Source organism: Pristis pectinata, chromosome 10 (genome assembly GCF_009764475.1).
Source record: "Pristis pectinata isolate sPriPec2 chromosome 10, sPriPec2.1.pri, whole genome shotgun sequence".
Lineage (NCBI taxonomy): Eukaryota > Metazoa > Chordata > Chondrichthyes > Rhinopristiformes > Pristidae > Pristis > Pristis pectinata.
The window spans coordinates 54834186-55053137 of record NC_067414.1 but is presented as its reverse complement, the minus strand read 5'-3'; the positions used below and the strand labels follow the sequence as shown (position 1 = coordinate 55053137).

At 39.6% G+C, this 218952-nt stretch overlaps 4 protein-coding genes across 6 annotated transcripts; 3 read left to right on the top strand and 1 right to left on the bottom strand.

The window, feature by feature from the left end:
- Positions 1–58753: 58753 nt before the first annotated feature.
- On the top strand, positions 58754–85010 carry rhag (Rh associated glycoprotein). Its single transcript, XM_052024454.1, has 10 exons — positions 58754–58986; positions 62679–62865; positions 66455–66605; positions 67579–67726; positions 69138–69304; positions 70535–70672; positions 76639–76772; positions 78137–78252; positions 79929–80002; positions 82550–85010. The coding sequence occupies exons 1-10, from the start codon at positions 58815–58817 to the stop codon at positions 82625–82627; spliced, it is 1365 nt and encodes a 454-aa protein (XP_051880414.1). The 5' UTR covers positions 58754–58814; the 3' UTR covers positions 82628–85010.
- A 10170-nt stretch (positions 85011–95180) lies between these two features.
- mmut (methylmalonyl CoA mutase) lies at positions 95181–120715 on the top strand. Of its 2 annotated transcripts, XM_052025102.1 has the most exons (13): positions 95181–95677; positions 99762–100129; positions 101845–102002; positions 103090–103261; positions 104253–104501; positions 105624–105735; positions 109509–109624; positions 111040–111155; positions 112501–112632; positions 113147–113294; positions 114123–114290; positions 116141–116284; positions 120270–120715. In XM_052025102.1, exons 1-12 carry the CDS (start codon positions 95308–95310, stop codon positions 116267–116269), a joined length of 2238 nt encoding a protein of 745 aa, XP_051881062.1. In that variant the 5' UTR covers positions 95181–95307; the 3' UTR covers positions 116270–116284; positions 120270–120715. The 2 variants fall into 2 exon arrangements, with proteins under 2 accessions (XP_051881062.1, XP_051881061.1); XM_052025101.1 differs by lacking the exon at positions 120270–120715 and having other exon boundaries at positions 116141–117038.
- Positions 117474–148141, bottom strand: LOC127575314 (protein downstream neighbor of Son-like). 2 transcript variants are annotated; one of them, XM_052025103.1, is made up of 9 exons: positions 147735–148141; positions 134174–134646; positions 130581–130772; positions 125562–125740; positions 124606–124784; positions 124091–124196; positions 121138–121257; positions 119152–119338; positions 117474–118767 (listed from the first exon to the last, which is right to left on the bottom strand). In XM_052025103.1, exons 1-9 carry the CDS (start codon positions 148027–148029, stop codon positions 118570–118572), a joined length of 1929 nt encoding a protein of 642 aa, XP_051881063.1. In that variant the 5' UTR covers positions 148030–148141; the 3' UTR covers positions 117474–118569. The 2 variants fall into 2 exon arrangements, with proteins under 2 accessions (XP_051881063.1, XP_051881064.1); XM_052025104.1 differs by lacking the exons at positions 117474–118767; positions 119152–119338 and adding an exon at positions 120239–120308 and having other exon boundaries at positions 147735–148065.
- Positions 148142–153267: 5126 nt separating this feature from the next.
- On the top strand, positions 153268–199726 carry cdc5l (CDC5 cell division cycle 5-like (S. pombe)). The gene is made up of 16 exons (XM_052024570.1): positions 153268–153518; positions 160114–160217; positions 161028–161189; positions 163256–163383; positions 165900–165999; positions 168283–168501; positions 172719–172863; positions 173115–173303; positions 178257–178405; positions 179018–179180; positions 181270–181434; positions 181693–181773; positions 183702–183944; positions 188288–188485; positions 197854–198066; positions 199245–199726. Exons 1-16 carry the CDS (start codon positions 153474–153476, stop codon positions 199350–199352), a joined length of 2412 nt encoding a protein of 803 aa, XP_051880530.1. The 5' UTR covers positions 153268–153473; the 3' UTR covers positions 199353–199726.
- The last annotated feature ends 19226 nt before the right edge of the window (positions 199727–218952 follow it).

Genomic DNA, 218952 nt, shown 5'->3' with positions numbered 1-218952 from the left:
CAGAGACACAAGAGCCTATACAACTGAGGAAAAAGAGTAGTGATGTCATGGACTGTATCCAGATTGCGGAAGAGGAGGTGCTTGCTGTCTTGAGGCGAATTAGGGTGGATAAATCCGCAGGCCCTGACGAGGTGTCCCCTCGGACTTTGTGGGAGGCTAGTTCAGAAATTGTAGGAGCCCTGGCAGAGATACTTAAAACGTCCTTAGCCATGGGTGAGGTGCCAGAGGACTGGAGGATAGCTAATGTTGTTTCATTGTTTAAGAAAGGCTCTAAGAATAAACTGGGAAGTTATAGGCTGGTGAGCTGGATATGGTCCATGGGAAGTTATAGGCCAATAATATGGATACGGTCCATGGGAAATTATAGGCCTGACGTCAGTCGTGGATAAATTATTGGAAGGTATTCTGAGGGACAGGATATATAAGTATTTGGATAGACAAGGCCTGATTAGGGATAGTCAACATGGCTTTGTGCGTGGCAAGTCATGTCTAATTACTCTAATAGAGTTTTTCAAGAAGGTTACCAGGAAGGTTGGAAAGGACGGCGATGGACGTTGTCTACATGGACTTTAGCAAGGTCTTTGACAAACTCCTGCATGGGAGGCTGCTCCAGAAGGTTATGTCGCTTGACATTCAGGATGAAGTACTCAATTGGATTCAACGTTAGCTTAGTGAGAAAAGCCAGAGAGTGGTAGTAGATGGTTGCCTTTCTGATTGGAGGCCTGTGACTTGTGGTGTACCGCAGGAATCGGTGTTGGGTCCGTTGTTGTTTATCATCTCTATTAATGATTTAGATGACAATGTGGTAAACTGGATCAGCAAATTTGCGGATGACACCAAGATTGGGGGGGTAGTGGACAGCGAGGAAGGCTGTCAAAGCTTGCAAAGTGATTTTGACCAGCTAGGAAAATGGGCTGAAAAGTGGCAGATGGAATTTAATACAGACAAGTGTGAGATGTTGAACGTTGGGAGAACAAACCAGGGTAAGACTTACACAGTGAATGGTAGGGCACTGAGGTGTGCAGTAGAACAAAGGGACCTGGGAATACACATCCATAATTCCTTGAAAGTGGCATCGCAGGTAGATAGGGTTGTAAATAGGGTAGATAAGAGAGCTTTTGGCACATTGGCCTTCATAAACCAGGGCATTGAGTACAGGAGTTGTGATGTTATGCTGACGTTGCATAAGACGTTGGTGAGGCCAAATTTAGAGTATTGTGTGCAGTTCTGGTCACCTACCTACAGGAAAGATATCAATAAGCTTGAAAGAGTGCAGAGAAAATTTACACGGATGTTGCTGGGATTTGAGGACCTGAGTTACAGGGATAGGTTGAATAGGTTAGGACTTTATTCCCTGGAGTGCAGGAGAATGAGGGGAGATCTTACAGAGGTATACAAAATTATGTGGGGTATAGATAGGGTGAATTCATATAGGCTTTTTCCCTCAAGTTGGGTGAGACTAGAACTAGAAGTCAAAAGTTTAGGGTGAAAGGTGAAATATTTAAGGGGAACCTGAGGGGGAACTTCTTCACTCAGAGGGTGGTGCAAGTGTGGAACGAGCTGCCAGTGGAAGTGGTGGATGCAGGTTCAATTGTAACATTTAAGAGAAGTTTGGATAGGTACATGAATGATAGAGGTATGGAGGGCTATGGTCCGGGTGCAGGTAGATGGGACTAGGCAGAAAACCAGGCCGGCATTGACTAGATGGGCCAAAGGGCCTGTTTCTGTGCTGTAGTACTCTGTTACTCTATGACATCCAGCATGACCTGCTAATTTGCACCACTGCTTCACATTTCACAACTCCCACATTCTTTGGTCTATGCTCTCACTCTCTAACTGCTCCCATTCACTCATTGACCTTGTTTACAGCTTATCCCTATGGTCACTGCAGTTTTACCCTATCAGAGACATCTCCCTCCCACACCCTCCCTTCAGCTTAATGAGCGTCTTCCGTCTCCTTCCCAGTTCTGACAAAGGCTCTTCGATCTGAAAGGTTAAATCTGTTGCTCTTCTCTCAGTTACAGCCTGATCTGCTACATATTTTCAGCATTTTCTGGTTTTATATTAAGCAACTTACTTGCCTCATTATGGAATATTTAGTGATGCAAATCATTAAGAGATATGTTATCAGGAGAAGGTATTGGCAAATAGCTCTCACTTAACATTACTATCAACTGATGTTCCATTGTTTCCGTGCGCTCCAGCCCATATGTTAAAATTGTTAGCACGTTATGGCAGACTGGGGTAATGGGGCTGCGGGTGGAGTTTCGGATTTGGCAGTGAAATCCTCATTAATGTGAATGTAGGCCTCCATTAAAAAGGACCCTGGGTCCTAAAGATGGGCTCCATAAGAATTTAAAAAGCTGTATTCTTTATGCATTACTGTAAAGAAACCAATCTTTTCGGAAAAGGAGAACACCTATGTTCTATGTATGTTCACTTTAAGTTGGCATCATGGTTGGCACAGACATTGTGAGCCAAAGGGCCTGTTCCTGTGCTGTACTTTTCTATGTTCTTTGTTGATCATTCAAAGTAATCTCACCTAACATTCTAACAATGGTACAATAAATGGCACAGCTATCCAACCAAATTATACAAATGTTCCTGTTTCTAGGTAAGTGTGTGGAGACAAGGGTATGATTTCCCTGAGGAAAGAACACTTGCTTCACCATTGTTAGAGGATCCCAGGGGACAAGCTATGCCAGAACAAATTACATTTTCATCTGTCACACCCTTTCAAAGTGAAGAGTGCACGTTGGAAATTAAGGCCTATGCATATCCATATATCTATAATTTCTCTGTCACTCATTTCAATGAAAGGAAAATCAGGGATCTGCTAAAGACAAAAGAAATTATCACAAAATAGACCTAACTCATTAGATACAACAGGACTAAAAATTATGAATTAGAACAGTTGGATCCCAGAAGTATCTAAACTTTTGATTCTATTCTGCATCTGCATGGGCCTTGCAAATGAATTAAAACATTAGTCTCTGTTCCATCCAAGGTACCCTAGCAGTAGATGAGTGTCACCAGCAGGTGGTATTACAGTGTTACATTTATACACCTCAATAGAACGTTCACTGAAATATTGGGACCTGGCTACTGCTTTCAAGAAAAAAAGGATATGTAGCTGTATGGATAAGTTTGCCCAACTTCTATATTTTAAATATATTAATAACCACTGCCACAGGGCTGGCAGTCTGGCAGACACCTTTACGAATGCAAGAAAGGATTGGAAAGTCCATAAGCAGAGTGAGGGTGTTAATTGAAATGAAAGGTTGAGTTCCTCCCTAAAGGGTCTGACTTCTCATCATTTCCATAATTTGAACATCAACATGTTCAGCAAAATCCAACCATTTTCATGTAGCAATTTGAATCACAGTGAAATCCAAAAGACTGTCAGATAGCAAGTATGGAAAATTGGAGATTTGGATGACAGCGTAGTGCCTACCAGGGTCAGGGATGGTAGGAAAGGGGAAAAAAAGTTTTTTGCTATCCTCTTTTAATTTCTTGCAATGTTTCAACATGTTGTACTGCAACAATACATATGAACACACACGTGAGTCTCTAAGCTTTCAATATGATAAATATCTGTCATGGTTCCGAGTGCTGGCCCTCGATTCGGCCCCATTGATGGTGCCTTGTTGTGCAACACATGGATTCCATGCACCACCAATCGCATAATGACACACACCTGAGTCCCATCAGGAGACTAGCATAAGAACCCTGGTTTCACCAGCACTAGTTGCCAGAGTATTGGTCCACTTTGGTATCCTTTGTCTCCTGGCTGCTTGGAGCTGGCAACTCTAGAGCAGTCCCAGTTTTGCTGCATCTCCTTGAAAATCCTGTTTCCATGTCAGGATTCTGTCTCAGAGCTCCGAGGCAAGATTCCTTCTGGTTGCTGCCTGCATTCAGTTCTGAGGAAGCATCCTGACTCCAGTCTTGTACCAGGGTTCTGCATTTAGGTTCTCTGTGATCTCGTGTGACAATATCTCAGTCATGTGAAAGAAAAATAAGGTAATCGTGTTTGTTTCTGAGTATCCCATTTGACTCCTACTGAAGTGTGTACTTTACTTACTTTACATACTTTACTTCTTTAAACTTCATTTGCCAAGTTTGCACCACTCACTCAACCTACCCATGTCCTGTTGGGGTGTTCAAATGTCCTCTGCAGCATGCCCTCCCACTTATTTTTCTGTCATCAACAAACTGATTCCTAACCCTTGCCTTTTCACCTGTTCCTTTTCCATTATTTAGTGACCCAAACACTCCTTTAATGTGAAGCAATAATTCACATCTATTTCTTCCAAATAATGTTTCAACATTGTGTCCACAATGTGGACTTCTTTACTTTGGAGAACCAAATGAAGGTTGGGTGACCACTTCGCAGAATACCTCTGTTCAGTCCACCTAACTTTCCAGTTGCCTGTCATTTAGATTGTCCATCCCATCCCACAATGATTTCTCAGACTTTGGCCTCTTTACATTGTTCCAACAAACACCAACATAAGTTCAAGGCATAGTACCTCATCTTCTGACTGTCCAGTTCTGATGGAAGGTCAGTAACCTGTAATAATTTTTTATCTCTTCACAGAATGTAGCCTAAACAGCTGTGTATTTTTGAGCATTTCCTTTATTTAAAGTTTCCATATTTTCTATCTCATAATTCCAACATTGTTTTTTCCTCTTCGCTGCCCTATTTGCAACCCCTTCACTACGCACTCTCAGCTGTGTTACTCAATTCCTCTTGGTCTGCACCCCATCACCAAAATTCCCTTTGTTCTCTCCTTTTTCCCCCCCCCCCACCCCCTTCCTCAACTCTACAATGTAATATTGTTGATATCTAACTTTCCTCACTAGTGAAAGCCTATCAACCTGAAAAGGTTTATCTCTGCACAGATGCTGCTGGAGCTACTGAGTATTTCTAGCATCTCACACTCGTATATATAAAAATTAATCTTTTATTAAATCTGCATAGATATCATTGAAGGAAGAAAGCTTGGAAATGAAGAATATAACTAGTAAAATAAATCTATATTTAATTGTGGGAAGAAGTTAATTGCAAAAACAATTTAGAATTAAGGGAAAAGATGGGCAATAGCAAAATGAAGCACATGTCATAAACAACTTGCAGTGGCTTTGCTGCTTGTCCACCCGAGATGTGACTTGCAGTTTCTGAAATTCCGGCTACAGTCTTGAGTTAATGTTGCACCTTAGTGTTTGGACTCAGGAAATACAAACACTTATTTATTCAAACCACAACTCTTACCCCACCCTTCCAATCTCTCTCCCTTTGGTAGAAGGCAAGGCACTTAAAATGGAGTGGGCACCTCTTGCTAACCCATTCTTCAGTTTTATTTCTTGCTTTATGAAATTGCAGATGGTGATATCCCTATGTGGTATTTTAACTCAAATACAACTTGACTAACCTAAAAATATGTAATATGTAGTGACTCACCGTCCAAGCAAGCGAACCGGCTCGGCGGTCAGGTCGCACGTCGTCGGAGCGGCGAGGCCCAAGATGGTGGTGGGCCTTCATCTTCCCCGAGCAACAGGGAGAACCCGTGCGTGGGAAAAGTTTGATGACGTAGCGTATACGTAATTGCCGTTTTGAGTGGGCGGGAACAGTCTCTCTTAAAAGGCCTGCACAAGGCGGGAAAATAAACCAGTTCTTGTTCTGAAACACTTCAACTAGTGTCTTGTTTTCACATTGCGGTAGCAGCCGCTACATTGGTGATCCCGATGGTCCAAACAGATTTTGGACTCACACAATGGACGACAACGCAGTGGCACTCAAGCTGCCCACCTTTTGGACTCTTTGTCCCAGCGTCTGGTTCGACCAGGCTGAAGCACAATTCCACCTTTGGCAGATCACCTCCGACTCCACAAAGTACTACCACATGACCAGGACCTCTCTGGACCTGGAGACTTCATCCAATCTCCTCCGGAGGAGGATAAGTACCCAGCTTTCAAAGACCTTCTGATTCGGACCTTCGGCCTCTCCCGTCGTGAGCGCGCCGCCCGCCTGCTTCATCTTGACGGCCTAGGGGACAGATCCCCATCCGCCCTAATGAATGAGATGCTGGCATTGGCCAAGGGACTCAAGTCCTGCCTATTGTTTGAACAGGCCTTCCTCAAACAACTACCCGATGACATTCACCTGCTGTTGGCTAACGCCGATTTCAGCAACCCACATGAGGTAGCTGCCTGGGCAGATGTCCTGTGGAAGGCCAAACGTGAGAGTGGTTCATCCGTCAGCCAAATTGCCAGGCCGCGAGCCCAACGCCTGCCTAAACCAGTCCCAGCAACCGAGCGACCACACCGCAGAAACACAGATGACGACACTGGCAACCAGCTGTGTTTCTACCATCAGAGGTGGGGCGCAGAGGCCCATTGATGCTGCCCACCCTGCAAGTTTCAGGGAAACGCCAGGGTCAGCCACCGCTGTCTGGCAACGAGTTCACCAAGTTCCTAGCCGAATTCCCATCAGTTTTGGCACCTCAGTTTACAAATTCTAGGCCCAAACATGGGGTGCGACACCACATCATTACCACAGGGCCACCCCTTCATGCCCGAGCATGCTGACTACCTCCAGACAAGCTCCGCCTGGCAAAGGAAGAGTTCTGTCGCATGGAGGAGCTGGGGATTGCTCGCAGGTCAGACAGCCCCTGGGCCTCCCCCTGCACATGGTCCCCAAAGCCACCGGCGGGTGGAGGCCCTGCGGCGACTACCGCAGGCTGAATGACGCCAACACCCCGGACCGCTACCCCATCCCTCACATCCAGGACTTCGCAGCAAACCTACATGGGGGCCCGCATCTTCTCCAAAGTTGACCTCGTTCAGGGATACCACCAAATCCTGGTCCATCCGGATGACGTCCCCAAAACTGCAATTATCACCCCATTCGGCCTCTTCGAATGCCGTTCGGCCTTAAGAACACCGTGCAGACGTTCCAGCGGCTGATGGACGTGGTAGGCCGAGACCTGGACTTCGTGTTCATTTACTTAGATGACATACCTAATCTCCAGCCGTGACTGCCAAGAACACCTTTCCCACCTCTGCCAACTGTATTCCCTCTCCGTAATTTTGGCCTCATGATCAACCCGGCCAAGTGCCAATTCGGACTTGACTCTATCGATTTCCTTGGCCACAAAATCACCAGTGATGGGGCAACACCCCTACCCGTCAAGGTAGATGCTATCCGCCATTTTGCCCGCCCCAACACGGTCAAAGGCCTACAGGAATTCCTGGGGATAGTCAACTTTTACCATCGGTTCATCCCTGCAGCAGCCTGTATCATGCTCCCTTTGTTCTCGCTGATGGCTGGTAAGGGCAAGGACATCACCTGGAACAACAAGGCTACGGCTGCCTTCATTAAGGCTAAGGACGCCCTGGCAGATGCCACGATGCTTGTACACCCTAGGACAGACGTCCCAACCGCCCTCACGGTGGGGTACTGGAACAACTAATCAAAGGCCGTTGGCAACCTTTGGCATTTTTCAGCAAGCACCTTAGACCACCCGAACTGAAATACAGCACTTTTGATCGGGAATTTCTAGCGCTGTACCTGGCAGTCTGGCATTTCCGGTACTTTCTAGAAGGCAGGCCTTTCACTGACCATAAGCCTTTGTCCTTCACCTTCTCCCAAGTCTCCGATCCCTGGTCAGCTCGTCAACAGAGACATTTGTCCTACATTTCCAAATTCACAACAGATATCCAACATGTCTCCAGAAAGGAATGTCATTGCTGACGCACTTTCCAGACTGACCATCCACAACCTGCCCCTGGGTGTCGACTACACAGCCCTGGCTGACGCACAGCAAGCCGACGACGAGCTGCCCAGCTTCAGAACCGCAGTCTCGGGCCTGCAGCTCCAAGATATCTTGGTCGGTCCAGGTCAGCAGACCCTCCTTTGCGACATCACAACAGGTCAACCCCGCCCTATAGTTCCTGCAGCCTAGCGGAAACGCATTTTTGACTCTACATGGGTTGGTGCACCCGTCCATCAGATCAACTGTCCGACTGGTCGCCAGCAAGTTCGTCTGGCATGGCCTGCGCAAACAGGTCAGTGAGTGGGCCAGGACTTGTCCACACTGCCAGACATCGAAAATCCAATGACACACCAAGGTCCCGCCACAGCAGTTCAAGCCTACCCGTAGAAGGTTTGACAACATCCACGTCGACCTCGTTGGTCCTCTGCCAGTTTCAAGAGGAGCCCAGTACCTCCTTACCATCATGGACCGGTTCACGAGGTGGTCAGAGGCAACCCCTCTATCTAACATCACGACTGATTCCTGTGCCCGGGCGCTGCTCGCAACTTGGATCTCGCGTTTTGGTGTTCCGGCCCACATTACTTCAGACAGGGGCACCCAATTTACCTCCAGCCTCTGGTCTGCATTAGCAAACATGCTGGGGACGCCGCTGCACACCTCCACGGCCTACCACCCTCAATCAAACGGGTTAGTGGAATGTTTCCACTGCCATCTAAAATCAGCCTTGATGGCCCTCCTGAAGGGTCCTAACTGGGTTGACAGACTGCCTTGGGTCCTGCTTGGCATACACACTGCCCCCAAGGAAGACCTCCACACTTCGTCAGCTGAATTTGTGTACAGGGCGCCCCTGGTTGTCCCAGGAGATTTCATAGCCGCCCTTCGGGACCAAGGGGAACAACCCACGGCAGTCCTGCAAAGACTGCACGAGAGGCTCGGCAACTTGGCACCGATTTCCACTTCGCGGCATGGTCAAGCCCCATCCTGTGAGCCCAAAGAACTACAGAACTGTAAGTTTGTTTTCGTTCGCAGGGGCACACCTCGGGCACCGTTGCAACGACCATACGAGAGGCCGTTTGGAGTCATCAGGAATAATGGGTCCACCTTTATTTTGGACATTGGGGGCAAGGAGCAGGTCTTCATGACGGACCGTCTCAAACAGGCCCATGTAGATCTACAACAACCAGTCGAGGTTCCAGCACCGTGATGCAGAGGCCGACCTCCTAAGCAACGGCTAACAGCCCGCGGACCTTGGGGACCGTATCGCTGGTTCTGGGGGCAGGGTTGTGTAGCGACTAACCGTTCTAGCAATCGAACTGGCTCGGTGGTCGGGTCACGCATTGTCGGAGCGGCGAGGCCCAAGATGGCGGTGGGCCTTCGTCTTCCCCGAGCGACAGGGAGAACCCGCGCGCGGGAAAGGTTTGACGTAGCGTATACGTCATTGCCGTTTTGAGTGGGTGGGAACAGTCTCTCTTAAAAGGCCCGCGCAAGGCGGGAAAATAAACCAGTTATTGTTCTGAAACCCTTTGACTAGTGTCTTGTTTTCACATCGCGGTAGCAGCCACCAATTATTAATAACTAGTGCCCTTATCAACATCATTTTACATATATAGAAGAGAATTCTCCCTGGCCTCCACTGCATAATAGTTATATCAGTACCTACAGGATCACAGTTGCATCAGTTTATAGCACATGAAGTACAACTTTGTCTCTGCACTCATCGAATGTGTATGTTTTTCATTTTCACTGAAGCTGTCTACATGATGATGAAAAGCAAAATACATTATACAAGCTTCTCAGCATTAAGTGAAGCTTTGTCACAGTCAAGCTTCCTAACCAGTCAGAATTTTAAAGAATTCTGTTGAAACTACCCTTGATGCTTTGTTTCCACTGATGGTGGAATTTTGAACAGGGACATAATTACTATGATAAGGGGGTGATCATTTAAAACTGAAGTGGATAGGAACTTCTTGCAGAGGCTGGTGAACCTCTGCAATTCTCTGTCCTGGTTAGGTCATTGGGGGGTATTTATAGAGGAGGTAGATACATTTTTTGAAAGATCAGGGAATTGAGGACTATGGGGAAACCAGCACTGAAAAGGAGACTAGGTCTGAGACAGTTGGTTTATTGTGGTCACATGTACTGAGATAGAGTGAAAAGCTATTGTTGTGTGCCATCCAGACAGATTGTGCCATACATAATTACATCAAGGTCTTAAAAAGAAGATAGAATGTAGAATATAGTGCTGCAGTTACAGAGATTGCAGTGTAAGTAGACAAATTGCAAGGGCTACAACAAGGTAAATTGGGAGATCAAAAGTTCATGCTTTAGCACATGAGAGGTCTGGTCAAGAGTCTGACAACAGTGGGATGGAAGCTGTCCTTGAGTCTGATTGTTTGGGCTCTCAGGCTTTTGTATCTTCTGCTCAACAGGAGAGGAGAGAAGGGAGAATGTCTGGAGTGGGAAGGGGTCCTTTATTATGTTAGCTGCTTTCCTGAGGCAGTGGGAAGTGCAGACAGAGTCAATGGAGAGAAGAGAAGGGATGGACTGGGCTGTAACTCTGTAGTGTGTTTATAACTCTGTGTACAAAGTTCCTAACTCTAATTTCTTGTGATCTTGGGCAGAGTAGTTGCCATACCAAGCTGTGTGCATGTGGATAGGATGCTTTCTATGGTGCATCTATAAAAGTTGGTAAGAGTCATTGGGAACATGCTAAATTTCCTTAGCCTTCTGAGGAAGTAGAGGTATCGGTGTGCTTTTTTTTGGCCATAGCTTGAGGGACCGAGTAACCTACTCTTATTTTCTTAAATTGAGGTTTTCCACTTGCTTGCATAAATACATAACTGTTGGCAGAAAGAAAGAAATTGAAATCTGTTTAGCTATATACTGAAAATATAATTTGACTGTTTACTTTCTTCTTGTTAGACTCGATTATGTAATAAAACTGATCTGAAAACGTAATGAGTGAAAAATTAAATGTTATGAATAATAAGCAAAGCTTTCATTTGGATTTTTTTAATGCTTTTAAAAAGCATGAACATTGCAACTAGTTATTATTTTGGTATTATCAAAAGATATGCTGAACCACAGAGGTCAGTGTCACACAGGGGTTACATAATTTATGTTAACATACAAACAGTTCTTTCTTTATTCACTCTAGAGTCTGAAAAACACTCACTCATGTCATTTTAACCTTCAAATAGAAGGGTGTGACTTAACTTCCTAATTTGCAATGGAAAACAGATCCCTGTTTTATGTGATAAAGATTTCCAGTCTCAGCCCACTCGTATCTTGTACAACATCTGCATTTCTCCCATGTTGAATAACAGATCAAAGTTAGGCAAGTGAAAGGAACAGCAACAGAAGGAGCTCTTGAACTTTCCACCTCTAGGTACATATGAGGAGGTGGATTTTAACCTCTGAGAATGGGTGGTTTTGTAGTCTTAAAGTGATGTCTTAAACCTGCCAAAGCAGTTGGCGGGTAGTCACCAAGAAGCAGACTGGCTGACTCCCAGATTTAACCCAAACACAGTTAAGTCAGGAAAACAGGAAAGCTCCATGGGAGAGGTGGGTTGATAAGTTAAAAATGCAGCCACTCATTAGACATCTGTAATTGTGGGAGTCAACCCAGGGTACATGGTTTTCTCAAGTACTCATCAGAGAGAAGATGAACAGGAACCAAGGAGTTTACAATGTAATCTCACAGCATAAACTGTAACTTCACAGCACCTCTCCTGAACCACTCTGTGAAAGATTTTCCTCACAGGAGTTCTGTTAGTTTTCTCTGCAAAATTTGAAGGTAGATTCAGGAGGATTAGTGCTAATGTTGCTGTTCAATGCCTCCAAATTTAAAGCTGCATGCTTGCTTATTGCAGTTGGCAGGTTTCCAGCAAGACTTGAAAATGGGTGCTGAATGTGCAGCAGCAATGTGGGATCCAGACGAGGAGGAAGCCAGGAGTGATAGGAGCCTCCAGATCAGTACCAAGCTGCTGCACATCCGACATGTAGTGGTACAAGAGAGGACTCCTGTTGGAGGAGCAGCTTGTCGGAGGCAGTGTCCTGCACACTGGCTTTAGTACCAGGGATCAGAATCCTTGATGTGCAGCAATAACAATGTCGCAGGAGCTTGTGATAGCTCTCTCAGCAATGGCAGATCCCTGCAGGTAGACTTAAAAAACACGATCTAATGGTGATTGAACCTGGGGACATGTACTGCTTATGACCATTGCCCTTATTGTCTACACTTCGGTATCATTCCAGCAACCTACCAGAGACCTCCGCAGGGATTTTGCAGATGGCTGTGCAGAAATGTATCAGGCAGCTAACTGATGCCTTGATTTCATGGCTGTTACATAAGTCAACAATGCTGTGGATGACTCTGGCCAGAATGAGAGGGCACTTGGATTGGCACTCAGACTGGATTCAGGCATGAGACACTACTAGGCAGTCAAGGCACTTCCAGACAGCCTGTGGATTTTAGCAGGAGGAAAGGTATCCACTCCGTTAATGTTCAACTCCAGTTCAAACTCAGGAAGGTGTTTTGCCAACTCAGGAAGGTGTTTTGCCAGCTCAGTGCAAGATTCTCAGGCAGTTGTCACTACTCTCTAAGTCAACAGAACTCCTCTCTTGCAAGTGGTCTTAGGGTTGGCTACCAGGGAACAAAGCCTCCCAGCCAAAAACTTGACTTCTGGCCTCAGTAAGAAGCCAACCAATGAAGCCAGGAGAACCGCACACACGATATCTTTATTAGTCACATGTACATCGAAACACACAGTGAAATGTATCTTTTGCATGGAGTGTTCTGGGGGCAGCCCGCAAGTGTCGCCACGCTTCCGACGCCGACATAGCATGCCCACAGCTCCTAACCTGTATGTCTTTGGAATATGGGAGGAAACTGGAGCACCCAGAGGAAACCCACACAGACACGGGGAGAACGTACAAACTCCTTGCAGTGCCCCACTGAAAGTCTCATAATAAAAGGCACCAGGATGCTGAAGATGCAGTTTGTGCATTGGTTGCTTCAGAGGATGCCTCAAAAATGCCAGAGTACCAATAAGAGGCTGTTTGCACTCTATCATATGGCACAGCATCAAGATATAGGCACAGATGTGGAGAAATACAGAGGCTTGCTTATGTAAAAAGGCACAACCCTCCCACTGGAAGGGTACACATGACTTATGAGTAATTTTTAGACTCTAGATTGGAGGAGGAGAAGGTCATGGAAGAGGAGGTTGCCAAAGATGTTGGAAGGGCAGCACCAATCTGTTGCATAAGATGCACTGATAGTTCTGTTGCAGTGTTATTGTTTTAGAAGGATGGATGGATAGGTGAAATTTGATGCTGAGAAATGTGAAGTGTTATAGTTTGGTAGAAAGAGTGAGAAAAGATGATATAAACTAAAGGACACAATTCTAAGAGGGGTATGTGAACAGAGAGATTTGTGGGCATATTTGCACTGCTCATTGAAAGTGGTAGGGCAGGTTGAGAAAGTTGTTTAAAACATATTTGGAATCTTAGGTTTATTAATTGAAGCACAGAATACAAGAGCAAGGAAGTAATAATGATGAAGCTTTATCAAATACTTACTTGGCCACAGCTGGAATAATTTGTCCTGTTCTGGATGAGTGCAGAAGAGATGTATTAAAATAATTCCAGGGAAGTGGATAGAGAGAAGCTCTTCCCGTTGGTAGGAGGAGTGAAGACTTGGGGATATGGAATGAAGGTGTTCAGCGAAAACAAACATAAGTGACATGAGGAAAAATATTTTACACAATGAGTGTTTAGAATCTGGAGTCACTGGAGGGGGCAGTAATGGAGGCAGGTTCAATTGTAGCCTTCAAGGGGAACTGGATAAATATCTGAAAGGATAGAATTTACAGAGTTATGGGGATGGGGATGAGACCAGTTGCATACCTGTTCCATAGAGTCAATATGGACTCAACAATATGAACTGACGCTTCCTATGCTGTAATCATTCTACAGTTCTGTTAGCACATTTCCTTTTTAAGAATCCTTTCTGCATTTCCTTTTTAAGATGTGAGCATGCCCAGTACCTCAAGCATGGTAATAAAGAAAGCAATCATTATTTACATTGTGCTTAGCAGTGAGTGTGTATAATTAATCACAGATCCCTGTGTAAATTGCACTTTACACTGGCGATGAGGATGAAGGACCTGGCAATGCAGTTGTTGTCAATTAGAATACTTGTTTTGTGTACAAGTACACACAAAACCAATTACTGCCGCCACTGTTTGATCTTATATGTAGAATTTCTTGCAGTTGTATCTGCTACTAAGTCAGTCTTTGTTTCATCCTGCAGCTACTGAAGAAACAATAAATTTTCACACCTGATTAACCCAAGTCTGTGCCAGCCAATCAGTGTCTAAATAAATAGTAAATGAATGGAGTATTCAGTGCACCTGTGGTTCATTCACACTCTGTTGAGGTAGAGATATCTTATGCCATTTGATATACATTCATGGCCATCCTTGGTCCTATCCCATTGAAGAAGTGGCTTTGCAGGTTTCAAGGGGCAATGGCAGAATTTCAAATCGACATGACATAAGGCAAAAAACATTCATATTATTCTATGATGCTAAAGAATTACAAGATACTTACAAAACATTATCACCTACCAGGAACAAAAGCTGCACTGAACTATGTATTTTACTCCACAGAATGTGGAAAATGAGATAATTGTGTTTTTTTACACAAGGCAATAAGCAAAATAAACAAATTATCTGTATTTCACATCAGTGACAATGAAGCTAAATGTGAATTTTCTGATCTTAGGAAATCAAAAAATAGATTGAAGAAAGCACAGCAAAGCAATTTCAAAGGTAAATTTTGGAAAGGATATCAAACTGTGTGAGCTGTCTGAGTCAGCAAGATCATTGTCACTTTCAGAGAATAGAGCAGTAGGCAGCAGAAGATACTGCTGTGCGTAGAAACAGAGGAGAACATAAACACTAGAAAGTATCTCCACTTTAAATCATCACAGGAGATCAATCACCAGCATCAATGAAGATAGACAGAACTTAATACAATGCCATTATTGTGGTGGCAACAATCTCCACAGAGCTTCCTTCTAAATGGAAAAATAGTGTGAGATGTGTGAAAAACAACCATTTTGTGAAAATGTTATCATTGAGTGTTGAAGCCAATGCAGAGATCAACAACAATTATGATGATCCAAAGCACATATGTGTTCTTCATCACATTTATCAGAGCACTCACTTATGGGTAAATGTGAACATTTGCAACTCATGTATTAATTTACTGGTCAATAGAGGTGCAACTTTCATTATGATGTATGAACAAAGTTGCAACAATTTTCACTGTCATCTAGCTGTAGCTTGACAAGGAAACCCCAATGCATTTCCTTACAATAATACTATACCTTTGACAGTTCTGGAACTTATTCATTATAAATAATGTTTTAAAGCCATGTTGATACATGACATTTTATGTAAATGTGAACATTTGCAACTCACATATTAATTTATTATGTGATATTATGTGAAAAGTGAGTTTAGGGAGCTAGGCAGAAGGCTGAAGAACAGGACCTCAAGGGTAGCAATCTCGGGATTGTTGCCAGTGCCACGCGATAGTGAAGGTAGGAAGAGGAGGAGGTGGCAAATAAATGCGTGGCTGAGAAGTTGGTGCAAGAGGGAAGGTTTTAGATTTTTGGATCATTGGGATCTCTTCTGGGGAAGGTGGGACCTGTACAGAGAGGACGGGTTACACCCGAACCTGAGGGGGGCCAATATCCTTGCAGCCAGGTTTTCTAGGGTGGTTCAGGAGGGTTTAAGCTAGTTTGCGAGGGGGATGGGAACCAGAGGGATAGGTCAGAGGAAGAAGGGGATGGGGAAAAGTCAGATCTAACAGGTAGAGAGGCTTTGAGGAAGGAGAAGCAGAGTACAGGCTATAAAAATAGAAAGGTGGATGGGCTAAAGTGCATTTACTTAAATGCAAGAAGCATCAGGAATAAGGGTGATGAACTGAGAGCTTGGATAAGTACATGGGACTATGATATTGTGGCTATTGCAGAGACATGGCTGACACCAGGGCAGGAATGGATATTGAATGTTCCTGGTTTTCAGTGTTTTAAAAGGGATGGGGGGGAGGAGAAGTTGGGGGGAGGGGTGGAGATACTGGTCAGGGACAATATTACAGCTGCAGAAAGGGTGGATAATGTAGAGGGATCCTCTCTAGAGCCAATATGGGTGGAAGTTAGGAACAAGAAAGGAGCAGTTACTCTACTGGGAGTATTCTATAGGCCCCCCGGTAGCAGCAGGGATACCGAGGAGCAGATTGGGAGGCAGATTTTGGAAAGATGCAAAAATAACAGGGTTATTATTGTGGGAGACTTCAACTTCCCAAATATTGATTGGCACCTGCTTAGTGCCAAAGATTTAGACGGGGCGGAGTTGTTAAGTGTGTCCAGGACAGATTCCTGTCACAGTATGTCGACAGGCCGACTAGAGGGAATGCCATATTAGATCTAGTTTTAGGTAATGAACCGGGTCAGGTGACAGATCTCTCGGTGGGTGAGCATTTGGGGGACAGTGACCACTGCTCCATAACCTTTGGCATTGTCATGGACAGGGATAGGAGCAAAGAGGATGGGAAGATATTTAATTGGGGAAAGGTGAATTATGAGGCTATAAGGCAAGAACTTGAGAGTGTAAATTGGGATGACATCTTTGAAGGGAAATGTACTATGGAGATGTGGTCAATGTTCAGGGATCTCTTGCAGGATGTTAGGGATAAATTTGTCCCAGTGAGGAAGAGAAGGAATGGCAGGGTGAAGGAACCATGGGTGACAAGGGAGGTGGAACAACTAGTTAGGAAGAAGGCGGCAGCATACATAAAGTGTAAGCAGCAAGGATCAGATAGGTCTCTTGAGGAATATAGGGTAGCAAGGAAGAAACTTAAGAAGGGGCTGAGGAGAGCAAGAAGGGGACATGAAAAGGCTTTAGCAAGTAGGGTTAAGGAGAATCCCAAGGCTTTTTTCTCGTACGTGAAGAGCAGAAGGATGGCTAGAGTAAAGGTAGGACCTATTAAAGACAAAGGTGGGAAGATGTGCCTGGAAGCTGTGGAAGTGGGTGAGGTTCTCAATGAATACTTCTCTTCAGTATTCACCAAGGAGAGGGGTCTTGATGACACTGAGGACAGTGTTGGTAAGGGTAATGTTCTAGAGTATGTAGATATCAAGAGAGAGAATGTGTTGGGAGCTGTTAGAAAATATTAGAACAGATAAGTCCCCGGGGCCTGACAGAATATTCCCCAGGCTGTTTCATGAGGCAAGGGAGGTGAGGTGAGGCTGAACCGTTGGCTAGGATTGAGTCCTCATTGGCCACAGGAATGGTACCAGAGGATTGGAGGGTGGCGAATGTTGTCCCCTTATTCAAAAAAGGTAGTAGGGATAGTCCAGCGAATTACAGACGAGTGAGCCTTACGTCTGTGGTGGGTAAGCTGTTAGAAAGGATTCTAAGAGATAGGAGCTATGAGCATTTAGAGAATCATGGACTGATTAGGGACAGCCAGCATGGCTTTGTGAATGGAAGATCTTGCCTCACAAGCCTGATAGGGTTCTTTGAGGAGGTGACGAGGAAGATTGATGAGGGTAGTGCAGTAGATGTGGTCTACATGGATTTTAGTAAGGCGTTTGACAAGGTTCCACATGGTAGGCTTCTTCAGAAGGTCAGAGGCCAAGGGATCCAGGGAGGCTTGGCCATGTGGATTCAGAATTGGCTTGCCTGTAGAAAGCAGAGGGTTGTGGTGGATGGAGTGCATTTGGATTGGAGGGTGTCCCACAGGGATCGGTTCTGGGACCTCTACTTTTTGTGATATTTATTAATGACTTAGATGAGGGGGTGGACGGGTGGGTTAGCAAGTTTGCAGATGACTCAAAGGTCAGTGGTGCAGTGGATAGTGTGGAGGGCTGTTGAAGCTTACAGAGGGATATTGTTAGGATGCGGAACTGGGCTGAGAAGTGGCAGATGGAGTTCAATCCGGAGAAGTGTGAAATGGTACACTTTGGAAGGACAAACTCCAAGGCGGAGTACAAGGTTAATGGCAAGATTCTGGGCAGTGTGGAGGAGCAGAGGGATCTGGGGGTTCATATCCACAGATCACTGTAAGTTGCCTCACAGGTGGTTAGGGTAGTTAAGAAAGTTTATGGGATGTTAGCTTTCATAAGTCGTGGGATCGAGTTTAAGAGCCGCGAAGTAATGTTGCAGCTTTACAAAACTCTGGTTAGACCACACTTAGAGTACTGTGTCCAGTTCTGGTCACCTCATTATAGGAAGGATGTGGAGGTATTGGAGAGGGTGCAGAGGAGATTTACCAGGATGCTGCCTGGATTGGAGAGTATGGATTATGAGGAGAGACTGAAGGAGCTAGGGCTTTACTCGTTGGAGATAAGGAGGATGAGGGGAAACATGACAGAGGTATACAAAATATTAAGAGGAATAGATAGAGTGGACAGCCAGTGCCTCTTCTCCAGGGCACCAATGCTCAATTCAAGAGGGTATGGCTTTAAAGTAATGGGTGGGAAGTTCAAGGGAGATGTCAGAGGGAGGTTTATCACCCAGAGAGTGGTTGGTGCATGGAATGCGCTGCCTGGGGTGGTGGTGGAGGCTGATACGTTGGGCAAGTTCAAGAGATTGTTAGATAAGCATATGGAGGAATTTAAGATAGAGGGATATGTGGGAGGAAGGGGTTAGATAGTCTTAGGTGTGGTTTGAAGGTCGGCACAACATGCTGGGCCGAAGGGCCTGTATTGTGCTGTATTGTTCTATGGTTCTATGGTAACGACAATACTTTTCCAACTTCCAACAGAGTGTTAACTCCTCATCTTATAGAGATCACTTGTCCCGTGCCTCCAGCTAATCCCACTGTTAACAAGAAGTAAGTCACAGAGCATGTTGTGTGAAATCGTTCTTTTTTCGTCTTAAGGATCAAGGACTTTGGACACAAGCTTTGTAGACCAAAATTAGTTTAATCACAAAGGCAAACGCGGCACAGAATGGATGGGAACAGACACACACTCACACGCAGGATACCGTGAACACAAGAGAGAGTAGCAACTAGTTTAGGATACACTCACACACACACACACACACACACACACACACACACACACACACACTAATACACACAAGCACACAGTAACAATATACAACTTCAGGATATAACCCTTTAATGCCTGCACTCTTACCAGTGATCTCTGCAGCGTTGTCTCACTACTCCTGGGGTCGTCAAAAGAGGGAGAGCTAGGGGATTGCAGCCCTTTTTATGGTCCTAGAAGGTTGGGTGGAGCCTCACTGTTGTGATTTAAACGAGCCAATGGTGTGGGAGGGGGGTCAAAGACAAAGTTTCCTGCCACAGCCAATGGTCAGGCAGGTTCAGAGACAAAGGGTACTGGTCAGGCAAGTTCAGAGTGGTCAAGCAAGTTCAGAGGCAAAAGGTACTCTCACACCTGAGGTGTGGGTGGAGCCGCACCTTGATTGACAGTAGTATCACTTCCGATCAGAGGCGCAATGCTGTTCTCCGGTCAGTGGGGATCAGTGTCGTTACTGTCACGTGACAGCCATTTGGATTTCTCACAACAGAGCAGCATGTCAGTTATAAGGTTGTGAATGCATTGCCCAATACAATGACACTGCATGAAATCAAAGCTGCCCAAATCAAGATGCTTTTCTGTTAATGACTGTGACAACCATTCCAGCACAGAAGTGCATTTTAAAGTTTGCACAAACTCCACAACGAACCTACAGTTGCACGTCCCACAAACCTCATGCTGTCAGGTAATCACATTTCCAGAATCACTAATGGAATGCATTACAGACATTGTTCTGAAGGCCATCAACAACTATGAGAACTGAACAATTGTTAAGGAAGAAGTTATGGTTCCAAAGAATAGATTGTTCAAATGAACACAAAATCAACCAATGTCTAACAAATGGAGCAACCGTTGTGTCAAATTTGCAAATCTCATGGACGTTTATATTGATTTTACAAATCTACACTCTGGTATCTTTTCCTTCCGAATGTCACTGATTATAGTAGATGCCCTGTCATGGAAATTGTCAGGTCTACACCTGCAAAAGCCATCAATTCCATAGCTTGATGTCGTTGTGCTGTTTAGTATTCCATAAACAACAAGGATGGAAAATAAACTTCCGTTCAACAGCAATGAATTCAGGAAGTTCATTTGTTTATAACAGCCAAAATTCTCACATCCGGAAATCACTGTTATTGATCACACAAGTTGAAGTTTCTATTATATTGGAAAGACTTTGTAACAATAATATACAGACTAAAGGAAAGAATGTTTCTATAAATTAATTGGGGAAGGACGTTATGTCACACTCATGCCATATTAATTTATTCCTTTTTAATAACACTTTGTGTGTGTGTGTAGTATCTCAGGTGCAGCAATAAAGAAAGCAGCCATTATTTGCATTGTTCTTAGACCAGAGCCTGTGTAATTAATCACAGATAAAATGACTAAACCTCACAAATTTAAGATGTGATTGTTTAGTCAGGCTGCAGCAGATACATCTAAAATTAATCACTTCCCTACATTTCCCCTCCCAGCAACAAGTAATCTCTCCAGCATCCATAAGTACCTGGTCTAAACTCCCGTTCAGTCCCTTGCTCCCAATTCCACACATGTTAAAAGACCACATCATTCAAAATGCCTTGGACCAGATCATGCTTAATCTGCCGGCACTTTTCATCCCCTTGTTCAAGCCCCACAGTTACAGTAACATTTTGCAGCTCTGCAGGTCCATTGAACCTCGAAGCCTTGCTGCCACAGCCATCCCACTGAGTGGAAGCCCCATCCCCAGGCTGCCCTGGTAACCTAAAGACATTTTCAATTATTACTAAATAGAGACGTTAAAACAGTTGAAATACATTTAAATAATTAAACGATTTAATTTTTTAAATTAAAAACACATTTCACATGTAAATTAGTTTAAAGCATTAATGATAATTTTAAAAAATTTACATGCCATTACACATATGCCATTTTAAATCATGGGTCCTTCATGGTTCAACCCTTGTGGTTCAGCAGTGGTAGAGCCAGGATTCTCAACTTCCCAATCTGATGACTGTCCACTTCTAAGTGGCTGAATGTGCTCTCTGCCAATGAAGTATTTTTTTACATGAAGTCATTGTTGTACTATAGGAAAGGTCTTACACATTTTCAGATACAGAAACCATCACATGAACAAATGAGAGGTTGTAATTTTTCTGATTTCAGCAGCTGCAGCAATTTGTTTATTTGTTCTGATATATTTAGTAGCTGAATAGCTCTCAAATGGAGTCCATATCTCTTTAAGTCAATAAAGTAGGTCAGTTATTTGTTTGAATTGGATGAGTTAGCTGGAAAAAAACAATACGTCCGTCCATATCTTTACTGCAAATGCACATTGGGCCAAGTTAGAATCAAATCAAATAATAGAACAGCAGATTATTTGCTTACAAAGGTTCATTCTGTGGTAATTATAGCTACTGGAGCTACTTCCAGAGAACTTCATTGGCAATTCTATTGTCCACTCCAAAACAGGACAAACGAATTACGAGATTAAAATGGTTAAATAACCTTATTGTTTATTTGAAGAGTATTAAAAGCGATTAATGTAAAGTCTCAGGAATTTGTATTTCTTGCTGGTTCACTAATTTTAACAAAAAAATTGTCCAAGGAAATACTAACATCAGCTTATCTATTCAAAGTTTAATAGTTAAAATAACAAATCTATATAATATTTTTAGCTCTTCACCTCGCTGAAAATGGGGGACAATTGGGGAAAAAGTAGTTATTTTTATTTTCTTGAAATTACATTCAGTTTTTGAGCTCATCTAATAATGCACAATTGAAAATAAAGCAGACCTTGTGAGATTGGTTATCATTCTTTCATATATTATTCATTGACAAATTTAGGTCTGTCAACTGATGTTTTCCAAGTAATACCATTCAAAAACTTTAGTTTATTTATGAATAATACTTGCTTAGAATTATCACTGGTAATAATTCATTATTTAATTTAATTCCCATTATGCACTGAATACTAAATAGGAAAGGAAAGGTAAATACCAATGAAAAAAATTATTAGAGAGTGGAACTTAACTTGATCCTTTATTGGCAATGTGTGGGATGAAGTGATTAAAATTGGATGAGAACACTGGTATCCCTTATCATACTAATACTGCATTTCTGATATGAATCAGTCTCCATCACTAAGAGTAAATGTAAAGAATTTTTAAAATGTTGAAGCAATATGTAATATCTAAAAGAGACAATTAATTTCAGATGCTGGAAATCTGAAATATAAAAGAAAATACTGGGAATATTCAGCAGGTCAAGCAGCCTCCAGAGAGAAAACAAATCAGTTTCAGATCAAGCAGTTCTTGCCTCAGCAGTTACCTGACATGCTGAGTATTGCCAACATTTTCAGCTATACAACCGTTAAATGGTAGTATATTTTTATTCTTATTTAAGTTTTCCCCCCATGTTTGTTTTTGTGCTGACAATACACTAATGGAATTGTTATATTAATATTGCATTAATATTCAATTCAGCACCATGCAAAGTTGCCAGCTAGAAAGACTAGAATTTCTATCAAGCTGCCAGTGTCATGGGATAATATTTTTTAAGACTTTTTAGCCAAACCATAGCTTCACAGAAAATGCAACTAATTTTCTTTGCAATTTATCTTTAGTTTTTAATCCCGAAATTATTTCACTATTGTTCTCTATTTTGCAAACAACACAATAAGCCACAAAGGATGCCTGTAGTCAGTTTACAATCTTGAAACAAAAACAGGGCTATGCCCTGATATAATCATTGGGCTTATTCATGTCAAAATGTGCTAACAACAACTTACATTTACCTATCCCTAGGAATTCCAGTGCATAGTAATTAGTCTGCTGAAGACATGGGTAGCAATAGAGGAGTGAAAGAAATTGACCAAAAGCAGATCAGAATTGGGAAAACACACAGATTGTTGTATGGCTGCTGGAGTTTACAGCTAAGTAGACAGACTTCATAGTGGAGAAGATTTGGATTTAGAAACTATCACACAGTCAAACATTTCAATTGATTTCAATTTATCTGTTTCACCCTGAGAAAGAAACTGGTGAGGAACGTAGAGTTAACAGAAAACAAAATTTGTGGCTGGTGTAAAAAGCAGTAAAGACAATACTCAGTCTCTAGCACTCAATATTTTAATGCAGGTAGAGTACTCTCCTAATCAAGAATAGTTTGAACAGACATTCAGAAGCAGAAAGGAAACTCTACCAATACTGTTAAATGGATCATCGATTAATTTCAATTTAAGCGTCTGTTGATTTTTATTGGGTTTTGCCATGACTCTACATGTAGCATTCTAGTACAAAGGTCTAATATCATGATTACAAGGTGTCTGATCAAACCAGTTGCTGTCATACATGAATGCACCAGTAGGTATTTTGCTTGCAATTAAGTATGACTTGGAGAACAGGCAGTGGAGTACAGAGCAGGACATGCTGCTTGCAGAGGGAGGAGGAAGGGGAGAATGACTCTACTTATCTGCCCTGGGGGTCACAAGAGAACAACTTCTTCTCTGAACCTCAGCAAGGAACCATGTGTGAGATGCTTGAAAGAATATTCTCAATGAAAGCTGTCACCAGAGAAACAAAGGACTGCAGATACTGGAATCTAGATGAAAGACATGATGATGCTGGAGGAACTCAGCAGACCAGGCAGCATCCGTGGAGAAAAGCAGGCGGTCAACATTTCGGGTCAGGACCCTTCTTCAGGACTGAAGGTTGGAAAAGGGGAAGCCCAATATATAGGCGGGAAAAGCAGAGCAGTGATAGGTGGACAAAAGAGGGGAGTTGGGGTGGACACAAGGTGGTGATAGGTAGATGCAGGTAAGAGATGGTGATAGATGCAGGGGATGAGGGGAGAGCAGATTCACCAGGGGGATGGGTCAAAGGTAAGGAGAGAAAAGAAAAAAAAGGTAGCGAAAGGAAAAAAAATGTAGAAAAAAAGAGGCTAGGAAAGGGAAGAAGGGAAGAAGCATGGTTGGGGGGGGGCAGTTGTGAGGAAGGGGTGTGGGGATTACTTAAAGTGGGAGAATTCAACGTTCATGCCATTAGGCTGCAAGGTTCCAAGACGGAAAATGAGGTACTGTTCCTCCATTCATGTCATTGGACTGTAAGGCTGAGCTGTCACCAGTCTCAAAACAGGGCAAGGACCACATTACCAGCGGATGTTAAGACCTGCTTGGCTGAAACTGGAGGTATTGATAATATTTCACAATTTGTCATCCATTGTTGCATAAGGATGGGCTCCTGCAGTCACACCTGGCCCCCAACAGTTGACTGCACTGCCTCTGGTTGCTCCCACCTTGTCCAGTCATGGCTGTCGTGACTGACTGAACTGAGCCACACAGAAGCTGTGACTGGGAGATATAAAAGACTTTATTCAAAACAGCAGATCTTCTGGAGAGAATCTGGTTCTCCTCTCCTGACACAATACCATAGAACCATAGAACCATACAGCACAAAACAGGCCCTTCGGCCCACCACGTTGTGCCATCCATCAAACCACCCTCACACTACCTAACCCCTTCCTCCCGCATATCCCCCCATCCCACACTCCTCCATATGCCTATCCAACAAGCTCTTGAACCTGTTCAATGTATCTGCCTCCACCACCACCCCAGGCCGTGCATTCCATGCACCAACCACTCTCTGGGTGAAAAACCTCCCCCTGACATCTCCCCTGAACCTCCCACCCATAACCTTAAAGCCATGCCCTCTCGTCTTGAACATTGGTGCCCTGGGAAGGAGGCGCTGACTGTCTACCCTATCTATTCCTCTCAGTATTTTATATACCTCTATCATGTCTCTTCTCATCCTCCTCCTTTCCAGTGAATAAAGCCCTAGCACCTTAAGCCTCTCCTCATATTCAATACTCTCTAATCCAGGCAGCATCCTGGTAAATCTCCTCTGCACCCTCTCCAACACCTCCACATCCTTCCTGTAATGAGGCGACCAGAACTGAACACAGTACTCTAAGTGTGGCCTAACTAGAGTTTTGTAAAGCTGCATCATAACCTCGCGGCTCTTAAACTCAAAAGCAGCTGGCTTCAAAATAAACCCAGGGAATAGGAGTGAATTTTCAGATTTTCACATTCAGGAGGCAGTGAGTGAATCTGTGTCAGGACCACTGTTACTCACAATTTCATCAAAATTTTGGAATAAAAATCTATTTCTAAATTTGCAGAGTGGATGGTCAGTAGTGAAGAGGACTGCTGCAAACAATAAAAAAGACAATGGCCCAAATCATGCTTGTCCCAGCAGATACCTTACTCACCCAAGCCCACAGGAGCCTTTTGAGGCTGGACTGCCCTTTTTCAGCCACTTGGCTGTCAATTACCTTGAGATCTCACTGCCAGAGCCTTCTGTAAAACAAATAGGCTGAAAGGCAACTAGGCCTCAGGTACTGAAAACCAAGGCCCCATCCATTGTTCATGTTCACTATTCTAATGTTTTATACTTTTTAAACATAAAGACAACAATAAACGATTAGCTACAGTTTCAATGGCTATAATCACCTACTTAACTTTAACATTTTGAATATAGACAGGTAACTTTGCAGAGTTATGTATTTACAATGGTTGCACATTCCCAACTAGCAGAACCTTTTTGAATATTCAATACAGGTGGCTGGTCCGAAAGCTTCTGAGCACAAACTGCAGACACCCAAAGTATACCTCTTCTGTTACAGTGTTGAGGATTGGCTCCCTGAATATACAACTAGCCAGAATATTAAGTGACAAAACAGATGTGTCCTGAACTGTGCATTAAGTGGCAGGGATATGCCTTTAACAATGTGCTAACACTGGAGATGGCCACTTAATGCCTTCCCTGATGTCATCCAGAAGTTTTCAATGACCACCAATTAATTAGCATGAATATTCATCTATTGTCTTCCCCTGGGTAGCTGTAATGGCACAGAATCAGAATATCCCACATAATGATTGGTTTCAATAGCCTTAATGTATCAGTTGAAGCTAAATTGTGAACCCATTTTATTACCTGAAGACTGGTTCTTATTTTAATTAATATTCACTATGCATAATTTCATAACTCCAGAATTATCCCTAACAATGGCGAGGAGGTGTGTAATATGTATTGTGTTGCAATGTGCCTCTCATGGTTAAGTAGCTGGCAGAGTGTGCAATTTCAGAGACATGGGGTTTGCAGCTGTATGTATTAGAGGGTGAGATAAAGCTTGATAGAGATTGCTGCTAGGTGAGTGAGGGGAGTGAGAGGAGCAGTGCATTAGGGCTAGGGTAGCCCTTGAAAATGACAGTCCTGTTCTTGACTGAGCTTGCATGGTCATGGAACTTTTACCATCCTGGATCCAGTCCTCTGGGTTTGAATCCTGGCTCTCCTTAAGGGTCCACACCACTTCACCCCACCTCAACAGCAAATCCCATCTCCCAAAGCTGGCAGATCATATCTGACCCATCTCATTAACTGCCAACTCAATGCTATAATTCCTTGCACATCCAAACTACCACTGACATTTCCTCGAATATCACTGTCTCCCTGACTTCCGAATCCACAACTACAGATCCTGCTATCCCCACTTCTGATACCCTGGACAACCACCAATCCCTGTATGCTGACTACTGATTGCCCACACAACTACTGATCCCTCCTTCCCCACTACTGACTGGCCACACAACCATTGATCTCCCCCTCTCCACCACTGACTCACCTAACACCTACCAACTCTTCTATCCCCACAACTGACTCCCCCAACAACCACCAATCCCTCCATGCCACTAAAGACTGCCTGCACAACTACTGATCGTTCCATTCCCATCTCTGAATCTTCCAACAATTCCCAACCCCTCTATTCCCAAACAGCTACCAACCCCCCCATCCACATTACTGACTGCCAACACCTATCAGTCCCTCCATCCCACTACTGACTGGCTGCAACACCACAGACGTCCTGAGTCCCAATCTCTCTTTCCTCCCCACCCACTCCCACTCACCATCAGCTGATTCCCCCACTTCCAATATGTGACACACCTGGCTTCCAAGCTCACACCTCAAGAAACCCAGCAGTCATTATCTGTAGGTTTCCAGGACCAGACTGGGGTCTGCTCAGGTGGTCTTCTTTATGTAATCCTGAAACAGATCTCACAAATATTGTGAGGGACTACTTCTGTGTGAGAGGCCTCTGAATGGCCTGGACCACATGTACATGAATAAGATTCTCAGGTGAGTGTCCAAACATGTAGTATGCCGGTGCACACCATTTTGAATGTCAGAGAACCTTTCTGCATTGGTACGTTGATCCTACAGAACAGCTGGAAGGAAAAATCACGAGCATCATACAACTCACTGTAACTCTTTGATTCTGTATTACATTTAGTATTTGAATTGAGTTCCAGAAAATTCAATGAAAGTAGGTAATCTAATAAAAAGCAGAGATATAAAAATTTCTTAACATTTTACAAAGATGGTGCAGTGGTTACTTATTGTAAAGATTATTGTTATGATTATCAGTGCATTGTACAACCAGAAAATGCTGGAGATAATAATTGCCCTTGGGAAACAACTGTTGACGGCAATCTCTGATTAAATCAAGTCCAAAGATAGGGAACGTAGATGGCCTTTCCATGACCTAAATTGTAATTTGACTGGCTCGGTCTATTCCCAAGGAAGTCAAATATTGCAAAACCAATCTCATATTACATTGAAATCCGGCAATTTAGAATTGAATAGTTTGTGGTATTAGGCACAAATGCTAACAAAGAACATTTATTTGACGAGGAGATGAATATACAGTTTTTATTATTCCATAAGGTTTGTTTTGAATATTCCACCATTATTTAGAACGGCCCTTCAGAGTACATTACAACTGAGTAGCATTTTGTTGCTGCAACAAGTGAACCTTGTTTTTGTGTTAAAAGAAATGTTTTCAACTATTCTTTTCATGAGTTTTCTTTCTGTCATCTGATAAACGGTTATTCACTGTGGCAGGAAATTAAAGGTAAATTTAGAATGCTGCAAGTAAGTGGGTGTCTTATTATTTGAGTAACCAGTTAAATTATGAAAGAATGAGACTCCACATGATTAAAACCTCAGGACTACCAAGGTTGTTTGACTGAAAGATCATAAGGATGAAAGGAACAAAAACAGGAGGCGGTCATTTAGTTTCTTGTATCTGCTCTACCATTCATTAAGATTGTGTCTGATCTTTTACCTCAACATCACTTTCCTGCACTAGTCCTATATTCCTTGATCCCTTTAATGTCTAAAGGGCTATCTAATTATAACTGACCTTGCTATTAAACATTTTACCTAGTGCCTCAGCCTTGGTTTCTGCCATTGAATCAGAGAGTAATACAGCATGGAAACAGGCCCTTCAACCCAACTCATCCATGCTGACCAAGATGTGCATCTAAACTAGTCCAATTTGGCCCATAGCCCTCTAAAACTTTCCGATCCATGTACCTGTCAAAATTCCAACCTTGTCAAGTAAATACTGCGAGAGTAAGTACCTCACTACAGATCATCCGCAGCTTATGAATGCTGGACCTATGTACAGCCTGTACGTATGAATTAACATTTGGGAGACCAGATGGATTTGCCGGCTACTGCAGGGCTGCAGGCACTTTCTACCAGGTGGGAACTTGGTTCATGGCCAGATTTCTGACTTGAGAACTGTTTGGGATACAAAGAGTTCTCAGGAACAGAACCCTGCCATAACCTGGGGAGGACCTATGGTAGACTCACCATTAACACTCATCCTTGCAGTTCACATGGAATTTAGTAGCGAGTCTATTAGTGAAGTACTGCCATAATGCAGCCTTTGTTAGTGAGGGCGACTTGGACCACGTTGTCCTGATTTCCACCTTTAAGGCTTGCTTTTACTCATGTTGCCGTCACTCAATTTCCTTTATAATGGAGAGTGCTGAGAATCTCACCATTATTCTCAACACAAAATTCCAGCCAATGCTAATGATTTCATGCTGCAACATAAGAAATCTTCTCAAATCCTCTGAGTGGTTGGATCCTAGATCTATGTTGCATGTGGACTCCGACTAGATTTTTTTTATAGCTGTAGAATAAAAATCCAAGAACTCCTTTGCAAACAGCACAGGGCACTGTGGAAGTACCTTTCCAATATGGACTGCAGGAGCTCACCAGCACAGACAATTAGAATCGACAATAAATCCAGTTCTTGTCGGATGTTCTCAGGTGTTTAGGAAAAGGACCCACCAAAAGATAAAAAATAGTTTAAAACTTAAAGATAAAGCCAATAATTGCATAAAGATGGTGACTGTCAGAAGACTGGACAAAATATAAGATGAGCAATAAATGATTAATGAGGAAGGAGACGTTTCTTAGTATAATATAAAGCTAGTCAGGAATGCAGAAAACAGATGGAGAGTTTCTATAGTTATTTACAGAAGAAGAGTTAACAAATTGAGCCTCAGACATATAAAAGTAAATTTGGGGATTTAATAATGGAAAACAAGGAGATGGCTGATAAATTAAATAAATATTTTGCATCAATCTTCCAAAAATGGTTACAAGTAACATTTTAGAAATATCTGTAAATCAGGAATTGGAAAAGTGAGGGGAACTTAGAAAATTCCAATCATCTGTGTATCACAGAAATCCCAATTCTGTGTAGGCAGAAGGGATTAGTTTAGTTAGGCATTTAATTGCTGGTTTAATTAGTTCAGCAGAACATCTTTGGCCAAAGGGCCTGTTCCTGTGCTGGACTGTTCTAGGCTCTGTCAGGGAAATGGTGCTGAGCACATTGATGGTGCAGCAGGTGATAAGTCTGTGGGTCCTGATGAACTTCACCCTGGAGTCTTAAAAGAAATGACTTGTCAGGTGGTTGACGGCTTGGTTCTAATTTTCCAAAATTCTCTAGATTCGAGGAAGGTTCCATTAGATTGAAAAATAGCAAATGTAACTCATAGAGTCATAGAAAAATACAGCACAAGGACAGGTCCTTTGGCCCACCAAATCCCTGAAGACCATGAAGCACCTATTTCTACATTAATCCTACCCTAACTCATCTTATTCTCCTCTCATTACCATCAACTTCCACCATATTCTACCACTCATCTACACACAAGGAGCAATTTACAGTAGCCAATTAAACTTTCAACCATCACATTTTTTAGGATGTGAGAGGAAACTCATACAGTCACAGGGATAATGTGCCAACTCCACATAGACAGCACCAGAGGTTAGGTTTTTTCCTGGGTTTCTGGAGCTGCGAGGTAGCAGCTCTACAAACTGCACCACTGTGCCATCTAACTGTGTTATTCAAAAAGAGGAGACAGAAAGTAGGAACCTACAGGCCATTTAGTTTAACATCTGCCATGGAGAATATATAAGAACCGATTATGGACATTTGCTCAGCTGGTAAGTGGGTCAAGAAATGTGAGAGGAGAGATACTTAAATAGGAACCTGAGGGGCAGCTTTCTCACCCAGAGGGTGTCTGTATATGGAATGAGCTGCCAGAGCAAGTGGTTCAGGAAAGTACATTAAAAACATTTAAAAGGCTAAAGGATATGGGCCAAACACGGTCAATTGGAACTAGCTTAGATGGGCATCTTGGTTGGCATGGACCGGTAAGGCTGAAGGGCCTGTTTCCGTACTGCATGAATCTATGACTTAGAAAACTTCAAGCTAGCCAGACAATGTCCAGATTTTCCTGAAAGGGAAATCATGTTTGACCAATTTATTGGAGTTATTGGAGTTGCTTGAAAAAGAACTGTAATAGAATGGTCAAACATGATTTCCCACAAAACCATCTTGCCTATGCCTGATTATCTTGAATTTTTCAAAGTGCACTGTGTAAAGCGGAGCCAGTGGATGTAGCACACATGGGTTTTCAGAAGGAATTTGAGAAAGGTCAGCATCAAAGGTTATTATAGCAAGTAAAAGCTCATGGTCTAGGAGGTAACATGTTGATGTGGACTGGAGGCAGACACTTATCAGGAATCGGAGGATAAGTACAAGTGGGTCTTTATCAGATTCACAAGATGTAACATGTGAGATGTAAGACAAAAGACTATATAGATTCCATAGTCCTTTGTCTTACACCTTATTCCTCCCCCCAGTTCTGCTTTGAAAACTGTAAACCCACTACTCTTCCTAACCCCCACCCCCAGTTCTGGAAAAGGATCCTAGACCCAAAACATTCCTGAAATGTTGACTGGTTTCTCTTTCCACTGATGCTGCTTCTTCCAGCATTTCTGTTTTTGCTTCAGATTCCAGCATCTGCAGCTTATTTTGTTTTCCAAGATGTAACAAGCAGTGTGCCACAGGGATCAGTGTTAGGACCTCAGACTTCCACATTTTACATGAATGATTTGGATGAAGCCACCAAAGGTATAATAGCAAAATTTGCCGATGACACAAAGACAGGTAGGACAGTAAGTTGTGAAAAAGACATAAGGAAGCCATAAAAGAGGTTTATAAAATCATGAGGGGCATAGATGAGGTGAATAGCCACAGTCTTTACCCCAGGCTAGGGCAGTCCAAAACTAGAGGACATAGATTTAAAGTGAGTGGGGCAAGATTTAAAAAGGATCTAAGGGGCAACTTTTTCACACAGAGAGTGGTCCGCATGTACACAAGCTGCCAGAGGAAGTGGTGGAGGCAGGTACAATTACGACATTTACAAAGCATTTGGACATGTATATGGATAGGAAAGTTTTAGCAGGATAAGAGCCAAACACAGGCAAATGGGACTAGCTCATTTAGGCATCTTGGTTGGCAAGGGGGTGAAATATTACTGTGGATTATGGGAAATGTGGAGTTGAGGTTAGAGTCAGGTCATCTATGATCTTATTAAATGGTGGAGCAGGCTTGAGGGGCCAGGTGACCTACCCCTGCTCCTGATTTCTATGCCTATATATTCTGAACAGTAAACAATCTATTGTATCTCACCAGTCACTAAATTTACCTTTCAAACTTTTCTTTTATGCATCTCACTCTGTTTGGTGATACATCCATGGGGGTTCATGTCTTTGTGGTAGCTAACAGCGAAAGTCTCTCTGTGAATTGTATTGGTAACAAAATTGATAATAGAGACAAAAACAAATTGAAACAGTACGCACACTCATGGGAACTTAAATGCTAGGAAATAAAACAAACTCAAAATATTGATGAAAAATGGGCCAGTAATGACCAATAAACTGCAAAAAAAAAATTTGTTTTGAACCATTAAGCAATTTATCTGTGCTACTGAGCACCTTGCAATCTTGTCTGCTGTGGTTTATTGGGAGGTGATTGTAGTTATTTTGTGCACCATATTAATGCTGGGAAAAGACAGCAGGTGTCAGAATCTGATCCTGCATGATTTAAGATCACAATGTACTTCCCTCTTGTTTTAAACAGGAACTTCCTCTGACTACCAAAGCCTACTAGAAGTGCACGTAATGCACAGAGAGAGTAAAGGTCCCATGGTCTTATCCCTATTTCCTTATCACAAAAATCCAAAGGCAAAAACATATAGGATTAAAATAAGAACTGGACACATTGGGAGTGAAATTCAACATCTCTGGGCTCTTATCACCCCATACAGTCATTATTTTAATGTGCCACCAGAAATGGGTTTCTTTCCACACCCTCACCTGTAAGAAATAATTTTCCAGTGTATCTGTCAGCCCTTTTTAATATCTTCAAGAATACAGATCATGGACACTCAACACATAACCCTAGTTGGACCCTGCCTGGATCTGGACCAGATGGAGAGTCACTGTTCAGCTTTCACCCTGCACACCAGCTCACCACACACCAGTAAGTTTGTGGTTAGTTACATTTGTTTTCCAACCATCCCTATTTCCCACACTTCCACTCTCACCCCTTCTTCTGGATAGAGCAAGAACAGAGCTTCCCTAGTTCTCACCTTCCATCCCAGCAGCCTCCACATTTAATTAACAACTAATCCTTCATGATTTCTGCCAGCTCCAACAAGATTCCACCACCAGACACATATTCCCCTCCCCTTTCAGCATTTCAAAGGAATCACTCTCTTCATGACTCCCTGATCCACTCTTCTGTCCTCACCAACCACCCCCTGTCTATGGTACTCTCCCATGAAACCACAGGATTTTCAACACTTTCATTCATACAGAACATACAGGCATAGAAATCAGGAGCAGGGGTTGGTCACCTGGCCCCTCAAGCCTGCTCCACCATTTAAGATCATGGATGACCTGACTGTAACCTCAACTCCACATTTCCGACAATCCACGGTAATATTTCACCCCCTTGTCAACCAAGATGCCTAAATGAGCTAGGCCCACTTGCTTGTGTTTGGCTGTTATCCTGCTAAACATTTCCTGTTAATTCAGACACTTTCTTTTGCCCTCACAGACTAACAGCAGGAGAGCATCAAGAGGTCCGGAGTCTCTTGTGGTAGCAACACTATTCCTAGGCAGAAGGGGGAGAATTCTGTAATTCCTTATCATTCACGTCTGGAGTTCAGATAACTGCAAATGACTGGGATCAATTTTACACACAGAATTTGTTGTGCACAATTATCCTCAGCTCAGTGTATCCCTTAATATGCAATGATCCCCTGCATTTTATCAGAGAAATCAACCTGTTTTTCTCGGGCTACATTGCTCTTGTTTAGATATAGAATCATTGGATTTTGTAAAAAGTTTTCCATTAAGTCCCTTTCTGCTGCCATTTCCTGTAAAGTTTTCCCCATCATTCATGAGTTCCGTTTGCTGCAGTTTATGGTGACTTTTTAAATAGAGTTAGTAAATACATTATACACTTTACTTTTTCTGCCAGTGCTGCTCCTGTGCTGCCTCTGATGCACTGACTCACACAATGGTATTAATAGACCCCTCCAAAGTCTCCTGCTGCCTTTGTGCCTTTAATAATATCACTGCTGAATATTTGATGCTGGGGGTTCTTTAGGATATAAAATTTAAAAATGGGAGAATTAAAAGCATTATTTTAGCAGTCACACTTAAGTGCTCCATTATCTCCCATATACTGTAGTACTTTTGTATTATCTCAATTTGCAAATATCTGGGTGGAAATGCGCTGCGGAGAAGAGATAGAGCAAGAAAATACTGTAATCCACCCACAAAACATTTTACTATAGGGACTCCTCATTTAAAATTCAAGACATACATGTTATTAAGATAAATGGAAGCATCCTGATTGGAGGGAGGAAAGTTTTCAAATAGGCTTTAAAACATACAGTGTACATTTAGGTGTCAAAACTAGAACTAGAAAAATAATGAGGGAAAATAGTGGAAATGCTCAGCAGGTCTTTTGGCCTCTGTGATGCAAAGAAACAATTCTCTGCTTCAGGCAAATACTAACTGTCTGACAACCCTTCCTGTTTTCCCCGACCTCTGCTCATTGCCGGGCTTTCAGTTCATGGGTTGTTAATCCAATCTCATTCTCCAGACATCTCCCTTCAAACTCCTCTGCCTGAACTATAAACAAGAATATTCCAGTAGAAAAGTTATTTCAGCCTGCTTCTGTCTTCCTCAAATTTCAGGTTGACTCTTCTGTCCCCCATAATCCAGTTCTACGCGGGTGACTCTCCTCACGTCCCTTGACCCTAACCCTAAATGCCTTCCTTTTGCAACAGAAACTTGGGAGGCTATGTTTGTAATTGGGTGGCAGTGATTGGTCTGTATTGATGTTGTGCCTGTTCCCAAGGACTTGAGGAGTTTGCCAGTACAATCCACACAGTTGTGACATCCTGGGGCTGGACTGTGATTCTTAGCTTTAGGTGGCAGTTAGCAACTGGCAAACCTCCCTCCCCAGGAAAGCAGGTGGGCTACCCTTTAGTTAAGATGAGTTTGGAAATCAAGTTCCCCATGTCTCCTTATGGTGAAAAACCCTTTGGCTCTTTCCCTTTAGTTCTGTTCTTGCTGCCCCTGCCTCCCACTTCACAACTCAAAGGTGAATCATAAAGAAGGTCCAATGTTGGAAAGCCAATCCATAAAATGCAAGATCTCACAAAGTCACCTTCTGAGTTTGGATCTGCAAAACTGAAGTCATAAGTATCATCAACTAATAACAAACACCAATCAACTAAGTAGAAATTTACCTCACTGGAAATAAATATCCCTTTAAGTAGCATTTCCACAGCATGTTTCCAACTGTTAATGCAAGGACTTCCTTCCCAGAGTTAACACCCACTAATCAGTAACTACCATGGACAAATTTTGTAAGCACATCCTCATTGAGGTCCAGGATGCTTAACGTAATATTTAAATCAACGTTGTCCTTGCCAATCCAGACAGTTTTCAGGGCCGCTTTAGAATGAGGGATTTGGCACTGGCCTGAGTGCATTGCATCAATCAGAAATAGGCCACTGGACAATTAAATTTGTCACTCTTTATGCCTGTTTTATGTATGAAAATAGGTACAATGAGGTGGTATTTGACTCACAGTCTGCCTATACCTCATCCATCACCTGGATGGCATGCAGGTCTTCTTGGTTTTATTTTGAACGACTGCTTAACCAATCCCTATCATCTATAACATTCTTCTGAATTCAGCCTGGCTGAAATCATTCTGGTATTTAACTACTTTACCCTTAAATCTACTCATTTCCTCTTAGCAATGCCAAATCACTCTTTGTTCTCATCTGACTCCTGTTACCTCCCTAATCATTTTTCCGTTACATTAATGACTGTTTCAATGCTGCTTCCTGCTGTTACCATACTCTACAGAATTTCATTAATTTTGCTTGAAATGTCCATTTGTACCTTACCTTTCTGCAGTTTATCTCTGCTCTTCCCTTCTTGAACTTCCTGCTCCCTATCTTTGGAATAGACTTTCCACCGACATCCAAGACAGACGTTGTCAGATTTTCATTCATCCCAGCTGGTTTCTCCAGCTCTGACAACACCATTCACACAACTGATAGACCACACTATCCTTTTCCCTCAGAACAGGAATCCCTTCTGCTGTGGCTGACAAGGCTTTTGACATGGTTTGACCAATTTCTGTGGTTTCTGCTCTCAACCACCTCCACCCCACAACTACGTTGGATACCTCTTGTCCCCCACCTTCCACCATACCTTTCATATTTGACAGATTTCCACACTTCAAACATGATATGGCCACAAACACATCTTCCTCTCCCTTTCAGCATTCCAAAGAGACTCCTTCATCCATTACTTTCTTTCCCGTGGTGTCTTCTGTAGAAGATTCAAACTTCAAAGCTCCCATCCACATTAGGTGGCAAGTTAAGCATATGTTCTTTACAAAGAGCATATTCACTATTCACTGTATTGTCTCCTCTACAATTGGGAAGTTAATTGCAGGTATTTTTTTTAATTGTAAGCTTTGGTAGTAAGGCTGACTTTTATTTCCTGCCTTAGTTCCCCTTTAGGTGTCCATCAGCTGACAAATCAGTACTCCTGCACATTCAACAACATTGGAAAAAGCTCTGGAAGTATCAAGGGTAGGGGACTTGAATGTTTACCACCAAGTAGCACCACCACTGACTTAGCTGCCCTAGTTTGAATGGGTCTGCAGCAGTTGGCGAGTGAACTAACACGAGCGATAAACCAACTTGATCTTATCCTCACCAGTCTACCTGTGGCAGATGCTTCAGTCCAGGGAAAGGTCACGAGCGATAAACCAACTTGATCTTATCCTCACCAGTCTACCTGTGGCAGATGCTTCAGTCCAAGGAAAGGTCATAGGGTTAAGGTGAGAGGTGAAAGACGTAAAAGGAACCTGACAGCCAACTTCTTCACATAGAGGGTGGTAGTAAATTGAATGAGCTGCCAGAGAAAGTGGTTGAGGCAGGTACAATAACAATATTTAAAAGACATTTGGATAAGTACATGGATAGGAGAGGTTTAGAGGGGTATGGACCAAACGTGGGCAGATGGGACCAGCTTGATGGGTACCGTGGTCGGCATGGACCAGTTGGACTAAAGACCCTGTTTCCATACTGTATTACTCTGTGACTCTGAGATAGCATTGGGAGAAGCGACCACCCTTGTGGAGACAAAATCTCATATTCACACGAAAGATATCTTTTATCATGTTGTGTGGGACAACAACTTTGCTAAGCAGGATAGACTCAGACTAGATCTGGCATTTGAAAACGGGTCATCCATTTTCAAATGCCAGATCTAGTCTGAGTCTGTCCTGTGGACCATTTAAAGTAGCAGAAATGTACACCATCACAATTGGTACTCATGGCCTGACATAAACCTCACTCTGCCATTGATCAATGATAAGTGCAGGAGGGCATGCCAGGAGCAGCAAAAAAAGCTAAAAGTTAGGTGCCTACCTTGTGAAGTTGCAGCATAGGACTACACGTGAACTAAACAAAAAAACACAAGCAATGGACAAAGTTAAGTGATCTCACAACCAATAAAACAGATTGAGGTTCTGCAGTCCAATCACATCTCACTGTGAATGGTGATGGACAATTAAACAGGTAATGGGAAGATGAGCTTCCAAGAACATCTACACCCTAAAAGAAGCAGTGACCAGCATGTGAATACTAAGGCAAGGCTGAAGCATTTGCAAAAATGTTTGGCCAAAGGTGCAGAATGGATAATACTTGGTTTTCTCCTGATATTCCCACCGTCACAGAAACCAGTCTTCAGCCATTTTAATTCACTCCCTCTGATATCAAGAAATGGTTGCAAGCACTGGACACAGCAAAAGCAATGGGACCAAGCAACATCCTGGCTGCAATGTTGAAGATTTGCGCTCCAGAACTAGTAATGCCTCCATCAAACTGTTCAAATACAGTTACAATACTAGCATCTCATCAATAATGTGGAAAACTGCCAAATTAGGTCCTGTTGATTAAAAAGCAGAACCAATCCAATCCAGTGAATTATCCAATGTCCACTCTCAATCATCAGCAAAGTCACAGAAGGGTGTTGTTAACAGGGTTATCAAGCACTCCCCCAACAACAACAAGCTCACCAATGAACCAAAGAGCTGAAATGACAAGAGGGGAGCTCCACACTAGAATTTTATTAGAGATCTAGTTTTATTCATATAGGAGCTCTAGTAAAACCAAAGTCAATGGATATCAAGGGAAAAACCTGCCAATGGTTGGAGTCATACCTCACGCAAAGAAGACTGTGCTTGTTGGGGGTAATTATCCCAGCCCCAGGGCATTACTGCAGGACTTCATCAAGGCCCAACCTACAGTGAGTGGGAATGCTCACTGATGATTTATCCATGTTCAATTCCATCCACAACTTCTCAGCAAATGCATTAGTCCATGGGTTAGTCCATGAGTTAGTCCATGAGAGATGGGGGGTTATGTGGGAGGGAAGGGTTAGATAGATCTTAGAGCAGGATAATATATCAGCACAACATTGTGGGCCGAAGGGCCTGTACTGTGCTGTGGTGTTCTATGTTCTATGCCTGCATACAGCTAGACCGAGGCAGCATTCAGACATGAGCTGATAAGCGACAAGTGACATTTGCACCACCGAAGTGCTAGGGAATGACCATTCACTACAAGAAAAAGTCTAACAACTTACTGTTGATTTGCAACGGCATCACTATCACCAAACCCCTACCATTAAAACCCAAGGGAGCACCGTAGACCTGAAACTCAAATGAGCCAGTCACATAAATACCATAGTTACAAGATCAGTGGCAGCGTGTACTTCTGAATGACTCGCCTCCCAACACTTCAAAGCCTTTCCACCTTCTACAAGGCATAAGTCAGGAGTGTGATGGAATGATGTCCACTTTCCTGGAGTGCAGCTCTAACAACTCTCAAGAACCTTGACGATATCCAGGATACAGCAGCCTGCTTGACTGATGTTCCATCAACCATCCTAAATATTCATTCCCTGTACTACTAGTGCACAGTGGCTGTAGTGTGTACTATCTATAAAACGCACTGCCCTAACATACCACGGCCACTATGACAGAACCTCCAGAACCTATGACTTCTACCACCAAGAAGGACTAGGGCAGCAGGCACATACAAACATCACCATCTGTAGGCTTCCCTTCAAGTCATGTAACCCCCTGGCCTGCAAATATATTTCCATTTCTTCATTATTGCTGGGTCTAAATCTGGAAACTGTCTCCCCAACAGTATTGTGGGGGTACCTGCACCAGAAGCACTGCAGTGGTTCAAGAAGGTGGTTCACATCAAAAGCAATTGGGAATAGACAATACATGCTAGCAACAGCCAGATTTCAAAAAATGTAGAAATGCAATTAAAAAGTGGTGTCTTTTTTGAATGCTATAATTAATGCTATATATTTTATGTCTCAAAGTGGCTTGTTAGACCACTTCAGAGGGCAGCCAAGAATGGGATTGGAGCTAAATATGTGGTCAGCAGTTTCCTTTCCAAGAGACACCAAGACTCCCTAGATATTAGGTCTTGGGCTTCATCTGGATAAAACTGTCAAACTGACAAGCTAGAGTCTCTTAGATGCCCAGTTGTCAAATGCTGGATCTGTTCTGAGTCTGTCCCATCGACCACGGTTGTTGCTCCACACAACATGATGGAAGGTGCCATTTGTGTCCTTAGAGATTATGTCTCCACAAGGGCAGTGAGGTGGTCACTTCTACCAATGCTTTCTTGGACTGAAGCATCTGCCACAGGTAGGCTGGTGAGGAAGAGATCAAGTCAGTTTATCCCTTGTACAACTCAAAGCATCTCACGGTCAGGACTTTGGGAAAGTCAACTGGCACCAGCACTCAGCTGATGAACCGAAGTTGGGAGTATGCGGTTATCCAGTGCAGGGAGGCATAAGCCTGCATTAAGTAAATGTAATTCACCTTTCAGTCAGCAGCTTGTGCATGCATTGTGTGGTTTGTGCATCTGTTTCGTGTGGGAGCCCTGGAACTCAACCTGACGGGCAGTAAACTTCAAGAAATCAGCATGAACGATTGCCCCTGGAAATTGGCCAGTTACGAAGGCATGACTGGGGCCAATTTGTCTCCCTGCTAATCCTTGGTTGTTGACATTAAAACAATGTACCTATTTTGCAAGCCCTAACTGTAATATCCTGAAATATGCTTCCTTTGTGTAGTCTAAGTAAAAAGGTTTTTTGCTCTTATACTAGTTTTACATATAAAAAATTAGAAATATTTGCAAAGATCATGGAAGTCACCTCTTGTGTTATCACAGTTGGAGGCCATCAGAGTTTCAGAATTATTGGCAGGGATGAGAACAAATGCATAAAGGTGGAATACATAATTATTTACTACATATGAAGGTTTATTGTCATTGCAATACCTCTTTCTAAAATTCTGCAGTTATTTGCAGTTTCTGTAGCTTGGAAAACACCATTTGTGCATTTTTAAATAAGATAGAAATATATGTAGATCTGTTTTGGCCATAAGATTAAAGGTGCTTTAATTATGCATTCCCAGAACCTGATTGTCAGGCCGCTTCTTCATAACAGTGCAGAGTTTAGGGAATAGGACCTGACTGTACTTTCCACCCTGTAGGATTGTGGCCACACACACTGGGTTATTAAGACATTGTCCATGCAGTAACTTATCATTTTGTTAACTACATGCAGTACTATACTGTATATGCAAAAACTGATTAAACATTAACATGAGTCACACTGCGCAAGGAATTCAGTTCTCTGGCTCAAATATAATGAGAGGGGACAAAGGATTTAAAAAGCTTCAAACTGTGTCAACGGAAGCACTAGAACAATAGGGTAAAGGTTAGAGGATCTGGAACAGGAAATATTTAATATAGGTTTTCTCTTTTGAAATGCTAAGGAAAATGCTGATAAAAGTGGGTCCAATATAACTGAATTCCATAAATAGCACCATTTCACTGTAACTATATGATTTATTTTCCTAACACATGGATGCTTTAGAAAACATTAAATTGTAATTGAGCTGTTCTGTACAATGCTAAAGCTGTGCTTTTGCTAATTAACTTTGACACTTATGTAGATAGCCCCAAATGTGTTGTGTTACAGCATTAAGGTATCACTTTTTATCCATGAATCACTTCTAGGAAATGGGATTGCAATGAAGATACACTAAATTGATTCCAGGGATGGCAAATCTGCTGTATAGGCAGAGATTGAGTAAACTGGAACTGCATTCCCGGGAGTTTAGAAACTTATGAAATTCTTACAGGGCTCAGCAGAATGAACGCAGGGAGAATGTTGCCTCAGAGTGAGGAATCTAGAAACTGGGTTACAGTCTAAGATGAAAGTGAAGGCATTTTGGACCCAGATAAGGAGAAATAGTTTCAATGAAGACAGCCTATTTTCCAACAATCAAATGGAATTTCTAAAGGGAGGGAGGCGATCTCAGAAAGCTCTTGGGCCTTGGTCAAGAAAAACACTGGACATTCATCTTCCAGCTCTTTTACATAGGATATGCTTTGTAGACTAAATGCATAATAAGATAGACATTTAGTGGAGGAGACCCCAGACAGACCAAGAAGGTGACAAGTAGTTATGAGCTGAGAAGGCCCAGCTTTTCACTGCACTATTTCAGCATAGTCCAGTCTAACAAAGTGACCATCCACAGCATGGGCACTGGTGATTGGGCAGCGCTGGGATCAAAATTTCTGTCACTCTGTGAGGCGAGAGCAGATTCATTGACCCATTGCCATTCTGTTGGGGTGGTGCCTCAGCAAGACTGGAGGGCAGATTGTTGTGACACTTATAAGCCTGTTTGAGCACCAACATTCACATCCATAGTGGCTGCAGTCCAAAATTACATGGCAGCAGGTGTAGCTTCCAACACAACAACCATATAGAGGTTTTCTACTTGCTCTGATACAGTATATTTTATCCTCCCAACACATACACTTGTATTGCTGCACCAGGAAGCACCTTTAAATGCACTTAATCACAATAATTGCGCTTAAAAGCAGCACCAGATAACACAAAACAACTTTGCAAAACATTTATGCACAGATTGGATAAAGCACCCAATGAAAAATTTTACTTCTAAGCACACTCTAAAAGAAAGATCCATTCATACTGAACTTTTTACCGACATAAGATGTTTCAAAGTAGGTTATAACTATCTTTCAAGCATCGTCACTCTAATAATCTAGGAAATGTGACAGCCACTTTGGACACTGCAAGATATTAAAACACAGCAGGCAATGATGGCCAGATAGTTTGTTTAGGTGGTGATTTTCAGAAAAATATTAGCTACGACACCATACAGAATTCCTCCAACTTTGTCAAAATAGTATAATGGATATTTCGTTTCCACATAAGAGTATTGATTTGAGAGGGTCTTGATTTTATCTCATCTGAAAGGCAGCACCTCCAACAGCACAGCACTCCCTTAGCACATCTTTAGAATATCATTCCAGAATATTTGCTCGTCCCTGGAATAAGACTCAAAATAAACAGAGGTCTGCTAAGATTCTGAGTATGCTTCCTCTTCTTTCTGATTAGGTCTATTGCTGTGGGTACCACATATTAAAAATTCACAAATTTTGTATGGGAACAACCTCTAACATTTTATGCACTTCAGTGTATTCTGTGTACACAGGAGCTTAGCTCTCTGCTGTCCCAAAAATTTACAGCTGGAAAATTAGGCTTGATAATTTTCGAACATGTGCCCGCTGCCCCTATGTTCCCTCAGTCTGGAAATCTCAATGATTTTGGGTGTCCTTAATGATAAAAAAAGAGCAAATTGGGTTACTTTTGAAATGAAAGCATCCTTTATGTAAAATACCTGCACCTAAATAGCATTGTTCAAGTTAAAATATCTCAAAACATTTCATATTGGATCATTAATAAGAGTATATATTGATTGCCTTCATTCTAGGAATGTTCAACAGTGATCAGTAAGTCCTGATAAACCTTTCTTTGTACTAGCATGTGCCATTTATTGCAGAGATCAAAGGAACATTCTTTAAATATCTGAACTGTTTGTAATGAATAATGATTACATTATCTGGGTGTGATCAATTGTTTCATATACAATTTTATTTGTGAACTTTAATTCTTAAGATGTATGACCTTTCAGAAACTAAATCCCACTTATTATAAATGGTCCTTACATTGTTAATGATTTTTTTCTAATTTTACAAAAGGTAAATTTAAAATTTATACCAAGTAAAAGCTTACTATGGACAGATGCTCCCCTGCCCAACTGGGCTGGTCTCAGCCTCATTAACACAAACTTCTGAGGATGACTTGATTTTAGTTGAGAGATTTTTAGCTCCCAAGGTTGATTAATCACCACCTTGTTTTAAGAATAATGATGGTGAAGATATCAATATAACTATAAACATTGATATTAACCTTGATAGATCTAGGACTTGTTAAAAAACTGACTTTGATATTTTCACCTTTTTCAAGAGACAGCCCGAGTGATTATTTATTCTCCAGATTCTGAATTTGCTCAATAACAGTACTAAACACATCCTGTTTTAGTTACAAATGGAGCTTACAGACAGAGCAGTAAATTAGGCACCCAATCTCAAGATTAAAATAGGTAAATTGGTTTATTATTGTCACATTTACCAAGGTAGAGTGAAAAACTTTGCTTTGCATGCCATCCATCTAGATCATTTCATCACATCAGTGCATTGAGGTAGTATAAGGGAAAACAATAACAGAATGCAGAATAAAGTGTTACAGTTACAGAGAAAGTGCAGTGCAGGCAGACAATAAGGTGCAACACCGTAATCAGGTAGATTGTGAGGTCAAGAGTCCACCTTATCCTACTAGGGGACCATTCAATGGTCTTATCATAGTGGGATAGAAGCTGTCCTTGAGTCTGGTGGTACGTGCTTTCAGGCTTTTGCGTCTTCTGCCCGATGGGAGGGGAAGAAGAGAGAAGGTCTGGGATGGGTGGGGGCTTTGATTATGTTGGACCAGGACAGGCTATTGGTGATATTCACTCATAGGAACTTGAAGCTCTCAACCCTCTCAACCTCAGCACCATTGATGTAAATAGGAGTGTTTGCACCGCCCCCCTTCCTGAAGTCAGTGTGCAGCTCTTTAGTTTTGCTGACATTGAGGGAGAGGTTGTTGTCATGAAACCATGTCACTAGGCTCTCTATCTCCTTCCTGTACTCCAACTCATTATTATTGGAGATTCAGCCCACTACAGTCATGTCATCTGCAAACTTGTAGATGGAGTTAGAGCAGAATCTGGCCCCACAGTCATGAGTGTATAGGGAGTAGAGGGCTGAGGATGCAGCCTTGTGGGGCACCAGTGTCAATCATAATTGTGGTGGAGGTGTTGCTGCCTATCCTGATTGATTGCAGTCTGTTGGTCAGGAAGTCAAGGATCTAATTGCAATTGCAGATTATTGAAACTTTTTTGAATAAAAAAGATTTGATGTTATATTTTATAAAGCATGTTCTTGAATATAAGTAAATGTGACCTTCTTCTTGCAATGAATAGAAATGAAGCCCATAAGGATACAATGGATAATACTAGTAATCTTTAACATGTTTTTGATGAAATGATTTCTTAAACACCAATGCCGAGAAATTGCACGGCACCTGTGAGAAGACATTAAAGGGAGCAGGGTCACAATCAGCTGTTGGGGGGGGAGGGGTGGAGGCATCATTATTGCCTTCTGGGGATTCAGTAAGGATAAGACCACAGAACAGGGGTGGGGTGAGGGAGTCAGGCAGCAGATTTATATGGGTAATTGGCAGATGCAGTGGGGCCCAAGCGAGAGGTGTCAAAATGGATTATGTTTAATTTAATGAGGACCTACCTGAGGCGGGTTCCCAGAGTTGAGATGACAGGCAGGTGTCTGCTCAGGCAAGTTCCCCAAGTAACATTAAAGTTGATCTCATAAGCAATGTGAAGGCCAGCTGCCTGCATCCAGACTCCTCCATGCATTACCTAACTGGGTGAAAGGAGGACCTAGCAGAAAAATCATGGACTTTGTGCATTCACAGTAAGTTCATAATTTTTCTTTGCAATTGGTTTTGTTTTAGAAATATCAAATTTTTTAGTGCAACAAAATATGGATTTACTTATACCAATTCACATTTCCAAAAACACTGAGACAGAGTGTAGGTGCACAAATCATAGTCGTAAAGCAATTGAAACAATATCCATGTTTGTCAAGAGGCACTTGTGACAAAATAACCACTGGCTTGAAGATAAAACAAACCTATAATGTATGATATCTGTTGTCAACTGCATATCGGATAGCCTCCTGCTGGGAGTAAACGTATCAGGACAATTTCACTCAGAAATCTCTCTTGAATTGCTTTTGTTATTCTATGACAGAAATAATCCAGAAAGCTTGAAGTAAAAGATTCGTGTCCATGACAACGTTCTGCATATTTATTTGGGCATAATGGAGCCCAATACTAAAAAATGTAGAAAAATACTAATATTTGCAGCTGAATTAAATTGATCAAGTTAAAATATCTCAAAACAATTCATATTGGATCAAACCTGGCAGAACCCAGCCCACCTCCCAGAGTCACCACACTTCTGCACTTATCTGACGGAGATGAAGAGGGTTGATTTCACTAGCATGAGTAGGGCAGCAAGTGCTGGATGTGACTAGTGTTCAGGGGATGTGGTGCAGGGGTTCTGACCCTGGAACCCCTGATTGGGAATGGGTCTCACCTTCAATAAAAGGTACAAGTGATTGTAATAGTTAAATAGTTAAAATAAATATAAATAATTAAGAAAAGTGAAAACTATTAAAAAGTGTTCAAAAAGTGAAAACATATTTAGATGCATAAAATCAATAAGAACTAATTAAAACTGATAAACTAAAACAAAATATTTTTTAAAAAATATATACCTTTCCCTTTACTTTTTTATTTGCAGGCTTAGAATTCTCCTTGAAAGTCTAAAATCCACTACTGCTGAGACTTACTTCAGTTTGAATGGTATGTAAGAGTACAAGGAATAGCAGCAGCAGTAGGGTGTACAAGCCCTCCAGCCCTTGACTTCATATGTTCTGTCAAACTTACTACCTTGAATATATCCAATGATTTAACGTCCACAATCTCTGAGGTAGAGAACTCCAAAGATATTGACCCTCTGAGAGGAGATATTCCTTCTCATCTCCATTTTAAATGGGCAACTCTTTAGGTTGTCTCTTTGTTCTAGATTCTCCCACTTTCAGCGTCCGAGCTCTCAAGCCCCCTCAGAATATTACATTTCAACATGATCACCTCTCATTCTTCTGATCCATAATGAGCACAAGCCCAACCTGTTCATCTTTTCTCATAGGGCAACCCCTTCATCCCAGATATCAACTTCCAATGAACTGCCTCCAAACCAAATATAGCTCTCCTTAAATAGGGAAACCTGGGCCTCTGTACTCCCTCTGCAACTTCCTTACAGGGAGACCACAGTCAGTGTGGATCAGCAATAACATCTCCTCCTTGCTGACTACCAACACAGGCGCACCTCAAGAATGCATTCTTAGCCCACTGCTCTGCTTTCTCTACACTCATGACTGTGTGGCTAAGTGTAGCTCGAACACCATCTATAAATTCGCCAATGACACCACTGTTGTTGGTAGAATCTCAGATGGCGATGAGCAGGCTTACAGGAGTGAGAGAGATCGGCTGGTTGAGTGGTGTCGCAACAACAACCTCACACTCAACATCAGCAAGACCAAAGAACTGATTGTGGACTTCAGGAAGGGGAAGTCAGGAGAACACACACCAGTACTCATTTGAGGGGTCAGCAGTGGAAAGGGTGAGCAGCTTTAAGTTCCTGGGTGTCAACATCTCAGGGGATCAATCCTGGGCCCAACACATTGATGCAATCACGAAGAAGGCACACCAGTGGCTCTACTTCATTAGGAATTTGAGGAGATTTGGTATGTCACCAAAGAATCTTGCAAATTTCTATAGATATGCACTGGAAAGCATTCTGACGAGTTGCATCACAGCCTGATGTGGAGCCTCCAATGCTCAGGATTGCAAGAGGCTGCAGAGGATTATAGACTCAGCCAGCTCAATCACGGGCACTACCCTCCCATCATCGAGGACATCATCAGGAGGCGGTGCCTCAAGAAGGCGGCATCCATCATTAAGGACCTTCACCATCTGGGATATGCCCTCTTCTCGTTACTACCATAAGGGAGGAGGTACAGGAGCCTGAAGGCCCACACTCAATGATCAGGAACAGCTCCTTCCCCTCTGCCATCAGATTTCCGAACAGTCCATGAACCCATGAACATTACCTCGTTATTCCTTTTTTTCCTTTATTTATTCTGGTAATTTATAGATTTTATGTCTTTGCACTGTACTGCTGCCACAAAACAACAAATTTCATGTCATATGTCAGTTATAATAAATCTGATTCTGATGCTGATTCAAAGGTGTACACAATATTCCAAATGGGGTCTGACCAATACCCTACACAATTATAACATGACTTTTAATCTCTATCCCCTTTGGAATAAAGGCCAACATTCCATTTGTCTTCCTAATTACAGTAAAACCTTTGCTAACTGACATTTTACAGTCCAGCACACTCTGGTAACCAGCATCACAGAGAGAACCAGCTGGGCTGATGGAGGAGCACTACCAAGGGAGCTTTCATTCTGAATATTGATTAAGCGGAGTATTTGATTAACTGGCTCCTGCCAATTCCAGCATGTGTCTGATAGCCGAGCCATTACTCTGTTTGCTATAGCTACATGCTAGCTTTCTGTGGACAGATAGAGCATGCAGATATAGCAAATATAATAAAAACACAGCTTTCCAATACCTGCTGCAGTTAGCAGGAACCATACAAACAGAATACTATGATAGATTTATCAGGCACAGGAATTTTTGCAGTTAATGAAAAGTGTTGTCGATTAATGACTCCCTTGCACAGTGTTGCCTTTGTCCTCTACATTTTCTGCAAAGCTTCATAGTCACCCCACCCTCACCCCATTATCTTGTCCTTCTGAAAATCAAAATACCACATCCGTTGTTTTCCCCTTTCTAGTCACATCCTCATGAGGCATCACAAGTAATTCTCCTTTAATAAATCCACATTGATTCTGTGCAATCCTAAAATTGTTTTCAAAGTGTTCCATTATTACATTCTTCATAGATTTCTGTATTTTTGATACTACTGGTGTTAGGCTATCAGTTTAATTGTTCTCTGTCTCCTTCCTCGCTGAAAGAGTGGGGTCATCCTTGCTACCCTCTACAGTTCTAGAATCTACAGAATTTTGGAAGATTTCATTTTCTCCATAAACCCTTCTTTCAAAACTCTAGTGGATTATTGGCTTCTTAGGATTTATTGACTTTCAAGCTCACTAGCTTTGCTAATATGTTGGTACCTTACTTAGTATTCAGGATACGTTCCCAGGAACAAGAACGCTAAAGGAATCAGTGCCAAAATGGGTCATTATAGTAGTCTATGTAGATAGATATGTTACTGACAGCACTGCTGTGGTGTGAATCCCCGCCTTCTGATAAGCACTCTTGTATCAATGAATCACCCAGTGTACTAAACTGGGTATCAGTATACTTTTTTCATTCATACTGGACCACATGCATTTCATTCTCACTGGACCCTTGGTTTCCTGGTATCTCTGAAGGATTTTCACATCTTCATCCATAAAGACAGACAGAAGGTACTTGCTTTATTCCTCTGTGATCTCCTGATTCCCTGATATATATATTCTTCCATCTCTGACTCTACAGGACCTACAATTGCTTGCTAGTCTTTTACTGTGGAAGCTCTTAGAATCTGTTTTATGTTTCTTGCCAGTTTACTCTCATGTTCTATTTTGCTTTCTTTTTCAATTTCTTGGTCCTCCTTTGCTGAGTTCTTTTGAATGCTCCTATCTCCTGAAAAACTTATTTCTGATCACCTTTGTGGATGGGTGAAGAATTTCCAAGAATTCTTTCTTTGGTTGAGGAACTCAGCGGGTTTAGCAGCACCTGGGGGAGGAAAGAAATTGTCAACATTTTGGGTTGAAACCCTGTATTAGGCGTCCTGCTGCAGGGCTTCAACCCAAAATGTCGACAATTCCTTTCCTCCCACAGATGCTGCTTAACCCGCTGAGTTCCTCAAGCAGATTGTTTGTTGCTCCAGATTCCAGCACCTGCAGTCTCTTGTGTCTCCTTCTTTCTTTGCTTAGCTGATAGCAATTGTGCCAGAGTCATAGGATTGTGCAGTCAAATCCTGTTCCAGAGATTGAGCAGAAAAGGTTTATGAATCTTTGCATTACTGAAGGAATGCTGCACTAGCAGAGGAGGTATTTTTGAAATGAACATAAAACCAAAGCCCAGAAGGATGTAAGAGATCCTTTGACACTCTTTCAGGAAAAGCAGGGCAACTCTCCTGGCCCCCACATTATCTAGCCCTCATGCAGTATTACTAATACCAAAACAAACAATTTTGTATCACTCTTTGTGGAAACTTACAACCATAACCTCATTTCAATAGCACGTAAATTGCTCTAAAATGTTTTTAGACATCTGGAGATCAGGAAAAGCATTATCGCAGAGCAAGACTATTTTTGCAGTACCTACAAATTGATGGAATGAAGCATGTCCGTTTCAAAAATGCCAGCATGTTGTTGTCACATGACACCTATTTGCCATTACTTGATGATTTATGAAAGGGTACCACTGTAACTTGATGATTTATGAAAGGGTACCACTGTGAAAGTGTGCTGTTGTTGCCTTCTTCCTATTAGGAAGGTGCTGAAAGAGTTGCAATCAAGCCTGATGCCTATTGAACAATAGGTTGACTAATACAGCAAACTTCATGAATATTGCCTTAGCATCAGCCAATTGCTGAAAAATCTGTTGTGGTGCTCACCTTCACAAACACATCAGTGCTTTCCCTGTGGATGATTTTCACTGTGTAACTCCAGAACAGCATTTCGAAGGGGCATTGTAAAAATCAGATCACTTCGCATATCTTTAAGTAGGTGTTTGAAGACAAAACTCCAGGGACAAGACTGCAAGGACACCAATTGCATTCCCTCTATTTCCCTTACTGCTAATGAAGCAGCAGGTGCCAGCAGCAGTGCTGTCACAAGCAGCTCAAGCAAATAGTCCATGGGAGACGGTGCAGACTAAGCAATGGGAAAAACACACCGAATATTTACACACAGTGCTGATAACCATCCACCTAAGGGACACAGAGAGTCATCTCTGCTTTGTCCCATTCAAATAGCAAACTGGTGAAAAGGATTGCTGATTTCAATACACCTTAATAAATTACTACTTAAATTAATTTAAATACAACAAACTTAAATCAAGAATAAAACAATCTAAGAAAATGTGAGATTCAACCTTGAAGTTTGTCCACCATTCAGTTACAAGTGATATTCGATTCTTTCCCCAGAAACAAAATTTAGTTGTCCCTTTTACAAACAAAAACAAATTGGTGCAAAATCATCAGAACTGCCCACTTCTGCCACCAGGAGCCCCTTTTCTCATCATGCATTTACAACAACTATACACTGGCCAAGGAACTCAACCATGTTACATTTTTCCCAAGAGTGAGATTCAATAACAAACATTTTTAGGTTGCTTCCCATAGCTCTGGAAATTTAACCTTGTGTAGACATTTGCCCATGCAATTCCTTGTTGGACGTGAATAGATAATACCATTTCCCCATGCAACACACACCTTGGAGCTTTGACGGGGAAATTAGACCAGGTTGTGTCAGGAGTGACCTTCATTGGGTGGTCAGTGCAGCAGTGGAATGGGATCTCTAAAGGAAAAGAGCCATACTTACTCAACCTCTGAACACAGAACTTCCTCCCCTTAGAGCATTGCCCTGCCTCCCCTCACATTGTTCTACTCCCCTCAGAGTGCTGCTCTACCTCCCCTCACACTGTCCTACCTCTCCTCAGAGCACTTTCTCTGTTGAATATGCTCCTGACCACACTGGACCCAAAAAAACAAAGCCTCGATCTACCATTCTCTCTCCTGTTCAACCAATTTTGCTCCTGGCCGACTAATTGACAGAAGCCCCTGTTACCTCGCCCTCTACCCTGCTCCCTATACACTCATGACTTTGTGGCCAGATTCTGTTCTAACTCCATCTACAAGTTTGTAGATGATACCACCGTTGTAGGCCATATCTCAAACAGCGATGAGTCGAAGTTCAGGAAGGAGATAGAGAGCTTAGTGGCATGGTGTCATGACAACAACCTTTCCCTCAATGTCAACAAAACAAAAGAGCTGGTCATTGGCTTCAGGAAAGGGGGCGGTGTACATGCACCTGTCTACATCAATGGTGCTGAGGTCGAGAGGACTGAGATCTTCAAGTTTCCAGGAGTGAACATCACCAATAGCCTGTCCTGGTCAATCACATAGACGCCACAGCCAAGAAAGCTCACCAGCGCCTCTACTTCCTCAGGACGCTAAAGAAATTCGGCTTGGCCCCTTTGACACTCACCAATTTTTATCGATGCACCATAGAAAGCAGCCTATCTGGATGCATCACAGCTTGGTACAGCAACTGCTCTGCCCAAGACCACAAGAAACTGCAGAGAGTTGTGGACACAGCCCAGCACGTCATGGAAACCAGCCTCCCCTCCTTGGACTCTGTCTTTACCTCTCGCTGCCTTGGCGAAGCAGCCAGCATAATCAAAGACCCCACCCACCTGGGTCATTCTCTCTTCTCTCCTCTTCCATCAGATAGAAGATACAGGAGCCTGAGGGCATGTACTACCAGACTTAAGGACAGCTTCTACCCCACTGTGATAAGACTATTGAACAGTTCCCTTATACAATGAGATGGACTCTGACCTCATGATCTACTTTGTTGTGACTTTGCACCTTATTGCACTGTACTTCCTCTGTCACTGTGACACTACTCTGTACTGTTATTGTTTTTACCTGTACTACCTCAATGCACTCTGTACTAATTCAATGTAACTGCACTGTGTAATGAATTGACCTGTACGATCGGTATGCAGGACAAGTTTTTCACTGTACCTTAGTACCTTGGTACAAGTGACAATAATAAACCAATACCAATACCAATGGCACTTGCACCTGATTGTCTACTTGCACTGCACTTTCTCTGTGACTATAACACTATATTCTGCATTCTGTTATTGCTTTTCCCTTTGTACTACCTTGATGTACTTATGTTTTGAAATGATCTGTATGGATGGCATGCAAAACAAAGTTTTCCACTGTATCTCGGTACATGTAACAATATTAAACCAATTACCCATTACTCACCAATCTTCTGCCCATAAAATTTGTAATAGACACTTTATTCATTTATCGCGCTCTTTGTAGAAGCAACAAGCCATTCTAAAATCTGAGTTTCTAAGCACAAAGTATGGTATTTAATGGAGATTCTATTTTAAATCTATTTAAGTTATTATTCTTCAATATTGTATCAAATATTTGAAGTGTACTTCCACAATTTAGTTTACCAGCCTAATATGCCATTAAAATCAAATCTTGCTTATAAATCACAAGTGAATATTCTACCATTTCTTGTTGATTAAACTTGTATTTATAACATTGAGCTCTCATTTTCATGAAAATGTCTTTTCATGGATTAGCTTCTATTGATAATTTTCCATATGGTTCAGCCAAATTTGATTTTCAAATTTTCTCCTTTTGCATAAGATCAAACACTCTTTAAATAAGTTGTTTTTAATTCAACCTGCACAATCTTCCTTTACATGCCTGTAAACAGTAAAGACATAGTTGTTGCAGAATCTTAGCAAAAACTGAAAGGTTACTCCAGTGCCTAGCATTTCCTTTGAAACTAGGAAATTTCTGGGGAAAAGTGAAAACATCCTGCTTTGGAATCTGGCAGCCCGTGTTATCTTTTGGCACAGAAAGGAAAATGTGCCTTTTACTTTAATTAACAATACAAAAATAAATTTTGTCACGCTAGAACATGGTCAACCAGTTTAACCAAACTACATGTTCATGCTTCTCTATTTTTGAGAAATTTTGCTAATCTCCTTTAATTTTCTCAGTGGAGTAGTAAATGATTTTTTTAGATCCGTAAACATTGCAATGCATTAAAATGAACTTGTTTCTTGTTTTTGGAATGGTGGAAACATGAAAAGCAGGAAATAATGATATATGCACAAATCACAGCTTTAAAGTTACACGTTCCTTAGCACCCTGTTTCTATGTGCCCACATTTTAACCCATTCAGCGGCAGTGGTCTGGATTCTAGTCTGGAGGCACATTTTGCAGAAGGTACTCTTTTGTGACCTTAATAGAATTTAACTGCCATTTTCTATCTGGATACCCACCTACAGCAGTCTGATTGACAGGGCAGAGACCTAACAGGTTGGGAGGATGCTGCAGAAAATCAGAGCTTGCCAGGCTGAGTGAGAGAGATTGTGGTGTAAAAGGGTGGGAGGATTGCTTGGGGGAAAGTAACTAGTGGAACATTTTGTAATTTCATGGATCAGTCTGGTGGAGGTTTGGATAGCTCGAGGAGAGGAGGGAGGGACACAGAATTGCTGGGATTGTGGGGAACGTCTGCTAATGGTCATGGGATTCAGTTGTGCTTGGAAATGGAGATGACGTGGGGGGGGGCAACTGATGGTAGCCAGTGAGATGTCAAAAGTGGGTGAGAAGGGAGCAGGTAACAGTCAGGAATCCAGTGGCTGGTGGAATTTGACTACTAGGCAGATCATGGAGGTGGAATGAGGTATCTACATATTAACTTCTCGGGTCAGAAGGAAACATTTCTTCTCCACCTGACCCACCAGCAAAGCAACAAAAGCACTTAACTCTCGTATTCACTTTTAAGGTGCCAGGTTTCCCAATGAAGGCAGTCATTATAATATTTAAATAGCTTACGTGCAGGTTTGCCACCACCTCCTCCACCCACCTAAATTAAAACCAGGCATGGGCAGGTATAATGTCAGATTTACTTCCTGTTCTACCAGTTTGGGTGATTGAGACTGACTCGAAACTGCTTAGAATATCAGTTATCCAGAGCCAGTGCATTTCCTCGATTACCTATTCCAGCATTTCTCCTGCTCATTCAAATTTATCCTGGTGTCTCCATTTTTTTTTCACATTGATGTTCAATCTGCTGTGGATGAAACCTCCTTGATTTGTGGCACTACCACTGATGTCCATCAAATCCAGTACTTTACTATGCAGATCATAGACTGTAAGAGCACTCATTTTCTATGAGTAACTTTGTCTATTATTGATTCTCACACACACCTCTGCCAAATTGAAGCACAAGCTATCCAGGCATCTCAGCACTTTGCAACAGTGGCAGGGTGGCTTTGTCTTGCTTTGGGGCATTCAGTCTACAAAATAGCACACAAAAATAGAAGCAAGCTGAAATTTCAAATGTTCCTAATTGCTCAAGTATTGTATTAGGGAAAAGACTTGTAGTACATACCTTTAATATTGAGATTGGTTGCAAAAGCTGTTTCTGTTGTAAATATTTGTCTTTGATCTCAGATGTTAACATCCAGTAAGATGTTAACAGTATGACCTTGTGTCTAAGGCATGATGAATAACGACACAGTCAACATTTTATCATATGTACACATGGATCTAGACAGAATCTGTCCTTGATAGTATCATACGCCTTAAAGATTACACTCATTAACAGGCAAACTCTCACACCCTCAGGGATCTCCATGTTTACCCCTGCCAAACTGCTTTCACATCATTTTTATTCAACCATCATTGTTTTTCAACAGTCCTACGTTTATGATCTTGCGTGTTTTAATCCTTTAGTTTCCTTTCTCCTTGAACAATCAATTTTAGCTTTAAATTTATTGTTCCAATAAAGTATTTTTATTGTCACTAAACAACTTCAGCTTAGCTTGATTGAATTGGTAGCCATGGGATGCCAAATAGTAGCCACGGAGCAGCAGATGACAGTCGGGCATCCAGTGATTACTTTGGTCACATGTTGAATGGAGCGAACAAAAATCTGACTTTTTTTCTTTGAGAAATAAATATCCAATAAAAGTAAAGAACAATAAACTAACTAATCTTGATAAAAGCAGAATGAGCTTCCATGTCCCCTTTAGCGATGGGTGCAAAATATAAAGATAAAGAATTTGCTGGAAAAATAATGGTAAGTTTAGTGTTTACAGCAACGTTATGGTAAACTATCTGAACCATATGGAAGAGCTTTGCCTTAGGATGCATAGCCCAACGAGTGGCTAAACAATTGGCACCAAGAATGATAGCTAACTCATGGTAAATTAATATTAAATTAAATGACTGGATATCAAAACATGGATAAACAGAAAATCATAAAAATGTAATAGTATTTTATGAATGTTTTACAGAATTATAGAGTCATAATGGCAAGGAATAAGGTGATTTGGTCCATCAAGTTCATGCCAGCTTCCTATCAACTAATCCATTCAGTCCCATTCTCTCTTCTCCTCCCCATTGCTCTCTTAATTATTTTCCTTAAAGGGAAGGAAAATGGTGGATGGCAGAACTGAAGATTTATGAGACTTCCTCCTTTCCATAAACCCCTACAGAACTTCAGGATGGTTCTTCTATTATCAGAAGTCAGCTTCCTAGCTCAATTAACAAGTTTAAATGAAACATTAAATTTAACTGAATAAAATAGTAGGCTATAGCAACAACAAAAGGATAGATTATTGTTTAATATAATTTGGAGTCTTGCTGTGATACAGAACAAAACACCATGTGAAAACAATTATATAATCACACAAATTGCTAGAAATTCACAATCGCTCAATCAGTTAAAAAAAGATTAATGGACTTGGCAAAACGGTCAGAATCTTTCATTCCTAAATGTTGATTTTGTAGTTCCAGAACTTCCCTTCCGTGTAAGTATAAGCAGATTTGTATTAGTATGCTTCACTTTGTAAGCAACTCTATTTGCATAAACACTAATGTGGCTTGCCCTTTTTCTGCACCATTTCTTTAATCAAATAGCTCAATAAGTGGACTATGATGGTAACAAAATTCTGCTACATAAAGTATAAGAATATGACAAGATAAGAAAATGCAGCAGCGGTAGTCTATCCGCCCCTGTGTCCCTGCTCCCTCATCCATCAAGATCAGCACCACTTTCCTGAGCTATCCCCATAACCTTCATTCTTCTAATATCCAGAAACCTTTGATTGTTATTGTGAATAAATTCAATGATTGAGCCTCCATGGTAGAGAATAACAAAAGCTCTCCACTCCCTGTGAAAAGATCTTATCGTCAATTAAGTTCTAAAGAGCCTGCTCCTTATTCCAAGACTGTGACCCCTGATTCTAGACTTTTCAGATGTTCTCCTGCATACAGACTGTCAGGCACTGGAAGAATTTAATGAGTTTCAATGAGATCTCTTCTCTAAACTCGGGAAGATACAGGCCTAGTCTACTTAATCTCCCCTCTGACAGCAAAGTCACCATTCCTGAAGCCAGGCTGGTGAATTTTCTCTATCTGTATTATGTGGCCAAATTTCTGTCAGTTTCTCTCATTTGATGTGGAGAAGGGTAAATTAAGATGTCCTCTGTTTGTTTAACTTTATATAATTATTGCTAATTATTTGAAATCATATTAACGTTTTTTTCTAATTCAATCTATTATTTTGCTGTTAATAATATTGACATTTTAATTTAAATCTAAATCAAAGAATTTAATTCTTCAATTAAAGAATCTCATGGCTATTTCATTGAACGTGATAATGTGTTGCAAATAATGTGTTGAGCAAGACTTTAAATCTCACTACAGGATGGTTTACTGGCAATTGCAGTTCAGTTACCCATTCTACATCTATTTTTCATTTGACTCCTATTAACTTTGATATACCATGATTAAAGTTAAAATCTATTCCCAGATCATTTATGTTTAGGCTTAAAGGTCATATTATCCCCATGCAAAAAACTGTGGATGCTGGAAATCTGAAATAAATACAGAAAATGCCAGATATACTATTGGGTCATTGGACCATTTTGTTGGTATTTTGATTGGAAAAAAATTAATGACCATTCAGTGTTTAGTATGGTCTTAATTCTTTCTATAAAGCACACATAATATCAATTACTGAAATTAATTATTTTGGCTACCCAATCAGAATATTTGACCTTGTTAGTGGTTTAACATTTATGTTGGTTAACAACGTAGAATGGTAAATCAGCAAAGTTTTACTAGCATGACCCATCAACAAAGAAAATCTTAAGTAGACTGGACTGTACTGTACTGCTCCTGCACATCTTCCTGCTCTGTATTTTGCAACTCCTACATCTTTTTATCTATGTTCTCATTCTCTGACTGCTCCCATTGACTCATTGACCAGATAATCTTGTTTACAGTTTATTCCCATGGTCACCCCAGCTTTACCCCTTTGGAGATATCCCCCTCCCACACCCTTCCTTCAGCTCAACAAGCTGCTTTTGTCTCCTTCCCAGTTCTGAAGAAGGGTCTTTGACCTGAAATTTTAGCTCTGTATCTCTTCCCACAGATGCAGCCTGACCTGCTGTGTATTTCCAGCATTTTCTGTTAATATTGTAAAATGTACTGTAAGCTCCAAATTTCTTCTGTATGAGGAGAAAACATAACTGGAGCAGATTATCATATCTTTTACTTGGTCTTGTATATCTGTGGCAACTTTGTGTATATTTAGTAGCATACAAAGTAGTGCTGTTGGAACTTAGTACCACCAAGGTGCAATAGACATAGATAATCCATACCAGAAGAATAATTCATTCCTTACTGCAGCTCCAAACCCATTAAATTATTTTTGTTGCCTTCCTTGTAGAGCAAGCTTGCTATTTCAATTTCCCAGATCCTCATCAGCTGGCCATTTACTTGTACAATCATGTATATTTGTATATAACATATATTTGTATATTCATACAAAGTGTGTACAGTCAAATTCAAGAGTGAACCTGCTCTTGCTAATCTTCTCGATCTTGAGAGACTCTCTAAGAACAGTGAGAAGAAGCTGATCTCCTACTGATTTCAGAAATTGTGGTCCTCACACACCCTGAGATTAAATGTGTTGGCACATCTACTTTCCGATTCGGAATGATCGCCTGTCTTAATCATCTTCTCACTCAGTTCGTAGGACTCTGCTATGTTTAAATTGACTACCATAACTGCCTCAAGTGCAACAACAATTGCACAAGTTTTATATACTTCAGTGATGGAAAGAGCCAATTTGGTTTGTACTTTCGAATAATAAAGACTAGTGGGGTGAAACTCATATGGAGAATAAACACTGGCAAGTGGCTTATACATCAAATTAGGGAGAATGTGCAGCACAAAAATAGATCACATGGCTCAAATGGTTCCTGCCAATGTTTATTCTCCAAGACGAGTTTCACCCCACTTCTCTTCTCCTAAGACTATCTTCTGATACCCATTTTTCACTTGTAGATTTACCTTTCTTTCCCTAAAAGATATCAATCATATTCATCTCAATTGTTCCTTGTGGTTGTGAGTTGTGTATTCCAGCTATTCTCTGCTTAAGGAATTTCCTCCTGAACACTCAACTGGATGCAATGATGATTAGATAAGATAATTAATTTAAAAAACTGGATGAGCTGAGGAGGCCGTACATAAATTATCCAAGGGTAGATATAAATTAGTTATAATACAGACCTTTTTCCAGTGAACAGGAGAGATATGAAATAAGTTGCCACCCTGTGTAGAGAGTGTTGATTCACTGTATGCCTTTAAGCAGAACTTTGTTTTTGATTTACTGTACAATTTCCATCTTATTGCTGCATTTCTAATTACTTAATCTGGAATTTTACACTCATTATCCAGGAAAACTCCTTAAACAAATTACATGAAGCCACTATTATTCCCAATTTGTTTTTTTTTCCCAAATTCTTGGCAAATTGTAGAAACAGACAGTTTCTTTCATGCAATTTTGACACATTCCTGGGAGCACAAATTCATTTTTTAGTAAACTGGACAAGTAACAAAAATCTTACAAAATTACAGTACCTAACAGAGGAGATAAAGTCATTTGGACATTTGCCAAATAATCCCACCCTTTTGCAATGGGTGTGAGCTACTGAGCAGTGTTATTCCTCTGTCATTGGCTTACAGTCTCAAAAAAGCACTTTTAAACTCAAGTGGTATATCTCAGAAAGTTTGTTGAGACAAAGATAAGGTGTGTGATGCCTGCAACCTACTCTACCAACATGCGTTCAAAGTTTCCTATCCTGGCAATATTGCTGGAAATTGTGATCATTATTTTATATGGAGTTTTTATTACATATGATGATGGAGCTAGTCCTGGAATTACTTCTAATAACACCACCGCAGACGAACTCTACAAAGCATACCCAAGTGAGTATGTCTAAACCAAACAGAAATTAGCTGTTTGTTTTGTTATTTATTGCCATGCAATGTATTTATTTTGCATTTTTTGCCTTCCAATTATATAATGGCTAGAAGATATTGTATTCTTTCCTGAAATGTGTTTTTTAAAGTATAATGTTTGCACATATATAATTTTTCCTTTTTTTAATATTTAGTCCCTTTAAAGAAATAAAGATCATTTTCTCCACAGAAAAACTTAGATCCAAAGTCTTTGAATTAGTTATCTAATATTTAGATCATCTGGATAAATTTAATTACTTGTATATTTCAAATGTTCACATTTACATTATATTTAGTTATGGGGTATATGTATAAAAAGAATGGAAAGGAAGAATATTGTGTATTTATGTTGTATTCAAAGTGCTACCAAGATATTCATCATATGGAAGCACAAGGCTTTATATTACCATAACTGTTTGATGCAATGGTTACTTAGCTTTTTTCTTACAATTTTAATGAAATTTATAATGCATATGTATTATCTATAACTCTGCCTAAGCTGATAGTCGTATAAAAATGTTCAATTCAAAATACCTAGTGCAGCATCATATTATAGAGAAACTACCACAGTAATCTGAATCCTAACTAAATTTCATCAGATTAACTTTTTAAGTCACTTACAAATTGTTTTTATTTTCATAAACACTTGACTTCAAGTTGGAGATAAATGTTAAAATTGTCAAATGCTGAAACTTTAAAATTAAAACAATGAATGCTTAAAATAGTCTAACAGTTGTCAGCATTTTAAAAGATAGGCATATTTGAAATATTACCTCCCTTTTCCTAATTCTGACAATGATGGTTTCTTCAGGTATTTCTAGTATCTTCTAGCTTCATGAACAAATGTTCTGTTTCAGAATCCTAAACTGGAGATTTGCCTAAATTTACATATTTCCGCCAAGTATATTCTTCAGTACTAATTGAGCAGTTGTGATTCAGTTCAACAAAGGGGATTGTTTGCTCTTTGTAAAATCCATCAATTTTTGTTCTTCTGAGGTCAATGGAAGAAAAATTAAGCTGGTTCTACAACAGCCAGCCAACACACCAAGTGAAAAGTTAAAAATGATCTTGCTTTCAGCATCTATGCTGTACTGTACTTCTGTATGGAAAATACAAAATATTCAGGAATGTGTTACTGTCAATAATATATTAACATTCTATATAAAGAAATAAATGATGAGAGTGAAGCTAAAACGATTTATCAATTAATTTCAAGCTGTCACTGAAATGCTCTCTGATTTTTAATGAATACAGCTAAGGTTTGTGATAGGTTTTCTGATATTACCACTTGTTATGGAAGACTGTCAGAACAGCATTTCTTATAAGATGAACCAGTTCATTCGCATGGTATAATTTAGCTTACAAAAAAAGTTACTTCATGCATGTGATGGGGGAACCCTGCTCTGTAGGTTTTTGTATCTTTGAACGCAAAAAGAAAGTTGGACAAAGAAAGGGTTAGCACAATATTTAGGCTGTTTTCTTAATAAACATAATATCGCGAATATGCTTGGAGTGAGCAGAATATGTAGTAAAACTCTGATGCTTGGCATCCAGTAGCTCGGAAATCCTGACCAGATGTGTTCATTAGTGTGGAATGCGAGCCAAGGGTCTAGAGTGTAAGCATGGTGTGTGGGCAGAGCCACAGGTCTGAAGTGCAGCAGGATTGGGGTCCAGATTGTGGGCTGGGTGTGTGGGGTTGGGGTCCAGAACATCAAGGGTCATGAACGAGGATAGCTTTGCAGCCAAAGTCATGGTCCAGAGTGCTTGTATACATCCTGCTCTCTTACTGGATTCACTGAAAAGATTATTATATTACTATGCAACAAAAAAGAAGTAAAATAAAACTGTGTTTGGGTATTAATAAATTCCAACAGTCTGGAAAATCTGCTAGTCTAGCACTACCAGGGTCCCAATGGTACTGGATTATGAGAGTTTTACTGTGGTTGCATTCACCAAAGTATTTAGATTTTGTTTTCTCTACTCATTCATACCTAGCCACATATATTTTACAAAGAATAATAATTCTAACAGCTGGGCAATTGCAAGAAAATCAATGTTGGAACTTTGACGTAAAAGTGACTAAAGGATAGGATTTTTATGACTGTTCCCAACGTGGTCAAAGTTAACCGACCAAGGTTCATCTTCTATGTTGTAAACTGCTGTACATTAAATTCTTTGCAAGTTAAACTTGTAAATGCTGCAGGTATTTTACAACAGATGAAAGAAAACAGAATTTAATTAAACCAATTCTGATAGATTTTCTGATTGATATTCTTTAAGGTGTTTGCCTGCATTTGGCATTTTCTCTATTTATTGATTGACTCATAGGCAGAGGGAAAGAGGGTCTCCCCAGGTCACAATGCAATGGCAGATTCTAGTGTGATTCAAGAGCTGTACGATGTGTAGTCGCCACTGTCTCTCTACTGGATAAGAAGGACGTGATTTTCAGCTTGAGTAAATTTACCTGAAGATAACTAAATTCCAGATAGGGTTTAACTCCAGTGAACAGTCAACGAAAATTCAGGCAGCTGAGCTTTAAATATCATTGAATGCAGTTGTGTAAAACGTGGGTTAAAAATCAAACCCAAGATGATACTCACAAATCAAATCAAATTGTGCCTCTAAATTTGCACATTGTGAAACTATAACCAGTGTTTAATCACCAGACAATGGTTCAGTCTTGGAGAAATGTGCAATGACATCCTTTAATATCACAAACTTTGTTAATATGTTATTAGAGATATAACTAGAGTAGAAAAATAATTGTCCTGCTCTCTGGTAAAGGTGATGGTGAATGACATTTGTAAACTTTGTCATTGCTTAAAGGCAGCTATTAAGTAAAAATAATATTATTTTAGAGAACAATTCCATTTGCCAAATTTATGTCAAGGCATAACAGATAAAATATATTTTACATGGAGGATTAGATAAGGCTGCAGAGATTATGCCACATTGCCCCCTTGTGGACTTCATTTATAAAGCAGCCTCTTTTTATTTTATCCTGGAAAATGGCCATTTCTAGCATTGTCAGACTTTACTGCCCATTCCTAATAGTTCTTCAGAAGAGATGTAAGTCCAGCTTCTTAAACTGGTGGAGAGCATGTCATGAAGGTGTCACGTTCTCAGACTTTGCTGTTTGATTCAGTTGTCCAGGATTTTGTGTGCGTGCGTGCGTGCGTGCATGTAAATCACATGCAAAATTCAAATTAAGAAGAAGGATTTTTCTTATTAATTGATTCTTAGAAAGGTTTGAAAATAAAAAAAAAATATAGATGCTGGAAGTACTGCAAGTCTGCCAGTATCTGTGGAAAGAGAAACAGAGTTAACTTATCAGAGCAAGTACTCTTTCTGCTAAGTGCTTCCGGCATCTTCAGTTTACATAGAATGGTTTCCTCAGTTGCAGACAAAACTTTCTTCAAAGTGAAGAATCTGCAGATCTGAATGATTAACTCTAAAAAAAAGACCTTGGTGCTACCTGGTAGCTGAAAGTTCAGAGTTCAACAGCAAGAATGCAACTTCCTGGACTTGGCTAGTTACAATGCAGTTCAGGTACATGGCTCCCATCCATCATAAAGGCAAGGGAAGTCAGGAAAAGTGCCCCCACCTTATTCAATAGTGTTTAGGATAAGAAGATGATAATAAATATGTTTCTTATTCAGGTTTCCAAGATGTGCATGTCATGATCTTTGTTGGATTTGGCTTTCTAATGACTTTTTTGAAGAGATATGGATTCAGCAGTGTAGGATTCAACTTGCTCATTGCTGCCTTTGGTCTTCAGTGGGGTACACTGATGCAAGGCTGGTTGCACCATTTAAAAGATGGACAAATCAAAGTCAACATTTTCAGGTATGTTTACTCTTTTTATTCATTAGTTGCTAAAAGAATATTTGCATTAAAGTCTGATTATGTTTTGGTACTTTTAGAGTACTGCAAATATCATTGGATAACCCCACCATGGATCAGTGGTAACTGCTCCCTCTTGGCACAGTGGCATTAAATTGTTTTTAAATCAATGGCTGAAAAATCCTCATGACCTGTGCATCTGACTTCCAAAATATGAGAACTCAGTGGTGAAAACAGATGATAAATTCCACCCTATCATTTTAGTTTTAGTTTTAGTCTCTAATGTGGCTGATTTGTTCTTTGATGATAATTCAAAAAGCCACAAGAATAAGTGGCTAAGGAAATTGATGTGTAACATTTTTGTGTGGTGCAGTGAAGTCTCCAGTGGCTGTTGGCAGAGCAATTTGTTAAAAAAGATTGAAGACAACTCCACAGTGCTTAAAATGTGAGGAGTGCCAAACATTAGACATAGGTAAAGAAGCAGGAGTTGGCCATTTGACCCCTTGTGCCTTCTCCACCATTACATCAGTTCATGGCTGATCTTCTACCTTCATGCCACTAACTCCAAACCCTTGATACCTTCAATATTAGAAACTTGTTCTCTACCTTGAACATACTCACTAGCTGACCCTTCTCTGATCTCTTGGGTAGAAAATTCCAAAGATTCACTACCCTCAGGATGAAGAAATATCTTCTCATCTTTGTCCCCAATAGCCAATTCCTTTGAGACTGTGAGCTCTGGTTCTAGATTCCCCAACCAAGGGAAACGCATCTAATTCCACATCTAATCTGCCAGCCTCTTTAAGAGTTTCATACATTTCATTAAAATTACTTCTCATTCTTCTAAACTCAAGAGAGTACAGGTCCAATCTGCTTCTTGCTCCACATTACTCAAACCCATAATCCCTGGATTCAATCTGGTGAACATTTGTTAAAGTTCTTCTACTGCATGATTACCCTTCCTTAGGTAGGGAGACCAGACCTGTACACAATATTCCAGATGCGTTCTCTCTAGTGCTCTACATCATCGAATTAAGTCATCTCTGGTCTTGTGCTCAATTCTTTTACAATGAGGGCCAATACACCGTTTCGCTTCCTAATTACTTGCTGTGCCAGCTTGTTAAACATGCAGTGATCTATGTAATTAGCACACCATACTCCCACTGATATCATTATAATGAGCAGGCAGCATGATATAATGTGCCTGTTTGCTTCAAATCTTAGATGTTCTGCTCTGGATTTCAGTGCTATTCTGGTAAGTTCCCATTATTTAATGCTATTCAATATCTCCTTGCTTAATTGCTCCACATTTCTATTTTTTTTACCAAAGTAAATTATCTCACATTTTTCCCCATTATATTCCATCTTCCATGTCCCTGTCCATTCACATAAACTGGCTATGTCTTTTTGGTCCTGATGCAGGGTTTTGACACCAGTTTCTTTGGTCCATAAAATGCTGCTCAACCCGCTGAGTTTCTTGCTCCAGGTTCCAGCACCTGCACTCTTGGGCTCTTCATCTCTTTGAAGCCTTTCTGCACTCCTCTCCACAGTCCACATTGCAACCCAACTTTTAGGTCAATTTTGCGTTCATTGAACATGTATTTTGGACTGTTTGATTAATCAATTAAAGTAAAGCATTCATGACCAGAAACTACCCATACATATTATTTTTGTCTTACAATTTCACCAGTAAAGGCTCAAGCATGTGCTTGTGGACTAAGATCACATGTCAAAATATAGCATCTTATTATTGATTTTTAACTTAGCAGAAATGCAATAAGACTAGATTTCCAGATAGCCATAAGTATCTGGTGGGTAACATGTTGGAACGCTGCACCAGGCAATGATTCAACCAATCATAAACTACATAACAACAGCATTTAAATAATGGGAACTGAATAGGATAGCACAGGAACATATAAGATTTGAAGCAGGCACATTATATCACACTGCCTGCTCATTATAATGATGTCAGTATGCAGCCAGAGCCAATTACACCCTTCGCCGTCAGCAGCACACAAAATGCTGGAGAAACTCAGCAGGTCAGGCAGCATCTATGGAGGGAAATGAACAGTTGACATTTCGGTCTAAGACCCTTCTTCAGGACTGGAAAGAAAGAGGGCAGAAGCCAGAATAAAAGGATGGGGGGAGGGGGAAGAGCACAAGCTGGCGGGTGATAGGTGAATCCAGGTGAGGGGGAAGGTGGTGGGGGGTGGGGGAGTGGGAATGATGTGAGAAGCTGGGAGGTGATAGGTGGAAGTGACAAAGGGCTGAACAAGATGGAGTCTGATAGGAGAGGAGAGTGGACCATGGAATAAAGGGAAGGAGCTGGGGAACCAGAGGGAGGAAGGTGTGGGCGATGGGCAAGTCATGAGGGCGGGGGAGGGGAAAGAGAAAGGGTAAAAAGGCCAGAGGGGTAAGGGAAAACCAAAGGGGGTAAGAAACAGGAGGAATGGTTACCAGAAGTTATAGAAATTGATGTTGATGCCATCAGGTTAGAGAACTATCAAAACGGAATATGAGGTGTTGTTCCTCTAATCTGCGTTTAGCCTCAACTTGGCAGTAGAGGAGGCCATGGACAGGCATGTCAGTGTGGGAATGGGAAGTGGAATTAAAATGAATTAAAGTGGAATTAACACTCTTCACCATGGCATGGGGCATAGTTCCAGAAGTAGATAGCACCATTTAAAACTAACATGCACAATTTAAAGTCAACCTGCACTTCTTAAAGAAATTCAGGATGGCTGCAGATGCTGGCAGGCATGCTGGAAGTGCAATTTTAACAGTGAGCAAGTGGCCTGCAGTAACAACAAAAGAGCAAGGATAGCACAGGTGCTCTTTCCCCAAGGGCAGGTTTGTAAATGAGTTCTGCTGCAAAGAATTCAGGCAAGGAATCCAATGGGAAAGTCTACTGAAGGAGGATAATGGGAATGCATAATGGAAAGCCTGGAACATTGGCAGCCCTGTCAGAAAGCTTGAATATTGTACCAACCCTTCACAGGTCTTTGCTGAATACTTTGGGCACCTTTTTACCGGTGCCAAAGTGGTGAACAAATCCATTAACAGCACTTAGCGGAACTGACCATGATATAGTAGCAGGTGGCGAATGTCTCATTTCCCATTGCATCATAAGTCAGGAAAATGTCTGGCACAACACTCCGAAGGTAGACTAACGACTTCAAATTCTAAAAGTGCCTGTAGAATTGTAGCAAAGTCAACAGAAATCATTCACCAATTAACAGGTAAGTGCTTGATGATCTTGTTAAATAGAACTGCTCGTGGACAGTTGGTCAATTGGGTTGGGAGTTTAGAGGATGGGATGGATTGGGTCCTTTCTGCTACATTGCTTGCTGATTGAAGCCATAGTCAGCTGGTTCCGGATATTTCCAGTGTTAGGAAGATGTTAGCATTACATACCGCAAAAGTCCATGTGGGCATATTGGAACCAACTCAGCCAGTGTTCCAGCAAACATCAGTTGCCATAGAGCTGAATTTTGCCTCCAGTGAAGACCGTTGGTCATCAATGAGATTTAATATCTGTTGAAATTAACTCAAAACAATGAAACATATAATAAATGTTATTGTTCCTTAGCTTAATCAACGCAGACTTCAGCACAGCAACAGTCCTGATTTCATTTGGAGCAGTCTTGGGGAAGACTAGTCCAGTCCAACTTCTGATCATGACTCTGTTGGAGATTACAATATTTGCTGTCAATGAGCACCTTGTTACTGAGACCCTGAAGGTTTGTATTTTTCAAGATTTAAAAAATGAGGTAAGATGTCAAAGCCATAGTGCAGGAGGTAACTTAGGCTGAAAGAAAGGAACATTAGATATATTGGGTGAAAGTGATCAAGTGATGCAAGTTTAGATTTAAGTTTGGATTCTGGAAGAAAGAAAAATTTGACGAGGTACATCTACACTATTTGTTTTAAGGTGGATGGACAAGTTGAAAAAGCAAAAAAGCACATGAGATCTCTGTCGCTATAAATAGAGGCATGGGGTAGAAATGCAAATACAGTACATTTTATTATCATTGATCAAGCTACATGTGTCCAATTCTGGAAGAACATTAAAGATGTTAGAGAAGGCCCAGAAAAGATTGACTTGAATGGTACAAGGAATTAAATACTTCAGATATTTGGAGAGATTAGGGAAGCTGGAATTGTTCTCCTTACAGCTGAAAAGGTGAGTTATGATTGTAGTGAACAAAATTACTAAGTGGTTTGTTAAAGTAAATAAGGAGAAACTACTTCCAACAGAAGATATATTGGTGGCTTGAGGGCACAGATTTAAAATTCTTTGCGAAAGTACCAGAGGTGAGATAAAAATTTACATAGAATTGTTATGATTTGCAATTCACTTCGTGAAAGGGTGACAGAAGCAGATTAGTCAGAACTTTGGAAAGGGTAATGGATTAATACTCAGGGTTACTGGGAAAGAAAATAGGATTGATTGGATTGCTCAGCCACAGTGGATCAAATGGCTTTCTTCTGTGCTGTATCATTCCGTGATTCTGTGAAAAGTATTCATTAATGATGTTTCACCATATTACAGCTTTGTGCGCATGCACTGAGTAAATCAAAATACTAAAATTAAATATTCTTAAAAGCTGCCCATTGGATTGTGGAGTTTTTCACATGGTAAAGGCAATTTGGAGTTCTGTGCATTTTAACCAATCCAGATAAACATGCAGATATTATTTGGATCTTTTACAGGCCAAAGATGTTGGTGCATCAATGACGATTCATGCATTTGGTGCATACTTTGGCCTGGTTGTTGCTCGAGTTCTACACAGACCAGGTTTGCAAGATAGCCAAGAAAATGAAGGGTCTGAATATCACTCAGATTTATTTGCTATGATTGGTAAGTAAAAGTATATCAATCACATCAATGTAAAATGCAGATCCTGTGTTCTAGAATACTCAAGATGTTCTAAAGAGCATTTACATTGCTCAGTTTCCACAAAGGGTCGGGGCACGGACTTCTCACAAATAATAAAAATGTAAATCTCAGTCAGGCCCTATCCTTTGTGTCCAATATATTCCCCCCACCCCAAATGAATATACATGTTTCATACAATGTTCTAGAAGCATTAACATGCATTAATAAACACATTAAAACATTTAAATATCTAAAATGAAATGATATTAGCAAACAAACCACTTCCATTGAATGTATTGAAACTTCCAGGCAGTGATTGGGTTTTGAAATCAATAGGTCAGCTTTGTAACAAAGACTGAGCTACTTGACACAAGTGGCCTGGAAACTTTATTTAGACAGACAATGATTTGTTCCACAGCCTGTACAAGTATATCAATATATTTGTTTGATAAAAATTTGAGATAGGGTCTGTGGCCAACCTTGGGAATAGATGGATCTGCCAACAGCAAATCGGCAGATAACAAAGACTGAGTACAATCCTACTCTTACAATCTCCTCCAGCAGCACGTTCTCTCTGTTGCCTCAATTTTAAGAGATTCATTCTTATGTTCAAATTGTTCCTGATTTCTGTACTTTCTTTCAACCTTACAATTCTTCAAAAACTCTGTATTCCTCCAATGCTGAGCTCTTATGCACCCCAACCTTCATTCCTACACTTTGGGCTGTTGTGCCTCAACCAACTAGAATGTGCCCTTCTTGTTACTTACATTAAAATATGTCAGCAGTTCAACAAGGTAGTGCCAGCACTTCTCAGCAAACTCCAGCCCAATATAAGGGGGAAATTCTTCTGCCCACTGCCAGGCACTTCTGCCAACTTCACCTATAGCAATCCCAGAGCTGGTTTAAACCAGCAGCAACACCTTCCACTATGTTGTTGAAGGCTGGGTAATTTGCCAGCTGAGCATGCGCCTGGATTAAACCTGGTGCAAGTACAACAACCCCACTAAGGTCAATTGGAAGAATGTCAAGGATTTTCACAAAGTTTCAATCGCAGTCGCAGCTTTGACAGCTGGTAAGACTTGGGCAGGGCTTTCCTGGAGGTGGTTTGAAAACCAGGCCTCTCCCAATCAATCATTTATTTAAACAACATTCATAGATTGAAATGGTAAATCTTTCAATTTGCAGTGCTGAGAGATGTTAATTATGAATTACTGAATATTAAAAGTTCTTCTGCCAGTTAGGTTTTATAGTATTTTGGTATAGATTTATCAATATAACCTGTCACTCTCCAGTCTGTAATATAGCCAGTAATTTTAAGATTTCTATTTCCAATGCTAATCACTCATTTTTAAAGCTTCGACAAGACTAGAGATTGCTCTGCATATTTTTTCAGGTACTCTCTTCTTATGGATGTTTTGGCCAAGCTTTAATTCTGCCATTGTAGAATCTCCAGATGGGCAGTACAGAGCTATCATCAATACCTATTACTCTCTGGCTGCATGTGTGCTCACTGCCTATGCTCTCTCCTGTTTGGTTGATAAGAAAGGAAAGCTGAACATGGTAAGAATGAATATTTTTATTTTTATTCATTTCATTACATTTACTGATTCTAACTCTAGGGCATCACATTATTCTTCTCTATTTAGGATATCTTGTGTTGTAGGTTCCCTTTCTTAATTAATTCATTGATCTTATGCTACTAACTGCATTAGTACAGAAGTAGAATTCCTCAGCTATTGATGACTAACGAGAATCATCCTATTCAAAAGGCTAGCATTAGAAACCAAGACAATAAAATAAAGATTTTCTCACCAAATGCCCAAAACATTAAATCCTGGATTTTAAACCTTTCTGTCACTCAAATCAACTCCTCATACTTTTTTTTTGATATGTTGTTTATCTAAAATTCAATGTTGGGGTGCTTGGGAGGGAAAGATACAATGGATGTAACTAATTGGCTGGTTAGTGTGGTAATACTTTCTAACATAAGAAAAGTTACTTTTTGTATGTCAGTTAGACATTGCATCTCTCATACTTTTTAGTTTTGAAGTTAAGCATGAAGCAATACCTATGATGTGGCAGCATGTGTTTTTAAGTATCAATGTTCAGTCTACTAAGTTGTAGAGTAAGTACATCCACATAAGAATGAAAATTGCTACTGATGATGAATATTTAATAAACTCAGATCAGACTTGTATTTTAAATGTGTTATAACAGCATTATTAAAGTAGGGAAGGTGAGGACTTTCAGTTAGTTTTACATTTTGTGACTAGATCATAAGCATGGAACTTCCCTGATCAGATCCAGTGTGAATCAACAGAATTATTAGCTGTCCTCTCTGTGAACTTTAGTTAAGAAATCAAGAATGAGATAATAAGAGCTTGGCCAGTCCAAGAACCAGTGTTCTTATAGTAAATTGTTTGATCGTGCAGTGGTAGGGTGGATCTGGGACTTAGGGTGCAGTGGGGGTACAGAGAGATAAAGGACTTGGGCAGTTGGAATTTGGCAAAGTCGAGTAGAGAGAACAGATTAATGCTGGCCTAGACCTGAGGTTTTAGAGGGATGGACATAACATCAGGACAGCTTCAGGTGAGGGTGACAAGGCAGAGGAGAGTGGGAGTGACCAGAAAGGGTGGGAAGTGCATGTGTCTGATTATGGTTGGTGGGTGAGACAGGCAGGTATATGGAAGGGAACAGTTCCTGAACCTCTCTGTCTTGATTTCAATTATAATGTGAGTTTTATAGTGTTACTTTTCAAATGAAACTTTGTATTTACATTCCCTTGTGCAGGTTCATATACAGAATGCTACTCTGGCAGGTGGTGTAGCTGCTGGAACTTCTGCTGACATGATGATCTTTCCTTATGGAGGTCTGCTGATTGGATTTATTGCTGGAATAGTCTCTACAGTTGGATTCAAATATCTAACAGTAGGTCCTGTCTTTTATATTATTGAACTTCTGTGTTTGGGAAATGTTTGTTACCCGTTGTTAAAGGAGAAGATCTCTCCTTGTATAAAGTTGAGGCAGAAAAGAGTGAAACCTCATGTTCATGAAAACTTTATGATTCCATTCCCAACACATAATCTCACCAAAACTACAACTTTATTTTTCAAATATTAACATCCAGTGATGTTGTATTTGTATTATTTTAGAAACATAAACTGTAATCATAACAGCTACAAATAAGATACGTTTAACTTAATTTCAAACCCACAGAATTATCAATTAAATAAATTAATAGCTAACAATTTCATGGTATGTTCTTGCACATTCTAGCTCCAATATTGGCCCAGAATCTGCGAAACCAATGTCACTATTGCTCTTGTGTGAGAAGAATGCAGGCCTATATGGTGTGGGAGTTAAATATTATTATGCACAGATTGGGGCACTCTGCTGAATCATTCACTCCACACTATATATAGCCCTCCAAAATCAACTCACCTTTGACCTCCCTGCAAATATTAGGAAACTTCTGAATTGGTCTTGTGAGTGTGAATGAAACTTGCCACAAATGTTTAGGGCTGGTAACTCAAATTGTAGGGACCCTGATTATGGTGTGATTTATGGTCTTAATATAAAAACTCACCTCAGAAATGCAGAAAAAGAACAAATTAAGCTGTGCATTCTCATTCCTCTGTGGGAAATTACTGTATTGTGGAGGGTCGTGGCTGTCACGTGACAGTAACAACACTGACCCCATCTGGTCAGATGACACTGCACCTACCTGGTCGGAAGACACACCACTGTCAATCAAGATTTGGCTCCACCCCCACCCATTAGTGCACACCTAATTATTGGTCATTTTAAACGCCTTTGTACATGGCACAGTTGGGCGATTGGCCTGTTTGAACTACCTGGGCTGGACCACCCAGCCCTCCAGCAGTATAAAGAGTGCCACATGCTTGGTTCTGTCTCTTTGTTGTCTCTGAGGGATGCTGAGGTTAGCTGTGCACTGCTTAAGAGTAGTTGGTTAGAATATCTCTCTAGCATAGAGCTGATGCTTCCACTGAGTCATAGAGGGTGGTAGGTGTCATATTGTTTCCTCCTTGATTTGTTTGTGCCCAGTTTGTTGTGTGAGTGTGTGCGTGCACATGCGCGCATCTCACCCTTGTTGTGATTCCCCCCCCATGTTTGCGATCACCCGTGTGCGTATTTGTATGTGTGTATTGCCCTGTTATCCTGTCCTGCATTTGTCTTTTATAAATAAATCATTTTAACTCCAAAGACTGTGTCCAGAGTCCTTGCCCTTTGAGACCTGATGAACTTGTCTTACAACAATTATCCCTGGAGGTTTTTTTTTAAATTCAAAATGTGTTCCTTATTCTAATTGTTGCCATGAAATTTTATCCTTTCAATCTTTTCTCTTTTTTACTTCACAATTTTCCCTCACTTTCATTCTTTTTCCTTATCTAATTGTATTCTTACTCAGTGTATTTCCTTTACTGTAATTTATTCTTTCTTTTTCAACTATTAAAGTTTATTGGTTAAGGATAGGTTATCATACATGAGGTGGAGATGTCCTTTTACAGTGACTGTGGCATTTTTAGTTTGCATTTTGAGATTTGTAGGGCAAATACAATATAACCTGAAGGTTGAGGAAAAGATTACAATTCACCCATTACTTTAATCCTCCATTGTCTAATTATTAAATTATTTGTGGACATTTATAGTTCCCAATTGATTTGGGATGTATTCTCTATTCATTTTTTCACCAATATATGTCATGATACTTGTTAGGCCAATTTTAGTTTAACCCACCCAGCTGGAAACTTACTGGATCAGATCTATACTTGCCTGATTTTACTTTACATTGTCTTTAAAAATAAATTTAACTAACCTTTACCACTTTTATATCACAGCATTCATTAACAAACCTATTAACATCAGTTTTTCTTCCACTAATTATTCCAGTGCAGTTATTTCCTTTTATAAATGGTTGCAAATGAGGGAGACAGGTAGAAGGATAGATATACTGCTCGGTGACTCTTATTTATAAGTTGCCCTGATTAACTTTGAAACATATTAACAATAACTTTTCTGCGGATAATTTAATATTAGCCAAATGATGTTCTTTTTCCATCTGGAGTTGTGATGGAAACTTTATATCTGTAAATGGAGTTTTTCTTCATATATCTGGCAAAGTAATAGTAAGAGACCTTGAACAGCTCTGAGGAAATTCTTAGGTATTGTCTCTCATAATCCTGTGCTTGCTTCTGGAAATATAAACCTGGTCAGTAAGCCATTGAAAGTGAAAGACGTATCAATGGTTTGAATAGGATTTCCCATTGGGGGAGCAGGAACAGAGTCTCTTAATAGCACTGAACATATTGTGAAGTAGAGATAAAGAAGGTAAATAATGGGCTAGATTGCACACACCTGGCCTGCATCACATTGTCACACCTGTTGTTTACAGACATTCAGAAAGAGTTGTAAAAAAAATAAAACTTAGCAAAAAATTATGAATTTATTTACAAATATACTAAATTGCTGTGTTAATTCATTAAAAACATAAATATGCATTGAAATTAAAAAAAAACTAAACCTAAACTTCTCTTTAAATGAAGTTCAATGACCCAAGTGAATGGGGCTGCTCTAGATCAGAGGTTTTCAACTTGTGGTCTGCAGACCCCTGGGGGTCCGCGGCGGGTTGCCGGGGGTCCATGAGCAAGCCAAGAAAAAAATGGAAAAGCGACCTGTTACAAAGACATAGCTTACTTGCTTGCTCCAGTTTTCCACTATTCAGACAATCGGCCATATCTATTCTATCTGTTATAGGCGACAATCTTAGAGATTTAGACGGTGTTCCCTTCTATTAAGCTGCCGCTTAATATTCGATTTGTGTAGTCAGAGTAGTCAGTAGTGTTCACTACTCACTACTATTCTGTTGTGCACTGTAGTGTTAGCGAAACTGAGTGACGTTGTCGGTGTGCCTTAATAATATTGCTTACTTACCGTGCATTTACGCCACAGTAACATCACTGTTAAACGAAAAGTGCACAAGTGTGTAAATTTTAGATTAGTTTTGATAATTTTGTTTATCAGTAATAGTAATTAAACTGTCCAGCATGTATTGCCGAGTATGGAGAAATTTCTGAAGAGAAAAGCTGACCAGAGACCGGAAGATTCTGATGATGAAGGGGATAAGGGTGACTGAAAGAGAAAACAACGCAAGTACGATCCAGAATACATTTCATATGGCTTCATCGCAGTGGGGACAAATGCGGACCAACCTCTGTGTTGTGTGTTTGCAAACACTGTCCAATGATGCAATGAAACCAGCGAAATTGAAGCGCCATTTAACAACAGTGCATCCAGATATTGCCAGTAAGCCGAAGGAATATTTTGAGTGGCAAAAGGAGCTGTACCTCAAGCAGAAAGGCAAAATGACAGCCTGCGCCACTATAAATGAGAAGGCTCTTCGCGCATCATATTTGGTAGCATTACGAATAGCACATTCCAGAAAGCCTCACACAATTGGAGAAGAGCTTATACTGCCTGCAGCAGTAGATATGTGCGAAGTTGTACTGGGAAATGAATCCAGTCAAAAACTGAAAGCCATTCCACTGTCTGATAACACAGTAAGCAGAAGAATTGGCGATACAGCGGAAGATATACAGAGCCAGCTGATAACACGTCTTCAGCAAGTCAGATTTGTGATTCAGCTCGATGAAAGTACTGATGTTGCCAGTGCTGCGCAGTTGTTGGTTTACATTTGATATTGCTGGGAAGGAGAGGCTTTGGAAGACTTTTTGTTTGGCAAGGCGCTCCCAGGGCGTACAACCGGTGAAGAACTTTTCCGGGTGCTTGACACTTTTTTTTGTACAATCGGCATTGGCGTGTATTGGAGTATGCACGGATGGTGCTGCTGCAATGACAGGATGGAGTCTGCACATACCACCACATTTGGACAAACTCTGCAGTGCAAAACAGGCACAACCTTCACATTGAACTGAACACTGAAAGACACCGCTGGTAATTATCGGTGATTGAAATAGTCACTGAGCTGTCTTTTTGCATCACAGCAGTCCTTCTGGTGAAAGTACTCACACAGCACTGTTAGTGAGTTCTAGGAATTCATCCAGTGGCAATGAAGTATTTCAGTTGATGTGCGACTTCAAGGGGAACTTAGAGGGAGTGGTATTTCCTTGCACTAATTGCCCTTGCCCTACTTGGTGGTAAGGGTTTCAGGTTTGGGAGTTGCTGTTGGAGTAGCCTGGATGAGAAACTGCATTGCATTTTGCAGATGGTATACACTGCAGCCACTGTAAACTTTCTTTTAGCCACAGCTAATGGGTTCAGAGATGAGATGTCAAAATACAAGACAGACTTTACAGAGTAAAAAATATTTCCAGTCTATGAAAAAGTCAAAACATTAGTTAAATAAGACAAACAATTAAAGGGAATCAGTAGAATGTGGTGGAAAAATACTGCTGGAAAATGAAAGAAGTGAACATCTGAAATGCAGATACTGTAAATGGGCAGGCATGGCAATGTAGCGGTTAGCATAATGCTTTACAGCGCCAGTGACCCAGGTTCAATTCCGGCCACTGTCTGTAAGGAGTTTGTACGTTCTCCCTGTGTCTGCATGGGTTTCCTCCGGGTACTCTGGTTTCCTCCCACATTACAAAGACGTACGGGTTAGGAAGTTGTAGGCATGCTATGTTAGTGCCAGAAATGTGGCAACACTTGCGGGCTGCCCGCAGAACACTACGCAAAAAGGTGCATTTCACTGTGTGTTTCGATGTACATGTGACTAATAAAGATATCTCATCTTATCTTAAGTAAAAACAGAAAAATGCTGGAACACTCAACAGGTCAGGCAGCATCTATAGTGAGAGAAACAGAGTTACTGCTTCAGTATGAGGACCTATTTTCAGAACTTTGAAGCTGCCTGACCTATTGACTATTTCCCGTATTTTCTGGTTAAGTTCACTTTAAAAAGATGAAATGAGGGAGAGGGAGATAATTTTGATCTTTGCTGCCTGTGAGGTAATAATATGGTTAATAGATCCCCAACCATTATAGAATTCTTCCAATTTCCAACATATTTTTTATGGTTTTAGTTAGAACCCAAGCATTCAGCACAATTATTATAATGCAGATTCCCTTGTCTGCCTGCCATGTCCTACCAATATTTTTAATCCTTTTTTTTTTGAGGCTTTTTCTTCATTTGATCACATATTGGCTCATTTTACAATGATCTGTTACTATAAATGTGGATGTTTTGCTTTAAGCCATGATGGGCAAATCTTGCAGCCATTCAGAACTAAGTAGAATCAAGACCAGGACTTCTCCATATACATTATCCAGTGCAGATGTTCCCTCACTTACTGAGAGAATGAAAAATATGGAATCTTTCAGTTTGCTCTGTTACTGGGCTCCACAAGATCCTGGCACAGAATCTGCAAGCCCATTATTTCAATTGCTATTGTAGGTTTGCAAATATAAAGCAAAAGGGAAGATAAATTCTTTTTAAAAAATTATTTTGGTTCTGTTTAATTTCTTTTATTGTTAATGTACCTTTAGATTTTTTTATTTTAAAAGATACTTTTAAAGCTATTTAATTATTAACTTCATTTTAAATGTCTTTGAATTCAGACAAATCTATTAAGGGATGTTCAGAGCTTGACAGCACAGTAAAAGGCAGGGTTCTGCTGGGTGTCAAAGCTTTCAGGAACATTTTGGGGAAAAGCTTCCTCAGTGTACCATTTGAAGTTCTTTGCTGCTGGATTTGGTAAGTACAGATGTGGGGAAATTGTAGTCTATGGACCTGGGCAATAAGATTAAGCCCAATATGTTAATAGATTCTCAAACTGAAACACTAATGAAATATATTTAACGTAAAAACAAATAAAATCACTTATTGCAATAATTGCATTCTTTTTTTATTCTAGCCAATTTTAGATTCTAAACTTAAATTACATGATACCTGTGGAGTACATAATCTTCATGGATTGCCCGGAATAATTGGAGGACTAGCTGGTGTAATTGGAGCAGCAATGGCCAACAAAGGTTTATACGGGAATAGGTGAGCTTTGCCAAAGAATGCAAACTGTCATGTATTATTTGCATCAACTCTAATGCAGCGGAATTAATCAGAAACAGTGAACAATTTATAGGTAACAAATTGGAAATTAGATATTCAAACAATAGGAAGGGGCAAATGAAATACATTGCTGTTTGGGTAGGGAAAGTGAGTAATAAATGATATGCAGTGCCAGTGGGTAAAGTACTTCACCATTAGCTTAAAGTTAGGAAGTAAACTCCATAATATAGATTAATGCAAACCAATAAGACCGGAAAAAGAAACCATATAATAAAACCCAACAAAATATTTCTCAGTTATACAGCGCAGGAAAACTATCACTGAAATTGATAGCTGCTTAGGGCAACCAAAAAGAAATTAAACTAAATCTTGAGATTTATAACCATAACTGAAAAGATGCAATAAACAGTTTGAATATGATACAAGTGTAGCTAACATGATTCAAAATTCCTATTTGAAAGCGTGGAAGTATAAGGGAGAACCGAGCAGATATTGAAAGAGAGACAACTAATAAGTGTAAATTTTGGAACCATCCAGATAAAAGACAAACTTCTCTGTTACTTCCCTGCCTCCCATGTAATGTCATTCTTCAGACTGTTGATTCTATAATCCTACATTTGCAGCAAGGAATTCACAATCTGGACTTGCATATCAAATATAGGGCATCAACATTGTAGCTCTAAATATTCAACCAACATTGCCATTAGAGTTCTTTGCTTGAAGTTTCACAATGCAGATTGATCACAACTGTAACGTTTTAGTATATGGATGATTACTGATTGACTTTTTGGGAGGAAGGAGGAAAGATGTATACTCTGAAAACTTTGCCTTGATTTGTGTGGAGGAATTCTTCCCAGTGTTCCTGGAGGAGTTGCACAAATGTTTTAGTGACAGGCACACACCTACGTCCATAGGATAGGAAGCTGAATTGTTGATGTAATGACAGTTTGATTATAAGTAGAGTTATTTTGCTAGCTCTCAGGCTAACTGTGAGATAGAATCATAACTGAATGTAGCAATGGAGAATTGAGGGATATTTATGGGTGGATCAACTGAGTTATGTGACCTTCATCATTTATGGTATTTCTGATAGAACATGCCATCCTGGGAAGAGAAAACCAGGTCAGATCTTATTACTGACATCGTCTATTGGAAAGAATGCCCAAATGTATTGATCCTCTGAGTTAAAAAGGAATAGTGCTAATACCTAATAGCTTACCTGAGACAAAAGACTGAAGTGAAAATAAAAATAATGATTGAAATCTTCTGAAAGATGATGATTGATCATGCAAGCTTTTAATAATGTAATAAGAACAAATTCTAACACTTAACATTATCATTTTAAGTCTTTATTCAACCTTCCCTGAACTGGAAACAAGAACTGCCATTCAACAGGCTGGATACCAAGCTGCTGGGCTGGGTGCATCTCTTGCTCTGGCCCTCATTGGAGGACTTATTACAGGTCAGAAAACAAAACACTACCAATATTTTTTGCATGGCCATAAATACAAATCTCAGTACAATACACTCATAAGAGTCAGTTTATCAATTTTATTATTTGAAATTTAGTCACAACTAGAATTTGATTTTGATATCAGCTAAAGACCCATTTGATATGCATTCCATAATATTCACATTATATTTAAACCTGGGTTCCCTTCTTAAAGTTGAACAAGCAAATTATTGAAACTGATATTAAAGACCAAAAAAAACATAACCAAGTTAGTAAACAATTTTGATCATCACTTTGTGACTGAATTGATTACGTACTGTTGTAATATAATATGACCATAAAGGTAAATTGGTTAATTTTGGGCCAGACCTTACTCAAATTCCAAAGCCTTTGAACAAGCTGTCAGTGTTTATCCCAGTAACTGCAAGCAAGTTTGAGACGTCAAGGCATGTGCATTCAAATGCAGAAGTCCCAAACTTGTTGACAGATTCCGGCATTTATCCTTGGGAATCTATTCATAGATCCTACACCAGATTAAACCTGGCTGAGAACACGCAAGTATGTTCATTTTAATGGAGATATTACAGCTGTGAGGAAGGAAGGTAAGAATAAATTAAGATTCATATTTAAAACTATTTGTATTTGTGGTCATATCTGTTAATAGTTAAATGTTTTAAGTAGTTATACTTTAAGTAGTTATATTTTGTTTTTGTTGAATAGTAATAGTTTATATTTTGCTCAGTCGTTTATTTCATTTGTAACAGTTTTTGATGCTTTTGAATATGAGGCACTTAGAAACATTCTAAAAGCTTGTCTGTTTTGAAAGACAGCAATTCTGGGGATATGGCTGCACTGTCTTTCAAAGGTTTCATCAGCAGCTTCATGGCCGGGCCATGTGATACAAATACATCATGTGAGGACGAGAATGATTACATTGTCAGAGAAGAATGACTTATGGTTATACTAATTGTTCCCTTTTACGCAATATATACAGTGGCCTGGATTTTATTGACTGGAGCGCACTGCCCGCACTTGCTAGGATCCCCCATTTCCCAGTCTTATCCGATTTGGGTTCAGGACACTCTTGACCAATATGTTTGGCCTTGCAGTTCCAAACCAGATAAGAGTGGGGAATCTGAGCAGCAAGTGCAGGCAGCGTGCTCTAATCAATAGAATCCAGACCACTGTAAATACTGTGGTAAATGGGAACAATTAACATAATCTTGAACTTCAGGTTGCAAGAGTAACCTCATCAGTTTAGATTTGCCCTAAGTTTTCAGCTTTGTGTATTAACCTGTGCTCTTAAAACTGCTTCTGTTTAACAAATAGATTGATAACCAACTGCTACAGTTTTTGATTGGAGTCAATGAGTACATTGCTATTGAATTAACAACAGTTCACAATGAGAATATTCTTGAAGATTTTCAGAAAGAAACTTAGATGAATTTAAAAACTCTTTTTTCTTTTGTAATATTCAAAGAATCATGATAACTGTCAAAATACTATTCCAGAACAAATGTTAAATGAATAGGAATTGTCCATATGAAAGGGCAAGAAATAGTTGAACTGTTCTATGATAGGATTTTCCCCCTCAATATATAGGCAAGCAGATTCTGATGGTAAAGGTAACCACTATTCAAATATCTACAGACCCTAATTGAACAAATTTTGTCCTTCTTTCACAGGTCTCATTCTTCGCATTCCAATTTGGGCACAGCCACCAGACCAAAATTGTTTTGATGATCATATTTATTGGGAGGTATGAACTTGTAATATTTTCTCGTAAAATTTAAAGTAGTGGTATCACCTTTTTCATTTATAGCTTTGAATTGTTCAGCAACCAACACCATGTGTGCAGAAAATTCCAAAAGATTCATAATTTATGAATAAAGAAATTTTCTCCTCATCACAATGGCTGCTCATCCTGATTCTATGGTCTCTGGTTCTAGACTCACCAATCAGAGGAAACAGCCTCTCATTGTCTATCCTCTCACGCCTCTCTATATGTTGTTTGTTTCAATGAAGTCACATCACGAGCAAAGTTCTTCCTGTACAACCTCTGAGGACAAGCTCCTCATCCCAAGAATAAATTAGGTGAATTTGCTTTACACTGCCAAAGCAAGTAAATTCTTACCTTGTTTCAAAGACCAAGACCGTATGGTTTTTCTAAAGCTCTATACAATTGCAAAAAGACCCTCTTACCAAGACTATTGCAATACAAGGCCAACATATCACTTGCCTCCCTAAATGCTTGTCTGTGTGTTAATGTTGTCTGTTTGGGTGTAAGAAGACCTAGATTCCTCTGAACATCAATACATACTAGTTTTCCACCATTTAGAAAAAATTCTATTTTCTGTTCTCCCCCCACCAAACTGAATTAATTCACATTTTTCCATGTTACACTGTATCTGCCATCTTTAGTCCATCCTTCTGCAAATTCTTTACATCCGGCTCATAGCTTGCTTTCCAGCTGGATTTGAATCATTAGAACTTGAATACATTACACTTTGTCCTTTCATCTAAGTCATTAATAGAAGTAGTAAATAGCTGAAGCCCCCTATTCATCCATGAGGCGCTCCACCCAGCAATCTGAAAATGACATATTTATTGTTCCTTCTCTGCTTCTTGTTCTTTAACCAATCCTCTATCTACGCTAATATGCTTCATTAGCCCGTATTTTATGTCATAACCTCTCAAGTGGGACTTCATCCAATGACTTTAAAAAGCCTGATTACAAGACATCCATTGATTTTCTATCATTTGCTCTTCTAGCAATCATGTTGACTCCGCCAAAGATTTCCAAAGTGCCCTACTACCACTTACTTATTACTGAGTTCCAGTACTTTCCCAACAATTAATCACAGGTTAACTGGAATCTGGTTCCCTATTTTCTTTCTGTATCATCTCAAAGAGTTAGAATTTTAAAAATGAATAATGAGATGAGCTGTATTAAATTCAGCAGCAGGTTTGTAATGTTCTATTCAACCATATTATGCAGCATAAAAGTAAATTATTTGAATATAATATTTCTATTCATCATTCAGGACTTTGGTTGAAATATAAACTTTTGGATATTTATTCTTATAATATGGATTCATGGAATTTAATTATAATTCATTGACATTTCCATGCATCCAGTTTTTCCTTCAAAGTGATTTTTATTCCCTTTCATGTAGTGAGCTGAGTCATGCCCATGATCATATATTTCAATGTGGATACAATCTAAGCAAAAAAAAATGTATTTAAAAATAAGATTTCCATCAAATCACTTCATTATAGAAGTAAATGATAATCAAAACAACTGCAGCCACTGGAAGTCTGAAATAAAGATAGAAAATTCTGGAAACACTCAGCAGGTCAGGTAGCATCTGTAGAAAAAAAGAGTTCAGGTCAAAGATCTTTTGTCAAACTGGGAGAGAGTTTTCTTCTTTCCCAGTTCTGTTAAAGGGCCTTCAACCTTAAAGGTTAACTCTTTTTCTTTCTAAGATCCTGCCTGACCTGCTGAGTAATTCAGAATTTTCTATTCTAACTTCATTTCGGAATCAGTATTACATATATTATAAATCATTTTTGATAGCTCGGGCAATAATCTGCGTACTGAAGTTGTTGGGCTGGATATTGTGCTGAACAGTATGGTGTCATGCTTGAACAAAGATCTCCACAACAGTCCAGCTAACTTTGTGATGTTGACTCCCTTTCCTGGTCAGATGAGAGTTCAAGAAGATTCCCAGCATGCAGCACCTGTGTTGTCATTCAGCTAGCTGAGTAGCCAATCACATTGATAGTTCCCACAAACAACAAAGCAGGAAGGAAAAAGCACACTTATCTGATATGATTTGCACATTTTACTAAATACAAAATGAAGATTTGTACACAGATTAGAGATTAAGTATGAAACTAAAATATTATCTGAGGAATTAAATTGTACATTTGATTAACAAGTTTCTCTGGACTGGAGAGTTTGCTGACCAGCATCTATTGCTAATGAGAAGTTAATTTATACTTCATGCATCATAGTATAACATGTTCAGGGCATTTTTCCTACAAAGCTAATTTTCCTTTGATTTTAATGGAGAATACTGCAAAAAAGGACAATCTGTGGAGTGGTCCTGAATCACTGTATGGAAATTCAGGATTTCTGCATTAAACTGCATATATGGTGAAATTCCAAAGTCAGTCAATTTCAAAGACTTGTTGTCCTTACAACACCAGTGTCAGGGAAGTTATGTCAACTAACACCACAAACATTTCAAAGCATGAACGTGATTCAACTTTTTTATTCTTTTTCCTTCTGTTTTATCCTTAGGTGCCAGATAGTGAAAATGACCACAATGAGCTGCTTTCGTCAGAACATGGAAAACACAAAACTAACGCTGAAGCATGATCCAGCATATTTTTGAATAGATCAACATTTAGGAACAAGTCAGCATTGCAAGCAATACTCAGCAGTGAATTCAATATATTTTATCTGAATATGTAAATGAATAATAAAAATCCACAAATAGCTTCAGAACTTTAAATTATATCCTTCCTTCATTTCAAAAAGATCTTGTTTTTTTTATTGATAAATTTGCAGCTTTTTATAATTCTTTTTGGCCACATCTTTCTTAAACTGCTAGGCCATTTTTTATTTTACTTATACATTTAGAGTTCTCTGTTTTGGGTTGGAGTTGCAATGATACATGTCTGGAGATGATTGTGGCTTCAAGCACCACTACAAGACTTAAGAATGTAATCCTGGACAAGAGTTAGATACTGAGGGAGTGCTGAGTTGCTGCAGGCATTGTCCAGCTGTCAGGTGGAAATAAAAGTCTTTGAAGTTACATTTAAAGAAATGTAGGGAATACTTAGTTTCTAGACTGAATTAATATTGCCGTTAACACTATTAGCTCATAAATGTTTGAGACTTTAACTGTATAAATTGACAGCCTTACGTAATAAATAGTGAGCACAAAAATTAATTGTATCTCAAATATTTGGAGATGATGAGCATATGAAAGGCAGTGTATGAATTTCAAATTTTCTTATGTTACATATTGCTCATTAAATGTACTGAAATCAATTAGTGATGAGAAAATAAATCACATGGTTTCTGATTCCTGATCAGTGTCCAAAGATCATTGTGCAAAGATAGAAATGGATGTGATTATATTTCCTTCACAGTAAAACTATTTGCCAAACCTTACTCTTTAGATTCACTTATAATGAATGGTTTCTTTAACAAGGTGTTGAAGAGCTGTTAGTATTTAAAAATTTTCCTCCATCAATCAATGATTTCAAAATAAAAGAAAACTAAATCTTAACAGAATATACTAATATGTGCTAGTCAGGGAATCATAAAAATAATTATTTGGTGAGCAAAATCAAATTAAATATTTTTCCCCATTAGGATTAAGATTCAAGTATGCAGGCAGCAGGAGAATTGTTCCTCTTGTGTTAAATTTTTACTTACCAATTTTCCTTGTTTAGCTGTCACCTGCCACTTTTGTTTGGCTTGTGCTTTTTACTTCTTTAGTCCATTTTGTATTTTCCCACTGGTAGAGTGTTCAAGGCAAATATCCATTTCCCACAAAAGAGTGGTAATAGCTGAAAGAGCAGTCATGCTTAGGATCATGAAGAGAGCAGGGATCCTTAGGGTATTTTAGGATGAGGGTGAGTGTTAAGGTGTGGAATTGTAGCTCATCATGAATTATCCAGGTCACAGTTAGGTATATTCTGGGGTGAAAGTGTATATGTGTGTGTGGGGGGGGGGGGGGGGGGGGTGCATTGCAAATTTTCGAAGGCATGGAATAGCAGAGATCATTGTGATGACAGAAACATTTTTATGCAAGCTCCTTAGGAGAGCAAAATATATTTATATAGCACTTTCAACATAGTAAATTTTTTCGCATGTCAACTCGGAAGTGTGTAATGTGACAAAAATTGAAACCAAGCCTTAAGGAAATATCAGAACATTAGGGCTAGATATTGGTTGAAGAGGTAAGTTTTAAGGACTATCTTCTAAAGGAGAAAAAATGTAAAGAGAAAATGGCTTAGGGAGGGAATTAGAGTTTAGTACCTGGACAGTTGAAGGAATATCCATAAATAGGAACATGTTCTCTGAGGACTTAAAGCCAGAAGTTGTTTACAAAAAAATGGGTGGGGTGAGATCATGAAGAGACATGAATGGATGTATGATAGTTGTACATTACAAGAATATCACTAGACATGATCTCTTATATTTGATGGAAAAGATATTATAAGCTATAAAAATCTCTATTGTAACTGTATTTTGCATATTATGCAATTTCATTTCCTTCATCTAATGCAAAACATTTACAAAACTAATCTGTCAACATTCCATGCTGAGGATTTTTATATATACATGCAGTATATACATACTATTCTTGATGGTGCACCATATTATATGACATTATTTTCATGGATCAATAGCTATTAACAAATGCCAAAATTCAGATATAAATGCTACAAACGGAACTTCAAATATCAAGTATGATTTTGTGTAAAATTTTACAAGACTTTTACAATAAAGAAACCTGTATTTAATATTCTTTACATTTTAACAATACAGACTTTTAAATGATGTACAAATTAAACAAACTCTCACATCAAATTGTTATATAAGCTTATAAATGCTAACACTGAGCCCGCAAAAAGCCATTGACATTAAAAAAATAGATGTCTGTAGAACGTATCCCATAACTTGAGAAAATACTTCAATGTGTCTGTACTTCGTGCTTAATAAAATAAAATTGCAGAAAAACTAAGCATTGCAAGTGTAACAATGTAATTGTTGTGTATTCTCTTTCTCTGGATGAGAGTCTATTTGCTAATTCTTAGATCTTCTGCTTGTTTATGTTTTGATGGGTATTTTACAACATAGTTACTTACAGAACAAAAGATAACGACAGCCTGCAAGTTATTGTACTTACCCATCACAGGAAAGATAGTGTTCAAATATTACCATTACAAAACCATGGAATAGAATTCAATAAATTCATTTAATCAAAGCACAGGAGGCCATTTGTCCCATAATACCTGAAAATAATCAAATAACCAGATTATCATAAACTTCTGCTATATGTTATATACTGTTATATGGTCCCATACTATGTTTTCTTTTAAATTCACACATTTGGGAACTTTGCATCACTGGCAAAGGCAGTGCATATTGTCGATCCCTAATTGAACAGGTGCAATCATTGTGTTGAACATTCTCTCACCATACTGTCAGATACTTATGGGAAATTTGACCCAGCAACAACAAAGATATGAGGTCAGGATAGTGTACGACTTGGAGAGAAACTTGTCGGTGGCGGTGTTCCCTCCAGTGGGCAGAGATCACAGGTTAGGAGGTACTAAAAAAGTAACCAAGTTTGTTTCTCCAGATTCATCCAGAATTGCCTCTTCACTCTCATGATAGCCTTCTGGAGGTTGCACCTGGATTTCTTGTAGGTCTCTGGATTTCCAGTCCTAAATGCCACAGACCTAGCCCTCAGCAGACGATGAATCTCCTGGTTCATTCAGGGCTTCTGGTTTGGGAAGACTCAATATGCTTTTGTGGGCACACACTTGTCCACACGGGTCTTGATGAAGTCAGTGATGACTGTGGCAATATTCGTTCAGATCTATCGATGAATCAACGAATATGGTCCAGTCCACCAATTCAAAGCAACCCTATATACGCTCCTCCACCTCCCTTGATCATACCTTTGTGGTCCTCTCCGCTGGTGCCATACTCTTCAGTCTCTGTCTGTACTGCAGGAAATAGAAGCACGGCCAGGTGGTCAGAATTCCTGAAGTACAGGGGCGGAGTGGCTTGGTAGGCACTCTTGATGGTGTTGTAATAGTAGTCGGGTGTGTTGGGTCCTCTGGTGTTACAGATGACATAGTGGGAAGAGTTCAGCAGAAGCTTCAAGCTACCCTGGTTGAAGTGCCCTGTGATGATGGGAAAAGCATCAGGGTGTGCCGTTTCGTGCCTGTTAATTATGGTGCTTGATTCCTCCAGTGCCAGATTGACATCTGCCTGAGGTGGGATATATACTGCAACCAGGATAACAGCAGAGCACTCCCTTGACAGATAGTACTGACGACATTTGACCGCCAGATGATCCAGATCAGGGAAACAAGACTAAGACAGAATTGCCACATCCGGGCACCATGACAAGTTAATCAAGAAGCAAATGCTTCCACTTCTGCCATGTGGTGGATGGTGAAACTCTTGGGCTGGAGCACTGCGTCCGGAGAGCAGGGAGCGAGCCATGTCTCTGTGAAACAGAGTACACGGCATTCCCTTATGTCCCTCTGATACAGCAGTCTTGCTCTGAGGTCTTCTATCTTCTTTTGGTGTCAGTCTCAGGGTTTGCTGAATCTTGGCGGCCAGTGGTGATATTCACTTCTATCTTGTTTTCCAATGCTAGTACATAAGCCAGGAGGATGCAGGGTAGGGACTCGAGCCCTGATACTTCAGTCTTACCTGAAGTCCTCTCCGGTGACCACATTTTCTGGCACAATGCAGCCTCCTTGATTTTCAGGAATATTGGATGTTATTCCCTCTTAATACTCTAACACACTCTTAACTTTTTTTAATTGTTACACAGTAGAATAATATATTTTCTGGTGAACCAGTTAAGTTTAACAGGAACATGGGAAGCAGAACCAGTTGAATTTCAATGGACCACAGGAAACAGTGAGAATAAAGGGTGAGCAGGAACTGGGGGCACCAGTGAGATAAAGGGACCATGGGAACCTGGGTCCTAGTGAGTTAAAGGGTGTGCAGGAACCAGAGCACTGGTGTGTGAAAGATAGCATGGGAATCAGCTCTAGCTGAACCAGATGCTGAATCAATGTGATTTCCAGGTGCAACCAATGGTAAGGCTCTGTGGGGAATGTATTATTATGTAGTTACTGAGAATGAGACAGTAATTCCATTCAAGCTTGACACCGGAGCTCAGGTGAATCTGTTATCCAAGGATGATTATAAGACTCTCACAGTAAAGAGTAAGGTATACCCTGTGAAGTTAAAAATGACAGGCTACACTAGAGAGAAAGTTCCAATAAAAGGGGGCTGTATGGTGACCTTTAAGCACAAGGGGCAGCACTTAAAATCACAGCTACTGATTGTAGAAAAGAGAGTACAGCCAATATTGGGTCTGAGTGCATGTGAAAAGCTCAACCTAGTGAAAAGAGTTTTCATAGTAGCTTCACATACCAAAGATGACCAAACAGCATTCATGGAAGAGTATGCAGATGTCTTTGAGGGGCTCGGATGCTTAGCTGGTGTACATAAAATTCACATACATGGCTTCTGTTGTCCATGCATGCAGGGAAGTACCATTTCAACTTAGAGATAAACTTAAACAAGAACTAGCATGTATGGAATGAATGAATGTCATTACAGAAAACTGAAGAACCAACAGATTGGGTGAGTTCACTGGTCATTGTGCAAAAGAAAAATGGAGCATTGCGGATATGTCTAGACCCAAGAGATCTCGATAAAGCCATCAAGAGAGAGCATTTTAAATTGCCAACACGAGAGGAGATCATGTCCCGGTTTTCGGGTGCCAAATGGTTTAGCAAGCGCGACGCATCATCTGGGTTTTGGCAGATGAAGCTTGATGAGGCAAGTTCGAGACTGTGCACTTTTAACACACCACAGGGATGATATTGCTATCTTCGGCTGCCATATGGGATCCTGTCTGCACCAGAAGTCTACCATAAAACCATCCGCATGACTTTTGAGGGCATATCTGGTGTCGAGACCATGATGAATGACATCATCATCTGGGGATCCACCAAGGAGGAACATGATACGCGACTGAGACAAGTGCTTGACGTGACAAGGAATGTCAATTTGAAAATAAATAAAGAGAAATGTGAGTTTGCTGTTAAGACACTGATCTTCATAGGAGATGTCATATCTGAAGAGGGAGTGAAGCCTAACCCAAGAAAGACATCAGCCATTGAAAACATGGAGAGGCCCCAAAACAAAGAGGAGTTGAGATGTTTCTTAGGGATGGTGACTTACATGGCTAAGTTCATCCCTTGACTATCAACAGTGTCAGCACTACTTAGGTCACTCCTTGAGCAACAAACTGAATGGATTTGGTCTCATGAGCAAGAAGAGTGGTTCCAGACATTGAAAAGGGTCCTAACTGAAGAGCCCATTGTTGTGTGAAATGGTTCTTGTGGAATCTTAAAAGTAGAGGAACTCTGGATACAGTCTTTGTAATTTAAAAATGGTTTATTAACAAAGACAAACGCAGGGACAGAATGAATGGGAACAGATGCACACTCACACACACACGCAGGAGACCGCAAACGTGAGGGGGAATCGCAACGAGGATGAGATACACACACACACACACACACACACACACACACACACACACACACACACACACACACACACAAAACAAGGTACAGCTTAGAGGGATAAACACTTCAATGCCTGAATACCTTGACTCAAACAAGCATTGGCCCTAACACTCCCTGGAATCTGACTCCCTGGAATCTGACTAAGACACTCCCAAACCACATGGTAATGCAGACTCTTACCAGTGGTCTCTGCAGCAATGTCTCACTATTCCTGGGGCAGTTGAAAGAGAGACCAGGGGATTGCAACACTCTTTATAGTGCTGGAAGGCCCGGCCAGGTAATTTAGACAGGCCAATGGCCTGGAGGTCAAGGACAAAGGTGCCTGCCAGAGCCGATGGTCAGGCAGGTTCAGGAACAAAGGTGCTCTCCCAGGCCAATCCCTATGCCCACACCTCATGGGTGGGGTGGAGCCAAACCTCGATTGACAGTGGTGTGACTTCCGACCCAACGAGCAATGCTGTCATCCGACCAGAGGGGTCATTGTCGTCACTGTCACGTGACAGCCATGTGCTTTCATACTACACCCATGCTGAAGTTTCATGATCCAGAAAGGTGTATCAGGATATCAGCTGATGCGTCCCGGCACGGCCTTAGATCAGTACTACTGCAGCAGCATGATGGCACATGGGAACTTGTGGCCTATGCATCAAGGGCTTTAACAAGTGCAGAAGCCAACTATGCACAAATAGAGAAAGAGCTTCTCGCCAGTACATATGCATGTGAAAGGTTCCATCAGTACTTCTATGGGCAAGCTATTGAAGTGGACACAGATCATAAACCATTGGTCTCAATTATGTCCAAACCACTGAGTGACTGTCCCATGAGGATACAGCGCATGTTGATAAGGCTGCAGAAATATGATGTGATGATGATCTACACACCGAGAAAATATATGTTTGCTGCTGATGTGCTGTCTCGAGCAGTCGACAAGACAGAAAAGAGTGACCAACATGTTAATGCAGATATACAGGTTTATGTTGACATGATTGTCACCTCTCTTCCAGTATTTCCGGATAGAACAGAGCAGATTAGGAAAGCAGCAGAGGCAGATGAAACAATGAAAGTACTCAATGATACAATACGGAAAGGATGGCCAGCAGCAGAGGATAGCTGCCCAATGTGTATTCAGGATTATTGGGCATGCAGAGCCAAACTGTCAGTAGTGAAAGATATGGTCTTCAAAGGGAACAGGTTTGTGATTCCAGTGTCACTACGCAAGGAGATGCTCCAGAAGATACACGAAGGGCATCTTGGGGAGGAAAAATGTAAACGTAGAGCACGTGAAGTGATGTACTGGACAAGAATGAACCAAGACATCAGCCGGACCAATGCTTCCTGTGAAATATGCCTTACCTACAGATCAAAGCAGCAAGCAGAACCACTTACACCACACCCTGTACCAGACAGGCTGTATTTCAGAGTAGGAGTGGATTTGTTTGACTGTAATGGGAAGAGCCATATTGTTGTAACAGACTACTTTTCCAATTACCCAGAGGTTGCAACACTGCAATCAACATCCAGCAAAGCAGTTAACACGTTCCTGAAAGCTGTGTTTGCGAAGCATGGAGTTCCATGTGAAGTAGAATCAGATGATGGTCCACAATTTTTGAGCTGTGAATTTGAATCCTTTGCCAATGTTTGGGGGTTTCGACACATAACCTCAAGCCCACATCACCCAAAATCTAATGGCCTAGCAGAGGGTTCAGTTAAGGTGGTGAAGGATTTCCATAGAAGTCTAATGACTTACGGAAGTGCGCCACTGCAGAACGGCCTTTCACCAGCTGAAATGCTGATGGGTTGACGCATACGCACTAACCTTCCAATACATGAAAACCTATTGACACCTGAAGGAGCACACAAGGTCAAACAGGCTAAAGAGGAAGGGAAAGAAAAACAGAAACAGAATCACAAGACAGCGAAAAGCCTACCAGTCCTGAAGCCTGGGGATCAAGTGCAAATCCGAGATCATGATTCTGGCACATGGTCCATGCAAGGAGTTGTGCAAGAAGAAGTAAATCCACATTCATACCAGATCCAGACAGAGTGAAGGACACCTCTGAGGAGGAACCACGTGGATCTACGACCACAAGCTCCAACCCATGGCCGTGACCCATCCCCTGTCAGTATACCAAAGGGGCCAGCATATGGAGAAAATGAACATGTGGACCAGAATTCCCAGGAAAACACCAGTAGTAATAGTAAATAGTAACCAATAGAAAGCGACACACCGGCGAAAACAAGTACCAGACCAAAAAGGACCATTAAACCACCTCAGAGACTGACTGAAAGCTGCTGAGTGGACAAGGGTTCTTGGCAGGTTTATAAGGACAAAGCATTGTGTTTGTTTTTCTTTAGAGGGGGAAGATGTGTTATTATGTGTTGTTATGTAGTTATAATAAAGAACTACAGTTCCCAGTAGGTAATGTAAGGGGTCACATGGGGGAACAGGAAGTGGCTGTAAAAGAGCGGGAAAGCAAGCCAGCCTGTCTGTTGCAGCCAATCTGTTGTTGTTTTAATAAATGTTCAGATGTAAAACCCACGCTAAGTTTGTCTCTTGATGAAGAACAAACATAACACCACCGACTTAGCAACTTAAAGCTAACTTGGAGCAACATGCATAATACTGGAGGAACTCAGCAGGTCAGGCAGCATCTGTGGAGAGAAATGAACAGTCAACGTTTCGGGTTGAGACCCTTCATCATTCATTGAGGGCCTGGACCCAAAACGTCGACTGTCCATTTCCCTCCATAGTTGTTGTTTGGCCCGTTGAGTTCCTCCAGCATTTTGTGTGTTGCTCCAGATTCCCAGCATCTGCAGTCTTTCTTGTGTCTTAAAACTGACCTGCTTTCTCAATTTTCAAGTTTTCACAAGATCACAAGACAAGGGAGCAGAAGCAGGCCATTCGGCCCATCGAGTCTGCTCCAAGGAAAGGGAAATAGAAATGGGGAATGGGGGAAGAAAAAAAAACCTATTCTAATCCCAATTTCCGGCCTTATCCCCATATCCCTTGATATCCTGACTATTTAGATATCTATCTATCTCCTCCTTGAACGCCCCCACTGATCTGGCCTCCACTGCTGTACGTGGCAAGGAGTTCCACAAATTCACCACCCTCTGGCTAAAGAAATTTTTCCTCATCTCTGTTTTGAAACTGTACCCTCTAATTCTAAGATTGTGCCCTCTGGTCCTGGACTCACCCACCAAGGGAAACAGCCTAGCCACATTTACTCTGTCCTTTCCTATCAATATTTTAAATGTCGCTATGAGGTCCCCTCTCATTCTTCTGTACTCCAGTGAGTACAGTCCAAGAGCCAACAAACGCTCCTCATACGTAAGCCCTTTCATTCCTGGAATCATCCTCGTAAATCTCCTCTGAACCCTCTCCAACGTCAACACATCCTTCCTAAGATGTGGGGCCCAAAACTGCGCACAATATTCCAAATGAGGCCTCACCAGTGCCCCATAGAGCCTCATCAACACTTCCTTACTTTTATACACTATACCTCTCGTAATGAATGCCAACGTAGCATTCGCTTTCTTTACCACCGATCCAACCTGGTGGTTAACCTTTAAGGTATCCTGCACGAGTACCCCCAAGTCCCTTTGTACTTCCGTGCTTTGGATTTTCTCTCCTCCTAGATAATAATCTGCCCGCTTATTTCTGCTTCCAAAGTGTACACATTTCTCTACATTGAATCTCATCTGCCATTTCCTTGCCCATTCTCCTAAACTGTCTAGGTCCCTCTGCAACCTTCCTATCTCTTCAATACTCCCTACTCCTCCCCCTATCTTGGTGTCATCCGCAAACTTAGCCACGAAACCATTTATTCCATCATCCAAATCGTTAATGTACAAGGTAAAAAGGAGCGGTCCCAACATCGACCCCTGCGGCACACCACTAGTAGCCGGTAACCAACCAGAACGAGATCCTTTTATTTCCACTCTTTGCTTCCTGCCAACCAACCAATGCTCCACCCATTCTGTTATCCTACCCGTAATTCCATGACCTCTTATCTTATTAATCAGTCTCTTGTGAGGCACCTTATCAAAGGCCTTTTGGAAGTCTAAATACACAACATCTACTGCCTCTCCCTTATCCACCCTACCTGTTATTTCTTCAAAAAACTCCAATAGGTTGGTCAGGCAGGATCTTCCCTTCACAAAACCATGTTGGCTAGGACCTATCTTGCCTTGCGCCTCCAGGTATTCCGTAACCCCATCCTTGAGGATAGATTCCAATAACTTCCCCACCACTGACATCAGACTAATAGGTGTGTAATTTCCTTTATGCTGCTCCCACCTTTCTTATACAACGGAACTACATTTGCGACCCTCCAGTCCTCCGGAACCACGCCGGAATCTATCGATTTCTGGAAAATTATCGCCAATGCCTCCGCTATCTCTAAAGCCACCTCCTTCAGAACCCGGGGATGCACCTCATCCGGTCCGGGAGACTTATCAGTCTTTAGCCCATTTAGTTTTCCTAGCACCTTCTCCCTAGTAATCTTAACTGAACTCAATTCCATTTCGTGAGACTCCTGACTAACCGGCACATTGCTGATGTCCTCCACGGTGAAGACCGATGCAAAATATTCATTTAATTCCTCTGCCATCTCTCTATCGTCCATTATAATAGATCCTGCACTGTTATCAATTGGTCCTATATCAACCCGTGTCTCTCTTTTACACCTTATGTATTTAAAAAAACTCTTAGTATCCTTTTGAATGTTATCCGCCAACTTCCTTTCATAATTCATCTTTTCTTTCCTAATGACCTTCTTAGTTTCTCTCTGCAGGTTTTTAAAAGCTTCCCAGTCTTCTGTTTTCCCACTAATTTTTGCTTCTTTTTACGCCGCCCCTTTTGCTTTTATTTTAGCCTTCACCTCTCTCGTTATCCACATTGGTGCCTTTTTTCCATTCAAAACCTTCTTTTTTCTTGGAATATATCTATCCTGCAATTTCCTTATTTCCTGTAGAAATTCCTTCCATTTCTCCTCTGTCGTCCCTCCAGCCAGCTTACTCTTCCAATCAATTAGGGCCAACTCCTCTCTCATACCATTGTAATTTCCTTTGTTCCACTGAAATATCGATACACCAGTTATCAGCTTCTCCTTCTCAAACTTGAAACTGAACTCAATCATATTGTGATCACTGGTTCCCAGTGGTTCCTTTACCTTTAGTTCCCTAATCACCTCCGGTTCATTACACAGCACCCAATCCAAAACAGCCGATCCCCTGGTGGGCTCTTTAACAAGTTGCTCTAGAAAAACGTCCCTTGGACATTCCACAAACTCCCTCTCCTGAGTACTACCGCCATTCTGGATTTCCCAGTCCACCTTCATGTTAAAATCCCCCATAATTATCTTCACATTGTCACTCTGGCATGCTTTTTCTATCTCAAACTGCAACTTATTGTCCACTTGCTGACTGCTATTAGGGGGCCTATATATGACTGCTACTATTGTCCTTTTACCCTTGCTATTTCTTAGCTCCACCCACAAGGATTCCACCTCCTCTGACCCAATATCCTTCCTTTCTATTGATTTATATCACTACTAACCATCATGGCCACACCTCCCCCTCTGCCTACCTGCCTATCCTTCCTATACACTGTGTACCCCTGGACATTCAGTTCCCAATCACATCCATCATAAAGCCATGACTCGGTGATTGCCACAATGTCGTATTTATTAACCTGTAGTTGTGCCACTAGGTCATCTACTTTATTCCTAATGCTACGTGCATTTAAATATAGTACGTTTAGTCCGGTATCTGCTATTAATTTTGTTGTACTTCTATTGTTCAGCAGATTATCCTGGCTTTCCACCTGTCTATCCTTCTTACCATCTTCACTACATACTACCTTAGACATGTTCCTATATACCTCATCCCCTATCCTAACATTCTGTATCCTAACATCCTGACCTGTTGTACTTCTATTATTCAGCAAATTATCCTCACTTCTCACCTGCCTGTCCTTCTTGCCATCCTCATTAGACTTGTTTCTATAAACTTCCTCCTTTACCTTAACATCTTGTAACCTAACATTCTGGTTCCCATCCCCCTGCCAGATCAGTTTAAACCCTCCCCTACAACTAAATTAAACATTCCCGCCAAGATATTGGAACCTTTGGAGTTTAGGTGCAACCCATCCTTAGCGAATAGGTCATGCCTCCCCCAAAAAAGGTCCCAATTATCCAAAAATCTGAATCCCTGCCCCCTGCACCAGTCACTCAGCCACGCATTCATCTGCCAGACTTTGATGAAAGTCCTTCCACCTGAAATGTTAACTATTTCTTTTTCCAAAAGCTGCCTGATCTGTTGAGCGTTTCCAGCATTTTCTATTTTAACTACAAAAGTGTGTGAGTCTGAAGGGAGCACTGAAGACCAACTTGTCGTGTTTGCAAATAACCTGTTGTACCACCTGTTTTTGCACTGAGCGATAGCATGCTGGCAATATAGGCAAATTGCTGTCAGTGGTCTCCGCACTCCAGGATCAGGGACACATTGACATTCAAAGATTCCGCCCACACTTTGCGGTCATTGGCTACTGGCAAGGGCCATTGTGATCACGAGTCGAAACGGAAGCTCGGATTGGTCTGTGCCGCTGTCACTAAGGGCCTGGGGCTGCAGGCGACCCGTTCCACTGCTCCGGAGGAGTAGGGGCTCCCGCTCGGTGCCGGCGACATGTTACGGGCGCAACCACGTCTCCTTCGGAACTGTTTGAGGCTGCGGCCCAAGGCCGAGGCCCTGACTGGGGAAGCGCTGCGTCGGGGCCGCCACTCTTTGCACCCGGAGTGGGCCGCTTTAGCCGAGAAGCAACTGAAGGGGAAGAAAGCCGAGGATCTGATATGGAGAACGCCGGAAGGCATCGCCATCAAACCGGTTTATTCCAAGCGGGACACGGCGGAGCTGCCCGAGGAACTGCCGGGCGTGTGGCCTTACACCCGGGGCCCTTACCCGACTATGTACACCTACAGGCCCTGGACCATCCGGCAGTACGCCGGCTTCAGCACAGTTGAGGAGAGCAACAGGTTTTACCGCAACAACATCAAAGGTCAGAGCTCGGGCCGGCGGGACTGTTCGCCGGTGCCCGCCCGAGGGGCTGGGTCTGGGGAGCCCCCACGCCAGTGCCCGCCCGAGGGGCTGGGGAGCCCCCACGCCGGTGCCCAAGCCAGGAGCCGGCGGGGTGGGGGGAGCGGAACGGGGTGACGACACTGCCCACCGGTGCCTATCCGAGGGGCTGGTCGCGGCGGTGAACATTGTGACGTTTAATGATCATTGTTTGTTGCTGACGTCACACTCCGTTGCAGTGAGGTCATTGTCCTCCCGTCTGTGGAGTGCGGGGCAGGGGGACGAGCGCTGAGACCAACTTTAAAGGACTCACTGGTCTGAAATAATGTTCCCAAAGCTTTGCAGTTTATCTTTCCCATCCTCTGTTCCATCACCCGCGTACATGCAAAATGTTTGCAAAATTGGGTAGTTTTCCTCAAAACTGTTTTGTTTTATCTCTTACTGGTTAGCTGTATATTTTATTTATTTCACACACTTCCATGTGGTATTTCTGACCTTTCTATAATCAACAGCGTCTGCACTACATTATTAGTGCTGCCCAAAACCATTGTCCACATTCACCTTTTGTGTAACATGGTTTAATTTCTCCTATGCCTGCTTCATTCCCTTTTCAACTTAAACACAATTAAAATTCAAACACATCTGGAGACCATCTCAGTGCATTTCTAACTTTACTATAGTCTTAATATCCTTTTGTGATTGGCAACCATTAAGTGGTCAGAATTGGGATTGCTGAATTTGTGTACACTTTCATTATACTAATGGATTTGTAGAGTATGGGCCAGGATGCTGTTTTATAGCTAAAACCACCTGACTCTATGCTTTAATCTTCAGAGAACAGTCTTGTCTCTCCTTTCCTATCAATGTGCTCTACCCTTCAATTTAAAAAATATTGCATATGTTTAGTGACAAATTAACTTTTGGTTTAGCTCATCTTGAGATTTCTAAGCCATTTTAGGGTCTTTTAGTACTTTTCCTGATTCTTCCCCTCAGCCGGATATTGTATTTTATGTCATTTTCAATCCAATTTAAGTTGATCTTGTCCATTTTTGAAGAACGCTTACTAAGTATGCACGTCCTTTAGAAAAGCTTCTAAAATAGAAATGAAGCATGATGGGGGTATGGAGCATCCCCCAGAAGGAAGACAGTTGGGTGGTCAGTTTTTCAAAATGATAGTGCAAGCAAATGGAACACTTCATAACAAGGTCTAGCCAATTTTATCAACCAGGTTCTTTTTGCCCATTTGATCCTTTTAAGGCATGGGTGGCCCAATCTACACACAGGCTCTCACTGTGACAGATTGAACCAGTTTCTAATAAGTACTAATTTATCTCTAAACACTTGGCAACAATAAAGACTGGCGAGGTTCCTTGGGTACATCTTCAAAATTAGAAAAGGAAAAATTTCAAATTGGGAAATGTTAACATTTTGCTCTTCTGCAGATCTTGTTTGACAGTTACAAAGTGATTTTGCTGCCTCATTTCATGGAATATAAATATCTCCTTGTACTTTACCATATGCAACTATCATGAGTATTCTTAACTGATTAGATATTTAGTCCCACTATTTATCTGCAAATACTGTGAACCTAGAAATATGTGATGTGCTTTTACGTTTAACATACTTCCCTTAAAGGTTTCTGAACATTCCTCCTTGCTGACATGGATAGGCCTTGCCAAGCAAAAGGATGGTAGAAGCAATACTAAATCAATACCAAGCAATACCACTTTTATTCTTAATGCTAAAATTAGAATCCTACTTAACCCCAACCCATACTGCTGCTATTAGGATCCCATTCTCTGACTTACCATTGCCAGGGCCCCATTTCCTCCTCTGCCACCACCACAAGCCTTTGTCACCTCTCCCCACCACCCACCAGAAAGATGTCCTCACATAGCAATTGGTTAAAGTACTAAACAATTAATAATTTTGAGAAGATGTTGTTAAATTGATCTTCACTGGCTTTGCCAGATTTCTATTCCTTTCAGCAGCTTTTTAGGATGTAAGAGGCTGAATTTTGACCTTATTGCAACAGAGCAGATATATCTAATTGATTTTCCCAATAATTAAGCTGAAAAAATTGAATGGATCAGGAAGTGAGAAAAGCAATCTATGTATGCTAAGTATTCGTTGTCTTCCTGTAATTTTAAGAATTTGCTGGATTTGTAGATTATTTGTCACTACATATTGCTGTAGCTATAGTTTAACTTTGTTAATATATATTTTGGCAATGTAATAATTTTTAATGCAACGTCAATCAATTTTTCTGCCTCGGAAAGGAAATAGTTTAATCCATTCAAACTAATTTTGTGTTTGTAAATAAAAAAAAGGGGTTTAATAAGTCAAATTTTAAATGATTCTTTTATCCTCTCTACCCTTTCTCTTTTTGTCTCCTTCTCTAGTCTTTTCCTGCCTTGGCATTTAATTGGACAAATTCATCCCCTTCTATTTCTCCTTTCTTTCTCAGTCCCTAATAAGTCTTATTGGTTAGAAGGTAGTTACACCTCAGAAAAGGGTAATTTGGCTCAGTAGATCTATCCCAGCCTTTAACCTCCAAAGACTCCTTATATTAGTCCCCATAAGCATTCTTCAATTCTTTTCTCCCTCAGCTGTTTAGGCAGCTTCAGTGCATCTGTGGTAATTACCTCAATTGTTCTTTATGGTAGAGAATGTTGCATTCTCACTTCCCTCTGGGTTAATAACCTTCTTAATTCCCTATGATATTTATTTAAGATCTAATATTTATGGCCTTTGGTTCTGGTTTTGCCTGCATGGCAATATTTTTGTCTATCCTTCCATGATTCCAAGACTCATGGTGTCATGGCTGAGTATTTTCTCTAGAAAAGAACCTCTATTTGTTCACTTTTCACTGATGCATGTAATCTCAATGTATATTTTCAATATATTTTACATACTTTTCAATTATCTCCTTCAAGAAAGGAAAGCAGTGCTTTTGTGTTTAATGTTGTTAATCAGAGTTGCTGCTTTCAGTAATTTAGTGTCTATCTCCAGATCTGTCTCAATCCCAGTAAAGTCAACACAGAAAATTATAGCTATGTATTAATATTGTAAATATTTTTAATGTAATAATTTTTCTCACAAAATCAACTTTTCTGGCCCAGTAGAGAAACAGTTTAAACTGTTCAAACTAATTATTTTATGTTGTTTAAACTGAGGTTTTTAAGAAGTCAAATTGAAACTTATTCAGTGTTTTTGACTTTATAGTATCACTTTGTCCCTTCATCCATTCTTCCTTTCCCTTTCCAAGGAGTATGACTATATTCTTATAAAAATGGACAAGCATCATTTATCTATATTGAAGTTCATTTCCCAGCTATACAACCATTTGTCACGTTTGTGAATGTTTGGTATTTCTTGTATTCACCCTCTATATTAACTATAGTCCTCAACTTGGTAGTAATCATAGAATCGTACAGCTTAGAAACAGGCCATTCGCCCCAACTGGTCCATGCTGACCTGTGGTCACCCTTCCATTATTAACCCCATTGCCCAGCAGATTGTGTTGCAGATTGTGAAATTGTAACCATTAATGTAAGTGGTAAAGAGCAGTGATCCCAGCACTGATTCTTGTGGAATGTTGCCTCTTGCCATTTGTCCATCTGAGTAATTGCTTTTAAACCCCTTCTGCTTGCAAACAGCTTGCTAACCTCTATACTACTTGTTCCCTGACTCCACATGTTCTGATCTTAATCATAGGTCTCCCATGCAATCACTATTTGAAAATTCACTGTTAAGGAGATGTGCTAGTTCACAGATGTCCTGTTGCCCTTGCTGTGTTTTTATTAGCTCATGGTTCTAGTAAGTTGTGCACAAATTGTATTTGATTTGATGAGTGCAGGAAAATGTTCAGTTAATTACATATACTGCAAGATGCCCCACTGCAGCCAGAACTGGCCCACAATGTCATCTGTTATATCTGTTACAATGTCATTTTCATTAATTTTATTACAGGTCAATAAGTTAATTAAGTAATTGTCTATGTTTAGATGTACATCGCAATGCAGGCAATCCTGTCTGACAATTTTAATTCACTTATTCTCTTAAAGCTGGTCAACAAGGACTTTCTGTGGCTTTTGATCTTCCCACTCACAGGGGATATGATTCAGACAACCCCCGTGTCACTGGAGATGTTGGAATGGCAGGGGTTGCAATAGACAGTGTGGAAGATATGAAGTTGCTGTTTGATGAAATTCCTTTGGAAAAGATGTCTGTTTCCATGACAATGAATGGTGCAGTGCTGCCAATCCTGGCTATGTTCATTGTGACGGGCCAAGAGCAAGGTGTTCCTGAAGAGAAGTTAACTGGCACAATTCAGAATGACATACTGAAAGAATTCATGGTCAGGAATACTTTCATTTTTCCACCTGAACCTTCCATGAAGATTATAGCCGATATATTCCAGTACACTGCGAAAGTTAGTATGTTTTTTTTGTTGGTATCGCATAAATATTTTGTTCAAATAATGCTACACAAGTTTAAGGTCTCTCAAAGAAAAGCTATTAAATCACACTGGCCAAAATTTGGGCACATCGCAAGTAAATGATGATAATTTTAAAAAAAACTGCAGATGCTGAAAATCTACAGTAAAGCAGAAAATTCTGGAAATCTAAAATAAAGCAAAGTACTGGAAATACTCAGCAAGTCAGACCACATCTGTGGGAAGAAAAACTGAGTTGATATTTTAGGTCACTGAAGTGTCTTCGACTTGAAACTTTAAACTCTGTTTCTGTTCCCACAGATGCAGACTGAACTGTTGAGTATTTCCAGCATTTTCTGCTTTATTTTGGGTAGATCACTTCTGATCTATAAACTATCTTCATTTACTGCCTTGATTCCATAGACCTTATTATCTCAGCCCCAGCATTTTAGGAAGTGCATATCAGATTTTTAAAATTCATTTATTATTGTCATGTACTGAGATACAGTAAAAAGCTTTTGTTTGCATGACACACAGATCTTTCCATAATATGTACATCCAGATAGTACCAAAGGAAAACAAAAACAGAATGTAGAATATAGTGTTAGAGTTACAAGATCAAGAGTTCATCTTTATCATGAGGTCTGTTCAAGGGTCTGATTAAAAACAGGATAGAAGCTGTCCTTGAGCTAGGTGGTGTGTTCTCAAACTGTTGTATATTCTTCTGATGGGAGGGCGGAGAAGAGAATGGGTGGGGGGGGGGGGGGGTTGGGAGGGGTGGGTCTTTGATTACGTTGTCTGCTCTCCCGAGGCAGTGGAAAGTATAGACAGATTTAATGGAGGGGAGGCTGGTTTTCATGATGGACTGAACTGCGTCCACAGCCCTCTGCAACTTCTTGTCGAATAAACTTAGCCTGTACAACAAACACTCATAAATTAGCATTCTTCCCCTTACAAATCATTGTAGAAAATCTTTGTTTCATCCCTTCAAAGCAAATGTGTACCCTTCGAAATTGGAAGCCCAGAGCTAACTTAAATGGGGTTAGGGCAGTGCAGGTTTCCAGTGTGTTGTGTGCTTTTCCAGAAGTCATTGATTTTGTTGTGCAGCAAGTCACGAAGATGAGAATTTCCTTTTCCAAGAAATTGCTAGGCAATGTTACTAAGCTAAATACAGGTCTGCTGACAGCTGAATTAAAAAGAAGATAATTTAAAGTTTTCTATAGAAGCCATTTCAGACAACTTTAAAATATGGATTGCGGTGAAATATTTTGTAAACTGGCTATGTTATTGAAAACTGCACTTGAATTTCAGTGATTGGTACACAGGCTGAGTAAGACTCCAGACAGAGAAAGGTAACTGGCAGAAAAATTGCAACTGGGGTAGAAGTTAACCAGAAATGAGCAAATTCTTTAAAAATCTAGTGCCCTTATGGCGAACGCAATTCTGATATTCTTTATGCAGTTTGTACTCCATCTCAAAAAAGTAGTCTGTGGTGGGATAATATTAATTCTCAGAGCAGGGAAAATAAAGAATGATAGTTTTAAGCTGCAAGCCTAACTGTCTACTTGGTCATGAATGATGCAGATTTTTTTTTTAAAATGGTTAAATGAGTGAAGGAAGAACCCCACGTATGATCATGATAGACTTGAGTTGAATTATCCTACTGTACCAAGGCTAAATTTTTATTTTAAGGTTGTTTTCTTCTTCTGCAGCATATGCCCCGATTTAACTCCATTTCTATCAGTGGGTATCACATCCAAGAAGCTGGTGCTGGTGCTGTTTTGGAACTGGCTTATACTATAGCAAATGGTTTGGAATACTGCAGGACTGGTATCCAAGTGGGACTTAACATTGATGAATTTGCACCACGGTAATACTGAATAAATCATTGTTGTATTTAAAATCAAATGAATTGTCTATACAAAGGTTACTTGCTATCTGAACATCAAATCTTCTGTAAATCATACATTATGCTGAATGCAGTTTAAGATATTTCAGTTAACCTTTTTGATTTCATAAGTGTATTCAGAATGAGAACCAGTGGGATCATGGACCATTATTATTGATGTTATGTAGAAAATTGTGTAACTGTTAAATTCTCCTCTGAGTAAAACTGTTGTGTTCAAAAGAGATTTTGTTCTTGCATTTTCTGATGTTGCACTACAATTAATCTAATTAAGTGCATGCTAATGAGCAATTAGCACTTTGATGTTATTGTGCAATAGACATCTCTTCTGGTTCTTTAACAGCTTCTTCTTGGGTGGTCCCTTAGGATCAAGGATGACTTGCTTTCTCTTGAGTTTGCTGACTTCTGAAATGGCCAGAGGCCATAGTGGAACCTGCAGACTCCATAGATGGAGAAGGATATGCTTGACAGGATTGGTGGATGGGTAGCCAGTGAAGTTGTACTCTCTTTCTGTCTGTGTGCTACCAGTGCATGGACTTGAGGTTCACAATGCCATCTCCAATGTTGTCGGTGCATATGCTGCATTTCTTTCAAGGAGGCTTTGAGTACAGCCTTGAATCTTTTTCTGTTTAACAAGCAATCTCTTATAACAAGGGTTTGGAATGGAGTGTCTGACTCGGGAATCTAGTATTGGGTAGGAGACTGTTCTGGCCTTCCCAAAAGAGCAGAATGAGTGTTATTAGGACCTCATTGCTCAGGATGTTGGCATGGGGGAGGATACTACACTGCTTTGCTTGTACTTCCAGTGGATTTGGAGGACTTTATTGACAAATATTTTAAATTTTGACATGTTTGCCATGCACTTAGTAGATTTTGTTTTCTGTTGCTTTTTAGCTCAGCAAATTATATGGGATTAATGAAAGATTTGTTGATCTGTTTGAATTACAATAGTGTATTCAACAAAAAAAATGATAGCATTGGGAAGTAATTATAGGGGAACATTTGAAAATATAGAATTATTTCAGAAATTAAATTTGTTTTTCTTTTGCAGGCTTTCTTTCTTTTGGGGAATTGGTATGAATTTTTACATGGAAATAGCAAAGCTAAGAGCAGCTAGACGGCTATGGGCACACTTAATTAAAGAAAAATTTAATGCTAAGAATTCAAAGTCTTTACTGCTGAGAGCTCATTGTCAGACATCTGGTTGGTCTCTTACTGAGCAGGTAAGTGCACTTTCTAGAAATTTGGTATTGCAGATACCAAACAAAATGTTGACTATAAGCATTCTATCCATTTTTTCCTTACAATGGAGGTTGTATTCTTGAAATAAGACACAAAATGCATAGCAGGTCAGAGAGAATCTGTGCAGAAAGAAATATTTACTGTTTTAGTCCAATGACCTTTCCTCAGAATCACATTTGAGGTTCTCGGATTAAATGTTTTGAAATTCTAAATTCTCATATTGGAGGACAGAATTAAACTGAAAATGAAACTTCAGTGGTTAGAGGGAGTTATTCTGAAATGCTGTATCCTGCACTTAATAAATTCACTGAATTTTTTTAACTGTGTGGTGTAAATGTTAATAATGTTTACCAGAGATGAGAAATAATCAGATCAAATCCCAACCTTAATAGGAAAGAAAAAGACATGGAATAAGGCCCTTGATTTTTATTGTCAGGCCAGATCTTTAAAAGTGCTGATGTTGAATCATACCCTGAAATATACTATTCTCCTTGCGCATGACTGGAGCATTCAAGAATCAAAGGCAAAGTTTCAAGAGTTTCAAATGTCTCAAAGTACATGGGCATGTCTAAACAGGATCTGAACAGGACACGAGTTACTTAGCCACCAAACACACGAGTGGTAAATCTGGTCCTCCTCTGCTTGTCAATGTGGTAGCTTGTGTTAAACAATGGATGATACCATCACATACTGCCCTCAACACAATTGCAATACTGATATCTCGAAGATAAACTCTCATCTCCAAGAAAACAATACAGTAGTTTATAAACCTCAGATTAATTTATTAGAAGCATTATATTAGGGGAGATGAAAATAGAAAAATTCCCAAGCTAGGTAACAAATATTTCCTCATAATTCTTCTGCACGGAGTATGTTTGTCCAAACTAATTGATTAGGAGTTATTCTTTTGCACTTATCATTTATTTAAAATTACACCACATTTTAAATGTTCATACCTTGTTTCAATTTCAGGATCCACACAACAACATTATTCGCACAGTTATTGAGGCAATGGCAGCTGTGTTCGGAGGAACTCAGTCATTGCATACTAATTCTTTTGATGAAGCATTAAGTTTACCCACAATACAAAGCTCACGGATTGCCAGGAATACTCAGATCATCATCCAAGAGGAATCTGGCATCCCAAAAGTAGCGGATCCTTGGGCAGGTTCATTTATGATGGAGTCTCTAACTAATGAGGTGTATGATGCTGCTTTAAAGGTCAGTTTATCTAAGCACCATGTGTCGCCAAACACTCAGTAAATTAAGCCCTCTAACCCCTAAACCTCTACTCCTTGAATAATGGCCTCTTGTTAATACCCAGTCTTCTTGTTCTGTCATTAACTATCTTGTACCTTCTATTATCTGGCTCTCAAGGTCTAGAACTGCTTTCATAAATCCCTATCACTCTTCCTTTTTTTTACCTTGTTATATAATGTGCCATAACACCTGCTGCTTTGATCAAGCTTTTCATTACCTGTCCTGAATTTCTTTTTTTTATTGGTGGTGATTCAGTATCATTCCTGTGGAATGTTTACTGTGTTAAACATACCATAAATCCACTAGGAACTTTTGTTGGATATTTGACATGCACAACACACAAGCATCAGAATGGTTGACAAATTTTAATGAGGGAACTGAATCTCCTCATGTACATTGCAGACAGTGATCCAATATTAATCATAATGTGCTTTTCAAGAATGTAAATTAATGTCCCTGATTAACACATACTGTAGTTTTTCTGAATGTCTAAAATTATGACTAGAAGTTCATCCACAACCAAGGTAGACTTGCAGATAATTTCTTGATATCATGGGTGCATTTTTTCCACAACCCAATGCCGCCTTTCCCTCTCTCCATTCCCAACTCAGCTTGGTCCTTTAAGCACAAATTTTGTTTCATAAAGTATTTTAAACATTCATAGTTGATGCCCCTGTTATCTCCTCCTGGAACAACATTTTTAAATTTAAAAAGAAACTCATGAGTTTCCGCGAAAGCCTGCTTTCTAGTAGGAGCATACATGTTTGTTCCTTGTTCATCTGAGTTAATTATCATCTTGTTGATCCATTGTTTGATATGGCTACGCTTGCCAGCCCATGAGTCTATGCAGGTTGCTCTTTCATTCCATCAAAGTTGACTACATTCCAGTCTGGAACTTTTTACCTATGACTCCATTCTTCTTTATAAAATCCTTTAGTGTCCTTATTTTCCAACTGTTCTCCTCCCTTCTGATTTGCTTACTTATTCTTTCGATGCACAAGTGAATCCAGTGCTACACTACTATCCAGTGAAAATATTATTTATAGGCACCTAGTCTAACAATGCAGTTGTGCTTAATTGTAGCTTATTAATGAGATTGAAGAAATGGGTGGTATGGCTAAAGCGGTAGCCGATGGAATACCAAAACTTCGTATTGAAGAGTGTGCAGCCAGAAACCAAGCAAGGATTGACTCTGGTAAACAAAGTAAAATCTGTTTATCTTTTATTTGGTGCCAAAAGGGAAATAGTGGATCAAAGAAGGAAAACAAATAGTCCAAATGTGTATTACTTTTCAATTTAATTATTATTCAAAGAAAATGTATTTTAACTTGTACAGAGCCAATTTAGTTTTTATAAAATTGGCTTGACAGCCAATGATGAATACTCTAGAAGAAAATTTCCTAATACAATGCATTGTGTCACTTAAGTTGCATTTAATGCTATTTTTGATTGGATTCCTAGTGTTGGTAACAGGAATTATTTCTGCCATACTTAAACATGGCTCCAGTCATCTGGCACATTAATAGGGCCTGCGTCCATTAAATGTGCATCTTTAACAAAGTTAACAAATTTTATGGAGGGTGATCATGTATCACCACTTTGAGTTCTCTTTTTACTGTCACATGTATAAGAAACTTTGGTAGTAGCTTGGATAGCAAAAAGAAAATGTTAGATGAATGATGTACTGTTGGTGATAATGCCAATTATTTGCACATGAACTGTTTTCTATTTTCTGTGAACTCTGTCAAAAGTATTATAATTGTATCTCTTACATTTAACATTTTCTTTCATGTAATCCAAATTAAGTAGAGAGAGTAGAAGGGCTGAGCTTGCAGAACAGCCAGGCCAGTTAGGGGGTGGTAGAGTTGCATCCTTAATGTGCTCAATTTATTTTGTGTATTAGATAATGGGGAGCTGTTAGCGTGTGTTTGTCGTAAGTTGTGTGGTACTAATACTGCTTTCAATCATTTGGATGACTGGCAACCTTGTTGTCATTGTTTAGCAAGTCTCTGATCACTAATTTATGTGATCCTGAATATTCTGAGCAAATATCATTGGACTTAACAACATGTTTCCTTCAAACAACTTGGGAAGGGGCATTATCCCACTGCATGGGTGGCAGTGTGAGTTGTGAGAAGAATGCAGAAAGGCTTCAGTGGAGATGAGATAAACTAAGTGAATAGCAGTAACTGCTGGAAACACTCAGCAGGACAGGTAGCATCTGCGGAAAGAGAACAAGGTTAATGTTTCAAGTCAAAGACCTTTCAGAGTTCTGGTCAAGAATCTTCAACCTGAAATGTTAACTCTTCCTCTTCCCCCCCAGATGTTGCCTGACCCGATTTTGTTTCCAGCCTTTTCTTTTTCTATTTTGGATTTCCAGCATCTACAGATTTTACTTTTTTTTCAGTGTAAGGTAAATGGAGTATGATGTGGGAAAAATATGGCATCATCCACCTAGGCAGGGGAAAAAACAGAAAAGCAAAGTATATTTTAATTGATGAGGTGTTGAAGTGCAGAGGTATCTTGATGTCCTTGTACATGTATCATTTGAGATACAACAAACAGGTACAGCAAGCAACTAGGAAGGCAAATGGTATGTTGGCCTTTACTGGGAGAGAATTTGAGTTCTTACTGGAATTATATGGGGCCCTGGTGAGACCACACCTGGAATACTGTTTATAGGCTGGTCTCCCTAAATAACTAATAAAACAGAATATTTATACCATAAGGAGTCCAACAAAAGTTCACTAGATTGATTTTGGGGATGAGCAGGAATTATTTTGTCCAACACATTTAGCAGAATGAGAAGTGACCTCATTGAAACACACAATTCTTAAGGGGCTTGAAAGAATAGCTGCAGGGTTGATGTTTCCTTTGGTTGAGTTCTTTAGAAACTGAGGTCACAATCCCAGTAAAAGGATTCAGCAATTCAGGACTGAAGTGGAGAAGAAATTTCTTCACTCAATTGGTAGTGAATCTTTGGAATTCTCTACCCAAGAAGGCCAAGGAGATTCAATCACTGAGTGTATTCAAGATCTGTTTTTGGACTTTAAGGGAATCGAGGGATCTGCAGTTAGTACAGGAGAGTGGTGCTGAGGTGCAAGATCAGTCATGATTGTATTGAAAGGCCAAGCAAGCATGAGAGGGCCAGAGGTTGACCTTATTGGGTCTTGTGCTTCAAGACAACCCAAACCATGTCAATAAAACAATTTTAGCCAAGGAAAATTAATCTTCTGTAACTTAAGCCATCAGAGTGAATTTCCAAAATCAGTCATTTTCACATCAATTGGCTAAGTTCATGTTAAATCTTTTGGTGTGGTTCTATATTAATCAATAATCTTTCTGGCAAAACTACTAGGTTTGGTGGTGTTACAGCATTGTTGAATTAAAACAATTTATCGTATGACTCAACAATAATAGTGCCATAGCTGAATAAGTTTTTCACACATTCACATTCCCCATTTTGGTCAGCTGAGATTTCTGGAGGCTTTGAAATAAGTTCGGGAGGAATTTAAGAGCAGGAGTGACAGAGCTGAAGGCTCTGCATGGATGGTGAAATATGGGGATTGTGTGATGCACAGGAGGATAAAGTCCTTATAGGAGAGGATAACATATGTGGAAGTTCCAGAGTTTAATGTAGCACCAAGGAAAGATTAGCAAAGGGTGTAGGAATTTTGCCATGTTGGGTGCAGACTTCCAGTGTAGGGTTTGAGATACAAAGTTTCTCATAGTCCTTGCACTGAACAAAGGAGTGATGGACAATTTCTATCTGCACATGTCAGAGGATGAAATAAAACAGCAAGAATGGAACGATGCGAATAAGACGAGAAGAAGAGCAATCACAGGTCCCCTTGGATTCTGTTTGTCTGAGTGGCCAAGGAAAGGAAGGAGTGGAAAAAGTTGTTGGAGTAAATTCATCTCTTGTGCTCTACTGATAGGGATATATCGCTTCAGTTTTGGAGAAGGGAAATCTTTTTGGCTTGGATATCTGCCTAATAGATTTTCAAAAATTATTACCCACCCCTTAGAAAAGATATGTTTCCTAAAATTATTGTTCTAACTTTATTTGCCAATGAATATAAATGTGTAAAAGCATTAGTACTTTGTATCTCCAAGTTCCTATTTGTACATAATAGAAGTTCTCTCTTTGTTCTTTCTTCTCTTCCCATTCCCAATATTGCACTCTTTTGTGGACACAGTCGAATGGATTCATGTGTCTACATTTCTGTGTTTATAATCCTTTGCGATTTGGTGTGCACTTCCAATTCCGGTCTTGTGCATGTTACCTGTCTTAAAATCTCCATCCTTGATATTTTGACTTCAGCCATCTGGAGTGAAAGCTCTTGTTCTCACTCTAAACTTCCTTGCCACAGTACCTCTCTGTCCTCAAAGCCTACCTATTTGTGCAAGCTTTTGGTCATGTTATGTAGCTCTATGTTCAATTTTTTTTTCAGCAAGGTACCTGTGAAGTGCCTTGGAGAATTGGACTTTGTTAAAGGTGCTATATTAATGCAAATTATTGTAAAAATGCTTTGCAAATACTTCAAAGACTATTGACCCACAAAAAAATCAGGTCACTGACACCTATTAATTGTGAGTCAACTAGTTTGTAAAGTCATTACAAAGGAAATCCAGAGGAATGCTTGTTGCTGTTGGTTTATTTTGCTGGTGTGATAAATAAAGCCTTTGAATGTTTATAGTCCTCTGTTCAGTATGCCATCCATTTGTAAACTTAAGTCTGAGTATTGATTGTTATTTTATATGAAAACACTGCCAATGGTCAAAATGAAGGCCAGTGAAAATAAATTTCCTTGGAAGGTATTTTAAACTTCAAGTTTCAAAGCTGCTGTAATATAAATAAATGATGCTGAGATTTAGACACTAAAGCCTGTAGTTTGCATATAAAATTAAGAATGTCATGCTCTTCAGAAGTAACTTGAATCATGCCTCTTAGCCTTTCTTTCATAGGTGCTGAGGTAATTGTGGGAGTAAACAAGTACCGTCTGGAGAAAGAGGAACCTGTGGAAGTGTTAGTTATAGACAACACTGCAGTGCGCAACCAACAGATTGCAAAGCTAGTAAAGGTAAGATGTTTTCAAAGTTGCTGCATCTTGTAGATCTGTAGCATAATCCTGAGAAGTAGTAGCTTAATGTTCATTATGGATAATAGATGCAAGTTCAAGTCATGAAATTCTAACAAAACCGTGGTAAGTTTGATCCTTTACAATGGGTTGAGACATGATTACTGCATATTGTGGTACTGAACAAATTAATTCTCGTGCTGGTTTTGCCCTGAAAATGCATTTATTGACACAGTAGGTTGTGGTTTCATACTGACCTTTGAGTCTGGGAGGCCCAATTTACTTTATATGCTTCATTTTAAGATAGTATTATAAATTAATGGCAATGATGCAAATCTATTCTAAGAATTATATAAAATTTATTAATGCATTTCCACTGTAGTAGTTTCAACTTTTATATTGTAGCTGACAGAGATTTCCATTTGTGTTTAGTTCACAGAAGATTGAATTAAGTTTTTGTTTTTCTAAATGTTTAAATGTTTGGATTTGAAATGAAGAATTATCTCAAGTCTCATGTGATCAATTCCTTTTTAAAAGTTACTATTGAATCTGCTTCCCATCTTGGGCAGTACAATCCAGGTAAAAATAAACAGCCCTAATCTCATTTCTATTCCCTTTACAGTTTACCTAAATCTGGTTACTAATTTACTTTATCAAAATTAGTGTTATTTTTGAATAAGCATTGTATACAGCCTTAACCTATGTGAGAACAATTATGATTTTTTGTGTGGAGCAGCTGCAAGACAGTGGCCACAAGCTAGATTAGGTGTAGATGTTAAGACTTCCAGTCTAATTTTTGCTGCTCCCTAACTGGATGGTGCCACCTCCAAACAACTTCTATTGGATCAGTGTTATTTGAATAATTAATTATGAGCCTCTCGTAAGGCAAGTATGTTTTGTTTCAGACTTTCCATCCCTATGCTCCAAATAACCTGAATTTTCACCTCCTTAGGATGAAATTTCTCTGACAGTATGTTTTAATGATGTGGAAAATATAAGTTTGTGTTGTCCAAATTGTTGAATTAATTGCTGGTGGGTTTAAAGTGATGTCAATAATCTAATGCCCACCCTCCCTAAAGATCTGCTACACTTGCAAACCAACTAACCTGTAATTCAGATATGTACATTTTCCGTGGAAGTGGGGTAAAGGTGATCCTTAATAGTGATCTTGTCTGAAGAGTAAGAGTTTTCTGCAGAGGTTCTGGCAGTTGATTTCTTTGGAATTTCTTTGGAAATTTTACCTCTCCCTTTAATTGGCTTTGTATAAAAGATTTTGAAAAGTGCATTCATTGTGAGAAGAGAGCTTATGGATAAGCTAAAGAATATTTAGATTTTAATTATTATTCCTTTGAAATGGACTGTTGATCTAGGTTAGGAAGCCTTGCACACAATTAAAATATTACTCTTCTTTAACTCAGTTAAGAGCATCCAGAAATCAAGCAGCAGTTGAAAAGTGCCTGAATGCCATTACCGAATGTGCACGCTCGGGACAAGGAAATCTGCTGGCTTTTGCGGTGGAAGCTGCTCGTGAAAGGTAAGGCACAGCTCCCTTTTGAAAATGAATAAGTTGTCTGATGGTGTATTTTGTGGAATTTAAGTGCATCTTTGACTTGCAACCTTAACTATTTTCATTGTCCTTCTAGCTGAGATGCATACTCAGAAATTTCACTCCTCCTCCCCTTCCTTTGTTACCAGAATATCTGTAAACCTTTTTGTCATGCTGAGTAGAGCGTGACAAGCATCATTTAATATGTATATATTTTTTTTAAAAAGTGATCTCTCTCAAGGATAAGGAGATAGACATGTTTCTCCTCGGGTCAACTCATTTGTTACATGTTGCCTTGAATTGCAGTCAAAAGTATGGTCAATCCTCTGCTTTCGCCCAAAATTGATGCCATGCTAGTAGAATATTCAGGTCACCCTGACCAAAACAATTATCAAAAGGTCTGAGCAACTTTTGACTTCTGAGCAACTTTTTTATGGTTGTCAAGCAGTGGGGACTGGGTTGGATCATTGCTGCAACCCACTGGTTGTGGGAGGATGAGCGATCAGCTGATCCCCATGTGAATTAACTGGGATAGGGTCTTCGAATGAGTGTGATCTAGGATGGATCAGGCATTGGTTTGCAGTGGCCCACACTATTCTTCATGGGACTAGTATGGACAGTCTTGCTCCTTGTGAACATCCACAAGTTTAGCCAGAAGATTATGGAATTTTTTTTGTCTAGCCATCCAAGCTGCTCAAGTACATTGCTAAATTCTTCAGATTTAATTCTACTAGTCACTTTTCTGCTGACATGGCCAGTAAACTGATACCTTGCTGCAGTTCATAGCCTTCTTCCTCACCATTAACCACACAGTCAACTTTAGCATCATCTGTGAACTAAGTGATGGACAATACCAGTAACACCAACATCCTGTAAAACAATTACAACAAAATATTGAAAATGGCTTTAACATGCAAGTTTAAAATGGAAATATATTTCGTACCCCTTGGAGAAAATGATGCAGAGGGAGGGAAATTTATCTTTGGTTACTGCTAAATATTTGCACATTGGCCATGAGTTCTACTCATCTACATCCTTTTGATTCTTTAAAATTAATTCCAGTGTCCAAAGACTTTCTGATAAATCTTTAAAAGGTAAAATGAAGAATTTGGAGCATATTCACTAAGATTTATAATGTTTAATTTAAGCATAGATGATAAAGTAAGTCATCTGTTAATGGTAATTCTGAGTTTTCTAAACTACAAGATTTGTAATTGAATTACTTTGTATATAGAATTTTTATCTTTTCTCCAACCTTGACTACTTTAACTGCAATCTCAGGTGAGTTGAGTAAATCTTAACATGCCCTAAATGTATTAACTTTTTTATTTAGATGCACAGTTGGAGAAATTACAGATGCAATGAAAGTAGTGTTTGGTGAACATCAACCTAGTAACCGCATGGTGAGCGGTGCATACCGACATGAATTTGGTGACAACGAAGAAATATCTGTGGCAATGAGCAGGTGACCCAGAAAATCTTAGCTCAGCAAAAAAAACTAAAAACAACCATTCCCATCTAAAAGGAATTATGTTTTCATTAAACTTGCTAAACTGTCAGTATTTTATTAAACTTACTCCACTAATTTAGATTTTTATTTGTTATTTTTGGTCTGTCAATAAATTTATTAAGATTTTCATTGTTCAATTCTGTTAAGGAAGTTTGTGAAAAGGATTTAGAATTAGCCGAGGATCAGCCTTGACCTAACAACCCAACTGCAAAAGTTTCTTTATATTTGCTCCATCAATTCCTTTCAAAATCCTAAAAATCTCAGTTTGTATAAACTTGTAACTCTTGGAGTCCAAAAGTTCTGATTAAATCTGCAATGCACTCCATGTAAATTTCATTCTCTGACCTAATATGAACATCCAAAGTAATACATAATCTAGTTTTAAAGATATTCCTAACAGACCTGTCTACTATAATTTAATCATAATTTACTGATAAGACTGTTGTTGGATTTGGATGCTTTTATTTAGGATTGAGAAGTTTGCTAAAAATGAAGGTCGCCGACCTCGCCTGCTCGTTGCTAAAATGGGTCAAGATGGGCATGATCGAGGAGCAAAGGTTATTGCCACAGGATTTGCTGATCTGGGTTTTGATGTGGATGTAGGACCCTTATTTCAGGTAGTTTAATGAATAGTTATCGAATTTCAACTAATTGAAGCAGGGTGTTACTAAAATTCAGATTTACTGTTACGTAGAAATATCTCTAGCTTTTTTTAAAGTAGTTTATCTAAATTTTTGAATTAAATGAAAAATGGGAAAGGGTATTACTTTCATTTCAGAAAGCTAACTATGGGATGAACTACTGAATGGAGTACGAAGAAATTCAAAACTCAGCTTTAGTTGGGAGGCCGTCATTTATACCGATTTCATATTTTCAAATGTGCACGTAGAATAGGTTCAATTTGAAATATTAATAGGACTTGCATAACAGATTCAGTTTTACTGACTCTATAAATCTGATGGTTCAACATCTGGCTCGCAAGGTAATGTTTGCTGTGGTCCCATCTGACCCGCACTCATTTTAACTTGGTGCTCTGGAAAATTTTATTGTAATACATCCAAAAAATTGAACTAAAAATATGTTGGTATGATTAGAAATAACATCCAAGAATCCAGAAAATCTGCTAGTTCAGCACCACAAGTCTGGTACGGTGACGAACAAGCATGATTCTCTGAAGGATACTGCCTAGGCAGCATACTCACCATTCCAGAGCTATGTTAAAAGCAATTGGCTTTTTGACAAGAGCAGAATTTGTACTAACCATCTCCAGGATTCCACTGTAGGTGCTAAGAGGTTATAGATCAATGCAGTCAAAGGGATCATAACTAGTAAGATTATCTTACAATCTGCTTGTTATAAAATTGAAATATGATCTCTGTGCAATTCATTTCAAATCTTAATTAAGTCTTATTAGAATTTCACCAAACTATCACTGTTATTTCTAGACTCCTCGGGAGGTAGCACAGCAGGCAGTAGATGCAGATGTGCATTGCATTGGTGTCAGTTCTTTGGCAGCTGGCCATCGAACTCTGGTGCCAGAATTGATAAAAGAGCTTTGTGATCTTCAGCGCCCTGATATTTTGGTCATCTGTGGTGGTGTGATTCCTCCTCAGGTACAACATTTAAGATTAATTTCAGGTTTTCTTTTATTGTAATTGTATACATGATCATATTGAATGTTTCCTTAATCACACATTACTTTTGTGTCAAGATTCCATTAACCAGTGGGAACTAAATTAGTGTCTTCAAATGAGTGAAATGATTCTATTTGTTTTTATTTGCTACTTTTTAATGGTAACTTTTTCTGTTTCCATTTACTTTAACTGCCATGTAGAGATGTGGGTTTCCTAATATTTGTATTTCAGTACTTCAAGGAAAGGGTTTTGAGCAAGAAGAATAGATTTAATGTTTACTGGAATGTGAGCGAGTGTGTGGCACAAACCTATGTTAGAATCTTGTATCTATTTCAGTATGTATCAGATGATTGATAGTGAAGCCTGATAAGAAATTTGTGAGCTGATCAAACGAAAGATGAAAGCCAGGGGACCTAAATTGGTTAGTGGAGTGAGCAGACAAGTAGTCACTTCTAGAAATCTGAAGTAATATTTTTATGGTTGCGGGAGATGAATGGAACAATGAAACTGCACACTAATTGATAAGGTTATTAAGTTAGTGGAAATATCTTTGGATGTAGGTATGTTAACCTGTATAGGTGAGGTTGTATAAGACGACCATTAATTGAATACCACTTTACTTGGTGTTCACCTTGCATCAATTGGCTGTAATTGGACTATTGTGTACATTTCATTATAAGAATATGGTAAATGGATGGCCATGATACAAATGAATGCTTCTAGGAATTCAGGTTATAGTTAGAGAAAGATTTGTTTCACAATCAGAACTGACACCCTACCAATCCTAATCTGCAACAATTATTTGATTGAAGCTATAATACTTGTTTTTGTATCAGTTAGAACTCAGTCCCCTTTTTTTGTTACTACTATATAAGGAATTGAACTTTCATCCAAGATGCTAACTGTCCTTCAGTAACTGCCAGGTCCCTCACTGATCTTTGTTTTCTTTAAAGTCATCTGGAGTTATTGCGATCTTCAGATTGTCAAATCAGCTTTAATATGTATGGATTATATGTATAACTTCTAGCTGCAGAAATTTCCAGAATCAATCAATAGGCTCAGCCACCCCCTTGAATGGGGAGACTTTTTGTAATCATAGTTAATTTTCTTTGCATTTGAGGAAATCCACCTGCTAGTAGAGAGTCCATTAACACATTTTCATTAGTTTAGTGTCATGTGAAGGGTATATTTACATTGTATTCAGTTTGGAAAATAAGCCTGAAGCAATGTTAGAAAATGTTATTTATCATGATGCTTAAATAGGAGAAAGTGTGGATAACAATCTCTCAAACAATGCTCCTAACCTGGCAGAACCAATGATGGGCATAAATGGAAATCCTTGGGCACAACTCCCAGTTGCCAGGAAGGACGATAGCATACACATGCAAAAGTATGAAAATCATAGGGCTGGAGCCCGAGTAAATTTAACCAACAAAGAGTAATCACTTTGATCAACTCAATTCTCAGAAAACAAGCTGTCCTAACACATACACAGCCTTGCATTATCAGAGGAAAGTCTAAATTTGTATATTGGAATTTGAAGCTCAATTTTGGCTAACTTCACAATCATTGACATTTAGTTAGGATTACAAAAACCATTGGTTGTCCTCATCAGCAAGTACATTGCAACTTTCTTGAACTAGTTTGTGATTTTTTTTTATATATACAAGTATTTCAATGTTTAATAAAAGCCTTTCCATACTACACCAGGTAGAGTAACATTGTACTTGTACAAAAGAGAACTTCTCAAATCCTGGCAAATCTTCAAAATTAATATCAACTGATTTTGACACTCAAAGTTGACCTATTTATTTTTTTAACTCCTCCAGGATTATGATGCCTTGTTCAAGGCAGGTGTTTCCAGCATCTTTGGTCCAGGTACTAGAATTCCTGTTGCTGCTGTACAGGTCCTTGGTAACATTGAGAGAAATTTAGTCAAGAGGCAACAATCATTGTGAACATCATTGGGCATGGTAATGACATTATTTTACATTTGTGAAGCTTGTTTTCTGTAATATCAATCAAAAATTACTTAACATTTGCCTACAGTACTTTCTGTGAAAGTTTGTATTTTATCCATTTTCTGTAACTTATTGGAGTAAGCTGTGATCATGTTGCAAGACTGAAGATTGTTACAGCTCTTATAATTTAAACTAAATTTCCACTGATACATATTTACAACTGAACTAAATTTATTTAACAATTAATAGGTATGGGTGTATGTCCTGGCAAACAAATAAACAAGAAAATTTGAGGGAAATTTCTACTTTCTTTGTGCAAATTATTTCCCCCTTGAAGACTTGTTTCTTTGAAAAGCTTATTCAGGAATAAAAAGAAAACCATATAGGAAATACTTAGCAGGTCAGGCAGCATCTGTGGAAAGACAAAAATGGTTAATGTTTCAGATTGATGATCCACCATCAGAACATGGAAAAAGTAGATTAAAGAAAGGTCTTAAGATGTAGATAATGGAGGGAGGGGGCCAGTGAAGGGAAAAGGAAGGTGGTGGGTGAATAGGGTGAAGGTATGACTAAAGTTGTGAAAGAAACCCTTTAGAACAAGATATGTCCAGGGAAGGTGAAAATAGGAGATGAGGAAGACAGTTGGAGATAATCAGTGAAGCAAAAAAAAAAGCTGAATGCAGTAAGTGAGCTACCAGGCTGGAATGGTTGATTATCTGAAAAGACTGAATTCAATCTCAAGTCTTAGAGCTATAATGTCCAAGTTAGACAATGAGACGTTGCTTGAGCCTGTCTTGGCTTCATTAGAATAGTTAAGTTTAACAAACTTTGGCTAGTTGCTAGCATAATTTGCTGTGCTTGGTCATAATATCAATTTGTATTTTGAATTACATGGGGGGGGGGGCGGGTTGAGATTTCAAATATTGCACTGAATACTGCTTATTTCAAATCTCCAAATACTCTATAATGGTTATTAACTTAAACTGAGCTCACCCATTTCTTTTCCTTCTCTTAAGTTGCTCTTTGCCAAAATGTAAAATTACTTGTTTTCCTCCTATCTTCCTTTCTTCAACAATCCTTTAATATTAATGATTTGCATCACTTAACTTTATTTACATACCTGACTGTTCTTTAGCATCTTAATTCAGAACATACAGGTCCTTCTTTCAAACAAAAACAAATACACTGGCACATTCAAAACTCAGTGAAAATGACCTATGTATAAGTTTTAATCACTTCTGAAGGCTTTGTGATTATGTCTAACAACAAATTGTTGCAGGCTGAAGTAACTGTTCTGTTAAACAACACACCTTGCACATTCATTGGCAGTAAGATATACATTGCAGGTTATTTAACTTTATCAAGTAGCAAATAGTTATTTGATCTGGACAATCATTACAGATCAAAAATGATTTGTGCATTACAGGCCACTCCGGGTAATAAAACAGGTTCCATTTTTACAGACATCCATAAGTTGATTTTGTCAGAAAATACACAAAAATTACTTGATGGCAACTATACCTCCACAGTATTATAATGAATGGCATTAACAGCACAAGAACAATTACTAAAAGTGAAGAGAGAGGAAACTAGTTCTGCTGTTTGTAGGAACAAATATGTACATCACACTTTTGAATTTAATATTTAAAGTTTGTTCTTATGCAAGTGGTGTCTATAAATCAGGTGTTTGTAACCCAGGGATGGCCTGTACAGTATTGGAGAATTATTTGTAGTTGAATATCATTTAATTAGGTGCACCGAATAAATAACATTTTTATACCCAAAATATTTAATGCAAAGTAATGAGATCTCCTATATCCAAACATTCCCATTAGTCAAAGATTAATACATCATATAAATATAATAGTATATTCTAATGCCACCAACCAGATTATATAAAAGCATATACATATTCACAATTTTGATCTACATTATACCAGATGTAGAGAAAGGCAATTGATAGCCTGTTTAATCTTCATAAAATACTTAGATAATAGTGAATGGGATATATACTTGGTAATTAAAGCAGTGGGACAATTTTTGCCGTAAAAGGAAATGTTCGTAAAACAATAAAACTCATGACAAATCTAAGATCAATACTGCCCTTATTTTGAGTACATTGTTTATTGTCCACTTCCAATGATTTTCTTAGCTTCGCAAGAATAACTTAACCTCAAAGGATATACTGAAGAAATGTAAAGCTCTTTGTTAGAGGTGCAGCAGTTCATATCCAATGGGTTTTCTTTATGCCATGGTTAATTATATATCAGTGTCCATAATTAGTCAAAAGCCAAACACTAACTAGGTAAATGGACATTGAAGACAGAGGTACACTCATGAACGTTAACAACAGTCACTGTTCCACCATATTCATTACACTGGAGAATACGATTAATACAATCCATGGAGTGAGGAAGAATGGGACCTGTGATCTCCAAACTGTAAGAGTCTATGGAACCAAGGCAACCCTGGACTTTTCCACATGTATTGGCAACCTTTAGGAGGGAAAGGAAATAAGAGTATGATTATGTGGTTTAAGATCACATCGTGGACCAGGAAGAGTAAATAATTTGCTGTACTCAGTTGATGCCCACCACCCACTCTCATCAGTCCAATTTAAATGTTTCCAGGTGGCCTTTCCCAACTGCTAGGTCAACCTCAACTCCAACATGCTTACTTCCCAAAGATTTCATGACAGGATTTGGAAGTAAGAGTACCGGTTCATACCACAACTATGATCACTATGAAGTTATATCCAATCTATGAAATTGGCACTTAAAATAAAGCAGTATTCTTTTTGTTCAAAATTTACTTCAGCACAACTTTTCAGTTACTTTTGTTAGTTTCAGCCATTTAGTGTTACCACAATAGAAACTTACCTGTAGCAATTGTAAAGATGCTCCAGGGAAGGCTACAGGGCAAAGCAATGTTGGTGGCAGACCTCTTTGTACACCCTCTTGTGCAACTATATGTGGCGAGTTCATCAGAAAGGTGATCAAGGATGCTGCAGAGGACCCTTCAACTACAACCAGAAACTTAAGCTGCTTATCCTGATGTTGTTGATGTCTGGTTACAATGATAAGGAAATACCTTATTTACAACAAGCATTTAATTATTGTACAACTGTAGTACTGGGATATTGTACACTTGGTTTCCTGCATGAGGTTTCATGTAATTTTTTTGTTGTATGTGATAAGAAACAAAAAGGATATGATGGTAATTTCAGTTGTTTTCAGCTTTAAACTAGCAAAATGACACTAAGCTGCAAAGAGATATTAGAGCAGATAACCAAAAGCTTTGTTGACAGAGATAGGTTTTAAGGATAATTCAGGGGAACAAAAGGGGGGTTGAGGGGTGGAATACCAGATTCCAGAGCCTAGGGCCCTTGGAACTGAAAGAACAGCTGCAATCGAATTTGTATACTTAGCTTTTGGCATTTCTTCAGTTCTGGTCTTTAATTAAGAGACCAAAAAAACAGAAATGCCAAAATCTTAGTAGTAGAGACTGGAGCAGTTCAAAGAGGTGCAAAGCCGTGGAAGGATTCTGAAACTTAACTGTAGGTTAGCAAGTACAGCTGCAATGATTGAACAGGTCTGGAGTTGGGTCAAAGGCAGCTGAACTGAGATGACCTTAAGTTGAACAGTGTAGAATAAGGCCAATCAGAAAAGTATTTGAATACTGAAGTCTAAAAGTAATGACAGTATATGTAGAATGAACATAATAACACATTGCATATTTCATTAACACATCAACTCAGTCAAATGGTAGACCGTCACTGAAGCACAAAGTAGTTGTAGCAAAGTAAATGAACTATATGAATTAAATTACATAGAAATTATATACCGGTGAAATACAAGATAAGTGATGAGAACCAGAGCAATAAATTAGTGATGGATTTGGGAAATCAATAGATTTAAGTTTGATCTATAGCCAGTTGTAAAAGCTGTTATGTCAACTGGTACTCACCAGTACTAAGAGCAGCATTTCTCCTCATTAGGTCTCATCTATGCAGTACTCTCACCATCAAGGCAGAAGTCTATGATTTGAGGAAAACCATCTGGGCTGATACTCCAGTACAGAATTAAGAGAGTGCTGCACTGATAAATGTGTTTTTCAAGGTATTAAATTCAAGGTAATTAGAGATCCCCATGACAACATTTTTTATGATGAGCAAAAGAATTCTCCCTTATCCTGGCCAGATTTAGACCTCATACAAAAATATTATCGGGTGGTTATCACTGTGCACAGCAAGCTCCCACAAACAAAATTCTGCCTCCATTTGATATCCTATTAGCTATAAAAAGCTTTGGGACATTCTGACACAAACATGAACAGTGCTACATGAAAACTGCTTAAAATATTAATGAATTGTATCATAGTATGAGAATTATATTTAAATGTTTAAACATCTTGAGTGATGTTTCAAAATAAAACAATGTTTTGGTTTTGACTCTGCCACATACCAGTTATTCATTTTTTTTGTTTAGAGCACTGAGATTTGTGGTAGAGTCCCAATCACCGCAGCTAAATTAGCTGACACAGCACAACTGAAGGATCAAATCTAGGGCCTTAACGGTCCACACAGCGCGCTACCAAGTGAATAAGCACAATTAGTTTGATGGAAGCTACATTCCAGGCACTTATCTTGCACCTAATAAACAATTTATTGTAGTTTACTTCCAATTTCTATATCATTCTGGGGATTGAGCAATATTTGTGTAGAACTGTGTCTTCTTCTAAAAGTCTGGCATCAACGTTACTCTTATGTGAACCTCCTCAAGGTTTACTACTGATTAACCCATTTGGTTTGCCTTGTTTTGCACACCTGGCTAGCAAATAAACTAACAAAATATTTAAAAGGATACAGATAACATTCTGACGAATTTGACATAGGGAAATCTTCCTGAGATTCTGTCACAGAAGTCTTTTCAATCCATAGAGAATGTGTATTAGTCACTGTTTGATCAACAGTTCCTTCATTATTTCTGTTAATAAGAAAATTAAAATATTTAACACGCAGTCCATCTGACTAATAAAGAAGATTGCCAGTGAATTATGGTCGTTAATTAGGCTGGTCAGCTGCTTTTTAAACTTGAAACATCAGCCTTTAGCCTTTGGAGCTGTATGAGTGCAATGGGGGAAAAAACACTTGAAGACACAGCTACTGCCGAACTTTTAACTACTTCCGACAGTTTTGGCAATGTAAATAGATTGATGCTGCACTGAACAAATACTCAAAATCTTCATGGCTCTTAGAATGATCATAACCTGTGAAGTGCTGTTGGTGTTAAATTGCAACATCAGGGTTTGTACACAATTTCTAATTTTAATGAATTGTGAAGTCTGTGTGTGAGAACATGTAATGTGTTCTGCAATGAGAGTGTTAACTTGGAAAACCAATCATTCATTTTTGTCACTGTACCTACATTTACAGCTTCACTATCACAAGACAAGTCCACCGAGATGAAAAACTGATTGCTTGAGATATCAAGGCACACAAGGTTTACTCTTAAGCAATTATATTAACCAAGAAATAAATTTTATAAAATACCATATCCAGGGATAGTTACAAAACGTGCATAGGGATAATAATCTGTTGAAAGACCACGACAAAGCCATATTATTTTTTCACTAACATTTGTATTGCATTGGCTGCTTCCAAGTTATCTGATCCTGAATTTCGAAGTTCCCAATATCTTTCAACTTAACAACATTGTTTATCTGCAGCATTAGACAGTTTGCCCACAGATATACCAAGAGCACAACCTGATCAATTTCCCCTGTAAACAGCCAACATTATTTCAGATAAAAAAATGTACAAATTTCCTAGTTAGATTCCCTGCTATTCTTTGAATATCTACCCATTCTGTATCCAAGAGCCCAGAATCATCCTTCAAATATGCATCTCAAATGAATTTCCAAGTCTCATGCACATTTGACACCTACAACATAACTTCACTCTCTGAAGAGGACTTAGTGCTCCAGAAGAATAGAACAAAAGGGTAAAAGTACAGCAATTAAATATGCAACTCGCTGCATTGCCAACTGTCTACCACCCTACACCAGAGTTACACTATTTCTTAAAACTGCAACCCTGACCTAGAATTAGCTTTATGTGAATCAGCACCATGCATTTGTATGAATAAACAAATAAAGTTGACATCTTATTCTGCACTTTTATTGTAACCAATGACAAATTAAGCCTACACACAATGTTCAGATCAGGTGTGATACCTTTAGTCATTAAGTCAAAGATCTTTGGCCCAATTTCTCCATGCCGACCAAGTTGGCTAACTAAGCTAGTCCTATTTGTCTGCATTTGATCCATATCCCTCTAAACGTCAACCATCCATGTACTTGTCCAAATGTCTTTTAAATGTTACAATTGAACTTGTCCCTACCACTTCCTCTAGCGGTTCATTCCACCTATGCACTACCATCTGTGTGAAAAAGTTGCCACTCAAGTCCCTTTTAAATCTTTCCCCTCTCAATTTAAATCTATACCCTCTAGCTTTGAACTCCTCTACCCAGGGGAAAAGACTGGCTATTCACCTCATCTATGCCCCTCATGACTTTATAAACCTCTAGAAGGTCACCACTCAGCCTCCAACACTCAAGGGAGGAAAGTCCTAGCCCATCCAGCCTCTCCTAATAAATCAAACCCACCAGTCCTGGTAACATCCTCGTAAATCTTTTTTGCTTTCCTTTCCAGAAAGTTTATTAACAACCTTTTTATAGTAGGAGAACCAGAACTGTATGCAGTACTCCAAATGTGGCATTACCAACGTCTTGTACAGCTGTAACACGACTTCCCAACTCCTGCACTCAATATCCTGACTGATGAAGGCAAGAGTGCCAAATGCCTTCCTCACCACTGTCAACTTGTGTTGCTACTTTCAAAGAATTATGTACCTGCACCCCAGGTCCCTCTGTTCTACACTACTCTCCAGGACCCTCCAATTTACGAAACAAGTTCTGCTTTGGTTTGTCCTACCAAAATGCAACACCTCACATTTCACCGAATTAACCTCCATTTGCCATTCCTCGGCCCACTGGGTCAGTTGATCAAGATCCCATTGTAGTCTTAGATAACCTTCTTCACTGTCCACTATACCACCAATTGTAGTGTTATCAGCAAACTTGCTAACCATACCATTTACATTCTCATCCAAATCGTTAATATAAACGACGAACAACAATGGATCCAGCACCAATCCCTGCAGCATACTGCTGGTCACAGGCCTCCAGTCTGAAAAACAACCTTCTACAACACCCTGTCTCCTAACATCAAGCCAAATTTGACATGATGCCTGTGTTTTGTCTTTTATGATCAAGAAATGAGTGGCAAGTCAATCACAGCAAGACCATGCACTTTCATTGGACGTCATGAGGAGTGCAGCAGTAGAGTGAACTGACAGATTCAGCTCTGTCAAATAGCTGCTGCCAGCAAAACCTAGTAAGATCTAGTTATCAAGACATATACGACATACCAATGGCAACCAAGATGTCAAGTATGAAATCAGATTCAATTTGCAACCATTGCTCAAACATTTCATTTCGTGATTCAATCACTGGACAGGATTATCTAATTTTGCTTCATTTCATGGGAATGGAAAAGAGATACTGTGCACAATCTCATCTCAGGATAAAGGGGTTAAGGTAAACATGCAGTGCACTCTGCAATTTGATAATATTGGGCAGTTATAATGAGGAACAAAAATAAATCCAATGCACACTGAAAATTTAAAAGGACAGTAGCAAGATATCAAAATAGTGTTCAACAACAAAGAAATCATAAATTTATACGGTGCTACTCACATGAAAGCTGGTTTAAGATGCACTAATCCATGCCCATCTCGTAAAGAAACGTTCATGTGACCACTTTCCTGAGAGTGTTCCACCAAATACGTTGAAAAGACAACTTCTACAAAATATGAAATCAACAGGGAAATCATATTGAATGACTTTTCCCCCAGAAACCTAATGATCTCCCCTGAGCTACAAAATTTTAAAAATATTATTATATAGTCAATTATAATAATACTTGTCCCAAAGATGTATCATTTGTGAATTAGTAGCTTTTGTTAAATCACTTTTTACTTATTTACAGATATTTTTAATAGTTTTGATCACGGGCAGCAATAATGTGAAAGGTTAAATCGTAAAAGCAGTGGAATCGTTAGCAAGCACATATGATCAATATTCATGAGTAAAGACCTTTTAAAAAATTTAGCACATCAAAATTTATTACAATTTTACTCAAATCTCCAGCACTGTTTATTTCATTGCTACTGCATTTGATTAAAAATGGATTATGAACAAGTAGTCCTTACCTGACAATCTCATTGCTTCCAAAACTTCCACACTTGCTGGATACAACAAGGCAGTAATTGATTCCCTCCTGGATTCCCAAGCAGTCCTGAAGAGCACTGTAAATTGGTATGTACAGATGTAAAAGAAAGGGCAATGACCAGACTGAAGAAGGTCAAAGAGTGAGCTCGAGGTCGACAACCTAAAATAGAATTACAGATTTCAATGTACAAAAACCTAAAACAAGTTTATTAAAAGGTAAAGATATGTATTCCTTTGATCAAAAATACTGATATTGTGAATAGCTTAAAAGATATATCTATTGTAAAAATTTCCTATATTCACAGACCAAATTCTGTATAAGCATTATTGTCATTACGATCACTAGACTTTTTTAAGTGACACAAGATGGTGGCTATGTACAGCTGGTTGGATGAACCACTGTGCTACCGCATGTCCATCACTTTTATATGTGTTGATACAGTGCATTATTCTGAAGGCCTGTCCTACTTTTATCCCCCATATAGAAGTTATTTCATCACAGTATACCGCAATGATTTTGAAGTATAAGCCTTTACTGCCCTAGCAAAGCTCAACACTAATGCTAATTTCAGTACGAATCTCCCACTGCTTAAAAAAAATGCACTAAACACCAAGGCAGGAACTGGTCTCTTAGACAGATAGCATCTTATGAAGGTTGAACCCTATTAAATTTGGTTTCATTGAAGTCAAGGGAACTGAATTTCAGAAGAGAAATTTTTGGTCAGAAATCTGCATGGCAGAAGTCATGTAACTTTTAATTTAATTTTTGTTCAAAATTGTTTCACTATTCCACAAGAAAAAGAACAAATTTCTAAAACCAAACATGACAGAACAAACAGCAAGTTCTTTAATTATTTTCTCACAATAAATATTAGGGCTCAAGTGTTTGATGTTTTTTCTCTGCATGTTTTTTTTTGACTGGTTATTATCGACTTACCAGTCTTTCATTAGAATACTCTGTATCTTGTAATCTGGATTCCACTGTAAGGCATCATCAACTGATACACTGTTAACTCCTATTCTTGGAAAAAGCTGCAGCCAGGGGAGCCTTGGGTACATCCAGTATCCCATACTCTGCTGAAAGGCACACGATATGGTTGGGCTATCATCAGGTTCCTGAATTAGTAAACAAACAAGTTAAAAATAAGACAAATAGGTAACTTGTGCACAAAGCATAGAGATCTGCTATGGATAATAATAGACTAGTCTAAGCTAAATATGCCAGGACAGTCTCCATTCATTGTGCCAGATTTGTAACATGAGAAAACACAATTAAAAATGACCACTTCATCAAACTTTACAGAGATGGTGCAATGCAGTGAGCAACCAAGGCAATTTCCCTCCTTTTCAAGACAACCATCAGTGAAACTTTACACACTGGCTTGCTGCATGGGCACAGAATATTTTCCTTTACAGTGCAAATTGAATTATCATTAACATTTGTTCCTGCAAAAGCAGAAAAAACTAGGCTGAAAATCATTCACATTTTTATATACTATTGTCATTTTCCATGAACATTAACTTTTGGTGCATCTCCCTACCAGTGAGATCTGATAAAATCTCCAACATGTAAGCTCCATTTCATTCCTCAGTCTGCGCCAACCTTTCTGGTCAGGAGAGAATGTATAATCCACAGAGATCTCATATCAAAAGTGTATTTTTTAAGCCAGCTTCGCCAGAGTGACACTTCCAACAAAAGCCATCAAGTGATTCACTTAAGTATAATTCAAAGAGGTTCATGTGGGGCAAAAAAATCCATGTTTTGACTTTTACTTAAATTGAAAAAAATATGCGTGGAAAATGAGAGATCTAGGGGGCTTGAAATGACAAATTTAGATTTATTCACTGCTATTAAATGTTGAATTAAAGAAATCAGATGTTAGGATGTATCGAAAGGTTCACATTGAGCCAAAATAGTGAAGTGTGTCTGTGCAGGTTTGCCATTGCACAAAATACTGCAGCTATAGAAGAACTATAGGAAATAAAATAGAGGAGCAAGAAGGATTAGATCTTGAGGTGTAATTATGTACCTTGTTCATATTCTCACTTTAAATAAAATAAATTGAGTGGAATTATTATTTTAGAAATCAGAATATAATAAATATAATAACCTTTCTTAGAAAGAGTTAATTTTAAGACTTCTATTGGCCTACAGGCACAGTTGCTTCTCCATGCTCCATGTGGAAATTTTGAAGATTATTTGTCCACTTGAGACCACCCACAGACTGAGTTTAGTGCCAGGGGTAATTGTTTAGTTTCTCTGGAAGAGGCCACCTCCCATTAAACTCCTATTCATGGCAGCCAGATAATGCTTCCCATTTTGGCCATACAGGAATCTCACAGGGTCTAAGAGGACAAGGCCTTGGACTAAAATATCCCAGGTCTCATTCCACAAGGATGTCAACTGCACAACTCTAATTGGGAGTTGAAATCAGATTGCTTTTTCAATCTACTTCAGCAATGAAATAAAATAAGGATTACAGAATCTTGATTGACATCAGCCTTACAGTAAACTGTGACGATTCCTGTTCTTTCAGCAAGCTATGCTAACTGACTAAATTATAAATATGGAAGTCTTGCCCTTTTTCCACAAATGGACAGGAAAATAAGCTGGTGGGCTGATCCTCTCCCCTCTGCACATCAATCTTTATATCTGTCAAATAAGATAACATCCCCAAGAACACACTCCCTTAACCTCTGGGTTCTATTAAAAAAAAATCAGTTGCAATTCTCCAGATGAATGATGTTACTTTAGCAAGTATAGCAAGTGGTTTTATTAATAAGATCTGAAATGGTGTTTGATCAGTAACAGTCTATTTAGGTTTATGTTTAATGCACATTTCTTGGGACCTGGACTTAATTTCAAGGAAATGTTTTTAATATATATATATCATACAAAAATCCTTCCCATGGAGAAACAATAATACAGAAACGATATATCTGCAGGTACAAAAATGTTGATACCTAATATTAGTGAAGTACACAGTGTTTAAACACTCAATTTTATTATAAATTCAAGGAACCAATCAATAACCTTCCTCTGGTGTTTCTGGTAAGTGTTACTGTCTTTCTTTTCTGATATTTCATTGTCCAATGACGGATTGATAGCAACATATTGCAGAATTCCAAGTGATGGTATTTCTGCCATTTTAAGGACCCAAACAAAAAACCACATCTGGCCATTTTTTATGCTAAATCAACTCAAAGCTGGCATTAATTTGTAAAAAGTTTCAATGAGCCACATTAAAAAAATAATAAATTCTGCTCTTTTTTTTCTCCCTGGGAAATGTATTCTGAGCTACTTAAAATTTGATGAAATACTGCTGGCTAAGAAGTCTGTCACTTTCAGAGCAATTCAAAGTGATAAATGGAAACCATCACAAGCAAGCATACTAGTAGACTTTTAAAATGTCAGTCGTTGCTCAGAATATTAATTCTCATCTCAGTAAGTGGGTTTGAGTCTCACTCCAGTGACTTGAGCACAAAATCCAAACTGATATTCTAGATTCTAGTGGAGTACAGAGTTTGAGCTGCAGAAGGGCTTCAGAGTAATGTGGGGTGTTCTTGAAAATATTAAAATCCCTCAATCAACCTCTTACAAAAAAAAATTGGTTATCATCATTTTCCCATATATGGAACATCATATGCAAATATGTCACACTGTCTCCCCAAGTACAGCAGAGGATGCAAAATAATTTTATTGACAGCTAAGTGCTTTGGGACATTGGGGTCATGAAAGGTATCAGAGAAATGCAAGTCTCTCTTTAAAGGGCAATGAGTTGTGCAATGTTTTTAAAGTGTATTTCTATCAACATATTAAATAGTGCTATTAACAGATAGTATTTCAATTACACCTTAGAAGGCAGTTTTTATTTCTAAAGGTGAAAGTTTGAACGTCAGCCACAAGGTATTGCAGCAGAATTACTTCCATGCCAACCATCAAACACCCCATCTGCACCAATCCCAATTTTCCTCTCACATCATCTTCATTCCATCAGCATTCTTGCACTCTCACAATTCTCCCACCACCCACCTGCACCAAGGGCAATATAAAGAGCCAGTTAACCTATCAACCAGAAACCGAAGCACCCAAGGAGAACCCAAGAAGACATAGGGAGAATGTGCAAACTCCACACAGACTGCCCCCAAGGCCAGGATCAAAACGTTGGCTGCTTTAGCTTTGAGGCAGCAGCAACGTATATAATCAAACAGAACAATTTCCTTTCAGAACACAATAGTTTTACTTAATTTTATTGAATGGAAATCCAACACAGTTAATTCCTCCCCTCCCCCCACAGTCACAGTTTTAAAATGTGATCCTGGTGGTCCAAATGATTTGCAATTGGTAGTTTCTGAATGACTGGTAGTTTCAAAGTTTTGTGATTAGCAAATATTTCAAATTCAAGAGATCAAAACAAAGTGCTCCTTCTTTATCCTTGTAGTGCTCTTTCTTTACCTTTGCGTCAGGTTATGTGTATACTTTCCTTATAACGGGAATAAGTATTTGTTGGTTAGGTTATTCTGGACAACTGATTTCCTTTTTGGGATGTAATTTTTTTTGTCAAATATGTGCTCATTAAATAGCGCTCATACAAACAAAAATGTTGATATTTTCTTCAAGAAATATTTTGACCATCATTCTCGTCTGCAACTTATCACCTGTTAAAAGCTCTGGAAAATTAAATAATTTGTTACATACATGTCATATTTATTTACAAAGAACCCAATCTAATCAGAGCTTTGTCCTGGGGAGCCCACTTGGCAGGAGCACCTGTAGATCCATCCATTAATCTGTCCACGAGTTTAATTCCATCACCCACCTGACTATTGCACTGAAGATAGATGAAAGGCTTTTGGGAATCAAGAGACGGGCCACTTTCCATATAATACCCAGCCTTAAATTGGGTCTTGTAGCTGAAGTATTTATGTAACTAATTAGATTTCTGTTCTGAAGAAGGTTGCAAACATTTTAGACTTGGCTTTTGCATTTCTTGCCTGTGTTTAGTCCAATGCAGTGGGATTTCATTGGGTTGGAGTTAAAGTTGAGAAACCCCACAGCCATTTCCTTCTGACTGTATAGTGTGCAGCCACCTCGAGAAGATCCATCCTGTCAGAGGGACAGGGCAAACCCTTCTGAAAGCAGAAAGTCAGAACCCACCCAGCTGCATAAGGAGTAAAATGTACTTACGCATAGGAAAGTTGTACAACTAGAGTTCAATGAGCTTTTACAGGGCAAGGACACCTACCGTCTTCCTCCACCAGCAGAAGATTTCATCTGATTTTAATGACTTTTTTTAATAAAAGAAAAATACAACTTTTTTTCTTGACAACTTGTTCAATATACAAAAAGACATGCGAGAAAGATCCATGGTTATGTATAGCAGTACAAATGGATGTTAAAAGAATATGTTCTTAATGAATGAAAACTATGATGGAAAAGTGAAGAGAAAAGCTTTTAAGTCTTGTGGATAAACTGAATCAAGGCAACCTTCAACAAGAAAACTTTGTCTAAGTGAAGCGAAAATGTAGCACAGTGTTTTGTTATAAGCCTTCAGGTTCTTTCTGTCCCAACCAAGTTGCAAAGTTTAGTAACTGCACCTAAGTGGTCAGTGAAAAGCACACACCATTTGTCTCTCAGATGAAAGAAGGGGAAAGCCCAAGCGCATGGTTTCTTGATTTGAAGTTGAACATGCTGATAACTGTAATTATAATGCTTCACCAAAGTAGGCTGTTTAAACATCTTTTTTTCTGCAGAATTCATATGTGGAAGGATTTTTTTGTGTATTTGAGGTAGAAGGCAATTTAAAAAGTAGGAAAAGAAAGGATTCTGGTTATTGCTACCATTTGCATTATGTTCATATTGCAATTCTTAACAGCAAAATAGCTTAGGAACAAAGTGAATAGGTTACCTTGATGCCACCTGTAATGAATAACCCATTAAAAAGAATCATCTCACCTGTTTAATGTGAACTTCATCAGGTTTTATTGTAGTTCCATTAATGGATCCCACATCTGGTAACAATTTGTTACATGCTTTTGCCCAGGATAAAGGAGTAGGTGAGGTAATGAGGATCCTAGTCTTTATACTCCAGTCAGTATAGCAGTCTGAGTAAACACTGGGCTGGTCTTCACTACATTCACCAGATGCCTAAGAGTAAATTTTTAAAAAAGTTTAAAGCTTGAATTTATCCAATCAACAAAAGGCATAGACATATAGTACAGACATTTAACGCACTGCTAATTTATTCCTGGGCAAGCTTTTACATGCAGGCAGTTTCTGATGGTAGTCAGATTCACATTTGAATAGAACTATATATTTATATCTATTCAAGTGATTCTGAAAATAATACCCTGCACACTTCTAATAACGAGTAAAGGAATCAATAGGTTGATGTTCATCATCTTCTGATGTTAACTTCAGCTAGACTAGTTGAAAAGTGGATTCACATTTACGAGCTAGAGGGTTTCTCAAGACCCTAGGTTGGGATTTCACTGCTGAACAGCACTGTACCTTTAACAAGAGCAACCAAATGAAGGAAACAGAATTCCATCCCACCCACTCCTCATGCAAAGTCAATTTTAGATAGGGACTGGTCAGACGTGATGACTGAATTATGGAAATTTCTTTAGAATTGAGTACAACTCCATAACAATAGACATATATACACAGTGCACATACTATAGACACCTCCCATGTGTGCACATGTGGGAGTGATCCTTTGACAATAACATCAAACTTGAACACCTATATACCGAAGTGCTTTACTCTAGTTACCTTTTCCACAATAACTAGGATTTATACGTCAACTTTAGCATAGAAATAGTGTTCCAAGGTGCATTAGAGAGACCAAATGAATATCTTAATTGCTATTTTGCTTTAGAGAGGCAAGAGCAAGGAACCTATACTAAATTCCACAAGACCCAGATGGAATGCGTCCAATTGCGAGGAAGGATACCAAGACAAGCTACAGAGAAGATTTACTGACAAGAGGCTTGTTTTCTGAGGATGCAAGAGAAGATGGAATCATTCTCCTTAGAGAAGAGAAGTTTAAATATTTAATAGAGGCAGATAAAATTATCAATAGTTTCAGCAGAGTAAACATAAAACGTTCTGCTGGTAGAGCGGTTGGTAAGATGGTGAACAGCTTTAAGATAAAAAGGAAATAATGATAAAGCAGAGAGGAGATGAGGTGAAACTATTTTTTAAATAAAGAGTTACCATGATCTGGAATATTTGAAAAGTTGATGGATGCAGAGTCGATTTCTGAAAGGAAATTGAAAAGGAGAAGATTACAGAGAAAGATTAGTTTTGGGATCGGTTGATTGTTCTATGCAGAGTGGGCTGAATGGCCTCCTGCTTAGCATTCCAGGGAATAGAATATTTGGTTATATAATCCTACATTACATTTTTACAAAATTCCTAAATGCTTTACAACCAGTGATTTAATTGAAGCACAGTCACCATTACAAATGTAGATACACACCAGATTATCATACTTGAAACACAAATGATCTAAAAATATGGAAGCAGGAAGAGAAACAGCACTTCCAGCAAAGGAATAGCATAAAAATGAAAATACACCAATGATTGCGATGTACAGCAAAGGATTTAGTTATCTTGGTTTTATAGGGTAGAACAAATTGTACCAAGACTATCGTGCATTATAGGATGTCCAAAAATAATTAAAAAGCTCAACATTCAATGAGTGAGGCAAAGGTTCAATCTCAGCATTCTATTTGGCTCTTGATCTGAGCCACACCAAATTGGGAAATCCCAAACAATATCTGTACAGTCTCCCACAGGAAAACTGAAAATGTATTTACAAGGAGGGGCAACCTGGAGAACAATATGCATTATTCCCAACCAGTCTGCATTGTCTACACCTGTCAGCAGGTTGTTTATCTTCTTAGCAGTAGAATGATTAGTCCAGGAGTATATGCTGTGACAATGAAATAATCCAGTTAGGGACTGCTAATCAGGCACATACAGTACTGCTGCTTTTTGCCATACCAGCCATTAGGGATCAGGCATTTCATTTGGGTGAAATTCAAGAGCTTCATGTGTTTGTGTGCAGAGCATACACCAAAAGCAACAGGTTCAAATTTACATGCATTATAATTGAAGCATTGCTCTTCAAATCCAGAAGTAATTCATCATAACTAGTAGGTTTGCAGTGATGGTGACAGAAGGATTTACACGAATTTCTGACTTGACAGCAGAAAGCCTCACAGATTTTTGGTAATTGACATTTTCTTTTAGTTGGGATATGGTCTTGTTGATCAGCAGTGACAACAAGGCTGGCCCTAGTTTGCCCTGAGACAGAGCCAAGCATACTCAAGTCAAGGACAAAGTCTTGGTTGACGAGTTTTCACTGTATTTCTTGCAACTGGCAATAACCATGTCTTTGCCCCTGAGGACTTCACCTCTGTTCTTGGCTCTCTCCAAGGGAGCTCTCTTGGACGTCTGGGCCATAGATAGCCTTGACGGCACTGAAGAAACCATTCTTGTCGTGGCTGTCAGCAAGTTACTCAGCCTCCTATGCTCTCTGCATCCATCTGTTCTTTAGGCTCTGGGTCTTCTGCTGGAACTCAGACTTCAAGCATTTGTAGAATTGCTTCTTCTCCCTTGAGGAACAATGGAGTTTTTGATCCAGGAAAGCCTTACATTAGCTGTGAATTAGCACTTCGATCTTCCGATCATTCTCATGGTTCTTCTTGGAAAAGAAGCCCAAAGTCTCTTTATGGGTGCTAGTTATGGCAAAATTCAAGGCAGCCTATAAGCTATGGACACTTCGAGGCTTTTGTAGGCTAAAAGTTGACATGTTGTCTGAGGCACTGTCTGAGAAGAGCTGCTCTTGTGTGGTCCTTGAAAGCTTTGACACTGATTTTGCAGCATTGGTTCTGTTGATGTTGATTCTGAGCTATTTCTCCTATAATTTATCAATTTTTTTTGCTATATCTGATCTTAATATATCACATTCCAACCCCTACCTCCATGGCAATGATCTGATATTACAGTTTCACTATTGCTCCTTACAAAATGAACCCATGTTACCATTTGACTTGGGATTTCTCTCTATCCTCCCATTATCATGTTTCATGCTTATTAACACTCATATCAGATCATTCTTCTTCCTGGTGTTTGCTATTTTGGTGACTTCCTGACCATTTGTTTCATGATTTCTTTTGACAGTAAATCACCCAAAACTCAAACTTTGAAGGCCAAACACAAGACAAGAAGTTATGAATTGAAGAAAACTGTACCACTAGCAAGACACGAGGGAACATATCAGTGTCAGAAACACCCAGCTGATATGTTCTCATAGCCAGAATGCTTCCTAGGTGTTTTTCTTATATCACATATAAAGGTTACACATGTACAATATACAAAAAATGCAATTATTGTGACATTACATTAAATCATTTGCATCAGCTAAAATTAATAAACACTAAATTCATTCTAAATATAGTGAAATAATCAGAAACATACAAAAGCAGAAATATAATTCACTTGACAATGCCAACTGTATTTGTAAGTTCCAAACTTACTTTAATCTGCAGCCATGGAGATGTTGAATAAAGTGGGATCTGAGTGCAACATTTGGGTTCGCCTTCTTTAAATCTCTTCAACTCCCCGCTAATTTGGTTATATTCTGCCTGTAGATACCGATGTTCATCTTTCAAATCAGCAATCTCTGTATTCAGCTTTTCATTTATTTGCTGCAATGCCTCACACACAGAGGTCATCTGAACACCTTCATAGCCAGAATTAACTTTGAAGATATCCAGCAGAGTCTGTGCAGCCTCAAAACGTGCTTTTTCATCTTCACCCTCTTGATGATTCAATGATAAAGATGCTACAACTGATCCTTCCTTCTGAACTGTAGGGCCAGCAAAAGGTACTTTGATTCTTTTTGTAAGATCCTTGTGTTGTCTCTGGCCATACTTTTGCTTTGCCTTCTTGTGAAATGCCAAGACGTTCTGGGGATAGTGAAAATGGTTCCCACCATGTATCAGCTGACCTAAAGAAAAATAAGAAAACCTACTGATTTTATAGTTTATGCTTGTTAGCAGTTGTAAAACTATTTATCATAATGGTGATAATTAACAGGCAAAGAAACGGTAGCATGACCAGGATACATTAAAATCTTTCGTCCACCTGAAAATAAGATATTTTGATACTTTGCACTTCCTTCAAGCTCAACGTGCAGTCTCTATGAGCTGTACTCCTGTGAAATAGGGTTGATTTGCATAGAGTAACATCTTCCTTCTTTGTAGGACTTCAACCAACATACATTTTACCCAATACATTCAAACAACAGTTGTAATTACACCCAAGACTCGGTAGACAACATTGCAGGGCTTTAACATGTTTAATGGGGAAATTTGAAATATTGTTAAGTTAATGTCACAAAAGACAATATGGTATTTAATTGATGCATATTGTAATTAAATTCCATTCCTAATCTACAAGAATACAAGTACATTGAGAGTGTCAATTATATATAATCTGAATTTGCAAGTAAATTATTTTGCAACAGATATTCCAATTCACATGTGCCTAGTTACTTATATTGCTGTCTCCATAATATATCACAAAGAGAAAGAGTCCTTCAGTAATAATGACACAAACCTGGTTCTGTGAAGTAACTGGATAGATGGATGGAAAACAAATTATTAACTTATTTTTGGCTACTTGGTGATGATAACTGCTTCAGAAAGTATAGGATATTACAGAATCTGAAACATAATTATTCATTCATTGGCAAATATATAATAACACTGATTTGTTGTGACATTAATTACTTTCAAGAGTATAGAGCAGCAAGTACAACAGAAATACTTTTTTTTTACTAAGTAACACTCTATAGTTTCATGTACACAGAAGACCAGCTAGCTGTCCACAATCTAGGTTAATGGCACCATCCCAACTGTTATTGTTGATTATTGTAACAGGCATTTCTGCTTACTTCAAAGTCTTATGACAGGCATCAAAATCTTTTCACTAACTTTGGGTCAAATTTATGCATTCTGTCAAAAACTAAAAGTACTGAAAGCTCTATTGTAATAGCATCCCCCCGTGCAGGAATAGATCATAAATAGTCCAGCATGATCCAGGATCATTCATTAAACACCAAAGTCAGCCAGCAGATACACCATGAGTGGGTTATGCAGAGAGGAATGGCAACCAGAGTATCAGCTCTTGAAAACACACCCACAGCATATGGAACAGACAGTGTGCAACCTGGTGACAATAGAACCATAAAACACTACAACACAGTAAAACAGGCCATCCGACCCCATTTAGTTTGTGCAGAAACGTTATTCCGTTAGTCCCACTTACCTGCACCCAGTCCATAACCCTCCAGACATCTCCCGTCCACGTATCTATCCAAATTATGCTCAAAGCTTAAGAGTGAGCCCGCATTTACTGCATCAGATGGCAGCCCGTTCCACACTCCCACCATTCTGAGTGAAGAAGTTCCCCAAATGTTCCGCCTAAACCTTTCGCCTTTCACCCTAAAGCCATGTCCTCTCGTACTTATCTCTCCTCATCTAGGTGGAAAGAGCCTACTCGCATTAACTGTGTCTATGCCCCTCATAATTTTGTAAACCTCGATCAAATCTCCCCTCATTCTTCTACGTTCCTAGGAATGAAGTCCTAACCTGTTCAATATTTCCCTGTAACTCAACTCCTGAAGACCAGGCAACATTCTAGCACATCTCCTCTGCACTCTTTCAATCTTACTGATATCCTTCCTATAGTTAGGTGACCATAACTGCACACAACACTCCAAATTTGGCCTCACCAATGTCTTATACAACCTCATCATAACATCCCAACTCCTATACTCAATACTTTGATTTATAAATGCTCGGATGTCAAAAGCCTTTTTTTACAACCCTGTCTACCTGTGACGCCACTTCCAAGGAATTATGTATCTGAACTCCCATATCTCTTTGTTCCTCCGCATTCCTCAGTAACCTACCATTACTGTGTATGTCCGACCTTGATTTGTCCTTCCAAAATGCAACACCTGACACTTGTCTGCATTAAATTCCATCTGCCATTTCCTGGTCCATTCTTCCAGTTGTTTCAGATCCCTCTGCAAGCTTTGAAGTCCTTCCTCGCTGTCCACTGCTCCTCCAATCTTAGTGTCATCAGCAAACTTGCTGATCCAATTTAGCACATCATCATCTAGATTATTGATATAGTCAAAAACAATAATGGCCCCAGCACCGATCCCTATGGTACACCACTAGTCACAGGCCTCCAGTCTGAGAAACAATCATCCACTACCACTCTGTCTTCTCTCTCAGAGCCAATTTCGAATCCAGTTTACAACATTACCATGGATACCTAGTGACTGAACCTTATCAAATAACCTCCCATGTGGGAGCTTGCCAAAGGCCTTACTAAAGTCCATGTAGACAACATTCACCACCTTTGCTTCATCTACGTTCTTGGGAACCTACTCAAAAACCTCTACAAGATTCATTAAACACGATCTACCACGCACAACGGCATGCTGACTATCCTTAATCAGCCCTTGGCCAAATACTTGTGTATCCTATCTCTCAGAACACCTTCCAATAATTTACCTATGACTGATGTCAGGCTCACCGGCCTGTAATTACCTGGTTTCCTTTTAGAGCCTTTTTTAAAACAACAGAACAACATGAGCTACTATCCAGTCCTCCGGCACCGCACACGTGGCGAAGGACATTTTAATATATCTGCTAGGGCCCCTGCATTTTCTACACTAGTTTCTTTCAAGGTCCGAGGAAATATCTTGTCAGGCCAGGTGGACTTATCTACCTTTATTCGCTGTAAAGCATCAAGTATCCCCTCCTCTTTAATCTCTATGTTCCATGATTCCACTGCTTGTTTCCCTTCCTTCCATATACTCTAAGCCCGTTTCCTGAGTCAATACTGATGCAAAAAAAAACTTTAATACCTCCCCCATTTCCTGAGGCTTCACACATAGACGACCACTGACCTTCTAGGGGACCAGTTTTGTCCCTTATTATCCTTTTACTCTTCATGTACTTGTATGAAACCTTCGGGTTACCTTGTTACTAGTTGCCTATACCTGCATTACACCTCTCTCTCTTTCTTAACCAAAGCACCAACATCTTTTGAAAACCAAGGTTCCCTATGATTGTCAACTTTGTCTTTAATCCTGGCAGGAACATGCAAACTCTGCATTCTCAATATTCCACCTTTGAAGGCCTTCCACTTAGTGAACACATCCTTGTCAGGAAACAACTTATCCTAATCCATTTTTCCCAGATGCATTCTCATTTCCACAAAATTGGCCTTTCTCCAATTTAGAACCTCAAATCGAGAGCCAGACCTATCCTCATCCATAATTAACTTTAAACTAATGACATTATGGTCACTGGACCCAAAATTCTCACCTGCACATACTTCTGTCACCTGATCAGTCTGGTTCCCTAATAGGAGATCAGGTATTGCATTCTCTCTCGCTGATACCTCTATATATTGATTTAGGAAACACTCCTGAACACATTTGACAAATTCTAATCCATCCAGCCCTTTCACAGTGGGGAGTCCCAGTCAATATGTGGAAAGTTAAAATCCCCCACTATGACTACTTCCTGTTTCTTACACCGGTCTGCTATCTCACGACAGATTTGTTCCTCCAATTCTCACTGACTATTCCGGGGTCTATAATACAACCCTATTAATGTGGCCACACCTTACCCGTTCCTTATCTCCACCTATATGGCCCCTGTAGACGAGCCCTCCGGGCTGTCCTGTCTCCGCAGAGCTGTAATATTTTGCCCCTGACCAGTAATGCCACTCTTCACCCTTTCGTCCATCCCCTTCTATCACGTCTGAAACAACGGAATCCCGGAACGTTAAGCTGATAGTCCTGCCTCTCCTGCGACCAGGTCTCACTAATAGCAATAATGTCGTAATCCCACGTGAGAATCAATGCCTTAAGCTCATCTGCCTTACCTACAATACTCCTTGCATTGAAATAGGTGCACCTGAGAACATTTCTATCACGTACAAACCTTTGATTTCTGTCTATACCTGCAGTCCTCGGATGACCTTTTTCCTCCTACACCTCATTATCTGCTCTAACACTCTGGTTCCCCTCCTCTTGCAAATCTAGTTTAACCCGCCCCCCCCCCGCCCCCGTAGCAGCACTAGCATACCAACCAACAAGTAGGTTAGTCCCTCTCCAGTTCAGGTGAAAACCGTTCCGTCGTAACAGGTCCCACCTTCCCTGGAAGGAGAACCAATTGTCTAGGAACATGAAGCCCTCCCTCCTGCACCATCTTCTTAGCCACGTATTTAGCTACATGATCCTCCTACTTCTAGCCTCACTGGCACATGGAACGGGTGGCAATCCTGAGATTGCAACCTTGGAGGTCCTGTCCTTCAACATTGCACCTCACTCTCTAAACTCTCTTTTCAGGAACTCCTCCTCCTTCCTATACACGTCATTGGTCCCTACATGGACCACGACATCTGGCTGCTCACCCTCACTCCTGAGAATATCAAGAACTCGATCCAAGATATCGCGGACCCTGGCACCAGGGACGCAAGAGACCATCCGGGATCTTGATCACTCCCACAGAACCTGCTGTGTCTCCCTAACTATCGAACCCCCTTTCATTGCTGATCTTCTCTTTTCCCTCCTTCCTTTGAGCTGAGGGTCCAGTCTTGGTGCCAGAGACGCAACCACTACAACTTGTCCCTGGTAGGTCATCCCCGCCAGTAGTATCCAAAACGGTATAATTATTGTCGATGGGAACGGCCAAACGGGTGCTCTGCTCTTTCTGTTTATACCCCTTCCCTTTCCTGACAGTCACCCAGCTACCTGCTTCATGACTTTCAGGGGTGACTATCTCCCTGAAACTCCTGTATATGTCTGCCTCTGCCTCACGGATGCTACGATGTTCATCCAGCTCCAGTTCCCTAACTCGGTTTGTCAGGAGCTGCAGCCGGATGCACCTTTTACAGGTGTAATCATCAGGGACAAGTGTGCTCTCCCTGACGTTCCACATACTGCAGACGAGGCACATGACTGCCCTGACTGCTGCCTTCATTACCTACTCCTCAGTTAATTGAAAGAAATTACCCGGCCTTCCCTCTCAGGCAGCAAGCTCGTCCTCAGCCTTTGCTCGCCGAATCCTCTCGTGGCAAAGCTCAAAGCTCCACTCCTACCCTGAGCCACTCACACACTGGCCTCTCCTCTTCAGTTACCCCTCCTTATATTTGTCCCTGCCAATTATCTCAAGTACTCACTCCCTCTAATTAACCAACCAACCAACACTCAGCCCCTACCTGCTAGAGACACGCTGCTCCAACGACTTCCGGGCTGATCCTGTAAGGGAAAAGCCCGCGCAAAAACTGTTTAAATAATCAGCCCCTACCTGCTAGAGACACACTGCTCCAACGGCTCCCGGGCCAATCAAGTGTAGCATTATACAAAATTACTATCCTGATCTTGTCAAGTATCTTCTCAATGCTGCTCATGGTAATACAGAGGAAAAAAAAAAGCCCAATATGGGGGAAGAATTTGCACACATGATCTGTCCTTAAACATGTAGTGTTAATCCAAATTATAGAGCGATAGCAGAGATTAGCTGCTGATTTAAAACATTCATTCAGAGCTGCTGAATTCCAGCATTGATCATGGGAGTGTGACACAGCATCAGTGGGATGGTTAAATTTACATCCTAAAAGTACAGAATTTGGGTGCTGCAGAATGTCCAGAAATAAGACCTCTTTATATCTTGCTTTAAATTATGTAGCATTAGACAGATAAAAGGCACGCAACTGGCAACATAAGACAAAGGAAAATGTGAACATTTAATTATATTGTTGTGCTTATATATCAGATGTGAAAAAGTTTTTAAAAATTCTAGTGATTTATGTCCTAATTCATAAGAAACAGAAGTGGACCATGTGGCCCCTCAAGCCTGCTCTGTTATTGAATAAGCTCGTGACTGCTGTGATTTTGGCTTCAGCTCTGCTCTTTTCACAATCCTCATAACTCTCGATTCCCCTATCGTAAAAATCCTGCTGTCGGCCTTAAATACATTCAATGATTCTGCCTCCACACTTCCTTTCAGAAGAAATTCCAATCCTAATTCACAACTCTCAAAAATATTCCTCCTCGTTTCATCCTAAATAGGAATCCTTGTCCTAAAATTATGCCCCTGTAGTAAGAATCCTGAAAGGTCGGCCAGAGAGCACAAGGAACAATTGCTGGCATCAAATGTGTGCACGAACGGGGTGGGGGAGGCGGTGGGGAGGGTGACCTGGGTGCTAGGTAACCAAGGTATTGTCTCTGCAGACATGAGCCTGCAGTGCCCGAGGCAAGAGTCACATGATGGGTAGATTTGCACAAAGGATCGGCGCAGGTAGGGGCGGAGAGAAGTGACCACTGTATAAAAGAGTGAACACAATGTTGGTGAGGTCTCTTGGTTTTGGGCTCACCACAGGTTAGGTTGCGGCTGAAGCTGTGGCCCGATTGGAATGGGGTGCTGCAGTTAAACGGGCTCAGGCGCACTTCCGAGATAAGTACCACTTGTTGTAACTTAGCAATAAAGTGTTGTGTGCAGCACTGTGTGTGCAAGGCTTATTTCTATCAGATCTGTGAACAATCTTGCATAACTTTGGCACAACAGCCCCCAAGTTTGCGACTTCCCACAAGGGGAGACATCTTCTCAACATCTACATGTAAAGCACCCTTGGAATCTTGTATACAAATTGGTAAATTGGTTTATTATTGTCACATATACATATAACTCACATCAGTGCATTGAGGAGAACCAATGACAGAATGTATTGTTCATTCAGTATATTAAATAACTGTTCTTTTCCAGCAAAATCACTTTGTGTTCTTATGTACTCCAATCAGGATGGGCCCAATCATTTCTCCTAAGACCATCACTTCATCCCAGTAATCAACCAAGTGAACCTTCTCAGCACTGCCTCCAATGCAAATATATCCCTCCTTTTGGGCAGCACACTGGTTCAGTTAGACGAGGTGTCGCCTCACAGTTACAGCAACCTGGATTCAATGCTAACATCTGGTGCTGTCTGTGTGGAGTTTGCAAGTTCTGCATGTGACAATGAGGTTTCCTCCCACATCCCAAAGACTTGCAAGTTGGTAGATTAATTGCCCACTATAAATTGCCCCTGGTGTGTAGGTGAGAGGAGTTGATGGGAGTCTAAGGAAAATAAAAAATGGGTTATTGTAGGTGGGTGATTATGGTCAGCATGTACTCAGTGGGCCAAAGGGTCTGTTTCCATGCTACATTTCTCTATGACTCTAAATAAGAAAATCAAAACTGTACATAGTTCTCCAGGTGTGTTCCCATTATGCCTGTCCGGCTGTAGAAAGACTCCCCTACCTTTTTACTCCATTCTCCTTGAAATAAAGCTAGTGTTCTGTTTACCTACATACTTGCTGTACCTGTTTGCTAACCTTCTGTGTACGACATATAGGTCACCCTTTACAGAACATTCAGTAGTGTCCCCATCCCCCCCCCCCCCACCCATAGAAACAATATTCTGTTTTCCTATTCTTAATATTTCATATCCTAAAACAAACTAAATTACTTAGAGTGATGTGTTGTTAAGATGACTATTTTCTTAAAGCCAAGCAGAAAGGAAGGCTATGGTCTGAGATGCCATTACACCAGCTCTGGCACCATTTCCTTATGGGCTGCAGATAACTAACAATTTGTAGCTTGCTTCACAAATCAATAAAAGGCCATAACAGTTATGTTCGAAGGTTTTGAAAGTGAGAACAGTCAAAAAGAAATGAGGCTGCATTAAAACAGAACATACCACCTTTTGGAAAAGGCTTGCTGCAGAGGCAGTCAGGCTGATAAAAGGCAGATTCAAGAAAACAAAGATGATGACAGGAAGGGACTTTCTTCTACAAGCCAGATAATTGAATGAGAAGAGTTGAAGTTGAATATTATAATGGTTCATGGGCTAAAATACACATTTTACCAATTGAAAACTGAATTATATTATTCCTTGCAGCAGAAATAGTTACAAACATCGCAAGATAGTTGTATGAGATAGGCTGTATAAGAAAAATACAGAATAGTTCACTGCAGTGCCTAGATATTTGCCTCCACAGGTTGTCTGCCCAAATATGAAAATCAGGCCTCTAAGATGATTCAGATCCAAATCTGGAGTCAGCAGCATCAAAAAAATTGCTCACAAACAGCCAATAATCTTCAGGGTGTGAATTTCCCCTCTCCCAAAAACTGTTAAGTGCTGAATTTGAGGAATTGCTAGTACCCAGCAACAATCATGCTACCAAACAGAATAAGCAGCTAATCATACGAAAAAAGTTCTCACAAACAAGGATGTAAAAAGCACAATTCTTTTTGGGCTAACTTCTTAAACAATTTATAAAGCATGAGAAAAAGATTGGAGATTCCGCATAAGATATTGGGACATTGGAAATATCATACAAAGACTCTAAATAAGTTAAATATTTACTTTGAGCATGCATGGAACTTTGAAATGTTTGTCTGAGTGAATAACAATCTGTGCATATAAAATTATAACTCTAGTACCCGTGAGGTGGTTAAACTAATTATGCAACATTAAAAAAAATCTCATTTGCAGCTCATACAAAGCATGATATTTTCAGGATATTTTTTATGTTAAAAATTTAAATGTCTTGTTCCCCATTTCTACACATTATGCTGAAGAAACAACACACCCAGTGGAAGAAAAGGGAATTACTGACAACTCCTCCTGGATTTCTGCATTTAATTGCCAATGTGCATACTTCAGAAGCTGCTTTGCTGCCTGATCTCCTCCAGGACTCGTAATTTCAGGACCGAGACAAAAAATATATTCACCCAGAGGGTATTGAATCATTGGAATTTTCTACCCAAGAGTGCTGTGAATACTCAATCATCGAGTATATTCAAGATTGATAGATTTTTGGATATTAAGTGAGTAAAGGAATATTTGATTAGTGCAGAAAAGCAGCAAAGGTAAAAAATTAATCATGCTTACTGAATGCCAGAGAGGGTAAAAGGGGCGGAATGGTCTACTTCTGCTTCCATTTCTCATGTTACATTAAATGCACACAAATTGGGAACACAAACTGCACTTTCTCTGTAGCTGCTACACCACATTCTGCACTATGTTTTTTTTACTACTTCAATGCACTCAAGTATGGCATGATCTGCCTGGATGGCACACAAACAAAAGTTTTTCCACTGTACCTTGGTACACGTGACAATAATAAACCAATCCAAATCAAAATATTAAGGAAACAGGCCACTCAGCCTCTTGAGCCAGGTCCACCATTTAATATCATGACTCATCTGACTGCAACCTTAACTACGCACTTCTGTCTGCCCATGAAAACTTTTCACCCCTTCACTTATTAAGTACCTAGCTGTCTTAAAAAATATTCTTCTTCTGCCACCATTTGAGAAAGAGTGTTCCAAGACTCATGACCTTCAGACATCTTTTGCCAGTCTCAGAGCACAAATCACAAAGCAGGCCCTTCAATCCTTCATTTATACTAACACTACAATAATCCTTTCAAAAAAAATATTTTCAAGAAAAACTTTAATACTTTATTTACACAGCATGGTAACAGGCCCTTCCAGCCCAATGAGTCTGCGCCACTCATTTAAACCCACATTAACCTACCTGTACTTCTTTGAAATGTGGGAGGAAAGAATACCTGGAGGAAACCCACAGACATGGGGAGAACGTACAAACTCCTTACAGACAGTGACGGGAATTGAACCTGATTGCTGGCGCTGTAATAGCATCACGCTAACTGCTACGCTACCGTGCCGTCCTATTTTTGTTTTCCCCACATTCCCGCCAACTCCCCCCAGATTCTACCACTCACCTACACACTGGGGGCAATTTACAGTGGGCAATTAACTAGCAAGTCTTTGGGATCTGGAAACCCACATGGTCACAGAGAGAGTGTGAAAACTCCACAGAGACAGCTCTGGAGGTCAAGATTGAAACTGGGTCACTGGAGCTATGAGACAGCAGCTGTACTAGCTGTGCTACTATACTACTCATTTGATTTTTTTTAAATGGACAATCCCTTTACTTTGAAATAGTGACTCCTAATTCATCCATTCCACATCCACCCTGCCAAGACCCCTCAGATCTTTTACACTGCAATCAAGACATCTCTCAATCTTCCAAACTCCAGTTGTCACAAGCTTCACCTCCCCAACTTTCCTCACAAGACAATGTACTCATTCAGGTAATAGTCTGGTGCTGATAATAACACAGTCATTTTTCTCCACAAATTCCAGGTAAATATTACTTTATGATTAAGCAGGTTAATTATTCTTATTATATCAAGTCAATCAAGTCGAGTTTATTGTCATATACACAGGTACAGTGAGGTACATGTACACATGACAATAACTTGCTAGCAGCAGCATCACAGGCACATCGATACAGATAACACACAGAATATAAATTGTAGATAAATTATTCAAGACAGTGAAGAGAGAGAAAAAGAACCTTACCAAGTACTTGCTCAGTTTAAAGAGACTAAAAAGATTCATGCTTCCATGTTTGTCACATTACAGCACAGAAGGAGGGCATTCAGCCCATCAGGTCAATGCCAACTCACTGCAGAGCAACCCCATCAGACCTATTTCCATTCTCTTTTCCCCAAAGCTGCAATTAATTCTCTCCCACATACTCATCAACTCCCCTTTTATTTTTTTGCCACTTATCTGCATTACTGCATACAGTGGTCAATTGTCAGCACATCTTTGGAACGTGGGAGAAAAGTGGAGTATTTGATGTAAACCCTCAGTCATAGGGAGAAATGGGAATTACACACACACACACACACACACACACACACACACAGAGCACCTCGGGTCAGAACTGAACACAGGTCCCTGGAGCTACAAGGGAGCAGCACTAACAGCTGCACCACTGTGCCATCCAGCATACTGCGATATCACAGAATACAAAATTATACCATAAATGTATCACCTCCCACAACGGATTATCATACCGCTTAGGGAAGGTAACTGAAGCCACTAAACTCTTGAAAGTCAACATCTATTGGCAAATCGCAGACTTAAATCCCTTATGTTTCTTTCCCAACTCAATAATTTTGGAAACACAAAATTCTGTTTTAAAACAGGTGAATGTTTTCTAATTCAGACATAATCTTTGGCCAAATTCACAGTATATTTCTCTCAGAACACACAAATTTGCTCACAGCAATACTTCCAACACATTAAAATGGCATTTTTATTCCATCCTGCCCCACCATTCATAGAGTTCATGGTTCAAAGATATATATAGCATGGGAACAGGCCCTTCAGCCGAACTGGTCCATGCCAACCAAGATGCCCCATTCAAGCTAGTTCCATTTGCCAGTGTTTGGCCCATAACCTTCTAAACTTTTCCAATCCATGTACCTGTCCAACTGTCTTTTAAAAGTTATTATTGTACCTGCCTCAACCACTTCCTCTGGCAGCTCATTCCATATACATACCACCCTTTGTGTAAAAATAGGTGCCCCTCATGTTCCTATTAAATCTTCCCCCCCCCCCACCTTAAACCCATGGCCACTAGTTCTTTATTCCCCAACCTTGGGAAAAAGATTGAGTGCATTTACCCTATCTACGCCCCTCATTATTTTATATACCTTTATGAGATCACCTCTCAGTCTCCTGCACTCCAAGGAATAAAGTCCTAGCCTGTCCAATTTCTCCCTATAATTCAGTCCCTCAAGTCCTGGCAACATCCTTAAAAATCTTCTCTGCACTCTTTCTAGTTTAATAACATCTTTCCTATAGAAGGGCAACCAAAACTGAACATAATACTCCAAGTGCAGCCTCACCAGTGTCATGTACAGCTGCACCATGACCTCCCAACTTTTATACTTAACGCCCTGACTTACGAAGGCCAGCATGCCAAAAATCTTCACCACCCTGTCTACCTGCAACTCCACCTTCAGGGAACTATGTACTTATACTCCAAGGTCCTTCTATTCTGCAATACTCCCAAAGGCCTTACCATTCACAGTGAAAGTCCTACCTGGATTTGACTTTCCAGAATGCAACCCCTCGCACTTATCCAAATTAAACTCCATTTGCCATTCCTCAGCCCACTTACTCAGCTGATCAAGATTCCCCTGTAATTTTTTATAACCTTCTTCACCGTCCACTATACCACCCATTTTAGTGACATTTGCAAACGTACTCCAAGTACTGAATAACAGTGATATTAGTAATGTCATTGGAAGTGTAAAATTGATTAATTTGCAACTCATACTCTTGAGTTCTGCTCCACTCGGAAATCTTTGCAAAACAAAACCCAAGTCTATTAGCATTCACCAGGAATAGATTTGTCACAGTAAAACATATGCGGCAACTAGGGTAATAACTTTGTCCATTTTAAACTTCACCTCAATCTTCATTAAAATAACTAGGTCATTGTGTTTCAATGCACTGTGCTACTAGTGGCAGAATATGCAAGTGAGGGAAAAAAAATCTCATTTGGGAGCATTTATGCCAAGGATGTGCCATGGGGAGTGGGGGAGGTGGAGGGCAATAAGAATTTGCTTAATTTTCTCTTAACAACTCGTTTCTGATATTTTGTGCCTGAAATACACAGAGGGTGAGGAAAACAGAAGAAAAAGAAACAGGGGCACTAGTCAAATTCTTACCATTCACCCATCAAAATGGCATTGCTTTCTTATTAGGAGAGATATGATCGACAAAACTAAAACCGAAGTAACTGTATATCGAAACCATTTCAAAAAACAGATCATTAAACCACATCATCAATACGAACATACACAACAAAAACAAATTTCATGACACGTTTACACGACTGAAGAGCTCAGTTTGCACTGCAAACAGACTGCAGTTCAGACGGTGAATATCGAAATCTCCCCATCTGTGGAATTAATCTATTTGAGGGCGGATTATATGTAATACCAACAGATAAAGCTAATCTCTACATACAACATGGATAAATCTGAAATTTCCATTTATGAGGCATACACAGAACCAAGGATTAAACTTTTGCCTCGGCCGTTTGCTGCGAGGTTGGAATAGGGTGCTGTACCTGAGGGCGGGGGCTGGCTGGCCTGCTCCTTCCTGCGGGATCTCTCGGCCTTCACCGGGAAGACTATGGGCACATTGTTCATGTAGGTCTTCTTGCCTCCTGCGAAGTGAGCGTCGCAGACTTTGTGATGGGCTTTGGGCTGCCACACGCTGAATTTCCTCTCGTCCAGGCGCGACAGGTTGCGGATCCAGACACCCCGCAGCGTCTCGTCCTTGGGGAAGACGTGGAAGGAGAGCTCCTTGTTCTTGAGCGTGTTGTTGAAGCAGCCCGGGACGCAGCAGTAGGTGCCCACCATGGTCGCCGGTGGCCGAGGCCGGAGCTGAGGAACTCACATCCCAGCCTGCACCGCGCCGCCAGCGTGCGCATCGCCGCCCCGAGCATCATGGGAGTTGTAGTTCAGTCCCATCAGAAACTCAAGAGGAGGCCATCCAGCCCTTTGAGCCTGTTCCACCTGCTTCAACAACACGCTCAAGAACAAGGAGCTCTCCTTCCACGTCTTCCCCAAGGACGAGACGCTGCGGGGTGTCTGGATCCGCAACCTGTCGCGCCTGGACGAGAGGAAATTCAGCGTGTGGCAGCCCAAAGCCCATCACATTAATCCTGATCTATTTCAGCGCCATCTTCCAGCACATCCTCGTATCCCTTCTTTTACTTCATGTTCAAATCTCCGTTTTGAATCAACACAATGTCTGATCCTCCACAGTCTCCTGGGGTCAAGAATTCCAAAGATTCCCCAGCTCACCTTAGTTGTAAATGGCCTAGTACTTATTCTGAAACTGTGTGCTCTGAGCCTACACTCCTCAGTCAGGGCAAACATCCTCTCTGAATCTAGCCTGCTGGAATCATTAATAGATTCATAGAGTTATACAGCACAGAAGCAGGCCCTTCAGCCTAATTTGCCCATGCCTACTAAGATGCCAATCTACACTAATCCCATTTACCTGCGTTTGGCCCATATTCCTCTGAACATTTTCTATCTATGTACCTGTCCAAATGTCTTTTAACTGTTGTAACTGTACCTGCCTTTACCACCTCTTCTGGCCTCTCGTTCCATATATCCACCATCCTCTGCGTGGAAAATCTTACCCTTAGATCCCCTTTAAATCTTTCCCCTCTCACCTTAAACATATGTCCTCTAGTTTTAGACTCCCCTACCCTGGGATAAAGACTGTGACTATATACTCAATCTATGTCAGTCATGATTTTATATACCTCTATAAGGTCACCCCTCGGCCTCCTTTGCACCAGGGAAAACAGTCCCACCCTATCCGATCTCTCTTTATAACTCAAGTCCTCCAGTCCAGGCAACATTGCTGTGAATCTTTTCTTCAAGCTTAATCACATCCTTCCTAAAGTATAGTGACCAGAACTGCATGAAATATTCAAATTGCAGCCTAACCAAGGGTTTGTGCAAGGTAACATGTCTATCCCAACTCCTATACTCCCATACTCAATGCCTCAGCTGATGAAGGCAAGCAATTTTGTACATCCTGACGTGAGTTTCTCTCATTCTTGCAGTCTACTCAATTTCTCCTCATCCGGCAAATTTGCGATCCCTGGAACCAATATTGTGACTCTTTGCTCCACTCCCCTTATGGCAAGTATATAGTTCAGCCATGAAACCAAAACTGTCCAAATACTCCAGATGCAGTCTCACCAAGGCACTACACAGTTGTGATATTCAAATCCTTTCATAATACAGGCGACCCTTACATTAAAATCATTCAGCCTTACAGAATTCGCCTTTATAGAATTCACAAATCACTGCACAAAAATTTGAGATATGGAATAAATTTTCTTTTACAGGGAGAAGTATATAAATAACACAATTTTTTCCAACATGTTTCTTGACATTTGCGCAAATGATGCAGCTTTGTGTTATGGAAAATTGTGATATGGATCGTTTTCTAGGAACGCTACCCACCCACACCCCCCACCCCTTCCCGTCCCATAACATGGGGTCATCTGTAAAGGCTAACATACCATTTGCCTTCTTAATTGCTTGCTGTGCCTGCATTTTGGTCTTCAATGTGATGCATGAGTATCACATGAGTCAGAGCTTGCCAATCTGAGAATGATTTGTTTATTTTCACTGATTTCTGTCTGAAAACCAATTGTCAGTCCACTTCAGTATACTACCCCTAATTCCATTTCAAAGTCAAAGTTGAGTTTATTGTCATTTGCATAAGTATATGTATGCACAGGTGCAATGAACAACTTACTTGCAGCAGCATAACAGGCACATAGCATTAGAGACACAACATTCACAAGAAAAACACATAAATTAAACATAAATTATACAAAATTATACAAGAAAGAACACAACTAGAACAAAAAAAACATGACCATTATAGTGCAAAGTGGTCATATACTGAAGTAGTGATTAGGGTTGTGTAGGTTGGTTCAAGAACCGAGTGCTTGAAGGGAAGTAGCTGTTCTTGAACTTGGTGGCATGGGACTTCAGGCTTCTGTACCTTCTGCCCAATGGTAGCTGCAAGTAGATGACATAGCCTGGATATTGGTGATCTTTGATGACAGATGTTGCCTTCTTGAGGCATTTGCTGAGCCTTCTTTATCACTATCCTTTGTGGACCTTATTGAGCACCTTCTGAAAATCCAAAAACACCACATCCACTGGTTCCACCTCCAAGCAATGGAGATCCAACAAAAAGAGACAACAAATGATGCAATACAGGTATCCGAGAGAATGACTTCTCACAGAGAAGGTACCACAAAAAGAGAAATAGATGGAAACAAATAGCCAGGAAAAAGAAATCAGGGAGACAATAATCTCAGAAGCCCACTCACAACAAGCAATGAAAAAGCTAAGGAGGTGAATTTATATTTTCCATGAAAAGTTTGAACAGAAGAAATAAAAGAGGTGCCTATAATGTTGAGGGCAAATAGAACAGTATCCCATACTGGAAGAAATGTTAAAAGATGTACATAAGTTTAGAAGGTGATGATGAGTGAAAAAAGTATTTGCAACAGAAAAAAATAAGCAACATCCTCTCCAAACCAAAAATCGTCAATGGCTTCATCATATATGAGATGGTATTTCTAGGAAGGTCAAACAGAATCAAAGTAAGTCCCCAGGTTTAAATAGTATTTGCCAGAATAATGAGGGAGACAAGGAAAAAGATTGGTTAGGTTCTGGCAATCATTATTTTGGGTGAGGAGATTGCAGCACCGTGGTCTTGTCTATATTCATTATCTGGGGGAAAAAACCAGAGGCATATATTTCGAAAATAAATAAAACTGCAGATGCTGATATCTGAAACAGTTTTTCACACTGAGAGTGGTAGGTATATGGAACAATCTGCTAGAGGAAGTGGTAAAGGCAGGTAAAATTACAATGTTTAAAAGATATTTGGGCAGGTACATGGATAGGAAGGGTTAGACAGGAATCGGCCAAATGCAGACAAATCCTGAAAGCGGATAGGGTGGTAGAAAAGGCATATGGTATGGATGCCTTCATCAGTCAGGGTGTTGAGTATAAAAGTTGGAAAGTCATGTTACACCTGCATAACACATTGGTTAGGCAAGTATTCTTTTTATTTACACAGAGAGTGGTAGGTGCCTGGAACATGCTGCCAATGGGGGTGGTGGAAGCAGATACGTTAGCAATGTTTAAAAGGCATTTAGACAGGCAGTGAATGGAGGGATATAGATTGTGTGCAGCAGATGGGATAAGTTTAATTTGTCATCAGGGTCAGCACAGATATCATGGGCTGAAGGGCCTGTTCCTGTGTTGTACTGTTCTACGTTCTATAAATGGGACTAGCTTAGATAGACATTTTGTTTGGCATGGACAAGTTGGGCTGTAGGGCCCGTTTCTGTGCTCTATAATTCTATGACTCCAAAATAAAACAGAAATGCTGGAAGAATTCAAGCAGCATCTGTAAAAAAAATCAATGAAACAGTAAATGGATTCTCTTTCCACAGACGCCACTTGGCTTGCTGAGTTATAGTCATAGAGTTAGAGAGCAATATAGCATGGATACAGGCCCTTCGGCCCAACGAGTCCATGCCTACCACTGTGCCCACCCAGCTAGTCCCAATTTCCTGCATTCGCCCCATATCCCTCCAAGTCCCACCCCTCCATGTACCTATCCAAGTGCTTCTTAAGTGACACTATTGTACCTACCTCAACTACTTCCTCTGGCAGCTCATTCCATATACTCACCATCCTCTGTGTGAAAAAGATGCCCCCCAGGTCCCTCTTAAATCTTTTGTCTGTCACCCTAAACCCATGCCCCATAGTTCTGGACTTCCCTACCTTGGGGAAAAGACTGTTACCATCCACCTTATCTGTGCCTCTCGTAAGTTTAAACACTTCTATAAGGTTGTCCCTTATCCTCCTACATTCCAAGGAATAAAAACCTGGCCAACTGCTCCCTATAACTCAGGCCTTCTAGTCCTGGCAACATCCTCGTAAGTCTTCTCTGCACTCTTTCCAGTTTAACCATGTCTTTTCTATAATACAGCAACCAAAACAGTACATAGTACTCCAAGTGCTGCCTCACCAATGACTTATACAACTGCAATATAATGTCCCAACTCCTATACTCAGTGCCCTGACTGATGAAGGCCAGCATGCTAAATGCCTTTTTCACCACCCTGTCTACCTGTGATGCTACTTTCAACGAACTATGCACTTGTACTCCTAGGGCCTCTGTTCCATCACATTCCCTAGTGCCCTACCATTCATAGTATAAGTCCTACACTGTTTTGACTTTCCAAAATGCATCACCTTACACTTAATCTGTATGAGGTGGAAATCCATTTGCCACTCCTTGGCCCACTTCCTTAAATGATCAAGTTCCCCCTGTAATCTACAATGACATTCTAACAACACCTAATATCTTCCCGCATTCGTCCCACTTTCCAGAGTTCTTCCAGCATTCCTGTTTTCATGCCATATAAAATAACGGAATTGGTTTCGGGTGTAAATGTTAGCATTACCTGTGCAACAGTAATCCATTAATATCGTCAAAGAATTAGCACAGGATAAATCCATTTGACAAAATTTTTTGAGTAATTTCTGTAGTAGCTTTTCCCAGATTTTCAGCATTTTCTGTTTATTTAAAATTTTGAGTAATTCCCCAGGATATGGTGTATCTTAATTTGGTATGGGAAATGTAATCTGAAGTATACATGGGGATCAAAGATTCAGGAAGAGGGCATTTGAGGACTCGTACATGAACATTCCTGCGGTAATGGGATCTGGCTACACTTAATGAGAGATTACACTTTAAATAACTAAAACTGTTGGTTGTAATGAGCTTTCCAACCTCCTGAGGTCGTGATAAGCGATAATGCAGTTGCAACCCTAATAGTCAAATCTTTCCGCAGAAAACTAAAACAAGAATTTTCTTACTCTGATACCATGATGTTTTTTTTTATTTGGGAATGCCTGCACGATGCTCTGGAGATCAATCTGCAGAGTGCCGATCCCAGGGTAATTCTGGACTGTTGGCATCCCGCGAAGCGATGGCGGTGTGTATTTGGGTGCAGTGACAGTCAGCCCGGCGAGAGGGCGCGGAGTTACTCGGAGTGGGGGTGGGACGTTCTCTTGCTGCCGGGGCAGCGGTTGCTGCTCTTTGTTGGGACCCTGTCGTTGCTGTGCGCCGGGTCGGAGCCTGCTGTCCGCACCGCCGGCGAGCTAGACGTCGCTCCGTCTCCTCTTCTCGCTAAACTGCCGGGGGGATCTCCTCTGGCTCCTCGTCAAGCGCAAAGATGCCGCGGATAATGATCAAGGGAGGTGTCTGGAGGAACACGGAGGTGAGCGGCAGGCCTGTGCTCCTCGGGCCTGGCCTAATCCAGCCCGGCCCCGGGTTTCCGTGCACAGGTTCATGCTGGGCCAGCTGGGGGTGTCCTGGGCCGTATGAACATCAGAATTAAACGCAGAGATAGGCTGTTCGGCCCCTCCTGCCTGCTCTACTATTCACTAAGGTCACGTCACGGCTGACTGACCTCACATCAACTTTACTGCACAAACCCCACGTCCATCGATTCCTTGAATGTCTAAGGTTCTATGCACCTCTCTTGAATATAGTCAGCAACTAAGGCTCCACTGCACTCTTGGGTACAGAATTTAAAAAAACTCACTATCCTTTGCGTGAAGAAATTTGTCAACCCTTCCTGGATTGATTGTGGGCGGAGATTCTTGGGTTAATACTGGGCCAGGCTTCTGTCCTTGGCTGGTGTTGTTGGGCCACTGACATTTCTTATTTGTATTCGTCTTTTCAGTCCCCAAACTTCCCCCAAAAGTAGCTGAATTAAAATAACACCGATTTGCCTAAAATTTGTATTTAACCAGTTATATTGTTAGTGGTTTAGGTAACTTTTAAAGAAGCTTATCAAGGAATTGGGTGACCTGATTCCTTTCCATTTTATCTTCTGATGGCCCGGGAAGGTTATCACATCTGCTGAGGAGTTATTGGCTTGTATTGGTCTTTTTTTTAAGGAGAATGTGTATTGCACCATTTAAGATGTTCTGCCTTGACCTCCCAGCCTAGTTTTCTTGAAATAAAATGTAAATACGGGAAGTTTCCAACAAGTAAGGCAGTAACTGAGGACAGAAAAGGAGTTGATGTTTCAGGTCAATGAATTTTCATCAAAACCATTATCTATGCTTTTTCTATTTTTTTCAATTTGCATCTTTTATTACTGCTACAGACTCCAATGTGCCCATGCTATTTTTAACCATTCATTAACCCACCAATGGATCCATAGGCCTCCTGCATTTTTCTTTTCTTTTGTATCCCAAAACACTTCTTTAACATAAGATTGCCATTGCTGCATATTGATGCCCAGGTTACCCAGTACTTAACAATCATGATATATTTGCTTCACTGGAATCTTAATTATGCTTTTGTAGTTCCTTGATTATCTTCCACCTTCCATACTTGAATTTTCTCAGAATCATCTTCTACAACCATGCCACATTCATTCTATTATTTTGATTATCTTAGATGCAATGCTGGAGTTGTCTGTACATTCTGGTATTCTATTACCTGGATGCTTTGTAAACATGTCACATAAAATTTTGGGCATAAGTTTATTAACTTGTTGCTACCTCAACAAAAAAAAAGTCATACAGGATTGTTTGTGTCAGGGTTTTTATATAATCTAAATGAATTTTCTGAAAACAGACTGGTCAGAAGAACAAAAGCCTATGTTGATCAAAGGAAAGTTGCAAGTTGGATCCAGAACTGGCTCTGGTGTGAAGCAATAGGCAATAGTTTCAGGAAAGCTGTTTGAAATGAGTTCTGCAAAGTTCATAGCTTGGTTTCATGTGTTTTGTAGCGTATATCCAATTTGGGAAGATAATACAAGAATTAGCTCTGCGCTTTATAGCAACAAAGAAAGCTAGGGACTCCAGGAAGATGTCAGTGGATTGGTCAGGTGGGCAGAAAAATGGCAAATGCAATTAATTCTGGAGAAATTTGAGATAATGCATCAGTGAGGGCAAAGAAAGAAGGGGCAAACACAGTAAATGATAGAATGCTAAGAACTTTAGAAGAACAGAGGAAACTTGGATGCATGTCCACAGATCTTTGAAATAGCAGCAAAGGAAGTCACAATCAAAATGTATAAAATGTGAGTCAGGGCACAGTTAAACTCCTGCTTATGGTTCCAATGACAATATTACAGGAAGAATCTACCAGTACCAGAGAGGATACAAAGGAAAATTTGAGAATGTTGCCAAGACTGGAAAAGTTTTGATCAATGAAAGACAGACAAGGCCTTTGGAACAGGAGACAAAGTGGTGTACAAAATTGAGAGGCAAGGGGTCTCTTCCTAATTTCAATAGCAGTGAGATCAGTAACTTGGAGCATAAATTTAAGGTAACAAAAGTTTGGAGGGGAGGTAAGTAATTTCTTTCTGCAAGAAGTAGTGGGAGTCAGGTGCACTTGGCAAGGTCAGCATTTGTTGCCTCTATAATTTCCCTTAAGGTGGGGGTGAGCCGCCCCAAGTTGTGAGTGTTTTCTCAGTGTTGTTGGGTAGTGAGTTTCAGTATTTAGAACTAACAATAATTAAGGAGCAGTAATCTATTTTTAAGGCAAATGGTGTATTACTTGGAGGAGAGAGAGATAGCAGAGTTCCCATGCTTTCTCCCTTTGTGCTTCTAAGTAGAACTGAGGTTGAAAAGGCTTTTAGGAGTTGCTGTGGGGCCTTTTATATATTGTGTACGTCACAGCCACAGCATGATAGTGTGAGGGAGGGAAGGTTTAGGGTGGTGGTTTGAGCACCATTGAAATGGGATCTTTTTTTCTTGGATGATATTGAGATTCTTGTGTGCTGTTGGAGCTATACTCATCTGGACTCTTCAGTCATGATCCTGAGGTGTCTTCACACTCTTGTGCTTTTACACCATGACTTATGCTCTGCAGAGATGGTGAAAAGGCTTTGTGAAGTTTGGAGGTGAGTCACCTGCCACAAAATCCCTGACCTCTTGGCAGTCGCAGTATTTACTGATAAAGTGAAGCCTGCTTGAAGTACCATCCAGTCTCCACCACTGGCACATCATAGCTGCAGTGGGTAGAATCACCATCACCCCTCAAACCTGCGATCATTACCACCAAGAATGATAAGGATAGTAGTAGCATATGTGCACCACTTCTTATAATTTCTCTTTTAAGTCGCACATCATTCTGATTTTGAAATATATTGTTGCTCTGTCACTGCTGCTAGATAGAAAATCCTAGAACTCTTTACCAAATAACACTGGAATGCTTTAAGCAGAACCCAAACGTTTTAAGAATGGCAACTTGGCACCTACCATTTCAATGGCAATTAGGGATGAGCAATAAATGTTAGTCTTGGCTCAACTTAAAATGATTTTTTTTAAATGCTAAGTTTCTGGTCAATAGCTCTTGAACCCTCCAACCTCAACCCCCACAAAGAAGGCAATGGTAATGTAAAAGTGAGGTAATCTGACCCCTTCTTGTTGGAGATGGCTATTGATGGAATTTATATGGCAAGAATGTTACTTGTCTAAATCTTGACCAGATTGTGTTAACTTGATTTGGTACAAGAAATGGGAGCAGGAGTAGTCCACTTGGCCCCTCAAGTATGCTGCACCATTCAGCAAGACTACAGCTCATCTTCTACATCAAAACAATTTTCCTAACCTATTTCCAGATTGCTTGATTGTTTTAATATCCAGAACTTTGCAAATCAATGCAATGCAATCAAGTCCACAGCTCTAGAAAAGCCACAGGGTAGAAAGTTTGAAAGATTAATCACTTTTGTAAGTGACCCAGTCTCCCCCCCATTTCAGAACAAAATGGCTTGCCCTTTTTTGAGACAGTGTTTTGGACTTCTTAGCCAGGAGACATGTTCTCCCTGCATGTATTACATCAAACCCTCTTCAGAATTTTGTATATTGTAAGAAAATCTTTTCTCAGTCTTCTAAACCTTAGAGTTTAGAGGTCTGACCTGTGTAATCCTTCCTCATTTTCCTAATCCATGGAATGGTTAGGTGAATCCTCGCTATACTACCTTAGTAGCAAGTATATCTTTTTTAGCCACGGAGTCCAAATTTGTACTCAGTATTCCTGTTGTGGTCTCACTAGGCCTTTTGTAAAGCCATCCTTCCATCGTACAAGAATCCTTTGCAAGAAGGGCCAGCATAATATTTTCTTTCCGCTGCTACACCTGCATGTTACCTTTTGAATGACTTCTGTACTAGGAGACCCAGGTCCTTTTCATTGTCAACATTTCTCAATCTCTTACTGTTCAAAAATGCTCAGTACTTCTGTTTCTTTAACCTCGTATTATTTCACAATACTTTATCTGCCACGTTGTTGTCCACCAATTTAGCTTGTCTTTTTCCATTTGAAGCTTCTTTGCATCCAAATCACTACTCTCATTCCCAGTTACTTTCATGTCATCAGCAAACTTAGAAATTTTATATTTGGTCCTCTCAACCAAATTGTTGATATAGGTTATGAATAGTTGGGGTGCAATTGTCAATCCCTTCAATACTCCACTGAAAGCAACTTGCCAAGCCCAGAAGGGCCTGTTTATTCTAGTCTTTGATTTCTGTCTGCTCACCACCTCTCAATCAACACTAGTATATATCCTCTAGTTACATGTACACTAACTTTGTTCAGCAACCCCTTGTGTGGTGCTGTGTAAAAATACCATCTACACTAATTTTCCCATTCACACTCCACTAGATGCATCCTCACAAAACTCTGATAGGTTAGTCAACCATGTTTGCCTTTCATCAATCCATGTTAACTCTACGCAATCATTTTATTTTCTCAATGTCTTGATGTCATTCCCTTTATTGTAGATTCCAGCAATTTCCCTCTGTACCAATATCAGATTAGGAGATTCCCTGTTTATTTTTTTTCTCTCTTTCTCTCTCCTTTCTGAAATAATAGAATCACATTTGCCGTCCTCTAATCTGTAGGCACCATTCAAGAACCTACAGAATGTTGGAAGATAATAACCAGAGTACCCTCTATCTCTATAGACTCTGTTTTTCAAAATCCTAGGATATAGATCATGAACTCCTTGGGAATTATCAGTTTTCAGGTTTATTAACTTCTCTAGTTTTATTTCTATTTCTAATTTGCTTTTATTTCCTCATTTGCTGTGGGCCCTCTGAATCTCTAGTGTTTCTGGGAGGTTTCTTTGTGCCTTCCATGAAGACAAATGCAAAGTCATCGTTTAATCCTTCAGCCATTTCTTATTCCTGATTATAAATTCTCAAGTCTATTTCTGTAAGGAATCCAGATTTGCCATTGCTAATCAATTCCTTTTTAAGTAACTATTACATAATAATGTATTACATAATCTATTCCTTTTTGGGTTTTTCACTGGTTTGCTCTCATATTTCATTGTCGATTTCTTGGTCATTGTTTGCTGAATTCCCAAACACTCCCAATCCTCAGACTTGTTTTTTCCCCTTCAATTTAATATCTTTAATTTCTACAGCAATCTATTGTTGGACATTGTTTTTAAACATAGAACAGTACTGCACAGGAACAGGCCCTTCGGCTCACAATGTTTGTGCCAGTCATGATGCCAATTTAAAGAACACATCTGCCTGCACATGGTCTATATCCCTCCATTCCCTGCCTGTTCACGTGCCTGTATAAATGCCTCCTAAATGTTGCTATCATCTTCTTCCACCTCCTCCACTGGCAATGTGTTGCAGTGTCCTACCATTCTCTGTTTAAAAAAAAAACTGCCTTGTAAATCTTTCTGTGCCTGAAAGAAATGCATATTTACTGCAAATAATGTATTTTTTCTTTATATGCTATCTATTGCCCAACAATGTCATTTCCTTTAAAATAATTTCCCAATATCCTAGAGCCAACCTCCCTCTCATACTTTCTTAGTTTTCATTGATTAGGTTGAAAATTGTGCTTATTATATTGAATGGCATCACTTTCAAATTTAATGTAAAATTCTGACACATTATGGTCACTCGTTCTGAGTGGACTACAACAAGATTATTAATTAATTCTTTCTCATTGCACAGTACTAGATCAAAAATAGCTGTTCCTTATTTGGTTCCTCAACATACTGATTTAAAAATTGATCCCGTATACATTCTAGGGATTCATTCTCTACAGTGCTAGTATTAATTTGATTTACTAAGTTTATATTTAAGGTCCTGTATTACCTACATCAAATGCACCTCCAATTTCCATACTTGCACTGTGAATTTTTTTCAGCAGTAATAAATCTTCTAGTGAATTCATTTTCAACCAAGTTTTAATATTGTTTAAATAAATGTAATCCTCATACAGTTCTCAATGTTGAGTAAAAGCACAATAAGGGAAACAGGAAGACAGAATTAACTGCTGAAATCCAAGAGAAATTTAGTCATTTGGTTCAATTTATTATTCTAATTTAATCCAGCATGCATCAACGCTAAAATTGGTGGTACATGAATTGGCATAAAAGTAAGAAAATCAATATTTGTTTTGTTTTGCCCACATTCCTTTCACTTTCTTTCCCTGTTCCTTAAACCTCTGTTCCACATGCTCTTTCTCTGGAGACATCTGGCCGTCAATGAGATTAATCTTGTACATAGTGGGTTGTCGTCCTGCATTAGACGTTTCTGCTCTTTGTTCATAGTCTCCACCTAATAGCACAGTCCCAAGACTTGGAGAGAGTTTCATTAGAGTCCTAGCAGAGTTATTGACCTGTCAGTTTAAAAATAGGGAAGAACAAACCGTATTTAAAATAATATTAATTTTAGTTTCAATGTAATTTTTTTAAACAGATTGTAGCTGGAGATTCATGTCTGGATTCTGTAAAATGAATAACTTGTACACCTTAATAATTATGCAATTTAAAAAGTCATGCTTCAGTCTTGACATAAATAACGTGCTGTCTGTTTATTTAGGATGAAATTCTTAAAGCAGCGGTTATGAAATATGGCAAAAACCAGTGGTCACGTATTGCATCACTGCTGCACCGGAAGTCAGCCAAACAATGCAAAGCCAGATGGTACGTTTGACATTTTCTTTCCATTGTATCCAATGTTGCTTAATCTAGTCAGTGAGCACAAGATACCTGAGCAGTTGAATCTAAAGGGGTAACCACATTACACAAAGAGCAGTGGAATTTTCTTTTATCTTCCCACCTCATTGCTCTCCCTAGTCTCTACCCTGATGGTCTGTGGACAATGTGAATTAACAATTTCATAAAATATTATGCAATATTTAGAAAAGATGGGTAAATGGAGTTTAGGAGCATGGTCTGATAAAATGATTAGTTTCGAGGGTCATAATAATGGGTGAAGGTTCTGACTAGCTTCAACAAAACACAACTATGTCACATACTTCTGATGAATGCCCACTCACTGAATTCAGCACTGGACTACAGAAATTTCATATGGCCATAAAAAATGCTGTTCATTATTGCATGGTAAGAATGTGACACTATAAGTAAGTATTATATATTTGAGCATATTTTAACTTGTTGTAAAGTAGACATCAATTATCTACTTTAATCATCTGGTTTGCAAATGTCCTTGACGGAAGGAAATCCTTACTCTCTCTGGCCTATATGTGACTCCAGATTCACCAACGTGATTGCCACTTAACTACCTCTTTAGTTCATGGGCAATAAGGAATGGATAATAAATGTCAGCATTGCCATTGATCTCCCACGTCTGAGAGCAAATAAGTAAAAAATGTTTGGATATTTTTGTGGGTTTTTTTGAGAATATCTCTAAATCTCATCATTGTAATTACAGATTTGCCTTTAATGGCTACGCCTAATGAAATTCTGTTTTTGTTTTTTTTTGCAAATAAGGTATGAGTGGCTAGATCCAAGTATCAAGAAGACAGAATGGTCAAGGGAGGAGGAAGAGAAGTTGCTCCACTTGGCAAAGCTCATGCCAACCCAATGGAGGACCATTGCTCCAATTATTGGCAGAACAGCTGCCCAGTGCTTGGAACATTATGAATATCTTCTGTAAGTTGATAAATAATGTCTCCATTTTAGTTTTTACTTACTCATTACAACACAAAAAGACACATTTTGGCTCCCAACTGAGCAAACCATATCAATTCCATTCCTACTGCTTATTTCCCTGTAGCCAACTTATTCTCTTTCGCATGCCCATGAAGTCCCCTTCGATTCTTTTTACCTACACTAAAGGGTAACGTACATTCGCGAATTAACCTACTTGTATGTTTTTGGGTTATGGGAAGAAACCAAAGCACCCAGTAGAAACTCTCAATCAGGTGGAGAAGTTGTGGCCGTCATACATATAGCACCCACGGTCAGAATCAAAGCTGGGTTCCCAGAGATGTGAGTCATTTAAAACCTATGACTTTCTTGTTTTATATAGTTAGATTTCAGTTTGTGCAACATCTGCCTCTCAATTCCAATGAGGAATTCACATAGTGTTGTTGCTTTTTAGTGCATTCTGGTTAGTTATTCCTTTTTATTCAGTAGAAAGAAAAACTTGTATTTCCTTTGAGTAAAGGCACAAAAGGGAAGAAGGAAGACAAAAATGAACTGCTGAAATCCTAGGGAAATTTTGTATTGACATCAGGAAACACTTGTAATTAAATATCTAAGACTGGACTGACTACAATGATTTAGATTATGTCAGATGTTCCAAATTTGTATTTGAGTGAAGGAATGTTTTCATTTAAAGAGTCTGTTTCTCACAGAAATAATTTTCTTAAATCAGGATTTTTTTTAACTTTATTTGGGAAATTTTGATTAACAGTCTTGGCTAAAAGTCTGTTTTATACAATACTATGCTATTTACATACAGTTTTAGGATGATCTGTCAAATTTTGTGGTGCTGCTTACAGCTGTCAGGAATTCAGTTGATAATTCCACCTCCAAGAGGCGAACAAATAACTTAATCTGTCTATGATCTTCACTTTGCTTTTCAGATCCAGCGATTAGCACTAACATTGATGGGAATTATTCTTTTAATTTTAATTTATTCTCTTAAAGATTATTTTCATCTAGCAGATGCCACTTCTGCATTCAACAAAAACTGCTAAGACCAGATATTTTCTTCCTGCAGTGTAGTAATTGGATCGTTAGAGGGTGAGGAAAGTGAAGCCAGATATTTGAAAAGCAATTTGAAATGATATTCCATTTTTAAAAATTTTTAAAGTTTTTTTGTTATTTACAGCGTAGTAGCAGGCCCTTCCGGCCCAATGAGTCCGCGCCGCCCATTTTAAACCCAAATTAACCTACCCGTACGTCTTTGGAATGTGGGAGGAAACCGGAGCACCCGGAGGAAACCCACGCAGACACGGGAGAACATACAAACTCCTTACAGACAGCGACGGGAATCAAACCCCGATCGCTGGCGCTGTAATAGCGTCGCGCTAACCGCTACGCTACCGTGCCGCAATAACATACTTTCCTACAACACTTTAACGACATTCAATAACGTATTTTCCTTCTGTTGGGATTTCTTCCTTATTTCAATATTATGCAGCCATAAACATGCTTTTCAAATCTGACTTAAAAGTTGCTATGGCACTCAGAAGTGTTGCTGACTTTATATAATTGATTTGTTTTGTTTAGTTGATTTCCAGCAAATCGCCAATTATCATTGGCCTGTTAAAATCATTGTATGAAGAGTCCTTTCATTTGCAAATCATATCTTGCATGGATATTTTAAGGATGTCTGTATAGATGTGGATGTTTCTTGTTTATCACTGTAGCCCTTGTATTCTGCAGTAATGACAGATTATATCTTTTCACTAACTTATTAGTACCAATTTGAACTATCATGAAAGATGCGGAAAGATTTGTATATTTTCTTGTACCTGGAGGAATACCATTATTTTGCCATTGTGATATGTAAAACCTCCATCCTATCTTGTTGGAATAACCATTTTGTTTAACAAAGTTGTTTTAGTTGTTTTTATTTGTAACCAAATTGTGGTTGAAAAATATCTTTGGTGTGCAGTTTGATTTTTGTACAAATCGATGTTTTATTAAATTAAAAAAAAGAAAAATTACAGTTATGCAACTGACAGTGGTGTTGGGATATATTTCAGAGATAAGGCTGCCCAGAGAGATCAAGAAGAGGAAGCTGCTGATGATCCTCGAAAGCTGAAACCTGGTGAGATTGATCCAAACCCAGAGACTAAGCCAGCCAGGCCAGATCCAGTCGATATGGATGAAGGTATTTCGCGTTAAACTTGATTTATATAGATTACTTTTGAGCAATTGATTTGTCACTCTGTGAAAATAAAAGTTGAAACTAATATTGAAGCAGCATAATTATATCTAACAACATATTCTATTATTTTAAATGTTCAATCCATGATTCTGAGACCTGTGTAAGGAATCCAACATTTGCAATGCTTAGTTGAGGCTAAATTATGGGATTGGGTATGGAGCTGCTTGCACCAAGTGGGAAAGGGGATGAGGGAGAAGAGGTACCATGAGAAGAAAAATAGAACTTATTTGTGTATTGCCTCAAGGCTGGGCTGTTGGCAACAAAGAGCTCCATTTATATAGCACTATATCCTTATAGTGCTATAAGGATATAGTGCTATATCCTTAGTTCCTTGAGACATCAGAACTTGCAGTACAGGAGTGAGAAGAGAAGCCATTTTTGGTGGCTGCCTTGCTACAACTGGGTAACAACAAAACCAGATGAATATAATGCCACCCAGCTGAAAGGTGATAAAGAGGTATTGATGGTGTGATCAACCATGTTGGCAGGCTGAGAAAAACCAGGAGGGATAGATTACTGTTATCACAATTATACAGGATGCTATTAGTGAACAGAGTAATTTCAATACTGTGACAGGGCGAAATCGTCAATACAGGTGAAAAACACTATGATGCTGGAGGAATTCAGCAGGCCAGGCAGCATCTGTGGAGAAAAGCAGGCGGTCAATGTTTCGGGTCAGGACCCTTCAGGACTGAGAAAGGCCCTGACCTGAAACACTGTCTGCTTTTCTCCACAGATGCTGCCTGGCCTGCTGAGTTCCTCTAGCATCATAGTGTTTTTCATCTAGATTCCAGCATCTGCAGTCCTTTGTTTCTCTAACATCAATACAGGGATTAAGATAAGTGGTTATAGAGTTGTACAGCACAGAAATGCCCTTTGGCTTACCATGTCCATGCTGACCAAAGGACCCGTCTATACTAATTCCATTTACCAGCACTCGGTCCATTGAGTCATACAACACAGACCCTTTGGCCCACTGTATCCATGCTGACTGTCAAATGCTTATCAATGCTAATCCCATTTATCAGCACTTGGTCCATAGCCTTCTATGCCTTAATGATCCAAGAGCTCATCTAGATACTTCTTAAATGTCTAGAAATATCAGACATCGGTGCTAGGACCCTTGGATAATTTGACGTGGATGTAGGTGGTGTGATCAGTAAGTTTGCAGATGACACTAAGGTTGCTGGAATTGTCGACAATGTGTCTTAAACTACAGGGTGATATTGATGTATTGGTGAAATGGGCTAAGAAGTGGCAGATGGCGTTTAACCCTGATAAGTGCAAGGTGATTATTTTGGGAATACTAATGAGGCTAGGACTTGCACCATGAATGGTAAAGTCCTTGGGAGTATTGAGGAGCAAAGGGACTTTGGTGTGCAAATCCAAAGAACTTTCAAGGTGACAGCCCAGTTAAATAATGTGGTTAAAAAGGCATGTGGGATACTGTCCTTTATTATTGAGGCATTGAATACAAGAACAGGGAGGTTATGCCACAACTTTATAAAACGTTTGTCAACCTCAGCTGGAGCATTTTAGCTATGAGGATTGACTGGAGAAGCTAAGTATGTTTTGCCTAGAGTGGAGGAGATTAAGAGGGGACATGATTAAGGTATATAAAATGATGAGGGTATAGATAGGGTAAACTGCAGGTAAACTCAAATCTTTTCCCTTTATCATAGATGAATAAAACTAGAGGACATAGATTTTGGGGAAGAGGTAAGAGATTTACAGGGGATTTGAGGAAGACCTTTTGTACTCAGAGTGGTAAATATCTGGAACATACTACCTGAGAGAATGGTGGAAGCAGATTTGGCATTTAAGGGTTGTGTAGATGAGCACTTGAATTGCCTAGAATTTAAAGGGAATGGGCGAAGTGCTGGTAGATGGGATTCCTGCAGATGGGTGCCTACTGGTTGGCATGGACATGGTGAGCTGAATGGCCTGTTTCCATGCTGGATGACTTTATGGTTCTAAATACAAATTCATTGCTTTACAAACATTAACTTTCAAAATTTTTGATATAATGTCTTTGACTCTTTGGGAAATATGTCTTCAATTTATGAAGCAATTTTTGTTGCTACAATAAATGGCATGCAGAATAACTTGCAGGGGTACAGGAGCTGACTGGACTCAATTGGCCAAATGGCTTCCTGTGTTTTAGTAAGTAAGAAACCACAGTCCATTTAGAGAAAACAAATTATTCAACTTGCAGAAAAGATGCTACTCGCATCCAATAAGATTATTCGCAACAGGTAACAGGGATAAATAAGGAAATTATAGGCATGCTGATCTAATATTGAGTGTGGGAAGTTTATAAGAATCTTTTAGGAACCAACTAAACAGTTCATAATGCTTGAGTCTTTTCAACTTTGATTATTCCCTTCTATTCCCTCTTGTTTATCAAGGAAGTATTGATTTTAGAATACACCGGATTACATTTAAAATATTGTTTTTAGATGAACTTGAGATGCTCTCTGAGGCTAGAGCTCGTTTGGCCAATACTCAAGGCAAGAAAGCCAAGAGAAAAGCACGAGAAAAGCAGCTTGAAGAAGCCAGGTCAGTCATTATATGCAGTACAATTTGCAGCATATCTCAATTTTTCATTAGAAAGAAATTCCTTGTATTAAACAGGAAGTGTGTGTGTGCTTGTATGTGTGTATATGTGTATTTAGTGGACGTTTTTGTGCAGATTAGATGTGCTGAAAAGGTAGCACATGTATGCTCTTGTTATCATTGATAATTGGCTACTTCAAAATCAATAAACTAATTGTTAAGTTTATACAGGCAATCCCTGGGTTATGCAAGAGTTCTGTTCCTGAGAACTTTCTGTAAGCCGATTTCTCCATAAGTCAAAAAAAAGTACATTTTTCATAGCTAACCATATTGTATTGCTCTACATACACGTTATAATTCTTTCATTTAATTGAACCCAAACACTACCCATAATTAAACTAGTGGAATATATACTGTATCCAGTTATTAATGAATAACATGAAACATTATTAATACTAGCTTGAAAAATGCTTTAAAAATACATGGGAGGATTTGTGTAAAGTCAGATTTCCAAAAGTCGGATCATTCATAACCCGGGGAACACCTGTATAGTAATTGTTGATATAGATTATGAATAGGTGGATCTCAAGTGTTGTTATTCTGGGAGAGGCACTGATGTTGATTAATTTATCCTACCGGTGACTTTGAAATGACTGTTGTAGATATTCCATGTCTGAAGTCAGCCATTCAAGATTGAGATGAGAATTTGGGATTCACTCTACGAGGGGGCTATGGAGGCTAAGTCACTGAGTAAATACAAGTCAGAGATTGACAGATCTTTGGATAGTGAGGGACTCAAGGAATATGGGGTTTGTGCAGAAAAGAACAGCCATGATGTAATTAAATGGTAAAGCAAGCACAAGGCAACAAAAGTCCTACTTATCCTCCTGTTTCTTATGTTCATGTTCTCTTTATTCAGACAGCCAAAGGCTGTGCTGGTGCACTGGAAATGGTAGCAAATTTCATCACTGATGACTTCCTTCACCAGAGCGAGTTGGTAGAGAATCTCACTGATTCAGTAATGTCATTTAGTGAAGAAAATCTGCTGCAATTAACCCAATCTGGCTTGAATATGACCCTGGATCCACAGCAATATGTTTGACTTTTAGCTGCCCTCTAACAAATAAGCTAATCAGTTCAAGGACATTAAAAGAATGGCTATTAAATGCTGCCTTTGACAGCAACAAACATATTTTATTCAAGTTTTTTTTAAAAAGTATTAATTGTTGATTTTATCAAGCTCTGATTTGAATTTGTTGGAGGAAGTTTTGTAGTAGTACTTGTAAAAATAGCCATCACCAATCCACTATGGCGATAATCACTAAACTTATAAAGTGATAGCCTTTGGTAGGGACTATTGGTTATCACAATAACCATTTTTGAAATTGGCATTGATGCATAAGGATGATAGTTACTTCAGTCTGACGCAAGTGATTGCCTGTTTTAAACTTAAATATTTCAATTAGTGGGACTGACTAATGTTTTTATTTTAGAATAATGTTCACATGATGACTGTTTACAACAGGAGAAAAATGCTCAAAAATGAATGTGCTTCACTTCAATCCAAAATTATACTTGGGTCTATGAAGCAGTTTAAAATGGATGAAGTATTTTAACATTACAATTCAGCATTATTTAATAAAGTTAAAATATCAGAAACCCATCCGACAGCCTGTTGAGATCAACATTATTCTGTTGTTTCCATTATAAACTTCCACAGACTAAAACATGAAAAACTGTAGATGCTGGTAATCTGAAATAAAATGAGAAAATGCTGCATAGACTCAGCAGGTCAGGTGGTATCTGTGGGGAGAGAGAGAGTGTGTTAACATTTTAGATGAATGACTTTTCATCAGAATTAGGCCAGAGAAAAGAGCAGAGTTCCTTCATGGTGGTCATTGTTGGAAGAGAAATGGCAGTGTTTAATTAAACAGTAGTCGAAAAGCAAAAAACTGCAGAAGCTGGAAAAATTTAACAAGCCCAACAATTCTGATGAAGGGCCATCAATCTGAAAAGTTAACCATTTCTCTCTCCAGAGATGCAACCTGATTGGCTGAGTATTCACAGCATTTTAATATCATGGAATAAATACTTGCTGACCTTTATATAAAGACTGGTTTCAGAATTGTTCCAGTCAATCACTTTCCTAACTGGTACACCAAATTATATTCTAACTTTTGGTATCCATTGTATGGACAATTAAGTGGAGTTTCTAATCAAATGGGATTTTAAGAGATGAAAACTTGATAATAAAATAAAAATCTATGTGCCTTTTAAATGTCATAGACGGCTAGCAGCACTTCAGAAACGCAGAGAATTGCGAGCTGCTGGCATAGAGATACAGAAGAAAAGAAAAAAGAAGAGAGGAGTGGATTATAATGCTGAAATCCCCTTTGAAAAGAAACCTGCTCCGGGTTTTTATGATACCGCTGAGGAAAACTATCAAACACTTGAACCAGACTTCAAAAGGCTCCGCCAGCAACATCTGGATGGAGAGCTAAGATCGTAAGTTGCAGCAAAAATACTAAATTATCATTACTGTACATTGCTTTTTTTGTTTTCTTTATTACATTGTGTGCTTTAAACACTTATTTCTTCATTGTGCAGAGATTTTTGTTGAGTTTTATACATGTTAAGGCATTACAGTTTGGGTTTTCCCCCAGCATATAAAACATTTGCTCCAGTGCTTGAGGACTAGCTGCACCTCCAGATGAGCTGTTCCAATAAATTTAAAACACTGGCATCTACCTGACATGGCAATTTTTCACACTTAGTATATCCTGTTCACAAAAAGCAGCACAAATCTAATCTGGCTAACTGCCCACATCCCCACCCCCAATATATCTACTCTCACACATTGCAAAGCAATGGAAGATGTCACCAACATCAAGTGACACTTACTTATCCCCCAATTTGGGTTTTGTCAGACCAATCTACTCCAGACCACCTTAGTCTAAACGTGCACTAAGCAGCTGAATTCCAGGGTTGAAGTGAGATCAATTATTCTTGACCTCAAGACGGGATTTAACCAAATATGGCATCAAGGAGCTCTGCTAAAACAAAAGTCATTGGGCATTTGGGAGAAACAATTCCATAGTTGGAGTCATACCTTGGAAAAAAGATGATTGTTGTTTTTAGAGGTCTGTCATTCAATCCCCAGCATCATCAGCTTGATCCCATGTTTCCTTCCAAGTGAATTCCGAGCCCAAAAGATCACAAGGCAAAGGAGCAGAGTAGGCCAGTTGGCCCATCGAGTCTGCTCCATGAGCTAAACTAAACTATTCCTATCTAGCCCCAATTTCCAGCCTTTTCCCCATATCCTTTGATACCTTGGCTAATTAGATACCTATCAGTCTCCTCCTTAAACACCCCCAATGTTCGGGCCTCCACAGCTGTACGTGGCAAAGAATTCCATAAATTCATGACCCTCTGGCTAAAGAAATTTCTCCTCATTTCTGTTCTAAACGGGTACCCTCTAATTCTAAGACTGTGCCCGCTCGTCCTGGACTCACCCACCAAGGGAAACAGCTTAGCCACATCTACTCTGTCCAGTCCTTTCAACATTCGAAATGTTTCTGTGAGGTCCCCTCTCATTCTTCTGTACTCCGGTGAGTACAGTCCAAGAGCTGACAAACGCTCATCATACGTAAGCCCTTTCATTCCGGGAATCATCCTTATAAATCTTCTCTGAACCCTCTCCAGCATCAGTACATTCTTCCTAAGATAAGGGGCCCAAAACTGCACACAGTATTCCAAATGAGGTCTCACTAGTGCCCCATAGAGCCTCATCAACACTTCCTTACTTTTATACATTATACCTCTCAAAATGAATGCCAGCATAGCATTCGCTTTTTTTTTACCGCCGATCCAACCTGGTGGCTCTTCTTCCTCGGCCTTCATCTCCATGGGCGTTTCTTTGGCCAGGCACCCTCAACCAAAGTTTTCTCCCATCTCCATAATTCCCAATACGACTGGAGTGCCCCTTCCACCTCTTACCTTTTCTAAATCACTAACTTCTGATACAACATTAACCATCACAATTTTCCACTGCCTTTACTCACTCTAACCTACCCACCTCTGGACTTGCAACACTCTGCTTCACTTAGGCCCAACCCCAATGGTGCACTCACAATTCATAAATTGCATTACTTTTGCTGCAAATTTTCACCCTGCTCTCACTTTTAAATGAAAATAAAAAAAACTGCAACACCAGGAATCTGAAGTAAAAACAGAAAATGCTGGAAACACTCAATAGGTTAGATAGCATCTGTGGAAAGAGAAATGATTAACAATATAGGTGGAAGGCCCTGTTCTGACACATGGTCCTTGATCTGAAATGATAACTCTGTTTCTCTTTTCACAAATGCTGTTTAACCCACTGGGTATTTCCAGCATTTTCTGCTTTTATCTCACTTTTAAATGGTCATATCTGACTCTTTCTTTCCCTTTAACATCTTTATCTCCATCACAGGTGATAGGTTAGCTCCCAATATCCATTATAAGCCCACCAACTCCCATAACTCCCATCTCCTCAACCAACTGCACTTTTGCTCTCACCCCATCCTCCCAGCCACAACAAGGATTGGGTTCACCTTGTCCTTGCCTTCCACCCGATCAGCCTTGACATTCAACAGATCTGCTGAGTCCACCAGTATATATGCTTTTCCCTCCATCATTCTGTTTTTTGTTTGGATTTCCAGCAACCAAAGTTTTTTGTCCTGCAGACATCATTAATGGTGTGCCTCAGGGCAGTGTCCTAGGCCCAATGTGGGAATGTTCAATTCCATCAAGAACTCCTTGTCAAATGAAGCAGGCTATACCTGCATGCAACAAAACCTAGACAGCATTCAGGCATGACCCGATGAGCAACAAGTAACATTCAAACCACAAAAGTGCCAGGCAGTGACTATATCCAACAAGAGAAGGTCTAACCTCCAGCCCATGACATTCAGAGCACTACCATTGTTGAACTGCCCAGCATCAATGGCCTTGGTGTTGCCATTGCTGAGAAACTCAACTGGACCAGCCATAGGTGCGGTGGATCAGAGTATCCTGTGGTGAGTGACTCATCTCCTGATATTCCAATGCCTTTCTTCCACCTACAAGGCACAAGTCAGGAATATGATGGAAAATTATCCCCTTGCCTGATAGCTCCAGCAGTTCTCAAAAATCTCAACACCATCCAGGACAAAGCAGTCCATTTTATAGGCACTCCATAAACATTCATTCCCTCCATCATCAGTGCATGGTGGCTACAGTATGTCCAATCTTCTATGTTTATTTGTCTAGACTTCTCTAACAGCACCTCCCAAACTTGTTACCTTTACCACCAAGGAGGACAAGGACAGCAGGCACATGAACAACACCATCTTCAAGTTCCATCTCTCCTAATTTGGAAATATATTGCTGGTTCTTCATCAGTAGGTTTAAATCTTATCACAGTGGGAGTTCCTTCATTAAATGGAATGTAGCAGTTCAAGAAGGCAGCTCACTGGCACCTTCTCGGGCTTTTAGGAACAGGCAATAAATGTGGACTGGCTTAATATTCAGGTTGGTTTCTCCAGAGTCATCCATCTCTAGACTTCATTATAGCTTTAGTGAAAAACTGAATTCTAGACATTGAGTTGAATGTCCATCATAACAAGGCAGACATTGATTAAATGTGGCAATGAAAAGTTTTAGTAAAAGGGAAACGAGAGCAAATTCTCAATTGAGTAAAATCATCCCTAGCACATGGGAACATGACATATGGTGGTTTGGAGGATACTCTTCTTGGCCTCTAGACATTAGAGCATGTCCTAAGCTTAAATGTCTTTAGCTGCCTCAACAATGATCTTGTGTTCGCCATAAAGCCCAAAAGAGAAGACGTTTGCTGATTATTCCCCAGTGTTCAGTTCCAACCCTCAGAAAATTATCCAGCTTGTTCCCACATGCCACAAGACCTGTACAACAATCAGTCTTGGGCTGAAAAGCAGCAAATAATATTCACATCAAATGATTGCCAGGGTGTCTATAACCTCCAACAAGACCACCCTTACTTTATATTCAGTGGCATGACCATTGTTGAATCCCTCACCATCATCATCATAAAGGATGGTCACCATTGATTAGAACCACATTTTAAATCTCATTTTATCTACCTTTGTTAATTCATAAAAATGTGTTGTATTGTTAACCTATATCGTCAAAGTGCAACTGTTGGTATGTGTAAAAACTCTCAAACCTAAAATTATTTCAGTTTCCTAATGTTTGTCTGGCTTTTGGCTTCAAGTTTGATGGGGTGTGATCTAATCTTTAACTGTCATGGAGAAAGTGTAACTATTAGCAACAAAGACACTTAAAAAATTAGTAGAACTAAGTTTGTGAATATATAACTAGTAGCATCAGTTTTCATTGCATTCTTTATTTCTCATATAATAATCCAACATACCAGAAATAACTTGGATTTTGAAGTAGGTAAAATTTTCCAATTTTCATGCTGCATTTTTGCAGATTATATGCTTATCCAATTGTTTCATGAGAGCAGGCTTCAGAAAATATCTTTGAGTTCAATTATGTGAATTATGAGTTTCTTGGTCATACCAAAACAATTATTTAAAGATGTGTATAAGTAGTTCAGTGAAAAATATATTCCATATACTTCTGAGTTGGAGTTGGCTTTCTAAAACCCAGAGCTCTTTATAAATATGTTAATTGTCATATAATTTGTTCATTTTATTCAGTGAGAAAGAAGAATCCGAGCAGAAGAAAGATAAGCAGCGCCTGAAAAAGAAGAAGGAATCTGATTTGCCTTCTGCTATATTACAGATCAGTGGTGTCTCTGAGTTTACTAAAAAAAGAAGTAAATTAGTTCTTCCCGCACCACAGGTAAATGACCACTTCAAACACTACAAAGGTAATAGTTGTATTTTCTATGGCGTCATCTGCTGACACTGAATTCTTCCAAAAATGTGAGAATACAGGTACCTTGCCTAGCACTTTAAATTCTATGATAGATGAATACCATTCAACAGGTTTCAGATGCCCATTTAATAGTTTTTAATAAACATGCAAAACTTCTGATAATGTTTGAAGCTATGCTAGCCACTAATTTAAAAAAATTGTGTTCTTTTTAAAAGATCTCTGATGCCGAACTGGAAGAAGTGGTCAAAATTGGTCAGGCGAGTGAAATGGCCTGCCAAACTGTAGAAGAATCTGGAATGCCAAATTCTGCCTCCAATGCTCTTCTTTCTGAATATAACATTGCCAACACTGGTTTGAGTTTGCGCACTGCACGGACTCCTGCAGCGCAGGATCGTATTCTTCAGGTAATCAAACCATAGTAAACCAAAGTCGTTCAGCTTTGTATTGTAACCTATAGCACATAAGTTTTATAACTGGAGTGCATTGTACAGTTAGGGATGGCTGCAAATACAAAAAGCAAATAGTTTTTAATTTGTATTTATAATCAGAGTAGGGAATGGGCAAGGTACAAATAAGTTAAAAATTAAAATGGGGCAGAACAGAAAAGAATACTGAAACCTCAGCAGAGATGCAAGAGGCTACAGATGCTGGAATCTGGAGCAACAATCTGCTGGAGGGACTCAGTGGATTGATGAGCATCTGTGAGCGGAAAGGAATTGTTGACGTTTCATTGACAATTGTAGAAGATTTTTGCTACCAAAACCTCAGTTGTAGGAAATCAGGAGGGCAAAAAGAAGACATGGAATTTCCTTGACAAATCAGGTAAAGGAGAATCCTGAAAGATTCTGTAAGTATATTTAAGAGCAAAAGGGTAACCAGGGAGAAAATAGGTCCTGTTAAGGACCAGTGTGATTGTCTATGTGTGGAACCACGGGGGATGGGCAAGGTCTTAACTGAATACTTCTCATCTGTATTTACCATGGAGAAAATGTTGGAAGCTATGGAGTTCAAGAAGGAAAACAGTGATGTCCTGAAACATATCAACATTGTGAAGGAGGAGTTGGCAGTCTTGAGATACATCAAGTTGGATATATCCGCTGGGCCTGACCAATTGTATCCTAGGACACAGTGGGAAGCAAGAAGAAATTGCTTGGGCGTTGGCAGAAATTTTTTTTATCTTTGGTAGTCACGGGTGACGTATCGGAAGACTGGAGGTGGTTAATGTTGTGCCTTTATTTAAGAAAGGCTGCAAGGACAAGCCAGGGAGCTACAGGCTGGTGAGCCTAATATCATTGGTGGGAAAGTTACTGAAGGGGATTCTGAGACATTTGGAAAGGCAAGGACTGATTAGGGATGGTCAGCATGGCTTTGTGCATTGGAGATAGTGTCTCATGAATATAATTGAGTTTTTTTGAGGAGGTGACGAATAGGATTGACAAGGGCAGGGCAGGGCAGGAAATGTTGTCTACTTTAACAAGACCTTTGACAATGTCCTGCATGGTAGGCTGGTCTGGAAGTTTAGATTGGTATTGGTATTGGTTTATTATTGTCACTTGTACCGAGGTACAGTGAAAAACTTGTCTTGCAAACTGATCTTACAGGTCAATTCATTACACAGTGCAGTTATTACATCAAGTTAGTACAGAGTGCATTGATGTAGTACAGGTAAAAACAATAACAGTACAGAGTAAAGCATCACAGCTACAGAGAAAATCCAGTGCAATAAGGTGCAAGGTCACAACAAGGTAGATCGTGAGGTCATAGGTCATAGTTCATCTCATTGTATAAGGGAACTGTTCAATAGTCTTATCACAGTGGGGTAGAAGCTGTCCTTAAGTCTGGTGGTACGTGCCTTCAGGCTCCTGTATCTTCTACCCGATGGAAGAGGAGAGAAGAGAGAATGTCCTGGGTGGGTGGGGTCTTTGATTATGCTGGCTGCTTCACCAAGACAACGAGAGGTAAAGACAGAGTCCAAGGAGGGGAGACTGGTGTCCGTGATGCACTGGGCTGTGTCCAGAACTCCCTGCAGCTTCTTGCAGTCTTGGGCAGAGCAGTTGCCATGCCAAGCCGTGATACATCCTGATAAGATGCTTTCTATGATGCATCGGTAAAAGTTGGTGAGAGTCAAAGGGGACAAACCAAATTTCTTTAGCCTCCTGAGGAAGTAGAGGTGCTGGTGAGCTTTCTTGGCCATGGCATCCACGTAGTTTGTCCAGGACAGGCTGTTGGTGATGTTCACTCCCAGGAACTTGAAGCTGTCAACCCTCTCGACCTCAGCACCATTGATGTAGACAGGTGTATGTACATCCAGATCATGTGGATCCAGGGTGAGCTAGACAATTGGCTTCAAAATTGGCTTGATGGAAGGAGTCAGAGGGTGGTATTTGAGGATTGCTTTTCAGATTGGAGGCCTGTGACCAGTGGTATGCTCCAGGGATCGTTGCTGGGTCTTCTGAATGAGAATGTAGGTGGCATGATTAGTAAGTTTGCAGATGACACCAAAATTGGTGGTATAGTGGACAGTGAAGAAAGTTGTCCAAGGTTACAACAGGATCTAGATCAACTGGGTGGGGGGTGTTTGGAGGCAATGGAATGGCAAATGGAATTTAACTCGAGTAAGAAGTGGTGCATCTTTGGAAGGGGCCAGGGTATACACATTGCACAGTAGAGCTCTGGGGAGTGTTGGAGAACAGAGCAACGTAGCGGTAAAAGTAGATAGTTACTTGAAAGTAGCAACAAAGTTAGGATGGTGAAGAAGGGTATTGAGTACAAGAATTGGGACGTCACGTTGCAGCTTTACAAGACATTGGTGTGACTGCACTTGAAGTATTGTGTGTAGTACTGGTCGCCATACTATAAGAGGGATGTGATTAAGCTAGAGAGGGTGCAGAAAAGACTATAAGGATGTTGCTGGACTGGAGGGCTTGAGTAATGAGGAGAGACTGGATAGGCTGGGACTCATTTCCCTGGAGCAAAGGAGGCTGAGGGTTGACCTTATAGAAGTTTATAAAATCATGAGGGGCATAGATAAGATGGATGGTCACAGTCTTTTTCCCAGGTTAGTGGAGTCTAAAACAAGTGGGCATAGGTTCAAGGTGAGAGGAGAAAGATTTACAGGGACCTGAGGGGCACAAGTTCATGTGGAGGGTGGTATGTGAATGGAACAAGCTGCCAAAGGAAGTTGTAGAGGTGCGTACAGTAACAATGGTTAAAAGACATTTGGACAGTTACGTGGATAGGAAAGGTTTAGAGGGTTTTGGTCAAACACAAATGGGACTAGCTCAGGAAGGCACCTTGGTCAGCATGGACAAGTTGGGCTGGAGGGCCCTTTTCCACACTGTATGACTCCATGACTATAGTGCATTACTATCATATAGTGCCATCTGGCAAATATTTCACTTGTATTTCATTAATCACTGAAATGTGCTTGATTTAAGGTTGAGTAAATAGTATATTCATGTTTTTGAATGAGATTCTTATCTTTTGAAGTTGTGTAAGTTTTAGTCCCTCATATTGGCTTTTCCAAAACTGTCAAATTATGCTGTACTTTCTGTGATGAAGTTAGACTGTTAATGCTTAAAGTTTGAAAATATTATTTTACAATAGTAGTATCGCCCCTGTTAATTTAAGTTGTTTAGTTTTTGAGACTAAGAGACCCAACATTGCATATGAAGTGCTTTGAGAGACTGATCATGGCACATTTCAGCTCCAGCCTTCCAGATAACCATGACCCACTGCAATTCACCTACCTCTGAAACAGGTCCATGGCAGATGCCATCTCCCTGGCCCTACACTCACCTCTGGAGCCATCTAGATAACAAAGATACCTGCATCAGACTCCTATTTATCAACCACAGCTCTGCCTTCAATACCATAATTCCAAACAAAATCGTCTCCAAACTCCTTGACCTAGGACTCAGCACCTCCCTTTGCAACTGGATCTTTGACTTCCTGACCAACAGACCACTATCAGTAAGGAGAGGCAGCAACTCCATCACAACTATTGTCAACACTGCTGCCCCGCGAGGCTGCGTCCTCAATGATGCTGAGGTGGAGATAGTTAAGAGCTTCAAGTTCCTGTGTGTAAATATCACCAACAGCTTGTTGTGGTCCAACCATGTTGATGCCATGGCCAAGAAAGTGCACCAGTGCCTCTAATTCCTCAAGAGGCTAAAGAAATTTGGCATGTCCCCTTTGACCCTCACCAATTTTTATCGATGCACCATAGAAAGCATTCTATCCAGATGCATCATGGCTAGGTATGGCAGCTGCTCTGCCCAAGACTGCAAGAAATTGCAGAGAGTTGTGGCTCAGTCCATCACACAAACCAGCCTCCCCTCATGGACACTGTCTACACTTCTCGCTGCTTTGGACAAGCAGCCAAAATAATTCAAGACCCCTCCTACCCCAGACATTCTCTCTTCTCCCCCGCCCCCTCCCATTGGGCAGAAGATACAAAAGCTCAAAAACACACACCACTAGGCTCGAGGACAGCTTCCATCCAGCTGTTATAAGACTATTGAACAGACCTCTTGTACGATAAAGATGAACTCTCAATCTACCTCGTCATGGTCCTTGCATCTTATTGTCTACCTGCACTGCACTTTCTCTGTTACTGTAACACTATATTCTGGATTCTGTTACTGCTTTTCCCTTGTACTACCTGAATGTACTGATGTTGTGATATGATCTATATGGATGACATGCAAAACAAAGTTTTTCACTTTATTTCGATACATGTGACAATAATAAACAAATTACCAGTACAAGAATTTATTTGTCTTCTATCGTATCTTCTGCAATTAAGCTGTTCATTAGACACCAATGCCCTTAGCATCTTAATTATATATATTTTATTCACACATACCACTGGACTGAACAGAATGACATACAAGTCAGATGATTTTCTATTGTCCACACTAGAGTAATTCATTGGGGAAAGTAAGATTGGGAGCCGTAATTTTGATTTTCGAACTCTGCATCAATGAGCTCAGTATTAGCATCTCAAAGTTAGCTAAAAGTACATGTCTGGAATCAAGCTTGTGTCTGCCCTATTTTCTGGTGTGTCAGCTACTGTCTGCTAAACTCAAACGAGGCAATTTTTAAAAATCACATTTTAGTGAGCTGTGCTCTTTTAGAGGACTACTGCTTTGATTTGCTTTTTGTTTCTCTCTGTTGGAGCAGTATAGGAAGAAAGTGCTTTCTGCAGAGGCCTGTTGTAATTCGGAGTAGGTTTCTGGAATGATGGAAATGAGTTCCTGGTTTTAGGCAATGCATGAACTCAGGAGAAAGGTTAGGAAATGTAAATAACAAAATTAAACTGATGCTAAACTGCATTTTTGTATCCTTTTGTGCAGGAAGCTCAAAATCTAATGGCACTGACGAATGTTGATACACCTTTAAAAGGTGGACTGAACACCCCTCTCCACGAAAGTGACTTTTCTGGAGTAACCCCGCAGCGACAGGTAGTTCAGACGCCAAATACAGTCCTTGCAACACCTTTCAGGTAATAGTTCATATTTGTTCTTAATGTAGTTTAATTTTTCACTCAGTTTTGAATTAAAATGTATAATTGTTTTAGTGAAATGATAACACTTGATTTTAGAACTGATAAAATTGTTATCTGACATGTTTGTTTAATTGGCCTTTTGTAATTCTTCAAGTTTTGTACTTTGTTTTTATTTTCATATTGCATAATGACTGGTGACATCTAGATGAAGCACTTCACAGATTATAAGGCCTTTATGAAGAGAAAATACCGTTCATCTCCTCTGCCATTATTGATATTCTGATCTTAAAAACTGATTGCAAAATGATAACCAGATCTTAACGAAGTCCAGTTTATAAAGTCAATTCTGATCTGGGTGGGATTATTTGCATTCAAGGGAAATAAATTACACTCCAATCATCTCCACATCAGGGTGGAGGAGACAGAAAAACAAGAAGTATGAATGGAGAAAAATGAAAAGGTGAAAGGGAATGATCCTGTAGTCAGCACTCTAGATAACTTATAAGTAGCTTCTATATTTTATTTAGCATTGTCTTTTCAGCATCAATTTACTTGTTTCCAACGTGAATGACAGTGTTCTTGTAAAATATATTATTTTAAAATGTTTAGGACTCCAACACATGGGAGTGATGGTTTGACTCCACGTAGTGGAATGACACCTAAACCTGGTGTGGCAGTGACTCCTGGAAGGACTCCTTTACGAGATAAATTGAATATCAATCCTGGAGAGGAAGTGGTGGATTATAATGACCCTTCATACACCAAGCAACTGGTATGAAGTAGGGCTATTTCTGGAGTTCAATCTTATTGAGAAAAATAATTAGTTTTATACTGGTTCATTAAGGTATGCACACCGACCCGTCTAAGCTTAAGTACTTGCCTTAAAACTGAAATTCCATTGTGAGCCACATGCCAGCAGGAGTTAGTGGTTGGGACTGTTTTAGAGAATGGATTTGGTTTGATTAGTTCCAGTTTTTGTTCTGAAAGTTTTGTAACCATTACAAGCTAATATCACATGATTCTACACATGCTAATATTTATCTTATTTCTGATTGTTAATCAGGATTACACATGAATGAGCTTTGAAAATAAGTAGTGGTATTTCACCCCAAAGCTCTACCCTGACCCAGAGCCTGCTATACACAAGCCAACACTTGCAGTACAAGTTGCTGATGAGAAAGCAGAACTGAACACCTTAAATGACATTCTTCCTTCTGTTTTTAAGCCCAGCCAAAGACATTGATGCCATTTGTGAGTTCATTATACACCAGAATGTTGCCTGGTTTGGAGCATTTCAGTTATAAGGAGAGTCTGGAAAGGCTGGGTTTGATTTCTCCAGAACAGGAGGCTGAGGGGTGACCCGATAGAGGTATATGAAATTGCAAGGGGGATTGATAAGGTAGATAGTAAATATGCTTTTCTCATGGTGGGGCTACTTAAGATGAGAGAGCATAGGTTTAATGTGAGAGGTAAGAGGTTCAGAGGAGATATTGGGAGCAATTTTTTTTCCCCACAGAGGATGGCTGGAGTCTGGAATGTGCTGTCTAAAGAGGTGGTGGAGGCAGATACTCTCCTGACATCCAAACAAGTACTTGAATTGCCAGGGCATAAATGTCTCCTGACCTAATGCACATAAATGGGATTAGGTTACATAGGTACAGTGGGCAGTATGATATGATGGGCTGAAGGACCTGTTTCTGCACTGTACAACTCTATAACATCTGAGATCTACTAACATAACATATTGGAACCTTGTGCTGGATATGCCTCATTATAAGGGTGACATAAAATTACCAAGCCATCAGAATCCTTCCTGCTACAAAGTTTCCTTAAAAAACTGAAACTGTCTGAGTTTGGAACGGATTCCACATTGGATAGATTGAATGAAAAGATCCAGTTGTTTGCTCCAATTTCACTTTGAAATCGCCCTGGTAATCTTAGGAAGCTGAATAACTATATACCTATTGACCTTAAATGTTACCAAAATTTAGTGGGCCAGTTCTTTGTGGCCAAGTCTTCTGCCCTGCATTGCCATCAGCAATTTCTCCATGCTGCTTTCTAGTCTGGATGTGGAGAGTCTGAGTTGCTTGCCTGGGGCATCCCAGACTCCAGAGGCATGGACTGAGTGCCAGTAGGACCGCTGGTAACACTCTGTATAAACCCCTCCCCAAACCTCTCCTGAGAGCTTTGAGAGCCAGCAACACTTTGCTCCCAGCTGTTAACAGTGTCTCTGACATTCAAGCACATTTAACAAGAACTATAATTGAAATGAAGATTAAAGCCAATTTTAAAATAAAAAGAAAACTAACCAAAAACATTAACCTGTAGCAAAACAATTGTTTAGAAGGGAGTTTCTCCCTTGCCTGCTTTTCGCAACCATACTGCTCCCATAGAAGTCAGTAGGTTCTGGAAAAAGTTTAACCTGGCACAGGATCTAAGAGGCAATTTTCCTTGCTGTTGTACACCATGGGAATTACACATTAGGTTTTGCATTGCAAAACTATCAGAGAGTCTGCGCTGCTTTTAATATTGCATGCATAGAAGTCCTGAACTTGAAGCTTTAGCCAGTGACATCTGCCCTATTTTGTTGTAGTGTTCCATCATAATCACACAAAATTCATCAAAAGGAAATGTTTGAAAAGTGAATAATAGCTGAGTAATGTTGGCTATATATAAAATAGAAAGTTTGAATTAATTGCAAAATACCTTCAAAACTTCAAATTTCTTTAAATAGACGTTCATGTTATTAAAGATGCAATTGTGAATCCAGCATCAAGATTTTTATCAAACCTTCAGCTAACTTTGTTCACTCCGGAAATTGCTAATGTTGCCTCAACAGTCGTACTTAATTTTTCCTGCAGGAAAGAGAGCACCGTGAACAACTACGGATGGGTCTGCTGAATCTTCCTACTCCAAAGAATGATTTTGAAATTGTGCTGCCAGAAAATGCAGAACGAGAGCTTGAGGACCAGGAGACAGAAGATAACTTCATAGAAGATGCTGCTGATGTGGAGTCTCGTAGGCAGGTAACCTCCTTCAAGAGTTCTACTGTACAGTTTTCACAAAACTGTATAAATACAGAATTGATTCCCTATTTACACTGAATCACTTGTATGGTAAGAATATAATTGAAAAGTGAGACTGGTATTTGAATGCTAAAGTGATCAGGCACTTTATGCCTCACTGGTAGTTCAGTGCATTAGAACAATATACTTTGTATATTTTGTATCTTAAAACCAAATTTGGGTTAGTAATTGTCAGAATTTTTACTATTTCCTTTTAAGGCAATGAAAGATGCTGAACGTGAAAGGGAGTTAAAAAAGAGACACCAGTCAGTACAACGAAATTTTCCAAGACCTTCAGAGGTGAGTATAAAACAACAGTCCATAACTTTTGTGGGTGGGGTTACATTGATAAACTGGAATTCCTAAGGCTACTCAACTGACCAAAGAAGCCCCAGCTTCCTCGTGACCTCACTTGTGTCATTCAGACTGTTCCAATATTTGCTCCTGCTGTGTTCCAGAGATGCACCGGGAAATCTGAATGCTCGACCTGCACCAGGTTAGATCTGACACAGGCAGAATCATTTCAATAGGGAGAAACAGCTGCAAGGGAATTGGAATTGGTTTATTATTGTCACATGTATCGAGGTACAGTTGAAAAACTTGTCTTGCATACCATTCATACAGATCAGTGCATTGAGGTAGTACAAGGTAAAACAAAACAGAATGCAGAAATGAAGTGCAATAGCTACAGAGAAAGTGCAGTGCAGGTAGACAGTAAGGTGCAAGGTCATAACGAGGTAGATTGTGAGGCCAAGAGTCCATCTTATTGTACTAGGGAACCGTTCAATAGTCTTACAACAGCAGTCTTTGAGCCTGGTGTACATGCTTCCATGCTTTTGTATCTTCTGCCCAAAGGGAGGGGGAGAAGAGAGAATGTCTGGGGTGGGTGAGGTCCTTGATTATGCTGGCTGCTTTACAGAGGCAGCAAGAAGTACAGACAGATTCCATGGAGGGGAGGCTGGTTTCCATGATGTGCTGAGCTGTGTCCACAATTCTCTGCATTTTCTTGCGGTCACAGGTGGAGCAGTTGCCATACCAAGCCGTGGTGCATCCAGATAGGATGCTTTCTATGGTGCCTCGATTAAAAATTGGTGAGAGTTGATGGGGACATGTTGAATTTCTTTAGCTTCCTGAGGAATTAGAGGTGCTGGTGATATTTCTTGGCCATGGCATCTAAGTGGTTGGCTATTAGTGATGTTCACTCCTAGGAACTTGAAGCTCTCAACCCTCTTGACCTCAGCACTGTTGATGCATGTGCACCGCCCCCCTTCCTGAAGTCACTGACCAACTCTTTTGTTTTGTTGACACTGGGGGAAAGATTGTTGTCAGGACACCCTGTCACTAGGCTCTATATCTCCTTCCTGTACTCTGACTCATCATTATTTGAGATACAGCCCACTATGGAGGTATCATCTGCAAACTTGTAGGTCAAGTTAGAGCAGAATCTAGCCATGCAGGTATGACTGTATAGGGAGTAGAGTAGGGGGCTGAGGATGCAGCATTGTGGCCCACCAGTGTTGAGAATAATTATGGCAGAGGCGTTGCTACCTATCCTTACTGATTGCAGTCTGTTGGTTAGTATGTGAAAGATCTAGTTGCAAAGGGAGGTGTTGAGTCCCAGGTCTCGGAGTTTAGTGATGAGATACCTTGGAATTATAGTATTGAAGGTGGAGACAGTTGGACTTTAGGTATATAGCTGTATCTAATTGTTTTTTTTCATGAATTCTATCATTTAGAAGTGTTTTGAATAGTTTTTAAATTATTCAGTAGTACAGTTAATTTTTAATAGTTTTTGAATATATTTTAATGTTTATGAATATCAAAGAGAGAGCTGAAAACTTAGCCAAATGTCAGAAGAGTTTCTCGGGTAAGTCTGCCATTTATGCCACACATGGCTTCACCAGTCAGGAACCAGCTGTGGAAATATGCTCCAGGTAAAGCAGGGAAGGGGGCAGCAGTATAAAATGTGCAATTTAAAATGGAATATAGATAGAAAACCAATATGGTATAGGAACCTAGTTATTCATGTCCTGAGGAAAAGGACCACTATCTTATCTATGGAAAAAGCACATTATTAAAACCTGCCAAATTAGCATGATAAAAGATTAATGAATTATATTTTTAGAATTTATAACATCATGGTTGGATTTAGAGTTAGTTATAGTTAGAAAAATGTTCTTTCAAAATATAAAATTGGTGTATACAACTAAATTCCTTTCTAATTTTAGGTTAATGAAACCATCTTGCGTCCTCTGAATGTTGAGCCACCTCTAACTGAAATGCAGAAAGCTGAAGAGATGGTGAAGAAAGAAATGATTATCATGCTTCACTATGATACATTGCATCATCCATATGTGGATCAGTTTAATAAAAGAGGCAAAGGTGCAGGATCAAGTTCTAGTAACGCTGAGCATATTGCTTTCCTGGAACACAACAGATATGAAAAAATCAATAAAGAAGAGATGAAAAAGGTTGGTCAATTATTTTAATTCTTAATGTGAAATGTAATCAGTTATGGACCACAAATGATGAGTCAGCCCATTGAATGACCAAAATATGAGGAGACGTGGAGAAAAAGAAAATGGAAACCTTACCCCTGTCGAGGAAGAGGAGTAATTCCAAGACCTGGAATTTTAATTATGAAGAAGATGCAGAGTTTTTTGCATGCTTATCAATAAATAAATGAATTGTGGATGCACAATTCAGGATTTTAAAATGCTGTAAGCAGGCTATCTTTATCTTTGTGGTAAGATTAGGGTTTTAAGTTCTTACCCCCTTCTATAAGGTTTGAGTAGTGGATGTGCTAGAAGTGGCAACTGACGATCAGTCGGTAAACTACTTCAGAAGTTACAGGGTGAATATCTAACAGAGAAGAGCTTGTGCAATCAGTCTGCACATAGTGTGGTGTGATTCTCTTGATCACCAGAATACCACCAAATTGTAACAAATAAAAATCAGAGTGGGTTCAACTCTCTTAAATGACACAGGTAAAATGGGCAGTAACAAGCATGTAATTCTACCACCTCTCAACTCCGATCTGGGTTCAATTCTGGTTTCCAGTTTGCATGTTCTCACTGTGACCATGAGTTTCCTCTTGATGCTCTTTTTTTCCCACATCCCAAAGAAAGTTAATAGGCCACCCTAAATTATCCCTTGTGTAATTGGACAGTAGGAGAATCAGATAAGGTAGGTGGACATATAAGAGAAAATATTACAGACTTAATGGGATTGCTCTGAGAACCAACATAGACTTAGTGGGTGGAATAACCTCCTAAGTTTTAAGAAAATACAAGAGATATTTCCATTTGAATTTAAAATCTCTTTCAAATACACGAAAGTATTATAAAAAGGATCGCTCTTTTTTTTGCAGGGTGGAAACACCTGAGCATTGCATTTTGAATTGCGAGATTTTTTGTTTGGCATAGTTAGGGAACAAATGCAGTTTCTACACCCAATGTTTTTCTTCAAAAGGAAACGCTGAATTGCAACACCTCAGATGTGAAAATTTTGTGGCGAAAGGGAAAATATAATTATAATGAATGTTGTGCTTGTAGGAAACCATGAAATATTTCATATTCTGAATAAAATCTTTGATTCTTTGGACTTGCTAAAATTTTAAAGAAATATTGAACTTTTTCTTGTGTTACTATGCTTTTCCTTTACTTGCTATCTAATCGAAGATGCAAAAGAAGCTTGAAAACAACATGTATCTTACAACTGCAAGTTATTAATAATTACCTACGTATATAGTATCTCAATGTAGAATTTGGAAATTCATAATGAGATGCAGGCTTTGCAATTTAAAATTTGAAAGGAAAATGTAAAACAATTTGAAAGAACACAAAATTCCAGAATGTGCTTTAGCGCTATAAATGGCAAATGCTCCTATTGTTTTTCTACATTAAGCAGTGTTATATAACTCAATTTTTGGACTAGTAATTAATTGCTTTGTGAAGAACTTTGACCTGATATACAATTGCATTATACTGTTGATCCCTTGATTGAAAGATATGGGACTCAATATTATAATTGATAATAAAAAAAATTAGTGAATTCAAAAGTAAAATTAAACTACTTACAAAAGTAAAAAAAAAGCTATATTGAAAAGCTTTTCAGTTGCATCATACCTATACATTTTTAAATTTTCTGATATGATCTGACACTTGTAGGAATGCAGCAATGCCTTTTTATACGGACTGTTGCAATTATGATATAATTTATAGCAGTGTGGCATCATTTTAAGTATTGCATCCATCTTTGCGTTTATGCTTTAGAGGGTCAAAGCTTTGGAGGGGGGCATAGGGGAGATTTACTAGAATGCTTCAGTCACGTGGAGAGATGGGAGAAGCTAGTGTGGATAATTTTATAGAGGAATATTAAAGAGCTATTCAGAATCATGAAGGTTTTGATGGAGTGTGAAGGAGAAATTGTTTGTACTGGCAGTGAAAGCAGTAACCAGAGGACTTGGATTTGAGGGAATAGGCCAAAGAGCCAGAGGTGAGAAATTAATTTTGCACAGCAAGACATTCTGGTCTGGTATGCAATGCTTGAAAGGTTGAGGAAAATGCATTCAGTAGAAAATTTCTAAAAGGAATTTGAGAAATACTCAAAGGGGTTTTGGTCACGTTAAATAGGGAGAAATTGTTTCCGGCGTTAGAAGGTCTAGGGACTAGAGGGGGCAAATTTGAAGTAAAGCAGGAAAAGAGCCATAGAGGAGGGGGGCAGTTTATACAAAATAATTTAGATCTGGAAATGTGGTGGAAGCAGAATTTGACTTAACTTTCTAAAGGAAATTGGATGAATACGTGAATGGGTAGAAAATTACGTGGCACTGGGGAAAAGAGCAGGTGAGTGGAACCAATTAGATAGCTCTTTCGAAGTACTGGTATTGACATGAAGATCAAATGGCCAGCTTCTTGCTCTACTTTTCTATGTACCCTATTTGAAGAATCTTTGAAACGAGTTGGATAAATACTTCTTCATTTTTGAATGACCATCTGCATTTTCAATGCACCATGCATAGTTTAGAATAATTATGAGAAGTTTGGATTAGTGTGATTGAATGTGAACTACTTTGAATTGAACAAAGTAGTAATGGGTTACTGTAACAAAATGTATCGAGTGGTATGCAAAGAAACTTGTCTGTGTTAATGCATGGCCAATTTAAAGTCTGAGTAAGTGATCTGCTTTGGAATTCTGATAGTTGCACTCAAAAGAACCCATTAGCTAAGATTAATCTCTGCAGAATTTGAACAGGCAACAGTATGCTGGTTTAACAAGTACTGTGAATGCTTAAAGTCTTTTAGAAGCATTGTGATCTGAATGAATAAATTCTAATTACAAAAATGTATAACTTAATAACCACATTTTGGAATGATTTTAAGATAATTTATTTTAAAATGTTACCACTGAGTTTTATATATATATATGTGTGTGTATTTTCCTAGATGGCTGAACATTATGTATTTTGATCTTGGTAAAAGGTGTGGGGCATAATGCACAAAGTGTCATTTTTGGCTCTTATGGTCAATCTACATTTTTGTTAACCTTAACGGAAGAGCCCTTTGTGTAATTAAGGGTAGCTGTTTCAAAATCAATAAGGTATGCAAGTGTAGGCTTGATTGCAATGTTACATGACAATACTTGATTGTGCCACTAGATGTCACCAACGTGTTTGTAATAATGTGCTACTGTATTTGGCGCAACTGGTGAAAAGAATGAGTGGACTTGTTGGAATTTGATCACAATCTGCCTTGTGACCATAAAAGTTAAAGGTACCTTTCAAATCCACTTGCCAGTTCTGGCCAGTAACCTACAAAAGCAGTATTGCAGACAGCAACACAAATTTCTAATATAAAACAGAAAATACTGGAAACATTCAGCAGGTCAGGCAGCATCTGTGGAAACAGCAACAGAGTTAACATTACAAGTTGAAGACCTGCATCCGAATTTGAAAGAGAGGAAACAAACTGGTTTTATGTAACAGAGAAGTTAGGGAGGGGGATCAAAGAAAATATCTCAGGTAGGGTGAGTCCACATGACCAAATGTGGCAGTTAAGATCAGTATATAGGATTAACCCCAAGTTTCTGACCACTTTCTCCGACATCCCATTCCCACTCTGACCATGCTGTCTGTGGTCTTCTGCACTTTTACAACAAGGCCCAATGCAAGTTTTAGGAACAGCCCTTCATCTTCCATCTGGGTGCATTACACCCTACAGGACTCAATATCGAATTCTCCAACTTAAGATAACTTGCTCTTTCTTTCTGTGTGTATCAGAATTGGCCTTCCTGCCTGCCATTGTTTTGCTCAGATTTTTGTTTTATTGCTTTTGTCAAAGTTTGGCCTGCTGGGCATGTCCCATAACCTTGCTATTAGCAACACAGACAAAGAAGCTTCATTTTATTGTAACTTCTCTTAGCTGCCACATTATGTTATCTGGTCTTGCCATAATCGGATTTATTCTCTTCTGTTCCACCCATCCTCTCCCCTCCTTTTCTGCTACCTAAACTAACTTGTTTTCTATCCTTCCCTGTTTCAATGAGGGGACCCAGACCTGACACGTCAACTGTTTCTCTTTCCGCAGATGCTGTGTTTCCAGCATTTTCTGTTTTCAGCATCTACGGTTTTTTCTCAAAATACACTTCTGAATTATTACTCAAATATTATGATGAATAAAATGTCAAGAAACAACAGTAAAATTTGGAATGGTTTGAAGTAAAATTTAAATTGTTTTAATTTTCTAAAAGTTGGTAAGATTTTTAAAAAGTCAGTTATATCTGTTTCCAACTTATTAAATGTCTTTTATTTCAGGCGAGTGATCTGTTGACTCAGGAGATGGAAGTTGTAAAACATGGTATGGGTCATGGAGACCTTCCTCTTGATGCATACAACCAGGTGTGGGAGGAATGTTACAGTCAGGTGCTGTATCTGCCTGGGCAGAACAGATATACCCGTGCCAACCTGGCCAGCAAGAAGGATCGAATAGAATCACTGGAAAAGAAACTGGAGGTTAGTGTATATCATGAGAAACTGGATGATTCAATGAAAAAATAACATATTTGCAGCTCATGAAGGTGGAAATACTGTTTTTCAATCATCTTTACAAATGACAGGAGTTAGGCTTGTTTAAAACCAGTTTCTTGGAGGATTCAAGATTGATATATTTACTCACTATAATCATTTGTAGATATTAACAAGCAGTTTGGGACTGGTGAAATTGCTGAGAGTAGGAATGTGAAATAAACTGAGTAAAAAATATTAGTAATACTTGACTTAAGCAGTTTCCATCCTTTTTAAACAAATGGGTCAATGTTCATTTTTAAGAATGATCTTGCCAAAACAATGCATTTTAATTAATGGAAGTTGACAAGTTAGGAAGAGATAGTAGGGATATATCTTGGCCAATTGTATTGTATTTAATGACCGAGTATGTGATGTTATCTGGTCCAAAGTGGAAACAACTGAGAACAGGTACTTACAATTTAATACAATTTTTTGGGGGTTATGTGCTTATATTTAAAATGAATGGGCACAGAATATGCTTTAGCACCCTGGTTGGGTAGAGAACAGCTTCCTCTATATCAGACCAAGCTATGTCATATTGTGGTAGAGAATCCCTAATACAAGACATTTTCAGTTTCCCTCTCCTGATGACCACTCTTAATGGCATATTACAGGCAGTTTATCCTGTAGGTTCTTAGTTGCATGATTAGGCTATGGAGTGCTTAGAATCTTTTTCTGTCTTTAAGTGATATTTTGGCTGATCCACATTGCTAGCCTTTGTCCCTTATTTATTAATGTTATCAGTTAACAAAAAAAAATCTATGATTGCATGCATCGGTTTTCATTTGCAGAAGAGAGTTCTAATTTTTTTTTATCACCTTTTGTATGATTCCTAGACTTCTGAACAACAGGAATGGTTTCTCCCTGTCCACCCTACCAGTTCCCTAATATCTTGAAAACATTGACCAAATCATTTCTTAACCTTCTGAATTCCAGGGAGTACAATCATAATTCAAGACTTTTTTTGCCTTGTAATTTAACCATATCCACAGGGAACTGGGTTAAAATTACAGAATCATTTCAGATTATAACAAACACACATGTTTTTTTCCCCCCCACCCATTTTACTGTACAGTTGAATGATATGGTTGAAAGGATCTTTTTGTTTTAATTGTCAGTCTTTAGATTGGTCTTAGATCTTTGATTAAGATGTATGAATTTTCTTGTTCAAATATTATGACTACCATATTTAAAAATAAAATGCTGGAAGAATGTAAGTTAGGCAGGTTCAAGAAAAAAGTGGTTAATAAATTGAAAGTTTACCCTCTATGAAGGCTTTATTTAAATGACCATTGCATTGTTAATTAGATTTTCTAAACTTTTGTCTATTTTTGAAACTTACAGGGAGGCCTGTTTTGAGACTTTAGTTGTAAAACATTGAAAACTGAAAATATGTGAAGCCCTGAAAGGGTTATGCAAGATTGATGAGTTTTACCAAAAGTACAGAGTGGATATTAATCCCTCTGAGGACTTGGGAATTGGTGTAGAAAATGATTTTGGATGTACCATGTGCTGAAGGAAATGGAAAGTCTAAGCTTGTACTACATTTGGGTGGGGTGGTCCAGCAAAAAGCGAAATATAACTTTAGTATTTATGAAGGCTCTTAAATTCTGATGCACAACTGCATATGGTGTATATTGTACCAGGTGTTTACATTTGTAGCCAAGTTTGTCTGTTCATTAATCAGCAAGTTTTCTTGAATTTGACCAACCACTGTTTTGAAGACTAAATATTCCATGTAATGCTTAAATGTTTTCTGCGCATGTGTTATAGGTGACCATGCACAATGTACAAGGGCAGATTCCATAACGTACCCTGTGAAACATCATAGTTGAAATGGCTAAGAAAGTAGTGTAGCATCCTGTTATTTGTAAAGTTTGGAATTTGGTAAGATGATCAGCCTATGGCTTTCAGTATGTAATTGCAATGTAAAGTGGTCAGATTCTCCAAGACCAGGGCCTAGAACCTTGTATTGCAGCTAGCATCCTACTAAACCCAATGTAAAAGCAATTTTATAATATCTGGTGATACCTTTTTCCATTATCTACATAGGAAAGTGAACGGTAGAAGAAAATTATGACATGCAAGGAGGCAATTTTGCCCAATGTGTCCAGTCTGGTCAAAAATTGAATTATTTAGCTTATTCTCACTTCCCCAACCCTGTCCGTAAGTTTATAGAGTAACTCTTCAAGTGCTCATCTAGTAACCTTTTAAATGCAGTTGAAGTCTCTACCTCTACCCTTCCAGATCCTCAATACTCTTGGTGGAAAATAAGTTCATACGACTCTCCTACCAATAGGCAAAGCTATTTCCCCAAGTGATCAACCTCTCAGCCAAGGAAAACGGGTTCTTTCTGTTTGCCCTGTCCAGACTCTTCATAATTTTATATACCTCAATTAAGTCTCATCATTCTCCTTTGTTCCAAAGAAAATAACCCCAGACAAGTAAATCTCTCCACATAACCATAATTTACCAGTTCTGGCAACGTCTTCATTAATCTCCATTGTACCTTCTCTACAGCCTTCACATCTTTAGTGTAAAGGAAAAGGTAGTAATCCATATGCTTTCTTAACCACCTTTTTCTGCTAGCTCTGCTACCTATATAGTGATCTGTGCACATGCATTCCAAGATTCCTATGCTCCTCCATACCACTCGGTATCTTACCATATATTGGGTATTCACTTGCCTTGTATGCCCTGAAATCATCATCTCACACTTCTGGAATGAATTCTGTTTATCACTTCTTTGTCCACTTAACCAGTCCATTGATACCTTTTTTTTGCAGCCGAGAACTTTTCTCCCTAACCATCAACCAGACTGCCAATTTTGCTATCATCAGCAAACACCTTAATTGAGGTCCCTATGTTTAAATGCAAGATTAATATATCGTGAAAAGAAGGGGCCTGGTACTGGGCACTGCAGAACCTCCTTACAGACGGTTACTAAAAGTCCTGTTGACCATTGCCTTCTGCTTTTTCACAAGCTAATTTTTAATGTAGCTTGCCTCTTTCCTCTTTCCATGAATTTTTATTTTCCTATCATGTGGACTTCTTCTCAAATGTCTTGTTGAAATTAATGTATACTTCATCAAATGCTTCCCTTTTCAACTTTTCTTGTTATCACAAATAATTTAGAAAGTCAGGCAGACATGGTCTTCCATCAATGAATCCATGATGACAGTCCTTGGTGAATTTGTACTTTATATTTTGGCTTGTGCTGTAGTTCAGAACTTTTTCCAATAAATTGCCCATGATTGATGTTAGGCAGACTGGCCTATAGTTCTCAATATTTAACTTTATTCTTTTATAAATGATGGTACAGTGTTAGCAGATTTATAGTCCTCCAGTATCACACGGTAGCCAAAGAGATTTCAAAAAGAGCAACATGGTGCTGGAGCATGGTGACTCATTGCAAGCTGCTCTCTGCAGATCTACTCATTACTTCTACTATAGTTGTTCTACTCTTTTTAAATTTATTCTGTTATTGTTTTTATCCTGTACTACCTCAGTGCACTGTGTAATGATTTGATCTGTATGAACGGTATGCAAGACAAGTTTTTCACTGTACCTTGGTACAAGTGACAATGATAAACCAATACCAGTACCAAAAATGGTAGACAGCTTGTGCTATGTCCTTGTTCATTTTGAACCTAATCTTTGATTTATCCACTTTTAAAGGGGCTAGGCCCGTAAGTATATCCTCCCTCTGTCACATTTTTCCTCTTTAATATCAATATCTGTATAATTGCCCCCCACCCCACTTCCATAAAGCATTAATATAAAACTGAACATGTCTTCTGTTTCCACATTTGACTATTTTGCCCTTCTGTTCCTTTTTTATTCCCTTCAGAGAAGGACTGCAAAATTTGCCTCAGACATATTATAACTTCCTGATGCTTAAACAATATGTTGCGTTTAGGTAGAATTGCCTTTACATATATTTTGCATGTTAAGGCATTTGAGGCAATGTTAGTTATCTGCAAAAATGACATGGCTATCCAGCAGAGTGCAGCATTTGTCTACTTCTAATGAAAGCATATTTTTTTAACCGAAACTTTATCTTCATAAAAAAATAAATAGGATTATCACAAATAATGATTTAACTACAGTTGAAAGTTTAGGCATTTGTTTTACATTGATTGTGTTGATCTATTTCTAGATCTAAGTATAAAGCTCAAAATGAATCTAAATGGCAAATCTCTGGCCCTACCAATCTGTATATTACTACTGTCTACACTGAAATATTTGACTTGTGATTTACCTGCACACTAAATTTGTGATATTTCTTCTGGCTTCAGTGTTTAAATATCAGTTAGTCATTGTTGTGGCTTTAGCATTAAAATGCATGTGACTAATATAACCAATCACTGAACTGATAATTCAAGCCAAGCTATAACAATATTGCTTAAATGTGCATCAAGATATTTCACCTCCTATTTCTGACAAAATTGTGTTATAATCCTCTATTTTAAAAGTCGTGCTTGTTATTATTTTAGGACAATCTCACTCTTTCAAAGTGCATACACTTATAATTTTGGGAACAAAATAAATGGCAGGAATCTGAATACATAATAAGTATACAGAAGTAATGTTTCTTTTTTTAAATTCCATTTTTCATTGAAAAAATAAGCACAACGGAATTGCAAGGATAGCTTGTTTTATTTATACCCATAAGGATAAGTTTCAGTTAATCAAGGAAGTTATTCACAAAGGGTGGATTTGTTTAAAACATCTTGGCAGGGAAAAGTGGGAAGTAGGTTGGAACTCATTCACATGGGTAGTTCTAAGAATCAGGCAGTAGCAGTTCCATTCAGAGAATTCACGCTTCTTCTCTTGGTATTGAAAACAGCTGCAGACCATACTGTAATAAATGTTAGTAGGTTTGTCAGTGTCCTGCAACTCTTAAGGTGTGCGATGTCTAAATATTTTTTTAGGAAAACCAATAAACAAGCACATTCACAGCTCCAGTCATTTCCTGATCTATCTTGATGTATAGTTTAATTCAGTTGTTTTTATTTCTTCCTCTTTATTTCAGACTCCTAACCTACATCTCACTAAAAAATTTCAAAGCTCTGTCTGCCATTTTGCATCAAAATGATGAGTAAAGATTATATCCAGTTAATTAGAGATGATTTTGAGGCAGTGCTACCTCTCTCACTTCCTTTCACAAAGGAACATGAAAAATGTATAAAATAATTAGAAAAAATTTCTAGCTTTTCATCATGGATGGTGCAAAGAATTTTTTTTATTTGAAGTCTTGGGCCTAAAAATTCCTCTGCACAACTGTTAGAAAATAGTTCCTTGCAATTGAAAATAGACGTAAATGAGACTTGAGCAATACTGTACCATTGAGAAATTCAGTTCCTGTCTTTTTTTTGGTTGGACTTTTGTTTGCCGTGCACTTTTTCCTGATGTAAAAGTCCCTCAGATGACATCAACAGTAGAGCAGTGCACAAAATTCTCTAGTGATTTTTTTTCAATGTCACTTGTCTGTAAAACAACAGTTCTGAATTAATCACAGAACATCAAGATTTTATGGACCCTCTTTTTCCCTGAACCTGTGCTATTTAAAGGGTCAGCACTCAAAATGCATTCCTTGTCCTCCAAGAACTATGACCTCCTGCAACCTAAATACATTGTCCCACATAGCCTGTCACATATACCTGAACTGCTTTTTTTTTGTGTGTGTGGAGGTCAAGGTCACAACCACTCTCAACTCCCCAAAGGGATCATTCAAAGTTGCTGTTGCCTATCTCTGTCCCTTCTCATGATTTGTTGCTCACTGCTGCATTAGGATGGCCACTCAAGCTCCATCCACAAGGGGAGGAGGTTTCATTTATTATTTCTTCACCCCATAGGAATGTGTAGAATGAGCTTGTTGATTTGCCTGTATTGCAGGTTTCCTCAAAAGTGCAGGCACTCATAAAGATGTCCCCAGCAACCTCTTGCCAGGAGTTCCCAGCTGTAGCCTTTGACGTTCTCTTTGCGCTTCTCACACAAAGTACATTCCTCATGTGCGCACTGTTCTTCATCAACCTGTCCAGTTTCCCCTGTCTCATCTCATCACTTCCCCACTTCCCTCTAATCATTCAGTAGTAATACTCCTTTTACAGCTGAAGATTGCTGCTTTATGTTGTGATGTGTCATTTTAAAAGCTGGCTGTTAATATTGCAAACGCTGAGCTAAATGCCACCATCTGTGAGAACTTCAAATGGGGCAATAGAGTAAGGCTTCACTAAATCTGACACAACACTGTGTTGCACAGGTAAACCCAACAACTCTGCTCTGTGAATGTTGTAATAGAACACAAACAGTGTTAGCGTGACCCAAAGCACTATTTAGCACTATTAAAATGCAATATAGCAATTTTTAGTAAATTTTTACTCACACAGAAAGGATACTTGTAGAAATGGGTGTGCTGGGTGGCCTTCCCTGCTTTTATTTTCCTTATGGTCTGTACTATTTAGGCATAATGCATGGCCATCTTCATTATGTGCCTCAAAAAAAATATTCCACATAATGAGGAATTAAAGGGTTGTTTTATATAAAAGAAACTTTATTTGTTTTACCACATAGAATGACTCAAAATCAGAATAATATTAAAACATTTTTTAAAAATTTACATAATAAATATATTTAAGAAGGAATTCTATAGAAATACTCGTTTTTTAAAAAAAATTGAAACCAGTGAAAGGATTATAACAAAAAAAATCCAGTCTGTAGGAATGTGTTGTGAAAAGTTACTTATTCACTGAGCTTTGCATCAGTTGATTCTGAGCTATTGGGGCAGATGTTTATATTGTAGCATAGAGCACTTTCATTAGTTTATTTTAATGTAATCAGTATCAGTTTTATTCAGAAATCCAATGCAATGAGAAATCCTCATGCAGTTGATTATTTCAAGTACAACTTCAAAACTTTTATAATTGAGGGTAAAATAATATTTTCAGTTTAATTCTTGCTTCACTGCTCCCTATACCAATAAAATGAACACATTTCCTGAGATGCCTTTTTATAACAACACTAATATGTTCCAAATTTCTAAACTTGCCTCCTTTTTTTTCCCTTGTCTGCACAATTTCCCTCTTGCTGATCATATTGAAGGATTGGAGCAATCTATCACTTTATCTTGAGACAATCTAGCTTTACCTATGCCACTTTTAAAATTCAATGTGCAGTTCAGCTGCTTAGATAGAATCAGAAGCTTACAGGCCAGAGTAAACCACACAACCCACCATGTTCATTCTATTCAGACAAAGCCTGTAGCCTTAAAGGTTAAGTTGCATCAGCAGCTCACGTGGATGTTTTTTAAAATGTGAAGAGGGTTTCTGCCCCTACCACTCTTTTGGGTAGGAATTTGGTGACCCCACCACCCTTTGGACTCGTCTTTAATGAGTTAACAAGGAAGGGCAAAGCCATAGTTCAGGACAGAAAAATGGGTGATGATAACTAGAGTTTGTCCGGAAGGGACAGAAAATATCAACATGAGAATACATCTCCACTTTGAGTGAGAGCAGGAAAAAATGGTACGAAGCACATTCATACCAAGCTGGGTGAATTAACGGCACAGACTGAAATAAATAGGTACCCTCCAAAAGCTATTACGGAGACGTGATTGCAATGTGACCAACGTTAGGGTACTTTTAGAAGAGATCGGCAAAATGAAAAAGAGGCTAGGGTAGCCTTGATATTAAGGGTAAAGGCTGTAAAGAGAAAGGACCATAGCTCAGAAAGCAAAGTAGAATCAATTTTGGGGGGAGCCAAGAAATAGCAAGGGGTAGAAAACATTGATAAAAGTTGTATCCCTGAACTGTTAATGGTAATATAGGGCATAGTATAAATCAGGAAATTGGAGGTGCACATAACAAGAGTAATACAGTAATCATGGGAAACTTCAATCTTTATATAAATTGGGCAAATAAACTCAACACTATGGGTGGGGAGGATGAATTCATAGAATATATTGGAGATTGGTGTGTTGAAGAACCAACGAGGAACAGGCAATTTTAGATCAAGTATCATGGAACGAGAAAAGATTAACATTATCTGGTATCCATGAGTCACCAATCTGGATTGAAGGCAAGTGCTCCACAAAGCACTAGTCCAATTTATATTTTGTTTCCTCCATGTGGAGGAGATCACTGAACACTGATTGGAAGAAGTGCAAGTGAATTGCTGCATCTATCTGTAATGTTGGGGGCAATATACTGAATTGAGAACTGGGTAATAGAGAGAAAACAGTAGGAATAATCAAGTCTTTGGATGAGGTGATCAGGTATAATACATTCAGGTTTGCTGGTGATACAAAGCTAAATGGCTGTACTGTGAGGATACAGAGAGACTTGGGGCAATATAGACAGGCTAAGTGAATGGGCTAGAACATGGCAAATGGAACATAATGTGAAAAAGAGTGAGATCATCCAGTTCGGATGAAAAAATAGAAAAGCAGAGTTTTATTTTAAGTCGTACGAAATTGAAAGATGTTGGTGTTCAGAGAGAGCTATTACCTTTTAACACCTGAAGTGAACATGCAAGTTCAATGAACAACTAGAAAGGCAAGCAATATGTTTATTATCTCCAAGAGAAAGGACCATAGCTCAGAAAGCAAAGTAGAATCAATTTTGGGGGGAGCCAAGAAATAGCAAGGGGTAGAAAACATTGATAAAAGTTGTATCCCTGAACTGTTAATGGTAATATAGGGCATAGTATAAATCAGGAAATTGGAGGTGCACATAACAAGAGTAATACAGTAATGGAGATATTAAACAAATTTGGCTCGCACTCTCTTGAGTTTAAAAGAATAAAATATGAAATTGGAAAATTATGAAACTCTTAAGGTGCTTGACAAGGTGAATGGAGAGTTGATATTTCTGCTGCGTGGGCTGTCAAGAGCTAGGGGTTATGGTTTCAAAATAAGAGGAATCTTTGGAATTCATTGCCAAGTGACTGTGGAGGCTTAGTCATTGGATATATTCGAGATGAGTATTAATAGATTTTTATATATTCAGGGAATCTAAGGACATGAATTTGTGACACTGAGATAAAAGATTAGCCTTAATGTTGTTGTACAATGGAGTAGTGGAAGGTGCTGAATGGCTTACTCTTAATTCTATTTTTAATATTCTTCTGTGATGATTAAACCAAACTTGAATTTGATAGATGTCTTGGAAAATTTCACAAGGCCAAAGTCTGAAATAAAATCAGCACCATTTTTGAAATATTCAGTAGTTGATCTCTAATAACTCTTAATTCTAGAAATTGATGACAGCGGTATTTCTTGAAAAAAAAATCTGCTTATGTAATTTCATGTTTAGACCAACAGAAATCATATGACCACAGAGGCAAAACAGGCAGCAAAAATGGAGAAAAAACTCAAGATCCTACTTGGTGGCTATCAATCACGTGCTACAGGGCTTATGAAACAGTTGAGCGATCTGTGGGATCAAATTGAACAGGCACATCTAGAATTATGCACCTTTGAGGAATTGAAGAAGCATGAAGATATTGCTATTCCAAGAAGGCAAGAGGTAATTGTGGCAGTTGATTTATAGTCCACTGCAATATTTTAAAATGCACTATTAATACTCATTTAAATATGAGAGAAATATTTGGAAGGTTGAGTCAAAGGCATAACAATGAAAGAAAATAATACATTTTCTTTGAAAACCTGACCCATACAGAATGGACTATTCTGGAATTGGGTGGTAGATGTTGAGGGAATGTTGCTGTTTATCCTGTAGAGGAATCAGTTTTTGTAGTTACTGAAGCTTCCATCATTTTCATAGCAATTAGCTGCCATAAAGCAAGACCATCATTCTTCTTAAATGCAGTAATTTGGAGGTGACTTTTGCACAAAAAAGATGTACTTAGGGCCGAGGCACATTAAATTACCTAACTCTGCAAAATCATGGGGGATGGCATCTGCTGTCTGTACAGTTACTACCAGTGCTACTAGACGTTTTCTGCTACAAGAATAAAATCAATCCTTACAAATCTTACATAGCATCCTGCTTTCACTTGGAACATTCATTCACGAAATTCTATGTATATTAGTCTATTATTTGGAGAGAAAGATAGGGGAATAGAAGAATTGGATATCTTCTGCACTCTTGGAACAAGAGGTTACAAATTCTGACCTGTTATTTTTTTATATTGAACAAAATGGTAATTTGGTAGCCTTCAGTGAAATATTCATTCATACGTAGCATTTGCATTTCCCTCAGCAGTCATGTAGAAGAGTTTATTGGTGACTAAAATCTCAATTGAAGTAACAGATGTTACTGGCAAATGATGCATTATGGGAAAATCTGAACTACCTCAACTGGATTAAATACCAATTTCTGTTCTATGGCAGGATAGATTTTCTTTTAAAGGTGTATGATATGAGAGTAATAAAAATTCAAATATGTGCAAGTAGTCCACAGGTCAGCATCTGTTATAGAGGAAGTTATTTCAGGTCAACAACCTTTAATCAAAACATGGTCTGTGAGTATTATTCTCTGTAGTTGCGAAATGTTTATAGATAGGTTTTATAGAACCTCTGAAGTATGTGATCTCTCACCATACAATTTAAAGGTGAAACTTAGTTTTTCTGATTTTAAAGTGTCCCACAAAGTGAAGGCAGGGCTTAGCTTTCTGATGTTGCCTGTTCATAAACAATATTGTGATTTTTATTTGTCATATCCTTTTCAAACTCCAAACTCAGTCTTTGAGGGAAGATGTTGCACGACAACAGGAGAGAGAGAAGGAGCTCCAGCAAAGGTACGCGGACCTGCTTCTGGAAAAAGAAGGGCTTGTTGCAGCCAAGTATTGATAAGTGGAACAACCTCTGCTCTGCATGCATTTCACATTGCTTTGTACAGTGAACTCCATTTAAAAAGGTATTTTCTGTGACAATGATGGTTATAAAGGAAACTTCAAGATGTCACCCTGTGCAAATTGTACTAAGAATTTTGCTGTAGTATATATGGATCCTTTGTATATTCCACATGGAGAATCTAAGTAATATATGGAGTAGCATTCTGTTTGTCAGTTCTGCAAGAAGAGAAAATGTTAAGCTGGTCTACTGTCAAAGCTTCAATAGTCAAATATTTTCTGAGCATTTCTTAATTGTATGTTAAACTTATGGAAAGGAGTGATTTGTACTGTGATTTGAGTAACATTCTAATAAAATGTGAAATTTGTTTATTCTCTGTATACTTCAACTTCATTTTAATGGCAGAAATAATTAAATCTTTGTCTATAAAACCCAAAGCTTAAACTATTGAAATATTGACTTTAAAATTTGATGTTTAGCTTTTGAACTTTGAAAAGATGTACTTAAACTCAAATTTTGGAAATTATTGGTCTCAACCAAATAGGAAAGCTGCACTAGTGCACCGTTAGCCTGTGTTTCTCCCACTAAATTATGCAAGAACAGTACTTAAAACGGTAAACCTTCTGCTTAAGTGTTTTATGTACTATAGTGTTTCATCAATTTGAATTAATTGTTTTATATTTCCATCCCTCTTTTTGGATACATAGAATCCTGTTGCCCACTGTATGTAAAATAGGATGAGATTCATGCCCCAGTAGCATTTGTGTGTCATTTATCACACATCTCTGTATTAGACAAGATGGAGTTGTAAGGAATTGAGTACATAATGAAATGTGCAACTCTCAAATGGGTTATTGCTTAGAGTTTTAATCCTGAAAATAATGCAATGACTGAATTAAAAACCACCCAGACACAGTAGTTTTGTGGTGGAGATATTCATAACTAAGCCATGTAATTTTTCATAAAGTATTAGCATCCAGTATTTTCCACTTGGAGAAACAATTGTTTTTAGCATTATTATTTTAAATAACTTCTCAAAATACCTGGAAGCATAAGAAGCTGCAGATGTTGGGATCTGGAGCAAAAGATAAACTGCTGAAAGAACTCTGAGTCAAACAGCATCTGTGGAGACGAAAGGATGGTTGATGTTTCACGACTTGCGCAGGTTCTCGACCCAAAACATCGACCATCCCTTTGCTGGAAGAAATCAGCAGGTCAAGCAGCTTCTGTGGAGGCAGTTTATCTTTTGACAGAACACTTGCTGGTACTAAACATCAGCTGAAAGTTGCACTTGGCTTTGAAAGAGGCCATTTAGTGCTACATGCATGATGCAAATGAAGAAGCAAATTAGATACTTTATATGGGGCTCTTCACTTGGCCTAAAACATCCATTCTTTCATCACTAGGTGGGGGTTCAGTAGTTTGCTTGTATCATTGTTTTATAATTATATTAAGGAAATTGATTCCTTAAAGTTCTACAAGTCCCAGTTGTTCTAGTGACCATTACTAATAGAGATACCTATTCAATTATAGAGAAGGCCAAAGTCAGAGTCCTAACCATGTCACATGGACTTGCAATAGAAATTACTGAGTAGTGATCTAGAGCAAGAATCTTATTCATGTTTCCTCTCCCTAAGCCAGGGGCTCTGCGTCCCTTTACAAACTATGTATCAGTCCGGCCCAGATGAAGGGTCTTAACCCGGAACACTGTCCATTTCCCTCCACAGATGCTGCCTGACACACTGAGCTCCTCCAGCAGTTTGTCTTTTGATCTATATCAGTACCTTGGCTCAGGTCATCTAATTTAGCACAGATATGGAAATAAAATCTATAATCTTTCTGGTTTCTGTGCCTGTGGTTACAAAAAGCAGTTTGTAAAGTAGGATCCACAAGGCTATAACCGCTGTTACCAGTTGGTCATAAAAAGGAATGACATTGGTTTTTACAGTGAAAATATATAGGTCAAATCAGGTAAGGATGGCAGAGAACATGAGTGAGCCATACTTTTGGTCATTAGCTTTATTGAATTCCTGTTTTATCTAATAACTTGTGTTTAAATTCCCCAGCTGCCATAATGGGATACAAACCCATGGCTCTTGGAACACTGGTCCAGAATTCTGTAGTCCAGTAACTTTACTGCTCTGCTACCATAACCCTTAAATCACTATACAGATACTCTTGCCAACACATCTCCCAGTTCATTAAGAGGAGCTCTTACAGCAAATTAAGACTCCCCGAAAGGATGGCACTATGTTTGATGTGTGAACGCTAGATTGAGGGTTAATACTGAGGATTTATCAGAGGTACAAATTGTGTAATATTACCGTGGGAAGAAAGCAATGACATTAAGCAAAGATGAAACTGCTCGATCCAAATAAGCATTAATGAAATAAGTCAATTAAAGAAAACTGTGTTTGTATATTCACAGACTTAATTTCCTGAATCTCAAGTTACAACCTGTTCTAAACTAAAATAAACATATTCAGAAGAATATAGAATACTTTTCTAAATAGTATCAGCTCTGAGAAAATTGAAGTTTGACTGTGCTCTGTTCACAAAAAAAATAGAAAGAACCGGAGATGCAATAAATACGCAATGCTTGTGTTGAGTCTATACGCTTCCTTTTGTTAATCCTTGACTCACCAGTCTAATGTTCTAAATCATGAACTTCAAGGATAAGATCCTTCCTGCTGCCTTTATCTCATTCTTTATTTGTTGGGTTGTCCTTCCATTATTCCAGCACCACTGCTATCACTTTTTTTTTTCCATTTCACTCTTCTCCTCCTGCTCTGGATGGCCTTCTGTATCAAGGTGATATGATCCAGATGCCCATCCTCCTTTTCGTGTTTTGTTCTCCCACAAAAGAGGTAACAATTAATTCCTATTTTTTGGCTGTTGACAAAGACTGGGGTTCTTCCTCTGAGCACCAATGAAATCTAAACTACTGCCTGGAGGGCTTCCTGGATCAAACATTCATGTAATTCTCTCTGTAATGCACCACTATGTGTGCATGTCCAAAGCCAGCACAACATTTCTGATCTGAAGTTCTTTTGAGTTACAGTTGAGGTTGCCTGGGATGACATTTCTCTCCACGTATTGCACATCTCCATTTTAGCTATTCTAGGGCAAAATACTGGCATGTAAAGGCAGAAGATATTTTGTTCCCAGCTTGCTGCCAGCACTTGCCTTAATAGATCTACCAACTACAGACTTAGTTTTTCTAAATGCCCTGGTGTTAATTTGCTGCCCAAAACCATGTACATCCAAAATAGTGAGCCTCTTCTCAGCAGTGAAGCCTGGGACGGTGTAATGCCATTTTATATTAAATAGAAACAAGCTCCATCCTTAAAATGGCTAAAATCACTTTAAAAGCTATGCTCAAGCTTTGCTGGTTGTTAAACTGAAGTGCAGGGAATGTTTCTGAATGTCATCGATGTTCAGAAACATTTAAAAACCATTAAGCTTTAATTAAATAAGTAAAACATAAAGTATTTTTAATGATATTCAAATGATGTGAAATGAAATTAACTCAATAGAAAAAGATGTAAATTAGCCTGTATCTACCCTTATCATTAAATCTTCTCTTCAAATGAAAGGACTCACTTTTCCCTCAGCCAGTTCTAGCCTGGTGCTGATTCAGAGGTGTGATTCCAGCATATCTGCATGGTAATTTCTCCATAAATGGATTTAGTGTGGAGCCCAATGTTAAATGAAATGAAGCTCAGCCAACCAGTTTCAGGACTTTTGTGTTCAACCAAGAATTTATACTGAGGCATTTCCCAGCAGGATCCTGCCCAATGCCCCTACACCTGCGCCTCATTATTTTTGTTCTATCGCAAACAATAATTTTCTGTTGGTGCACAAGTTTTAAATTTTCCACAGCTTTCCTTTAGCTATTAATAACTTAGATTTTTGATGTACAATTCATTTTGGTTTTAGCCCTCTACTCTCTCAAGAGCAATATTATAATTCTGATGATTAGATGACCAGGCAATTCAAGGTACTGAAGACAGGGTAATCACTTAAGGCTTTCTGTTTCTTTCTTGACTACTTCACATGCCCTCCATCACTTCAGCAACTTTCAGTTCTCCGGTCCCGACTGCCTCATTTTCACTATGGACATCGAGTCCCTGTACACTTCCATCCCCTATCAGGGAGGCCTTAAGGCTCTCCACTTCTTTCTCAACAACAGACCCAACCAGTTCCCCTCCACTGCCACCCTCCTCCGTCTGGCGGAACTGGTACTCGCCCTCAACAACTTCTCTTTCGGCTCCTCCCACCTACTCCAAACTAAAGGTGTAGCCATGGGCACTCGCATGGCACCCAATTATGCCTGCCTTTTCATCAGCTACATGGAATACTCCCCAATTCTTTCTCCGCTGAAATTTGGCTGCTTCCTGCACCCATGCTGAGCTCATCAATTTCATCAACTTTGCCTCCAACTTCCACCCTGCCCTCAAACTTACTTTGTCCATCTCCAACACATACCTAACCTTTATGGATCTCTCTGTCTCCATCTCTGGAGACAGACTGACCACAGACATCTTTTACAAACCCACTGACTCCCACAGTTACCTTGACTACATCTCTTCCCACCCAGTCACTTATAAGGATGTCATCCCCTTCTCCCAGTTCCTCTGCCCCTGCCGCTTCTGTTCCCAGGATGAGGCTTTCCATTCCAGGACATCTGAGATGTCCTCCTTTTTCAGTAAACGGGGTTTCCCTTCCACCACCATCAATGCTGCTCTCACCTGCATCTCCATTTCCTGCACATCTGCCCTCGCTCCCTCCCCCTCCCCCGACATAACAGGGACAGGGTTCCCCTTGTCCTCACCCACCACTCCAGAAGCCTTCACATTCAACACATCATTCTCCACAACTTCCCCCACCTCCGACAGGATCCCCCAGGCACACCTTCCCCTCCCCCCATCTCTCCACTTACTGCAGGGATCCTTGTCCACTCATCCCTCCCCACTGATGACCCTCCCGGCACTTATCCCTGCAACTGTGCAAAGTGCTACACCTGTCCCTACACCTCCTCCCTCACCACCATTCAGGGCCCTAGCCAGTCCTTCCAGGTGAGGCAGTGCTTCACCTGTGAATCCGAGGGTGTCATTTATTGCATCTGGTGCTCTCGGTGCAGCCTCCTCTACATTGGTGAGACCCGACACAGATTGGGTGACTGCTTCATTGAGCACCTTTGCTCTGTCTGCCATGAAAGCAAGGATCTCCCGGTGTCCAGCCACTTCAATTCCACATCCCACTCCCATACTGACATGTCTATCCATGACCTCCTCTACTGCCACATTGAGGCCAGACATAGGTTGGAGGAACAATGCCTCATATTCCACCTTGGTAGTCTCCAACCTGACGGCCTCAACGTCGATTTCTCTAACTTCCAGTAACCCCTCCCCTCTTCTCTCCCTTTTTTCTCCCTCCTTTCCTCCCCCCCCTTGTCTTTCCTCATTCCTGTGGCCTCTTCCCCCTTCTCTTTCCCCTTCCCCCACCCTCATAACCTGCCCCATTTATTCCCCAGCTCCTTCCCTTTATTCCATGGTCCACTGCCCTCTCCTACTGGATACCTCCTCCTTCAGCCCTTTGTCTCTTCTACATCTCCCCCCTTCCCCACCCACCTACCTTCCCCCTCTCACCTGGACTTACCTATCACCCGCCAGCTTGTGCTCCTCCCCATCCCCCGACCACCTTATTCTGGCTTCTGCCCTCTTCCTTTCCAGTCCTGATGAGGGGTCTTGGCCCAAAATGTCAACTGTTTATTTATCTCCATAGATGCTGCCTGACCTGTTGAGTTCCTCCAGCACTTTTTGTGTGTAGTGATCACTTTGTCTTTGGTCACCATGACTAAATACAAGAGATTATTAGCAACATGTTATATTCATGTCTGTGTACTCGGTTCCATTCATTTCAGTGGAACACAAAGTGTAGAAGGTGAGTACAATCTATATTCTCGCATGCTTTTAGCATTATCAGCCAAAGATAATTTTATGAAGTGCATATTCACAGGTTCAGTGATGTCAATTGATGTGCCATGCATGATTTACATCTACAAACACTTTAGTGAGGGGATCCCCCTCCACCCACCCCCCCCACCCCACAACCTGCACAATCCTTGCTTGAGGTGTCCACTTTTGAAGGTATGATATCCTATTAGGCATCAGAGATGCTTGGTGCCTGACCCCATCAGTGAAATGCCTTCAAGCCATCTGCAAGTGGTAATTCCCCACAAACTCTCAGGCTGCAAAGACTTGTACTTTGCATCCAGTCTTGCCATTGACTGCATTTAATATGCATTATAGACTGAGGATTAGCGATTTTTCTGCACACTGCATTGTACATCAGACACAGTAGAACATTACTCCTCTTCAGCATGACACCAAACTATTGGGGGCCCCCTGTGCATCACAGCTTTGATGCATATTTTCATACATAACAGAATTTCTGATCCATAGTCGTGTATTTGATTTTTTCCCCTGCATTGTCAGGACCTAGAAGTTTCACAAGTTCAGGCAGCTACTTCCATGCAAAACTTGGGTTAGTCCCATCACCAAGGCTATAAAACAGGATGATAGTAAAAATTATTTAGGTTCAATTATTTCAAAGTTCATCAAATTTGTGCTGTAACAGCAACTAGGCTTATTGCAAATAGGTTTTCTCTTGAAGAGAGCAATTGCTTAAGGCAAAATAGATGCATTCATGAAGTTAAAGTATTCTTTGAAAAGTGAACTATGCAGAATAAAATGTTCAGCATCGGTTTATAATCTGATATCTAGAATATTTTGGTAATACATGTTTTCTCTCTGCTCTCTTACTTTCTTTTACATGCCTTAATATCCTTTCTCTCCTAATCTCTGTCTCTTACTAACTATAATCAAACAGTGCCTGAATCATTCCCTGCCTCACCAGTGACACCTGTAATTCAGTACTATTCACAAATCATTATCAATTAAATCAATTAATGGTAAGTTTCCCCATAAGTGCTCAAGTTTCTAAGATTTCAATGTCAAATAAAATGTTACCAGTTGCTTTGAGATTGCATATGATGATGATGATGTTAAAATGCACATGCTACTTGATTTGACACATTACTAAACCTTACACAAATGAACCCTCCAAAGAAAAATGCTGTATGTGAAATTGGAATATTTTCTGCTACATAGTCATGATGAAAATGTATTTAACTTTCAAAACAAAATAGTTCTAACAGTAATAACATTATAATGTTTGGGCAGTGGACTGTAACTAGTACTAACCATGTTTGTCAAGTAAATAACAATGAATTGTTTCCTGTTCAATTAAGGATTGCTCTGTTTCCTTACAAAACTTGATACTCCATACTTCAGGGTGGTCTGAGTATACAAGAGTGAACTACATGGTAAAACTTGCTGAATAAACATAAGAAACTGTACATTTTCAAGATGCTATCATAACAACTAGTCAATTGTCAAAACAGAAATTTAAGTACGTTATGCCCAATTGTATTTGATAAATGTTGTGAAACGAATATTTGTAATATGGTTGTACTCCAAACCATACTTTCTAAATTAAAATTTGACCTAGTTTTGAATCCGTACTACTAGGATAATTTGACAAAAATGAAGTTCCTCTTTTATTTTTTCAATTACTTGTAATTTAAAAGAACATAGCCTTAAACTTGAGGAAGCATCTGGATTTAATACTCAAATATTTCAAAAGTTCTCTCTTTACTTAACAGGATACCTTAGGTAAAAAAAAAACCATGTAGTGTATATATGATTCTCTCTGCTTTTGAGGTATTTGTCTCAGGAGGGCTGTGGTATTGGGGCTGTAAACGGACATTATCACGAAGTGTTGACTTACAATGGTAGATTGTTTTTGATATGTATTCGGTCGGTAGTATTAATCCAGTGCTAAAATAGAGACCAAGTGCGTCAGCAGAGATTTTATTCTCTCTCATATTTCTTTTTCATTGTATTAAAGCCTTATTCTACCCCAGCGTAGCAATGTGAACAGCTGTGCTGAAGCAGCCACCATCTGGCCTGGAAGCATAAAGGGTAATCTCACAAGGCTTCACAGCCAGCAGAATACCTGATAAACAGTAAGTGCAGATGGATAATAGGAGCTGCAGGACAACAGTGCTATCTCATTTCCATGCTTGCCACCAGAACAACATTGATGGTAGAATCTTGTCAAATTACCACTGGAGGGTTTCTGAACAGCTACTTAAGTACATAAGAAATAGAAGCAGGAGTAGGCCATTTGACCCCTCATGACTGCTCTGCCATTCAACAAGATCATGGTTGATACTTTGCTTCAGCACCACTTTCCTGCACCAAACCAATATCCATCAATTCCCTTAATATCTAAAAATCTATCACTTCCTGTTTGGAATATTCTTAACAACAGAACCTCCATAGCCTAATTATTTGGAGAATTCCAAAGATTTATTACCCGCTGAATGAAGAAATTTCTTTTCAACTCTGTGAAGAATAGCTGACACCTTATTTTGAGACTGTGATCCTTAGTTCTAGACACCCAGTCGGGGAAATGTCAATTCCACCAAGCTCCATAAAAATTTTGTACTTTTCAACAAGATCACCTCTCCTAAATTCTAGACAGTACAAGTTACTTCTGCATAGTCTTTCCTCATATTGACAAACCCACCTTTCCAGAAATCAATCTGGCAAAACTTTGCAGGATTCCCCCCTTCACAATTATAACCATCCTCGAGTGGGAAGATCATATTTTCCTACAACATAAAGGGAGGCCATTCAGCCTATCATGTGGTTGCTGGATCTCAAGAGCTATTTCCCCCACTTTCTTCTCTGTAAACTATTCTCTCTCACATGCCCATCAACTCCACCCCGATGCTCCTGCCATCTACCTACATGAAGGTAATTTACAGTTGCCTAATAACCTAACAACCAGCATATCTTTGTAATTTTGGAGGGAACCCACACATTCAAAGTGACAATGGGCAAATTACACACAGACAGCACCAGAAGTCAGGAACTAACCAGGGTAGCTGTTGCTGTAAGGCAGCTGCTCTACCTGCTGTACCACTGTGCCACTCTGTGCACAATATTCCTGAAGTGATCACACTGGGATCATATATAATTGCAATCATGTGTGGCTACTTTTGTACTCAAATCATTTTGTAATAAAAGCCAGGATACCATTAACCTTGCTAACCACTGAACCTGCACAATAACTTTCAGTTCCATGTGTTGAGCAGAGCAAAGATCTGTGTCTTTATAAATGCATTACTTGTCATTCTTTGAAGTGGGATGTATCTGTGATTGTTCAAAATATTTGTAAATCATGTTCGAAAATGGAACATTTATCTTCTTGATGATGTAAAAATTAGAAATACTCCGCCAGTGAGCCATAAAAAAACTTTTTGCGACTAAACAATCAGAGGTAAATACAGGAGGAAGAAAGGACTGCAGATGCTCGACTCTAGATGAAAAAACAACAAGATGCTGGAGGAGCTCAGCAGATCAGGCAGCATCCATGGAGAAAAGCAGACGGTCAACATTTCTGGTCAGGACCCTTCTTCAGGACTGAATATAGGAAAATATATTGGGCTACGTTAACCGTCTACTTTTCTCCATGGATGCTGCCTGACCTGCTGAGTTCCTCCAGCATCTTGTTGTTTTTCTCATTGGAGGTAAATACAATCGTCTCTTGATAAAATACAGGTCCACAAATGGCAGCCAGTATGGATCTGTTAAAGGAAAATTTGATTGAATTCTTTGATAAATATCAAACTGTATTAATGAAGTTATTGTGGTTGATGTTAAGTGTATGCATTTTAAAGAATCACATTATTAACATAAAAGCAAAATTGAAGCCAATAGAATTAAAGGGGCATTGGTTGCTTGGATAAACAATTGGTTGAGATACAGAAAGCAAAGAGTAAAGGTATTTTTTTCAGAATGGAGGGAGATACACTGTGGTGTTCCATGAGATTCAGTTTCTGGATACCAGCTCTTTATGAAATGTACCAATGATCCAGACTTGGATCTTAGTAAATAATAGAGAGTGAGACCAAAGGACATAGACAGAATAAATTGGCAGACACATGTTTAGAAGCAACAAAAAACAGGAAAGTGGGAAATGATGTATCTTGGTAAGAGGAAAGAGGAGAGACAATATAAACAAAATGGTACAATTTTACATGGGGTTCAGAATCAGGAATATTTGGTGTGTTCTTGCACAGATCTTTGAAGACAGTATCAATTAAGAAAATATTTAAAAATGTACAGGACCCATCACTTTATAAACAGTGTTAAAAAAGCAAAGAAATAATAATAAACCTTTCAGAATCAAATAGAATATTGAGTCCATCCTGAGTAGCACAATTTAGCAATGATATTAAGGCCTTTAAAGAGGGTGCTCTGGAATGCTAGTGGGGACCAAGAACTTAAGTTTTTTTTAATAAATTTGATAAAATGTGTAAGTTTTAATTAGAGAAGATTAAGAGATTTAATACAGCTGTTCAAAATCTTTAAGGTAAATAAGAAGAAATTGTTTCCAGGGGCAGAAAGGTCAGTAACCAGAGATTACCAGCTTCAACATAAAAGAACCAGAGGTGAGATGAGATGTTTATTTTATGTAACATATTATTATGATCTGGAATGTACTGAAAGGATTGTGGAACCTGATTCAATAATAACTTGCAGAAGGCATTGGAACAGTACATGAAGGGAAAAAGTTGCAAAGAGCTACATGGAAAGGGCAAGGTGACGGGACTTCTGGGGTAGATCTTTCAAAGAGCATGTATAGGTGCAATGACTTTCTTCTGAGAGTTCTCCAAGTGTAGTCCAACCAAAGTTCCACTTCACAACTTTTCAATTTAACACATTTCCTAATAGAATCCCATTAACAGCAATCATGTCACCTCTCAGCCATTTTTCCAGTAAGAACATGGTCAATTTACATAGTTACCATCCATATTTCAATCCAGCCATCACCTCAATCATTCTGGTTCTCTTCTGCGTCCTTAAACTATAATGAGCAGGGACTTGCAAAAAATGTTAAATTGCTCAAACACTAACTGCCACTCTGAGATTTTCACTTCAAAATCATCAGTTACACAGCATTTTAACTAATATTTTTCTTTCCAGGAGTTTCCAGCTCATGCCGAGATACTGTTCCATGGGCACAAGTCACCTCTAGATCATTCTACACCCGTAATCCTAGACAGTGAGTGTTGACAGATTATTCAACAGTGGGAGAGAGGATCCTGACTGATGTTTCCCTTTCCAGTCCAGGGACACAGAAGCCTTTTGTAGTAATCCTAAGACCAACTAGGCTGAAAGCAGCCAACTCAGTGAAGACTGGGAATCGAACCAGGGGGCCTCCTGGACCAGTACGTCTCAGCTACCCTACTCTATTATCAGCAACCCAAATTTTGAATACTTTTAGCTTTTTTTCCCCTAAATTTTATTAGTTAATCCACAGCTGGAGTACTGTGTGTAGTCCTGGTGGAGAGAAGATTCACCAGGATGTTGCCTGGGATGAAGGTTTTCAGCTATGAGGAGAGACAAGATAGACTGCTTTTGATTTCCTTGGAGCAAAGGAGTCTGAGAGAGGACCAGAATGCAGTCTACAAAATTATGAGAGGCATAGATAAGGTAAGAAGGAGAAACTTTTTCCCTTAGCAAAGGACATAGGTTTAAGATAAGGGATAGGAAGTTCAAAGGGGATGAGGAAGTATTTTTTCACCAAAAGTGTGGCTGGATTCTAGAACTTTGAGGAGGCAGCGGAGACAGGTACTCTCACAACTGGAATTGGAACTGGTATATGATTGTCACTTGTACTGAGGTGTTGTCTTGTATACTGTTCATACAAATCAATTCATCACAACAGTGCATTAAGGTAGTACAAGGTAACACAATACAGAATGCAGAATTAGGTGTCACAGCTACAGAAAAAGTGCAGTGCAGGTAGATAATAAGGTGCAAGGTCATAAAATATTTAGATGAACACTCAAAGTGCTATGGCATACAAGGCTAAGGGCCGAATACTGGAAAATGGAACTAGTCTAAATCACCAGCATGGGCTCAGTGGGCAGAAGGGCCTGTTTCCATGCTGTATGATTCTGTGACTCTATTACTTTATCTGCTCACTGATTTTTTTAATGAAATAGTAGAAATTAGTTACAGGCCATTTCCAGGTCCCTGAGCAACAAGGAGGCCTAATGCTCAAAATTGGTCCTGAAGTCTCCATATTTCTTTATGACGTAAAGGAGGCTATTTCAGACCAGTGATTCCATGTCAGAACACAGAGCAATCTCATTCCCCTACCAATTTTCCCCATAACCTATTCTCCCCACTTTTCCATCAACTTCTCACTACATTCTACCACTCTCCTACACATTAGGGCAATTTACAGTGGCTAATTAATCCACCAACCAGCACCAGGAAAAAACTGAAGCACCCAGATGGTCACAAGGAGAACATGCAAACTCTACACAACTATCAGGATTGATCCCGGGTCACTGGTGCTGTGAGGCACCAGCTCTATCAACTGCAATTGAAGAGGACAAAGAAAATATCAGGAGGCAAGTTGGAGAATGCAAGGAGGCTGTGGGAGAATTCCTTCCTCCATAGGTATAGTCCTTAACTTTTTAAGGACTAGTTTCTGCCTTTGGTTGATTAGTGCCACTGAGGATATAGGAACCACTGAAAAAATAATCAGAGCAGACTTGGCGCCAACTCCACTCGGACAGTTCTTAAACAGATATCAGACATCTTGTTAAAATAATGGGCCTATATTTGTTTTAGGATAGAGCAAGGAAAACCTAAATAAAATGCCCAATAAATGTAGCAATAGCCTGAATAAACACATCCCACTCCTGACTTTTCAATTTTGTGCTCACTTTATGCCTAATAAGCCGGTAATTATCACATACTTATCTGAAATTTCTTGAAGTACTCTGGTTTAATGACATTGTTAATTCAGTTCAGAAATATATATCACACAATTACATCCAATGTTCTTTAGGGAAGCAATTCTAACATCTTTACCTCATCGTATATTTTAATCCAGACTCTCATCTCCCCTCTGAAATCTCTGAAAGCTCAATACTATCAAACTGCTATGTGAGAAGATAATAATAAATTACCAAACAAACCATTGGGCGTTGACCCAGGCACTGAATTCAGACAGCAAATTCAAACCTGAAAAATCCTCCTCATGAACACCTTGGGAGAGCTGTCCCACAGACTAGTCACACCACAGTATGACATTGTCATGCAGCAGAATAATATCTTTCAGCCAGCATTCCATACTCCTTCATTGCAATCTCCAGCAGGACAAACACACCAGAGATGATGGCATAGGGAGGAAATGACTCTGCAAATCTTCAATATAGACTCAGGACTCCATGAAATTGCATGGAATTAGGTAAAGCACAGAGAAGGAAATCTGCTGATTACTAGTTACTGCACATCCTCAAATGATGAGTCGGAATTCCTCTTGGCTGAAATTGATACTAAAGAAACAACATGAGTAGCAAGGACACAGAATGTAGTTTGAATGGGGGGATTTCAGAGTTCATCATCGAAATGGTTTATTGCATGACCATTGACTGAACTATCCAAACCCTGACAGACATTAGCCAGGATGCAATTTCATGGAACCCTGACTGATTGCTGAAGATTCTCAGAGTCATTTCCTCCAAATGTACCCCACAGTACCATCATCCTGCCAGAGATTGTAGCAGTTAGTAAGGGAGCCAGCATAAGGGACAATTGCCAGGGATAAGCCTCCTTGAACTTGTCCTTATCGACCTAACTGCTGCTGATGTATCTGGCCATGACAATATTGGTAGGAGTGACTGCTCCTTGTGCAGACAATATCCATCAATTATGTTATGTGGCACTTACCATGTTAGATCAGATGGTATTGGAACAGAGCTATCAGTCCAAAACTGAGCATCCATGAAGTGCCAAGGGACCAATAGTAGCAGAATTGTATTCCATCATAAATCTGTGAATTCATGGTTTGACTTTTCCACTCCCATTGCCATCTAGCCAGAGAACTGGTTAGATTTAGTGAGGAATGTAGAAGACCATGTCAGGAGCAGCATTTACCATATCTAAAACTGTGGTGTCAATGAGGATGTCACTAGACCACATGCATGCTAAACAGCAGGAGCAACACAGACAGAACGAAGAAATACTAGAACTAATTGATCAGATCCCTGCGACTTTCACATAGCCAGTATGAATAGCAGTAGATAATTAAACAGCAAACAACAAGAGGGGAGGCTCCTTCAATATCCACATCCTTGACAATGGTCAGAAAGAAAAGTAGGAAAGACATGACAAGCATTTTTAACAGTGTTCTGCTAAAAATGCCAAGTGGATGATACTTCTTCATCTCCTCCTGAGGTCCCCAATGTCACAGAGAGTAGTCTTGAGCCAATTTTATTTACTCCGTGTGATATCAATAACTAACAGGGATCACTGGATATGTCAGTTCATAGTATTGACAACATCTAGGCTGTCTGGCCCCACTTCTAACCAAAGCCATTCCAGTGCTATTGCAACAGTGGCCTCTGCCTGAAAATTTGGAAGATTGCCTGAATGTCTCCTGTTTACGAAAAGCTGGACAATCCAATCCATTGTATAACTGTTAAATCAGTTGACTCCCGATCGTTAAGAAAGTGATGGAAGGTATAATCAATAGTACTATCATGCAGCACTCTCTCACCCAATAACTTGCTCAGCAGTGCTCTCTCTTGGATTTGCCTGGACTAGTTGGCACCAGATCTCATCACAAATTGGTCCAAACATAGACAAAAGAGCTGAACTCCAGAGTGAAAGTGACTACCCTAGACCAAGGCATTGAGGATCCCTAGTAAAACTAAAGTCAATCAGTATCAAGGGAACAGCATTCCATTAGTGGAGTCATACTTTGCATATAGGAAAACAGTTGTGGTTTTGATGGTAAATTATCCTAGCCCCAGGTTATTATTGCATAAGTTTCTCAGGGTATATTAGGCTTCCCCTTTTCCTATCTTCAGTCCTGCTGCTTTGACCACCTGCTTTTCTCCACGGATGCTGCCTGGCCTGATGAGTTCCTCCAGCATCATCGTGTTTTTCCTCAGAGTAGCATCCTTGGTCCAACATCCATCAGCTGCTTCACCAACGACTTTTTGTCTACTGCAAGATCAGAAATTGGGATGTTGCTGATGATTTCATTCACAACACCTCAGACCATGAGGCAGCTTGTGCCTACAAGTACAAAGCCCTAAATAGCACTAAGGCAAGGCTGATAAGTGGCAAGGAATATTTGTGCCACATAAGTGCCAGGCAATGATCATCTCCAACATGATAGAGTCTAATTGCCCTCCCTTGACATTCACCAGCATTACCATCGCTAAGCCCCTGATTATCAACATGCTATGGAGCTCATTATTGCCCAAAAACTTAACTGTGGCAGCCCCATAAATACTGAGCACATCAGAATTTGGGTACTTTTGACAAGTGTCTCACCTGCTGACTTTCTAAAGCCTTACCACGATCTATAAAGCAAGCCAAGAGTGTACAGGAGTTGGGACATTATGCTCCAGTTGTATAAATCATTGGTGAGGCCGCACTTGGAGTACTGTGTACAGTTTTGGTCACCCTGTTATAGGAAAGATGTGGTTTAACTGGAAAGAGTGCAGAAAAGATTTACAAGGATGTTGCCAGGATTAGTGCGCCTCAGTCATAGGGAGAGGCTGGCCGGGCTAGGTGTTTATTTCATGGTAGCGTAGTGGTTAGCATGAAGCTATTACAGCGCCAGCGACTCAGGTTCGATTCTGCCACTGTAAGGAGTTTGTACGTTCTTCTCGTGTCTGTGTGGGTTTCCTCCGGGTGCTCTAGTTTCCTCCCACATTCCAAAGATGTACAGGTTAGGAGCTGCGGACATACTATGTTGGCGCCGGAAGAGTGGCAGCACTTGCGGGTTGCCCCCCAGCACGATCTCAGTAACGCAAAAAAGATGCATTTCACTGTGTGTTTCGATGTACATGTGACAAATAAATAAATATCTTATTTCTTGGAATGTAGGAGAATGAGGGGTGACCTTATACAAATGTTTTAAGTTATGAGAGGCATAGATAAGGTGGATAGTAACAGTCTTTTTCCCAGGGTAGGGGAGTCCAAAACTAGGGCGTAGATTTAGGGTGAGAGGGGAAAGATTTAAAAGGGACTTGAGGGGCAACTTTTTCACACAGAGGGTGATGAGTATATGGAACAAGCTGCCTGAGGAAGTAGTTGAGGCAGTTACAATAGTATCATTTAATAGGTATCACTTGGATAGTTAAATGGAGGGGCGGGGCTTAGAGAGATATGGGCTAAATGCAGTAAATTGAGACTAGCTGGGTGGGCACCTGGTTGGCATAGACTCAAAGGGCCTGTATCCATGCTGTTTTGCTCTATGACTCTATGGCTCTATGTGATGGAATCGAGTTAACTTGCCAAAATGAGTGCTATTGGAATTGCACACAGGAAGTTGACACCACCCAGAACAAAGCAGCCCACTTGCTTTGGATTAGTTCACCCTCATGAACATTTGTTTTCTCCATCACTAGTGCTACATGTCTGTCTTGCCTATGATCTACATAATATCCCGCAGTAACTCAACAAGGCTTCTTCTCAACACCTTGCAAACATGCAACGTCAACCACCAAGCATATGAGCAGTAGGTGCAGCACACACAACCATCTGCAGGCTGTCCTTCCTATAACGCACCATCCGGATATTCTGCCAATCTTGCATCATCAGTGTGTCTCGTTACTAGAGCTCCTGTCTCACAATACTGTGGGTATAACTGCACCACTGCAGCCGCAACAATGCCCACATCCAGTAAATGGATAATAAAAAATATAATCTACTTGCACTTTGACAGACCTTTAGAATACATATTTACATTTAAATATTCATCATTATCTATTTTCCTTTAAGCAAAGTACTGTAAATGCTGGAAATCTTAAATAATGCAGAAACTGCAGCAAATGCAGAAATAATGCAGAAAATGCAGCAAATACTCACAAATCAGGCAACATCTGTAAAGACAGAAAGAGAATTAATGTTTCAGATAGTTGACCTTTCATCAGAACCCTAATGCCCTAACTCTAAATCTGGCATGGTATCACATTGTACCTGCATTCACTTGATTCAAAGTTCATATCCATATCGAACCAAAGTCTTCTAAGTATGGTTTAGAGTTGGCATTCTCTGTAATATCACTCTGAGCAAAACAAAATGTATCACTGCATGTGATAAAAATTCACCAGTGAGAGCAGGCATAGGAATATGTGATGAAATAGAGCTCAAATCCCCTTTAAGAACATTGAATGATGTTATCTTGACTGATGGTAACCATCAATGATCTTTTACAAGTTCCATTTTTAATTATTTTTCCTTTGCCATCAACATCTTTCATAAAGTGAGCTGTTTTACTGCACATTGAAGTAAGTATTATGAAAAAAAAATCACTCAGGTGTTTATTGACTTCAAGTATTCGAGGGTTATGCAAATAAATGTGAAGACATTTTCTCTACGGTATTCTGACATTGTGCTTTTCCAACTCCAATGTGGTGCAAAGAGCCGTTCTGTTTAAACACTGATTCTCAGGGCTCCTAGTGTTTCCAAGCAAATCATAACTTTGCAGACTGTTCTGGAAAATTTTGAGTAATGGCACACAATGGATTAATTTTTAGAGTTGAAAAGCAGCTGATACAGCAATCTGATAAATGTATCACTAAAATTAACCATCTGAAGAAAGACAACTTTGGGCTTCAGACCCATCATGACCATCCTGAGCAAATCAGGATGAGATGTGACCATAGTTCTACGCTAACTTCCATTGTTACAGACTCCTTTAAAAATGAAATTTTATTAATATTAGCTCCTGATCATCAGAATGGAATCCAGATTTCATGAGGACTGATTTCCCCTGAATTTCAGTGCAAATTCCTTCATTATTTTTATACAGCCATAAAGGAAGTTCTGAGTATTGATAAAGGTTACAAAAGGTCTTTAACTTGGGGCGGCACGGTAGCGTAGCGGTTAGTGCGACGCTATTACAGCGCCAGTGATCAGGGTTCGATTCCCATCACTGTCTGTAAGGAGTTTGAACGCTCTCCCGTGTCTGCGTGGGTTTCCTCCGGGTGCTCCGGTTTCCTCCCACATTCCAAAGACGTACGGGTAGGTTAATATGGGTTTAAAATGGGCGGCGTGGACTTGTTGGGCCGGAAGAGCCTGTTACCACGCTGTAAATAAAATTTAAAAAATTTATATGAAGCCTTTCTAAGGAGTCTTTTAGTGATAATCACATACTTATGGCCAAGGCCACTGGAAGTATAGTGCTAGTTAGAAGACCTGGCCATGGAAACAATCCAAATATAATTTTATACATGATGTGAATAATTATTATAACCAACTGGGATTTAGGTTAGGATTAACTTTTTTTCAGATTCTTAAATCAACATTATGTATAAATGGAAAGACAATGTGATCCCTTCATTCATTCACCACTTGTCTTCTTAATGATCCAGTGAAAGCTAAAGACTTAAGATAAGGGTATCCAAGATTTAGTATATTCTTGAACCACATAGAACAATAGCAAAGACACACAAATGCCCACAAATAATATTTTGCTCTGTTTTTCCTTTAATGTTCAGATATATGCATTTCAACAGCCCCACAGAGGCCATATTTCAAATAGGCAGCAGAAGAAAATCACTATCCTAAGATTCCAATGGAGTACTTAATCAGAATTTTCCTGAATTATATTTAGAATTTCTAGATTTTCCTCATTTCATATCTTTTTCTGTAGATATAAACATAAAATAATGTGTGCTATACTTAACGAGGTTTTCAGAATGTTGTTTTGGTTCTTATAAAACTGTTAATACTCAAAGCGCTATTGTACCAATAATTCTGAGATTTCAACCAATCTATTAAATGATAACTTTTAATTAAATTCTCACCAAAAAAAAAGAGGATTATGCAACTGAGAGCAGAGGAGTAATTACCTATGATGTTTTGCACAATAACTGAAACTTACTAAGGAACTAAATATAGCTGGTTCACCACAAAACCTGAACTCAATGAAATTGACAGGCAATAACACTGTAACACAATGCCTAAGTCTTCAGCCTAGTTTAAACACAGAAAGTACTATCTGGACTTTCCATAAAAGTCTTCTGATCTTATGTCAAAAATTTATGGTTAAGGAGCAAAAGTAAGAACATAGGAGTAGAAGTAGAAGACGGTTATTTGGTCCTACATGGCTGCTCTGCCATTCAACAAAATCTTTTACCTCGGCACCACTTTCTCGTCCGAACCCCATATCTCTTGATTTCCTTAATACCTACAAATCTATCAACCTCAGCGTTGAACGACTTAACAACTGATCCTTCACAGCCTTATTGGGCGGAGAATTCCAAAGAATCCAAGAATAGTGGCAGAACTTTCTTCTCAACTCTGTTCTGAATGGCAGACTCCTTATTTTGAGACTATGACTCCTGGTTCTGGACACTCCACAAAGGGAAGCACCAAATCGCCCTCTGCCATCAAGTTCCACGAGAATGTTTTAC

Coding starts and splice junctions, on each gene's coding strand:
- cdc5l (XM_052024570.1), top strand. CDS start 153,474: ATGCCGCGGATAATGATCAAGGGAGGTGTCTGGAGGAACACGGAG. Junction 161,190..163,255: donor GAACATTATGAATATCTTCT/GTAAGTTGATAA, acceptor GATATATTTCAG/AGATAAGGCTGCCCAGAGAG. Junction 179,181..181,269: donor CTTCATACACCAAGCAACTG/GTATGAAGTAGG, acceptor TTTTTCCTGCAG/GAAAGAGAGCACCGTGAACA.
- LOC127575314 (XM_052025103.1), bottom strand. CDS start 148,029: ATGGTGGGCACCTACTGCTGCGTCCCGGGCTGCTTCAACAACACGCTC. Junction 134,647..147,734: donor CAGCCAGCCCCCGCCCTCAG/GTACAGCACCCT, acceptor ATTTTTCTTTAG/GTCAGCTGATACATGGTGGG. Junction 119,339..121,137: donor AATTCGTCAGAATGTTATCT/GTATCCTTTTAA, acceptor CATTGTAACCAG/ACATCAACAACATCAGGATA.
- mmut (XM_052025102.1), top strand. CDS start 95,308: ATGTTACGGGCGCAACCACGTCTCCTTCGGAACTGTTTGAGGCTGCGG. Junction 95,678..99,761: donor TTACCGCAACAACATCAAAG/GTCAGAGCTCGG, acceptor ATTCTCTTAAAG/CTGGTCAACAAGGACTTTCT. Junction 112,633..113,146: donor ATATCTGTGGCAATGAGCAG/GTGACCCAGAAA, acceptor GCTTTTATTTAG/GATTGAGAAGTTTGCTAAAA.
- rhag (XM_052024454.1), top strand. CDS start 58,815: ATGCCTGCAACCTACTCTACCAACATGCGTTCAAAGTTTCCTATCCTG. Junction 78,253..79,928: donor CATTGGAGGACTTATTACAG/GTCAGAAAACAA, acceptor CTTCTTTCACAG/GTCTCATTCTTCGCATTCCA. Junction 80,003..82,549: donor ATGATCATATTTATTGGGAG/GTATGAACTTGT, acceptor TTTTATCCTTAG/GTGCCAGATAGTGAAAATGA.